General features: G+C 42.5%; 3 protein-coding genes across 14 annotated transcripts; all 3 read right to left on the bottom strand.

Annotated features, from left to right (window-relative positions):
* Window positions 1-450: 450 nt before the first annotated feature.
* Window positions 451-14,224, bottom strand: F10 (coagulation factor X). Its single transcript, XM_009898718.2, has 8 exons — window positions 13,951-14,224; window positions 11,524-11,684; window positions 10,094-10,118; window positions 6,965-7,078; window positions 5,931-6,071; window positions 4,595-4,845; window positions 3,739-3,856; window positions 451-1,766 (listed from the first exon to the last, which is right to left on the bottom strand). Exons 1-8 carry the CDS (start codon window positions 14,018-14,020, stop codon window positions 1,219-1,221), a joined length of 1,428 nt encoding a protein of 475 aa, XP_009897020.1. The 5' UTR covers window positions 14,021-14,224; the 3' UTR covers window positions 451-1,218.
* A 2,337-nt stretch (window positions 14,225-16,561) lies between these two features.
* Window positions 16,562-27,843, bottom strand: F7 (coagulation factor VII). The gene is made up of 8 exons (XM_009898717.2): window positions 27,714-27,843; window positions 24,745-24,905; window positions 24,203-24,227; window positions 23,995-24,108; window positions 21,332-21,472; window positions 18,942-19,048; window positions 18,314-18,434; window positions 16,562-17,100 (listed from the first exon to the last, which is right to left on the bottom strand). Exons 1-8 carry the CDS (start codon window positions 27,781-27,783, stop codon window positions 16,562-16,564), a joined length of 1,278 nt encoding a protein of 425 aa, XP_009897019.1. The 5' UTR covers window positions 27,784-27,843.
* Window positions 27,844-38,387: 10,544 nt separating this feature from the next.
* On the bottom strand, window positions 38,388-235,136 carry MCF2L (MCF.2 cell line derived transforming sequence like). 12 transcript variants are annotated; one of them, XM_054162839.1, is made up of 33 exons: window positions 235,050-235,136; window positions 224,514-224,712; window positions 121,689-121,772; window positions 107,162-107,276; window positions 85,679-85,769; window positions 71,169-71,288; window positions 70,257-70,373; window positions 69,598-69,747; window positions 68,795-68,919; window positions 66,960-67,074; window positions 65,835-65,954; window positions 64,406-64,597; window positions 63,989-64,180; window positions 63,186-63,345; window positions 62,963-63,033; window positions 61,835-61,911; window positions 60,513-60,579; window positions 56,108-56,223; window positions 55,056-55,125; window positions 53,373-53,465; window positions 53,057-53,149; window positions 50,129-50,254; window positions 49,149-49,370; window positions 48,497-48,589; window positions 47,773-47,851; window positions 47,023-47,089; window positions 45,665-45,780; window positions 43,593-43,652; window positions 43,175-43,249; window positions 39,682-39,809; window positions 38,930-39,042; window positions 38,700-38,803; window positions 38,388-38,544 (listed from the first exon to the last, which is right to left on the bottom strand). In XM_054162839.1, the coding sequence occupies exons 2-33, from the start codon at window positions 224,689-224,691 to the stop codon at window positions 38,450-38,452; spliced, it is 3,624 nt and encodes a 1,207-aa protein (XP_054018814.1). In that variant the 5' UTR covers window positions 224,692-224,712; window positions 235,050-235,136; the 3' UTR covers window positions 38,388-38,449. The 12 variants fall into 12 exon arrangements, 10 of the variants coding, with proteins under 10 accessions (XP_054018814.1, XP_054018819.1, XP_054018817.1 ...); XM_054162844.1 differs by lacking the exons at window positions 224,514-224,712; window positions 235,050-235,136 and adding an exon at window positions 207,816-207,832; XM_054162842.1 differs by lacking the exons at window positions 224,514-224,712; window positions 235,050-235,136 and adding an exon at window positions 195,153-195,515.
* Window positions 235,137-247,804: the final 12,668 nt, after the last annotated feature.

Here is a 247,804-nt window from a genome sequence, read left to right on the forward strand (position 1 = left end):
TGTTAGCCCTGCCTTGAACACGGGGGTGGACCAGATTGCTTTCACCTGTCTATTCCATTGTATTTTTTCCCCATGCTCTCTGTAACTAGGAGTGAAACAGAGAAGGTTTAAAAATTTTGTGGAGGAACACTACCCCACCTACAAAAACCCATCAGAGAGCAAAGCTTCTGTTTGAATTTGTCTCTAAGACAGCTAACTCGTCCTTTATGGACTTCTAGCCCAGGGAAAGTTGTTTAATTACCCCTTTCCATTCTCTTCCTCTTCTTCAGCCTTGACAGAAGGCAGGGCAAGTGTGTCACATTTGTTTAGGGACATTAACTACTTTTCCCCCCTCACTCTCAAATGAGATTTTGTCATCATATATTCATAAGCTGATGGGGAGGGGGAGCAAACAATTTTTAAAGAAAAAGAACAAAAAAGAACGAACTTTTTTATTTCAAGTGCTAGCATACCTCAATATAGCATCTTACAGAAACACCTAGAACAAGTACACATGCAAGGAGCTTTCTGGTTCTCAGCCATACACAATTCAGAACATGATACAGGAAACAGTGAACATGTATATTTGTTTGATGAACAGAAGTGTTCAAATTAAACTGAAGAGGAGCACAATCCATATACAGCAAAACCCCATTTCAGTTAGCTGCTGTGACCTAAGTAGGCAATTTTGTGGAACGTGCAGTTAGTTAGCATCACACGTTGAATGCTTCTGTCTCAGCTTTTACCAAGCAAGCTTCCCTGCTCCCTTAATCTTCTAATAACATCTTCAGGTAGAAGCTCAACAGCTCTAGCAACAACAAGCTCTCTACTGAGTCAGATGGCTGTAATATGAGGATTAACTGAAGTCTTGTCCTTCCCACTTCTATCATAATTAGTGGAGGCTCATATTATGTTCCAGAGCCTCTGGTGGAAGCCCTTGGGCAAACACACAGGAACCAAAATGGAAACAGAAAAACAACCAAACAAGAAAACCAAGTACCCTGCTGAGCCCCTCATTGTGCAAATGCCAAATGACACTGTCAGTCTGCATATACACACTTAAACCCAGGAATAAAATGAAAAGAAGCAACACCATAACTTTAAGGAATCAGCTCTCTAAAAAAGATTAGCAGATGTGGCTTTAAAAAAAGTGTGGTGTTGTTTTAAAAAAGAGAGAGTCATGTTTCCATTACAGAAACTGCACTTTGTTAGCTCACAGAAGGATTAAGAGCCATACCACTACAAATTCTTTCTCATGGCCATTTTTACCCAGCGTAAGAACCTGGACAGTTTGGTATAGACACCGTATTTGCCTTTCTTTGCACATCCTTCTCCCCAGCTAACAATTCCAGTAACAAAATAAGTATCCTTATATCTGGTCACATGGGGGCCTCCACTGTCTCCTTGACAAGCATCTTTTTGCTCCGTCTCATAGCCAGCACAGAACATGTTTTCTGTTATTGCAAAGTTAGTGGATTGCTTGCAAGTGTTCCTATCAACATAGGGGACTTCAAGCACTTTCAGCTTCTTGGACAGTCGTCCACCTTCAAATTCACGTCCAAAGCCACTAACCATCCCAGATTTTTGGTTCATCAGAACTTCATTAGCAAAGTCTGCTTCAGGGAGGCATGCTGCGACAATGTACTCAGAAAATGTTATGGGTTCCTTCAGCTTTATTAAGGCTATGTCGTTATCGTAAGTCTCGGCGATGTATTTGGAATGAACAAGTATTTTGTCCACAGTATGCATCGTTTCAGACTGCTCTTTCTTTTCTCTGTCCACTTCACCTGCATGAGATGATTGAAAAGTTTATTAATATGGAGACAGCACAATTAAAAACCTTGACAAAGGAGGAGATTAGCCCACGTTGGCGCCAATAAAAAAAAGAGTGTGGTGGTTTGAAAGGAAAGGCTCTGCTTTCCCTCCCCCACTGAGAAAGAGACCACGGCTAAACCCAGTCGGAGAAATGAGAGTATATTTTACAAGGAAACAGATTATATGTAACACAACAAATACAGGTATTTTACAATATATACAGGAATATACAGCAAATAAACTCAACCAGAAACCAGACCCCCCACAAAGGGGGCTTCCCCCTGTGCCCCCTTCACCCCCCTACCTCCCTTCTCCCCCAAAAGAGGTAGAAGAAGAGACAAAAAGGGAGTTAGTACAGCAAGCGGAGGCCTATGCACAGGGAGTTAGTTCTTATCTTTTGGCAAGAAGCCCAGAAGCAGATCCAGCCGAGAGGGACAGCGAAGGAAGGAAGACTGAGAGAAAGTTCCCAACTCCCCTGGGTCCAATCTCTCCTCCCACAATCCTACCAATGAAATTAGTTTAGAAAACCAAAATATTTTACAAACATTTAGCCAGTGTGCCCCTTCCTTAAAGGCACAGCGTCAAACGGCCACACATACCCATTCCTAACACTCTGTATAAGGCTTTACACCGCACAAGTAAACTACAAAAATGTATTGCAATAGTTATTAGCAGTGCCTGGATCAGTTTCAGTTCCAAGCTTTTGTCCATGGAGATTTTGTGTCAGTTTACATAAAGCATAAAGACATTGAGCTAAACTAACACAACTTTGGGTGGAAGCTCTTACAGGAGCTTGAGCCTGGCTTGTATCAGAGAAGGCGGCGGCCAAAACAGTGCAAACAAAGTTTTGTTGATCCTGTTTCATGCCTCACAAGTGAGGCTGTCATCATTTGAGCCTGCTGCTTCTTCCTGTAGTCAAGGTGTCACACAGTATCACAGTATAACTAAGGTTGGAAGAGACCCCAAGGATCATCAAGTCCAACCTGTCCCAACAGACCTCACGACTAGACCATGGCACCAAGTGCCACGTCCAATCTCCCCTTGAACACCTCCAGGGACGGCGACTCCACCACCTCCCTGGGCAGCACATTCCAATGACGAATGACTCGCTCAGTGAAGAACTTTCTCCTCACTTCGAGTCTAAACCTCTCCTGGCACAGCTTGAGACTGTGTCCCCTTGTTCTGGTGCTGGTTGCCTGGGAGAAGAGACCAACCCCTTCCTGGCTACAACCACCTTTCAGGTAGTTGTAGAGGGCAATGAGGTCACTCCTGATTCTTCTCTTCTCCAGGCTAAACAATCCCAGCTCCCTCAGCCTCTCCTCACAGGGCTTGTGCTCAAGGCCTCTCACCAGCCTTGTTGTCCTTCTCTGGACATGTTCAAGTGTCTCAATGTCCTTCTTAAACTGAGGGGCCCAGAACTGGACACAGTACTCAAGGTGTGGCCTAACCAATGCAGAGTACAGGGGCACAATGACCTCCCTGCTCCTGCTGGCCACACTATTCCTAATACAGGCCAGGATGCCATTGGCCCTCTTGGCCACCTGGGCACACTGCTGACTCATGTTTAGGCGGGTGTCAATCAGTCATAGCTTTCCTGAGTGTTCCTATACAAACAAATCTGCATGCTTCTGATGATTAGCTTTCTGAAGAAGTACTACTGTGATTAATACAATGCTAGCTGCTATTTCAAGAACATTTGTTCTTAATCACTTCTAATTAGCTGGCAAAAAAAGAAAAGGATGTACCATTTTCACCTCCCGTATCCGCTGTCTCTGTTTTTACAAGCAGAATGTCCAGAATGACAAGAAATAATAAAAAGCAACAAAGTAGCAAATCATAACAAACAAAGTAATATAACTACACCTCACAGAAGACTCAGAACACAGAGGAGTAGTCCACAACACATGCTCAAACATCAGAGGAGTAAAATAAATAAACACTTACCAACAACAACTTTAATTTCTTTAGATTGATTCATACAATGAGCTGCAGTAAGTATAAAATTTTCAGTTAAAATAGTTCCACCACAAAACTCTTCCCCTTCCTCATTTAACAAAACAGCCTAAAAAGGGAAAAGAAAAATGTGCAGTAAGTGCAGAATTAAACTCAACAAGCTGTAAACAGGTAATTGATTTCTCTGCACACTATATATATGCTTATTACAATAACATTTACTACTTGGCAGGTATCCCCTAGTATTGCATGCACATGAGCAAGCATGTGCTACAGGATCTTGATTGTCTTTACATGATGTAGACGTTTGGCTTCCACCTCACCTCACTCCCAGTGCTTAATGTCTTTTAGGAACAAGCCACTGATTGAGCAAGGATAGTGCAGCCCCCAAATCACACTTACCACCCTAAAGAACTTCTGTCCAAATTCTGTTCCCGTTTGACCCCTCCCTTAGTGTCCCAAATACAGAAACTCATTTTGGCTGATCCAAACTGAGGAGGAAGACGTTGATATGTGAAGCAAATGTATGCTTTCTTTGACATGCCCTCAGGTACGCTACCTGAATGGGCTGCTGTAAAACAGAAATGGAATATAATCTACAAAAATTACATTGGTAGGCCAGCATGACTCAAAAGCCCTCCTGGTGACAGCATCATCAACATTGTAAGGCTGCAGTCTGCAAAACAGCACATCTAAGTGCTCAGGTTCCTACAACTCAGCTACATCCAGCTACAAATGGCCTGCTACATGGGTAACATTCAGAAAGCATCCAGATTACATGAACTGTTGCATGCTTTCCCTCAGAAACACACTCTGCTTACATGCAGAGCACAAACACCAGCTTTACCTGCCATGGACACTCTCCAAGAAGACACTCATCACCACCTACTATCCTGGTAATGACATGCGGATTCTTGTTACTTGTTTCATTTCCAGGACTGACGGTTGGGCTTTCTGTGGTAGTAACAATGTCCTCCTCCAAAACTGTCTCATTTGTGGAAGGGCCGTCTTGATCACTAGTTATGTTCCTATTTTCAGCAGGTAAAACAACTGACCTTTTTTTCCTTTTTACAAAAACTCTTCCACATGGATACTTTACTGCAAAGACAAGAATGTAAAAGTTAGAGACGGACAGAAGTGTCAGCGCAAGAGAAAATCCCTTGACACCACCATTTCACAACAAAACAGTTAATGCAGATGTCCTGCTCTCAAAACACTAGCAAAACCTTGGCAGATGCAATAAAGGAGAAAGACCAGATGGTTTGAAAATAATAGGCATCTTGTTGTAGTCCTAAAACTCATCCATTGGTTCAGTCTCTGAACAATGTTTTCAAAGCATTTAAAATGCAAAACATCATCTTCAGCTGCTGATATTGCTATATTCATGTACATAGAATACAATACATACATAGAATAAACCAGGTTGGAAGAGACCTTCAAGATCATCGCGTCCAACCCATCAACCAATCCAACACCACCCAAACAACTAACCCACGGCACCAAGCACCCCATCAAGTCTTCTCCTGAAAACCTCCAGTGATGGCGACTCCACCACCTCCCCAGGCAGCCCATTCCAATGGGCAATCACTCTTTCAACCCTGTCCCAGTGAGTTTTTAGAGATGTACTTGCTCTTAGTAAAACCATCTTTATTAAGAAAGTGAGTGAAGTGTTTTATTTTAGGACTAACAGGGCTCAGGACAGAAATGTATTATTAGGGGATATGAAAACTGACATCAGGAGCATATATTGGCTTATCCTCCCTCCCCCCCCTGTTAAAATATAACAAAAATGTATAAATGTAAATAGCATTAATTATAATTATTTAATGCAACCAATTACTATTTGATTATGTTAACTAAAATCTAAAGCGGGAAACTTTGTGAGCAGCTGTTTCTTATGGAATATAAATGGCTACGTAAAGGAGAAAGAACTGCAATCACTTTTCTCCTGTCAACAATGGACTCTTCTCAGGTAATTCTGTGAAAGGCACTTTGCAAAGGGTTCCAAATCATCTAAATTTTGCTAAGTCCATTGCATCACATCACAAATGGAAGGCTTTGGAAATCAGTTTGCCTTGGTGTTAGATCTATGGCACATGGAATACTGATGGTTCGAAAGACATTCCTAAACTGTGAAACAAATCTCACCAGCATTGCTATTAGTTTGTCACATGGCTTCATACCTGCTGAAACACAGTGTTTGCCATCCTCTGCTAGGGTATATCCTTTCGCACAGGAACACACAACAGCCTTCTGTACAGTTTTTTTGAGGCTGCAGAACTGCTCACAGTCACCATTGTTTATTTTGCAGTACTTTGGTATGACTGTAAGAGAGATGTTTGAAGAAAAATTGTAAATAAGCACTGACTTTGCAGAAGACCTCAAAGTTTAGCAAATTAAACTGCACTCTTTAAGCAGGATCTGTATCTCCACCTGTAAAATACCTGAAGCACAGCTTAGTAAGAACACGAGTGGAGCTTAGCAAGAACATACTTGCCAAGTCCAAAGGGGCCCAAGGGCCATGCCAGAGTTAGTTTAAAATGCAGAGATAAAATGACAGTGGTGAAATGAGTAAAACACTGACAGACAAGTCCACATGTTGATAAATCCTCACACAATTCCTCCATCCTGCCCTTAAACACAGCTTCCCATCACTGCCCTCAGTCCTCTGTCTGAACTTCAGTTCCACAGTCTCCATTTTTTACTTCTTGGCTACTGAGAGATACTTCAGGGACATCATTAGGGTAGTAGCTGGATGAGACAGAAATGGGACTCAGAAAGGATTTATATATGTGATTCCTTGCAAAGCTGAAAAAATCTCTGCATTGTTTACTGGTATCTGCTTTCTTTTTCACTGTGATGAACTGAGAAGAGGGGTTGTACTTCTGAGCTTGGAACAATGACTCTTTAATATAACAATCCTATGCTTATTAGTTTTATCATCATATTTTGGGGATTCAAGCTCATGCAAAGACACTCTATCATAACTAGGAGGACTTTCCTTGCAGCAAGTGTAACTTCAGAACATTCATTAACACTATTCAGCTGTAGAGCCACCAGGCCCTTGTGTTTCTGGCACTGTCCTCCAACTCATCCTTGATTGCCATATGATATTACCTGGTTTTTGAAGATGCAAATAATGCTCACTAAGAAAGAGTTAACTATGATTCAGTTCCCTGGAAATGTATTGCCACAGTTCTCCAAAGCAGAAACCTACCAAATTCACAGTTCTTGCCTTGATAACCATCCAGGCATGAGCAAGTGTAGGAAGCAATTCCATCTTTACAATGTCCACCATAGTGACACGGATTTGAGCTGCACTGGTCTCCATCTACAAAAACAACATTTGTTTAAGAGTGTAAGCTTTTTCAGTGAACTCTGAAGGGGGTGCTGGTTTTAATTCACAGCATTTAGTCTTTCCTTTGAAAACGTATGTCCTGTGAGTTGCCACATTCCAGGCACAACAGTCTAAATGCAATCTAGCTTTGGTGGCAATTGCATGATGTCATGTACACAAGCCTTTCTACTTAGTAGGAAGATAAAGTAATGCATCATGGTCAGAGTATACACCATTTACAGTAGAGGCTGTAAATGCAGAGAAGACATTTCTACCTTGCAATTAGTATCTAAAGATATTAACCTTTTTGCCTCTTCCATTTCCATACAATTTGTGCACAGTAAGGACAACTCAACTTTTATTTCTTTAAAGGTCATTTCATCGCTGCTGCGTGTGCACCTGCAGTGCTGTTCATTGAAACAAACACACATCAGAATATTAATCAGAAGAGAAACAAACCACAAAATGCTTTGCAAAGCCCTGCTAAATTCATGTGTGCAGGCCAAATTTCCTATTGTATCTCCTGAGGTATAAGCTTCAGCTGCAAAACAAAAAAATTTAGCTCTTACCATGCACTCTCCACATCTACACTGGGACCTCCTACATTTGAAAGGTGGATCTACAGCTTTTCTTCCATTCCATGACCTAGACACAACAGGCTGATCAGACTCCATGGCCACAGCCACATGTACCTCACACAGCTACATGTAGCAAAGTGAGGCTGCGCTACGCTCGCTGACGTGTCCCACGTATCAGCCCTTTCCCCCACTCCTGCACTGACGCCCACAGACATGGTCTCTCCCATTCAGTGACCTGCTGTAATACAAGTGTCTCCTCGTCAAATGACCCTGCTGGGCTCTTCTGCACTGTTCAATAAGAAAAGCAGGATATCTGGAGAATGACATTTGCTTAATAATTCATTGCTTCAGGTCTTCAGATTTTGGTATGTTGCCAGCTGTTCTGCCTGTTTGGAGCAGCTGGAAGAACAGCAGTGTCCATGGAGGAGACAAGATTCAAGAAGCTGCTCATCCTAAAGATCCAGTTTGACCTGTGACCTCATCTGCTGAAGTTTTATCTGCCACATCTGCTTGGCTTTGTGTACTGCCACAACATCTCAACACCCCTTCTGTACCTGTACATGGCCAAAGCCAACAGTGTTCCACATGCTGTGTCTGCGTGGTCCATCCTCAACAGAAGGAAGGTGAGACCACCATTTACCAAAAGAAAGACAGACTTGAAGCCTGAAGCACAGCTCCTCATTTCTGCCTCCTCTGCAGTATCAGAGCACTCCATTCTGCAGAGATCTTAGCATCCTACTTTAGTTTTTCCCTACACTCTGATTCTCTGCAACAATGATGCAGGCTTTGCTTGAAATTTCAGCCTGTAGGTTGCAGAGCTCATCCCCTGCTTACAGGATTGTGAAAGTCTGCATCTTCTGTGTGGCAATTGTCTTTAGTGTTCTGCAGGCTCCAAAAGACAAAGCCGAGGTGTCTTTAATCAACATTTCTGAGGTACTCCTAATATGGAAGCTGGCCACATACTTTCTGGGGAACATAGTACCAAACACTAACACAAAAAATCTGCCCCTGCATAGTGACTACAAAGACTGGAACTCTAATAAATACAACTCAGACCTTTAAAAACCAAGAATCCAGAAAGACTTGATGGGTAGTATCTGCTGATCTACTGACATATCTTTCTTGAATGTCAAACAGCTTTGCAGAAAAGACATCCCACAAAATGCTCTGTAATAGGGGAATACACAACAGGCTGGCATGGAAGGTGTCGTTCACTGGCAAGTCACTCTGCGACAGAGTTTAATGACTTTGTGTTGGCCACAGCATTTAAGTGCCACCCTCATCCAGGACTATTTACATCAGGAATTACAGTATCACAGTATCACCAAGGTTGGAAGAGACCTCAAAGATCAAGTCCAACCTGTCACCACAGACCTCATGACTAGAACATGGCACCAAGTGCCACATCCAATCCCCTCTTAAACACCTCCAGGGATGGTGCCTCCACCACCTCCCTGGGCAGCACATTATAATGACGAACGACTCGCTCAGTGAAGAACTTTTTCCTCACCTCGAACCTAAACTTCCCCTGGAGCAGCTTGAGACTGTGTCCCCTTGTTCTGGTGCTGGTTGCCTGGGAGAAGAGACCAACCCCTTCCTGTCTACAACCACCTTTCAGGTAGTTATAGAGGGCAATGAGGTCACCCCTGATCCTTCTCTTCTCCAGGCTAAACAATCCCAGCTCCCTCAGCCTCTCCTCATAGGGCTTGTGCTCAAGGCCTCTCACCAGCCTTGTTGCCCTTCTCTGGACACATTCAAGTGTCTCGATGTCCTTCTTAAACTGAGGGGCCCAGAACTGGACACAGTACTCAAGGTGCAGCCTAAGCAGAGCAGCGTACAGGGGCACAATGACTTCCCTACTCCTGCTGGCCACACTATTCCTAATGCAGGCCAGGATGCCATTGGCCCTCTTGGCCACCTGGGCACACTGCTGGCTCATGTTTAGGCGGGTGTCAATCAGCACCCCCAGGTCCCTCTCTGTTTGGCAGCTCTCCAGCCACTCTGACCCCAGCCTGTAGCTCTGCATGGGGTTGCCATGGCCAAAGTGCAGCACCCGGCGCTTGGACTTGTTAAATGCCATCCCAAAATTCCCCTATCCAGAGCTGCCCCTCTGGAGGATAACTGACTGGCAGAATCACATGCCCAGTTTCTGCTCTGGCTGTCCTTTGCGTGCCAAGAGCCACTGTCCTATTTTCAGAGAAGACAAAGATTATCTCAACACTTGCAGGTAGCTGAACTTTGCCTTCAAATGAAACAACTGGGTTCAAGCAACCGCAAGGCAGTAAATCAGATTCCTTCTTCAGAGGAAACACAATGTAAGGGTGTCCACCGCTGAAAAGAACAAGGGAGCAGGAAGTGGTTCAATAAGGTGTGCATCCTTCCTTGCAATGAGAAGGCTTAATTCTCTAAACAACTGCAGCGTGTTTCTTACCTACATAGATGTTCCAGAATTCCTCCTACAGGTCGGTGTGGGAAAAAAGGGAAAAAAGGAGACAGAAAGAGTTAGATGAGAATTACTTAGTTCTTCAGAAAAATAATGGAGCTTTCATACAGTTGTTTAAACAAATATTTGCATCATAGGCACAGCTGCTACTACCATTTAATAAATTAAAGCCCTATGACCCATCTATAGTGCCCAGTTCTACATAAACAAGTCTCATACAATCTTCAGAACCATCTACAACTCCTTAGAGATTTCCCAATGTGCCTCAGTTGGCACAAGGCACTTGATTTCTTGCATAACTGTATCCTAAATTTAGTCAAAACTAATGGAACTTACATTCCTGTAATGTCAAAATCAGTCTCAGCTCCCCCCTCTCCATACTCCCATCAATGAAGGCCTCAGAAATCCTGAGATTTAAACCCATTTCCTCCAATTTGCATTCTTCTTTCCCTCTGCACTGAGGTCTCCAGGTATGCTGTCTGTCCAAGACAGTCCTTTCCAGTGGCATCGGGTCACCAGTCAGAACAGGCTGTGCTGGTTCTGTGATAGATCAGCCAAACTTTATGCTCCCAAGTGCCCTGGCAATGCACCCATCAGTCCCCACCCAGACCATCTCAAGGCCACTCCAAGAACATTCTGGCACCAGGTAATGCCAAAGTGAAATGAATCTGGCCTCAACTCCAACTTCAGGGCTGCTCTTAACAGCCATAGAGGTACACCTGATGTTCCCAATTCCCCTCCACTGCCAGTCACTTCAAGTTTTCAAGTATCTTTTCTGCTGACCCCAGTCTCCATAGCTATCCCATCTCATTAACTCCCCCTTGAGCTTGGGAACAGATCACATTTCTGTCTAAAGTTGAGCAGCCAACAGGGTAGGGCAGGTAATGTAAGACTCACATACAAACTTCATCCTGTGTGGGCAACTTAACATTAAGGCATGTAAGAACTGTCCACAGTATATATTCCATCAGTTTGGATACTGGGAAAGAGAGTCACAAAATGATAAACACAACAAAGCTGCCTGAGGTAAGTCTGACAAAAATCTCCCATTTTTTTCTTCTCAGACTTCCCATGGATTCTCTACCTAAGAAGTCTTGACCATATTCATGACACTCAGCTATGCCATCCAGAGAGTCTGAATGGGTAGCATCAAGGTATTTAAAGGCCAAACACCTCACAGTGGAAATTAAACAGATCAAAACAGGTAAAAGAATGGAGGGGTTAACATGAGCCAGCCTTGCAAGAGCTAAATTAAGAATTATCAGGAGTTTATGCCTTAGCAATTCCAACCACACTATTTACTCCTTAAGGGACCGGGAGTAATTTTTGAGTTTTGATGGTCAGCTCAAAAAAACCTTTATATTATTTTATAAACACAAAATATATAGGCTTATGTCTCATATTTGCTTCATCCTTACAGTTTTTTCCTGGTCTTCAAAGGCTTCTCTTGCTTCTTCTTTTGAGCAGCGCTCCTCAATGCATTCTCTTTCAATATTCCCTTTCTTAAATTCCTCCAAAAAAGAGTTAGCACGCTTTGCTCTTTCCAAGAAATTGTTAGCATTTTCTTTCTTGATGAATACTAGGCAAAAGAGAAAATTATACAGCCGTCAGAAACGTTTGGTGGTACTACAGAGCCATCGGAAATACGTAAAGCAGAATCAAAACCAAAACAGACCCTTTCACCACTCTACCCATACACAACACTGCCTGCAGGGTTAGTCTTCACATAGGCTAATACATCTCAGGATCTCTCAAAGCAGTCTCTCTCTGAGAATCAGCAGCTCCAGAACAAGCTGTAGGTTCCCAAGATTATCTACTATGTTTAGTCTTGAAAACAAGAACATGCAGGCTGTAGCTGAGGGCTTATATTTCTGGTGCTCCTGCTCAAGACTCCAGTCTTGAACAGAATGACTTTCTCTGAAGGCCAGAGAGACTGCATTCCTTGAGTTGGTTTTAAAGCTCACTACCAGGCAACACCACTACCTGCTCCAGGTGCTTGTACCTTAGAAATTAAATGCCACACAAACTCAAGATGCAGTAATGTATCTACTGAACAGATGGGAAAAGCCCTTGTATGAGCTCTACTGCCCCTCACACCCCAAATTCCACTGCACTGGAGTCTTCCTTCCCTTAGAAATGTTAACACACTTCTCTAGCAGAAGTAAACAAACATCAGCTTTATCAGGAAAGTGCAGCCTGAGGTCAGTTTGCTGGGCTGTTTTATTTCTTAAAAGCTTGGTGTCATAGAAGTGTAAGACCTGCTGCTTTCAGGTTCAGGATGCAAGTATCTGTTGATTTAAACTGAAGGATCATAGGCCTTACACTGAGCTCAGCCACTTGGCTGCATGAACAACGTTACTCTCCAGTGGCTGGTGCAGACATTACCAGACAGGAAAACCAGAAACAACAGTGGAGTAAATAAATGGCTAATTCTCCCATAAAACCCATATATTCTGGGAAAGTTTGCTGTGTTTGGAGGCTGTCATTTAATTATGTTCTAAGCACCTGGAATTTACAGAGGAAAAAATACTTTCCAGTCATAGTCTGGAGTGTGGAAGACTGCAGTGCTGCAGATGGGGCTTGAAGGTCAGTGGCTTACGGTCAGCAGGCAGCTTGCATGTGCCTTCTGGGCTATTCTTTATGAAGCTCAATTCAGCAATAAGTTAACTTGCTTATTGCAATCATCATACACCGTAATATCCTCTAAGAACACACAGAGGGGACTTATTCTGCTTTCTCTGAAATTGGTGGGTCAGTCACAGGGAGCCAAGTTCTGCTAGTGCTGTTCATATTAAGCAATCCCATAAAGCCCATGGTTAATTCCAAAAAGGCCACTCTCAAGGAAGGCTTACAGAAAGCACTTGTAACTTGTAGGTCAGCAACTGTTAGTTCATTCACCCACTATCTTATTTGTCCTTAAATCCCTCTCTGCAGAGACAGCAAAGTGACAGGATGCAGCTGGCAGGGTTATCGCCTCTTGGCCTTCACATCACCCAAGTACCCTTGAACTAGCTAGTTTGTCTTCTGAGGCTGGCTGTTCCCTTTACCAAGCTTTCTGTTCTTCTTCCATATTCAGAGACATCAAGGAGCAATAGGCATTGGTCAGCTGAAGCAGCACATTCCAGAAACATAAGGAAGACCTCATTTTAAAGCCTAAGCAGGCTGACTCACTGAAGGAAGAGTTAATGACTTTTGAAAGGCTTTCTGTTGCTGCTCTGGACATTGGTGTTGACCTCAGTGACACAGAGGGACATCCTTCTCCCCTGCTGCCCAGCCTTCTCCACAGCCAAGACCACCCAACTAAGCCTTGGACAGGCTTCTCCTCACAGGCACAAGCACCTCAGGCTTCAAGAAGCGTTGCCCTCCCGGTGCAAACGGTGAGGATGGCCACCAATCCTGTTTTATAGAGGGGAAACAGGAGGCCTCGAGGGGCAGTCGCGGGACGCAGCACCGCTGGGGCTCAAGCATCTCGACGCGCACCTCGGAGCTCCCTGCCTCGGACAGAGTTTGCCCATCTCTCTGTGGGGTGCGAGTCTCGGCACAGGTACAGACAAGCCTTCATCCGCTGTTGGAACCGAGCCCCCAGGGCAAGACATCCTCTGGGATGCTCAATTCTTCCCCAGCAGCTTCCTGACAGCCGCAGTACCCCGCGCAGGCAAGGGCCGGTAGGGTCCCTCGTTGGCGGAGGTGAGATGACTTCTGCCCCTCATGGCCCCCGTGGTGGGAGCCCCGACCTGCAGCAACGTCCCGCCACCTCCTCCCGCGTTCCCCTGACAGTCCCTCAAGAGCGGTGAGGAGGGGCCATGCCCACCTTGCCCTCCCAAGTAAAGAAGGTGCCGCCTTACCCCCTCCTTCAGCACGGAGCTCGCCCGCCAGCGCCGCGCAGAGCAGGAGGAGCAGCTGGCGGCCGGCCATGGTAGTGCGGACCCCGCGGCTGCTGGTCCGGTGGGGTCGCGCCGCGCCAGGACAGGACTGAGAGAATGGGAGCCGAAGCCCGAAACCGTCACAACCGCGGGCGCGGAGAGACTGAAGCGTCGTTGCTTCACCCTGCCCAGAAATAGCGGAAGCGCCGGGGAAGGAGGAGAGCCGCCACAGGATTTCTCAGCCGGGGGGCCAGCCTGATGAGGAGGCTCTTATTTACGTTTCTAGTTTGTGTGGTTTTTTTAACCCAAGGAAGCCGTCTTTTTCAATTGTAACTGTCCCACCTTTTTTTTTCTTTTTTCTTTTTCTTTTTCTTTTTCTTTTTCTTTTTCTTTTTCTTTTTCTTTTTCTTTTTCTTTTTCTTTTTCTTTTTCTTTTTCTTTTTCTTTTTCTTTTTCTTTTTCTTTTTTTTCCTTTTTTTTTTTTTTCCCCTTTTTTTTCCTTCTCACCCTTCCCGTGAGGTAGGCAACCTCAAAACCCGGCTGGCGTGGTCCCGGCCGGGCGTTGGCCGGTGTGCGGCTCTGCACCGGGCCGAGCAGGGGCAAGGCGAGATTCCCACTCTAAACAAGCTGCCAGCTGCGCAGCTCCCACCCGCGTTTCACACATCCCCGCACCCTAACCTGCCGGCTCCGTGCTTTCGACACACAGAGTCTAGTGACCTCGGCCTGGCGTTCGCCGGTCGTCAGTCGCCATCTGCCCTTTTCTGGGGAGTTTCCCCTCGGTTGTGCCCTGATGAGAGGGCTCTGTGCACTGCGGAGACCACGGCTTTGGTGCTTGCAGAGCCTGCCGCCGGGTCTCCTTCTTGTTGGCTTGGTTAAAGCAAGGGGTTATCCTTAAAATATATCTAAACCCCATCTCTGTTTTGAAAAACTCGCTCTGTGTAGACATTAGTACTGGTTCTTTTCTTTCATATTTTGCCCCACTTTCTGCAAGTTGATGGTTTTGTTCATAAATGTCAATATTTATGCTGGAACTTTACAGAGGAAAAATCATGCTATGGAATGTGGAAAACCCAACACTGCTCTAGCTTGAGGGGTTTAAAGGGATGATTTTGCGATGCTGAGTGTCTCGTCTCAGTGGAAACGCAGCTTTATTTGCAGCTTGCTGCTCCTAGTCACCTTTCTCCCTGCGAGTATATGCTGCTGTTTTATGTGCTTTTCGTATATGCTACTCATGCTGAAAGACCTCTTGTTTCTCAAATCTCTAGACTCTCATGTCCTCCCCAGTTCAGTTCACGAATGAATAATATTGTTCTATGCCAGTAAAGCGGGTGAAAGGATACTCAGTATTGCATGGTATACATACCAGGTGTCAGTGTTTTCTCCTAATAGTAGAGTATGGCCAGTTTTAGGTGCCTTATTTAATGCTAAGGTTTTGTGAGTGACCTGCTATTCAGCATGATTTGAATGAATCCAAAGTGTAAGTTTTGCATAAAATACTCTAAACTTTTTTTCTAATCTGGTCAGTTTTATCTCCCTCACCTTTTCACTGTTTTCAGGCTTACATTAGAAGGTGCATTTCTTAACGGTATAGCTGCTGGCAGTTTCTGAACGCTTCAGGTTCTACCGTTTATGCATGAAGGCTTTGGAGAATGGTCTTTAGCCAGTGTTTTGCAGATGGTCAGAAAATTATCCTATTGTGGGCTTAGATCTCAGGACAGACAGTACAGTTTAGATTATACTGGACAACAAATGAATTGAACATTCCTTTTCATTTGCCATCTTCTGTATCAATAAGCATAGTACCAAGGTAAAGATAAGATTAAATCAGTGGTATTCTTTACCACATGTAAGGTTAAATATTACACATAATAGTCTTGCTGCAGTAATCGTTGGCACAAGAAAACGAAAATCAAGTTTTTCATAGCAGATCTGTAAATCTGGAATTAACCTTTTCCCAACTTTCTTGTCCCAGAGACTCTACAGTTCCTCCCTCTCAAATCTGCCTGTTGCCACTGCAAATTGTTGAAGGAAACTACTTTAACATAAGCTAAAAGGAATAGTTTCCATTTCTTCTGCTATTGCATCAGGACCCATCAGCATAGGAAGTTGTGAAAGCCAGAAGGATAAATGTGTTCAGAAGAGATTGCATACTTTTGTGGACAACAGGTTCATTCATGACTGTTCAACCTAATGCAACTTCTGGCTCGGGAAGTCTGTACATCACTGATTGCCAGAAGTTGAGAGGGTAGCTGGAGGAAATGATTATGGTGTGCTTGATGTGTTGCTCACAGTCTTGCAGCATCTAGCTCTGACCCTTAGCAGAAATGGAGAAAGAGAGGGACTCTGAGTCCATTTTGTTATGGCTGTTCTGTGCCCATATGACAAGACACACAAGTTTTCAAACAATACTGATAGGGAAGTTATTTTATGTATTCAAGTAGGCATTAGGTTGGTTTCAAATCCTTAATATGGGTGTGGTTATCACCCATATCACATTGCTAAGATAATGAAAGGAATGCTTCAATAGGAAAATGGCACAAAGGGATCGGAGAACAATGATCAGGAAATGCTCTAGTTCAACATCATTAATCCATTAATCCATGTGCTTCTTCAGCCAGTCAATGTATTTGGATACCCTTGTGTAAACCCCATAGCTGCCTTTAACAGCACAGCCCTTTCCCCAACTGACAATCCCAGTCAGAAACCAAGTGTTCTTGTACTTTGTAGCATGAGGTCCACCACTGTCTCCCTTGCAGGAGTCTTTAACACCGGTCAGATCTCCCGCACAGAACATATTCTCAGTAATATTTAAATCGGTCTCCTTTTCACATTCTTGTGTCTTTACACGTGGCAAGTCAACCCTCATCAGAACTGAGGAGGTGGCACCTCCATCGAGTAGGCGACCCCATCCACTCACTGTGGAGAACTTGATGGAGGATAGTTCGTACACTGCAAACCGTTTTTCAGGCAAACATATTGGCACCACGAAGTCTGTGAGATTCACTGGTGTTTCCAAGTTCAGGAGGGCAATATCATTATTGACTTGTCCATATATGTATCCTTCATGAATGATTATCTTGGCAACTCCACTTTCTTGCTCAGTTTTCTCATCATAATTTATTTTGTGTTCACCTGGAAAAGTAATTAATAATGGGTCATGTCAGGCAGCTCCCTGATTCCTTGGAAGTTAGAGGAGATAGGGAGTTTCTGACGCTTCTTAAGGACAAATCCATTATACTACCAAAGCCTGCACTCTTGCCTTTCACAGTATCACAGTATAACCAAGGTTGGAAGAGACCCCAAGGATCATCAAGTCCAACCTGTTCCAACAGACCTCACAACTAGACCATGGCACCAAGTGCCACGTCCAATCTGCCCTTGAACACCTCCAGGGACGGTGATTCCACCACCTCCCTGGGCAGCACATTCCAATGACGAATGACTCGCTCAGTGAAGAACTTTTTCCTCACCTCGAGTCTAAACCTCCCCTGGCACAGCTTGATACTGTGTCCCCTTGTTCTGGTGCTGGTTGCCTGGGAGAAGAGACCAACCCCTTCCTGTCTACAACCACCTTTCAGGTAGTTGTAGAGGGCAATGAGGTCACCCCTGATCCTTCTCTTCTCCAGGCTAAACAATCCCAGCTCCCTCAGCCTCTCCTCATAGGGCTTGTGCTCAAGGCCTCTCCCCAGCCTTGTTGCCCTTCTCTGGACACATTCAAGTGTCTCAATGTCCTTCTTAAACTGAGGGGCCCAGAACTGGACACAGTACTCAAGGTGTGGCCTAACCAATGCAGAGTACAGGGGCACAATGACCTCCCTGCTCCTGCTGGCCACACTATTCCTAATACAGGCCAGGATGCCATTGGCCCTCTTGGCCACCTGGGCACACTGCTGGCTCATGTTTAGGCGGGTGTCAATCAGCACCCCCAGGTCCCTCTCTGTTTGGCAGCTCTCCAGCCACTCTGACCCCAGCCTGTAGCTCTGCATGGGGTTGCCGTGGCCAAAGTGCAGCACCTGGCACTTGGCCTTGTTAAATGCCATCCCATTGGACTCTGCCCATCTGTCCAGTCAGTCGAGGTCCCTCTGCAGAGCCTTTCCACCCTCTAACTGACTAACATCTGCTCCCAACTTGGTGTCATCTGCAAACTTGCTGATGACTGACTCACCCCCCTCATCCATATCATCAATGAAGATGTTAAAGAGGATGGGACCCAGCACTGATCCCTGGGGGACACCACTGGTGACTGGCCGCCAGCTGGATGTGGCACCATTCACCACCACTCTAGTTTATCAGGATGAGAAGCTGCCACCACAGCTCAATAACATAAGGAGGGGATGATACATACCCAGTCTCACCCGCAGCTGTTTAGGATGAGCATACTCCAAACAGTGAGCTGCAGTGACCACCCATTCTGGGGAAAGAAGGGTACCACCACAATTTTCTTTCTGATTCTGTAGTATAAGGGCCTGCCAACATAAAGCAAATTTTTGTCTTAATATCAAATGTGCTTGACTTGAATCTCAGCAGAGTTTGGTTTCACATTCCTTTTTCCTGTCACTTTAAGCAGCTCTCTTGGACAATACTGTGCTGACTACATGGAGAATTTAGGAGGTGGAGTTTTCCCATTGATATTTTCTCCATCTTACGGTATGGACCCTGCCTATTATGGCCAAGAGTGTATCACTGCAAACTGCAATTAAAATTCTTGCTGTCAGTGAGGTTAATGGACTAAGATGCCAGGAGATAGAGGAGATTGTATTACTACTCCACGCCTATGAAAGCCAGCGCTCCAGAACAAGGCTAAGATGCATGACTAAACCAGGTGGATCTGCTGGCTGTGGATGAAGAGGGGATTTGGGTACCCAATTGTGGATTTTTAACACAGTAGATTTAAAACAATGAATTTAACATAGTGGGTTCATAAGGAAAGAAAGAGCAAACCAAAAAACAATGAAAGATTTCTGAAGACTTACCTGCCATGGACATTCACCTGGAGGACAGATTAAACCACCTACTATTCTCCCTTGTGCAGTTGCGGGTTTTTTGGCCAGCACTGGTATTTGTCCACATGGGTATTTCACTGGGGAGAGGGGAAAAAAAAGAAAAGAAAAAAAGACAAAGTGTGATTTTTATTGCAATGAGATCATAGAAAAATGCAGCTCAGAAGCTAAGCTGTCTGTTTGGAAACAGCCAGAAGTGCTTTCACAAATCAAGTGCAGACCCACACATTATCACTGACAAATACTCACCTACTACAGGAGGTTACAAACCAAACCTGCTTAAGATACATGTTAACACAATGAGGCAGGCTGCAGCAGAAGTGACTTTGTCAAGCTTTGTAGTCTGCATATTTTTCGTGACTCTGCTGATTTTAAGTCAGTTGTACCAAGTGGACACCATCCACAGCATGGTGAGACACAGGGCTTAAGCTTAAGTATGGGACATGAAGCTTGGTATCCTTTGTTTGAGTGGACCCAAAGATCTCCTCAGAGCAGACACTATGCCTTCTGGTATGCCATGTGGCAGACTCTGGCTAGTTTGTTTGGGTCCAGAACATCTTTGATTCTTCCAGACCACACATCTTAGTCAAAGGTCTGTTTTTAGCCTGAACAAGCATGTGAAGTTTGGCAATAAAAGAAATAAATCTTTAGGACTGAACCTGTGACTAAGCTGCAGTTCACAAGAAACCTTGGTGTTTTCAGTAGACCTTTCACCCAACAGAGTTCTTTCAAGAAGAGGGTCTACCTTTGGTATTTTTCATGTGCCATGTGGGTGTTCTGTAACTGTCCTTTCCATCCAGCTGTCACTCTGTAGTAACACTGTGAGGAGTGATTGCTTTCCATCACACTGGAAGCCAGGGCACTGTAGTCTATGCTGAGCTGAATCTGACATCTCTCTGGATGTGTAATAGTCTGGACATGCTGATCACTTCAGCTGACACAAAGACAGCATAAAGCTATCACAGGTACACAGGCAAGATATAGGAAACAGGACTAGCTCTTTGGTGGCAGGTGGTGAGAAAACAGAATAGGCATAGCACAAACACAGCCCCTCTCACTCTGTCTGTGGGGCAATACAGGTTTGGGTGTTTGAAAGAACCTTTGTAAGAGGTGATGAAAGGACAGCAAAGGGACAGGCAGTTACATGGTTTTGTCTCCTTGCAAGATGTGGTCAGCACTACAGCTATTTTTGGTCCCCAAGAAGCAAGCAGGAACAAACACATCTTCCTTGAAGGGGAGGACATGCTGATAAGCCTGTGGGGAATATTGAATTCTTTGTTCTCAGCTTTTAACAAAAGAAGCTTGCCCATCACGTGATGCTGGGGACTCTGTTAATAAGGGATAAAAACATTAGTAGACTTTTTTGTTTTCCTAATGAAACTGCTGTTGTTGAGAGCTTGGTTGTCATTATCAGTTCTCTGCATGAATGCTCCATTGAGGTGTGTGTAGGGGGCCATTACCCCTCAGAATTACTTCACATGCTCCCTGCAGCTCTGTTGTGTTCATATCCCCAGGAGTCTCTTTTTCCCCTCTAATAAAGTAATTCAAGTAGGCATCTGCAACAGGGACAGATGCCAGCTTGTGTATCAGAAAAATAATAAACTTGTGCTACCTGAGTCCTGGTTGAAATGTACCTTGTCAGATGACTGAGAAATAGCTAGCCATAGTGTCTAGAGGAACACCAAAAATGTATTACTCCTACCAAACAGGAAAACAACCAACCAACACCACCCACCCCCCCCCCAGATTTCTTTGGTTTTAATAGGCATCTTTCTCTCTCAACTCTTCAACTGAAATAAATACTGTAATAAAATCTATAGTCACAATTTCAGATTGGAGATCCAACAGTAAACCAACATTGCCCAAAAAGCCATTTTCCCACCATGGGTGTAAGCTAAACCAAAAGATATCTTCTGATGCCCAGAGCCATTCCACTTACCAGAGACCTCTCAGTCAGACCCCGAATCCCTGACCACCTGGCCATGAGCTTGTCTCTGCTGCTCATTCTTCCCTACTAGACCAGTGACAAGAGCACTCTACAAGCAGGAGACAGGGCTTCAGCTCCCTCCTCAATCACAGCAAATAGGATGTTTATACTTAAATTTCCCATGTCTCAGAGTACTAGACCTCTGGGACCAGGAAGGAAAGATCCAATAGGGTCCCAGTTCAGTGTGCACACTTTGCCAGCTGCTTTTCTGGATGTGTTTGGCTTCCACCAGAAACTGAAACATACTGCTTGGAATTCTGCCCTTTAAAGAGAGGTGAGGAACTGATGGTTGAAGTACCTTGCACCTCCTGATGTTTTTATGTTGAATTTTTTTTCTTCCAGAGCTGGCTCAGACATAAGATTGGGCTAGTCTTACCTTGGGGAATGCAGGACACGCCATCACTCGCTAAAGCGTAATCGTCTGCACAGAAGCACACTCGCTTTTCAGACTGCTTGTCAGCACAGTACTGTTCGCAGCCACCATTGTCATAAATGCACTTCAGTGTGTCAGCCACGGCTAAAGTCAGAGAAAGAGCATTTTAGGTTTCCAAGTGTGGGTTTTGATGCTTAATGTGAGTCAACTGCAACTTGAAATGTTGACAGGGAAGCAAGGCAGCAAAGCAGATTTCTGTGCTTTATGTACAGCACTGCAACAAAGTACCTTCCTTTCGGAAAAAAGCTAGGTAGGTCTGGATCTCCAGGGGTTAGGGAAGAAAAGACTGTGCTTAAGAAACATACACCTAAAAGTATTTATGGATGGCTCAGCTATCTAAAGGGCAGAGATGTAATTCTGTGGTAACCATTGTAATATATGACAGGAAAATTATAGCTGTTTTGTATTTAACCATTTGGCAGAAGGATATTCCGGGATGACCTTTGAGGCTGCCTGGTTAGACTCAGTTGCCTTGTTTGGTCTCAGCACATTCTGTGGGTATAAGTGTAACACTCAATGTGCAGTGCCCACTGAAATCAATGGAAGATGTTCATTAGCTTTAGTAACTACTGAATCTGGCTCCTCAGGCTTTGTACAATGCATATGCAGCATGGTTCCCATTCAGACTGCCCTGAGCTTCTAAGTCAAAGTAGCTTCAGCACTTTGAATCACAGAATCATTTTGGTTGGAAAAAAGCTTTAAGATTGTTGAGTCATCTAACTCTACCAAGTCTGGTGCTAAACCATGTCCCTTAGCACCACATTCATTCATCATACACTTCCAAGAAAGGTCATTCAGCCACCTCCCTGGAGAACCTATTCCAGTGTTTGATAACCCATTCGGTGAAGAAGTTCCTTCTAGTCTAAACCTCCCCAAGTGCAACTTAAGGCCATTTCAGAAGAGACCCACACCTACCTCACTACAGCTTCCTCTCAGGTAGTTGTGGAGAGTGGCAGGATCTTCCTTCAGCCTCCTTTTCTCCAGACTAAACAACTCCAATTCCCTCAGCCACTTCTGATGAGACCTTTTCTTCAGCCCCTTCACCATCTTTGTTGTCCTTCTCTGGACCCACTCCAGGACTGCTCTTGTACTAAGCAGCTCCAAACTGAACACTACTCAAGGTGTGATCTCACCAGTGCTGAGTACAAGGGCACAATCACTTCCCTGATTCTGCATGTTATGCTATTCCTGATACAGGCCAGGATACCATTGGCCTCCTTGGCCACCTGAGCATTCTGCTGGCTCATGGTCAGCTGGCTGTTGATCAACACTCCCAGGTCTTTCTCTAATAAGCAGCCTTCCAGCCACTCTTCCCAAGCCTGTGGCATTGCATGGGGTTGTTGTGATTAAAGTGCAGGACCTGGCACTTGGCCTTGTTGAACCTTATACCACTGGCCTCAGCCTATCCATCCAGCTTGTCCAGGTCTCTCTGCAGAGCCTTCCCACCCTCCAGCAGCTCAACACTCCCTCACAGTTTAGTGTTATCTGCAAACATACTGAGAGTGCACTCAATTTCCTCATCCAGATCATTGATAAAGATGTTGAAGAGAACTGGCCTCAATACTGAGCTCTGGGGAACATCACTTGTGACAGGTAGCCAATTGGATTAAACTCCATTCACTACCACTCTTTGGGCCCAGACAGACAGCAGTTTTTAACAAAGCCTCCACCCATCCAAGCCATGAGCAGACAGTTTCTCCAGGAGGATGCTGTGGGAAACTGTCAAAGGCTTCACTAAAGTCCAGGTAAACAACATCCACATCCTTTTCCTCATCCACTAAGATGAGGAATGAGCTTCCTATGTTTGTCAAGCAAGACCTGCCTTTCATGAACTCATGCTGACTGGGCTTGATCATCTAGTTGCCCTGCATGTGCTGCATAATGGCACTCAGGATGATCTACCTGCTCCATGACCTTTCCTGGCACTGAGGTCAGACTGACAGTCTATAGTTCTGCATCCTCCTTTTGACACTTCTTGTAAGTGGGGGTCATATTTGCCAATCTCTGGCTATCCAGGGCTGCTGGGAGTGATGGAAAATGGCTTGGTGAGCGCTTATACCAGCTCCTGCAGTACCCTCAGGTGCATACCATTGGGCCCTACAGACTTGTGTTAAGTCTAAGTGGTGCAGAATGTCACTAACCTTCTCCTTTTGGATTATAGGGGCTTCATTCTGCTCCCATTCCCTATCTTCCAGCTCATAGGGCTGGGTATCTGGTGAACAGCTGGTACTGCTTCTAGAGACAGGCAAAGAAGGTATTGAGTATCTCAGCCTTTTCCTCACCCTTGGTCACTATGGTGCCCCTTGTATCCAATAAATTATAGAGATCTTGGACAGGAAAAGAAAAAAAAATCCACCTTTTCTCTCAGTCAGTGCATAAAAAGCAATTATTTTTTTACAAGGTCACCATAGGGTGATGATTATCTTGCTGCCTTGCAGTGCCTGACTGCCAGCTGGTTAGGTCCATCACACGATATCGCGGGCAGTGCGAGCAGTAGCTGTCAGGGCTGGGATGATACAGAGTGATGATTGCTGCTGTTTATATCAACACCTTGCATTTGAATTAATAATGGCATTTTTATTTTGTTGAGCTAAACCAGAGCTGACCTTTTTCGCAGCTTTTGCCCTCATACTCAGCAGGACAGCGGCAAACGTAATCCTGAAACTGGTCGTCGCAGCTCCCACCATTCTGACAGGGGTTGGAGTCACACTGGTTAGGGTCTGTAAAAACATTCAGTGTCAGCCTGGCTCACATGCAGAGCTGTAGCACTGGGAGTGTTTTTTGCAGCTGTTAGAACATCCCAGATGACCATACCAGAATAGATGTGCCAGAACTCTTTCTGGAAGAAAAAGATGTGAGATTTAATTAAAGAAAAATTAACGCAGGTTAAGGCCTACAGTTCCTGTAGCACAGGAGAGGTTAAAGCCACAGTGATGGCCCTTTTCCTTTGTAATTTATCACAGTCAATACCCATAAACTATTCTAAATTATTTTCATATGCTAATACAGAAGGGCACTGTGTAGCACACAAAAATATGTTACCCATCAATAACCTCCATATTGTTCAAGAAGAATTGACTGAAACAGGCATTGCACAAGACAATAATTTAAGGTATTGTTGGGCCAGGAATTACTGGGAGGGTGGGGAGATTGCTTAGAAAGCATCCAATTTCCCACCATCCCCTCAACCAGTATGCCCTCCCACAAGTCACTGCTGCTGCATGTTCCCCTATAAGAGAGATACAAATAGCAAGAGACAACATGCCTTTTAGCTTTGCTTTCATGTGTCAAAGCACATTCTTGAGTAAGAGGACTCCATCTGACAGTGACCACTCACCCAGCCCCATGTTACTTACTGTCCTTTCATCATCATGGTAAATCTCTCTTGCTTCCTCAAAGGAACACATTTCTTCCATGCATTCTCGCTCTAGTGACCCCTGCTTTATCTCTTCGAAGAAGCTGTTGGCTCGTCTTTGCCTTTGCAAAACGCTGCTTGCCTCTTCCTGCTTTAGAAAGACTGAAAAACAGTGGCATGATCTGTTTGTCATACAGCTGTGCTCTCCAGGCAGACAGGACAGGGAGGATGATTGCCCCTTTTCTGCTTCACAAGGGTTTTCTGAGACACTTTAGCAAAGAAATGGGCAAATGGGAAAGCCTTCTTTCTCTGGCTTGCCTCCCAGGTGAAGTGGCATCACATGAATTTGTGACAGAGCCCAGAGCTGAAGACAAGATGTTGCATTACACCAGAGCTGTATGTCAGTGACTCCTAAGGTACATCAGATAGTAGGTCTCAAGATGCACAGCACAGTTCCTTTTAGTTCTATGAGCTGTAAAGACTGTTTCACTTAAGCAAGCACTTATGTGCTGACACCTGTTTTCTCTGTACTTTCTACAGTAAATCACTTGGTGACAGGTCAGCCCTTCACCCACAGTCACACATTGTCTCACACCCCTTTACTCTTTGGACCTGTTAAAGGGACTTACTTCACCACTAGGAGACCACAACTTTAAAACTATTATTTGCATATCTTTAGTTTTATTCTGTAAAAAGTAAATGTTAAGGTACATAAACTGGAAAATGCTGTTTGCATTTCCTAATAGAGCTTGTGGATGGCTTCCAGCTATGGCCAGCACCATAGATCACAGCCACAGGGATCTTAGCCCTGTGCATCAGTGCCATGCTTTGGAATGACCTTGGGTATCCAGGTTCAATAGCAGATATCAGCAGAGCTCACGTCCTAGAGCTACACTAAGTTGCAGCTGACAGAACTGTGCATTGAAAGAGCCAACACTATTGTCACCACACTGACCTGCTCCACAGCTTCAAGATACAAGCACATCACATAACTATGCCCTCCTGGTATAAGCCAGCTTAAGGAACAGGAAGTCCAAGAACTGTGGTGTACTTCTACTCCATGTACTACACACAACAACTCTTGAAATAGTTCATTTTGCATTTGTTTTCTACTCCATGTCAGGAAGGAATTTGAAGCTTCATGAAAACTTACCTGTAAGCACTTTTAACTATTTAACCTGGGATTGTGACTGGGTTTGGGGATTGAGGCTGATGAATATCACCTGCTTTTCCCTCAGGAAATTCTCCATTCTATGACCCCTGAGAGAGCAGAAGTTACCTCCTACTTGCTGGAAGGGCCCTGATGTGGTTGCTGGAGTTTATGTCCTCACCAACATGCACACAAATACTGAGGAGTTATTTCAATCTGATGAAATGTCTCTAAATCGCTAATCAGAAAGTTTGCTGAATTACAAAGCAAAATAGTGATAATTTCCCCTGTATTTCAACACTCCCTGAAATGCTTCTTTGCCTCAATTTTTAATAGCAAGATAGGTTGTCATCTGGACAAACTGGCCTTCTGAGCTGGCAGATGGAGACAGGGAGCAGTATAGTTCTTCTGTAATCCAGGAGGAAGTAGTTAGAGACCTGCTTAGACACTTGGATCACCACAAATCCATGGGACCCATCCTAGGGTACTGAGAGCACTGGCAGGTGAGCTGGCCAAGCCACTCTCCACCATTTTTCAACAGTCCTGGCTCACTGGAGAGGTAGGTCCCAGATGACTGGAAGCTGGCCAATGTGATGCCTATCCACAAGAAGGGCCGGTTGGATGAGCCAGGGAATTACAGAGCTGTCAGCCTGACCTCAGTGCCAGGCAAGATTATGGAACAGGTCATCTTGAGTGCAATCACACAGCACCTACAGGATGGCCAAGGGATCAGGCCCAGCCAGCATGGATTTAGGAAGGGTAGGACCTGCCTGACCTTCTATGAGCTCCTATAATCTCCTTCTATGCTCAGGTGACCCACCTGGTGGATGTGGGGAAGGCTGTGGATGTAGTCTACCTGGACTTCAGCAAGGCCTTTGGCACCATCCCCCACAGCAAACTCCTGGCCAAGCTGTCAGCCCGTGGCTTGGACAGGAGCACTCTGTGCTGGGTTAGGAACTGGCTGGAGGACAGAGTGTCTATGCTCATAAAATACTGTGTGGTGTACACTGAATTTATCCCAGTGTGTTTTGTAAGTGTTGGCTCACTGTAGGAGTGTCAGCTGGGCCTTCCTGCTGTGATTTGAGTTAGTCTGTATGTGTTTGATATGTTTTTAAAAGGCTTTTAATTAACCTTACACTGCAGGTATGTGACACATGTATTAGTGCACAGTCACAGACTCTGACAGAAGAGCATGTGTGGATGTGTGTCTGGGGACACCCTCACTCTCACTTTCAGTGTTTTCTAATTATTTACATGGGAATGCTTTCATCTTTGCTATCTTTTCCCAGCTTTGTTCACTGGAGTGCAGAAGACCCAGCCAACAGTTAACTGGGAATCTGAAAGCACCATTTTATTAATCTGGGAGCTGATTTTCAGACACATACTGGGGCCAATGAGGAGCTACCATCTCGTTGCCTTCTGCTGCTGCTGACTTCTCATCAGCTGAATGACAGGCTATTGATACTTTGTTTTGAAAAATACCTCAGTTCAAAATGAAACAAGAGTAAATGCAAGTTCCTTTTTTCATGTAGTGGGCAGACAGCTGATGGTTTGCCTGCTGTCTGTGCAGGGAGATAATGGATTCATTTAGCAGTCTAGAGGCGCTTCTCCTTAGTCGGCACAAAAGCATGTGGATGCCATCACTGAAAGCAAACAAGGTCCTTGGAATAACTCACAGGCACAACCAGAGGCAGGACTAACATGCAACAGTGCTCAGAACATGCAGCAGTACTCCAAACTTGCAATGAAAATTACGTCTGAGTAACAGGAAAGCAGCCCATTGCCAGTAAGCACAGGTACAGCCACATCCTACAACATACCTGCATCCAGAGAAAGAGGAATCAGCAGCAGAAAGCGGAGAAGCAAAGCCAGACGCTGCCTGGAAACCATGATGAACCCTGTGAGCCAGTGTCCCGGTAGTGTATTGACATTTCAACAAGGACTGTTTGGCCAAAGAGCTCAGCTTCAAATGCTCAGAGCCAGAGGAGGGGCTGGCAAGTCGTGGAAAGAGAAAAGGATCTATGACAGCCCAGTGAGCTGAGCAGAAGGGCACATGCAGATCCTGCAGTGTGCTCTTTTTACACAAGTGGGGAGCTTGGCTTTGAAGCACGCTCTCCTGACCTGTGCAAAGGCTATGCTGATTAGACAGGCTGCTACCCTGGGCTTTCATTTTCCATCTAATGTGCCTTTTTCCTGAGAAACACAAACACCAGGACCCTGTTTCTGTATGACTGCCACTGACATCTGTTTCCCCATTTCTCTGTCACCAACTGAAACTCCCTACTTGTGGCTGAATTTACGTGGAGACACTGTTTAACCAGCAAGAGATGCCTTACAATGGTTCTCTCCATCTTTACTGCAAGACCCATGTGGCACGCTCAAGTTGTACCAGTTGGAAGAGGAGCTGAGCTGATCCATGCTATATTTATTTCCTTAGTAATGACAGGGGTTTGAAGGGCTAATCTCCAGACAATGTTTTAGCTGGAAGATAAGCAGTCCTCTGATTTAATGGAAATCAATTAATGGCATCAGACTAGACAACATTCTTGATGAAATATTTACTTAAGATAGCAGCAAGGTAAAGAGCATGTTTGCCTATGGGAAGTGAAGCACTGCCTGAAGGCTGGACTATTTTCCAGGCCATTCTCCCCTTCCTGTGTGGAAGGGAAGGAGGGGCCAGCTCTGCATCTGAATGCTACAGCAAAGAAAAGCAACAGCTGAGGTTTTATTTTGCTGCCAATGCTTGGCCTAACTCCCTGCAGAAGCGGTGGTTGCTGAGGAAAGCCAGGCTCCTGGCCTTTCTTTGCACACCGTGCTGTTTCTTAGTGGTGGTGCCCACAGCTGGCGATCCTGCTTTGAAATCGCTTTCCCAAGAGGGGCCATCCAAGCACTTATCTGGATTACAGCTTGGCTAATAATTCCCAGTTCTTGGGACAGTCAGGGATGGTCCTGCCCACAGCAGAGGAGGAAGTCCAGTTACTGGAATACAAAAGGAGCTACAGCAGCCCCACACTGACCACATCTCAGGTTTTTTTGAATGCTCTCCACCCCTCATAGCCTGCTGACATTCCTTGCTTGTTTGCCTATGGCAGAAAAGAGAACAGCAAGGGCACATACAGCTTAGCAAGACCAAAACTAAGCTTATTGGAGGTGCTTGAAAATGTCTCTTTGTCTCACCTTTTTTGGGGGAAAGAACTAACCTTGTGGGCTAGGCAGATCAGAGAATGAGGCTGTGCCTCCCACACCTGAGGCCAGCCCAGGTCTACACCTTTCCTTAGGCAGGGTATGTGTCTCCCAGCCAGGGAGGATGGGGTGGCTGCCACTCGACAGAAGCATCACAACACCTCTGCACCACGGCACCTGTTAGCTTTCTTACCTTCTTGCTTGGTAGTGTGCAGATCCTGTACATCTTGTAGGACCGATACATTATTTTCTGTCTTCCTTCCTCTGCTGGCATCCCATAAACATGAAAGATTTTCCTTTTATTGCTTGGGAATACAGCCAAACAATGTTATTGCTTTTAGAACCCAAGGAGATGTCCAAGTGTTGGGAACAAGTCAGTTCATATGGGGACAGCCTTTCTTCCAAGAAAAATTAATGTGGTTAGGTTTCATCAGGGGTGACAGGGATAGCCATGCACATGAGGAGGGTCACTGGGGATTAAGAAGTCCCAGGGCTTCATTACAACTCTTCACTTGTGACTTTAATATTCACAGATAGAATACATAGAATAGAATACATAGAATAAACCAGGTTGGAAGAGATCTTCAAGGTCATTGCGTCCAACCCATCAACCAATCCACCACCACCTAAACAACTAACCCATGGCACCAAGCACCCCATCAAGTCTTCTCCTGAAAACCTCCAGTGATGGTGACTCCACCACCTCCCCAGGCAGCCCATTCCAATGTGCAATCACTCTCTCTGTATAGCACATCTTCCTAACATCCAACCTGAACCTCCCCTGGTGCAGCCTGAGACTGTATCCTCTTGTTCTGGTACTGGCTGCCTGGGAGAAGAGACCAACATCCGTCTGTCTACAACCTCCCTTCAGGTAGTTGTAGAGAGTAATAAGGTCACCCCTGAGCCTCCTCTTCCCCAGGCTAAGCAACCCCAGCTCCCTCAGCCTCTCCTCGTAGGGCTTGTAGCTCTCATATCAAAGCTGTTTCCTAACTACAGCCAGGTCAGTTTTCTGTTTGAGCTGTGTTTGAAAGAAGAGCTCCCCTTCCTTACTGGTCTAGACCATACCTTACATGGTGGAGGCTAAGCAAATGTCAGTTCACTAGCTTTTCATCCCCACAAAATGCCTAAGTCTTACTTTGCGTTTCTTCTAGTGTGGTCTTTTTGTAGCGCACGAGAATTGCTCTGGTATTCTGCTCTATAAATCTTCTTGCCACTGCAGGCTTCGGCCTTGGTTTATGTTTTCTGAGCAATTCCCAGAAAAATAATCTGTTGTTCCATTAAAAGTGAATGTATATCAATGCACACACCCCCACCGCCCCTCCACGCTGCTGCTCATGGGTGCTACTAGTATCAGTTTGGGAGCAGCTGTTCGGAAAAACTGATTCAGAATATTTTTTTAGTGTATGCTTTGGATGTGCCAAAGTTGCTTGCTTTAATTTCTTTTTTTTTTTTTTTTAAACAACAACAAAAAAAGGAATGCAAAAAAAACCCAAAACCAAACAAAAAAGAAGCATGAAAAATGGTGAAATAAAAAAAAGCCTGAAGCAGAAACATGATCTTGGAAGTCATGACAAACTGATGCCTCTGAACAGGCCAGGACTGATTTTTGTTTCCTACTGGCATATTAACAAAAAACCCAACAACAACCCAAAGCTCTTACAATGTTGCTATTTTTAGTTCCACATTTTGGGTTGAAGAGAGGACAAGAAGCTCTTGGGAAATGTGCAGCTTGATCTCATCCAGCAGGGCCTCGGCCCTTTAAACATGAATTTTCTACTCAGCACTCAGGAACAATTAAAATTAATGATTTCTGTTTCAAACAGGCTGCAAGATGTCGTTTGAGTAAGCTAGCAAGGCTTTGGCTAGGTAAGGAAAGTGTAGGAACAACCTACCTCATGAATTTGTGAAGAATTCAGTTTGAATTTAGTTTAGCCTGGAGAAGAGAAGGCTCAGGGGTGACCTCATTGCCCTCTACAACTACCTGAAAGGTAATTGTAGCCAGGAAGGGGTTGGTCTCTTCTCCCAGGCAACCAGCACCAGAACAAGAGGACACAGTCTCAAGCTGTGCCAGGGGAGGTTTAGACTCGAAGTGAGGAGAAAGTTCTTCACCGAGCAAGTCATTCGTCATTGGAATGTGCTGCCCAGGGAGGTGGTGGAGTCACCGTCCCTGGAGGTGTTCAAGGGGAGATTGGACGTGGCACTTGGTGCCATGGTCTAGTCATGAGGTCTGTTGGGACAGGTTTGACTTGATGATCCTTGGGGTCTCTTCCAACCTTGGTTATACTGTGATACTGTGACTCTCCAATAGCAATAGTAACTTGCAATCCTTCATCTATCAGACTAATTAAAACCCACCCAAGCCTATAATTGAGTTAATAATTTCCTGTTTCTGTTGCATCAATCTATAAATAAACGAACACCATGCTGCTAAGTTTTAAAGGAAGTGCTTTGGGTTTTAGACCTCAAAACAGAACTATTTCATTCCAGGAGAATACGACTTGCCTACTTGGCTGAATTCTGTGAACCCATAAAGCAATTGTTCTCAGTAAGAGGAAGTAAAAGATGGGAAGGTATTTGTGATAAGTTTTATGTCTAGCTCTAAGCACAAGTGCTTAACATTTTATTTTTTTAATCTTGATGTGTTTGGGTTTTGTTTGGTTGGTTTTCTTTCTCTCCTTTTGCTGCTGGAGAAGAATAATCTGAGGTTATCTACATAATCAAGGAAACAAAGACAGTGCAAAATAAATCTACAATTAGGGCAGTGTGCCCCAAAGTTTGTCTGTTTAATGTCACCTATCTCAGCTGGTAATACGAAATATTAACTCTACTAAAGACCTTCTCTTGACTGTGTCCTGAGACCCAGCACAGCTACAACACCAGCACTGGCAAATCCTTAGTCTTCTAAATGCAGCTGGGGACCTCAAAGGCTTTTAAATAAATATAAAGCCCTTGAAAGATCATTAACTGGTTTACTTCAACTGATTTGTTGAAGACAGTATTTCAGTACCAGACTGGCTAATTTGAGTACAAACCTTTCAAAATAAAAATGCAAAACTTGATTCTTGATTTTCTACCACTGTCCTTAGGCTTCTGCTGGTACATGCAGCAGTGGCTGCAGCAGTACTGAGGAGAGGAGCAAAGATGCCCAATGAGCATCCATCAGTACATCATCTTTCCTTGTATGTATAGGGCTCTTATTGGTATAGGCACTTCATGTTATGTGTGATTTTGGCCTGTCTCTGCAGGGTCAGAACTACAGAGCTCCTGGTGGTTTGCTTTTGCCCTGGCTAAAACTTGGCTTCTCCTTGTGAATGGTCAAGGGACTCATCTTGCTACACAGGTTAGGTTAGATGAGGAAATATTTGCACTTAGTCTTAGTCTGCTTTTTGTGTACACTATGTTGCTTTTTTTCTTCTGAGGCTTTGTCTAGACGTTTCAGTGCCTCCAGCTTTCTCAAGAAAACACTTGAGCTTTGGGTGAGGATACTTCACCAATAAAAATCCTTTGGCTTAAGCAAAAGACTTGAAGCCCATTGACATGGGGATGTGTTTGTTTACATATGACAAGGTATTTTGAGCTAACCAGGTTTAACAATATCCAAACAGATGAGAGAGGGAGTATTTGCCAAAACATAGTTGCACTGGCCTTATCCATGCTCTAGCAGAGCCTTCCAGCACCTTGCCGCCCTGGGCACATCTAGCCCCTGCTCTTCTGCCTTTGTCCCCACCGGAGACATTGCAGAGGCTGTCATGACAATGAGCATGGGTGCTACTGCTCAGGGAGAGGGGATGGTGTGCCTATTTTGGGAGCATTCTGAGTTGGCCAAAACAGAGGCAGGAAGATGTAAGGCAGCCCCAGTGATCAGCAAAGCCAAGTGAGATGTAGCACAGCAGGTACCTCATTGGAAGGACAGGAGAGAGATCTGCAGGACCCCCAAGCTAAAGTCAGATTCAGAGAGCCATAGAAGCAGCTTGTGATCACGGATGCCAGATAAGCAAGTGATGGATGAAGCTGAAAAGGTTGCCCAAGAAAGCAGCTGAGAAGGCTCTGCACACACAGTGCTGGAGTCTAACCCAGAACTGTGGATGGTTCACTGAAAATTTAGCTTGAGGTGCAATGGCTTGGAGATACGTGTGTGATGGGTTATGCCCATCCTGAAAACAGCGGGGGAGCGCTTGTGAGTGCTTTGCCCTCCCTGCAGGATGTTTTCCCCCTGGGAAACAGAGTCTGTTCCACTCCCCATCCCTGCCCAGCTAGCGTATAAAAGGAAAGACACTGCAGCCATTAGCTCTCTTTTTGGCTCCTGCCTTTCCTGGATGAGAGCTACTGCAGCTGCCTTCCTGCTCCTCTGCCACGTGGTCGGGCCTGATTCTTCTCCCTGCTGCCTCCATGCCTCTTCAGAGAGACTGGTTTTGTACTGGTTTCCACCCCCCCCCTCCATCCTTGTTCCTTACCCTTGTGAAGCTTACCTGTTATTGTTTTATATATATATATATATATATAGTTTAAAGAAAACTCTTTACCTCTCTACTTCCAAGCCAACTCCAAATTATTTCTTGGTGGATTTGCTCCCTTCCTTTCTTTTTTTTTTTTCCTCTCTGGTAGGAGGGAGAAGGGGAGAGCGGGGAGGGATTCTCAGCCTTGCCCCCATCTGAACTCTTAAGTCCCAGTTAAGGCTCAAACCATTACAATGTGGAAAGGAATAAAGAGGATCTCAAAATAAGCAGTTACTGCTAATGTGGCCATCATAGTTTACATATTATGTATTCATTTCCTTTCAAAGGAAAGCCCAGAGAAGCTACTCAGAATAGAATAGAATAGAATAAACTGGGTTGGAAGAGACCTTCGAGATCATCGTGTCCAACCTATCATCCAACACTACCTAATCAACTAAACCATGGAACCAAGCATCCTGTCAAGCCTCCCCCTGAACACCCCCAGCGACGGCGACCCCACCACCTCCTCAGGCAGCCCATTCCAGTGGGCAATCACTCTCTGTGTAAAACTTCCGCCTGACTTCCAGCCTAAACCTCCCCTGACGCAGCCTGAGACTGTGTCCTCTTGTTCTGGTACTGGGCGCCTGGGAGAAGAGACCAACCTCCGCCTCACTACAACCCCCCTTCAGGTAGTTGTAGAGAGCAATAAGGTCACCCTTGAGTCTCCTCTTCTCCAGGCTAAGCAACCCCAGCTCCCTCAGCCTCTCCTCATAGGGCTTGTGCTCCAAGCCCCTCACCAACCTTGTTGCCCTTCTCTGGACTCGTTCCAGCAAGTCAACCTCCTTCCTAAACTGAGGGGCCCAGAACTGGACACAGTACTCAAGGTGTGGCCTAACCAGTGCAGTGTACAGGGGCAGAATGACCTCCCTGCTCCTGCTGGCCACACTGTTCCTGATGCAGGCCAGGATGCCATTGGCCCTCCTGGCTGCCTGGGCACACTGCAGCCTCATGTTCAGCCTACCATCAAGCAGCACCCCCAGGTCCCTTTCTACCTGGCTGCTCTCCAGCCACTCTGACCCCAGCCCGTAGCTCTGCATGGGGTTGTTGTGGGCAATGTGCAGAACCCGGCACTTGGATGTGTTCAATCTCATGCCGTTGGACTCTGCCCATCTGTCCAGCCGATTGAGGTCCCTCTGCAGAGCCTCTCTACCCTCCAGCAGATCAACTCCTGCCCCCAGCTTGGTGTTGTCTGCAAATTTACTGATGATGGACTCAATGCCCTCATCCAGATCACCAATAAAGATGTTAAAGAGCATAGGGCCCAGCACTGTTCCCTGGGGCACACCACTAGTGACTGGCTGCCAGCTGGATGTGGCACCATTCACCACCACTCTCTGGGCTCGGCCTTCCATCTTCAACATCTAAGCACCTTCTTTTAATAATATGGTAAGTAGACATAGTTTACACCAAATCTTAAGGGACAACAGAATCTGGCACTTCTATTTCTACATCCGGTGTTAAGGAAACTGACTTTGGGAAGCTCCCTCATACCAGGCAGATCTGACACCGCCACGAACCTAGCAAGACTGCTAAGTCTAGGGACTTATGTGGACGCTCTGAACTTAGCATGCAGTTCATAACAACCCTCTGAAGTGTGATACAGAAAGGAAATGGGAATCCCTGTCATTTTGAGTTAAGTGATGTAAATGATTTATGGTCCACGGTCCTTACAGACAACATCTGTGCAGAACGGAGAAAGGGTTTCATATTCCAACTAGCAACCTGCCTCTGCATGTAGGAAAGACTGTGATCCAACTTTGCAACAGTCATCTAGGTTGTAAGTAATCCAAAATGAGTCCATAGCATTTGCAATAGGGAACAAACAGTTACAAGCAAAAATAAGTCAGTAGCTTTTCAGTGTAGAAAATTCTTTACTTTCCACTAAGGTAAACCTGGGCTGGAATTCTTTCATTCCTTTGCTCTAACAAGTATGTAGTGGTTCTGCTTAGCAAGGCTGGACCTCCTTTTGCTCAGAAAAGTAGGACTACCTACTACAGAGGGAGCTGTTATGTTAACAAGAGCAAGAGTAAATAAAAGCACCCAAACCTCAGTAACAGCTTAGTTGGATCTTGCAATTGCACATGGCCACCACCTCAGCCGAAATCACTCCAGTGTGGTGTACACCTCCTACCATGTGTGATAGTCCTTAAAGCCATTAAACAGTGAATGCTCAAGCATGTCTCTCTTTGGATGGTCCAAGAGTGAATGCGGTTGCTTGTTTCTCGCCCAGCTGTGACAGTTGCCAGACAGACCTCCAAACATGGAGTGTGCTCACCCAGCTGGAGGAGGGAAACCATGGGATACACCATTTTATATTTTTTGGGGAAAACTCAGTGGCAATGTGTTGTCTTTCACAATACAGCGTGTGGGGGAAAGGGAATCCGTCTCAATTCCTGAAACCAGCTTTCACTTTTTATCCTCAGCCTGCAGGCACGATAATTCCCCAGTGCCAGGTGAACGAGACAGAATCACAAGGGTAAAATGGCATTTTTCTGAGATGGTTCAGAATGAGTAGGCAAAGGATTTGAACACACCGACTCTGACAGGCAATAGCTAGACAGACCTAGCTTTCTGTTCCAAATCCTTGAGCCTGCTTCTCTTTCAATATAACATCCAGAAGCAGCCCTTAACCTTGTGAAGTAAAATAAACCACAGAGCATGTCGATATAAAGGCATTCAGCAAGAAGTGCTGAAATTTATTCAAATTAATTACAATAGAGACCTCTGGCTTTGAGCTTCTAATTCACAACAGCAGTAAACAAAAAAAACCAACAAAGGTAATAGTGAATGGGTTGTGTATTAAAGTGCAACGACGTGGAGAAAACCATGGAAATAACACAAAGGAGGCTGCAGTGAGGAACAAAAGGACAGTCTCATCCTAGCAACACAGGAGTAAATTATGTTACAGAAAATTTACAAAATAACTTACATAGGTGAGGATAAACTGAGTCTCATGTTGCCATTCCATTGTTAAATATCAGACTAAATATTCCCAGTCAGCACAGTATTATATGGGCGAATTAAAAAAAGATCCAAGGATTTCTGCATTGGAAAAGATGCCTGAAGTAAAACCCTGATCAGCCTTTAGATTGCAGTATTACAAGAAACCTAAGTATTTATGAATTGTAAAGTGACACATTCAGCAGCATGAAGACTATAAATACATCTTTTACATTGATACATTATATCTACATACATATACATATCTACACACACATATATACACACAAGCACATATATGCACATAGATATGTGCATAAATACATGAGCGTGTATATATATATGGTTCAATTTGTATTGACCACGGTCAGCTGCATTTTGATTGCATCTGGGGTAGGGCTGCTTTAAAAACCCAGGAGTAATATCACTCTTTAGAATATTTGTTGTTTAAGTTTCCTAAGCTGCAGCCTCTAAAATACAAAATTCTGGCATAAAGATAAGATTTCAGGGCTCAGCCATCAGAGAGTCTGATGACGAACAGCACTTCCTCGTTGCCATAATCTGCTGTGCTTACTGCTTCTGAAAAAGTATGCACTTAATGTCCACATTGTGTTTATGTAATATGGTACAAGAATTGGTTAAAATCCTATTTTAGACAAGTAAAAACATTTGAGATATGGAAAGCAATGAATACAATATTCCATTCATGCACACAGGTTTGGAACGTTTGTAAGGATGATGTGCAAAGAATGTCTGAGAACGTGGAAATTCACAGCATTGGCTTACATCATACCTTGAAAAATGGAAAGTTTAGCATTATCCTTCCTTAAAAAAAAAAAAGACATTAAAATACTTGCCTGTAGCATAAAACTGACTCTTCCCTGTTTTTTTTCTCTTGTGCTCCCCTTTTATAGAAAATTATGTAATTGTTCTCTTCTCTTTGAATAAATCTGCAACAACCACTACTGACTAAAAATACATCCGATTTTGAGCCCTCACAGTTTTGTCTGAAGGAATGGTCTTGACCCATAGTGCAGCCACAATAGTTTCCCCTGCCTGTAACTGCACGTTAGTTGTGAGAGCTGAAGGTAACAGTGTCATTAAGAAATCATTCGGTGAATAAGAACATTTGTGTTTGTTTCATTGTGCACCTGTGTAAGGAAGAAGATACTACTAAAATGCCAAGGCTATGTAAACACAGTGATCTTGGTAAAGAATTTGGTTGTGAGGTCAAAAATACCTCAGCAAACAGCTATTCCATTGCACACATCATAAACAGGTCAGAAAGGATAGAAGTAAGTTTCTTTTGATGCTGTTGTGGTCAGTGAATTGGTCATGTCTGCATCCCAGTCTCTAGGGAGCAGAAGAATATCCTGAAGACCCAAGAGAAGAGAAAAGGCTGGACCAGACCTCCTTCCTGGTTGTTGTAAGAGTCCTGTTCACTGCATTGACTGAGGTACATCCTTGGAGAAAGGGGTTTTTGGGGAAGAGAAATTGTAAACTCGGATTTATTTTCCTCATACCTGTCCTGTACAGTGATTGCTATGTTATTAGTCTACAGTGAGGATTTAGCACTGAACACATGTTGGTTGCTCACATTCAGATTCTGGCTGTTAGGAAATGATACAGTTCTGCAGAAACCTGACTGTGTATCAATGAGAAAACGTGTTTCACACTAACAGCTCTGCAGCTTCAGACTTCAGAGCAGAAGCCTCCGCAAGAACCTATTTCATACTGTTTAACTTCTATTTACAACTTCACATTCCATGCACTTCTCATTGGGATCTTCTAGGAGAACCTGTAAAAATGGCTGCAGAAAGTACTCAGGGCTGGCGACACAGAGCAAGTGGTTCCTCGCTGGAGTCTGTTGTCCAGAACTCTGCATTAAACGACCAACTCCACATCTGCCTTCCATCGAGGTGGGGTGAAAATTGTTGTTAGCCCTTAATGTCAGAGAAGCTGGTGCTGCTGGCATTGCAGCTATCACTGCAACTTGATGATGTGCTCAAAGTGCTGGAGGCAGTGCCTGATTCTAGGAAAGAGGAGGGCAAAAAAGGTCATGAAAGTATGTTATGGCTGTTGTTCACAACTGGTGTGTTGTGAAAAACATCTCATGGTTTTCACAACTTTACTTGACAATAAGAATCTTGAGAGAGACAATCATCTCATTTAAAGTAAATAGCCTACCAGAGCTGCTTAAAGATTGAGCTGATTTTGAATTGCCTATGAGCATCAGCAGGTTGTTTGCTGGAATCCAACCTTCTCTACCAGTGCTAAGGTTCTTTACGTACCTAAAAAAAACCCACAAAAATTCAAGTCAGATTGTTTTATTTGATGCCTTTGAAAGTTTTGTCCTAAACATCTGCCTTCCAAGCACAGTTCTGCATATAAACATTTCCAAACACGGATCTGCATACCAAAGTCCATTCTCCCCTTCATGAACCAGTTGAACTAGATCGCCACTTTTCACTGTAAATTCTTCAGCAACTCCTTTCTCATAATCAGTCACAACTGTATATTTACCAGGAGTCTAAATGCACACAGAGGGAAAACAAACAAATTATTTCTACTGAGCACTTTCAGGCGTGTTGCAGCTTTTGTTATGAAATGAGAGCACTTTCCCCTTCTCTCTCATGCACAGACATGCTGGAGACAGTGTAAATAAACATACTGAGAGACAGTGAAACTTTGCTGCTGGATCATGTGCAGACTCAGTACATGAATTCTCACGCTGAAAAACTCCCGTTGAAATGTTGCCATTTCAACAACTCATTCAAATCTCTTCAGGGGAAAACATATATAATAAAAAAAATAATCAAAATAGTAAAGAAAAGCAAACCAAGCTAGAAACCAGCAACCTGATGTGTATGTGTGGTCTGTTGACATGGTAGCTGAGCATATAATTTCTTGATTATTGTACCATGGGTTAAGCAGCCCTGGTCTCACTCGTCCGCAGCTGCCAAAAGGCACAGATGGACCTTCCCAAGGCCCAAACGCAAGGCTGGTTCAAGAGAAGGGACATTTGCCATCGCCCAAGGAATTTTTCCCAGCTGAGAATTTCAAGGCAGACGGTCTCCTTCCTGCAAGCTTCAAAAGCATTCCTCTAAACTGCCACACACAATGTATTGGTATCCTTTGCTTAGCTCAACACGAAAGCTTTTCTGCTTACCAGCTTCATCTCGCCTCCACCTCCTCCTCCTTCTTCCTCCGCATCTGATGAATTCAGTGGATCTTCAGCACTAGACCAGCCATCATTTTCTTCAGATGCATCAAGAGAATGTGATGTTTTAGACCAGCCTTGTGGAACAAAAAGACAACGGTAAACTTTATAGCCATCAGTCACTGACTGCGAGAAATCTTCCCACTGAAAAGCTCTTAAGTGATTAATGAAAGCACATGGGAAAAGGTGCACAGGGAACTTACTACAGCCACTGGGTGAAATTCACAGTTGGCAAAGGTTGGCCCCATTACAGTAGGTAGAGTTGTGGCAATGCAAAGCAGTGAATTTGGCCCTTTGGATTTATAGAGAGGGAAACAGATGGAAAGAACACAAATCCTGAACTAAGAAGCCACTATTTGTCTCTCATACAAAGATGACAGAGGCCCATTTTCTTGGGAGAAGGTAGAAGACAGGAACATAAACTTTATGGGCAGAGGATGACCACACAGGCTTGTGACCCAAAGCAACCTAACAAACCTGCTGGAACAAGAGATGGATATGCATTGCCTCCTTCAAACTATTGATCACTTAGAGCTGTCAAATTCAACAGCTAGGGGCACTCTGCACTTCACCTGATGAGGCAGTTTATTATTTAAGGGTACACAAGGATACTTAATCACACTGACTTAGTGTTAAGTTACTGCACCAAACACCATAAGAACAACCATAACACCATAAGAACAACCATAAGAACAATATTCTACCTGTAATTTATTGTGAAGTGTTCCTTTTTCTCTCTCAGGGTGAAGCATTTAATTTATTTACAAAGCTGAATCTTATCCAGAGTACACAAAATCCTTTGCCAAATAAAACTACAATAATTTTACCAGCCTTTCAGTGAGGTCAGCAGTTGCTAATAAATATGTCAAGCTTATAATGAAAAAAAAAAAGTCATAATAAGAGACAAATATTTGTAAGAAAGATTTTGGTTCAAGCCAAATGGTAACAACAATCAAACTCAGTGAAAAGAACAAAAGAAGAGCAAACCTCACAAATTCTATGTAACTACTGTTGAGAAAGCACCAGCATTTTTGCTCTTCACTGTTTCTGAAGCATTTGCCACATGGTTGGTCATGCCAGTGCATGAGGGAAAAAACAGAGAGCATTGCCAGAACCAAAGCAATCTAGGAATCACAGAAACAAATCACACCCAGAGCACATCAAACAGAGTGGGACTTCTACCTCGCCTGCGCTGCTGGATGACCTACACAACATTAGAAGTACTGACCCACTTGGCCCTGTCCAGGGTTAAGAATGAACTTCCATCTGTGAAAAAACTGAGTGATAAATTCCTGCTGTATTCCCTGCAAATTTCCTTGAAGGTCACTTCTTATAGTTGGGTCATGGGACACAGATGAAACCCTTTATTTCCAGGCTAAGAACAATGCAACCAGTGAAAACTTGGTTTCTCCTAATTGTTCCAAGCCTTCATTAGAAACAGAACCAGTGAGTTTCACAAAAGAAAAAGAAAGTGAAATCACTGTAATTGCTCTGCCTGTAGCTTCACATTCACTGGCCTGCACATCTGGAACGTTTTGGGAAACAGCTCTTGCTCCTCAGACTCTTTCATTTCATAAATTGTGCTGATGTTGGTAAGAGCAGACCTGCCTGACCCTGCCATGGCAACAGCACTCTTACTCCTCATACAGGCCATCACACTACTATTAACAAGTCCATAACAAGTACCCTGCACAGGGAAGGGAATTGTGCACTATGGTTATATTCATACCAGCCAACTACAGACACCAAAATAATACATGCACATTCAATGTGCACCTGTATGTTCTGCACAGTGAGACTAAATCAGAGCTCCCTGTTAAGGCAGGAAAAGTAAGAAAATGGCAGACAGACTTGAGAAAAGACATAGTTATGCAGAAATAACTTTAGATTTGATGCTGCCAGAAAATCCAAGAATTCATTAACTGCTTCTCTTCAAAATGGGCTCACAAATTTCCTCAAAAAAATCTGTCTGCAAGTTGTGACTCTGTCACTAATAAATATTCCTTGAGTTTGCTAAGATGCTAAGTCAGAGCAATATAGCAATAAAAGGAAATGACTGGTGCCAACGTGCTCTGCAATTGGGGTGCTGTGATCATCACTTGGTACAATTTCATCCTGAAATGCCTGTGACAACTGCTTGCTTATCCCTCTTTGAGCTGAGGAAGAAGAGATGAAGTGTCAGAAAAGAGTTTGGAATGTGCAAGACTGAAAGGGGAGTCACCAGATGTTTTAAATTAATTTACTTGATTTAATGGTCTCACAAAGTGAGAGGCTGCTGGGCAGGACAACACATCAGACAAGTTTGTTGCAAGGATCCAAGAAATCCTACTGTAAATTAGCAATGATTAAGGAGTTTCTAGCCTTGAGTAACCCAGCATTGTGGAAAAGGCCACAAAACACCCCTTGCTTTCCAAAAGCATTTTCAGCCTTCTAGAGGGGCTGGCACCTGGAGATTTCAGAAGTTTGCTACCTGCAGAAAAATTAACCTTGTGACTCCTAAATCTACATGTGTGGAGTTTGTGCACACATCTGGCCTCAGACCATGTGAATGCTGTTGCATAGTTTTCCCCAGCACAGCAGCTGAACCTTTCCACACAGATAAATGGCTGTCCACAAGACAATGGCTGTGGAAACCTGGAGAGGAGGATGATGCAAAGGTTTGAAATGGCTTCATCATTAGAATATCATTTTCTAAAAGAGATGGTGGAGGAAAGAGAGTCAGAAGGATAAGGACTGCTCTCCTTGTACTCTAGTTAACTAGCCCTAGTGATTTGTTACTCAAGCTTTCGACAATCTTGCTGATTAGAAATGGGTCATTTAAATGAAATAATTTTCTATTCTCTGCTTAGCTGTGGGTTGGGAGGGCAAACTGCTACAAAGGCTTCAATTAAATCATTTAGGGTTCACAAGGTGGTAAAAATCATTCACTACTACCTAAAGAAAGAGACAAGAAGACAGTGATTACAGAAATAAATGTAGATCTAAGAGGGAAATTCCTCATGAGAGTGATGATCCCCACACAGTTTAATGTACATGAATCTCAAATTAATTCCTCCCCTCCCACCCACCCTCCCAAAAAAAAGGTTAAATCCTCTTCACAAAGGGAACAGTGACTGGAGAAGGCTAACTGTAAAACTCAGAGCAACTGGACACCCCAGTAATTCTATCAAATTTCTGTTTATTTCATCAGAAGAAGATCCCTTTTCCATTGCTCTCTCCTAAAAACTAGCTAGCCATATGCTACTTTATTTGATGCCAATGGAAAAGTTCAACCAGCAGTGCTATCAAAAACTATGTAAAGAAGCTGACAGAACCACTTGGAAAACCTCAGATGATATCAAAACTGCTGCACACAAGTGCATCCTTACAGGTATCCTCAGAGCTCTGATATAACATATTATACGTGGCTATTTGTGGAGTACAAGATGTGGTATCACTATACCTCTTAAACCAAAAGGAGTTGGGTCACTCACTACTTCATGGCGCTTAGCTTTTTTGTCAGGACTGGTAGGAGAAGCTGCAGGAGGATGAATAGGCAAAAAACACAGAAGAGAGATATTGAAGAACTGGAAAAAAGAGAATAGGTGGATTGCATGCTAATACCTTTGAGTTTACACTGGAAAACACGTGGATTTCTGTAATCACTCTAATTTCAGCCATCATTGGTCAAATTACATCAGAAAATTATTTATGTGTAGTTATTTGAAGATAAATTGGCAAATTCATTTTACAGTACTAGAGAAAAGCATATGTGAACTTTTCTAGGTGAGGCAGACATCAAGGAGACAATCAACTTTAGACAATCCATTTGAGACAAACGCTACCATCATTTTTACATAAATCTAATGCTAGAGCAATACCTGGTCCTGTAAGAAGGATCATTGGCAATGTCTGGCTTTTAGCAGAAGGAGATGGAGTTTCTGTCAAGGCAAGCATGGGATATTAGTGCTCACCTCATTAGCATTAGATGCACAACCCTAGAGTCTCTCCAGAAAGAACTCAAAGGTAATCGGGGTTTTAAAGAGGCATTCTGAACAGATGCTTGGAAAAAAACATAAAACTCATGCTCTTGAACAAGTGCCATCATCTTAATGAAATGCAGACTGTTCAGAGACAGCTGTTCAAAGAAAGAAGTGAATGTACCAGTGTGATTACTTGGCAGAAGGAAGCAAGAAAGCTCTCAGACTTCTATTGCCCAGTTTATGGGGGGGGGAAACCAACACCAAAACCAAACAAAAAAAACCCCAAACCCTCCCAACCCCCCCCAAAAAACCATCCCCACCAAACCCCTACCAAATCTCCCCCAAACCCAAACCAAAAATCCACCAAAATCCCCACTGAAAACCCAACACCCCCCAACCAACCAACCCACCCACCCTAAAAGAACCAACAAAACAAACACAAAAACCCCAAACCAAAACAAAAATCCACAACAAATAAAAAAACTCCCCCCCCCCCCCCCCCAAAATAAAACCCCAACAACAAACCCAAACAAATCCCTAACAAAATACAACAAACTGGAAAGCAAAATGAAGGAAAACCAAACCGAACCAAATCCAACCCCAAACCCCACCTATCCAAACAAACAGAAACCCCACAACAACAATAGCCTCCCCCCCATTTCTGGGAGCATAGCAAAATTCTCAGTGTGTGTGTGTGTGTATCTATATACATCTCCAGCAAAATATTGTTATACACATTCTGCTGTTGTCATGGCTTTGGGAGTTCCATTAGAAAGGATGCTGATGTAGAAACATTCTGGCAAAATCTTGATTCCTTTCTGCCAAGTACAGGTGCCTTTGGGGCAGATCCACTGAAGCTAGAAGCAGGCTAGGTGTCTGATCTGAAGACAACTTTTTTTGTCTAGTTTCCTTACAGGAATGGGGCACTATCAACTCCTTCCTTGCCCTCGATAGTGAGACTGGGGGCATTGCAAACTGCACCTCTTTCCTTGCATCAACATCAGCTGCACTTCTCCCAGCTGCATCTTTCCCTCACACTCTTGAGTTGTTTTCTCTTGAAGTCTTCCTGTCAGGGTCAGTAACTCAGGAATCTAGGCTTTAACTGTGGAAAATGAACTACCACACAGACTGAAAACTTGTTACACTACAAACACCAACCTCTTCTCTCCCCCCACCCCAAATGATGCCTCAATTACAGCCTTAAAAGGAAAACAGTATAGCTCTTTTTAATTTTTCTCCTGACTTTTGAGGTTAGTAAAGCCCTGCAGTGTAAAATGGTTCTTTGACACTACAGAGCATTCTTAGGTACAGCTAGTGTCATCTACAAAGGAAGAGAGAGAGACAGAAGGAAAGGGAAGAAGGCCATGAAAAGATCCAGGGAAAAAAATAATTTGGAGCTCTGACAGGGAACCTGTGTGTTAGGATAAGAAATGACAATTGAAAGTCCAGGTTCAACAGAGGAACCCAAGCAGCCAGTTGTTCTTCCTGTGCAGGGGCTTGTACTGTCACTGGTTCAGTAAATGATGGGAACCAAAACTAAAGGGAGAAAACTGAACCAACAACAAACCTCTTCAGAGCAGGTAATGCTGAAAATTGTATCCATAGAAAGAGAACCCTGAGAAGCTGAGTAGCTCCAAGACAAGACCTGCTGCAGACCTGGGCCTCATAACATTTCCCACCTCCTTTTGACTACTCCTAATCTGAGGTGGCTTTGGGCCTGTCCACACCACAGAGTGTAGCACAGAAAGTCCAAGCTAAGCACAGATACGACCAGCACTCTGGTGTAGTGTGGACAGCACTTTGTGAGTGGGCTGCCTTAGGGCTGAAAGCAGCAAAGCCCTGCTTGTTCAGGTGTAACGCTGCCTTTACCTGCACTACCATCCCTACTCTGCTGGTGGATCTGCCTACGCATCTGCAGTGCAGGCATGCTCTTTGCAATGACTGGGAATAATACAGATGTAGAAACTCACCTTTGCCTTTCTCGGGGTACTTTGGTGCTACTGTGGTGCCACAACTTTCCTGACTTGTGAGATCAGCTTTTTTCTCCTCCATTTTTTTAGTATTTCTGATGTGGTTCTGTGAAGGACTGTTTAATAGAAGAAAATAAAGACAATAAAACACCTTCAGCAAATCTGGGGGTTGATGACCTTCAATCACGGGCTGCCTTTTACACAGAGGTATGGAAGCTGAAAGCCACTGTGCTTATAGTAGCTACTTCTTGGATCAGAGCTTCTAGTCATCAGTAACTGTGCATTTACAGACCATGAGCACTTACAAAGGACAAAGGCTCTCATAATTGACTGCAACTGATTGCACTATGGCAGTGAGAGCTATTGGAAAGACAGCTCAGGACAGCTTCTGCTACAGACACATGTTGTGTGCTGATAGTTTTGTACTGAAAGTAATAAGGGGGAAAAAAAAGAAAAAGAAAGAAACTCTGCCCCTCATAAGCTCTTAACACAGGAACAGATGAGGGATGAACAAACACCATAGGCTGGATCTTGCAGTTGGGATCACACCTCTAGTGGGAAATGGAACAGAGGAAACATCCCACAAATACTGTGCATCCCAAAAATTATCCCCAAGTGATAAGTAGATGCATAAAACATTCAGGGTGGAGAGCTACTGATACATATTTGAGTAAACACTCATATGTGGGAATGACTGAAGGTAGCAGCTTATGGGTATATACACATAGACATATCATGAAAAAGAGTGAGTAGCAAAGTATTAGAAAGAGATGTCAGGGAACAGCAGAACAGCAGGTGGGAGCAGAAGACTAAACAGGTTGGTAGTATAAAGAATAAAAAATAGGAAAAGAAGAAAACTTGACTCAGAAGTCGAGACACTGAAAGAATCAGGGCACCCCTCTTTTAAAAAGAAAATTGGATGAAAAGAACAAGGAACAAAGAAAAGACAATGTCCCGAGAAATTAAAAACCACAAACAACCAAGGAAGCTAACATGATATCTGACAAAGAAGAAAAAAAAGTAATCCAGGTGAAGGAAAAGAGAGAAGGAAGGAAAACGTTGCTCCACACAACTCTCTTATCTGAGGTGCAAAGTATATAATTAGCTGGGTTTGGATTTTGGCAGGTGCAGAGAATTACTCTTCTGTGGTGTTTTCTATCAACTAGCAAAGCCTATACCACTGCTGCTCAGTTTAACTGCTCTGGAGATGTATAAATTCCAAACGTAACAGCTTTATAGTAAGAAGAGACCTAAAATAAGTCTTAAAACATACAGGCTAGCATCAAGAGGTAGAATAATGAAGAGCTGCAAACTAAATGTATTACAAGACAACCAGGCTGCTTTGACAACACACTTACCTTGTACAAGATGATGCTGGTAGAGGTAAACTCTGTGTTTGTTCTAGTGTCCTGTGCTGGCTAGCTTCTGTGACGGAGGAAAGATACAGAGTATTAAAACTGACTTGTGTTTTGAGTTTTCAATTTTTATAGTCTGTGGCAGTTTTAGGCTGTGCCTGGGATGCCTAGGAAAATTTCCACAACTCTCAAGCAGAAAGTAGTAGAATGTAAATAAATTACCATTGGATGTAAAAGGGAAAGTAATGGTAAGGTCTAAATAATCCCAGTGGTCTGCAAACGAACCTAAAGTTAGTTGTGTAAACTAACTGGTTTTCTTTTTGGTTTCTTCACTCTAGCAGATACTAGCTGGTGCTTTTGCTTGGCTGTTGCTGACCTTGGCTGCATTCTTTGTTGTGTCTAAGTACTAACAAGCTACTCTCTGCTTTTCTCCTCTTTTTTCTTGTCCTGTGTACAGAGGGGAAGCGGAGGAAGAGGAGGAAACTGTAGGTAACCCCCTGGTTTTGTCCAGGGGCATTCTTGTGTTGTTTATAAATTGTAAATATTGCATATTTTGTATATATTCATTGCATTCCATATTTCTAGATTGTAGTTTTGCTTGTAAATATAGCTTCATTTGCTTTCAACTGAGCTAGTCTGGCAAATTTTATTTTTGGGGGTAATTTCAACCCACCACACACAGACCTACACAGTGAAGATATACAGGGCAGGTTTGGAAGTTCAAAGATAAAAAAGGTGAAAAATATATTTTACCTCTGCATGCCTGCAGTTGACTCGTCAGCACTTTTCTTATTTCATTTACCCAAGTAGCTTTAACTTCAGGGGTTGGTGCCTACCCAAAAATAAGTACAATTAGCCATCATGCACTCAAAGAGCTGCATGACAAAGTATAGCCTCAGAGGAATCCTTCAAGAGGGGTAGAGTTCCCTCTCCAGACCTTCAGTGAGCAGAAATTCATTGTGACAACCGGAACATGCTGAAGCAGAGGCTGTGCATGTGCTGTGGTCAAACCCTAGTTTCCAAGCCATCCACTACTCCAGTGAGAGCAACAATAATGGTATGTAAGATATCCTTCATGGTGGCTGTAAAATGGGATTATTTTTTTCCACAGAAGACTGTGCAGTTGCAATATATTCACAGAATGGCTTAGTTTGAAAGGTACCTTAGAGATCATCTACTCCAATCTCCCTGCCATGGGCAGGGATGCCTCTCAATTAGACTTGGCTGCTCGAGGCTGCATCCAGCCTGTCCTCTAACATGCTAGGGTGGAGGCATCCATGACTTCTCTGGGCAGCCTACTCCAGAATCTACCTTATGAATTAATCTGGTTATGGCATTTTCCCTGTCTTCTGTGTTTCCTCATCACTGTCTATTGGTGATATAAGAGAATAAAAAAATCTCCAGAACTTCTTCCCAGCTCTGCTTTTCTCCCCCTCTCATTTCCACCCCCCCCTAGTTGTAGTGGCATGTTATTTACCTGTATAATGTAAACTTCTTCCCTTGCATTATACCATATTTCAAATTTTTTTGCATCACCTTTGACATTTTCTGTTATTCCAACTGCTGCCATCTGGAAGCAAAGAGAAACAGGTGACCCATCATATTGCATTGACAGTAACAATTGAGCAGGTAGTCAGTGATACTCTTTGTGACCCTGTTTCTGAAAATGAAAACCACATTTGGCTTCTTCCTTGAGGAAAATAATAGCTAATAACATATGATCTGCATGTTAAGACATAAGAGATTTTGTGCTTTGTATCAGCTTGGCTACCTTGGAGGGAAGAAAGGTTTGAGCACATTGAATTGATGCTGACTCACAAAATGTCTCTTTTAAAATTCAGACCAACAGATCTTATCTCTATTTTATACTACCCTCCTCTGCATTTTCTATGTGATTAATGAACAGTCATTCAGCTAGACTAGTATGTTTTGGATTTTCTCAAAGGATAATACCCCCCCCCACTATCTCCCTAACAGACGGCAGTACAAAGTAACACGGACCTGCAGCACCTGTTAGATCTGCCTGAAAGGGCAAAACTGTAACACAGCTGCACAGAAAACTAGAACATTGTATTGCTGCAGGCTGAGGCCTCAGTACCTCAACCTGGTTCAACTGCTCGGTGTCTTACGTTTAAGGAGTGTTTGTAGCTGTAGGAAGGTGCTTTCTCATATCCCTCTCCATTTTCTTCTCGCTTTTTACAGAACAGCACTGCTTTCTCGTGGAGGAAGAGGTGTCGCTGCATTGGCTTGAAGCGTGCCAGATCTTTCACCTTTGAGTGACCCTTTTTATGATCAGTCCACACATTGAAGGATCCCTGCATTAAAAGCTTGCCCAGCTCATTCAGGTTTCCCTGGAACAAAACGAAACAAAACAGTTACATTTATAACTATAAAGACATAACATCAGACTGAAATGCAGACTCTGGACGGGTCTTTATGAGTTGTGTCATTCCAAGCAATCTCTCATGTCAGTGTTTGTGTGGGGTTTGGAAACAATAAAAATGAAATCCGTGTTGGATTTTTATACATAATTTCCTCTCCCCAGCACTGTTCAGGCAGGATTCTACAGTCAGGAGTACCAGTATCAGAGACACAGAGAGCTACAAAGAGAGAAAGAGGGAGGCACAACGCATAGATTTGGTTGGTTTGTTTTGTGTGTTTTGTTTCCCCCCCTCCCCCAAAGCTGCTTACATTGTGTGGGTTTTTTAATTTAATTTGTTTTGGTTTGTCTTTTTGCAGGTTTTTGGTTTTGCTTTGCTTCTAACTGGAAGTCTTGGGTGTAGTTTTACACATACATACAAAAACTTAGTAGTGCCTCCCATTTGGCAGTAGCCTAAACCAGACTCTTCGTGATAATTTTCAGTTTCTAACTCAGTGTCAAGTGGATCAAAGGAAAAAGCAAAACTTGAGTAGAAGGAGCAAAATATTATTCATAGCAGGAAAACTTCAGGAGAGCATAGAGACATCCATTTAAAATTATTTTCTTTATACAATTCAGTTTAAAGGCATCTTTTGTCAAACAGTAGTCTTGTTATTGCTACACAGTATAGGTGATGCTGTACATATATCTGAGAAATAAACAAAATGAACTAAAAATACTGTAACTCACATCATAGCCTGTAATGGCTATCTGGTGCATAGAATCATTAACTGCTTTGAGAATGCCCAGTATAGAAGTTAATGCCTCCTGAAGATCTTCAGCACCTTCACAGTTCTTACTGTACTTCAGCATTTCCTGAATAGGCAGGGAAGGACAACACGCTTAATTAGATCTGGAAACAGCAGTAACTAGGAATATTCAAATTTTGCCCTGAATTTGGGCTAAGTTTTTTCACTTATCCTGTAAAGTTTTATATCGTATAATCTAGTGGGTTAAATACAGGCTGGAACCCAGATGACCCTAAAGTCTTACTTCTTATCTCTGACGTTAATTAGGCAAATTTATTTCATTCATCTAGAGATTTTGTAAACTCTACCAAAAAACTTTACAAGACTAATTTTGCAAATACATTTTTAATCACAATTGCTTAAAGAAATCCAACACAGCCACAAAAAAAAAACCAAACACAAAAACAAACCCAACAAACAAACCGAAACCAAATGTGAAAAAACAACAACAATTTTGTATTTCTTATTTTTAAGAAGTGAACAAATGTAAAAACATAGGCAAATTTCATTTACTCTTTGAATTGTGGGAAGATCTGGGATGCTAGTAGTAGATTCAAACTCTACTGCACTAAGCACAGAACTACACAATGTATCAGGTTGGAAGAGACCTCCAACATTAACTAGTCTAACCTTCAACCCAGCACTGAAGGGTCAACACTAAATCACATCCCTAAAAGGCAGGTCCACACACCTCCAGGGATAGTGACTCCACCACTGCCCTGGGCAGACCATGTTTGAGAACTTTTTCAATTAAGAAATATTTCTTAACATCTAGCCTAAACCTCCCTTGGTGTAGCTTGCAACCATTTCCTCTAGTCCTGTTGCATGTCACCAAGGAGAAGAGGCTGACCCCCTCCCTTCAGGTAGCTGTAGAGAGCGATGAGGTCTCCCCTCAGCCTCTTCTGCTCTAGACTGAACAACCCCAGCTCCCTCAGATGCTCCTCATAGGCCATGTGCTCCAGGCTCTTCACAAGTATTGTTGCCCTTCTCTGGACACACTCTGGCACCTCAATATCCTTCCTATAGTGAGGGGCCCAGAACTGCATTTTCTACACATCTGAAAAACACATCCATTCTCCAAAGGGATTATTGGTGAAGCTGCATCTTCCAATTAGATCCAGACAAACATAGCTACAAGTCCATGTGGAACCCCCCAGAGTTCATAGCATGAGAATTAGCCTTTACTCACAGACTGCAGGCAGTTAAGATACTTTAAATTAAAACACTAATACTCCTTTACACAAGCTTTTTAGAATTAATTCTTTAAAAGCTTTTTAACAAAATTGGGTCCAGGCCAATTTGTTTTTTTAGCTACTGTTAAACACAATCATAAAAAACGTGTCTGTCTGGGCCCCTCAGTTTAAGAAGGACATTGAGACACTTGAACGTGTCCAGAGAAGGGCAACGAGGCTGGTGAGAGGCCTTGAGCACAAGCCCTATGAGGAGAGGCTGAGGGAGCTGGGATTGTTTAGCCTGGGGAAGAGAAGGCTCAGGGGTGACCTCATTGCCCTCTACAACTACCTGAAAGGTGGTTGTAGCCAGGAAGGGGTTGGTCTCTTCTCCCAGGCAACCAGCACCAGAACAAGAGGACACAGTCTCAAGCTGCACCAGGGGAGGTTTAGGCTGGATGTTAGGAAAAAGTTCTTCACAGAAAGAGTGATTGTCCATTGGGATGGGCTGCCCAGGGAGGTGGTGGAGTCACCGTCCCTGGAGGTGTTCAAGAGGAGATTGGATGTGACTCTTGGTGCCATGGTCTAGTCATGAGGTCTGTGGAGACAGGTTGGACTCAATGATCCTTGAGGTCTCTTCCAACCTTAGTGATACTGTGATACTACTGTGATAAATATTTGTTACTTTAAACATGGCAAAACTTTGTGCATTAATTTAAAAATGTAAACTATTTGTGCCCTCAGTAAAGCATGTTTAAGTGAATCACAATGACATCCTCTGTAAAATCATCATGAAGTGCTCTCAGTCAAGTACTCTTCCTAGAATGCATTTCTTAGAATCCAATAAGGTAAATTCCTGCAATGTGGATAAAGCAACTATAAATGAAAAGTAACAAGTACTTCAGCTACTCTCTTTTCTTTGTTGCATAGGTTTCTTGGCTTCCACTTCCTCTAAACAACTTTCCACCCTTCTCTTCAGCAAAAGATTAGAAGCAGTTACACAAGGTGTCTCTGTGTTACACAAGGTGCCTCTGAAAAACGACCGAGCTGAAAGCTGATGGACTGGGCCCCTCAGTTTAGGAAGGATGTTGTCTTGCTGGAACGAGTCCAGAGAAGAGCAACAAAGTTGGTGAGGGGTTTGGAACATAAGCCCTATGAGGAAAGGCTGAGGGAGCTGGGGTTGCTTAGCCTGGAGAAGAGGAGACTCAGGGGTGACCTTATTGCTCTCTACAACTACCTGAAGGGAGGTTGTAGACAGACGGATGTTGGTCTCTTCTCCCAGGCGGCCAGTACCTGAACAAGAGGACACAGTCTCAGGCTGCGCCAGGGGAGGTTCAGGCTAGATGTTAGGAAAAAGTTCTATACAGAGAGAGTGATTGCCCATTGGAATGGGCTGCCTGGGGAGGTGGTGGAGTCACCATCATTGGAGGTTTTCAGGAGAAGACTTGATGGGGTGCTTGGTGCCATGGGTTAGTTGTTTGGGTGGTGTTGGATTGGTTGATGGGTTGGACGTGATGATCTTGAAGGTCTCTTCCAACCTGGTTTATTCTATGTATTCTATGTACTGGGATTTGTCTCGGCTCCAATTTACACTTCAGCCTGCTGACTTTCAGGTTTCTCGCTAGCAGGCTGAGAGAAGCAGCATTTAAAAAGTACAAATGAACAAAATGCACTTAGTATTATAGATTTTTAACACATACCTTTAGCAACAACTGGTATTTGGTTATTCTTTGAACGGGTTTCAGCAAGTATGAGTCCAAACTGAGCTTGTGATCCAGTTTCCTTTGGCATTCCTGTAGTCAGTGTTGGATTTAATCAGGACACTAATCAGTATTTTTGCTATTTGTTCTTCAGGTGATTAAAAAACCAAACAAAACCCCCCACCATCACCAACAAAAAATCAAACAAAAAAACCACACACAACCCCCCCCAAACACCAAAAAGCCAAACAAAAAATAATCTCGATGACAACAAAAGCAAACCCACAATTATTTTTAGAGACTAGAGCAGGCATACCTGAAAGAATACAGAATCTGAAAACTGCCTCCACAAACTTTCAGATCGAGGTTTATTTTGACAGTATTTTTCATAAATCTGGAAATCTTCCATCTGAAATTTGGGCCACAAACAAAGTTAATAAATTCCTATAGCTTTAATAGACAAAGTTCATAAGGATTTTTTTAATAATTAATAAGGCAATGAAAAAAAAACACAACCCAACAATAACAAATGCAATTTGCTGTGACATCCAGAGCAAAAATAAGTACCAAAAAATCATTGATTTTGTAATGGCTACTAATTTTGTACTTGAAACATCAGAACTATTAATTTTTGCATCAGTTGAATGTTAAGCACCTTACAAAGAAGGATATATTACATTTACAAGTACATATTTACATAGAATACATAGAATACACCAGGTTGGAAGAGACCGTCAAGATCATCGCGTCCAACCCATCAACCAATCCAACACCACCCAAACAACTAACCCATGGCACCAAGCACCCCATCAAGTCTTCTCCTGAAAACCTCCAGTGATGGCGACTCCACCACCTCCCCAGGCAGCCCATTCCAATGGGCAATCACTCTTTCTGTATAGAACGTTTTCCTAACATCTAGCCTGAACCTCCCCTGGCGCAGCCTGAGGCTGTGTCCTCTTGTTCTGGTACTGGCCGCCTGGGAGAAGAGACCAACATCCGTCTGTCTACAACCTCCCTTCAGGTAGTTGTAGAGAGTAATAAGGTCACCCCTGAGTCTCCTCTTCTCCAGGCTACAATATGAAAAACACTTCTATGAATGCCCAACTCTGAGTCCTGTGCAACCTATTTAAGTGTTTCAGTTCTTTTTTCTTTATGTATTTCATTTTATGAATGTGGTTTTCACTTGGAGTTACACTAAGGTAGACCATTTTTTTTCGTTCCTTATCACTTCAGCAACTAAATAGCATGACTTCAGCACTTGTAGTGAGCAAAAGGAAGTAAGATTGTTGGAAATGTTACAGACTAGGTAGGAAATCAGAAGGCACAGAAGTACCTCTGCCCCTCAGTTTTAGGAACCAGCAACCCCATAGATGTAGTGAGCAAATAGGAGAGGCTATGGATAGAATAGAATAGAATAGAATAGAATAGAATAGAATAGAATAGACCAGGTTGGAATATAGCTCCTCCCAGGAGTGTTAGAGCATCAATAAATAGCAACAACAGGAAACTGAATTCCATAAACAGCTTCCTATTTAGCCTACTACAGGCGAGAGTCACTGTTTAATAAATATCAGATTAAAAAGGATTTCATCTGTCATAGCTTTCTATTTTCAGAATAAAAATATTTTGGACTTAACTCTCTTGAAGTGTACTCTGTTGGAAAAAAACAAAACAAAGCAAAAACCAATAACAATTGCAAAACCCCCAGTAATCTAATCAAGTAAACCAATCATTTATAATGATGTGAAATCATGCAGTGCATGACTCCTCCTTGTGTTTTCCTAACTGACACTTCAATAAAGCAGTTCTTTAGCAACCAAATTAATTACCCCACACAGTGGAAAATAACTTCAACTCTCCATTAACATCTACAGTCTCAAATTATTAGCTGCTCAAGACAAACAAAGGGGACGTGATGGCAATTACAGCATGAAAATCAGTCTGTTTTACAGTCCCAGAGAGGCTTATGAATGAAATGCCAGCAAAAGAAGACACGTACCTGATCCAAAAAGCACCGTCCTACAAGTTCTGGGTATTCTACATAGTTTTCTAATTCTCTCAAGAATATTCTATGAGGAAGAAAATTTTCTTAGTGCACACATTAAAAGAATTGTAGTAACTGTTCACTTTCTTGCAATTTGTTTTCTAAACTTTAGAAACAGGTTTTAATTCCATACCACAAAACTAAACAGAACTGCTCTAAATGATGAGCTTAAAAGGGATACAAAATTAAAACAAACATTCCAACCAATTTCTTTTTTCTTACTGTTGCTACAACTGAGATAAAATACAAGATTAACAGAGAAGGGGGATTGTTTCCCTGCCTTATATATTTAGTCACAGGATTTGCAAAGTTTAAGGTGCTTGTTTTTTTCCTCCAAAATACTACCAAGTACCACAAAGCAAACATACAAACCAGACCCCACCTCCCCAAACCAAAAAAAAATCCCACCCAAAAAATCAGTGGCAAAGCTTCCACACTAGTTTTGCCTGAATAAGAAACAACTGTTTAGTATGCTTAACTTCACTTGAAAATACTTATCTTTTTTACCAATTTAAATATTATTCTGTGAAGAAATACCTCTCTAGTAAAAAGGATCCAAACTTCAGAGGGAGGCCACTCAAGTATAAAATTAACCAGCCTCAAGCAGATACTGAGAGTTGAGAATTTGTGACTTAGAATAATAATTTAGTTTACATAGCACATTTCACACACACACACACACACACACAAATAAAATAAAAGAAACCCAAGCCTAAACAAACCTTGCTTTAATTAGCTTGTAACCTAATATCAATAGTTCTCTTCAGGAAGAGGACTATGACACAAAATTTTACCTGTGTGCTGCAAACATCTGAATAACACTTAGCACAGCTTTGCTCATCTTTTACAGGCATTTTGCTTTTTCTTCTCTATGCCATAACGAATTTTGCCACTTAGTCCCCCAAATGGGGATCACTAATCTGATTTAAATTGCCAAAGGATCCTTAAAGTAAAGAGTAAACAACCACATCCAAATGCTATTTTTATATCTGAATGCAAACCCTCACCTGTTGTGAAAGTGATAAATTTCTTCCATATTCCCAAACAAGATATCCTTCTTATTTTGGAGTTCTGGTGAAATGAGATGAGCCATTAGGGGGTTGTCCATCTCTGCAGCATAACCCTGCAACACAGGAGAGAGGCACACTGCACTGTTTATCTCCCCTCGCTTGCAGTACCTGCCTGTCTCACTGACAAGGCAGTCTGCCTGCAGGTTGACAGACAGCAGAGTTCAATATTAGTCATGAAAAAATTAAGCTAATTCTGTTTTTCCATCAGTCCAGTAAGACACATCTATAGCCTATAGAAAGACAAATTTTAGTTACTATGAAACAAAGCTTGCAATCATTTTCACCAAGCAAAGGCTATGTATTCCCATACTGCTTACAAATTATAATTTACACTTTTTCTGTTAGACTTTGCACACCTATGTTTAAAGTCACAATGCCAGTCCACATGAAAGCCTTCATGCTGGTTTTAGGTGTTAAGTGTGACAGAACAAGCTGACTGTAGTTTATTTCTGCAGCTGACAGAAACCATTAAGCTGCAGACAGAACATTTTCTGTCTTTAAAACATTAGCTCCGGTACCAAAACCTTTAAGTTTAGCTTCTGACATCTTCCATTTGTCATGCAAAGCACAGTCTCTTGTCTATGTATCTGGCATACACAAGAAAGAGAGGGCACACAGGTGGCTTTAGCTCAGGATTATTGTCCTCTGGTCTTGAGGTCACTAATCTGTGATTAAGCAATTTCCTCAAATGCTGAAAACCAAACCCACCACAAGCCTTCCCCAAAAACCAAACAAAACATCCTCAACCAGTCAAACAGGAAAAAAATTGCAACAATGCTCTAGTATTTTAAACAGATTTCTTAGTGTATGGGCACTGATGAAAGATGATGTGACCCACTTTAGAGGTGGATTAGATATTTTGTTGTTGTTGAAAACAGAATTGACATGGACAAGGTGGTCACTGCACTAGTGACCTTGAGTGTAATAAACTGTACCGAATTATAACACACTGACAAATTAAATTAAAAGATGAGCAAAAGTGGCTGGTAAAGCCAACTAGCCTGAAGAATTCAAGCATTTGGATAGGACAGTGATTACATTTATATTTTGTAAAATCCTAAACATTCCTTTAACAATCCAGGCATTTTTTCCTCAAACACCACAAAAAGAAATTACAATGGTATAGGTAAAGATGCTGAAGCTCACTGGTAGCAAACCATTAGTTCCTCTCCCATATATCTCCCCCAAATGGACAAATGCAATGTCTGGAGAAAAAAAACAGTATAGCCTTAAAAAAAATATATATTTACAAATATTAACATAAAATGGAGTTAGAGAAAAATTAACAGGGAAAGAAGAATTGCAAGTACCAGGCAGGTTAGATGCAGTGAAGAGATGCATGAAGGGAATGATTCGTTTCCATTTGACGTAAAGATGATGCTGATGATGCTGAGCATAGCAGCACAGCCAGAACTGGCAGCTGAGGTACAAATCTGACAAGAGCCTAGTACTTTGGAATCCCAAAAGAACAAAAGCATGAAATCTATACATTGCAAAAAGCTTTTGACATTTTTTTCTCCCACTTCAGGCTAATATAGTATGTATTGAAAAAATTTCGTGTTAAACTGTTATGTTTTACTACCTCTGCACAGTACTTGTGTTTTAGGAAAGGAGAGGCAAAGCTACTTGTGACCGTTTTAGGCTGTGCCTTTAAGAAAGGGACAGTTGCTGGAACTACTCCATGCAGCCACAGTGATAATCTTACTTTAAGAATACATAAGGCTTTGCTTAGCTTTCCATTTGAAATCTGTTTCAGAAGCACAGAAAATAAATGGGAAAGAAGAGATTCAAATACAAAACCTAAAAATAGACTAGACCAATATTTTTCCCCAGTAAAAATTACTGGATTTCAGGGACTAAAGTTGAGTGGGTCATGGAACAGAGAGTCTGCTCATCAAGTTTGCTGATAATACCAAACTGGGAAGCTTGGCTGATACACCTGAAGGCTGTGCAGCCATTCAGCGAGACCTGGACAGACTGAGAGCTGGGCAAAGAGGAACCTAATGAAATTCAACAAGGATAAGTGCAGAGTCCTGCATCTGGGAAGGAATAATAAACTGTGCCAGTACATGTTAGGAGGTGATCTGCTCAAGAGCAGCCCTATGCAGAAGGACCTAGGAGTCCTGGTGGATGACAACTTGTCCATGCGTCAGCAATGTGCCCTTGTGGCCAAGAGGGCCAATGGCATCCTGGGGTGCATTAAGGGGAGTGTGTCCAGCAGATCGAGGGAGGTTCTCCTCCCCCTCTACTCTGCACTAGTGAGACCTCACCTGGAATATTGTGTCCAGGTTTGGGCTCCCCAGTTCAAGAGGGACAGGGATCTACTCAAGAGAGTCCAATGGAGGGCTATAAGGATGGTAAGAGGCTGGAGCACGTGCCCTGTGAGGAGAGGCTGAGAGACCTGGAGCTTTTTAGTCTGGAGAAGAGAACACTGAGAGGGGATCTAATAAATGTATATAGATATATGAGGGCTGGATGTCAAGAAGGAAGGGACAGCCTCTTCTCCGTTGCACCCTGTGATAGGACAAGGAGTAATGGATATAAACTACAGCACAGAAGTTCCACCTCAATGTGAGGAAGAACTTTACTGTACAGACCACTGGAACAGGCTCCCCAGAGAGGTTGTGGAGTCTCCTTCTCTGGAGACTTTCAAGTCCTGTCTGGATGCATTCCTGTGTGACCTGCACTAGATTCTATGGTCCTGCTCTGGCAGGGGGGTTGGATTCTGTCTCCAGAGGTCCCTTCCAACCCCTAACATCCTGTCATCCTGTAATGAAATGAAAACTAACAAGCTCAGATAAAAGCTGCTAGAGTGGTTTCCCAGTAATCGATCTTGGGAACTACCTTGTTTCTTTTTTCATTGGAATCCTTGGCAGAGAATAAATATATGGCAACTAAATATGACATAATAGGAGACACTGTCCATACAAAGGAGTATCAAGTTATTTTACAGGAAAAAATGGAAGATTAATAGAATGGGAGAAGCAAAGGGGTTGGGAGAACACCCAGAACTACAGATTAATAATTAGAATGACTCAAAAGCTGCAAGATTGCCATTGACCTGTATCTCAGCATGGATCTGATCCAGAATGACTGTTGGCACTCCCCATCACCCAGGTTAGGCGGTACATCTCAAACAGGAAGGAGACACAGAGAAGTGTGCCTGGCATGGCTGGAGTACTAAAGAGTCTATCACATTGACAGAAAAATCAAGACAGCCTGGCCTAGCAAGACATGAGTTGTGCTATACTCCATGTAAAGCAAGAGTAATACCAGAGAAATAGAAAGGTTCTGCAACAACCCTCCAGTACCAGCAGCTGGAGGACCAAAGAATCCTCCAACTATATAAATCTTGATTTTATGAACAGAACTGTACAGATAATTTTGCCCAAAAAAACCTGAGAATAAAGTGATCCTTAAGGTCCACTCCAGACCTACCTTACCTTATTACCATATACCAGATGCAACTATCCTACTACCACTACACTTGAGCTGGACCCAGGACACAAATGGTAGAGATGATGAGCACGAACTAGGCAAAAGCAAGATGCAAAATCAGAGCTCCATACCCTCATAAAGTACTCTTAATGGTAGGTATTGAGACTCCCACCTAAGAGCTTAAAGTTGGCAGGGACTGAAACTGTACACACTTGGCTCAATTCCAGTTCACCCTGATTAAAATAATTCAACCTCAGTTACGCAAAACTTCATAATCCAGTGTCGAGTTGGACTAAAATGAGATGACACAACTGTATCTGCAGACTTAAACTTGAGGTACAACACAGAATATTGCAGCAACTCAGTTGTACTGCGAGCGTAGAGGAAAAGGAACACCTTTGTTTCCCTTATCATTTTGAGTTGAGATATTACTATTATGATGCACTGTGTTGACATAGTTGTATCCAAGACATTTGAAAGATCACTTAAAGATATGCAAAGTGGGAAGCAAGAAACAAGTTTTCTCCTCCCACACAAGATTATCTCAACGTGCATTCACATTCCAGCGTGACACAGACTTCCTGGAGTTGAACCAAGACTCTGTAACGAACTTTTGCAGGAATTAATGATCATTACAAATCTCACTATGTTCCACATAAAATTAGGCACATCTTTTTTTCTGCCCAATTTGTGTTTTCTAATAGAAAAAAAAAAAATCTTAGATGTGTGACCTTTTCTCAGGAAAAAAATTGCACACTTCTGCTTCTGAATATATGATCAGAAAGGACAGATGTAGTGATCATCCTGCTTGATGGAACAGAGACATCACAGTTATAAGGAAAGCATAAAGAGTATCTATGAAGAGAGAGATTCACTAACAGCTGCAGTGAAATTTCATCTTTACCTCAAGAACACAGAGAAGTTCTTCCACGTATGCTCTTTCAGTCTCAATAAGTTCATTAATCACGTGTCTGTAGACAAAGAATGGCAATTAAGGCAAGCCCATTCACTTATGCAAACCAGTGATGCAACATTAACTTTGTCTTTGCTTCCGCTATACTCCAGACAATAAAAGAACAATATCCAGCTAGTGTAAAGTGTGAATTGTCATAGATATTTCTGGCAACAGTTTACATATCCTTATTAAGAAGTAGGTATTTTAAAAACATGTAAAAATTGTTGAAAATGTGTTTAAACACAGAAAAAAAAGAGTCAAATCGAGCATCTGAAATGCGACAGGAGCAGCACTAGGAACTGTTGAAGCAGTGAAGCATTTTATCATTGTACATAAAAGGTCTGTTTGTTTTTTGTTCACAAGTATTACAGGAGCTGGAGTGAGAGCTGCATAGGATTACTAAATACAGAATTAGTTACAGCAGTTATTTCAAATTGGGGACATTTAGGCCACACTTTAAATATCACAATGCTGCTTTAAATTTAATTTGCCTAATGGTCATGAAAGCATGTTTACCCCCAATCCCTTCCCCTTATGATTTGGTACTATTTAATGCATGGTTGTGACAGCCAAAAGATAGCAGAAGTATCCAGTTTGCAGGCAGAAAGGCAAACTCTGCTATACACACTGCAGGTGGTACTAAGTTATTTTCTGAATATAGGTGATGCTGTTTAGCTTTTATAAAAGAAATTGATTTTTCTGAGCCTTTATCAATACAGGGACAAATATAAAGAGAGATATATAAAATGACAAAGTCTTCTGCAGCATGGGGACCAAAGCCTCTGACAGATCTACAGAAGGCTTATTAGTTGAAACTAATCAATTAATTAGAATCAAGCTAATCAATTAATTAGAATCAAAAGTGGCTCAGTTGGTAGTGCATAAGACCCTTAATGGGAAGGTCATGAGTTCAAGCCTGCTAGTGGGCAGCAGTGTCCTCCCTACTCTAGTCATGAGGTCTGTGGTGACAGGTTGGACTCGATGATCTTTGAGGTCTCTTCCAACTTTAGTGATACTGAATACTGAAACTGTCATCTCTGAAATATGTAGTTATCCTGCCATAGCATCACCTTGCTGTAGGAAAGCTAGAGTCTGGTACCACAAACTAAAAATAATGCTGGACACAGATTGGAATACATTCCCCATGCACAGAAAGTAGCACTGAGGCTTAATTCAGAGAAGCATACTTGTCTTACCAAGTCCTTGGCCAAACTCAAACTTCGCTGGAACCAAATCAGAGAAAAAGCATTTGTAAATCAAAATATACTTACTGCCGTAACACAGCTAGGTTTTCCTCATCATCCATTGTAGATCCTCCTCTGCTTTGATGGAGTTCTGTCATTTCACTCTAAAGAAGGGAACAAACAACAACAAAATCATCATAGCATCATAGATGGAGAGAAAAACCACTTCAAAATACAGAGCTCTGCACTCAGCTCTACTTGCATGCTGTTCATAGGAAACACTCTACTCCATAACAAAATAAGGCAATTGGCAAGAATACTGAAAAAAAAAATATATATAAAAATAATTCCACTTAACCTGGAGGTCTTGAAACACACAAGAACATTTAGACACAGGGAGTATTCCATGAAAGGTCAGCTTAGAAAAGACCGTGGTTTGAGGCCCCTTTCCAGGAAGACGACATCAGAGCATCAGCAAAATCTTGGAGGCCACACTGGCCTTAATCTGTTCTGCAAGCTAAAAATGAGGTACTGTGCTAACTTTCTGGTACCTTTCTAACTTGACACAGAATTTCACTCTTACAACTTCTACTATAACAGCTGACCTAATTATAGCTTGCTGAGAAAAATGAGAGGTTCTGCTTTCAATCCTCCTTGAACCAACCCTTTTCTTCAACTGTTGTCACTACTGGCCATGTGGCCCTGCCTTCCCCCTTGCATTATCTCTTGCTGAACCTTTGCAGAGTTGTTTCAACTCTCTAACCCAGTGGGAAACTACTTGTTTCTGTTGCTGCCCTCAGGTTACTTTCTTTGCTGGAGGCGGGGCAGGAAGACCATTCCCACTCAGGAATGGCAACCCATTAAATCAGGTGAAGCTGTTTTGGAGCCAATTACAACTACCTCTTCACTTTCACCAGTTTTAAGAGAAGCCAATGACTACTGGCAAATAATAAATATTTCCCGTTCGTAGATTGTAAATTTTGTTGTACCTCACATTTTTTCTAGTATAGGCAACTATTTACTTTAACTTCCTTCATATCCAGCCCAGTGACAAAGCAGCCTCTATTTAATCCACACGAATGCGTCACCAAAGTTACTTTGACAGGGGTAACAACGTTACTTTTTCAGTGGAATTGCCTCATTCCTCTTGAGGTTCCTGAACTTATGACTTTCTCAAGCAGCATATGCATGAAAAGCACAAAGAGAAAGAATTACCTTTCCTCTTCTATAGTTTACCCTCCGAAGTGCAGTGCTTTCTGAGCTGGATCCGTATTCACTTTGAAGACCTAAGTATGTAAACCAAAATCAATCAGCAGTTAGAACCTGGGCAGATCTGACACAGATATTTGTTCAACCACAAACTAGAGCTGAAAGTTTCTTTAAGTTTTACATCATAGAGAGAAAAAAAAAATAGTTAAAGGCTTCTACAGTTGATTACCTGGAGAGGTACAGGAAGATTTTACAAAGGCTTCGGGTCTTGGGGCAACTGGCTGAACAGGACGTGTCTGCTTAGCTGCCAGTTTCTTGAGACTGACTTGTCTCTTTTGAAACATTTCTTCCATACTTTCTTGCTTCTGAAAAACCTTTTGCACATGCTCCTACCATTGCCACAGAAATAAAATAAAAAGAAAAATAAAATCCTTGTCAAAGACCTATCAGCAAGCTACGCTGCCATTTACAGCACACTGATTTGAAGCTGCCAGTGCTTTTATACCGTGTATGAAAACATTACCCTACGCTTCACTCCCACCAGGGCATAATTTACACCCATTTAGTACACTGAAAAATTGGAACATCGTTTCATAATAAAATTTGTGTGTTCAGGTTTCGATAAAGCAAAAACAGGGAAAAGATTTTTTTGACAGCATCTAATGATTCTGGAACATGAAGAGATCAACCAAGAGGAAAAGGATGCTCCAAGGCAGAAGTCATACCAATATTAAGGACAGGCACACTTTTGCTACATAAAAAACATGTTTCAAACATCCACTTGAGAGAAATTTTTATAAAAGCATTCCTGCTATCTGAAAATTTGAAGTAGTTTTTTAAAGGCTTTGGAGCCCATGATGCTTAATCAAAGATGTGACAGGACTAGTACCTCAGGCAGGGAAATGTGGTGGCTTTTCAGTTCCCAGGTATAACTCCTAGTACCGATTATTTAGCTTTATCAATGGCCTTGCAGTAGCACAATTCTAGAATTAACAAATGAATGCATAAATACTTATGAACATCTTCTAGTACCTTTAAGTCTTCACTGAGGATGTGTGCATACTCTCTGTATATTTTGCTCAGCTCCTTGATTTTATTGCCTGCACCAGTGTCCAGGAATTTCTCGATCTCCTGTAATGCTGATTCTGCACCATCCTGAGACTGACACTTATCAACGGGCTGTGAAGCCAGCAGATAAATTCCTTCATCACACCATTTCATAGACTAGAAACAGAAAAGAACAGGCTCAGAATGCACCAATGTCAACATCAAACACTGAGGTCTAAAACATTTCATACCCCTACTTCTGATGTTTTTAGCTGTTTAAGGAAAAATCTTACAACACATCCATACCTGCCATTATGAAAACTGATTGACTATTTAAGCAATTAACTGGTTGAGGTTTAAGCAAACAAGATGGAAAACAGAACTGTTTCATAAAAAGTTTACCTTTTCTAGTATGCTGTGCAGCTCTAGAGATTTGTTAAGAAGATTCCTCCTCCGTTCTGTCTCTGTAGTGAAGGCATCACAGAGATGATGAAGTTCACTGCATTTTGGAATAATGGAGTCCACAGCATAATGATTGCTTTGGATAAAAGCATCACCCTCTGAGGCTAGCATTCTGGCCTTTGTTACAGTTTCCTAAGAAAGCAAGCTCTGATTTAGGTACATTTTATCTTGAATCAACATCAGTGAAAAAAATTGTAAAATTACCCCATTTGTTTTTATGCAGTAAAATACACATGCTGATAAAGAATACATCTTTGGTTAACAGCTGTCTAGCTTAACAAATCAAAGTGGTTTCCCATCTTTCCAGATGCCCAAGGAACTAAAGCTTTATTTGGAGCACCTCTACTATGAAGACAGGCTGTAGGAGCTGGGGTTGTTCAGCCTGGAGAAGGAGAGGCTCTGGGGAGACCTAATATCGACCTTCCAGTACCTGAAGGGGGCCTACAAGAAGGATAGAGTGAGACTGTTTACAAAGGCCTGTGGTGACAGGACAAGGGCCAATGGCTTCAAACTAGGAAAGAGCAGATTAAGACTGGATGTTAGGAACAGGTACTTTACTATGAGGGTGGTGGAACACTGGAACAGGTTGCCTAGGGAGGTGGTGGTTGGGGCCCCATCCCTGGGGATATTAAAAGTGAGGCTTGACAGGGCTCTGGGCAGCCTAATCTAGTTGAGGATGCCCCTGATGACTGCAGAGGGCATTGGACTAGATGACATTTGGAGGTCCCTTCCAGCCCAGATCATTCTATGATTTCATCAGAATAATTTAGAAATATTAATTAATTTAATCATATGCCTCCCTGTGAAGCACTACTGTCCTACGCCTTGTGTGGATGTGCATGCAATTTGGAATACAGCAGCATCTGAACTCAAAATAAAATATACCTAGCTTGAGTACCTCAGCCTCAAGAGCAATGACTTCATTTGCAGAGCTGTATATTTTATTATGAAGCACAGATCTTAATAAGGTTCTCCCCCTACATTTTCCAGAGTATATGTTTCTGTTGCTCATCTTTTAACATACTGTACCTTCAATACACAGCTTTCTCATTCCTGAGAGTTAATGAAATAAGTAGCTTTACTTGAAATGGAAGTGGCCTCTTCATCACTTAGTGCAGAACTTGGTTACGTAGACACTTAACGCAATTCTTCCACAAATTGATCACACTGACTTTGTGACTGGTCACTCCTCTCTTTGAGAGATGACTGAGAACAGGGCCACTCTAATGATTAAAGACTTTATTTCAAATGCCTTCTGCATAGTACTGGAGATGCTGATTCTGCTCATCAGATATACTCAGTAACCAAATACTGTTCCCTTCCACACATGCACTGTAACACTAGAAACTGAGACTTGCAGAATTCTTACACGTGATTTTTCTTCAAAGTTGGCAAGATCCTTCAAAATGTGCTCCACATGTGAACAGCTGTTTCCCACATCTGTGAAAGAAGACAGTCTCTCAGACACAATATCCAAAGCTGCTTTGACCTGAAATGAGACACAGATATGTGTTAATGAAGATGATTCTACCTCTTTGGAGACCCATCAGTTAAATAGCTGAGAGACACTATTTTTCAGTCAAGTGACTCACATTATGGGGTTACTAGGATACAGTGACAAATCACTTTTTTTATGTCAGTCTATCTTTACCCCCAATTCAAAATGAAAACAAACACAAAGAAAAGGCTGTGAAGTAATCCTGTTTCCTGGCACCACAGTACCACTTATCAACGGGGGAAAAGGGGGGCTGGGGAGGAAGGAGGAAAACTAATGTTCAGGAAACATTTATGACCTTGCTTTTACCAGATGACAATAATGCAAAGCAACACTAATGCAAACATCAAAATGTGAGAGAGAGGTCCTCACCCTAACAGGTGAGAGAAACAGACACAGAGACACACACGCACTTGTAGTAAAAGCATTTCTGAGCATTGCTCCCATGGAGACACAGGGACCGTGTTCTGACATCAGTTACACCAGTGTGAAGAGACTGTAGGTGCCATCAAGCATGTGAGTTTAACATGAGATCAGAAACTGGCTGCAAAAATTGTAGTTCAGCCTCCACCCAGCATCTAACAGTGTGGTTGCAACTTCCCACCCACAGTGTTGGAGAGTTTTCTAACATTTCAGCCAGAAGGTTTAGGTAACCCTTGTTTCCATAAAAGGGTCTATTGGCAAGATGAAAGTGCTGCAGGCAACATATTATGCTTCTGTGGTGGAGAGCAGGTTTCAAAGGAGTTTTTCAATGCTTATACACTGATGGGCCCATGGAAAAAAAAAATCATACAACCGTGGAAGAGAAGTTATTACATCTCTATAGTGAAGTATTTAAGGTAGTAAAGAAAGCAGTTTGTCAAGTACAGGCATGTACATGAAAAAGGCCGAAGAAAGCTTTCAAGCACACTAAAGAGATGCAAAAACAAGAGGGGGAAGTGTTTTCTTCTGAATCATTTCTGTTTCACCAAATATTGACTGCCACCAAGAAGTTCTCACCTCTCTAAAATTCTGTTCAAAATTCCGAAGGTGCAGACACTGCTCAAGTTTTTGCTGATGCTTAATCCAAAACTCATCAAAGGCAGTCTCTGTTTCATGTAATTGAGCCAGAAGCCTTAAAAAAAGAAAAAAAATAGGAAGGAAATCGGGTAAGAAGGATGGCTGCAACCTTTAAGGGACAACACAATCTTCCACAGTAAACAAAAAAGCCTCCCCAAAGCAGTATTTTCCAGAAAAAAAATACACTGGATACAGGAAACTTTGAGTATTGCACAGAATTGTTTCCTAGAATAACACTGATGTAAAACTGAAGCCCAACACAAACATTAAGTTCTGAAAAACTGGCAAGTGCTGATTTGAAGCTAGCTGCTGCACATACTACTTCTTCGTTCTGGCCTGAAGACATAGGGACTTGGGACTAGCAAACAGAAATAAAACATGTAATGTGTGTGGGCTAGGACCCAAAGGAACCTAAGCCTTGAGCTATAAGTAAAAAAATGAAGGCAAAAATTTGTACTGCTGTGACTAGCCAGCTGCCCTTACATTTTGTTCCTTGAAGCAAGGCTTATTAATAAACCTCAAGGTCACTCCTCTTCTGAGCAGAGTCACTACTTAAATATCACAGTACAGCAGTACTGCAATGAAAAGAGCCTTCTTCAATCATAATTTTGGCAAAAACCTTAAAACTTTTAAACTTAGCTTCCAACAGGGTGTCCCATGGCCTTATCTTTCCAGTGAGCCTTGCTGTATTCAGGCTACATCCAGGGAAAGTCAAGCATCAGAATTCTAATGACCTTTACCTTGCACAGAAACAAATCTTGAATTTACAAGTTAAAACTGATAAGAAAAAAGGCACAGACAGTTTGTTCTAACTTCTGTCAGTTATTGTATCAGTGGGAATGTTTTGAATAAATTAGCAACCCCCGCCCCGACTGTCCTTCAGATAGCTGATAGCAACAACAACTTAAACAAGTGATTTCAGCCAAGCTTTATGGATTGGAATAGACAAATATTTGGAAATAAAAGTCAGCTTGAGTGTAACAGAAACATGGAATGACAGACAGAAAAAGAATGCAGAATACTGCCTGGGGGAAATGAGCTATGCTTTCATAGCTTTGTCCAAATTTACATCTGTGCTGTGGTGATATAATGTCCTCAAACTTGGCAGTAATTTAAAGGGGGTGTGGTGGGGGATGGTGGGGGAGCTGAGAGCAAAGGAATACAACATTTATTACTTATATGCCCAAAGGAAGTATATAGGAAGTTTGTGCAAAGATACTTCAAGAGCACTGTACTCCCTAGTAGCTCTTTAAAGGCTACTAACAATATTCATAAGATATCAGCAATTTCAGAAGCTCCTTTGGGCATGTTAAAGCAAAAGAATCCTCCCCCTTGAATTCAAAAGGACTTAATGAAATTGGACAAAGGTAACTGAGGAGATAGATCACTTCTGTCTTCCCCACTCTTGCCTTTCCTACAGCAGCAAAATTAGCACTTTAGTCTCGGAAAAAAGCGTCAGTATTCTTTAACATATGGAAAAGCTGTTCAGCTGTTCTGTCCAAATCTGAGAAAAAACACAACACTCTCACTTCGTTGGTACCAGAACTCAAATCCCACTCTCTATTTCCTTATAGCCAGGTGACCTGGTAGAAGACATCAGGGATTTTACTTTGCTCAGGACAGATCTGACGACTGAGGAGTTGCTTCTGAAAGTTCGCTTTACATGTTCACGCTGTAACATTTGCTTATTTGCCACACATGCATATGGAACTAAGTAAAAGAGGTAGGGAGAACAACCCAAAAAAGCAGCATGTTCAGTATTTCACTCCTCTCACCTTTCTACCGTTGTTTGATTGTCTAGCTGATCTTGATTCAGTTTGTACTCCGGATTCTCAGTAAGTGGTTGTGTAATACTTCCAAGGATATTATCTCCCTGTTCCACTGCTAACCTGATATCTTCCTACAAAACAAAACCAAACCCCCACATGCTGTAGTTGTGCATTGCTGGTATTTGTTTAAAGCAGACTTCATAAGGCACAAAACTGGAAAAAAGGATTTTGTTTTAACAGCAAAAGAGCATAGTTGGATTAAAAGCAGTGTTTGACAACAACAAATACAGACAGCAAATGCTAAATGTTGTCTTTTTCTTCATTAACCATCTTAACATCCTGGTGTAACTTTCAGCTTGGTTCAAATCCCCTAGTGTTTCCTTAAGCTACAAATATCTCAACATTTTTAAATGTGCAGTCTTGAACCCCACAAATAGTTTCCATTTAAGACAATCTGAAAGAATATTTGTCCATTCTTCAGAAGGACATGTATTTTCATATGCATGCAAATACAACCCAAATTTCTTGTAGAAAAGAATGCAAATTAAACACACCACTGCTTACGAACGGTTTCCACTTCCACACACAAATCATTATGCATTTGCACATGTGTAAACTTAGCATCCAGAAACATCATTTTTCCACGCATAAAAGACTTTTAACATCAAACCAGGCAAAATGAGTTCAATAAGATTTCAATGTTTTGCACTATTACTATTAACACCCTCAAAGTTTTCTATTAACATGGTTAGCTATATATTAAACCACAGTTTAACTAGAAGACAGCATCCTTTACAAAAATTACATACCTTCATTTTGTCCTTCTTTTCTGTGTGTGTTGCAAGAAGGGAGCTGGTTGATTGCACATCATTTGGTAGTTCTGTTTCAGCCAGCTCAGTCCCAAAGGACTGAAGAATCTGAGCTGTTTGCTTAACCTTTTGGGCGAAACCTTCTATAGCCTTTTGGAATAAAAACCATTAAAGATGTTTCATGCTCATCACATGCATATGTACAAACAGACACATAACATACAAAATATAACTCCCAAAGCAAACCCAAGCAGAGGAATTAGAAGACTGAAAAATGGTAAAAGTATAATTTTGCAAGCAACAGATACCGTCACCATTAATTCCTTAATTGTATATTTTTTCCTAGGCTCCTATTACGTCTATCTTCTCATATTTTTATAATCTGGAGCTATTTTACTGCTTGAGCTTTTTCTTTCCTGTAGCAAAACCAATAAACTTCAACACAATAATACACTGTAGCTCCTTTGCTCCAAGTGCTCAGAAAACCACTCCCAAATTATTACTCATATTATTTCTCTAAGATGACTAAGTACCATTGGGAGCATCTTCTCATTCTGAGCAAGTCGACTTGGATCCCTTGGAATCTGTTTTATAAATGACAGGGTATAAAAGAGAAGGATTCATTAAACTGAAAAGTTAAAACAAAAGCTAAGACTTACAGTGCGACGGGACAGCCATCTGTTATGGCAGTAATCCAGGGTGCCACCAAGATCTTCTGTTAATTGTGTTTTATCAATATAACCCTGAAGTTCTGATACTGAGCCCAGCATTATGATCTGCAGCAGCAAAGAAAAAAAGTCAATGGGAACAATGGCAAGAAGTCCCTTGTTAAGGATTCTACGCCCCATCCTTCAGCCTCTGAGAAATTTCAGTTTAATACAGAAGCAAGTGATGGAACTATTTCCTTTGAGTACAGAAAAACAAACTTAACAGTTGGTTCAGCTGGACATGATGTAAATATAAATAACTGCACATGAGTGTGAGGACCAGGCATATTTGAAAAAAGCTAATGGATTATAAAACAAAGTACTCTACTGGGTGTCTTTATCTTGATAAACCATACATGACTACTTTCTAAGAGCAACATTAATTTTTTGTTAATTTTCTCTGGTTGTTCAGGATTTGAGGGAAAGAACAACACTATATGTATGGATTTGGGATCTAAGCACTGCATCCCCAAAATAAACGAGGGGTAGGGTAAAAGTACCTTAATTGACAGAGTATCCTTCACCCTAGACATTTGCATCTGATAAGTAAAGTAGCTTCTGTATCTTTAGTTTATATAGTTCAGAGTTTATTTTAAAATATAAATGCTGTACCTCTATGAACACAGGTTTATTGACGATGCAACAGATATCAGTTGTCTGTTTGTTCACATGAGAAAACTACAGTATTTGTCCATGGGAAATGCATTTGCCTCAAAATTCACACACTCTTTTAAGACTATACCATCATGAATCAGCCAAATTTGATGGAACTGCCTTTTTGTTAGGATTTCTTTGATCCTAAATGGCTACATTAAATAATTTAAGAGATTCTTACTAGTAACCTTAAAACAGAGAATTACTCACAGGTACTTTCATTTTAAGCTCCTCTCTGTTGAATTTGAAAGCAATGTCTGAAAGAGCTCGATGAAAAAATCCTGTTGGTCGCAGAACGAGGACTAGTTGCAGGTTTCCTGGGAAAGATGCCTGCAAAAACACAAGTGTAGTCTGTCATTTTCTGGGTCTTAGCTGCAGAAGAATATTTTTGAACAAGAAGCTGCCCCTGGTAAACCACGAACTAATCGTATCAAAGGCCCCCCATAATGGGGTGACCAATTAGAAACTTTCAAGCCTTGCACAAAGAGTTTCATTCAATGAGACATTTACTCATCTTTGAGAACAGTTATCTGTTCTCTGAGAATCAAATTTTTCAGGGCTGGGTTGTACTGCTCTTCAGCTAAGATTACATCCTAGCCAAGGAGGCTAACAAACGGTGGTGGCTTAGTACTCTTTCCATAGCAGTACCTTCAGAGTTACCTTATCTTCTCTCAAATAAGAGGTCCCAAAAGAAACCCCCATTACTGTCTGAACACCTAGTAACACATTCCTAATTTATGCACATACACAAACTGCTGCCACCAAGACCGAGTTGCTGAGGTAGTATCTTAGAAATTAGCTTTAATTTAGAAGACAAACAATAAAATCAATTATAGTAATTCTCAGCTGTGCAGTTTTTATCATCTTCCAAACAGTAGCAGATGGATCTTTCCCAGTTCTACAAGTGATAGAGGGAAAACAGAAGAGGAGGAAGGCAAAGAAACAGCACTAAATTACCAAAAATCAGCCTGTGCTGTGACAGAGGTTTGCATAGTTGGCATTTTGCCATTCTTGAATTCATACAAGCATTCTCCCATACTCAGTATTTCCACTATAGGGAGGCAGCAAAGCTCACTAAAGAAATTATCATCGTAATTATTAATTTTCTTCATTATTCTGTTGGAAGTTATGTCACATTTTTAGCAAATTGAATGACTACTTAAAAAAAGTTAACCAAAAACCAAACACTGCCTGAAGAAGCTGTTACATTATGCTCCGTTTTCTTGCCTAGAGAAACTGCTAGCATCGGGAAGGTTAGAAGAGGTTTAATGCTTGAGGTTTCCAAGAGTTCCAGGTATTGATCATTTGAAATTTTTTTAAGGAGAAAACCAGCTTAACCTTGAAAGGTTGAGCTTCACAATCTGTCTCCACTTCAGAATTTTCTAGAAAGCAATGATGGTTGACTCCCAGAGGAGTCTGAGGGCTGGGAACAGAACTTAGGTAATTCTAGGTGCCCACACCAGTTCCTCACCCTATTACCAATCTTTGTGTACTAAAACCAGTACAATCTCTGGACTTACTAACCTACAGTTAGCAAAGGAGTAACTTTTTATAGAAAATTCCTGACTGAATTCAGAGGAAAAAGCTTGAAGATATGATTTTGGACCAGCTTTATTGTACAAAGGACATCTGGGAATTTCTTTAAGAATACTATTTCATTCATACTAAGAAACTTTAATTTAAATCTCCGGAATAATCTTGTGAAACTTCCAAAATGTGAAGTTTATTACATGGCAATGCCAACATTTCAGAAGAAAAAGCTCCAAGAATAAATATTTTTTTCAGATAGCACACTTTGGGGGGGGGGGGGGGGGGGGGGGAAGGTATTCATGTGAGATATCCACTACACATAAACATACTGTCTTTGGCAGCTTCTATTTGCAACCCACGCACGTTTGAGTCAGAACACTGGGAAATGCCTATCCCGTTAGCTTCACATTGAGCAGATACATTAGAAACACACTGGCATGAAAATATGAAGCATAAAAGACACCAAACAGTAAATTTAAGTTACATGCACAAGTAATATATTTCTTCATTCTCACTTCACATTCTCTCTTTTACACTCCCTGACTGTGGTCTATATTTTCACTCCAGAATTTCAGACAAAAAAGTGCTGAAAGGGATTTGTGGGTGCTGGTAGACAACGGGCTGAATGCAAGACAAGGCAAGTTGGATCCTGGGCTGCATCTTCAGGGACATTATAGAATAGAATAGAATAGACCAGACCAGACCAGACCAGACCAGACCAGGTTGGAAAAGATCTTCAAGATCTTCAAGACCAACCCATCACCCAACACCATCTAATCGACTAAACCATGGCACCAAGTGCCTCATCCAGTCTCTTCCTAAACACCTCCAGTGATGGTGACTCCACCACCTCCCTGGGCAGCCCATTCCAATGGCCAATCACTCTTTCCATGAAGAACTACTTCCTAACATGCAGCTTAAACCTCCCCTGGTGCAGCTTCAGACTGTGTTTTCTTGTTCTGGTGCTGGTTGCCTGGGAGAAGAGACTAACCCCCACCTGGCTACAACCTCCCTCCAGGTAGTTGTAGACAGCAATAAGGTCTCCCCTAAGCTTCCTCTTCTCCAGGCTAAGCAACCCCACCTCCCTCAGCCTCTCCTCATAGGGCTTGTGCTCCAAACCCCTCCCTGGGTTTGTTGCCCTTCTCTGGACACGTTCCAGCAAGTCAACCTCTTTCCTAAACTGAGGGGCCCAGAACTGGACATAGTACTCAAGGTGTGGCCTCACTTGGATCATCACTGGCTTTTGTTTGATACTTCTGACAGCTGCAGGATTTGTTTTCTATCTGCTTATCTCATTTGCTTCCTCATTCAGTCACTGCTGTTTTCAAAGACAGAGAAAAAGATGAGATGTGCATGTAGTTAACCATGTTGTAATAAATCCAGGAATAAAGCTAGGAATTCATACAGCACAGCTCCAATACACAGAGATCTCTGCTGCTCTAGGAGTACCCCAGATCTGGAATGTGGGAAGAACCTTTGCTGGCTGGACAAAACAGGAGCTACCCTAAATACTCTGGGAAACTGGTTAATAAATTCTCAGGAGCAGAGCGATCTGCCTGCATTCAGGCCTCTGCCTCTCAGGGATGTGGAGGTTTCTACTGCATGCATCAGGTGTCCGGAAAGGAAGAATCTTACAGAGAATGGACTCATCTGTAAAATTAAGTTGGTTGCATATAAACCTAATTATTGCTTTTCTTCACATAATATTGGCTGCCTGTAGCACCAGTGCTGACCCTGAAGTTGAGCAGCTGCTAATAGGAGGAGATGAGGAGAGGCAGGCCATCTCCAAAACAAAGATGGCAGCATGGTGAATGGCTGGTAAGGAACAGCAAAAGCTGAGCAGGAAACAATCCCTGCCTGATTCTTGGTAAGGCGTAGTAGCAGCTTATTGACAGGGAAGGAATGATGGCATTTCCTCAAAGACAGGTAGGAAGATTCTTCCTGTCTTTGGTTTCCATTTAGTAACATGGTCTTGCTTTCTTAGCACTAGCAGGGAGCTACTTAAGTCATTCAACAATTTTACCTGCACCAGCCAGGCAGAGCAACTACTGCACGCACTCAAGCCTGACAGCAATTGCAAGCAGCACATAAACACTATAGACTACTGGGCAGATGGCATTTTTGAAGGAGGAGTAAGTCTCATTAAATTGTATTCTTTACAACAGTCACAATATACACTGAGACAGGATGCAGTGATGTCAGGCTGCTGCTCCCTGAAAGAGGCAGCACAAGAGCAAAGCAATGGCTGGGGTCTACAACCAGGAGTCTGTCACTACAGCTTTCAGCAGTGAGTAACTAAAGGTGAGCTTGTGGAAAAGAAAACCACCAATTTTGAGTTTTTATATCCTGAGTTTCCTTCTTGGGCTTATTTAGTATGCAAAGGAATCACATGGATAGATATGTACAGAGACGCACTAAAAATTACAGTTTGCTGATCCATCCCAAGAGCAATTCATGCAGTTTCCCCAGTGCTCAGAATTCCTTTGTACTCCTACACAGCAAAGGAAAGCTATTCTGATAAACAGTGAACCTACAGTCCTTTTTCTTCAGCTTCTGAAGTAAACAGGCAGCTTTCAGAGAATATCTGAACCATGTAAGCCATCAAAGAGTTAATGCTTGACTCAGTTTTATTAGTTCTGTCTAAAAAAATACTTGGAACTTCTGAAGTGCTTCAATTCACCCACACTACAAAACTCAGTGAGGGTGTTTTCCCTTCTGCACTAGTATTCCATAAACCACAGGGTGCTTCTTTCCTAAATACCTTTGTATATAAAAGAGCTAAAAAGTACTTCCCGCCCTCCCCGCCCCCCTTTGCTCTTTTCTCAAGACTGTTTATTCCTGGCTAGAATCAAGTCTCTCACACAGTCAAGTAAGAATCTTGAATTAAATCAATTCATAAAAATCTAGTTTTAAAAATATTGAGTTGTTTTGCATTAGAACTGGGTTTAATGGCTTGTGATGTTATGATCCTGTTTTCAGGGTTTAAGTGATTCACTTCTCTCTTTTTACACATTAAAAAAACCCCAACCTATATAATAGAAAGGAAAACCAGCTGACTATACAAGGATAATTGCAAAAGTGCCTGCACACCTAATAGTCTCAAAACATCAAAAGCATTAATACAAAACCATAAGGCATCTCAAAATACCCTTTTTTTGTTTATCATTTACTGGAATAATTCATAACAATAGCCTCAAAACAAATACACATACAGTTCTAACTTCATGATAATGTCAAGTTCTTGTTCTGAATACAAGCAAAAATGAGAAACATGACTAGAGGTTGCAGGAAGAGTTGTTTGTTTGTGTTTGGGGTTTGGTTTTCTTTGTTTGTTTGTTTTTCAAATTTAACCCATACAAGTTTTTAAGTGTCTGTTATACATACATAGAATACATACATACATAGAATAAACCAGGTTGGAAGAGACCTTCAAGATCATCACATCCAACCCATCAACCAATCCAACACCACCCAAGCAACTAACCCACGGCACCAAGCACCCCATCAAGTCTTCTCCTGAAAACCTCCAGTGATGGCGACTCCACCACCTCCCCAGGCAGCCCATTCCAATGGGCAATCACTCTTTCTGTATAGAACTTTTTCCTAACATCCAGCCTGAACCTCCCCTGGCACAGCCTGAGACTGTGTCCTCTTGTTCTGGTACTGGCTGCCTGGGAGAAGAGACCAACATCCGTCTGTCTACAACCTCCCTTCAGGTAGCTGTAGAGAGTAATAAGGTCACCCCTGAGTCTCCTCTTCTCCAGGCTAAGCAACCCCAGCTCCCTCAGCCTCTCCTCGTAGGGCTTATGCTCCAAACCCCTCACCAACTTTGTTGCTCTTCTCTGGACTCGTTCCAGCAAGTCAACATCCTTCCTAAACTGAGGGGCCCAGAACTGGACACAGTACTCGAGGTGCGGCCTAACCAGTGCAGTGTACAGAGGCACAATGACCTCCCTGCTCCTGCTGGCCACACTGTTCCTGATGCAGGCCAGGATGCCATTGGCCCTCTTGGCTGCCTGGGCACACTGCAGCCTCATGTTCAGTCTACTGTCAACCAGCACCCCCAGGTCCCTCTCAGCCTGACTGCTCTCCAGCCACTCTGACCCCAGCCTGTAGCTCTGCATGGGGTTGTTGTGGCCAATGTGCAGAACCCGGCACTTGGATGTGTTCAATCTCATGCCGTTGGACTCTGCCCATCTGTCCAGCCTGTCGAGGTCCCTCTGCAGAGCCTCTCTACCCTCCAGCAGATCAACTCCTGCCCCCAGCTTGGTGTCATCAGCAAATTTACTCATGATGGACTCAATGTCCTCGTCCAGATCATCAATAAAGATGTTAAAGAGCATGGGGCCCAGTACTGATCCCTGGGGCACACCACTAGTGACTGGCTGCCAGCTGGATGTGGTTCTTAAAGGCATCCAGCCTTAACCCAGAGTTGAGGAGGTGTACCAGAAAGTGTCATCTTTTGTTATTTCATTCCTGTAATGCCAGCATCTCCCCTTTATAAAGAAACAGCACAGGCTGTTCACCCCTTCTCCTCTCTCTGCTCCCTTCCTGGTGTGGGCTCCCTAATCTCTGTGATGCAGGGGAGTTGGGCCTGGTGCTGCTGGCAAGCTGATTTTTAGCTGTGCCATTTGTGCCTGGGTAGGGAGGTATAGGGAGATATGGGGGTGCAGGGGAGGTGGAGGGGAGTGGGAGGATGGGAAGAGGGAATATGAAGCCTGGGGTTTTGAGGCCTGGTCTGGAGGAATGTTTTTGGGAAAGTGATGGTCTAGTGAGGTTTTTGGAGAATCCCAGACTAGAGTGCTGGGCTGAACATGAATTGTTGGGTATTTCTGCATGTTTTTTTACTGTTGTATTTAGTTATGAATAATACTCCCATTTAAACTTCTATTCTTTCAATCTGGTGTGGAACATTTTTCTTTAACTCCTTTGAGAAGGGTTAAACAGCATCTATACACTCTTAAAATTAAGACAGTGTCATAACAGTTTTCAATACATCACACAGAGTTAGGTAGAGACTGGGCTAGAAGGAAACAACAATCCATAGCATAGAATAGTATCATAGTGTCAGTCAGGGTTGGAAGGGACCACAAGGATCATCTAGTTCCAACCCTCCCGCCATGGGCACGGACACCCCACGCTAGATCAGGCCGGCCAGAGCCTCATCCAGCCTGGTCTTACGCCTTTCACAGAGGATCATTTACTAAATGCATCTTTCTGTATCAACAACTCACTAAGATACTCAACATCACTCTATAAACAAGGCCAAAGAACTCAAAGATGGATTACTGTAAATGACTGTTTCTCACCTTCGATGTAAAACCAATGTTAAGACTCCCAGTGGCACAAAAATAGAATAGAATAGAATAGAATAGAATTAACCAGGTTGGAAGAGACCTTTGAGATCATCATGTCCAATCTATCATCCGACACCACCTAATCAACTAAACCATACAACCAAGCATCCTGTCAAGCCTCGCCCTGAACACCCTCAGCGACGGCGACCCCACCACCTCCTCTGGCAGCCCATTCCAGCGGGCAATCACTCTCTCTGTGTAAAACTTCCTGAGACTGTGTGGCTCCTGCAAGGTTTAGGATGGTATTAGCATGCAAATCTATGTTGGTTTTTGGTTTCCTCCTGACAGCTGAAAGTCTTGGCCCTAATCTTCAAAGCAATTAATGGGCTATGCTTCTGTTACTGTGAAGATTGCATTTTGATTTATGAAGAGCTAAGAAAAACAGTGCTCCAGACAATGCAGTCCTAAACAGAAGGCATGAAACCTGTGTGCAATGCATCCTTAGTCAAAGGTGGCAAATTACAAAGTAAACCTCTCCAGGAGATTGGGTAAAATCCAAACTTGGTCACATTTAGCAAGACCCTCAAAGTTTTGAAACTGGATAAAACTTTCTCACTACTACCTGAGTGAACTCCACACCAACCACTTCCTCAAAAGCAGTTGCCCACAGAAGTTATTCCCTAAGCACCAAGTTTATTTTCTCTAGACTTCAAGAATGAGGTTGATGGATGGCTGGTGTATAAGTTTTAACAATGCTGAGTGCAGTGTTTTGTTTGTCTAAAGGCTAAGTTAATATTTCAACCTTTCCCCCCAAATGGAGGAAGACAATGACAACAGGACAAGAGATGAAGAAAACATAGGCTTAGTTTTTTAAGGAAAACACACTGGAACCATGAACAGAGCAGTGTGAAACCCCAGAGCGCACTGACTAGTCGCTAGGCTTTCTCCTGCAACTGTGGGTTGAATATGGCGTGTCTGGGGATAACAACACTAGGAAAGGAAAAAAAAAAGGGTAAAAGAACTGTCAATATCTGACTGCATGGAAGGTAAAAGGGGATCAATTTATCTTGTGTCTGTCATTCACCTGACTTCAGTTGGGACAATATGAATACATTTTACCAAGCTATGTGACTGCTCCTCCTTGCAGCCTGGTTCAGGAAATGTACCGTATTTCCATGAGCCCACCTACTTGCTCAGCCACAGCAGCTGGAAACTTCAGAAAGGCCATGTGTCTCTGTATGTCATGTTTCATTGAAAAGAGGACACTCTAGTACAAATTTAGAAAAATCTCAGATTGCAGTGCAAAAAAATTATAAACTTTTGTATCTTCTAACAACAATGTAATGAATGAACAATTTGCAATGGCTAACTTTGATATTTTTCTTGTAATAGCTTTCTGTTTTCTACAGCCTCTCTGGGAACATAACAATTTACTGCCAAGTCTTGGCACTTAACATAAAGTGAGGCTTTTGATGCCTCTACTACAACATCACTCTCTCAGTCTGTCTACCCCACTAGACCAGATTCTTCCTAGAGATTTAACAGTAGGGATGGTGTCAAACTTACAGCCACCAAAAAGCTAAGCTTTCTATATAATAGACAGTATCTCTAGGTTATTTGTCCCTCCTATCTCAGATAGGATGAGTCACCCTCCAAACACATGCCTTTCTTGATCCTACTACACTTCACTTTACCTAAACTGGGGGAAAAATAAAATAATAATCTCAAGGAACTAACTCAGAAGGTTCCTTGGGAAACAGCCCTTTAAATACAAAGGGGTCCAGGAGAGCTGGACCTGCTTGAAGGAAGAACTCTTGAAGGCGCAGAAACGTGTTGTGCCAATGAGCCAGAAGATGAGCCACCAAAGCAGATGGCCAGCCTGGATGGGCAGTGAACTTCTAAAAGAACGAAGGGGAAAAAAAGAGGGTGTATCATCTTTGGAAGAAAGGTGAGGCAACTCATAGGATGTTTAAGGATGTTGCTAGGTCATGTAGGAAGAAAATTAGGGAGGCAAAAGCCCATTTAGAGCTTAGACTGGCCTCTGCTGTGAAGGACAACAAAAAATTCTTCTATAAATATATTAATGGCAAAAGAAGGAGCAAGGACAACCTCCACTCCTGAGTGGACATGGAGGGGAATATTGTAACTAAAGATGAGGAAAAGGCAGAGGTACTTAACACCTTCTTTGCCTCCATTTTTAACAGCAGGATAGGTTGTCTTCCAGACAACTGGCCTTCCGAGTTGGCAGATGGAGTCAGGGAGCAGTATAGTTCCCCTGTGTTCCAAGAGGAGGTAGTTAGAGACCTCTCAGCCACTTGGATCCCCACAAGTGCATGGGACCAGATGGGACAAATATGGGGCAGATGAGCTGGCCAAGCCACTCTCCATCATTTTTCAGTAGTCCTGGCTCACTGGAGAGGTCCCAGAAGACTGGAAGCTGGCCAACGTGGTGCTCATCCACAAGAAGGGCCGGTTGGATGAGACAGGGAATTACAGAGTTGTCAGCCTGACCTCAGTGCCAGGCAAGATTATGGAGCAGGTCATCTTGAGTGCAATCACACAGCACTTAGAGGATGGCCAAGGGATCAGGCCCAGCCAGCATGGATTTAGGAAGGGCAGGTCCTGCCTGACCAACCTGATCTCCTTCTATGATCAGGTGACCCACCTTGTGGACGTGGGGAGGCCTGTGGATGTAGTCTACCTGGACTTCAGCAAGGCCTTTGACACTGTCCCCCACAGCAAACTCCTGGGCAAGCTGTCAGCTCGTGGCATGCACAGCAGCACTCTGTGCTGGGTTAGGAACTGGCTGGAGGGCTGAGCCCAGAGAGTGGTAGTGAATGGTGCCACATCCAGCTGGCAGCCAGTCACTAGTGGTGTCCCCCAGGGATCAGTGCTGGGTCCTGTGCTCTTTAACATCTTTATTGATGATCTGGATGAGGAGATTGAGTCCATCATCAGTAAATTTGCAGACAACACCAAGCTGTGGGCAGGAGTTGATCTGCTGGAGGGTAGAGAGGCTCTGCAGAGGGACCTTGACAGGCTGGACAGATGGGCAGAGTCCAATGGCATGAGATTTAACACATCCAAGTGCCGGGTTCTGCACATTGGCCACAGCAACCCCATGCAGAGCTACAGGCTGGGGTCAGAGTGGCTGGAGAGCAGCCAGGCAGAGAGGGACCTAGGAGTACTGGTCAATGATAGGCTGAACATGAGGCTGCAGTGTGCCCAGGCAGCCAAGAGGGCCAATGGCATCCTGGCCTGCATCAGGAACAGTGTGGCCAGCAGGAGCAGGGAGGTCATTCTGCCCCTGTACACTGCACTGGTTAGGCCACACCTCGAGTACTGTGTCCAGTTCTGGGCCCCTCAGTTTAGGAAGGAGGTTGACTTGCTGGAATGTTTCCAGAGATGGGCAACAAAGATGCGGAAGGGTTTGGAGCATAAGCCCTATGAGGAGAGGCTGAGGGAGGTGGGGTTGCTTAGCCTGGAGAAGAGAAGGCTCAGTCCCCTGACCTTATTGCTGTCTACAATTACCTGGAGGGAGGTTGTAGCCAGGTGGGGGTTGGTCTCTTCTCCCAGGCAAGCAGCACCAGAACAAGAGGACACAGTCTCAAGCTGCACCAGGGGAGGTTTAAGCTGCATGTTTAGGAAGAGACTGGATGGGGTGCTTGGTGCCATGGTTTAGTTGATTAGATGGTGTTGGACGATGGGTTGGACGTGATGATCTCAAAGGTCTCTTCCAACCTGGTCTATTCTATTCTATGCTATGCTATGCTATTCCTTCAGGTGTGTAGTGATTGCCCCCAAGATGATCTGCTCCATAATTTTCCCTGGCACCGAGGTCAGGCTGACAGGCCTGTAGTTTAAATGGTCCTTAATCCAACCCCGGTTGTGGATGGCCATCACATTGGCCAGTTTCCAGTCATCTGGGACCTCTCCAGTGAGCCAGGACTAGTGGTAAATGATGGAGAGAGGCTTGGCCAGCTCATCTGCCAGCTCTGTCAGCACGCTAGGGTGGATCCCATCCGGTCCCATGGACTTGTGAGTATCCAAGTAGCTCAGCAAGTCCCAAACTAATTCCTCATGCATTTCAGGGGTACTACACTGCTCCCTGACCCTATCAACCAGCTCAGGAGGACAGTTATCCTGAAGTCCTTCTACATTACTGTTGAAAATGGAGGCAAAGAAGGTATTTAGAACCTCAGCCTTTTCCTCATCTTTAGTTAAAATGTTCCCCTCTAGGTCCAATAAGGAGTGGAGGTTCTTTTAGCATTAATATATTTATAAAAATGCTTTTTATTGTCTCACAGAAGTGGCCAGCTTGAGTTCCAACTGGGCTTTTGCCTCTCTAATTTTTCTCCTACATGATCTAACAACATCCTTGAACATACCTCGAGAAGCCTCCCCCCCTTTCCAAAGGTGACACATCCTCTTTTTCCCCTAAATTCCTCCAGGAGCTGCTTGCCCATCCAGGCCGGTCGCCTTCCCTGGCGGCTCCTCTATCAGCATGTGGGAACTGCCAGTTCCTGTGCCTTCAAGAGCTCCTGTTTGAAGTAGGTCCAACCATCCTGGAGCCCTTGGTTCTTAAGGGCTGCTACCCAGGGTACTTTCCAAGTAAGTTGCTTAAACAAGCTGAAGTTTGCCTGCCGGAATTCCAAAGTGAGGGTTCTGTTAGTGCTCCTCCCTATTTCCCTGCATATTGAAAACTCCACTATCTCATGATCACTGCACCCTAGGCAGCCTCCTACCATCACATCTCCCACCAGCCCTTCTCTATTTGAGAACAGCAGGTCAAGCAGAGCCTGACCCCTGGTAGGCTCACTTAACAGCTGTATCAGGAAGCTGTCCTCCATACACTCTAGGAACCTTCTGGACTGCCACCTCTCTGCTGAATTAAGTTCCTAGCAGATGTCTGGCAGGTTAAAGTCACCCACAAGGACGAGATCTGACGATCTTGAGACAGCCTTCAGTTGCTTATAGAATATTTCATCTGCCTCCTCATCCTGGTTGGGTGGTCTGTAACAGACTCCAATCAGGATGTCAGATTTGTTAGGCCTCCCTCTGATTTTAACCCACAGGCACTCAATCCTTTCATCCACAACCTGAAGTTCTGAGGCATCAAGAGATGCTCAACATTGCTCACTTTCTGTCCCAGGAAAGAAAATGATCCCTTACAACAAAGAAGGAAAAAAAAAAAGTTAAGCCTAGACATTTTTCATAATACGGAAAGATTTTCTACAGTAATTTCAGCTTGAAACAAAAATTCTTTGTTATTTTTGTTTCAAAATATACTTTCAACACTCACTAGTACAACCCAAATATTTTTGTGTGAAGTCTCTTTAAAATAACATCAAATAATCATCATCATAATTAAAAACAAAACAAAATATGCTAGTGTGCCTTTCTGAGCAGCTGCTCAGTGCTTCCAAATATACTTCCTGCTGTTGTCAGGAATAATAGTGACGGGCAGATGCTCTAGCCAGGATATTCTTGCAGCACAGCACACTGTGATGGCATCTCTGGTATAGCAAATCAAGAGAGTTAACCATCCTCAGGATGATTAGAGAAAAAAAATCACAAAAGATGGCAGGGAGGATGTTGCAGGAACAACAAATGAGACAACAGCCAAAACTCTCTTCTCAGATAACATGAGTCTCATAGCTTCACACATAGCAATAAGCTTTAGCAATCATGAAATCCTAGGGATCCCAGGCTTTCAGACAGAAGATTCAATCTGGACAGTCCAAATGACACTCAGATGTTTCATCACCATCAAAAGACACCAGAGTGACTGTTAGGAAAACCAAACTAGTGGAGGTTAAGCTTCCATTTACCCCTGGGCTATTAAAATCAATAAATAAGTCTCTGTCCATCAACAGGACACAGAACACAGAGAAACACTATAAATTTTGGCATGAGATATGTAAAGATACATATTGTGTGTATTTGGCTTTGGTTGTTTTTTGTTTGGTTGGGGTTTTTTTAAGGAACAGACAGCAGAAATATGAAGTGTTCATTTATGGTAAATATAGCAAACAAATGGTGGATAACAGCAAAATTGTTTTGCTGATTAGTTCGTCATTACATCCCTTTTTTTGGAACAGGAAAATAAAGTTCTCAAGTGTTCAGGGATGATGTAACTACTGCTGAAGCCCAAGAAAAGAACTGCTACATACATCCATGGATGCAATACAAAGCCAAAACTGAGCCATTTCAATGAAGTAAACAAATATCTGAAAACCATCATGCCCCTAACAGAGTAGACATCAGCTAGGAAGCATGATTTCTCTTTTAAATAAAGCTCACAGAAGAATGAGAAAAGAAGGGGGGAAAGCGGCAAACAACCCATCATGAACAGCACTGCAGCCCACAGCTGCATTCCCACATCCTTGCCCAGGTGAAACCCTTAGGCAACAGCACTGCAACGAGTGATCCCCTATCGCGTGGAACAGATACTTGGGTTCTTGCATACTGTGCTTCCAAGCGAAATAACGTACACTAGAGAAGCGCTACCATAAACGTTAATTTTATGGCTATAAGCAACATTTGTGTAGTTGCCATCCACCTCCACACACCCCAGTCATATAAATAAAAGACTGTCATCTCTGGAATGCTTACCTGTCTTTGAACAGAAAATACAGAACTGAATTTTGAAAGAGATTCAAAAACTCCAGAGGTACAGCCCTTTATCTTCTACCACCCCAAATTATGCCACTCTGTGTCCACTGCTGGTATACGCTCAATACTGTATCTCAAAATTTCAAAATGAGCTGTGAAAGCAAATTTTGCTAATATTTGGGAATATTGCCAATATTTTAACATTCCTGACATAGTGTTGAAAAAGCTATCTGGTGGGAATGAAAGCTATATGGTGGGAATATCGTTCCTATCTTTAAATAAGCATCTGTTAATTACTAATAAACAAACAGCCCTTTGGTCAGAATGAAGCTATACAGAAATTACATTTACAGTTCTGATTTAACTTGTATCTTATAGGGCAAACAATGTTCAGCCATTAAAAATGTTTCCAGCTCTGTTTTTTTAGCACTCGCGGGAAAGATTGGCAACACTAACAATTCAAGCATGGATAACAAGAGAAAAAAAGCCCTGAACACACACACACAAAAATAAAACCCCCACAAAACCCAAAACCATTCCACCCCCCAAAAAATTTCAACAAACAACCAACCTAAACAGAAAAAAAAAGGGAAAAAAAGTAAGCCTATAGTAGGATAAGCACCATAAACATGAATCTGTCTTGTCCTACTTGTGTAAAAAAACAAACAAAAAAACCCTAACCAAACCCCCCCAAACCCCAACTGCCTCTAATAAGCTAGTTTTTATATTAAACAAAACACAATTAAAAAGGATACTGAAAGTAATTGCCTGTGCTATTGATTGATACAGAAAGTACTGAAGATTTTCTTGTTTACAAGCAACCCTTGTTTTAACTAAAACATGGCAAGATCAAGATCAACTTCTACACCTGAATTCCTTTCACAGGTAGTAAACTACATCAGGACCCTTATCCTCATCTCATTTTAAAAGGGAAGCTCACTTGAACAGTGAAAGGTGGAACCAAAACTCTATAGAATGCAGGAGCTCTGCATGCAAATATTGGTTCCCATCTGGGGAACAGTGCACAGTGCACACATTTCACAGGTACATAAAACACAGGCTCTCCATGTGCCTTCTCAGAAAGATGTCCCGAGCTGCAAATTGCATTAAAAGCATATCTTAGACACCCAGTCAGCTAAGATGAAGAAAAATTGAATCCTTTTAATGTTCACCTACCAGATAACATTTTGTTGAAGAATACTTGCTAGTTTTCTGATCATAAGAGGAATATTCAACATAGAAAATCCTTCTAAGGAGTTAATTTAAAACAGTACTCACTGCTATCCGCAGTATGGATGCTTTCACAGAGGTCCATTTGTCCTGCCTGCGATCTATGACAAGAATAAATCCAATTCCAGCATCTCGTAAACTAAGTTTGGAGGAAGAAAGAAGAAAAAGGGAATGTTTAGTTAAAAAAACAAGTTAAATCCCTTTAGTTCTCTCACTCACAGCTCCCACCCCCCCAGGAAAAGACTATATTATAAAAAAAAAAGAAGAAAAGCTTGATGTTTTTGTGCAGAATCTTCTTCATCTAAACACCTTAAAGACAGAGCATACACCATCAAAAAGATGCAGCAGTCTGAAGCAGCAGTCTGAAGTATGTTCCACAAGAGCTTCAAACCATATTAAAATAATTCTTTTTCATAGAAGATTTTATAGTTTTTTACACTCCTTGACAGAATTTCAGAGGAAAATAAACCCTTTTGCTTCTCCATTGTTTTGTTGCTGATATAATCCCTCCTTCATGATGTTTTCAGTATCATTTTGGGATCAAAACAAAGTTGTTTTCCTTTTGCGTAGGGTTTTAACCTTCTGCTTGAATTTCTTCCTCCTTAGTGATATTTAATACTCCTTAAAATTGCAGATCCTTCTGATCATTCCATGATATTACTCCACATATCTGAAGTTCTCATATGCCTCCAGGTTGCAAACGTGCTCCCAGGTGCATTTTTACATTCACTGCAACAAAAAATGCCTACAGCGTTTAAACGCCATGAGCCGTAGATGAGAAAAATGAGATCAGATGCTCCTCTCCGGAATGGAAACATCTGTGAGAGAGATTCTGCTCAAATCCTTGTGTACTGGTGACCTTTCTTTTTTTTTGCCTGTGCTCAGCTGCATGTGCTACGATGTCCCAATCAAGGGATCGGCTCCTGTTTTGTAATTCTCCATCTAAGCCAATTGTGCAATGCCAGCAGCAGCCATTGCCAGCCAATCACAATCAAAATGGAAACGACAGGCGATACAAGGCAGGCTGGCTCAGATTTGTTATTTTCTCATATGGTTGGGCATTTTTAATACACGTGCTGTAATTTCAGTCTGGATAATCACTTACTGCAAGGCCTGCTGTCTGCAACGTGTGACATTTAGAATTGATGTTTTATCAACGTACCTTAAAAGACAATACAAAAATCAATGCAACAGAACATCGGCATCCCTTATTCAGGATTGCTGAATCATGGAAACAGCAGCTTCACTTTACAAGATTATGTTGGTAGCATAACAATAAGAGGATGTTGAGAAGGAAGAACAGAGGTACCCAAATGTGTAATCTTAAGCTATTCTTCAAGATGATGGAATTTAAATGACTCACAGTCTATCCCCTGTCTTTTACAAACTGTAACATCTTTCAAACTGACAGACTAAGTATTTGGGGAGGAACATTCATCATAAGATATGCAAAGGAGCACTTGCTTTCTTTCAAAGGAAGCTGAGCAGTCATTTTAACATAGAAGACTATCAGAAACAACTCCTTACTGGCCACATTCAGTGCGTGCTTCCTGCCTCTGGGATAGGACAAAACTGAAAAACTAACATCCGAGTAACACTTGCAGAAAAATAGGGCTATATGAGCAATATGCTTCCCACTACACGATTAACTAAAGCTTTCCCTTTTCCTTCTCTATCAGAAGGGCAAGAGGAGAGAGAGCAGGTTTTAGCATCTTCCTGTTCCCCATTTGAAGTTCCCACCATTTTAACCTTTACTGACTGAGCAAAACAAAATTCTAAGAACAACCATGCTCCAAAATAATCAGGTAGCAAACCAAACCTCCTGGGTCACGTAGCCTAAATGTGGATGGAGTCAGAAAGGTACTATAGCTGTTCCCACAGCAGTTTGTGTGGATTTTGAAGAATATTAAGACTTTTAAAAAGCTATTTTCTCTGCTCAGTAAAAGTTCCCAGGAGTACTGAAACTTCTGCATGCTTTCTCAATGGAAGCATAATCTCAGATCCCAGTGCACATAAATAAAACATCTGTATCATAATCCAAGAAACTATTGACATTTCTGCATAAAAGGAATAAAATTAAAGCCCCTGACAGAGCATCAGTCAGATTTCTAACTTGAGGAACATGGAGAAAGACAGGTTCAGCTGGGATCCCAAAGATCTAGATGGCACTTCCTCAGAGCTGATCATCTGCCTCAACACTCAGCAATAAGTAGAGCTTAATATTATTCTGCTAGGAAAAAAAAAAAGACAAAGCTTACTTAAGTGGAAGAGATGACAAGAGGAAAGCACACCTCTGAGACAGCCCAAAGGATGTCTTTAGCCAGCCTTCTTTTTCCACTGTGTCAAATCGAGGGATGAAATATGTCAGGTGGTTGCATGATCCAGAATGCAGCCCTCTCCCAGACTCAGACATAAAAGCCAGGATTCCTCACTGCTGACTAGAACAGATCCAGTGGCAAAGTCTTGAGCACCTGACCTGAGATAATTAACACTTCACTAATATAGATTGCTTGGGGAAAAAAAAAGAAAAAGAAAATGGCTCTGTTCTGAACCAATCACAAGGGAGGAAGTATTTGTTATTTGGACAACAATGCTATGTTGCAAACGGTCGTTCGGGATCCAGCTCCAGCAAGTTGTAGGCAGGAAGCAACAAACTGAGCTAACCATTGTGTACAACTAAGTTGAGGACATAATGAAGGCATTAAAGTCACGTATTCAAGAAAAGTAAATATTGAAAACAGGTCTGCTTGCCAGTGCCCCCTTGCTCTACTGACCTCCCTTTGCTGCCATACACACTTATGCATGTAGGTACAAGACACTCTGGAAGACCCCCCCCTCTCTTGTAGTGCACAGGATGAATGCTGCTTTGGCAACACACGGGTATTCCATTGTCCTTTGGCTCCTGATTTCACTGGTAGTGCCAGCTGTCCCTCTTTCCCTCAGCCGTATTTATTACATTCCCTCCAAATAGTGATTTTTGTCTCCATGTTCCCCCTCTGCCTTCAGTTTGCTTGAGAGTAAAGCATTTGGGCTTCTGCCTCATGAATCTTCTCATGCCTCTGTATCACTCCAACAAACTTGTCACCACCTCCTCCATTTGTCTCCCATTCATACCGCTAACTATTCTCATTTGTTGCTGCTCATTCGAGCTGTACCAAGAACAGCTCAAAAAGTCTTGAGCTTTTATTTTATTTTAAATACTGTCAGGACAAATGATCCAATTGGTTCTCACCCCACCCCTTTATGAAAATCAGTCTCCTCATCCTCCAGGCTGAGTTTCCCCCAGTCTACATCCTGATCAACCTTTCAGTATCTTCCCCCAGGGTTGACACTTCCCTTGGATCTGGTTCTGCCAGTGAGTCAGGCAGCTTCCCTGCACTGCCTGCTTGTCAACAGGTAACACTCACAGCCCACAAGACAGTCATCATGTTCACAGCCCTGTCACCAGACCTGGCTCCAGGGGGGCTTAGAATTAGAACTAACCAGTCTGGAAAAGACCTTCGAGATCAAGTCCAATCTATCATCCAACACTATCTAATCAACTAAACCATGGCACCAAGTGCCTCATCCAGTCTCTTCTTAATCACCTCCAGTGATGGTGACTCCACCACCTCCCTGGGCAGCCCATTCCAACGGCCAGTCACTTCTTCTTAACATCCAGCCTAAACCTCCCCTGGCACAGCTTGAAACTGTGTCCTCTTGTTCTGATGCTGCTTGCCTGGGAGAAGCGACCAAACCCCACCGGGCTCCAACCACCCTCCAGGTAGTTGTAGACAGCAATAAGGTCTCCTCTGAGCCTCCTCCTCTCCAGGCTAAGCAACCCCAGCTGCCTCAGCCTCTCCTCATAGGGCTTGTGCTCTAAACCCCTCACCAGCCTCATTGCCCTTCTCTGGACATGTTCCAGCAACTCAACCTCTTCCCTAAACTGAGGGGCCCAGAACTGGACACAGGACTCAAGGTGTGGCCTAACCAGTGTGGACTACAGGGGCAGAATGAATTCCCTGCTCCTGCTGGAAAGATCATTCTGCATCCACAGAGAAGCCCCTGCTCTGCCCCAGGATGAAGTGGGCCATTTTTCACAATGGACTTGAGTAGCTGCTGAGCATCTATGACATAGGATTTAGCCAGATTTTTCTCAAGGTACCTCCTTGACGCAAAGGCCATCATTCTTCTCAGTCTTAAGTCCTTGACCAAAGGATGGAGACACTTGAACTTCTCCAACTGTTTCAATATTGGAAAAGCATGTGGATACGTTCCCTGACTTTTTGGGAACAACTCAGCTATTTTGGCTGAACTTTAACACAAAACCTTAGGTGAGACCTCATGAATGTACAGAAACTTTGGCAAACTTGTAAGTGACTGGAAATCAATGCTTAGAGTGACAAAGAGCAGACAATCTTAGCAGAATCACCTGTCTATTAATTGGCATTTCCTTTACAACCTGTTTTCTTTAATGCATTATCTTGTATCCGGTGTACTTTCTGAAACTTAATTTATGTAAGCTTGTAATCCAGATTTAGTGTTTCCTTCCTTTGTTTCCCTCCTAACACACACAAACACAAAAAAACCCCAACCCAACACATCATGAGATAAGCTTTGTTCTTCTGTTTGCTCACCAGCACAAAGAACAGAACATATTTAGAATGGCAGAGAAACCATTCCTACTTTGCAGGAAATATGTCTGGCACACTCACAAAGGTGAGGTCAGAAAGGTAGAAAGCAGGGTAAGGGGAACAGGGACCACAGAGGACAGGATAAAATGCAGCAGAGGACAGACTTTCTGCTCAGTCCCCTCCCTCCATCTTGGGGAACCACTGTTTGTAGAAGGTGGGAAAGTGAGATTGAAATACCTGCCCAACAAGCACTGACTTTTCTACATACAGTGTCGAGCAGGAACTGAATTTTCCACTCAGTGACTCCTCAGCTTCAGATTATGGAGACATCTCCCTCTTGTTTGCAATGCTTATGAGCTCATGCACCTGGGGAAAGGGTGGGAAAGCTTACAGTACATAGGACTGTAGAAAGAGAGTTCCCTCTGGGGTGTGTGGAACCAATTACATAGTCATCATCTGAAAGATCCATGCATTTCTCCAAGGTATGGGTGGCGACAACTGCTATACAAATAAGTTCCTATAGCTTCTACACTGCAGTATGAAAACTGCTCATATACATGACACTCTACTACAGACAAAAATAAAGCAAATCTACAGGTTCATCACAAACTCAACAATACTGAAGTGCTGCATGTTTGAAATGCTGCACAGCATTGTAGGTTAAATAAATGCAGTTGAATACATGTGAATTTCAGTCTTAAAGCCTTATTATTAAACAGTTGGTTTATGTTACACTCAGGATTATTCACTACCTTGACTACCTTTGTCTATTCACACAGGCTGACTAGAAATTCTTGGTCTCAGTGGCTGAACAGCTATTCTGATAATATGGCTTTGGTAATATTCATTGAAGAATTGCTGTTTTGAGCAGAGCATTCAGGCAAAGTCTACAGCAATCTGCAGTAGAAATAGCTGAAGCTGTCTTTACATCCCTAGTGCCACCCATTCTTAAAGTTCACTCACCCTCTGTAGCTCATCTCTGACCCCCAGTGCACATCAGTGATAAGCACACTGCTTGAACAGATGTGGGGTCTCAGGCTACTCACAAATCCTGATCTTTTCTGGCATGCAAGATGTAGGCCTGTGTAGGAAGGACTATGGAACTGGCCCACTGACCCATAATTTGCTATACTACCATACCACATGCAAGGGGTGGTGACATCTTAGGGATGGTGTTGCCTCTCCTGTCCATACAGCTGTCAGGTTTATACTTGAGCATGCCACAAGGGTTGTGTGAGTGAATTCTTCAAAAACTAAAATAAATCAAATCTCAAAAATAGAGTTGTATCCAGTGCAGAATAAGACAATCTAGATTACAAACAAGTTCAGCATATAAAAGGAGACAGTCTGGTAGCCTGAGCAGAGTGGTTATGAACACTGTGAACACCAAGCATTCCTATCGTGCCTCCAGTGACAAAAATGCTTCCAGCAGCTATCACTCTTTGAAGTCAGAAGTCATCCTCTATTCAGTCGTCAACAAATAAGCTAAGGTAATAAACAGCTATCATTCTCTATTACTTTGCTTAGGAACAGCCTATTGGTACCAACTAGTTAGGTTAATGTTTCCCAAGAGAAAATGTGGATGCTACATTTTCAGAGGCATTTCAACTGATTGAATCTGAGCCACTATTTTTCCATCTCTCCTGCTACGAATGACTTCTTGGTGGGTTGAGAGAGAGACAAAAACTTTCTCAACCGTCAGTGTTTCACATTAAACCTGTAATGCTCTAGCACAGAATGAAAACAGCGAAAAGTCATCTCCTTAGTGGAATTTATATGCTCTAGAAGACAGACAGATAGTATCATGAAGATCATGACATTATTAGTACTGACAAATCAAGATAAGAATCTCCAGTACAGCAACCCACCGGTTTTACTGTGGTTTCCCAGCATGTAAAACGGCAGGAACAATTCACCTGCCATAGCCTTGTCCCACATCCTCCCTCCTTGTGCCCTTGTGTAGGATAACCATAATGAAAAAATTTTTGTATTTGATTGATTTCTAAGTATTTTGACCTTATGACAACTTCTTTCTTACTATTCAAAGTCAGAGTAAGATTAAGGACTTCTTAACATTTGGAACCAGTCTCTAAGAAGAGAGTAAATGATGGAAATAAGAGGATCTATCATACTCTGAAGCTCCAGGTACCACAGGTTCTTATAGCCCATAATACCCAGCCTCACTCTAAAATCAAGTGTCTGATTAAATCAGCTGAGAGATGGCAGGAGCTGGAAATGAACTACAAGCACATGATTTGAGCTCTGTGTTGGACAACGAACCTTCTAGTTTCAATTACCAAGTGAGCCTGTAGGTTTTAAAAGAGCATATAAGCTGAATACTGCTTTGTAATGTTGCTGCTATGTCACAGTTTAGGTTGTGCCTTTAAGAAAGGATAACTGCAAAATTCTCTAGTTGAATGTTTGGGTATAAAAAGGAAAACAAAAGGTAGATAATTCTAAATGAATTTCATTGGTAGATGAGTGGAATGCAATTTTACAATCTTACATTCTGTTCTCAGTCTCTCCATCTTCTGTCTCTTGGCTGGAATGCTTGCTGACCTTGGACAGAAAGGCCTTTTATCTAGCGAACCCTCAGATAAGAAAAACTAACTTCTTAACAAAGCTTTGAGCTAACTGAAATTTCCCTAACATATTTCTCCTTTTTCTCCTTTTGTTCCAATTAACTAGAGGGAGAGGGGTGGAAGAGAGGTTGGGGGGAACCTGAGGTGGAATTCTCCTCCAAGGGGAATTTCTGTGTTGTTTCCTTTTTGTAAATTCTTGTATAATACTGTAAATACTGTATATTTTGTATATATTCATTGCATTCCATCATTGCTTGTAAAATACAGCTTCATTCGCTTCTCTGGCTGAGCTCAGCTGAGCATTTTTCCTGTTGGTGCAGTGGGCTAAACCATCACACTACAATATGCTAGATCAGACCTTACTTATGTGTTTTCCAGAAATGTGCACTTAAATTAGTACTTAAAAGCAATCAACTGAAGAATAACCTGGGGGGGGAGGAAGTTATAATCCTTTGTGACAGCAATGTTACAAATGATATCCAAAATTTGAAGTGTAAATGTACAAACCATAATGTCTTTAACCACCCAAGACCTTTCCACTAACTGCGCTTGCTTTACAAATATGATCCAAGGGCTGTAACGCCTCTGCTATGAGGACAGGCTGAGAGAGCTGGGGTTGTTCAGCCTAGAGAAGAGAAGACTTTATAGCTGCTTTCCAATACCTGAAAGGACCCTACAGGAAGGTTGGAGGGGGACTTTTTATAGAATAGAATAGAATAGAATTAACCAGGTTGGAAGAGACCTTCGAGATCGTGTCCAACCTATCATCCAACACCACCCAATCAACTAAACCATGCAACCAAGCATCCTGTCAAGCCTCGCCCTGAACACCCCCAGCGACGGCGACCCCACCACCTCCTCAGGCAGCCCATTCCAGTGGGCAATCACTCTCTCTGTGTAAAACTTCCTCCTAACCTCCAGCCTAAACCTCCCCTGACGCAGCCTGAGACTGTGTCCTCTTGTTATGAGGATGTGTCCTCTTGTTATGAGGATGTCTATCCACAGGACAAGAGAGAATGGTTTTAAGTGGAGGGAGAGTAGGTTCAAACCAGATCTTAGGAAGAAGTTCTTTGGTATGAGGGTGGTGGGACTCTGGAATAGGCTGCCCAGGGAGATTGTGGATGCTTCCTTCCTGGGAGGGTTTAAAGCCAGGTTGGATGAGGCCTTGAGCAGCTGAATCTAATTGAGAGGCATCCCTGCCCATGGCAGGGAGGTAGGAGCAGATGATCTCTAAGGTCCCTTCCAACCTAAGCCATCCTATGAACAGCAAATTTTAAAATTGTATTTTCTATCTTTATGACAGAAAATTTGAGGTTTGCATTGGTATTGAGATATCAGTGGCAAAGGAACAATCCACCAAGAAAAGCAAGAGAATGAAAACATTCCCAAAAGATGCTGTGAATACAATTGCATGATGTTGTCATGACACTTAATTGGTTAGACAGAAAATAGCAGTTTGGTGCCAAATTCTGCCACAAGTGTAGATGCATGACTGCCTGAAGTCAGACAATATTGCACACAACTGAGAACAGAAGTGTTCCTAACAAGGGTAACACTTATGAACATAAAATATTTACAAGCACTCAAATGAAGGCCTTTGGCTACCCCAGCAGACCTCCCAAGACCCTAAAGCAAACTGGCATGACATTTTGGCTCCCATTCAAACTGGCATCTCACCTCAGATTACTTTCAGCTGAGGTGTGTAACCAGCCTATGAGCTGTTAGTTCTTATTCCAGCAACACTTGTGAGAAAAATCAGGAATGATGAGCACACTGTCACACTGCATTTGGGACAGAATTTGGGATGCAATGATTAACAACTTCTGCATAAATTCAGATGCAATTAGTAATATATTTTTGTCTTTAATTTTTGTAACCTGTATTTCGCCAGCTGAAAACCCTGAAGAAGTCAGCTAATGCAGGAAGCAGAGCTGGGAGAACATGCCCATTTCTCCTGATCTCCTTGGAGAACCATCCATAGAGCAGAGGTTCAAGGAACAGGCTTACCTCTGGCTTCCAGAAGTGCTGAATTTAAAGCTGGTGCTTGATGGTGTGGAAGTCACTGCACTGCACCTATTGTATCCAAATCTCTGGAACTGGGGATAAAACTTGTTACCTACTCTTTACTGTGTTTAACTAGTGAGTGCCTGTACTGTGCTTCATCAAAAGGCTAATGAGCTAGAAGAATTAGTTATATTTGACTAATTTGAGATGAACTTTAGCCATGGAAAGAAAAAAGCCCAACTCAAATTAAGTTGACCATTGTTCATGAAGAAATATAGGAAAAGGAGAAGGAATTGCAGCAAAAGAAACTGAAAACGAGACAGTCGGAAGTGCTGCTATGCAAGTGCAGCCTCTAGTGGTCTGGCCAAAATCACTGAATACCAAGTGAAAAATACTGTCTCTATATATAAAGCTCCTGGCAGTAACAGGCAGTTCACCCAGCACAGCTGATGCTGTGATGCTCCACAGCAGGAGCACAACCTGTAAGCCAGGAGGCACCATCTCTCATTGATATTCGTGTTTGATTTTGAAACTGCTCTGCCTAGCACCCCCCACCCCCCCACCCCCCCCCCCAAAAAAAAAAGACAGAAGCAACTAAATCACTATGAATGCAATGTGCATACTATTCTACCTTTTTAATTATTTTATTATATTATAATCCTCTGAATAGATGGACTTTTAAAAAATACACCTTCAAAACACAGTATTTGGACCTTCTCTCTTTGGTGTTGATGGTTCCCTTCAGAGAAACAGATAAACTGCACAGAAAATGAAGAAAATCTGAGCTTTTGCATTGGAGCTGAACCAGTTCAAGTCATAATTAGATAAGGTCCAGATAAAAAAAATTATGTTTCCCCTTCCTCCACTACACACTTTCTTTTTCCTTCTTTCTCCATATTGTAGCTATCTCTTCCTAAATATTATCCACTTTCTCTCTTCCCTTTCCCATTACACTTACTTTTGGTCTCAGTTGTTATTAGTTCATGGTCCAGGTATGTCTGAAAACACTCATACTGTATGCCAATTTTCTGGGGATAGATGAATAGTCAGATACAAAAAATCATATTTTAGGATGTCACATCAAATCGGCAAACAAGAATTTTTATCGCGTTGTGAGGTGGCATAAATGAAAACATGATAGGCCAGTGATTATAATGAGATGAGCAGAATTAGAGTTTGGAAGAGCAGCGCCATGAAAATGCCTTGGGAAGCTTTGTGAGCAAAGAGAAGGGAATTCATGATGTTGTGCAAGTGACCGGAGATGTTAAAGGCTAGATAAACAGGAAACAAAATAATGAAAGCAATTTTGAAGAGCTTTGTTTAAGGGGCTGATAATAATTCAGAACTTTGGAAAACTCATCCAAACTTCATGATTGTAGTCCAGAAAGTCATGTGTGGTTACAAGCAGCCTTACCCTGCTCTGAAAATCCTTCAGTCACTAGAAGACTGTGGCAGCACCAGCTCACTGCACCTGCTGCAAAGCAAGAACCTGCAAGGATGATGGGCTAGTATCAGAGACATACTGTTGATGATGTGAGTGACAACTCACTGACAACCAGGAGAGCTGCTCTTAAGCAACCAAAGGCCTTTATCTTTCACAGCAGTAGGTCTCTTGGAACTGAGAGATATTAATCCAAACATGTTTACTTGAGGCATTTCTGACTCAAGCAAAGCTTGTGTTCCCTGGCCAAACAGCAGAACCAGTACACATCTTATCTATTTTAAAGAATTTATGCAAGTAGGTTATATAGCATAGACAGTCACATTTCTCTTTCCCCTTCCTACTGAGCTTCAGAGATAAGGGCATCAGTATCTTCCTTGTGGGTCCCTATAGCTCCTCCTTATCTCCTATGTTACTCTATGTCCTCAAATCAGCCTCTCTGCCACTTTCAAGCTAATTCCTCCTTAAAATAAGCATGACTGATTGTACTATGGTAATGCTGGCTATATTCCATCATATATGCTGACATTCTTTCTGCTCCAAAAACCTTATGCTGTTAGGGGCAAGCTGAGGGAATGTAGCCAGTGTTAAAAATAAGAACTGAAGTGTCCAGGCATCATCATCTGCCTGAGCCTGGACATCTGCTTGTATCACATGCGATGATTTCCTTTCTCTAGTACTCACTAGCCTTGCTTTATGGTAACTTCACAAGATTTATCCCACCAAGGAACTCCATGGACTAAAATAAGAATGGCTTTGATATGTTTCTACAGGTAAAAGAAATAATGATTAAAAGACAAAGTTAATGCTTGCCAGCTCCTTTCAGCGTGTAAAATTAACTGAAATAAAAGCGTTTAAGGAAGGGTTTTAATTTTTTAAATGGAAAAAAACAATAGTGTAATTTTTTTTCAGCCACATATAGATGCTTTTTGAAGGACTGTTTGAAGAAGGACAACTTTGAGGACTCATTTAGACTTAACCACAGATGGCTGAAGTAGGCCATATTATCCTTGAGGGCCAATTAAGGATAAATAGGTCAATAAAGGCAAAAGGGCTCCATGCTGGTTAAGGTTAAATAAATATGAGCAACAGAAAGCCTATGCAATCTTTGCTTTAGAACAATTAATTCTGACCCCACAAAAGCATTTTTACACCCATTCAAAACTATGATATTGGAATTTTATGTATTTCCAGTGCACTGCAACAACCATTAATTCCACTGCACAAAGTATTGACGCAACCTTACCTGGAATGCTTGTATGTTTTGTTTTAGAAAGGCGAGTTTACACTTATGTAGAGTGTTAACATTCTCTGAACTTAAGACTGGACTAATGCAAACTCTTTCATGGGGTTCAGCATTTTAGCAATTAACTTCCACAGTTTTACCTTGCTCAAGTTACTTTGTCCCTTTAAGATTAAATTTACCACTGGGCAGTGTGCGTCACATGTATTATTCAAATGCTCTAAGCACTGAAGGTGTAATTGGGATTTAAAGACAAAAAAGGCTTTGCCTGTACAGGACTGAGCTTTAAAAGAAGTTTAAGATATTCACACGGAGGACATCAAAAGAAGTGTAAATTATTCCAAACCCAATACAAAATCAGACATGCTCAGCTTCGACCTAATCTTGTCAAACTATGTATCTGACACAAAAGCATCAGAATACCACTTAAGATGCAATGCTCTTAGCTCCAGCTTAAGCCTTTACATTTCCATTCTGCTTACAGGAACATATGGCATTCACAACTGTTTGGCAGCTGTGCTCTGAGAAAAGAAGGCACACACAGCATGACAGATTTTGCTGGAAGTCCTGGGATATTCTCACTGACAAATTTGAGGGGCTGCCAGGGTAACAGCAGGGTACAGGTTCCACATCTTCAGCCAGGATTGTAATCTGACAAAGAGGAGGGCATGGAAATGAAGCACAGATGACAGAAAGAAACTCTGAAGCTGCAAAGTTGTTGCTCAGCCTGTCAGTGTGCACTGTCAGAGAGTCTATTTTCTTGCCAGTTCTTACCCATTATGTGGTGATGTTCATCCCTGGCACTCTATAAAACAAAAGTGGTTAACTCAGCTAGAGGTAGGCTGCCTGTTTAATTTGCAGATAAATGAGAAAATGTGCAGTTACTCTCCCATACTGGCTTTTCACAAGGTCACTATGGACACTGAGGGACTTAACAGCTCAAAATGCAGCACTATCCCAAAACCATAGCTCCTGGCTTCCTAAGTGAAGTGGTAGATCTGTGCTGAGGAAACTGGCCAGATTCAAGCTCTGTAAGTCCTATGCTCTCCAATGCTCCATGTGTTGAGAAGGTTTGTTAGGTCCAGCAACGCCCATGCTGTGCTGTGGCATGTTTTTCTGGTCCCTGTCTAAATCCACTCTGTACTGTTTGCTGTGCCCCTACTAGAATAGAATAGAATTAACCAGGTTGGAAGAGACCTTCGAGATCATCGTGTCCAACCTATCATCCGACACCACCTAATCAACTAAATCATACAACCAAGCATCCTGTCAAGCCTCGCCCTGAACACCCCCAGCGTCGGCGACCCCACCACCTCCTCAGGCAGCCCATTCCAATGGGCAATCACTCTCTCTGTGTAAAACTTCCTCCTAACCTCCAGCCTAAACCTCCCCTGACGCAGCCTGAGACTGTGTCCTCTTGTTCTGGTACTGCTTGCCTGGGAGAAGAGACCAACCTCTGCCTGTCTACAACCCCCCCTCAGGTAGTTGTAGAGAGCAATAAGGTCACCCCTGACTCTCCTCTTCTCCAGACTAAGCAACCCCAGCTCCCTCAATCTCTCCTCATAGGGCTTGTGCTCCAAGCCCCTCACCAACTTTGTTGCCCTTTTCTGGACACGCTCCAGCAAGTCAACATCCTTCCTAAACTGAGGGGCCCAGAACTGGATACAGTACTCAAGGTGCGGCCTAACCAGTGCAGTGTGCAGGGGCAGAATGACCTCCCTGCTCCTGCTGGCCACACTGTTCCTGATGCAGGCCAGGATGCCACTGGCTCTCCTGGCTGCCTGGGCGCACTGCAGGCTCATGTTCAGTCTACCATCAACCAGCACCCCCAGGTCTCTCTCAGCCTGACTGCTCTCCAGCCACTCTGACCCCAGCTTGTAACTCTGCATGGGGTTGCTGCGGCCAATGTGCAGAACCCGGCACTTGGATGTGTTCAATCTCATGCCGTTGGACTCTGCCCATCTGTCCAGCCTGTCGAGGTCCCTCTGCAGAGCCTCTCTACCCTCCAGCAGATCAACTCCTGCCCCCAGCTTGGTGTCATCTAGTGAAGTCCTCTCAAATCTGAACCTACTGGAAGGCTTAGCACAGATATTTATTTTTCATTTTTTCAGTGTTAACCCAAGTGGTGGTGTAGTTAACAAGGAAGCTGGTGTAGTTAACAAGGAAGGTCTACCTGAAGCTTGTAAATCCTAATAACTGAACTTTCAAGGTGCCAGACATTGACATTATTGGAGGTCATCTTGTTCTGTTTTGTTACTTGGACAGGATGGCTCCCTAGTTTCCAACACCAGACAGTACCACAAAAAAAGGATTTCTTAGAAGGCCACACAATGTTCAAGCATTTGTAAACCACTGGGATCTCAAAGAAGAGGACGTTCTTCCAAGCAGGAAACCAACAGAGACAGCTTTCAAAACAGGATATTGCTGAACATGCCAAGTTAACCTGCGGTATGCTCAAGATCATGCAGTAAAGCAGAAGGACTTGACAAAGTGAAGCCGTAAAAGGCTCTATCTGAATGTAAAAGGCCAGTGTGTTGTATTGAATCAGTAGCGTGGGTCTCAAGCTGGCCATAAATGCCCGTTCTGAATTTTGTAATTTACACTATTTCTCACTTCTTTTGAAAGGAACTTTGTATTTAAGACTCAGTTTTATACTTTCAAAATATTAATTTTCCAATATTTTGTGACCACAACAATTTCAGTTTGGTTTCTTTGTTCAGAGATGAATTTATATGAGCAAGGAAGAAAAGCATTGAAACTATATCCTTTTGTTCTCGCATACAACATAGTTTTCTGATTGCAGTAGAAACTGCTAATTAACCAAAAGCAAAACCCATATGCTGAAAAATCCTGTTGTTTTGTGTTTTTTTTTTTTTTTTTTAATAACCATTGCAATTATCTATTAATTTATTTTGTACCAAGTTCTCACGCTACATCCCACATTTGGTTAATTCACATTCCAAAAATGTGTACACACTTAGTAAAAATATGTTTGGAGTGACAGCTGTGATGGATAGAATTCAGTATGAATAACACTTGCTTTCATGGCACATTGCAAATATTAGAAGTCTATATGCTAGGCTAAGTACAAAAAGAAAGGGATAGAATAGAATAGAATAGAAAAATTAACCAGGTTGGAAAAGACCTTCGAGACTATCAGGTCCAACCTATCACCCAACACCATCTAATCAACTAAACCATGGCACCAAGTGCCCCATCCAGTCTCCTCTTAAACACTTCCAGTGATGGTGACTCCACCACCTCCCTGGGCAGCCCATTCCAATGGCAAATCACTCCTGTGAAGAACTTCTTCCTAACATCCAGCCTAAACCTCCCCTGGTGTAGCTTGAGACTGTGTCCTCTTGTTCTGGTGCTGCTTGCCTGGGAGAAGAGACCAACCCCCACCTGGCTACAACCTCCCTTCAGGTAGTTGTAGACAGCAAGAAGGTCTCCCCTGAGCCTCCTCCTCTCCAGGCTAAGCAACCCCAGCTCCCTCAGCCTTTCCTCATAGGGCTTGTGCTCTAAACCCCTCACCAGCCTCATTGCCATGGATTCTCCTTCTTTCACCTTGGGTACTTTATGTGTAAAACCTAAAATCACTTGTACCTACGAAAAATCTACAAGAGTCTTCACGTTCAATAAATTTTATCTTGTACAACAATAATAATAATTACTAGTGACTAAAAGGAAAAACCTTCTTCAGAAGAATTACATGTGCAGCTTTACGACACACATCTCATTCCAAAGTGGCAGTTATAAAAAAGATTTTCTGTAATCTTTCACTCTCTACAGTACTTATCCTTAATCCATCCTTCTATCCCGACAGAGCAGCGATCTTTAAGTACATGTGGTACAGGACTGTCATCACACGCTACATCAACAACCTTCACTGAATATTTTGAGATGATTACAAACCACACTTTAGGTACTATCACAGTATCACTAAGGTAGGAACAGACCTCAAAGATCATCAAGTCCAACCTGTCACCACAGACCTCACAACTAGACCATGGCACCAAGTGCCACATCCAACCCCCTCTTGAACACCTCCAGGGATGGTGACTCCACCACCTCCCTGGGCAGCACATTCCAATGACGAATGACTCGCTCAGTGAAGAACTTTCTCCTCACCTCGAGTCTAAACTTCCCCTGGCGCAGCTTGAGACTGTGTCCTCTTCTTCTGGTGCTGGTTGCTAGAGAGAAGAGACCAACCCCTTCCTGGCTACAGCCACCTTTCAGGCAGTTGTAGAGGGCAATGAGGTCACCCTTGAGCCGCCTCTTCTCCAGGCTAAACAATCCCAGCTCCCTCAGCCTCTCCTCACAGGGCTGTGCTCAAGGCCTCTCCCCAGCCTTGTTGCCCTTCTCTGGACACATTCAAGTGTCTCGATGTCCTTCCTAAACTGAGGGGCCCAGAACTAGACACAGGACTCAAGGTGTGGCCTAACCAATGCAGAGTACAGGGGCACAATGACCTCCCTGCTCCTGCTGGCCACACTATTCCTAATACAGGCCAGGATGCCATTGGCCCTCTTGGCCACCTGGGCACACTGCTGGCTCATGTTTAGGCGGGTGTCAATCAGCACCCCCAGGTCCCTCTCTGTTTGGCAGCTCTCCAGCCACTCCGACCCCAGCCTGTAGCTCTGCATGGGGTTGTTGTGGCCAAAGTGCAGCACCCGGCACTTGGACTTGTTAAATGCCATCCTGTTGGACTCCGCCCATCTGTCCAGTCGGTCGAGGTCCCTCTGCAGAGCCCTTCTGTCCTCTAACTGACCAACACCTGCTCCCAACTTGGTGTCATCTGCAAATTTGCTGATGACTGTCTCAATCCCCTCATCCAGATCATCAATGAAGATATCAAAGAGGATGGGGCCCAGCACTGATCCCTGGGGGATGCCACTAGTGACTGGCCACCAGCTGGATGTGGCACCATTCACCACCACTCTCTGGGCTCGGCCCTCCAGCCAGCTCCTAACCCAGCACAGAGTGTTGCTGTCCAAGCCACGAGCCGACAGCTTAGCCAGCAAGCTATTATATTTTGTCTGGCTGGCTATAGAACGCGAATCTACCTTGCAACATTAACAACAGCCACCTGAAGAACATGGTTCAGCTCTCTGCTGAGTGACATACAGTAGCAACAGGTTTAACTGAGGTTCTTAAATTGAGCTGAGGTATTCCCTTTCCACATTCCATATTCCTTTCTTAACATCCTCATGCAGTGGGCATTTACACATCTGAGCACACACTGATAGCTCTACAATTTGCAGTGTTCTACTCTGTGGTCACCTAAGTTTGTTATACACAACCTTTAATAGTTCCGTTCCTAAATGTCTTACGTAGCACCTTACATTTATTCATGATAAAAATTCAATACAAAAAAAAAGACAAGATAAAGTTTACGTCGAAAAAGCTTGCAAATCCAGTGTTCAGATTGTATAGAACAAGAATGGAGTAAGAGAGTACAAGGTCATGTTTACCTATAAAAGTAGGGGGAATAATAAAGTTAGGCTAAGAGGTTTCAACTTCTCCTCTTTCCACCAAATCCTAAGCTAGTCTTTTTACCAAGACTACTTCTTTCACTTGGGAACTTCATACCACTGCTAAGATCTATTATGGCAGTAAATAGCTTAGTAGATGAACTTTACTGCAGAGCACTAGAAGGCCTTTTCTCATGAGGCTGTTAGTAACTCCTCACTGTCATTCCCAAGAAATATAATTTCCCTTAACATGAAACTGCAGGCAGTCAGACAATGAGTTTTGAGTTATTGCTGCCAACCCCACACTGTGACGAGAAATCTTGTACTAAGCCAAGCAGCACAACTAGTTTTCTGAAGAGCTGCTGTGGCTCCAGACATGCCTGTGCTCTACAGGGCTTTTCACAAAAGAGTCCATTTCCTCTCAGATAGTCACAGCCACAACTCAGATTTAAGCATTTTGTAAACTGAATGAACCTAATCCTGGGAGGGGTCCATGCATAAAAGCTCTGGGCTTGTACTGGGTTGACTATGGCTGGACATGAGATGCTCACTCCTTCTCTGCTGGACAGGGGAGAGGAAATACAACAAAAGACTTGTGGGTAGAAACAGGGACAGGGAGATCACTAACCAGTTATCATCTTGGGCAAAACAGATTTAACTTGGGAAAATTAGTTTAGTGTATTACTGATCAAATCAGACTAAGATAATGAGAAATAAATCTGAAAGCAAATAATAAAAACAACATACCCCTACCCCTCCCTTCTTCCTGGACTAAACTTCATTCCTGATTCTCACAGAAGCCACCCTTATAGCCCCTCTGCTACTTAAACCTTGCCATGGAAACCCAAAATAGGGTTCCATTTTTCTCCTTCCTGTGAATCTGCACTCATTATGCCTCTTTAATAAACTTATTAATAAGATATTAACTAACTGCCTCCACCTCCCTCAAAAGTAGTTTCCAAAGTATCTGTTCTGAAGGGACAAAAAGCCTCAAAAATGCTCTGAATCAGACAATGGGGCAGGAGCCAGCAGGTCTGGTTTTTCAGGAAATGGCCCACGTTGCCCAGGCTTTCTCAACATGCCCTGGAGTCCAAGTGGGCCAGGTGTGTGTGTCTTTGGCCATGTTTGAAGAAAACTCATTCTGTAGGTTACAGTGTCAGGTTTTTATCTCTTAATCTTTGTTGTCACTGGCCATCATTGTCCTGGGAAATCTATAAATACCAGCCCAAAGAGCCAGTGCCTTGCCTTGCAATTGTCCAAACTCTGAGAGAAGTCACAAGCCTTTGCTTGGAATCCGAGCTGTGCTTCAGTTTACCCAGACAAGACTGCAAGACCCTTCACTGTATGGCACTGTAAAGCCCAGGAGCAGGCAGACATGTCTTGCCAGGCCGAGAGATGAACCCCAGGAGGAGCTGAGAGTCAGTTTTGTTTTATTGGAAGAAGCAACAAGCACCACTGTGAAGATTGCAGCTGAAGAACTGCTCAAAATAGGCAAAGCTATAAAGCTGACAAGCCCTGCAAGTCTTGGCAGCAACCTCTTTTCTACAAAGCCTTCAGCTACAAAGCCTTCAGAGATAAATCCTGTATGCACACAGAAAGTGAAACTGTGCTCCTGCAGCTTTCACATGGTCGATGCCATTTTGGTTTTGTTTAAATCCCCACGTGTGCCACATGGTACCATGGTCAGTGAGTAATGACAAAATCTGATTTTTATAAGCATCTGTTAAGGGTCTGTTGTCCTGGAGAATTCTAGAGGTCCCCCACCCCGTGGGCAATCTCCGGCATGTTGCCGATGTTCTTCTCTTTTTTTTCTTTACAGTTTAAATTGCTGTTTGTTGTTTCTGGATTTTTGCTCATATTGTTTAAATTGTTACGTGTTCCTGCTGGTGAGGTATCTGTCCCACAACCAAATATTTCGAACCAGTAAATAGGTTTTATTAATATTTTTCCACAGGATTTCTTCTATTAATAAAATTATTAATATGTTTATTGATCGCTCCACCTATTGAATGTTAATAACCTCCATACGCTCATAACAGCACCCAAAACAGTACTTGAAATTTTAGCCCCTAAAAACTAAAATAACAGCAAAACTCCTACTTTATGACACCTTTAACAAAACTAGAAGTATCCCAATTCATGGAAAATCACAACACTGCCCCTCTTTTGAGCATACATGGTCAGTAAGTTGTTTATAAGGGCATGTGTGCTGACATCCAGCCTCACAGGCAATTAGTCCCCAGCCTGCACTTCTGCACGTGGTTAGTCCATCACAACTGCAAGATTTAGCATTTGTCATTGCTGAATTTCATCAGGTTCCTGTCAGCCTATACCTCCTGTCTGTCTAGGTTCCTCTGAGTGGCAGTCCTTCCTTCAAGTGTACCGACTGGTTCACCAGTTTCTCATCCACAATCTTGATGAGGGTGCACCCCACCTCCTCCTCCAGATTCCTGCAAGGATGTCAGGCATCATGGATATGCACACTCTACCTTTGTCTATATGTAAAACATGAGCCAATAACCATCTTTGAGCTGGATAATCTAAGCAAGTTTCTCACTCACCCAAAAATAACAACTCAAAAGTGGACACAAGGGTGCTGGGGGAGACTGTTAAAAGTCTTAAGGTATGGTAAATGGCACACACAACTTCCCCTCATTCATGTATCCAGTAATTTAATCCCAGAAATAGGCTGGTCGAACACAATTACTGTTACTTATTTCATTCTGGCTACTTCCCATCATCTTTTTTCTTGTGCCCAAAAATATATTTTAAGAAGACTCGCTCCATAATTTCATCACAGGACAAAGCAATGTTAACCAGCCTGTAGTGTTCTGGGCATTATTCTTGCCCTTTCAGAACATGAATGCAATGCTTATGTTTCTCCAGTCAGCATGGTCCACCTCTGATCTCAAAAAAATGTTTCAAAGATGATAGAAAACAGCCTTACTATGACACTGGACAGCCTACTTATTATGCTCCATGTAGCTCATCTTATCTAAAAGACTAGATTTGGGTCTATATTTCTCAAGAGACCTTTAATCAGATCATAATGTATTCTCCTTGAACCCTCACTCTAAACACATAAGCCTGAGAGACACTGTTAGAGAAGACTGAAGCAAAAAATTCAAGTGTCTCAGCGTCATCTACGGTGGCTGCTACTAACCTACCCAATCCATTCATCACGTGCCCATCATCAGTTTATTCCTGTACTGTTAAAGGAATAGAAGGTGGGGTTTTTGTGTGATCCTTGATGTCCCTCATTTCATGTTTCACGGCTCCAGGTGTGCTTTGACATTCCTGAAACCATCCCCTATCTGTTTGGGTAGTATTTCTATATTTATCCTTTGTAGACTATGTCTGCTTTCAACTCCTCTACGCTCTCTTTGTACTGCAGAGCATTCACAAGTTCCCCATTCAGCCAGATCAGACTCCTGTGATGTCTGTTCATTTTCCAGGACATACCATTCTTGTGCTTGGAGGATGCCATCCTTAAAAACTTGGCAGTCTTCCTCAGAAGACTTACTCTTCAGAGTTGCTTTCCATTGAATCCTACCTACCAGTTCCCTGAATAAGTCCAAAGTCTCTTGAAATCTAGTTTCTGTACTTTGCTACTTGCCTCCACCTATCTTCATCAGGATCTTGAAACCCCACTATTTAATTTCCTAACAGATCTTCAACAACATCACATTTTTCTATTGAGCAGCCCATTGATAACACTACTGTGAGAGCTTAGAAGCCTCAAAGTTTTGGAAGTGATGCAAAGACTTTCAGCTGAGCCAGGGAAACAGAGCACAAGTGGTTAGGACGAGCCTCTGTATGTGACTATGGAGTATTCTCTCATGCTGAGTAATATTTTGAGTAGCACCCAGAAATCAGCATGCTCTGACAAAATTATACAGGTTTTCAGTTAAAACACAGAACAATGCACTTTTGGATATAGCAAAGGTAAGAAATAAGGGGATAATGTCCATCAGAGAATCTGCATCCATACATACCAGAAAGTAATTTTCTAGTGAAATACAAATAGCACTGTGTAATTAATCTAACAACTATGTTAGGTAGCTGCCACTAATCAACACTTTCTGACCTTTAATTAAGTACCAAGGCTGACCTTTACACCATCACAGAAATGACTGGCTGTGAAAAACTCCTTCACAGATAAAAGGGTGCTCACCTTGGGATGCTCGTCAAGTAGGTCAGGACATTCTGGAACTCCTTCTCGGGGATCTCACTGAAAGCTGGATAGTCTGGAAAAGTGATAACAGGGCATCCATCTCCTCCTCTTCCACCTACAACAGAAACAAACAGCAGGCCTGTTTACAGGCAAGCCTCTCTATCTAGCCTGTAATTTCCCACTAATGAAACAACTGTGATTCTTTGGTGCAGGGCTCATTGATGTGGACACCACTTATTCTGAATAGTCTAGTTTCTTCATCAGAGCTTAGGAAGTTTTATAGGCAGGAACTTATTACAACACATTCTATTTTTTCTGTATGAATGCTCTTGCTCATATCAACAGTTTTAACACCAGGTGGCAGTGCATCTTTGATAATTTCAGTTATATGTAAATATAAATCTGGAGAAAGAAATGAACTAATTGTTGGGGGGAAGCCAATAGAGAATTAAGTAGGCAGATCCCCATCTTGAACTGAACTCAATTTCTCCCCAATTTGAACTCATTCATGCAACACCCACCCACCCCACCCCCCCTCCTCTGCTGAGCTGCTTCCAGGATGGCCTAAAAGAAGTGACAGAAGAGTTTAAAAAAATGGGGTAAGGTATTTCAAATTAATGTTTTTGTTCAACCTCTCACATTGGCTACACAAGGTAGCATAGAGTCAAACCTATAAACTGGGTAGAATTCACAAATGAGAATGCTTTATAATGCACTTCACACACATTTTTAGAAGCAAAATTTTTTTTTTAAGGCAACATTAGTATTTCATGTCTTAAAGTATATCTTCATACAGACAGGATTTGTTGAGCCCCAGAAACCCCATTAAATTAACATCTAGAGGGTGGGAAGGGATATATTGCTGAAAATTCATCTTTGCTTGGTAGTCCAAAAAAAAAGAAGAAAAACAGGCAAAAGCTCCTGTAAACAACAACATTTTTTCTAGCCCTGAAAGATGACAACTGTGCAGAAATCAGTTGTAAACTGATCATGAGAACAACAGTGATTTCTGAAAATTACAGTGTACTACTACACACCCCCCTGTGCTTTTGCATGTAACCTTACCAAAAGAAAAAAGATAAATATTTGAGCTCAGTTGCATTTGATGAAAAAACCCCACCATTTCCCTCCAAAGCCAATGTAATTAGAAAACCTCAGATAATATCCTTATGTTAATTTGTGGTGAAGCTGACTTTAATCTACCAGCTTACAGGCAATATGGTGCTACACTTGTGCAGCTCTTAAAATCAAACTACATCAGAACATAACATACTTCCGATGCATTTAAACAGCAAAAAAATGCAACTACCATGCAAATATCACAAGTTTGCAAGCACAACCTTTATGACACATCCAAATGCATCAATGTTAAGTCAAGGGAGTTAATTTTAGCCATATAAATATGCACAAATACAAGAATACCAATTTTGATTCTATTATTTCCTTTTCTATCCAGGCTCTCAGGACCAAAGCATTGTCGTCTTGTTAAACACATTTTCCACGCACGGTAATGATAATTTCTGTTGCTCATGAGGTCTCCTGCTCTCTCTAGAGTATCTATTTTTAGATAAAATTATACATGATTTGCTGTATTCCCATTGGTTACTTGCTTTGTTCTATTTAATTGCTATAAATAGGACATATGAAACAAAAGAAGAACAACAACAGGCTTGCAGGACACATCCTAAAAACAAAACCCCAGACCTTCAGGAAGTTCCCAGATCACCACTGATTGTCAAGGGCAAACAGAGCCATCCTACCTTGACACTGCCTATTAATTTTCAGTTTCTAGTAGAGTCATCTGTGGTTATCTTGGGTGGAGATGACCCTGTCAGCACGACCACATGCTGTTAGAAGATCCTTGTTCACTGACTGTCTTTTTCTCCAGTATTTTCCTGCTGGGACACTTAAGCACACATATATATCTTCAAATGCCATTGTTCAACTGCTTTTCCTTATCAGGACCTTACTGCTGAAAAGAGTTTAGGGCAGAGTGACCTGAAGCACTGCACACAGTAAATTTTACAAAACTTCAGTTTTAACATCACTGACCTACAGAAGTCGCTTTCTATACTGTAATTTTAATTATGCAGCCACCAATGGAAGACAGGTCACTGTAGCAAAGCTTAGAAGTCACTGTAGCAAATACTTAGAAGTCAGTGCCACAGTTAGCTACAAAAAGGCCATGGGAAATACATCAGAGTAAAAATTCTACATATAAATTTCTGTTTGCACTAAATAACAATAAAAACAGTAAGCAGGTTCACTTTTTAGAGTGTCCCTTATGTCATAAAGAAATCATTCCTTGCTGCATTAGGGTTCACTTCCTTTGTTTTCTTGCTTCATCTCTGCAAAAAGCAGCATAGCACAGTTTATTCCTAAATTAGCTGTAACAAAACGTTATTTCTTTTCCCCCAGAAGTAAATCAAGCCACAGAATTTAAGAGGAGGAGATTAAAGGGAAAGTTTAGGAAGCTAGGTTGCATTTTGTTGTTGTTTTTTAGTGAAATGGAAAGCATTTGAGTAACAAAATGAACAATTTTACTCCTCTCATCCTTGAAACACAGGTTTAAGGCAAAAATTTAAAGCATCTTATTAAAACCAATTCATATAAATAATATTCTAGCATCTCAGAATTATATACACCCAATTAAAAAAAAAAGGCCAATAAAACTTAGATGAACTGTGAGTGCTATAGTTCAGGAAAATAATTCAATTTGTATAGAGAAATTTTTAGAACAAGAAACTAGAATTTTAATCACCATGAAAAATAAAAAGGTAGTGTTACTCGAACACACTGATCTTAACCTCTCTACAACCTTCTTTCAGGTAGTTGTAGAGAGTGATGTCTCCCTTAACCCTCCTTTTCTCTAGGCTAAACAATACCAGTTCCCTCAGGTGCTCCTCATAAGAAGTGCTCTATGCCCTTCACCAGTTTTGTTGCCATTCTTTGGAAAGACTCTAGAATCTCAATGTCCTTCTTGTAATGAGTGGCCCAAAACTGAACACAGAACTCAAGGTGTGGCCTCACCAGTGCTGAAGAGCACAATCACATCCCTGGTCCTGTTGGCCACACTATTCCTGATACAGGCCAGGATGCTGTTGGCCTTCTTGGCCACCTGGGCACAGTGCTAGCTCACATTCAGCTAGCTATCATTCAACACCCACAGGTCCTTCTCTGCTGTGCAGCTTTCCAGACACTCTGCACCAAGCCTGCAGCACTGTCAGGGACTGCTGTGGCTCAAATGCAGAAACCAGTATTTGGCTTATTGAAATTCATACATGGTCTTAGCCCATTAATCTAGTCTGTCCAGATGCCTCTGCAGAGTCTCCCTACCCTCAAGCAGATCAACACTCCCTCCCAACTTAGCATCATCTGCAAACTGACTGAGGGTGCACTCAATTCCCTAGTCCAGATCATTGATAAAGATATTAAACAGACTGGCCCAAATACTGAGCCATGGGAAACACCACTTGTGACAGGCTGCCAAATGGATTTAAGTCCATTCATTACCACTCTTTGGGCCCAGCCAGCTAGCTAGTTTTTCACCCAGTGAAGTGTCCACCCATCCAAGCCATGTGCAGCCAGTTTCTCCAGGAGAATGCCATAGGAGACAGCATAAAAGGCTTTACTATAGTCCAGACAATCTTTCCCTCATCCACTAACTGAGTGGCCATGTTGTAGAAGCAGATTAGGATAATCAAGTAGTTTCATAAATCCATGTTGACTAGGCCTGACCATCTGGTTGTCTTGCATGTAGTGGTACCCAAGATGATCTGCACCATCCATTTCCCTGCCACAAAAGTTGAAATGACAGGCCTTTAAGTTTCCCAGATCCCCCTTCTGGTCCTTGTTGTAGATGGCTGACTTCCCAGTCAGCCACAACTGCTGAAAAATGATGCAAAGTGGTTTGGTGAGTACCTTCACAGCTCTCAGAACTCTTTGATGGATTCCGTCTGGCCCCATAGACTTGTGTATGTGTTTGTGGTGCAGCAGGTCGTTGACCATCTCTTCCGGGATTGCGGAGAGATCATTTTGCTCCTGGTCACTGTTTTCTAGCTCAGAGGGCTGGATTCCTGCAATAAAACTGTCCCTGTTACTAAAGACTGAGGCAAAGAAGGTATTAAGTACCTCTGTCTTTTCCTCATCCGTTGTCACCATGTTTCATCATTCATCTAACAGAATGGAGGCTCTCCCTGGCCCTCCTTTGTTGCTAATGCATTTGTAGAAAGATTTCTTGTCTTTTACAGCAGAAACCAGATTAATTTATGCTGGGCTTTGGACTTTCTAATATTGTAACATCTTGTAATATCTTTGTAGTTATCATGAGTGGCCTGCCCCTTCTTCCAAAGGCCATAAACTCTCCTTTGTTACCAATGAGTTGCAACTAACGCTCCGTTTTCAGCCACACCAGTTTTCTTTGCTGCCAGCTCATCTTACAGCATACAGGAAGGGCCTGCTCCTGCACCTTTAAGACTTCCCTCTTGAAGAGTGTCCAACCTTCCTAGACTCTTTTGCCCTTCGGGACTGCCTCCCAAAGGACTTTGTCAAGTCCAAGGTGGCAGTTATGCTGTTTCTCCTCCTTCTCTGAGAGCAGAGAGCTCAGTCATTTCATGATCACTGCGCCCTAGATGGCTTCCAACTGTCACATTGCCCACCAGTCCTTTTCTGCTCACAAAGAGCAGGTCCAGCAGGCCAACTTCCCTGGTAGGTTCACTTGCCAGCTGTGTAAGGAAGTTATCTTTACAACACTCAAGGAACCTCCAGGACTGTTCCCTCCCTGCTGTATTGCACTTCCAGCAGACATCAGAGAAGTTGAAATCCCCCACAAGAAAAAGGGCAAGTGATCACCAGACTTAGCCCAGCATGTTTCACCTGCCTCTCTGTTATGATTGGGTGGTTTATAACAGACTCTAACATGGTATCAGCCTTGTTGGTCCTCCCTGATTTTGCACCATAGATAATAAACCATATAATTTTATGTGTTCCTAAGATAACCAAGTATTGTTTTGAGAGCATTTAGAGCTTTGAGCAACCTGATCTAGTGAAAGATGTCCTTACCCATAGCAGAGGAGTTGGACTAGATGATCTTTATGGGTTCTCTCCAACCCAAACCATTTTGTGATTCTGTGATTCTATGAAAATGTCGACAAACATTGTGTTATTTCTTTTTGAAATATTAAACAAACATCCCTTGAGTGCCAGGTTTACTTTTTGTTTATTGCAAAGAGCAGAACAGAATGAATCTGTCCTTAAGTGGGTGTAATCAGTCCACACACTTTACCTGAAATAATTCCCAAGAATTACTTAAAACTTGTCTCATAACATGCAGCTGTAAGGAACATTCTCCCAATGAGAGGATTATTACTTTTCAGTCCCAGACCAGAAACTCTGCAGAAGAGCACTGAAGGATGTCATCAATATAAAAATTAAAAGGGGAAAAAAAAAAAGAGAGAGAGAGAGAAAGGGAAAAAAGGCAACACCACTTACAATTGAGGAGACTTGCTTCTACCCTACTTCCATCAGCTTTCATTAAAGGAAAACTTTTGTATTAACTCATTTATAACTGACTTCAGCAACATATTCTAACATTTTCTCCCTAAAATGGAAAAATTTCAGTGGCTAAACTTCTACAATTCTAGTTGGGTGGAGTTCTTCTAAATATAATATGCACCTCTAAGGCCAGTATTTACAGCAGTGATAGCCCTGTGTTTTGGAAAAACATGCAATTGAAAAACCATGTTGAACTACATTAGCTCCAGAGGTTAGGTAGCAAAATGACTTGGCTGTGCTTAGGAGATAGTAATTTGTGTTCCTAACTTTTATATACAATTACTCAAACAATACCAGCAACCATTAAAATTATGGAGATCCAGAGCTTTGTGATCTCATGTATGAAAGAAATGGAAAAAATGATCCTTGGAAAACTAGCTGTGCTACTGTGAGATGGGACTGGTAAAGTTTACTTTAGGTCTAGGCAATTTAGCAATTGTCCTTTATATTCTGCTATAGTTAACTTTTCCTACTACAGTTGCAATATCTTTTTGTTTGTTTGTTTGGTTTTTATTAAGCAGGTAGGGTGATAGAGAAATGCAACATTTTTACACAAATTCTAATCAGGAGGCATATTAGTGACTGGGTATCTAAAAAACAATCTCAAATGAGAAATAATTACTATTCCTTTCCATTTAAAATTGCATTGACAGAGAAAAATTGTACAGCTGCTAAAACACACACACAGGAGGGTGCACACATGCACAGATCAAGGGGTAACTCCCCACAACGCTGTGAAAGACAGGATAGGGTTTCTTTTGGTATGGCCAGGAAAATTTTGGGAGAAGCAAAAAAATTGTTCAGACTTGCAGAAAAGAAAAGCAGGAGATTATTTTATAGTGTTTCCTTAATGATTCTACTCCTGTTTGCTTAAGAGAAGATATTCTCAAAAGCACTCTGCCCAGCTCCACAAAACAAAGAAAGGCAGTTGGCTATAGAATACATAGAATAAACCAGGTTGGAAGAGGCCTTCAAGATCATCGCGTCCAACCCATCAACCAATCCAACACCACCCAAACAACTAACCCATGGCACCAAGCACCCCATCAAGTCTTCTCCTGAAAACCTCCAATGATGGCGACTCCACCACCTCCCCAGGCAGCCCATTCCAATGGGCAATCACTCTTTCTGTATAGAACTTTTTCCTAACATCCAGCCTGAACCTCCCCTGGTGCAGCCTGAGACTGTGGCCTCTTGTTCTGGTACTGGCCGCCTGGGAGAAGAGACCAACATCCGTCTGTCTACAACCTCCCTTCAGGTAGTTGTAGAGAGTAATAAGGTCACCCCTGAGTCTCCTCTTCTCCAGGCTAAGCAACCCCAGCTCCCTCAGCCTCTCCTCGTAGGGCTTATGTTCCAAACCCCTCACCAACTTTGTTGCTCTTCTCTGGACTCGTTCCAGCAAGTCAACATCCTTCCTAAACTGAGGGGCCCAAAACTGGACACAGACAATACTGAATCTATAATGCAAATGAAATTGTATTCAGATTGTACGATCTCTACGCTGATTAATATGCACACACCAGATTCAAGAGCATCATCATTGTTAAATGGCTTGGATCCACAACTTTAATTCAAAAGACCCAGCTTAAGTAAAAGTAATCTTGTCTCCAGTCATGTCAAAAGTGACGTCCTCACATGAATGAAGGAAAGGCTCACTACAGATCTGACTTTGCTGTTGTGGTGGTTCATAACAGGTGTTGTGTGGTCCTGTTATGTCTGTACATTTCTAATAAAGATCTTTTCCTCTCTATTTGTTTATACTTAACTGGAGTATGGACCTCAGCGAGATAGTGGGTGAAAGTTTCATTGCGAATCCTTTGCAAAGAAAAAAACAGAAACAAGACAAATTTGTTCCAATATTCTTTCCTTGAAACAAGAGATGAGTTTTACTTGTGTAACTGGTGGATGAGAAGCTCAACATGAGCCACCAGTGTGCACTTGCAGCCCAGAAAGCTAATCACATCCTGTGCTGCATCAAGAGAAGCATAGTCAACAGGTCAAGGGAGGTGATTCTCCCCCTCTACTGCACTCCAGTGAAACCCCACCTGGAGTACTGCTCCAGTTCTGGAGCCCTTATTACAGGAAGGATCTGGACATGCTGGAACGCATCCAGAGAATGACCATGAGGAAGATCAGAGGGCTGGAGCACCTCTCCTATGAGGCCAGACTGAGAGAGTTGGGGCGATTCAGTCTGGAGAAGAGAAGGCTCTAAGGAGACCTAATTGTGGCCTTTCAGTATCTTAAGGGGGCCTACAAGAAAGCTGGTGAGGGACTTTTTAGGGTATCAGGTAATGATAGGACTAGGGGGAATGGAAAAAAAAAATAGAAATGGGTAGATTCAGCTTGGATGTTAGGAAGAAGTTCTTTACCATAAGGGTGGTGAGACACTGGAACAGGTTGCCCAGGGAGGGGGTAGAAGCCTCATCCCTGGAGATTTTTAAGGCCAGGCTGGATGCGGCACTGAGCAACCTGATGTAGTGTGAGGAGTCCCTGCCCATGGTGGGGTGGGTTGGAATTAGATGATCCTTGAGGCACCTTCCAACCCTAACAATTCTATGATTCTACAACTTCACAAGCTGCACTTTTCCAAGGTCGATGATCGGTAAGCATACAGGCTTAAAAATCAGACTGCAATACCTAAACTTGTGCCTGAATGTATTTGAACTGGAGATCTTTTGGCCCAAGATTCATTTATTTCCTGTCTCTTTTTCTTTACTACTGTTGGGGTTTTGTTTGTTTGTTTGTTTTGTTGTTGTTGTTGTTGTTTTAATATAAAATCTCTACAGACTTAGCACAGTGAATACAAAACAGCAGTTAACCTTTACACCTGTGCGGGACAGAAACTACTAAGTAATCCTTCTTCCACAGTCAATACACAACATAGACATTGACCATGCTATATCAGAAACAAAAATCAAGTTGATATTTTTACTCAACTGATGCAATGCATGTGGTACAGGATCCACTCAGAAGTTCTTAAATGTAACTTTACAAACAGACTCAGCACCTGTGGATACTTCAAAGGGAACAGTTTAACCAGTGAGGTTTTTTCAGGACATTTCCACAGAGCAGCAAGAGCACAGCCAAGTCAATGAAGTTAGAGAGAGAGAGAAGGAGGTTATTATTTAGAATGATAATTTAAAGGTCCAGAGACATAAACATTTTGAAGGCTAGTACCAATGCTAATTTTTTCCAACTACAGGAAAGAATGATGAATTGATAGGCAAAAATGTGAGCAGCAGGAACTTGTATTTCCTTTAATGGAAATACTTGGTTTGAAATTCAATGTATAATGAGGCATTCAAATGCCAGTAAGTTGAAATAATTGGTTCAGTACTTATGGTGGCCAAGAGCCTTATTTGCACATCACATAGCTTATACGAGTTAAGACGTGTATAAACATACACACCTGTCTGTCTGCTCTTCTTCATCTGCATTTATCTTAACACACCTGCATATAGCAATGGCAGATAGATGCACTTGGGTATGAAAGTCATACACAAACTTTCCAATAAAGGAAAAGAGAAAAGAAAATACTTAGGTAAAAACGAAACCCACCCACCCAACCAACAAAAAACACCCAAACCATAAAATGTAAATGAAAGACTGTAAGGGATGTATTTTCCAGAAACTTTTAAGCAGACCTTTTAATGCCCTTTGTGAGAATGGAAAAAAAAAGGAGGGTTGGAAAGGGGCATAAAACCCTCTGCAATGCAGAAGAAAAAGTGGTTGCACAAATACTCACTGAAGGAAGAAAAAAAGTAAGATAGGTGAAAGTGAAACATATAGAGAGGACATAGAATGCAGCCTAGCAACCACAACAAAAAAGAGCACAATTCTCACAAATATAGGGGCTTGGTTCCACAGAAATAAAAACTCCAAGGAAAAAAGTAAGCCTAAGATAAAATATTAACTTTGGGGTTTATAAACTTGTCATGTGAATGGCTGATTAAAAACCTCATCCAAAGCTTGACCCTTCATTAGGTTTAAGATGAACAGATGACTGCATACTGACTACTGAGCAAAAACTAGAGCCTTCAGCATCTGTAGCAGTAGCGAGCACCTTACTCTCATCACACTTTGCCATATTTACTGACAAATGGAAGCATTAATGCTTTTGCATTATTTTGTTTCACTTCCAGTCTAATTTGGATGTCCCCATAGCATTTCCATTATAATCTAGCAGAATGAGGGACACTGATTACTGTGCACCTGCAGAGGGAAAGAGACCAAAAGAAAGAAGTGGCCTTGATTTAGACAAAAATACAGAAAGTAGCTTGGGAAGAGCTAGAGCCTTTAGCCACAGAAGCAGATTAGGTTTAATTCACTATTCAAAGCAAGCATCCCATGAGACCTAGATACATCCTATTACCGAAACTAAAAGTGATTCTCAAGTATCTGCTGCACTGCTGTTAAAAGGTCAAGAATTAAAGACTGAAATGCATCTAAGGCATGAGACACAATTCACCATATCTGCAGGCAGCTAAGAGGGCCAACGGCATCCTGGCCTGCATCAGGAACAGTGTGGCCAGCAGGAGCAGGGAGGTCATTCTCCCCCTGCACACTGCACTGGTTAGGCCACACCTCGAGTACTGTGTCCAGTTCTGGGCCCCTCACTTTAGGAAGGATGTTGACTTGCTGGAACGAGTCCAGAGAAGAGCAACAAAGTTGGTGAGGGGTTTGGAACATAAGCCCTACGAGGAGAGGCTGAGGGAGCTGGGGTTGCTTAGCCTGGAGAAGAGGAGACTCAGGGGTGACCTTATTACTCTCTACAACTACCTGAAGGGAGGTTGTGGACAGATGGATGTTGGTCTCTTCTCCCAGGCAAGCAGTACCAGAACAAGAGGACACAGTCTCAGGCTGCGCCAGGGGAGGTTCAGGCTGGATGTTAGGAAGAAGTTCTATACAGAAAGAGTGATTGCCCATTGGAACGGGCTGCCTGGGGAGGTGGTGGAGTCGCCATCACTGGAGGTTTTCAGGAGAAGACTTGATGGGGTGCTTGGTGCCGTGGGTTAGTTGTTTGGGCGGTGTTGGATTGGTTGATCGGTTGGACGCGATGATCTTGAAGGCCTCTTCCAACCTGGTTTATTCTATGTATTCTATGTATTCTATGTATATTCTATGTATTCAAAGATGCCACCTACCAGAAGTACTTGGAATCTATGGACTTTCATTTTAATGAGTTTTATGCCGTGTCCCAAGGTTCTATTTCCAAGGCAACTTAGTAATAAGCAAAACCTCCCCTTTGCACACACTCTGAATGCCTGGAGTGGCATTACAGCGAAGCCACTTGTAACCACAACTGCAAGAACAAATATATTGTACATAAATAGAGTACCAAAATATTAGCGCTCTTCCTTTGTCCACAGAACCCATAATGCTGCTTTTCGGTACAGCACAGAAAATTAACTGTCAGTGTCCTGCAGTAGAATATTATGGTAGAAGAACTGAAGTACAAAGTGAAATGAAAATACTTAACAGTCAAACTGCCCAAGAATACAATAAAGAATATAGTCACTGTCCAGAGTAATGCAGCTGTCCTACTATTTCAGGCAAATCAGCCAGACTTCTAATAGAGATGAGGATGAATAAATAATAGAAAAGAGAATGAGGAATGGCTTTGTTTACTAAGCTCCACTGCACCGTGGATGTAATGAGTGCTGAAGATGCTTGTGGCTGTGTGAGTTCAACAGTCTTAAAGGCACAAATAATCTCCACTTGCACTCAACTAGATTTGATTTAATCTGCCGTAGTCACCAGTTTTCCCCTTCACTTCAGAGCGGCAAAATGTAAACCCTACTTCCTTGATAGGTTGACTCTTTCATAACACTACTATGAGCCATTTTCTGCCCCTGGATTCAAAAAGGAGGAGCTTGGACAGTCAAAAAAATAAACTGCCAGAAAAGAGTTTTAGCTTAAATACCATCATCTCAAATGGAGCATGAACAGCCAGATTCATAAACAAAATAATCTTTTTTCCAAGTGTTACCATCACCCTTACAGAAAATAGTCATTACTGCAGACCCACACTTAGTGTAGCTTTTGTGGCAGAAATAAATCATAATTAATGATTAGTTATGAGTACAATAAGATTCATTGAGCTCTTGCCAAGCAAAATGGTACATTGTTTCATTCCCCAGAGTCTCTCGCTCTGATGTGGTGAGGGATTTGAAGGAAGAGGGAACAGTCATCAAGCCCCATTTCATCCCAGAGAAGTAAATCTCCCTTATGCCAAAGGAAGCAGGGCAGCTCTGCTAAGCCACTGATGATCTCCCTCTTTATGTATTGGAGAGAGGGCAGGGCAGTAATTCCAGCAAGTTTGCTGCTGCACACCTGCAAGAGCTGTGCAGCCAGGAAAACAAACTCAGACACTTGTAAGACATTTGCCACACAGCCTGATCAGTGACCAAAGGCATTATCTCACTTTACTCATTATTTAGCAGTTTAGAATAGAATAGAATAGAATAAACCAGGTTGGAAGAGACCTTCGAGATCATCATGTCCAACCTATCATCCAACACTACCCAATCAACTAAACCATACAACCAAGCATCCTGTCAAGCCTCGCCCTGAACACCCCCAGCGACGGCGACCCCACCACCTCCTCAGGCAGCCCATTCCAGTGGGCAATCACTCTCTCTGTGTAAAACTTCCTCCTAACCTCCAGCCTAAACCTCCCCTGACGCAGCCTGAGACTGTGTCCTCTTGTTCTGGTACTGCTTGCCTGGGAGAAGAGACCAACCTCCGCCTCACTACAACCCCCCTTCAGGTAGTTGTAGAGAGCAATAAGGTCACCCCTGAGTCTCCTCTTCTCCAGACTAAGCAACCCCAGCTCCCTCAGTCTCTCCTCATAGGGCTTGTGCTCCAAGCCCCTCACCAACCTTGTTGCCCTTTTCTGGACACGCTCCAGCAAGTCAACCTCCTTCCTAAACTGAGGGGCCCAGAACTGGACACAGGACTCGAGGTGCGGCCTAACCAGTGCAGTGTACAGGGGCAGAATGACCTCCCTGCTCCTGCTGGCCACACTGTTCCTGATGCAGGCCAGGATGCCATTGGCCCTCTTAGCTGCCTGGGCACACTGCAGGCTCATGTTCAGTCTACCGTCAACCAGCACCCCCAGGTCCCTCTCAGCCTGACTGCTCTCCAGCCACTCTGACCCCAGCCTGTAGCTCTGCATGGGGTTGTTGTGGCCAATGTGCAGAACCCGGCACTTGGATGTGTTAAATCTCATGCCGTTGGACTCTGCCCATCTGCCCAGCCTGTCGAGGTCCCTCTGCAGAGCCTCTCTACCCTCCAGCAGATCAACTCCTGCCCCCAGCTTGGTGTCATCAGCAAATTTACTGATGATGGACTCGATGCCCTCATCCAGATCATCAATAAAGATGTTAAAGAGCATGGGGCCCAGCACTGATCCTTGGGGCACACCACTGGTGACTGGCTGCCAGCTGGATGTGGCACCATTCACCACCACTCTCTGGGCTCGGCCCTCCAGGCAGTTCCTAACCCATCGCAGTGTGCTCCCATCCAAGCCATGGGCTGACAGCTTGGCCAGGAGTTTGCTGTGGGGGACGGTGTCAAAGGCCTTGCTGAGGTCCAGGTAGACTACATCCACAGCCTGCCCCCCATCCACCAGGCGGGTCACCTGATCATAGAAGGAGATCAGGTTGGTCAGGCAGGACCTGCCCTTCCTAAACCCATGCTGGCTGGACCTGATCCCTTGGCCATCCTCTAAGTGCTGTGTGACTGCACTCAAGATGACCTGTTCCATAATCTTGCCTGGCACTGAGGTCAGGCTGACAGGTCTATAATTCCCTGGCTCATCCAACCGGCCCTTCTTGTGGATGGGCACCACGTTGGCCAGCTTCCAGTCGTCTGGGATGTCTCCAGTGAGCCAGGACTGCTGAAAAATGATGGAGAGCGGCTTGGCCAGCTCATCTGCCAGCTCTCTCAGCACCCTGGGATGGATCCCATCTGGTCCCATGGACTTGTGGGGATCCAAGTGGCTAAGCAGATCACCAACTACCCCATTCTGGAACAGAGGAAGACTATGCTGCTCCCTACAAGACCTAGCAACATCCTTAAACTTAAATTATCAGCCAGCCGTGGTCCCAGCATTCTGATGGACCAAGCTTGGAAACCAACACTTGCATGCACAAATACAGGTCCCCATCATCCACCTGATGCAGGTTATGCTGGGGCAACGACATTCTGTGCTGTGTGAATATGGCTAAGCTGTGTTTAGAGAGTGGCTTCACACTTAAAAGTAAAGTCCTTTGCAGAAGACAAGCAGTGATACCAAGCCAAAACCCCTGTCTAGAACTCAGTGTTACACATGATGGCTGATACCAGCACTGAGGCTGCAAGAGAAATGTGGTGCTGTGGTGCCTGCTTCACCACTCTGGTCAACACCAAGGTGTCAGCTGGAGCTTCAGTATCAAACCTGACAGCAGAACCAGTGGCAGCTAAGGCTATGGACCAAGGACTGCAAAACCACAGCAACCACTAGCACATCCATGCTGGACTCTCTAATTCTCAGTTAAGGCTGAGTTAACTCAGAGAGCTCTAGATCAGCTCTCAGGTTTGAGCCTTATCTGAGCTCTAGGAAGCACAGGCTAAGTACCCACAGCTCCCTTAGCTCTGAAGACAGGAGATTGCATGTTCCTCTACCAGACTTATCAGCACTTCCGTATTTATTTTGACCCATTAATTCTCTTATCTTACCCTCAGTTCCATTCCATTAACCTGAATACTGGAAAATTATCTGCAATTTATATACTTTAAATGAAAATAAATCTTGGTTTAAATAACAAGTCTTTAATAACAAGACTTAAATAACAAGTCTAGATAGTCTGTATTTGGAGCGGCTCATACAAATGAGTTTCTCATATATGAAACCTCAGAAACTGTAAATGCAAAACAGGCTGAAACACACATAGAAGCAATGTGCATAGGCAAGACCACCACACAGCTTTACCTGACAGATAAGCAAATTGCTTCTTTAGCTGGTCCTGAATATCTGCAGCATAGAGGGGAATGATATCTTGATGCATGATTTCATCTGTTGAGGAAAAAAGAATAATAATTTGCATTTCAAAGTTATTTTATGCAAACTTTCACAGCAGACACTGGAAAAAAAAACAAAACAACCATCCCTAGAACACAAACACACAGAAAACCATCCAAGTTTTGAAAAATACCTGAAAATGTGTGGAGTCTTTTCAAGTGTCTGCCAAGAGCAAACTTCTCTTTGAACAAAATACTGATGGAAGAGTAAATGACATGGATTTGCTGACAATGAGAAGCAGTACAGCAGATCACTGAACCAAACACTGTAGAGCTACTATTCCTGAGGAATGATATTAAACAGTGAGGCTTTTACATATCAGATTTAGTTTATTAAATGTTTCTCAATTCATACTAGCCTGATGCCTAGCGTTCAAATATCCCAGGCAACAGCATTCATTGAGGTAGCTAGAATAGGCTTGAATGTACACCTTCATGCTGAACATATGCACGCACACACACACACACTCAACTGTGAAAAGCATTGCTTAATCTTTTATCTCAGCCCTTCAAGTTCAGCTCAATGACAAACATACTGCTTTCCTAAGACAGTTTTCTGCCACAGTATGTGAGCAATAGTGTTTTCCACAGCATATTTCTGGAGATCATGCAGAAATCTCTTCTAATGAGCATGATAAAGACCTCATGACGGAGTTGCATGACAGTCCTACCCCGCAGGACTAGGGAAGTGATTCTCGCCCTCTACTTTTGTGAGACCCCACCGGCAATACTGCATCCAGTTCTGGTGCCCCCAGAATAAGACGGACATAGAATTGCTGGAGCAGGTCCAGAGAAGGCCACAAGATGATCAGAAGGCTGAAGCCCCCCTCCCCCCATGGCAACAGGCTGTGAGAGCTGGGGCTATTCAACCTGGAGAAGAGAAGGCTCTGGAGAAACCATATAGCAGCCTTCCAGTACCTGAAGGGGCCTACAAGAAAGCTAGGAAGGGGCTTTTTATAAGAGCTTGTTGTGATTGGAGGAGAGAGAATGGATTGAAACTTGAAGAGGGCAAATTTGGACTGGATAGTAGAAAGAAATTCTTTACAACAAGCATGGTGAGGCTATGAAACAGGTTGCCCAGGGAGGTCAAGGATGTCCCCTCCCTGGAGGTGTTCAAGGCCAGGTTGTCTGAGGCCTTGAGCAACCTGGTCTAGTGGAAGGTGTCCTTGCCCATGGCAGGGAGATTGGAACTAGATGATCTTCAAGGCCCATTCCAACCCAAATTATTCTATGAATCTGATTTTTTTTTAAGTGATTTTTTTTTTTACAAGGAAATAAATTTCTAGAAATTAATTATTCTGCAATTTTAGCCTCATTGAAGAGCAATGAAGGGATAACCTAGCATTTTCATTATTTGGTTGTAAGCCTTTCATCTGGCACATTGTATAAAGCAGCTTTGTTTTTTAATGTATGTTAAACTGCCATGAAGGTAGCCTCAAAGCTGACAGACAGCACTGTGGATATACACGGGAAAAGTAAGTTAAAACCTGAAAGTGATGCAGGGATGTCATCTGCCCTGAAGCACTATCTGATCAAATAGAAGTAGAGCTCTGGCTTTCAGGGAAGGGACTTGCAATTACTGAAATCTTTCAAATGCTAGATCTTGAAAGGGGAGCCACTCACTTTTATAAAGCGATTCTCATGTAAAATTCTGAGAACTGCAGTTATTTGAGAACAGCCAAAAAAAGCTCCACTTTCAGTTACTCCTTCCAGATAGGCAACAGCTTATACTGGGAAACAGAACTTCTCTGTTCTCCTTTGGCCAGACAGGGAGACGAAGACCCATGACCACTTTCAAGGTCACACACTGATCAGCTATTTTTCTGCATCCGGTGAACTGCTACTTGATCAGAAGACCTCTGCATACCATAATGTCAAGTCCATAAGTGGATTCGTTTAACTGTTAAGTCATATTTCTCTCAGACTTTCAATTATGTCACCATCTTAGAGTTCTTAAGACAAAACTGAACACAGATCTTTCAGAAGCCCTGTCTCAGATTGCCAAGACATTTCCAGAATAGGGGACACTCCCCAAGGGAAAAAAGGATTTTAGATTTTATTTCTGCTGTCAGTGCTTTTTAATATAAGGAGTGCTTCTACATCAGTGGTTAAGAAACTAACCACCCCTGAATCTGAAAACCTGTGCCTGCAGGTGGACCCATCTGTCTTAACAGAACTTATTACAGGATCAATGCCTAATTTTTTGGTGGGACTTGGGAAAAGGGAAGAGAATGTAATCACTTTGTAATAAGCTATCCTGCCTACAGTCACAAATAGAAATAATTCCCATTATTGCAGCATAAGAATGTAATAAAATAGGTGTGTTCTGCAAACATAAGTAAATATGTGTAAGTTCAAGCAAGCAAGACATTCATAAAGCAGGGAAATGCTTTACATTTCCCAGATACATAACGATCACCACTTCCTCATATAGCCATATGATCAATCCCATTGTGGTCCTGACTTCGGTCGTATGAAGACCCACACAATAAGAGCAACAGCTTATGAAAGCAGCAAAGGACAGCCCCCCTACCTTGGGATCAAATGCTGTTCCACTGAAAACACACTATTTTCCACTCCCAGGTTTTAAAGTCAGTTTTAACTCAAATTTAAAAGCCAGTCGGGAGGAGCAGCGCATCATGTCTGTTTACAGACAGAAAACCTCCAGAAGCTCTTGCTGCTAATCTCTCCCGCACTAAGGCACATCTCACCTTACTCTTGGTGATCTGGTTTCACAGCACACTTCCGGAAGCAGAACGTGCATTAAAATCACAACTAGTTCTCAATAATTTGAAACAACTCAGCAAATACCAGCACCAAACAAAGCAAGAACTTGCAACTCTTTGAACTGCTGAGCAGTTCACATCCAGCACCGCAACTGAATATGCTTTAACCCAGTATCAGTGCTCACAGATTTAGACAGAAAACTTCCAATACCCTGTCTCCTTTCAGAAAAGATGCAGTTGTAAAAAGTCACCGTTCTACACCATTTCCTTCATATTTAGCATCTGTTTAGAAAAAGAGAGTTCATCACAGTTTGTTTGAATTGTAATCTGATTTCACTTTAAGTTTGTCCTTCATCCCTTGAATATGCTGTTTCCTTCACAGGATAAGGTAACAAAAGCCACACACACCAAATAGACTTCAAGGGCTAATGACTCCTGACACTCAGGGACTTTGGGGAAAATAATTTCTTGGAAATATTCTTTAAAGAGAGAACCTGCCACCTGCTATGGTCTTCAGGGACAATTTCCATTTTAGTAAAGCTAATGAAGAGCACATTAAAATACAGAATTGCTGAAAATCCGTTCAACTGCTTTTTAACTAATTCTTATAGGCTCAAGCTCTACGTTCCACTTGCATGCATTAAGATTTCCACAGCCCATGATTTTCCCTGCTGTACTTGGACTGCTTTCTATGGCATTTTCAAAACAGAGACCCTAGTTGAAAAAAGGTGCATATATAAAGCCACCAAAGCATGCTAGAATATCCAGTCTTTCTTGAAGAACTCATTAGCAGAGTTTGTTGGAGTAGCTTGCTTAAAAGAAAGCCTCTGAGATTTATAACACAGCTCATATTGCAGGTACTAATTAACAGCAAAATAGGATTCTGAAAAATTTTTAATGCCTTTTCATTATTAAAAAAAAAAAAAAATCCAACACCAAACCCTGAACACATGTCATAGCTTGGAATGCAAAAGATCTGTCTCTAAGCCAACAGCTGGAGTTTCTTTTAAAAAAGCCCATGTTAACATTTAATTTGAGCATAAAAGAGGACAGGAGCATCATATTACTAACAAAGGAATAAGTTAAATATGTGGTTCTTATTAAAAGGAAAACCTTTCTCTCTAAAAATGGCAGCCACACTCTTACAGAGATATTTTTTTAATTCATTTTTTAATCCTGCTATGATAGTCCTGTCTTTATAATGCAGGAGGATGGCTTAGAGAGGCCTGACCCCATCCCATCAAAGGCACCTGACTGCATTTCAAATGAAGCAGGATGAACAGATGTAAGCATGAGGGCACCAAGATAACTTGTGCTTGAATCTCCTGGTGCCAGCAAGCCCTGAGGAAGCCTGGATCTGAGAAAATGATCCATGTCACTTAAGTCAAGATCCATGATTTATTGGTAAAAGACTTCTCATTCTTTTCCAATCAAACCAAAACTCATCATCATTCAGAGTCTGCCTCATATGCTGATACAAAACCGTTTTCACAGTAGACAATACTGGAGAGGAGTCTGAACAGACCATACATACATTAGCTGGAGGGAAGTCTCTGGACATGACTCCTGAGACTCTCATGTTATTCTCAATCCAATTATCACCGAGCCAGCTGGAATTACACCACCCTTTGAGTAGTTCTACATGGAATTCTATGGCCATTGCTTTATACCATCTTGGAAGCCAACCTGCCTTGTACACATGGACACAATTATACCTTTCAGCACAGACTCCATTAGTACACCATAAAGCAAACTACAAATAACTTTCCCTCCTCTTCTTTCTTGCCGAGTCAGCAAGATTTTCCTTTAAGTGCTTCTACAGCTTCTCTATGAAATTCATGTCTTAAACTGAAGTAGCAATGTCTTTTTCTCAACCAGTTTTGTTTTGCTTCTCATCTGCAACAGCCTGGCCACTCCATTTGCTGCATGCCTTTTATGAAAAGGGTCTTCATTTGAAAAATCTCTTCACTGAAGCACCCTCCCATCTGGTAATTATAAATGCAAGATAATGACTTTCAGAACAGTCCCTTCATCTCTCTCAGCCCCAAGGCAAACCTTTTATTTCCTCATTCTTCCTTCTTCATCTTCACCCCCCGACCACCATCATTAACAGTTAGTTCCTTTGTGTACCCCCCAAGGGAGGACGGGCCACAGCAATAGAGCTGGTGAAGATAAGCCCTCTTCTGCACTAAGCTGCATGAAACTAATGAGCTTGTCAAAATGCCAAGAGAGCTTTCCAGCTTTAAATCTGAATTTTAAAAAATTCCACTAAAGAGCAAAGAAGCCTGCAAGCTCTGTGCTAGGTGTGCTCAGGCACAACTGCTCAGACCAAGCTCCTTCAGTCCCTGTGCTATTTGTGGCTGGAGTTCATGAGGGAGTTCATACAAGTGCTTGTAAACTGAGTACTAAAACCTCACCAGACTGAAAGATATTACGTGAGGGTTAATTTATACATTATGTGACTATACTGGCCAGCAATAGGTTCTTGTGGCCAAGAAGGCTAATGCCATTCTGGGGTGTACTAGAAGGGGTGTGATTAGCAGGTTGAGAGAGGTTCTCCTCCCCATCTACTCTGCCCTGGTGGGGCTGCTTTTGGAATATTGTGCCCAGCTCTGGGGTCCTCAGTTCAAGAAGGACAGGGGACTGCTTAAGAGTCCAGCACAGAGCCACAAAAATTATTACAAGGAGAGACCGAGTGAGCTGGGTCTCTAGGTTGGAGAAGAGGAGACTTAGGGGTGACCTCATTAATGTTAATAAATATGTAAAGGATAAGTGCCAAGAGGATGGAGCCAGGCTCTTCTGAGTGATGCCCAATGACAGGACAAGGGGCAACAGGTGGAAGTTGAGGTGTAGGAAATTCCATGGAAACAAGAGGAAACGTTTTTTCACTGTGAGGGTGATGGAACACTGGAACAGGCTGCCCGGGGGGACTGAGGAGTCTCCTCTGGAGATATTCAAAACCTGCCTGGATGTGTTCCTGTGTGATATGGTATAGCTGATCCTACTGTGTCAGGGGGGATCTGACTAGATGATCTTCTGAGGTCCGTTCCAGCCTCTAACATTCTATGATACTGCAAACAAAACATGGGACTAGAAAAAGTGAATGAATAAACTTCTTCAGTTTTCACACAAAAGGCAGCTCTCCAGTAAAGTGTTAGTTAGGATGGAAATAATCCCCCTCATGTAAAACAGCGATCTCACAACCTTTCTATTTGTGGCAAGATGAAACATCCCAACCAAGCAGGAAATAATAGTTCTTCACTGCCACCACCATCCCAGTTCCTAGCACAAATAGAAATAAGCAACCTAGCACTCTGAACAGCTTTGTATGACACTGGGTGTTCAAAGAACCTTTAAAATTATACAGGTACATAAGAATTACTTGCAAAAGCTTAACAGCCTACAGTAAATCTACATCCCCCATTTCATCTCCTAGTCAGAAAGTCTCCTCTCAAAAGCCATGATGCATAAAGAGATGGTCCAGTTGAGATGCTTTTTCCTTGTAGCGAATCATGCTTTATGCAAGTTCCTTTTCTGCAGCATTATTAACACCAGCTCATCATTAGGACTGCACAGTATGTGCAGACACACTATTGCATGCTTCTGTAGCCCACTACTGCCACATATGTTTTCGATGTTAAATAAAGATCTAGCTGAGACAAGACTTGAAAGTGGCACTCCCAAAGAAAATCTAAAACCTTAGTAGCGATGTTCCCTCTATTAGAATAGAATAGAATAGAATAAACCAGGTTGGAAGAGACCTTCAAGATCATCGTGTCCAACCTATCATCCAACACCACCTAATCAACTAAACCATGCAACCAAGCATCCTGTCAAGCCTCACCCTGAACACCCCCAGCGACGGCGACCCCACCACCTCCTCTGGCAGCCCATTCCAATGGGTAATCACTCTCTCTTCCTCCTAGCCTCCAGCCTAAAACCTCCAGCCTCCATTACAGCCCCATGTGCAGTGGACAGAGGCACTTATTGAGTATAGTTTTTAATGACTCATGCATCAGAAGCCTGATCATTCAGATCTTTCACAGAGTCCATTACATTTCTGCAACATTTTAAAAAAAATCCATAAGTTTTGGTAACATTTAAATGATTCCCTTTAAATGAAACTTCATAACTCTGCTCATTTAATCATATCTAAAGAACTTGACTACTTAGAAGAGACATAACTTAACCTGGAAATGCTGGGATTCCAGTATTTAAATAAAGCGCATGGCAACTTGTGTGAAATAAACCAAAATAACTTTGTAGCGCACAGGTGCCTCCTGAACCACCTGCCTTCCCCCAGTAACTCCTGATTCCTATAAAAACAACTAAAGAAATTAGAAAAAAAAAAAGTTCATCTCATCTTTCTTCAAGATCACAGGCTTGGAAATTTGGCCCAGGCCTATCTACAAAACTACAAGGATGATGGTTTGGTTCCATGCAGGGAGATTAATCACTGATCCTTCTTTTATAAGGTGTACAGCAAATGTAGCGCTGCTAGGCTGGCACAAGATAACAAGATGTGTAACAGTCCCCATGTTTTTGACTCAGATCATAAAATAGTTGCTCAGAAGCATACTTTGGCAGCCAAACAAGATTTTGTTTCTTTCAAAATCTTCTCTATTTTAAATTTTTTCTCTACATGTCAAGGGTTAGGGCATGTCAAAAGATGTGCTTGTCTTTGTTAGCTTCCTTCTTCCACCTCTACTTTTGCAAAAGTCAGTACAGTTCTCAATCTTAGTTTGCCTAAACAATATCACCACAAAGGACAAATGTCAGAGGAAATATAATCCTCTTGCTTCCCTCTATAGCGTATGTACTCACAGGATACTAGGAGTGCTAAAAACTACATCATCTTCCTCTTCTGCTTCTTCAGTTTTACCTTCTTGACACACATACTCTAGCCCCATGGCTCCCAGGGATCAGTGTTGAGTTCGGATATGGCTTACAAGAGTAATCAAATATTAACTGACCTGTAACTAGAAGGAAGCTACATAATAATTAGGAAAGCAATCTGAAGGTGGGGAGGGAGGAAGGGCAGGTAGGGGAATGGGAGATACTGCAATAATTTCAAGGAATCTGAAAGTGTTAACCAGTCAGAGCCTTGAATATGTTTTGTCGTGCTTTTGCCCAAGTGTTTAAACACATCTAATCTGCTTGGGTAAGAAAGAAATGTCCTCTGTGCTATTTCAAAACATAATTACGCCCTCCACAAAACTGAGAAGGAAGGGGGACTTTGAATTGTGTCACACAGCCACAATTCCTTGAAGCTGTCCCTTGACCAGGGGGGTTTCTTCTTGTTTACTAATTGTAAATATCTGTATCATATTGCAAATCCTGTATATTTTGTATGTATTCATTGCATTCCATCACAGAATGTAGCTTTTTGCTTGTAAATACAGCTTCATTTGCTTCTAACTGAGTTGGTCTGGCAAAAGTTAACCTTTTGTCAGCCACAAAGAGGGTTTGGAGATAAAGGGCAGCAATACCATCTAAAAGCAAAAAGTTATGTAGTGCATATGGAATTCTCTTCCTACTGCAACAATTCATTTCATACTCTTTCCAGGGTGTCCCAAAGAAAGCCAAAGAAATTTTATTTGCCTGCTGGTAAATCCTTTTCTGTTCCTGCTTGACAGTTTCAGACTGCCAGGAACCATGCCCCCAAAAGAGGATTAAACAACTATTGCCAAAACCGCAGCATCTTTAACTCCTTAATACTGCAAATCATGCTGAGTGTATAGTATAAAAATATATCTACTTAGCCAAAAAGATGCAGATTTTGCAAAAAGCAAAGATTTAATTTTTACCAGTGAAATCCTAGATATAGCCTAAACAGCACAGAATGTTCCCATAGCATGCACTCAAGTGATAAGATGATGATTGACCCATATGTGTTTCACTTAATATTTTAGGAGGCAAAACTCCATGGCGTAATAAAAAGGTTTGATTTTTCTAACTGTGTGCAGCAAGATTTATTGCTCTGAGAAAGTGTAGGAATTTTGCTTTCTAAGTACTAAAACCTTGCAAAGAGGGGAAAGTCTTAACAAATACAGCAGATAGAAAGATCAACTCTGAGTAGAACTACATGGAAATCATAGGATTCATCTCTAGTGTGGCTTAAAACTAATGATGCAATCACACAGCTTAAACACATATGCTGAAGCAGACATCTTTGCAGACAACCAAATCAAAGATTCTTCTCTACTAAAACCACCTATTTTTGACCCTCCCTCTGCAGAAAATTTCACATCAAGGTATGCTCCAAAGCCTCAATTGAAGTCAACACACATGTGGTGGTTTTAGGCTATGCCTTTAAAATTTAGTTACAGATTTTGAGCAGAAAAGTAGAAAAATATAAATAAATCACTGTTGGGTGTAAAAAGGAGGAAAAAAAAAATTTCAAACAAATTCATTGGATAAATGTCTGGAAAAAGACAAGCTGTACCATAACAACTCTTCCCTTTTTCTCTTCTCTTCTAGTCTCTGGCTGTTTTCTTCATTCAGGAGAAATAACTTGCTTATCGGCTGGCTTTGGCTAAGTCTAACTTCTCTGGTCCTCTCTGTTGTCCCTTTTGTACAGAGGGGTAGGGGAGGCAGGGAGGGAGAAGCAGGGAGCTTTCGCTGGTCCCTTGACCAGGGGGGTTTCATGTTGTTTACTAATTGTAAATATCTGTATCATATTGCAAATCCTGTATATTTTGTATGTATTCATTGCATTCCATCACAGAATGTAGCTTTTTGCTTGTAAATACAGCTTCATTTGCTTCTAACTGAGTTGGTCTGGCAAAAGTTAATGCTGGGGGTGGAAACTTCAACCCACCACATGACAGAAAAATAATTGGCGCCTATTCAACATAGGGCAATTGCTTGATTGATGAATTCCTGCTCAGATTAAGGAAGCAAAATGAAGCTGTTTTGGGTTTTGTGGCATTTGATATATTCTGCTCTAACAGTTATTTTATATCTGTGGCTCTGATGTTAGATAAGCTAGGAAGATATTTGGCATATAAACGGTTCTTTTGGTTTAAATACAAGCTGAAAATGCTGTATGTCTGCTGCTTAGTATTTCTTTGGCTTAAAAAATATGATAATGTGACTCTAAATGTTTCCACAAAAATATATGAATTCAGCATTCCTGCAGCTGAGAGCTATGTGAGCAGCTGGGATTCCAAAGTGATTTATTTACTATGCGTCAATCTGCTATTGGTGATAATCGTGTTCTTAACGGCTCTGTACTGAGAGAGATGTGCAGCAAATAGGTGTTCTCTTTTTAGATGCAGCAGATGCAGATGTAAGAGAGGAAGTTCTAACTCAAATGCAGAAATTTCTACCAGTGATAAGGAAGATTGTGGTGGGTTGAAAGGAAAGGCTCTGCTTTCCCTCCCCCACTGAGTAAGAAGCCATGGCTAGGCCCAGTTGGAGAAAGCAGACTATATATTTACAAGCATATATAGGAAGCAGATTATATGTAACACCACAAATACAGGTATTTTACAATATATACAGGAATATACAGCAAATGAACTCAACCAGAAACCAGACCCCCAACAGAGGGAGCTTCCCCCTGTGCCACCTTCACCCCCCTACCTCCCTTATCCCCCCAAAGAGGTAGAAAAAGAGACAAGGGTGGTTAGCAGGGCAGGAAAAAAAGGAAGGCCTGGTACAGGAGTTAGTTCTTATCTCTTGGCCAGAAGCCCAGAAGCAGTCCAGCTGAAAGGAACAGCAAAGGAAGAGAAAACTGAAGGAAAGTCCCAGCTGCGCTGGGTCCAACAATCTCCCCTCCCCCTTAATTAGCCAATGAAATTCATTTAGAATAAAAAAATATTTTATAAACGTTTAGCCAGTGTTCCCCTTCCTTAAAGGCACAGCCTCAAACGGTCACAAAGATACAGAGACAAGATAAACAGTGAGAAACAGGCAGGCAGGAGTTAACAGTAAAGCAGCTCTGAGACCGGCAGCAGTTCTGGTGTTCAGCCAGCAGGGGCGCAGATGCAGCCCACAACAGCAGCACCAGTACCTAAGATGGCAGCCACATTGGCAGTGCCAGCAGCTAATATGGCGGCTGTGGCTTCACTAGCAGCCATTAACGAGGCAAAATCACTTCTGCCTACAGTAGCAGGAGCAAGTTCTGTGGCACTCGCCGATGCTGTTTCCTTGCAACCCCCTTCTGTTTCTGCAAAGTCTGTCGTAAATCTGACCACAGCTCCAGTTAAACAAAACGCAGCTTCGGATAGAAGGGGCAGACCCAAGGCAGAGGAACAGCAAGAACAGCTAGATCCCTCTGCTGCTCAGGGACCTTCTGTTAAGAAGGATCCTTCTGAAGATGGAGAGAAAGTTTGCCTTAAAGATCACAGTATAACTAAGGTTGGAAGAGACCTCAAAGACAGTCACCACAACCTGTCACCACAGACCTCATGACTAGACCATGGCACCAAGTAGCACATCCAATCTCCTCTTGAACACCTCCAGGGACGGCGACTCCACCACCTCCCTGGGCAGCCCATTCCAATGACGAACGACTCGCTCAGTGAAAAACTTTTTCCTCCCTTCGAGTCTAAACCTCCCCTGGCGCAGCTTGAGACTGTGTCCCCTTGTTCTGGCGCTGCTTGCCTGGGAGAAGAGACCAACCCCTTCCTGGCTACAACCACCTTTCAGGTAGTTGTAGAGGGCAATGAGGTCACCCCTGAGCCTTCTCTTCTCCAGGCTAAACAATCCCAGCTCCCTCAGCCTCTCCTCACAGGGCTTGTGCTCAAGGCCTCTCCCCAGCCTTGTTGCCCTTCTCTGGACACATTCAAGTGTCTCAATGTCCTTCTTAAACTGAGGGGCCCAGAACTGGACACAGTACTCAAGGTGTGGCCTAAGCAATGCAGAGTACAGGGGCACAATGACCTCCCTGCTCCTGCTGGCCACACTATTCCTAATACAGGCCAGGATGCCATTGGCCCTCTCGGCCAATGATATAGCTGAATTACTGAGACCATCAGTGGACAGTGGAGATGCAGGACAGGATACAGGTTCTGGTAAGTCAGGAGCTAATGGAGGTGCTTCTGAACTAAAAGAGGTCCTACAGAGAGTAGCAGCAGGATTATGGGGACAGCATCTTCAAGAGGATGTGACTGATGAGGAGGAAGATGACATCCAGACAGCTAACACCCCCAGGCATATTTCATGGTAGTCTGACAATCACAATCTTCATTAGAATTGTACATCTATAAATTAATGTTTTGAAAGCGGATATGAAGCATTTCATGACTGTGAGACAGAAAGCAGAGCCAAGTGCTCACTAAGTGGATTATATGGGACAGAGTACTAGTTTTCAACTAAAACATGATTAACTGCAGCTCTTTGTAAACTTCCCAGTTCTTGGGAATCTGACTAAAGATATCTTAAAGAAGAGGTTGCTGATTTCATAACCAAACCGCTTTACCAGACAGATGACAGAGCTGTTACAGTATCACAGTATAACTAAGGTTGGAAGAGACCCCAAGGATCATCAAGTCCAACCTGTCCCAACAGACCTCACGACTAGACCATGGCACCAAGTGCCACGTCCAATCCCCCCTTGAACACCTCCAGGGATGGCGACTCCACCACCTCCCTGGGCAGCACATTCCAATGACGAATGACTCGCTCAGTGAAGAACTTTCTCCTCACTTCGAGTCTAAACCTCCCCTGGCACAGCATGAGACTGTGTCCCCTTGTTCTGGTGCTGGTTGCCTGGGAGAAGAGACCAACCCCTTCCTGTCTACAACCACCTTTCAGGTAGTAGTAGAGGGCAATGAGGTCACCCCTGATCCTTCTCTTCTCCAGGCTAAACAATCCCAGCTCCCTCAGCCTCTCCTCATAGGGTTTGTGCTCAAGGCCGCTCACCAGCCTCGTTGCCCTTGTTGCTGTTAACAAAGCAACTCAAAGTACTGTGGCTTACTGCCCAATACCACTAAAAATATGAAGCCTAACACATACCTCTCTAAAGCACTGCTAATATTAACTGCTTTCAGTAAAGGCAGGATATAGTTCAGTATCTCTCACAGGCAGCTACAGTCCTTTGAAACAACGCAGTCAGGTCTGCTGCTCACAGCCAGCATTTTGCAGGTAGCATGACAGAGCTTCCCCTCCCCTACTTTATTACTCTCCCATTTTTACCTCTTTTAGGTCTCAAATGAAGCATCCATTTATTATCCAATCTACAAATTTGGCACACGGCTGTAATGACTAATCAAGCTTTACTAAATAAAGCTGCAGACCTGAAAGCAAGGAGTTATGTTTGATGTGCAAAACAAACACATGAAGATATAATTTAGAGGAATTATTTCAGTGTCACATCTGCAAAAAAACTCCATTAGATTATTTTTCCATAATTGCAACAGCCTAACTGGATGTTACCTATATTTTGAGAGTTTATTTTGCTAGACTTCCAAGTCCAAGGAATGACAGCTTTTTCTTAAAAACCTGCCCTTTTGGGACTTACTTAAGCTTCCTGAGGCCAAACTAAAAAACCCCACACACACCAACCCCCCCTCCAATCCTCCCCCCAAATCCACCCACAAAATCCCCCCCACAAACAGGCCCCCCCAACAAACCTACACAAAAAAAACCCCACCCAAAAAACCCACCCCCATGCCAAAAAAAAATTCCCCGCTGCAAAACCCAAAAAACCTGAAAAAACCCTACCCTGTGCAAATAACCACACATAAAACCACTCCCCAACCCCCCACAATCTCCCCCACAATTCCCCTCCAAAAAAACTCCCCCCCCACAAAAACCCCACCCCCCACAAACCCTCCCCCAACCCCACCTCAAAACCACCACCCCTACCCCAAAAAAACCTCCACACCCCCCAACCCCCCACAAAAATCAACACCCCCCACAAAACCCCAAACAAAAACCAACAACAGCAAAACAAACCCAAACCCCTCAATTATGTGCACCAAGTACAAAGCAGATGCATATTAAGTTACAACTTGCTGCTTGTTAAGAGAAGCCATGATCCATAAATCACCTCAAGTGAAATAAAATCTTTGCTTAGAACTTAAACCAAACAAAACCCTGTCATATTCAAACTCAGAAGTGAATAGATCCATCACTTACTCTGAATTAGACAACCTTCACAATTTCTGTTACCTAACAGAGGATGAAACCAGAAAACAACACTAAGTACAGCAGAGACAAACTTGGTTTCCTACAATTCCACAGGTTCTGTGGAATAAAGATTCCAAAAATCTGGGGTCTTCAAAAAGCACAGTGAGAAACTCCTATTTTCAAAGGCTTCACGCCTTCTGCACAAACAGAAATGCAATAGAATTACATTCTGAAAAGCCATGCAAATGAAAAATGCTTTGACTACCTGATGCTTAGAAAAATGCCTAAGATACAGCATCTATAAAAAAAAACATTTGAGGAAACAAACATTCATGCTCCCTACATTTCAAATTAACATGGTGCTGAGGAGAGGCAGTATCTCTCATACATAACGTGCAGTGAAGAGGCTAAAAAGCAAATTTGGACCTTGAACTTCACTGGTGGTAGGTATTCTCATCTGAAGTCTCATTTCACTTCAGTGGATAGACTATTCCTTTGAGACTGAAGGAAGGTTAAAAACAAACCAACCAAAAGCTAAATGAACAAAATACAGCACAGGTGTGGTTTTAAGATGGGGTTTTACTTTTAAAAGGCTCACCCTAGCTCCCAGTCAGTACCAGCTTTCAGTGCTGCTGAGACGCTCTGTAGAAGCTGGGAGTGTTTATTTTAAAGGATATGAACACTTTTTAGAAAGGATGAATGTCTTTACTTGAAACAAAGGATGAGAGGCAAGAGTCAGATGCTGCAGGCATGGGAAATTCAGTTAAATGCAAAGGAAAAAAGTCACCATGAGAAGAGCCAGTCACTGGAACAGGCCGCACAGTGAGGCTGAATGATCTCCACCCTCAAAGATGTACAAAACTCAGATGGACAAGCCTCTGAGAAACCTGCTTAAACTTTAAATTCACTCTTGCTTGGAGCAAGAAGCAAGACTAGGGGGCATCCAGGGCTCAATCTAACCTAAGTTTTTCTGTCATTCTGATGGTGAGAAGTCCCCAAGCCCACCTCACAATCCTAGAAAAGAGACATTTTCAACATATGTATCATGGCCTTAGAACAAATGAAACCACACACAAAGACAACTTTTACCGATTCAGTGCATTGACTTTCAAAATGAATACAGAATAGGCTGAAATCTAGTTATGTTGATGCACTTGTGGAATCTCAGGTTAATAACATGTCTAGAGCCATGTGTTACAGGGTATCTCAAATTCCAGAAAACAAAATAAACTCCAAACAAATAAATAAACAATCAAAGTCAGGCAACAGCTTTTCCAAAGGAAAGAGGAAATATCCCAGTTTCATGATGAAGTAAATAGCTCTGCTTTCTAAAAAAAAAAATCCTCCTAGTCACATGTTTCATGAGAATTGATCAAAACACTTCAGAAGAGTCCCATGTCAACAACTACAGCTTCTCAAGACACAAAACTATTACCTGGCAGCAGATCCCTCCCCACCGCAGTACTATAGCTCTGGGATCACACCATGCTTGTATCATAAGCAATCAAGCATGGTACTGACTTGGCTGGCTTTCCTTCTTTTGGATAAGGATTTGGCATGGTCTCAATGGTGAGATGTAGCAAATGATGGTGAGTCATCCATTTGTTCCTTGACATGTGACTCCTCAAGTGCTGCGCCTGACTCTAGCAGCTGAATGGAGTCCACCTTGATGACAAATGAGGCTTTTAAGATTTTAAGATCTTAAGATTTTAAGAACACACCCCTCAATTACAAGCACAGACCTCTTGGGACTTCAGTCATCCTCTTTCCACATTTCCCCTACCTACAAAGAAAACTAGAAGGACTTCCACAAGGGAATCTTCCATGAGATCCGGTCCCTTGGAGAGGGCTTCCTAACTTCTAGGAATCCACAGCCACACATGGGCAGCACTGGCTTCAAACTCCTTTACTGCAACACTCAAACTGTGTCTGAAACTTATTAGTCCTGCAATGCACCTGCAAGACAGGAGGCAATTCATCCCCATTTGGATGATGAAAGCCAGAACCAGCACTGCTCACAACTACCTGTATGGTCTTAAAGCAGATCAAAGACTCACATCTTGTGCCCATACCCCAAATACATGCTGTCTTTTCAGTTGGCTCACACTTTTTGCTCATCCCCCTACCTTTAGTCCTGGATATGGACTGACAAAGGAATTCCCTATAGAAGATGCTTGTTTTCCTTTGAAACTTTCGCAGGGTTGAGAATAGAAAGTTGAGTATCTGAGACCTCTCTCTTTCCTTTCCTTTTCTTCCCTTCTGTTGACAGCAGGCACAAAAAATACCCCATTCAGCACTCAGGAGGAAGAGGAAAGCACAGTGCTGGGGAAAGGGCCAACCCTCCTACCCATTTTGAACCCAAAATCTTTCAACACTCTTCTGGGGAGAAGTGATCTCTGACACACTGAACTTGGCCACAAGAAGCAATGGCAGTCAACAGGTGAAAATCAAACCTTGGTAGCTGCTAACAACAGCAGCCCTCTTCACTTATTTCTCAATAATGAAACACAATTTAACACACCCCCCCACCTCTCCCTCCCATCCCTCTCACACCAACCCTCCCCCACCTCCCTCCCGTGATTTTAGACTTGTCAACTTACACAAATAGTTCTGGTACAGCTACATATACAGTGCCATGATTAGACACAAAACACTCCCTGGCTCTGCAGTTTAAAACAGACACTCTCTCATACAATAATCACCATTTCCTAAATCTACCCCTCCCCTTTCAGCACAGATGAGGGTGAGCATAAAGACCAAAAGTCACTTAGACTGATTAATCCCTCCATCCTTTCCCCATCTGGCTAGCCTCACCTTTCTTAAATCTTTCATTCATTCCTCCCAAGCAGCATGCCTTTTGGTATTACCCTCAGTAATATGGAGCACTACTGGGAAGCAGAGCACTCAGACTCGCATGTTGACAGTTTAATTAGTAATACTGATTAAAGATTAGTAATAAGATCCACCCTTTAGTTAGAATATGCACCCTTTACATACCTGCTTCATTTAAATTTGACATTTCAAAAGTCACAATGTTGGAGCATTAGATATGAGTCCATGAACTCAGTGCTCTTTCTCTGGTCCTCCTCTGCAATAGTCACACCAAAATCAGAAAACAGAACTGGAAATGTGAATTCAAGCACCAGAATAAGGAAGCAATTTTTGCTTGTCCCTGTTCCACAAAACATGCTTTCAGTTTTGCAATGGACTGTAGCTGCACTATTAACAGCAAATAATGTCTCCACTATTTCATTATATCTTAACAGAGACAACATTCCTATAGAAAGCTCTGACTGAAGGAATTTAGAATTAATGTGTTTTAGATTAACCCTCCTATACTAATGACTAATTGTATCTGTGTGACAGAAACTACACTACCTCAGATAGGGGTCAGGAGAAATTATGTATCTGACATTTACACAAAAAGCCATAAACCTAAAGTTAAGCCCCACTGTAATTCAGGAACAGCATGAGAGCTCTCTGCCACAGCAAATTCTCCTTGTAAGCTTTAGCAGCAGTTCTGATCACCATAATCACTCCATAAGTGAATCCTGAACAAAGTACCTTCCGTGTAAAATACAGGAATACATTTAGCAGACACATCTGGTGTACCAAGAAATACATCTGTAAATAAAAGGATACACTGCAAGTTTACACAAGGACAGAACACACACATAATAAGAAGTTAAATTTGTACGTGAATGTACACAACAAGAGTACAACTTCTGCCTTTGTACTAAAACACATCCCATTTCCTCAGGAGGATGTTAGCTGACAGAGTTCCTGCCTGCCCTGCAATCAGCTAAGAAAATCTGAAAAAACAGACACACCTGTGCTTTTCTTCAGAAGGAGCCACAATTCAGCAATGTCTTTGTAGAGCAAGGAGATCAGGCTTACAGTCATGTTGCTTCTAATCGATTTAGTGCAAAATAGTTCCACAGTGACCTATTTATCTGTGAGCCTGTCTTCTGTGCAAAATGAGAGTGCAAAACACCATCTTTCAGTCAAAGCCAAGCCACCAGGGACACAATACCCTTCTTCAAATTACATGCAGTGCAACTGTGCCTGTCAGGAAGCTCAGAGGACTTCCAAAGGGCTCACTGGTTGCTAGTTACTTACCACTTCACTTCCTGCATAAAGCACTGGCATGTGTTAGATCCACACCACTGGCTTTAAGTGTGAACACATATATTGTTCATAGAGTGTCAGAACAAAAATGCATTAAAAAATTAATCCCAAGTGTGTCTTGTCACAAACTTCCCATTAAGAATCCTAGTTTTAACAGATGATTATCTACTAAATCCATCACCACCACCATTTTTTTTTCTACTACCTGCCCTTACTCCATACAGGAAAACTAACTGCCCAAGAGGTAGATGACACTTTCCAATGAGCCTGTGGGTAGAAAGTTCCCTAGAAATGCATCCACTGTTTCCTGTCTGTGAAGGAATTCTCATCCATGTGTCTCTGACAGAACCAAATTGGTATGTTTTTCTGGGTGGTAAACCCATCAAGCACCTGTTACCCAAGAAGGGGCCTGCCCAAAGCAGCAGGAACTGCCAAGAGAATCAATTTACAAAGTCACATTAGTAGAATGTGCAAAAATCTTATTCTGAAGAAAATGGGAAATAAGGCAACAGATAATAATATCAACCAATATCAACCAAACCTGAAGTATTTCATATGATCTTTCAGACATGCAAGCTCAGCCATCTTGCTTTACCTGATCCTTTAATGTAACTGATGATGGAGTACCTGTTAATTAATACTCTTGAGATTAGTTACCAGGAATCCAGACTCAATATTACAAAGAGCAAACCAATGAATAGGAGTGACAGCAACAACCGTATGAAAACAAATGGATTGTTTTTCCTCACTTCATGGTGTTACAAGAGCCCTTTCCCAACAAGAGGGGTCAAGGAATGAGGACAATAAGGATAAAAAGCTTGGATTGATGGCTACATCTGTTCACAACCCCCCATTTGCAGATGCAGAAAAATTCCATTTCTGTTTCAGAACTCCCAACCATCAACCAATCCCATAAACACAAACTCAAACAAACCCAGGTCACTCACAGACCACGCCAGAGGCTGTTTTCTAAAGTGCCCCATATTTGTTGTTCTCACCAGTCATCTGCCCTAGGGCAGGAACTGTTGATAATGCCAAACCAGTCAGCTGTATTATAATAAATCCACCACTGATACAAGCAGCTCTACTCAGGGCATGTCATTAAAATGTGACCTGAGGAATATTAAGTGAGGTAATTTATTTAAACTTGTGCTACTTCATTTTTGATCCGTTGCCTTTTGCACTATGCCAAAATACAAGGGTTCCCTAAGCAATATCAGATATTTTTAATGAAAGGTAGGTTTAAAAGGAATAAATCTCCTCATAAATGTTTTACTTAACTGTTCTGTATTTTGTAAGATCCTTACTAGCATATTGAATTTTGAAGAGAGTTCCAAATTAGTGAATGAGTCTTCATACCACACCTACAAGTCACGCAAGTACTTGCACATGTGAAAGTTGAGATGGAGCAAGTGACCTCTCTTGGATCAGGTAACAGCATCTGTCGCAGTCAGAAACAGGATCTACGTCTCGGCTCTAAGTCTGTACTCCTTCCTTTCCAAGACTGTCACCTAACAGCCTTAGTGGAAGTGTGTGCTTCTAGATCAGTATCTTGACTTGTTTTGATCTCAGACAAAGATGACAATTCACAGAATTTTATTTCCAGTCTTTGTACCATAACATGGCTCAAGGAAGAACAGTCTCAGAACAACTACAAAACCTGCATATGGTAGGTTATATGTTGCAAGTATACACACTGATATTAATTTCTTGCTTAACAGCACCAAGCCAGCCTCAGACACTTGCTAGTGAAAGTCCTCACCAAAGTGCTTGGCTGATTAGATGTTACTGCCAGTAGCAATGGGGGTTTGCTGTCACCTGGAATACAACATGCTGAACACCTAATGCTTGTTATCTGAAGTTTTACACAACGATAAAGCAGCGACAGCAGTGTTTTCCAAACATGCAAAAACGGAGAGAAAATTTTATGGCCTTCCTTCAGAAGTCAAAAATCAAGAGAAAGAGGAGCTACACCCTTCTCAGAAAGGTACCACACTCCCTCTGCTCATTCACTTAGATACAGGAACCTGATAATGTGGCAAGCTGGCTACGGCAAACCATGAATGTAAAAGATGAAAAAGCACCTACAGCACATAGTCTGTGCTTGTTCTCATTGTCAAGACAGGACAGGACTATAAACTCTCATTAACTGACACTGCATGTTCCAGAACCCCTTCATGTTCTATGTAATGTGGATAACCACCTCTCCACTGCCTTCTGGCCCCAGATTTCAGCACAGAGGAAACACTGGAACAAGTCATTCAAGTGAAAATCAAGTACTAGTTTTTAAATAATTTAATTTCTTGGATTAGCACAACAGATACCCATAACATCCATCCTCCAGGCTCCCACTTAGCTGCCTCCTTCCTAGATGTCAAATCACTAGAACCCACAGTTTCCTAGACCACTCATGGTATACTAATAATGATCCATGGCTAAGAGCAGCAAAATAGAGCATTGTTTATTTCAACCCTGCTGTCCTTCAATATTAACCAACTAGACACACATTCAACTCCCTTTTCCAGGAATGTCCTGAAGGGACAAACATCAAAACATGCCCTAACCCAGACAATGGGTTAAGCACCTGTGAATGTGCAAACCTGGACATTTCCTGGGGTCCAGATGGCCCAGGCAAAAGTGTAGCACATGGAATTAACCTTGTAACACACCTGTGAACTGTGCGCACCCCTGGCCATATTTGGATATGCCCCATCCTAATGGTTCAGGATCAGGTTTCTCCGTTACCAACAGGCATGAGGTTGTCTTTGGACAGTATTTAAACCGGCCGAGAAGGTAGGCAATTGGCCTTGGTCTCACCCAGAAAGCAACAGGAGCCAAACGCTGACAGAGTTGCAACTGAAGAGACTGTCCTAGCAGGCAAACTATCCCTGGGCCTTGCACCTGGACCAAGGAAACCAACACTCCAAGAGCCCTGTGTCAGAGGCAAAAAAGGGAAAGCCCCAAGAAAACTGAATCCCAGAAGATTCAGGCAACCAGCACCAGAACAAGAGGACACAGTCTCAAGCTGTGCCAGGGGACGTTTAGGCTGGAGGCTAGGCAGAAGTTCTACACAGAGAGAGTGATTGCCCATTGGAATGGGCTGCCCAGGGAGGTGGTGGAGTCACCATCACTGGAGGTGTTTAGGAGGAGACTTGATAGGGTGCTTGGTTGCATGGTTTAGTTGATTAGGTGGTGTTGGATGATAGGTTGGATGCGATGATCTTGAAGGACTCTTCCAACCTGGTTTATTCTGTTCTAAGAGCTGCACTGCTACAGCCTGGGCATGCGAACTGGGCATGAGTGGAGAGAGACCCCCTAGCCACCTCCGAGCCAAGAGCCACTTGAATTATAATTCCAGCATCTGGGAAGATACCTGACAAAGGAGCAAGCCATGAGTACCTGGCTAATATGCTACAGAATGCCCCTTGTGGGAAACCACAGGTCGTGACACTTTTCTTTCCAATGTAAGTAATGGAAATTCCCAGATTTGTGCTTGAACTGTTTAACTGTCTTCCTATGTGGAACATGTATGCCCACAACCAAATAACAGAACCTGTAAATATACTTTGTAAATAAGTTAGGGCGGTGTCTGAAGGTACTGCTGCTAGAAATATTAAATATTTTAAGAATATGAATATATATTTTATTACAAGGAACTAATATGTTCTTAGACTGAACAGCACATGAAGAAATGTTAGAGAGCATTCAGCCTGTACTGTACAAGAGACTTAGAGCCTGCCCTCACTGTGCTGGAGGGAGAGAAGCCCACACAGGCTCTTTGAAACTGGCCCCAGCTGCCTGCCTATGTGGTATTTCAGACACAAGACCTCTTCTCCCATCAGTTCCATTCTGCAAAGAAAGCTGAAAACTTCACTAGAGACCCTACAAGCTCCTGTAAAACAATCTCCTGGGAAAAGACAGCCAGTAACCTTTTTGCTTTAGCACTGTATTTTGGAATGTGTGTATGGGGGAAACATTTGCTCCACAATTATAATACCTGGTGTCCTTGCTGTGTGCTTCAGAGAACAGCAGCAAGACAGAACAAATGAGTGGAAGCACAAAATCTTTCCCTGGCTTTTGGGATCCAGCTTGAAATAGAGCTGGAAAGGAAAACTGTGGTATGTGGGCATGCATGACAGCAACAAAACTTCAGGGCAAATTTAAGCTCTGTGAAAACATACAGGAGTGACAGCCCTCCTGAGAATATCTGTGTGGGCACATGTTTATATTTATAAACACAAGGAAATTAATTTCAACTCCACTCATGTTCCATGCTCAGATTTAGCTTTCCCTGCCACCTCAGCATGGACATACTCCAGCCCACACAGTGGAGGAAAGAGCTGTGGAAGAAGCTGTTGAAGAATGCATGCCGAGTCAATCGTGGGTAAGAGACTCTGTCATCTTAGTTTTATGAAAACCAGAGAAGGAAGCTATGACTGTGGCTTGAATATAGATGATACTGTACCTGCTTAATAAAGCACATGGAAGTATGCAGCATGAGGATGGCAACATTAATGGTAAAGGATATTATAGTTTAGCAAGTCCAACATTAAAGCACAATTATTAAATTGATTTTTGCTTCAGGGATGGGGTAGGTAGCAAAAAGCACATCAGTAAAACACTGTGGCACTTTGTGGGATTCAGAATGATCCTTACAGGATCATCTCTAGCATAATGTAAATGTATACTCTCCTTAAAAATAACTTAGCAAAATAAACCAAACTCACACCTGTAACCACAGAATATATAATTGAATGGAGTTTTGAAGACATTAAGCAATTTGATGCATCATCTGTTGGCACCCAGTTCAGCATACTAGGTTATATTAAAACTTTGTTCATTTTCTCCTAAATCTTCTCAATGTGTTGTGTTTGGGTTTTTTCCAAAGAAAGAATGCAAAAAAAAGGTTTCATTCTTTTTAAAGTCATCACACATTCAAAACTGCCAGTTACATTTGATTTACATCCAAAGAGTGCAAAACACTAATCTATAGACACATATGCAACCATGTTTTTATACATCCATTACACAAAGCAGCTTGTTAAATCTCTGTACAGAGCCCAAACTAACCTAGTTTGAAATAAATTTGGCAGTTTTCAACTTGGATGCTGTAATGCTTTGAATCAGGACAAAAAAGGTCAAACCAAACCAGCAGATTAACCTGGCTATTTTCCCAACATAGAAGTGAGGGAAAAGTAACACACAAAAACTTGAGATTGAGACAAAAAAAGTGAGATAAGAATAGAGTTTACTGAGCAAAATCAGATAAATGTAGTACAGAATGCAGACAAAGCATGGCACAAAGCAGCAGCAAGCCGAAGCAAGTCAGCCAAAAGTCACAAAACTACTTCCCCATCCTTCCTTCTCCCACTGTCATCCCAGCAGGAAAGACCAATACCCAAAACCCCAGAAACAGCAACAGAAACAGGAAGCCTCCCATGCTGCAATGTGAACTTCAAGCCCTATAATACTTTGCCCAAGTTAGCACTTTCATTTTTTTGAAGCTGGCATGACTGTAGCATAGTATGAGTAACAGCAGCAGGTTCAACTCAGTCCATGACAGATGTCAAGTCACCAATAGTGGTACCTGTGTCACATCCAAACCTAAATTTAAACAAGCAAAAGGAATGAAAACTCAGGATTAAAAAAAAAAAAAGGGCAATAAAACCTGCCATCCAGGAGGAAAGAAGCAAAGACTCTCTCTTGATAAAAATGAGCATGCTAGTAACATCAAGAGTTGCTGTAGCACTAAAGTGAAGGATGCTGTTCAATATCTTTTGCAAATATATTGTGAAGAAGAAACACAAGGAAAGCTGCTGAGAAATTACATGTTGAAAATACACTTTATGCTGTAAGACAATAATACACTCTAAAGCTTTGAAGATTACACATCCCTTATGGCAGGCATCCAGAAAGTAAAACAAAACCATCAAAAGACGACTTGAGTAACTTTTAGGGAAGTGTAACACCCTATCAAGGATGACATTTCTGTCACTACACATAGAGGTTCTCCCAAAAACAAGACAGAAGCCCAGCCACTGGATACAGTTATCACATATGTTTCAATTTCTAATTTAAAAATTGTATCTTTCTGGTGTTCTGTGCCCTTAATTTTAACCAGTTTATATTTTTATGTGTGTGTGTCCTTTCTAAACTAGCTCCTTCACAAATATTTAATCATAGGCCTCTCCTTCACCATGCTGCAGGATTTACTGAGGTTTCTCATTTCAAAGAGACAGCAAAACTGGACTTTCCTGGAAGTTGAATTTAATCACACAGGAGTTAGTAGTAAAACACTTTATCCTGTAGTATTTGGTGACAGATTCATCTGTCCACAGCTGCAAAACCAAACAAAGAAATGGGTCTGACCTTTTTAACCTCACAAATGGCAGCAGTGCATACAACAGTGCCTCCAGTGAGATGTAGCTACTCAGACTGCACTGAGGTGAGGAAAAGATGACTCCTGGATCTTCCCTGAAGTTGTCTGCAGTAATATTCAAAATTCAGGAGACAGTAGTCTCGTAAGAATTGAAAACCGTAATTAAAGGTGGAAACCAAATCAGCATTGACATTAGATAGAAGGTAGGACTAAAATTCAGGAAAATCAAGAGGAGGAGATTTCTTTTTTATAGAAGCAGTGGGATAAAAGCAGCACAAATGGAGAAGGTAAAAAGAAATGGATGTGGAATTTAGTTGCAGCAGAATGAAGAACTCAACAGCAAGCAATAAGAACAAATGTGATGAAAGTAGCACAGGAATTAAACTCAGAAATGGAGCAATGGTGTATTTCATATATTACATACAAGAACATTACTCTAGAAAGCAAGAAAAATTCAGAGACCATTACAACAAATGAACTGTTGTGTCACAATCATAATAGTCAAAATATAAAACACAACTTTGCCAGCAATAGGAAACCCTTTTTATGATGCTTAAAGTACACAGAGTAATTTTACTCCAGATTAACAAGACACTCAGGAAGCACAAAAACTGTCAGGTCAAAAGCTATGGGACAACTGGTTCTAATAAAATTATCGGATGCTCCCATAATACTGATGAACGCAAACAAAGGCTGCAATACTGTTTACCTCAAAGGAAGGAAAAGAAAGAAAGAAAGAAAGAAAGAAAGATAACTAAAAAAAAGGAAGGAGAAAAAAAAGCCAAACAAACCCCCCCCAAACTTTTTCAGAAATCATAATTCCCATAAATCTTGAACGAACAAACAAAACAGGAAGGAAAGACATCTGATTTTGATCTGACATAAAATGAGAGACAAACCATCAATTCCATCAGTTAGGGTGGGTTTGGACAAGTTAGTTACAATATTTTGATATTGGAGTAGCATTCATAGATACAAATAAAAACCAACTTGCTAAGAGATCATCTGATTTACCTGTTATTTTAGATTAGCTAGCATAGGCACAATTTTTCAGAGTTGGCCATAAACTTTTAAATCTGACTTACACTGCAAAAATCTGGCCCATATTCTCATGATGTTACACTTGAAATTGCTTAAATCCACATAACAGATAGGATAAAAAGTTTCTTACTTTTCAAGCCAGCTTTAATTTTGACTCATGATTTGGAATTTTTGTGGCCAAGACACGCGCACTGCAGCAAGCTGCTTGTGGCTGTGCAACCTACCACAGCCACACATACAGGAAAAGTGAGGGGAAAAAATGCAAGCAAGTGTGTCGGAGCAATCCTCAAACGCCCTTCACTTACAGGTTCACATAAGAGTATCTCAGTTTCTCCCATTGCCAATGCTTTCACACTGCTGGGCTTGAACAAGCTCCACACTTTCCTCAAGAAAAGAGGATGCTTAACATCAGGAAAGAGTAACCAAAACTCATTTTCTACCAATCAAAAAGAAAAAGAGCAGAAGACACACTTAGTTGAGCTTCTTCTGGAGAGGCAGCCTGGAGAACTGCTTCAGGTTTCTGACAAAAATTTACTTCCTTCCAAGAAAGAAAATCTCACTGCAATGAGATAACAAAATATCTTAGCCCTTGTCCTTAGCACTGTGTCAATGCAGAAAAGACAAAGCTCATGTTGATTGCTCTCTGTGGAAAGACCCTTGTAGATGCAAGGGGTTTAAGAACATATTATTGTATCATTTTAAAAAGGCAGTGACCCCTCTAATGAAACACTTCTTTAAAAAAGATAAAAATTAAAAAAGTCTATCCCTGCAAAAAGTTTTTGTAACATCCATAAACAACTGCAGTACAGCAGCTGTAACTATGTCCTGTTTCCAGTCCCCAGAAGCAAACAGGAAACCTATAGCCTTACCTGATTGAAAACACAGCCAGTCCCTGAGATTTTAATCAACCTACAGCAACACACATTTTCTTTCTTTTCCAGTTTCCTAGGTTGCTTTCTGGCCAGTTCAGGACAGCAGTATGGAGCCCAGGGTTTTTAACAACCACATTACCTTAATTTTCCACATTAAATATGGGTACTTGCCCTATTACTGTATTTACTTTTGGCCTAGGTGTGACAACACAGGCAGAGCTCTGGCAGAGCTCTGGATTCAAACAACAAAACCACTCCTCTGCCAGGGGCGGTTTATTAGCATTAGCCTCTAACTTCAGAAGGTAGGGCTGTTTAACAAGCCTCAAAAATCTTAGCACTGTTTTGAGATGTGCCAGCCAGGCCCAGAGATGCAATCACGCAAACTTCTAGCTAACAAAGAGGAAAGACCTATAAAAACTTCTAAACCCATCACATCCATGTCCTAACCTCCACTGATTAGGATTTTCAATAGAAAGCAAAACTTCCTCACCACCAAAAACCTTTTGAAACAGTTTTGCTTCTTCTCCTTTCTGTAAGATTAATGAAGATATAAAGAAAGATGAAACAAAGGCCAAAGAGCAAATTCCACTTGTTCTGACACATGCAGCAGCTGAACTAATGCCCATGAATCTCACTAGAAGAGACAACCCATGCGCAACCTCTAGCCATTCTTTCTAACTCTTCCTCTCATTGCCTCTGAAAAAAATGCATTTAGTTCCTACCAGCTCCTGCCTCACCAAGCATGTACCTCATTAGTTCAATATAATTTTAACCAAGCCCCTACCCTTGTATTTATAAAAGCAGAGAGCAAGTGGATCAAAGGTGTGCACACCCTTTGTAGTTCCCTGCACTATGGTGCAGCAAATAGGCTTCTTCAATTAGGTCTCATCCTGAACCCAATCTTTTAAGTATTTAACAGTGTCTTTTTAACAGGACAGAGTTTATGTCCTTTGCTAGAAGCCTCCCTCTCCCCTTACTCAAACACAGAACACCCTGTGACTGCTGTTGGTTTGAAGCCCATGCTACAGCACTTCAGTCAATGCTGAACACACTCCCTCCTCCCTTTTTTAGGACAGATAGCACAACATAGGGGACAAAAATATAGATGCCTAGTCAGTTCAAAGGATAAGCAAAGAACCATACTGCTCACAGAGAACAAGCGCTAACAATGCTAAAATTATCCCAGTTCCCCAAAGAGTACTGCTGTATTACGTTTTGGAAGGAAACTCCAGGGGAAGAAATGAAGTTTTTGTGTAAAAAAGTATCTTACACAGACTTCTTCAGGTCACCTGGTAAAGTAAGGTTTAAGGGGTCCCCATGTTTTTAATTTTTCATTTTCTATTCCAAGATTCTGGAATTCTCAGCTTTTCAATAGCAGTCAGGTGGGGTTTTTTGCTTGCCTAGAATTTCTTTTCACACACTACGAACAAATTTGATACAGCTTCCGTATCAGATGTATTTGAGTCACTACTGTTAGCTGCATATAATTCCTCAGAGCAGAAAAAAAACCCCAAACAGCCCACAACTTTTTAGTCTCCCTAGTTTAATAGCTAATGAAAGAAGCAGCAGTCTAGCTACAAATAAGTAAGAGCATACAAATATATTAAATCTCCACAAACCAACAACAAAATCCCATGACTTCATTTAGCTTGTTTCATGTTTTCCTCTTTAAGCAAGAAGGAAGAATCTCTCACTGTACCTGAATGAAAGGAAAAGACTCACAGCTCTATCATCAGCTTGCCTGAAAAAACAGCATGTATCCGTCTGGCACTTCCTGGCAGCTGACCAGTACTCAGCTTCAGCCAGCCCACCTGGGTGGATTCACAGGTGCAGCCACCAGCAGTTAGCTGACAAAGAACTCAAGGAAATACTCCTTTTGCAAACAGGCCTTCAGATCTATACACTAACAGCCAAGGTTTCTCCTGAAGCCAAAACACTGAGAAATGGACTCAGACCTAATGTAAGCCTGCTCCCATCTGAAGCAGTTTCACTGAAGCTTCCTATGCAACAGCATCAGGAGCTAATCATTGTATTTCTGGTGTGCTCCCCAGTTTGGCAAACTGTAACCCAAAGCCTACTCTGTCACATTTTCTCTGTTCTGATAGTATTGTTTCAGATTATTTAGCCTTCCTTCCCTGTTGGTGCTGTGTTCTAAAACACACCTTCTGTCTCTGAAGCACTGATGCTCTTTGCAGGTACCAAGAGTAACCTCTGTTTTTCCCTTTCTAAAATAAACATAGTCACACAGAGGAAATGTCTTTAAAAAATTAGAGTATTCAAGAGCCAGCAAGCCCATTGTTTGTAGAGGAGACTTCAGGGAAGCAGTGCACAACTGTATTGCAGAGCATCCACAAAAATCCCATGGACTGTGGGGGTTTGAGGTTGGCATGTGCTGCAACAGGGAGAGAGAGGACAGAGCATTCTCATTGTTTAAATGTAAACAATAATATTAACGGGTTTTCATAACTAAAAGAGGAAGCAATCTAATGTGGAAAACAGTTGTTATTGCTCTGTTTATGACTCCTTGTTCCCAACAAATATGCTGGGTTACATTGTAATACTGAAGGTGGCTAAACTGAGGTGACCTCTAATCAGTGGAATGGCTGAAAACCCATCTGATAACATGGGCTTGGGAATACCTTTTTCTCTTTTCCATAATGGAAGCATGCCAGAGTGGAAAATATTGGGTGGAGGATCCACAAATCTTGTGACTACACAAGCTTTATCCTCAAATATACAGACAAATGCCACTTGTTCAGGCAGTAAACTGGATATGCCACCAAACACTGGCTTAGGCATCTGCAGGGAGAAAGACCCGAATCCATGGGCATGATCCTCAAAACAATCTCCTAACATCTCAAAATGTTAAGATTCATTAGAAAGTTTTCCAACACAACTGAAGTTCTCTGCATACAGTCTGATCTGTATTTAGACACTTTAATATAGAAAGAAATTCCATGACTTGGGCCAAACCCCAAAGTCCTTCCTTTGGCAAGAAAACAGGCTTTGTTCAAGACCACTAGGACAGCTCTTAACATTTTTAAGTTCTAATATTAAAAGTCAGTACTGCAGGTGCATACTACTCATGCTTGGAGCATGCTAACCAGACCATGATTGCTTATGGAATGTAAGCAGACGATCTCCTCACTTAAGGATGACACTGCAGTTGAGGGTGGCAAATCAGAGGGGTATTTTTGAGGACTGCAAAAATTGTACTAGCAAAGCAGTGATACTTAGGGACCAAGCAAGGACACAGGAAATCACTCAAAACCTCAGTAGCCTTCTTTTTTTTTCCTTTCTTTGCCCTTAAAGGAATCCATCCTGAAAATAACTCTATAAAGTTACATGAGAACATCTGCAAAAAATATTATTACAACTTACCTTGAAGACAAAGAACATAATTTTCAATAGCTGGAAGTCAGAACAAAATCAGATGAGGAACCAAGGTCAAATGCTATCAACCGAAAAGGGAAAAGTTTACACTGAGGAAGGTAGTAGACACTACCTGTACTTACACCTGAAGTCCTTAAGCAATCTTTGACAGCCATCATGGTAGACGATACAGAGAAAGACAGCAAAACATTATCTATGGCCCACATGCACAGTCCAGTTATAATGTCTGAACGCACTATTGGCATCCTGGATGTTTGGATGGTAGAAGTTAGAGAGTTTGAAAGTAAGCTGGAGGAAAGCTGTGTGGCTTGTGGGCTCTCAAGGACACATTTTGAGTTTCTGTTTCGAAAACCTAGCAGTGATGTGGAATATTAGAAAGACAAAGCTTCTAATGTAAAAGGATAGAGGCAGTATCTTGAATTCTTCATTTCACATGTTAACTCCCCTTAAGAACACCTGACCTACTGAACCCTATCCATTTTTTTCATATACAGCTTTGTAACCAACCAAAGATGCAAAGAATTATAGAAGTGTTTGGCTAAACGAGGGAAAATGCTTATTTTTTTAATCATGACAGCTTAGCAATGAAAGAGTCATTCTGCTCTGCAGGCACTGCATGAAACATGTTGCTTATATTTCATGAAAGCTTATGACTTTCACCTAGAAAAAAAGGAGGCAAATACAGATTGCATCCTTCCTTCAAATAAGATCCCAAAAAGCAAGTAACTCCTTCCCCAAAAGCCAAAGGACACATACAAGCAATTTCTGCAACTAGCCCTCTGATACATATTCACGCAAACTATACGTCACATACTGTGGAGACTTCTAAAGTGATTTCTCAGAGGTAAATCAAAAGATGCAATCATTCACAGAATTACTCATGAATAATGCAAGTAAGGATCTATGTTAAGACTGTCCATCTGAAATTCCTAATGATTTTCAGAATACAACCCCATTCAGATTAAAATTACTGTAGGCAATTCACAAATCACAGCTATAAGATAAATCGCAACCACAACTGTACTAATCACAGTTTTTCAAGGGGATTGGTCCCTTCCAACCCAGACCATTCTATGATTCTTGGGTTAACCACTCACATCTGGAATTACATTCTCTACCAACTGCCCAACCAACGTGTTTGCTAAGTGGACAGAACTCCCTGCTAAAAGACAACTGCTAGCAACTACCACTGAACCCTTCAAGGTCCTCTACTAAGTTGCTTCCTGGACTCACTTTTTTAGGCCCCTATCTACCAAATTCCAAAATGTACTAGAAATTTTGCAATGAAAAATAAGTATAAAACTGAATAAAATAACTTGATGTGACTGAGATGCACTGCATGCTGATGGCACTACAGGTGGAAAAATCTCAGATTTTTTTCCATCTGAGAATAAGAAGGGATGAGAAGAAGCCCTTACAGAAGTTTCCCATAGGGTCCTCCAGTTCTCATTCATTTCTGCAAAAGGAAAGACTCAACCTGTTCAACAACCTGCTTCCCTCACACTGAATTGTGTGCAAGTTGGCAAACACCATCAATGACACCAAAGACTGCTGCCAGAAATTAAAATGTGAAAACAAGACCCTCAGCAGCCCATGTCCATTTCCAGAAAACTTCATGCCATTTTTTGATTCAAAATGCCAGGAACAGAAGTTGTGTGTGAGATTGGATTAACCACTGACTAAAACAGAATCTCTCTTGGGGCTTTTTAGGATCACTAAGCAAGAAATGAAACACATAGCAGTTGCCTTGGTCTTTGCTTCCTGGTTTGAAAGAAGATTTAGTAGCTCTGAAATAAGATAAAATAAATAAATACAAGAGCTAGCTTCAACCAGGAAGTGCTGGAAATCATACAATAAACTTTGATCCTTTTAACTTAGAGTGCTTTAGCACGAGGCCATGTACGTTCAGCCTTTTCAGGTTAGCTTAACCTTTGAGGCTAATTTGAAGATCATGTGTGATTTTATTAAACTCGACAAGCATACACAGTAAAAGGAAGTAGTGCAGGCCATCTAATTAAGCATGACTTCAGTACAACTAAACAGATTGCAACAGCACATGACATTGGAGACTTCTTGAAAGAACAATTAAGAAGATAAAGGGAGTAAATAAAGTTACATCCTGGCTCCAGGACTGGTTCGGCCCAGAGAGTAAACACCTTCTTGTTGGCAATTCTCCATATGGAAAAGCAAAAGAATGCTGTAAGAACAGCAAGTAATTTTTCCTCTATTGAAGCAAAGTATCTCTGCTTATTCATCAGAGAAACTCCAAGTTGCTGGTTTGCTTTTTTCACTAGTGCACCCTTTTTTCAGATATTCTTCAGCTACCAGGAAAGCAGGAAACATTCTTAATTCCCTGCATACTACGATATTAATGCCATATATGCTAATACCTTAATTAAATGAACTTTTAAAAGAGCACTAACTGTCAGGAAGACATTTTTCCCCATTTCAAGAGTTGCAGGCACAGTCAGGTTTTGTTTCCTGAAGATTAATTTTAAATGCGTTAAAGTAACACAACAATTTTTGACCTATTTTCTCCATTCGCATGCAACCCTTAATGTTACACAACAACCCTTACAAAACATCTCTTCCTTTTAAAAAACCTCACAGCTTAAATTTTAGAAAACTTGGACAAAAAGAAAATCACAGGCAGAGGTTGGGGAGGTTCAAGGTATAAGGCAGCAGAATCAGTGATTTCAGAGTCAGTGTATGTGTTGACACAGGAGCACAGAAACAAGGTCTTGTATTGCCCCTAATTCTGTGTGAATGCCTCTATAATTGGAATGATTCTTAGAAGCCCTTGTTTTCTTGGAGGAATCATCATCCAGGGCAATAAAGTGGCTTGTGTATCACTATCCCAGAAGCTAAACATTTCTTTATTATTGTGCACACAGGTCACAGGTAGACAAATAACATTTCCCTCTCAAATTAAGGGACGTAGAACCAGTCTCAGAAGTCTGCTGGCAATGTCACTCATTTTAGATATTCCTACCTTCTACACAGCACGCATCTTAATGTGATTGTAAAGTATCACAGTATAACTAAGGCTGGAAGAGACCCCAAGGATCATCAAGTCCAACCTGTTCCAACAGACCTCACAACTAGACCATGGCACCAAGTGCCACGTCCAATCTCCCCTTGAACACCTCGAGGGACGGTGACTCCACCACCTCCCTGGGCAGCACATTCCAATGACGAATGACTCGTTCAGTGAAGAACTTTTTCCTCACCTCGAGTCTAAACCTCCCCTGGCACAGCTTGAGACTGTGTCCCCTTGTTCTGGTGCTGGTTGCCTGGGAGAAGAGACCAACCCCTTCCTGTCTACAATCACCTTTCAGGTAGTTGTAGAGGGCAATGAGGTCACCCCTGAGCCTTCTCTTCTCCAGGCTAAACAATCCCAGCTCCCTCAGCCTCTCCCCATAGGGCTTGTGCTCAAGGCCTCTCCCCAGCCTTGTTGCCCTTCTCTGGACACATTCAAGTGTCTCGATGTCCTTCTTAAACTGAGGGGCCCAGAACTGGACACAGTACTCAAGGTGTGGCCTAACCAATGCAAAGTACAGGGACACAATGACCTCCCTGCTCCTGCTGGCCACACTAAAGTACACTCCTCCAATCATGCATTTCCTTCACTCTAACAGTGTAACACAAAGAAACAAACTACTAAAGTAGAATTTTCAGGGGGAAAAGCAGTTAAAGAAAAGGAAGCTGGGATCCCTTTGTTTTATAGGACAAGTCAATACAGACACCTAAGTGAAAGGAAAAAACCCCATGTGCCAGTGCCCTTGAACTGGTATTTTTGAACAGTAACAAACTGTTTATCAGAAAACATACTGAACACATTCCAGCAGCAAAAACTGACATATAAAATCATGCAATGATGCTCTGAAACTGATTTCCAAGGGAGGAAGCAACTCACTCTTGATGGGCATACTGCTTAGGAACTATTCAGTCTTAGAAGGATGTCAGCTGTGAATAGTTTTGTTAATGTGCTCACTTTTCACTTAGTAATTTGGCTGATCTCAAGAAATCAATTAACTTATGCATATCACAGATATTAAACAGTAACAAGTTTGAGGAGTGCCATTTGAAAAGAAAGGAGGTTCTATAAAAACCTTATATGAAAATTTAGATCCTAAAATATCTAATATTTTAATTCCTTTGGAAAAGGAGATTTAAAATAAAACCCCACTACTCAGACTCTTCCAGTGATGTGCATCCTGTGATCAGTGTATTTTCAAGAACCAATAAGATAGCAAAATTTGCATTAAGACTTGAAATTTGTGGGGTTTTAGCATATACAGAGCTCAAAATAGTTATAAGAACACAGTTCCAAGTGACACATGTTGCACATTCTTGACTTAGAAGTCTATTCAAGTCTGTATATATTTACAAGATCTAGGAGTCATTATAAAGTTAAGCCAACTTACTCTGTGCCACGAAATCCATCCACGAACACAATTCTGAGAAGAAGTAATAGCTCTTCATTTCTGCTATGGAAATTCCTCTCTGATTCATTGTCAGAGAATAAAAATGACCAATTTCCCTCTCCTTCTGCTCAGAATAAACTACCCTGAGAAGGTAAGAGCTTTCATATTAATTGGACTTTGTTCCATATATGTAACAGGTGGCACAAGATGACTTTACAAATATATTTTCCTCTAGTAATGCCACTGTTCTTGCAATTACCTCTTTAATTACAGGGTTCTCCCCTCACATCCCCACCCTGAATATTTACAGACTGCCGATATACCAGTGTTTGATAACAAGGCTATAGGCTGAAACTCTAAGCCTCTTTTCAGTCATGATAGGCTTTAAGAAGGCAAAGCAAAACTGTTTTTCATTCAGATACTCACAACATTATCTGGAATGAGTTGCACTGAATTGCTTACTCACAGGTTTAATATCTTGGTGTGGTTTGTCACATCTATTATGGATTCACACCCAACTCTTCTCAACTTTCTGCTCTAAAATGTGTGAGGGCAATTCCAGCAGGACAGGTAATAGAAATCTCAAATGCAGAACCCCCAAATCTCAGATAAATCCCTTTTGAACACATTATCCAGCCAGCAAACAAAGGTATGAATGCAGTAATCAGTACACACAGCTTTACATACCAGGATCTATCTAGTGTGGGGACTCACAGTAATAAAATCGTGGTCACAGACCTTCAACACTGGACAGAAATCTCAGTGTTTATATTGGCTCCAAGCAAGCTTTGTTTGTGTCAAAGCTTTCAAATACATAAACATGTCTGCTAGATTCATGTATTCAGTTTGATATACTCTCAGCCTGACGTTTCTTGCACCCATGCATTTTGCTATGCAGCCTGTAAGCTAACACCCTCTCCCCATATAAGAATGCCCAACACTCATACAAGTCCAGGAATAGCTGCATCACATCTCCATCCCCTCAGCTAACATAGAAAAAGCAGGAGTGCTCTTTCTCTAGACTCCTCTTCATTATTTGTGGTGGATTACCCAGATTGTGAATTAGTATTATTAGACTTTTACATTGTAGTACTGCCTCATTATATCTCATTGCAGAACTTCTTTGGATTGGATTGGAAGGACCCTGGGACAGGGATAGTCTCCTCATCCATCCATTTATTACTTATACATTACTTATACATACAACACAAAAGCTACCACAGAACTTCAGTCATCTTCATGAGAAAACCAACCTGAATATAGTGTGAAGAGATGCAGACTACAGGATGCCTCCAAAGACACTCCTCATCCATACTAAGCACAGCACAGACTGGAGACAAATGTCTCTGGAGTTTCCGCTTGCCAGACTTGTTCTACAGCTCTCAGTTTAAGGCAACCTACTGTTCCCATTTGCTCAGAGAAAGCAACAAGGGAGAATCTCAAAGGATAGCCTGCGAGCACTATGCCAGGAAGCCCATCACAAAGGGCCACAGCAGGTCAGCACCCTGGAAAATGTCCCCTGCTGATGGCAGACATGTCCCCACAGAAGACTACTTGAACCATAGCTTTCCAGGGCTGAAATCCTCCCCAAACTCTGTGACTGCCATCCTATCTGCCTGCAGTTGGAGATGCACAGGCACTCAGAAGATGTACAGTCAGGGATGGACCACAATGCTGTCTCACACAAGCCTGGCTGTGCTAGCCTTCCAAGACAGGAGGCTCAGATCACACAGTACTGCTCTGCAATACAAGGAGCTTAACAGGGTGAGGGGATAAAGGCAATATAGCCTTCTCTGGGTAAAAGAAGCCTGCCAAGAGCAGTGCAATGAGGACTAGGCCAAGGAGGACAGATCCAGCTGTCCATAAGCTGTAAATAAATAAAAATCTGCTTTGTTAAAATAAAACAGAGACAGACTTGATGAATCATGAAGACTCTGGAAGCCAGCCCAGCTTTATTTACCTGTTAAGCTAAATTTACCTATTAAATAAAGTAATGCAAAATCAATATATGATCTAGGATTGTTCATGTACTGTTCATGTAAAAAATTATATACTGCATATTAAAGATTTTAATAGAGAGGGAAAAGGTGAAGCAACAGTGAGCAAACCTGCTTTTGAGTTTCCAGAGATGCTAATGAAGAGAGAACAAAGCTCTGTGAGACCTGGGACAACAGGACAGAGTTGCTTAACTTTGTCACATGGGGAAGAGAGGCATGCACCATAGAATCCATAGAATTACAAGCACATTTACTTTGGAAATATGTGTTTGCCAAGACTGGAATACCCAGCATAACTACAGGACAGTCATGTTCTCAGGCTGCAGTATCTCACTTCTTCCACAGTCTAAACCCTTGATCAACCTTCTGTGTAATATTTGGTGTCAAAGGGCCACTGAATCCTAACTGAGGTTTGCCACCAGGAAGGCAGAGAAACTCTTATCAGTCCAGAAGGCCATAAAATGGCTTTCAGCAAAACAATGAAATAATTCTTACTGGATATATAAGGTTAACATTAGAAGCATATAATTGCTTTCCTTCTGTCAACATAAAATGGGTAACAGGAAGGAAAGGAAACAGAATTTTTTTCATACTTCAAGTCTTCAAACAGAAAAGGCTGCAACACAATCAAAAGAAGTTTTGGAATAATAATAAAGATGGGTGGGAGAGAAGACAGACAATTTCCTACTGAAACACACAATTCTCTGTCTATACACACCTATAAATAGTGAAAGGAACCAGTAGGTAAGAGATGATTTTAGATCATTATACGATTTATATTAAGGATCTGAGTCTGCAGGAAATTAGGCTAAAATGAAGAAAAGTACCTATGTTAGGATGTGTTCAGTGTATTAAATGTGAGGGTTTACTCTATGCAGGCTACTTTGAATTAGCTCCAAACCATTCATGAACAGCTGGCAGGTGCCTGAAACTCCTAAGTACATAAATGTTATAATGAATTGGTGCAAGCGTGATTAGTACCAAGTGATGGTTAAATCCTACATGAAGGTAAGACTGAAATTTGAGGAGGCCTTGTTTTGCATTGCTTTGTAAGACTGCTTCCCATGTGCTAAAAATAACAGTTACAGTTTTTCTGACTTCACTGTCATTAACAACAAGTAACATAAAACCTTTTTCTAGACTGAGTTGAACAGAATTAATTGTTAGATCTTGTTAATTTATTAGCTGGCACTCCTAAAGCTCCCAAACTGTGGCCTCATGAAAGCTCAGAACTGACAAGTCAGGAAAAGTGAAATCTTTACATTTCAGAAGTTACCAAAAAAAGAGGTTATAAAAAAAAACCCACAACACCCTTACAATATTAATACCAAGCGAAACTGATGGCAAAAGACTCAGTGAGCATAATAGAAAAAAAGGCATGAGCAAAAGGAACCACCAGAGAGGTATTTTTTTAGTAAGTGTCAAGATTAAAGAAAGGACTAATGAATGGCTTCGAAAATTTTGTATTTTCCTATAAATGTAGCTTAATTCATGTTGGTTTCGATTTCAGATGCTCCAAATAAATTTAAAGAGAAACAAGAGAAAATTTTTGTTGTTGTTGTTTTTTGTTTTTTTTTTTCACTATAATAGGTCACTATGCATATAAAACCAAGAAAGGGTTCATTAGTTGTTAAAAAATCTGCTTCAGCTTATCTCAGCCAGTCAGGGTTAACCTATTTCAAAGGAAAAGAAACAACAAAATGTAGTTTCGCTAATCTCAGATTATATACTTATCAGTCACACTAACATATTATTATACCACATACTGTATGAAACAGACTTTGAGATTGAGTTAGTGGTAGTAAGTCCTAAATTTACTACATTAGGCTTAAAGCTCAGAGGCTTCCTGATAAAATTTTTGAGTACAGTTAAAAATATTTTTTTGGTGCAATTGGTTAAGAGCACAGCACTCAGAGAAGTTCTTCTAAAGTATCAAAGGAGGGCTGGTTTTTGTTAGATACTGGTGACCAAGAGTAATCACAATCCACAAGTAATATCTAGAATGGATAAATGCATATATTTTTTAACTGTGTTGCTGAATCTCTACGTGACTGGACGCTCATTTCCCATCAGTTGAGAAAATGAGTAACACCAAATCTAGGCTATTTCTCATATTTACCCCACATGCTGCTCAAATCTAAGTGCAACACTCTTCTCTAGGTAACAGATCACACTACAGGATCACCTATACATTCGCCTCACCAGAGCATATTTGGCGTGGGTTATTTCGTGAGTGACGTCTGCCGTGAAGAATCTGAAAGAATCTTGGTAGGATCCTAAAATGACTTTCATGTCCTTCCCTTAAAAAGCGGCGTTGAGACATGGATGTGTATCCCCAAATCTTCACCAAGTTATTCAGTAAAGCAAATAAAAAATCAGCTCTTCAGAACTACAGTCTTCTAACACACTTCAAGGTACTCCGATTTTGTTTTTAAATGTCAATGGAAGATAAAAGTGTTTTGTGAAATCCAAATGCTGCCAAAAAGGTTTTAAAAGGATGCAGATTCCAAGAGCTGGCAATAAGTGCAGTGCAGTTATTTGTATTGCATGTACTTTTCCTCAGAAACCAATTTACTAGAATGAACAAAAAAGAAAAGATAAAGAAAAAGAAATAAAAATCAGTTGTATTTAATGGACTGAAAATGACAAGATAGTTTCTGTATGAAGTTGTGAGACCCTCTCAGTTCCTAGTGCGCTACACTCAGCAGACTGGACATCTTGCCACAGTTTTCAGTGTGTCTACTATGAATAAAGGAGGCAGAGCTTCTCACACAGGCAGGTCAGACTAGCAGATGAAATTTCCCCCCCAAAACATGACACTGTCTGTTTTACAGTGTTTCACCCAAAATAACAGTAGGCAAACTAATAGCTCTGTGCTGTTTCTGATGATGAAAAGCCCTCACAAAGTATCCAGTTCGTTAGTGTACTCCAGCCATGCACAGAGATCCAAAGCAGTTGCTCATCCCAAGTAGTTGGTACTATTGCCTCTGTCTTTGTATCCTTATCCTTAACATGACAGATGTTCAGTTGTTGCAAAGAGACATCTGATGTTTCGCCTGAAGAAGGGCAAGTTGAAGGTCTTTCTTATAACTTCATAGTCTTGCTCGTAAGTTTACAACTCAGCACTCCAAGGGCAGAATTCTCATGCTGACACTTGGTGTATTTCCTACTTCTGTGTCTGCAGCACCATGGATTCCTCACGGGACACTGCTATGCTCATGCCAGCAAATAAAATACTTCTGTGAATACAATGTTGTCAGTTAGAAACTTCTCATCGGCTATGTCAGACTCTCATCATCAATTCATCTACTCTTCTTCCCCCTGCACTAGCACAGAAGCAAAAGCCAAGCCTCTTGAAGGCAAAGCCCATTTCCAGAACAGAGGAGAGAGGTCTCAAAAGAAAAATCTGAATCTTCCTGGGAGTTAACAAACAACTAATAGGAAGGAAGGGAGGGGAAATGAATCCCAGGCTTTCTTAAAACATATCAGGAAACCCCACACTGTCTGTTCCCCTTGTTTCTTTCAATGCAGGACAGAGGAAATTGATAATGCTGCTTTACTTGGCAGTCAACATTTCCCTCTCAATTCTGTTTAACTATGTCCTGTGTGGCCACGAATCTGCCACAACCTCAAAATACAACATCATGCACATCAACCTGAAGGCGTGTTTTGAAATATGGTGCTGTTGAAAGCAAATTCAGACAGACAACCCTTAGTTAATTCACATTGAAGTAAATATTGAATAAGTTATTGCTAAATTATAATCTGGATATACCTTGTTAACGGAGGAGAATCACTACAGTTTTAGCTAGAAGATGTTCAACTTCCAACATGAAATCACAGGGAAATGTGACAGTCCTGAAATGTGATGATTAAGAAATGTATAAATAAGAACTTATGCATTTTATGCAAATATCACTTGCTTTCTTGAGTCATTATACTAAGCAGATGCACTACTGCATACTGCAGCTGTGTTACTCATCAAAACCTACCCAGATGATTTAAGTAATACAGGAATGAAAAGCATGGAAGGGACCTGCTTAGTGGTGGAAAACCACCATGATACATATCCCCACTGTACTATATACTCAAGATTCAAAAGAAAGCAGAATTAAGTAAGGCACAGCACCCATCCATGTATTAGACAAAATTACCTATTTTCTTGTGCTGCGTGTCACCATGAGGCACAAAGCAATGGTTATGGTCAGATACAGGGGAATATTAGCATCCACAGAGGCAACACTGCAACCTGCTTCTTGTGGCTGAGTCTCCCAGTGGAGGCATCAAATGTGACCAGGAGATGTCTGTGACAGATTACCAATCATCAGGGCTTTCCTTTTGTCTGGCAGGCTACTGCTTGTTTGGGGCTTTTGGGGCACACCAATCTCATGACCAAAGGACCTGGTCTGACAACTGAATGAGATGCTGATGAAATTACGCATCTTCCAGCAGCCAAGCCAACGGCTAGATAAAAAGTAGTCAGGATGAGAAGAAATGGTGTCAAGTTGCACCAGGGGAGGTTGCATTGTATCTTAGGAAAAATTTCTTCACCAAAGTAGTTGTTGAGCATTGGAATAGGCTGCCCAGAGAAGTGGTAGAGTCTTGTAGATGTAGATGTGGTGCTTAGTGACATGGTTTAGTTGTGTACTTCTCAGTACTAGGTTTATGGTTGGGCTTGATGATCTTAAAGGTATTTTCCAACATAGATGATTCTATGAAAAGTGACTTTTTGTTCCAGAAGTGTTTTGAGTGTGTGGTGACACTTAATGGCACACGGTGGAAACTTCACCAGCAATTTGTGCAGAGAATTATTTCACTGAAGCAAAAGGACGTTCTCCTTGCTCTCTTCATACATCAAATTCACACAGAAGATTGATGAATTGTAAAGTTAAGTACACACAATCCTACTGAAAGCCAGCCATTAGCTACATCCTTGTCCACAAAACAAGTTTCTAATCTTCTTTTAAGCACTCAAATTTGCGCCTAGAAGCAATGAAATTAATCACAACAATGGCTATGGCAGTGTGCAATCAAAAGGAAACAGATGGTGTAATGCAGTATTTTCTGAACAGCAGCAGCAGCCTCTATCTCCAGGAAAATAATCTGAGTATTTTCTCTTGCCATTGGCATTACTGTAACGAAAGCTCCTATTAGAAGGATTTTTCTTCCTGTGCTCTGTATGGCATCAGTAAATTATGCAGCAGTATAAAGGCAGTAATATTCTGTAAGCACTGGTTGGCAGAACCTACTAGACTGTATCTGTTTCTTCTTTCAGTGTCACATAAACAGTAACATTCAATGGGTAACACCTTCACAACTATCTTTACGTTACTGCAGACAGCCTGATGGAATCAACAAAATCGTGGCAAGGAAACAGGGCTTATCCTTCTCATGCCTCATTTCCAGTTCTGTTTCTGACTGCCAGCACAATGCTGCACATTGACAACAGAAGCCACCACACTGACTGACATCTCTGTACTCTCTCTCGTTCTTCTTTTCATTACTGGGGACTCTTATAATGTTTTAGTACAATACCTTCACATTTTCTTGGGAATTATTAAAGATGCCATAATTTTCATCATTGCTGGGTGTTCTCACTGTTCCTTTCATCATTTGTTTGTGCAGGAGCCTTATCTTTATGGAACATCTCAAATATCCTACTGTGAATTTTCCTCCAAATCCTAACAATTATTTACAGGCCCTTCCTTACATCACCATATTCAACATGACACTGAAAAGTTCACATTACAGGGCCATGTATCCCTCCTCCCTGGATAGTGTAGGAGGCTCTGGTAGCAGAATCAACACTGTTCTAGCATTTCTTCCGTATGCTCTCAGGCCTGGCACTTCAGATTCCACCATGCACAGCAGTCCAACCGTCAACAGATCTTCTGCTCATCCAGTCTTTTTCCCTGGATTCCCAGCAGAGAGGAGCTTCTGCAGAGAATTTTCAGTATAAGAAGTGCCATCACATCCTTTGCAAAACTCCAGAGGCAGTATCTTGCATGAACAATATAAAAGACTGTGAAAACTATATGGAGAATTGCATCTAACATATACATATGCAGAGCTCAGAAAATAGTAGGTTTTGGAATGGGTTCTAAAAAACAACTATACACTAAGTATAATAATACAAGCTAGCAAATATCATAATAATAAAAGCTAATAAATACAAGCTAAATGTAATTATTTTTTTTAGGTGCAGCTGCCATGTGCATCTTTCAGAATCAGCACATGTGCAATAAACAGTGGAAATTAAATGAGGACGAAGAAAAGTAGAATTGTTGAGATCTTTCTGTTGAAAGCATGCTTCATCCATTACCTCGTATCCATTTATTATGTTGAGAACAGTAGTATCAACAAAGTCAAACTGGATTCATGCAACCATATGGAACAAAATTACAATTTTACAAACTTCAAAATTATGAAAGCTACTTCTAATCTGAAATATAACACTTTAGAGTTGAACACCCATATACTCTAACAATGGTTAGCACTAATGGTTGCTATGCTTAGTCCTGAACTTTCTTACAACCCTACATAAACATTGCATTATGGCAAGTTGCTTGTGTTGATTTTTAAAATTAGGAACAAGCTGATAAAGACTAACCTGCTCTAGAGGCTAGTCATTAGGATAAATCAGCAAAAAGTCAGCTGATTTTAAATGAAAAAAAAAAACCAAAACAACAAACTAAAAAAAAACCCAAAGCATGGCTGAAACATTAAAGACATAGAACTTGATGGTTTTATAGCCACAAATTCCAGAAAGCTCTTGTACAAGGAAAATGTTGAGAGAAAACTTCTGTCTTAAAAACCTAGAAATAAACCATTATTCCTTGAGTATGCCAGTGTTCTTGAAATGCAAGAAAAGAGTGAAGCTTCCTTTTTCAATTTAGGTTAAAGTTCAGATACAATCTTCTGCCTGTATTATTTTTGTGCTTGTTAGAATTGGGTAGATGTTCCTTATATTTCATTCTCAAGCTACTCTACCAGAATGTTCTCTCTAACAACATGTTTAGAAAGGGATCCCATTGTGTAGTCTAGAGGATCTGTGAACTAAAATTACATTTAATAAAATACTATGACATATAAGGAGAAGCTGCAGTGTGGAGAAATCTCAGCAACAGGTAAGAATGGAGATATAGCCAGAGGTTTCTCTGAGCTATTACAAACAAACTCAGTATCTCTCAAGAACATAGATATTGCTAAATATTCCCAATATTTTGATGCTGATTTATTAAAGGTTAGGAGTTAAATGAATTATTTAGTTTCATGAGAAATCTACACTGAATTCAGTTACAAGAGTGAATTAGGTTAGTTGTCCGAGCTTAATCCTAACTGGATGTATCTGCTTAGAGACAAACTGTGATTGTAATAAGCATGAGATGAATATAAGTAGATCAGGACTGAGATAAACGGACAGCTTGCGTTCTATATATACTTGCACATTATGCTGCTGATCCACAGCTGCCAGTTTATCAAGCAATTTCTCAAAAAAAAAAAGTTAAACTAAAATAAATCCTAAAATCAGTGTTTCATAATTTAACTGCACAATAAGAAACAAACAAACAAACCCCAGCAAGATATAAAATTAGAGTTTACATATTCTGGAAGTGTCAATATTTAATTGTCAAGATAACAAAAAGCTTTTAAAGTCTAACATCTGTCCCTCTAATTTAAGTACTCTTATATTTCACGTCTGAATTTCCTGTAAGTTTAGCAATAAATTTGACCTATATGCAAAAGAACAAGTTCCTCCACCATAAGCAACAGAAAACACTCAGGAAATCACAATGGATCAGAGAAATAACTAGAGGAGAATGGCTCTTTATGAGCAGTCAAGCAAAATGAGATTTAACATCTAACACGACAGCATGTCTAGTTTGTCCTTATCATTTAAGTCCTTTAACTTTTGAAGGCAACTAGCAATCCATTTCAAAACTTTAGACTTGTTCTGTGAGAGGTTAAGCAAACTGCACTTATGCTGGTGAAGAGCAGGAGGTCAGAACATGGGAAAAATTTGATTAGCACGTGGTGCCAATCCAAAGATATAAGTAAAAGATACCATGATCTTGGAGTTCATCAAGCAGCTGCCACACTTGCTTATTTAAATTCCATTAGGTAAAATGACCTGGTAAATGACAATTACAGGTTGGGACTGAGGAGTCCTCTCCAAGGAGACCTTATTGTGGTCTTCCAGTACCTTAAGGGGGGCTACAAGAACACTGGTGAGGGACTTTTTAGGGTGTCAGGGAGTGATAGGACTAGGGGGAATGGAACAAAACTAGAAGTGGGTTGATTCAGATTGGATGTCAGGAAGAAGTTCTTCACTGTGAGGGTGGTGAGATACTGGAACAGGTTGCCCAGGGAGGTGTTAGAAGCCCCATCCCTGGATGGTTTTAAGGCCAGGCTGGATGGGGCTCTGAGCAACCTGATCTAGAGTGAAGTGTCCCTGCCCATGACAGGGGGGTTGAAATTGCATGACCTTTGAGGTCTCTTCCAACCCTGACAGTTCTGTGACTCTGTGAAATTCGTCAGAAGTATGAGGCATATCTTTTTGGTCAGATGTGAAAGCATGCGAAGAAGAGGAATATGTTCAGATTAAGAAGCTCTTGAGAATTACTTTGGTTATATGTTTAACACAGGCCCATGCTTTCACCCAAGCACAGTCTCAACTCTGTGTTCAGTACCTGACTGCTACGCGAGAATAATGCAGGGAGATGACTGGGACTGTAGAAAGGGAATTTCTGCAGCAAGAGGAAGAAAGCAATGGGAGACCTTTGATGTCACTACACTGCTATGCCTGCACACAATCGAGGAGAAGCTGCTGATATAAACCAGATAAAACAATTGGCAGCAAAAAGAAGTGGCTTTAAATGGCATATCAAATGTTTTACTGACAATGTCCTGTAAAGATCATAGAATCATCGAATAGTTTGGGTTGGAAGGGATCTCCAAAGGTTCATCTTGTCCAACCACCCTGCAGTGAGTGGGGACATCCTCCACTGCCTTGTTGAGCCTGACCTTGAATATCTCCAGGGATGGGGCCTAGTTTCAGGTGCACTGGCCTGTATGTACACACTGAGACACAGTGGTCATTCCCATCACATGCCAGCTACATCTATATAAATAGAAATCTAACAACAAGACAATAAGTAGTTGCTAAAAATCATCTGCACCTAATAGGCATATGTATGTGTATACATGTGTAGAAGAACATATATGAAACGTAACATTGAAAAATGCATGCAGTCAGCAACATTGATTCCCCAGCAAACAGCTCTCTGCAGAATCAAATAGGGATGAGAAAGCCAAAATCCACCACTGAAAGAACTTTTGCTGGAGTTTAGGAATACTTTAATTATGCTCAAAAGAGAGTTTAGTTTAAATGTTGTATCTCTTAACAACTACAGCACATTTAATGCCCATTGGGTTTGATGTCTGCAAGAAGCCGCCAGAGAAGGAAAAAGAGGCACACATGCATTTACACTCAGGTCAGATGCTGCTGCTTTCTCCAGCCAGGTCTGCCACATCTGGTATTAGGTGATCAACTCAGTAACGAATCCTGCACTTCCTTAATTTCGATTATTCAGAAAAGTTGATTTTGCTGAGGTTCACGACACTCTGAGCCCCATGATTAGATGAGTGATGTTCAGAAGGTGTTGACCTGAAGATGATACCTTTGACAATTACAAAATGCAGAACCTCTGCTGGATCTATGCATCTAGAGAGCCCCTAGTAGGGGTGGGCCCTGGCTATAGTGTATGGTGTTCTCAGTAATCTGATGTGTACAGTGAGAGATGACTGATGCACACGTATGTAAACGTGACATCTTGCCTTGCTACTGCAAGCTAGAAGGACCCTTTGAACCTTTGGTCTCTGCTACTGTAATTTCCTTCCTCTGAAAAATATTCTCTGTTGCCATGTGCTTTGGACCCAGGGGAACCCACACTCAGCTCTCAACTCTTCTCTGTACAGACTTCAGTTCTTTTCCATTTTTCACAATCCTCCATGAAGGGGGTGTTAATAAAGCAAAGGAGTTTTCAGTCGAGTAGTTGCTTTGAAATTCTTCTGCACGCACTGTTACACCAATTACAAATTTATGTGGCAGTAATCCACTTGACACAAGAGAAACGGTGCTATTAATACTTCACAAAGCTGGTGTGCAGCTGTAAGTAATACCTTTTAGGGACCTTTCAGAAATGCTGTAGAAATCCCTAGGCAGTAAGAATCTAATACATTTTCTCTCACACTAGCATTGGGATTCAGCACAGTAGGTTTTCTACTGTAACTTTCTGAAACGGTCACAGGAGCACAAGAGTGATAAATCACTTAAGTGTCTGAAGAAGGAATGAGATTTTCATAATATTAATGAACATGAAGAATTCATGAACTGCCAATCTTCATGACTGCTCATGCAGGATTTTCCCCATGTACTCATAAGCACCCTTAATTGAACTGGGATAAAGGGAGTTACTTGCCAGTTTACTAGACAGTCAAAGTTTTAGTCTGTTCAGAGTTAGTTTGCCTCATTCTGCTTATCAGCTAAGTCAGTTACAACAGATATATTTTGGTTACACAGTCATAATCAAAGACATTCAAACAAATAGATCTAAACACAGTGAGAGAACAACTGAGGGTCTTTATGCCATCTGGAACTGCAAAGGACTAGGACAAGTGAGAGGTTCACAGATTACATTGGGTTGGAAGGGACCCTCAAAGGTTATCTTGTCCAAGCCCCCTGCAGTGAGCACAGACACCTCCAACTAAATCAGGCTGCCCAGGGCCACATCAAGTCTGATCTCAACCACATCCCAGGGCAGTCTATTCAAGTATTTTACTACTCTCATTGTAAAGAACTTCTTCCTTATGTCCAACCAAAATCTACCCTACTCCAGCTTCAAACCATTGCCCCTGATCCAATCACTACAAGCCCTTCTAAAAAGTCCTTCCCCAGCCTTCCTGTAGTCCCTTTAAGATATTGAAATGTAGCCATAAGGTCTCCCCAGAGCCTTCTTTTCTCCAGTATCAACAGCCCAAATTCTTCCAGCCTGTCTTCATGGGACAGCCCTCCTCTGGACCCATATAATACCTCTGGAGGTATTTTCTCCAAGTTAGCTGGGGGGTAATTTTCAACCCACCACACCCCCAGAAAAAATGATTTGATCTCCAAACAACCCCTGGTGTTTCACCTGGGTGACAACCAACAGTTAGCAGAGTAGGGTGTTCAACAATCAGCACTGAAACTCAGATTTGTGATATGTAAAGGCCACCAGCACCAGGCATCTGTATTAGTAATGTACAGATCTGTATGGCAAAAAACCACAACAAAACAACCCAGTAAATAGATATATTAAACAAGTGGCTACTATGAAAATTAACAAACCCAGATTAGTTTAGGTAATGTGACCTAAGCCTTCATAAAGTCACTGTTTTGATCTGTTACAGATCTATTCAGAGTGAGCAATAAAAATCTATCACTGACACCACAGCACTGGAGCACTTGTATGCTTTGGTGCAGCCAGTGGGAAAACTTCCTAACACTGCAGATTGCCACCGAATTCCACCAGTCAGCTAGGCAACAGGTCCTATGTGCTCAAGGACACAGAAGATCTCTGGAATGTCTCCATCCTGGGACATCTCTGCTCTTGGAGACATTCAAGACTCAACAGAGCATGTTCATAATAAGAAGACTAGCTTTTGGGTGGTTGAAGCAGATGACACTACAGAAATCCTTTCCAGTCTAAATTATTCTATGATTATCTTGCCCATTTAGCTCCCTCACTGTTATCCAGTTGCATTCACCACTTTGATTCCCACAGAGAAAAAAACCCAAACAACATTTTCAGTGCTTAATTTATATTGTTTGTTTCAATTTCCCAGTGAATTAATAATTTAGTAGAATTTTATCTTCCTTATTTTAGAGTTATGTGAAGAGGCCAAGTGGTAAAGTAAAACATTAAATTATTAACAAGTTGCATACACATGCAGGCAAATAAATGGTGTAGCATTATATATTTAACAGTTGTTAGAAAGTACAGAAACTATAAGCATGACAGCCAAAGCCCTTTGTCAAAGGAGAGGAAAGTAGTCTCCAAATCTGTGATGGTTGATTTTAGGTATTAAAAAGAGCTAAAGTAAATGTATTTAAGGTAGATCTAAAGTCTGCACAGACATCAGAGCTACTGGAGTAAGCAGTTTCTGGCTGCACATGAAGAAAAGAGGCTCCATTTCCCTGTTGGCAGAATTCTTCACAAAAGGCAATTTAAGCCCTGCTCCACATTTTAGCAGGATGGAATTGAATAAGTCACAAGTGTGCTTGTGCTTTCAAATGCTGGCAGATGATTAGATTTATCACAGGCCAGGAGAAGCTATAAATTTATTTACAATGAGTGGACAGTGCAAGAAAATGATGCTCAGATCCTAAATTCTCATGTCTCCAACCAACTCTACTCAGTTTGCTTATATAAAGCATTGTCTTCTTATTTTGGTGCTCAAGAAAGAAACTAAGAAATAATAAGATGAAATTACTGAATTTTTATACAGCTTCAAATAGCTTCTACATACAATGAAGACTAACACAGCAGACAGAATTTCTCATAATTTAGCCTAAATTAATTTACTGTCTTATACATGCAGCTGAACAACCTCTTTCAAATAAAATTTAATCAGAAGTTGGCTTGGCAAATAGAAATAGGTTTGAAGTACCATCCTCTGAATACTTACTACAAAGTAACCAAGATACAGAATAAAATAATGCCACATGGGGTTTTTTACACTGCAACTTCACATTTTTCCTGAAAACTGATTTAAAAGACATTTCTTAATGCCCATATATTTTACACAAAGACCTTCTGTTAACATTCATCTGGCTATCTGACCCTCCCTTTACCCGAAATGCACACAGACAGACATAGTCATTAAAGGATTGGCTGAACAAGATCTCCTTTCTTTTCTAAAGGGGGCCTCTCTGACAAAGGACTTCAGAAAGTAGTCTTTATTATTAGGCACCAGGTGATGCAATCTTTTATGACACTGAAGATGTAAGATCTACTTCCTCTATTTTCTGCTCTTATCCACAGTGTATTAGCATCCTTCTACCCTGTTTTTTAAAAACTGATATAGCCTGTTGCTGATTTTATCAGGAACCCCTTTGGGCACCTATACAAGCTCCACCGTACTGAGAAAGTAGTTTTTACTTTAACGTGTTAAGTTTGTAAGATTAGGTGCAATGACAGCAAGAGGAAAGGGTGAAAACAATTCCAGACTTGGTGCTTGCTGCAGGTCCCCAGAAACACTCAGTCTGGTCAGGAGCCCACTCCTTTCCAAGATGCAGGCCCCTACCTCCTTGTCGGAATGCATGTACGGACTCCCTTGGTGGTGAAGCAGGAATCCTTTATTGGTACAGAACAAGCAGTTTATATAGGAAAAATTGAGCAGGCTAAGCAATTCCCTGACACTTTTGCACCCCTGTTGCTGAGTTTTCTTCTCTGATATGTACCTGTCCAGTGTTATCTTTATCCCATATCAGGTTGAGCTGTTCTTGCATGGAGGCAAGCATCCTTCTGTCTCACACTTCAGGCTGTTTACTGCAGTCAGTTCCTCTTTATCATCAGGCCATTCTACCATTATCAGTGGCCTTGTTCTTTCTGCTCTCCTACAACTCCCTGTTTTTATATTGTTTAAAACAGCAGACATTACTTGTGTCCTAACCATTCTCAGGTTCCTAAAAGCTATTATTACAAATACCATTAATACCACAATTAGAATACCAATCACTACAAGGATTCCACCTATAACCCACACTCGTAGATTCAGACCTGAGAACCAATTCTTTGGATTTAACCAGCTAAGATCATTGTTCAATGCTTGCCATGTGGAATCAATCTGCACCTGTTGTAAATTTGCTAATTGCAGTTCCAGCTGATGCTTCAATGTCTGGACATTATATTTCAAGGAGCTATCAAAGGCCCCTTGTAAATGTGACCTGACCGAGTTCCAATCGTGATGAGAGTCATTCCAAGACAAGGATGTTATACACATATCCTTCTTATGATATTCCCAATCGCACCGCAGCATTATATGGGTCTGCAAGGCAGCTTGTTGATCTCCTAGCCAAACAACACTGGCCTCAAGCATGTATAATCTTCCCATTATTTCCTCATCTATAGCTTCCTGCATCTGCAAATCATTTGTTCCTGTGGTTAATAATGTTTTCACTGTTTCTGCAGTTTGCATGCCCTTTGTCAAAGCTGTAACTGAAGCAGCTGCAGACGATAGTATTATCACAGCTGATATTATAGCAAAAATCAACCATCCCTAAAATCTTAGAATCACAGAATCAATAAGGCTGGAAAAGACCTCAGAGATCATCAAGTCCAACCTGTCACCCAACACCTCATGACTACTAAACCATGGCTTCAAGTGCCACGTCCAATCCCTTTTTGAACACCTTCAGGGATAGTGACTCCACCATCTCCCCAGGCAGCACATTCCAATGGCCAATAACTCTTTCTGTGAAGAACTTTCTCCTCACCTCAAGCCTAAACTTCCCCTGGCACAGCTTGAGACTGTGTCCTCTTGTTCTGGTGCTGATTGCCTGGCAGAAGAGACCAACCCCCACCTGCCTACAACCTCCCTTCAGGTAGCAATAAGGTCTCCCCTTTTCTGCATTTCGCCCTTTTCCTAGAATCCTTTAGTCCCTGGTTTAATAGCCTAATAACATGATCCAATCCATTTTCACTCTCCCATCCTCTTGTCATATTCACTGGAATCCATACCTCTGCCCTTCTTCGAATGGGAATAATCATGCTATGCTGATCAATGTCTTTATCAATAATACAGATCTTAAAAGTAATATTGCTACAACTAAGATGATAAATGCTTGATTTGTTATGGATTATACAATCAACACCTATCCCTAACACATATGGGTGGGTAGTAGACACAGCAGCAAAGGAACTACATAGTACACATTCTACTAAAATGCTTTACACCTACGAATTGTTTTAATAGTTCTATTTACAAATGGTAGAGCTAACCTCCACAACTGTTTCCTTATCACACTTTCAGTACCATTCCATAAGAATTATTTGGACTTGATGATCTTCGATGATCTTTGAGGTCTCCTCCAACCTTGGTGATTCTGTGATCTGTGGACATGGCACTTGGTGCCATGGTTTAGTCATGAGGTCTGTGGTGACAGGTTGGACTTAATGATCTTTGAGGTCTCTTCCAACCTTGGTGATTCTGTGATTCTGAGTTGCAATATAGGGCCTGAATAGCCCTCATTGTACCACCTGGTGCTGTCAACCCTATCAGTATAACCCCATGGTCCCAAATCAATAATTTCTGCCTTTGTATGATTCAGTTTCTGAGGCAACTGCCCTAAGCACGCATGCCACCTAACATGAATGACATCCTCCAGTTGCTTTGTTACTACACAAGGAGGAAGCGCTGGTCTTCCTGTTATATTTATGGGTTCTCCAATTACCCCAGGCAAATCAATACCAGTGTAGTTGGGTACTGATTTGTACTGATTATAACTGCGACCACGTGCTGTTGTGAGCCAAAATACACACGATCTCCATTGGACTGGTTTGGAGTGACACATAAGGGCCACATGTTCACACTAAATGTGAATTTGACATAGCAATGTTTTCCCACACCTGGTGTTCCATGGGTTCTAACCAGCGACCAACTGCCCACTGTGTATCATTGTTAATTAGTGGTAATTCCACATCCCACCATGTTAAGGGGTGAAACATGGGAAGATTTAAAATGTGGGCCCAGTAAGTCCCACTTTTACTCTGATTCAGCATCACCATCCATAAGAGAGATGGTACCCACAGCATCCTGCTCCACTGATGTTGCTGTCTGGGGCTCATTTTTATGATGGTATGCCTTTATTCATTGAGCTGGTAGCCAATAAGGACCTGTGGAGAGAGAAACACATCCATAACCTATTCCCCATGTTAAGAGAGGAACAGGCCCTTCCCATTGTCCAGTGTGTATGTCTCTATATAATACTTGAGGCTTGGGATAATCTTTTATGGGTAACATCAATCTCTCAAAAGGTGTTGCATTTTTTGAGGAAGACAGATTAAAAAGAAAATCAAAACATATGTAGCTTTTGCTAATTTGTCATGAGGTGTAAGACCTTCTGTGGTCTCAGCTTGTTTCCTTATCATGCGTTTCAAGGTTTGGTGCATGTGTTCAACTATGGTTTGACCTGTAGGAGAATGTGGTATGCCTGTGACATGCTGAATGCCCCACTCTGCAAAAAAATTGTTTGAGAGAGGTTGAAACATCACCAGGGCCATTTTAATTGTTTTAGGAATGCCCAGGACTGCAATGGCATGTAAAAAATGAGATTGCATGTCCCGTGCTTTTCCTCCTGTATGAGCTGTTGCTACCACAAAACTGGAAAATGTATCAATGGACACATGTACATATTCTAACCTGCCGAGTTCAGGTACATGAGTCACATCAGATTGCCAAATTTCACGGGGACAAAGTCCTCTAGGCACAGTTGTTATTATCTGTGGTAATGGTGTGACTTTCTGACAGCTGGGGCGCATTTGCACAACGTCTGTAGCTCGACAAAAAGTAATGTCAAACAATTTCATTAGGCTCTTTGCATTGCTATGAAAAAAATCATGTATAATCTTTGCTTGTTGGAGAGCACTGGGCAAATGTGCTGCTGCAGTCAGTCTGTCTGCAATCTCATTCCCTTCTGTAATAGGTCCTGGAAGATTGGAATGAGATCTCACATTTAGCCAGATTTGGCGACGACGGAGGTTCTTGGAATCAATACGGCTGACCAATATGATCGGGTATTGATCCTTTATTGTTCCAGTATTGCAGGCCTATGGTTCAGGCCTATGGTGAAAGCATGGTGCAGTAAAGCATGGAAGGAGAGGAGAGAGGACAGGCAGGAAAAGAAGTGTGTAGCAAGGAAACTGCTACAATTTATATAACCTTGGTATGCCTTGTTGGAATGGACTCATTGGTTCCCTATGAGTGACCACACATCACACTATTGTAGATTATTGGTGCAACTACTTATGACACGTGAGGTTTGTTGATGCAGGTGCATGTCCTGTTGTCCCGAGATAACTCACTATGTTTCTAGCTACCAACGTCTTGTTTTAGTTACAGTGCTGCAGGCACAGCACTGTTTTGGCATACTGATAGCTGGCTCTGCCCTTGTGCTGGGCATGGCCTGCCACCATGTCAGGCTCTTAAGCCTGAACTGCCAGATTGCTCACACCGCTCATAACTGGTGTTCCCACACTCACATGCAGCACAAAATATTTCTCAGTCCTTGCATTACACAACTGTGCCAATTCTACAAAAAGGTTGAACAATTCCTTGTTATTCAATCGTTTTATAAATGCAAATTCTAACTGTAACAACACCCCATAAACATATTTGGAATCTACAACAACATTCAGCGGTTCCCTGGCAAACAGCATAAACGCCTTGACTGCAGCCTGTAACTCTGCAATCTGAGCTGAGCCTTCCTGATGAGTGATGTGATGTTCCCATTCCTGTTTGGCATTGTCAAACCAAACTACCACAGCCTTCTGTGAAGACAGCTAGCCATCTAAAGACAGTTAATGCTTCCGCCAACGGTACATTAGAGACTGTAGGTGTGGCAGCTAAAGGGATATCAGAAACAGATTGCAGCAGTTTATGACTGGGATGGTCAAAGGCAACAGTGCCGATAAAATCTGCCAAGGCAATTTGCAGTGCTATAGAATTGGCTAAAGCATAAGAAAAATCCTGTTTGTTTAATGCGCTGTGTAAGACATCAACATCCTCTGCAAAAATAGAGATGCTGCGAGCACGTACTTTCTGAATAACATTTGCAATCATTTCAAATCTTGTCCAAATAGATTTAGATGGTTGGTGGGATAAAACTTGCCCCTCCAGGAGGTACAAATCCTTACCATCCCATTGACTGACAATCCCAAAAAGCCAGTGACTAGAATTGATAACAAAGCCTCTTAAATGGCAACTGTGGCTGACAGCAGCTAGCAAAACCTGATTGTACTTTTCCAATTATACCATCCAGAGATTGTAAGGCATCTGGTGTCAGCTCTCATGGTGAGGCTAAGTCAGTGTCTCCCTGTAACAGCTGAAACAGAGGATCCAGTTCTAAGGTAGTAATGCCCAGCATGGGCCTGACCTGATTTATAGTGCCCAACAATTTCTGTAAGTCATTTAACGTACGCACCAAATTCAAAAGTTCAATTTTCGATGGCATGACTTCAGACTCTGTTAATTTACATCCCAGGTATTTCCAAGGTGGTTCACATTGAACCTTTTCAGGGGCCACCTGTAACCCATAATGTTCTGAGTTTGACAGTAATACAGGTAAAACTGTTGACAATCGATCCTCCTGTTCTGCAGTGTGGTGGTTTAGGCTGGGTGCTGGCCCAGATGCCACTGCGCAGGCCACACCTGGGAGGTCCCAAGGGGTGTGCCCAGCCCAGGGGGTGGTCACAGGAACCAGGTATTCCATTCCCATAATGCCCTGCTCCCCTATAAAAAGGCCATGCGGGGTCTTCACTTCCTCTTTCGTCCCCTGCTGCTGCCTAGGTACAATGGTGTGAGCTGCCTCCCTTGGGCCTGCCCAGGCCCAATGCTGGGTTGGGGGGGGAGGAAAGAGCCCTGGGGGGGGTTTGGGTGTACCCCCAGGTGGGGATGGGATGTTCTTGGGTTTGTTCTGGGATCTCTCTCTCTGTCATGGTGCTTGTGGGTCTCTCTGTAAAACTTTCATTGTTGTTTATTGTTGTTTTCCTATTTAAACTTTCCATCACTTTTGCAATCCGTTTGCCTGAGTTGTTATTTCTGCCTGCGGTGGGGAGGGGATCTGCCCCAACCCATTACATGCAGCAATGAGAATATCATCCATATAGTGAAATATTAAAACATCCTGAAAAGCATTTCTCACAGGTTTCCAATGCTGACCCCACAGCAAACTGACAAATCACTGGACTGTTTTTTCATCCCTTGTGGCAAGACAACTCATTCATATCTTTCCATAGGACCCTGACAATTAACAGTGGGAACTGAAAAGACAAAGTGTTTACAATTGTCTGGATAAATAGTAAAAAAAGCAGTCTTTTAAAATGTATTAGATAGCATGGCCAATGATCTGGAATTGCCACAGGATTAGGTACCCCTGGCTGTAATGATGCCATATTTTCCATTACAGCGTTGACTGCTCTAAGATCTTGAAGCAACCACCACCTCCCAGATTTTTTTGGTATTACAAATATTGGTGTATTCCAGGGGCTTGTAGATGGTCTAATATGACCTGCCTCTAACTGTTCCTTTAGCAAGATGTTTGTCTGTTTCAGCCCCTCACCTGTCAAGGGCCATTGATCAACCTAGACAGGCTGTGTCGTTAGCCATGTCAATTTAAGGCAAGGCTGATTCTTTTCAATGGCCTTTATCAGAAATTTGTCAATAGTTTGAAGCCCCATTGTTTCAAAAGATCCCTTCCCCAGAGCCTGTAGCACTGCATGGGGTTGTTGTGGCCAATGTGTAGAACCTGGCACTTAGATGTGTTAAATCTCATGCCATTGGACTCTGCCCATCTGTCCAGCCTGGCAAGGCTCCACAGAGCTCTCCTACCCTCTAACAGACCAACACCTCCCCCCCGCTTGGTGTCACCTGCAAATTTACTGATGACTGACTCAATCCCCTCATCCAGATCATTGATAAAGATGTTAAAGAGCATGGGGACCAGCACTGATCCCTGGGGCACACCACTAGTGACTGGCTGCCAGCTGGATGTGGCATCATTCACCACCACTCTCTAGGCTCGGCCCTCCAGCCAGTTCCTAACCCAGCACAGAGTGCTGCTGTCCAAGCCATGGACTGACAGCTTGTCCAGGAGTTTGCTGTGGGGGATGGTGTCAAAGGCCTTGCTGAAGTCCAGATAGACTACATCCACAGCCTTCCCCACATCCACCAGGTGGGTCACCTGATCATAGAAGGAGATGAGGTTGGTCAGGCAAGACCTGCCCTTCCTAAATCCATGCTAGCTGGACCTGATCCCTTGGCCATCCTGTAAGTGCTGTGTGATTGCACTCAAGATGACCTGTTCCATAATCTTGCCTGGTACTGAGGTCAGGCTGACAGCTCTGTAATTCCCTGGCTCATACAACCAGTCCTTCTTGTGGATGGGCTTCACATTGGCCAGTTTCCAGTCATCTGGGACCTCTCCAGTCAACCAGGACTGTTGAAAAATTATGGAGAGGCTTCGCCAGCTCATCTGTCAGCTCACTCAGCACCCTAGGATGGATCCCATCTGCCATAGACTTGTGGGGGTCCAAGTGGCTCAGCAAGTCCCTAACTACTTCCTCATGGATTTCAGGGGTACTACACTGTTCCCTGATGCCATCACCCAGCTCAGGAAGAGAGTTATCCTGAAGTCCTCCTGCTTTACTGTTGAAAATGGAGGCAAAGAAGGTACCTCAGCCTTTTCCTCATCTTTAGTTACAATGTTCCCCTCCTGGTCCAATAAGCTGTGAAGGTTCTTCTTGCCCCCCTGAGGTTCTTCTTGCCCCCCTTTTTAGCATTAATATATTTATAAAAATGCTTTTTATTATCTTTCACAGAAGTGGCCAGCTTGAGTTCTAATTGGGCACCCAATCCTTTCATCTGCAACCTCAAGCTCTGTGGTATCAAGAGATTCCCTAATATACAGGGCCACCCCTCCTCCTCTTCTCCCTCGCCTGTATCTCCTAAAGAGCTTGTAACCACCCAGTGCAGTACTGCAATCATGTGAATCGTCCCACCATGTTTCTGTAGTGCCACACCTTGGAGAATCAAACATTTGGCAGTTGGACTAACCTAGATGTAACCTGTTCACTTTTCAGAGTGTATCTTATGCCTTCAAATCCATTAAGGCACTTTTCCAACTGAAAGAAGAATCTCGAGGGCTTGAATATATTCTCACCGAACTGCAACACAAGAACTGATAGCATACACAAAGTAGGAGGTGTTTCTCACATTAACTTTGCAAGTATTATAAATAAATTATATGTTAATAACCAGTGAATTATGAAAATGTTCTCAATTAACATTTATAATAAATAAGATAAATACTTTACCATGCAAGATAAGTTTGCTATGAGTATAGACTACTAAATGGGAAAAAGGAACATCTAACAAGTAGGCTCCTTAGCAAAGCTAGCAAAACAGCACATAGCTGCCATGTAATTGGGATTTCCTTGGTTAGAAAAGGATAAATGGTAAACTTTAACAATATTATCGCTCTCAATAGGTAGCTTGGGAAAAAATATAGAATAGAATAGAACAGAATAAACCAGGTTGGAAGAGACCTTTGAGATCATCGTGTCCACCCTATCATCCAACACTACCCAATCAACTAAACCATACAACCAAGCATCCTGTCAAGCCTCCCCCTGAACACCCCCAGCGACGGCGACCCCACCACCTCCTCAGGCAGCCCATTCCAGTGGGCAATCACTCTCTCTGTGTAAAACTTCCTCCTAACCTCCAGCCTAAACCTCCCCTGACGCAGCCTGAGACTGTGTCCTCTTGTTCTGGTACTGGTTGCCTGGGAGAAGAGACCAACCTCCGCCTCACTACAACCCCCCCTCAGGTAGTTGTAGAGAGCAATAAGGTCACCCCTGAGTCTCCTCCTCTCCAGACTAAGCAACCCCAGCTCCCTCAATCTCTCCTCATAGGGCTTGTGCTCCAAGCCCCTCACCAACCTTGTTGCCCTTCTCTGGACACGCTCCAGCAAGTCAACCTCCTTCCTAAACTGAGGGGCCCAGAACTGGACACAGGACTCGAGGTGCGGCCTAACCAGTGCAGTGTACAGGGGCAGAATGACCTCCCTGCTCCTGCTGGCCACACTGTTCCTGATGCAGGCCAGGATGCCATTGGCCCTCCTGGCTGCCTGGGCACACTGCAGGCTCATGTTCAGCATACCATCAACCAGCACCTCCCGGTCCCTTTCCACCTGACTGCTCTCCAGCCACTCTGACCCCAGCCTGTAGCTCTGCATGGGGTTGTTGTGGCCAATGTGCAGAACCCGGCACTTGGATGTGTTCAATCTCATGCCGCTGGACTCTGCTCATCTGCCCAGCCTGTCGAGGTCCCTCTGCAGAGCCTCTCTACCCTCCAGCAGATCAACTCCTGCCCCCAGCTTGGTGTCGTCAGCAAATTTACTGATGATGGACTCAATGCCCTCATCCAGATCATCAATAAAGATGTTAAAGAGCATGGGGCCCAGCACTGATCCTTGGGGCACACCACTGGTGACTGGCTGCCAGCTGGATGTGGCACCATTCACCACCACTCTCTGGGCTCAGCCCTCCAGCCAGTTCCTAACCCATCGCAGTGTGCTCCCATCCAAAATCATAAAAGGAGTCTCAGAAAAAGAAAAATAGAAATAAAAATTCCAACTAGTTCTTCTAAGCATTGCAGTTGATCACTTACAGATACTTAAAAGTTGTTACTGTGTCCCTAGTTTATTTTAAACAATAATTCTTTTCTCCCATTTAATTTTATCAGCTACACTAAAACTAGAAATTGCAATTGATAATATTGACTGAACCAGAAACAAAGGGAAACTTACTGATTCACTACAGTAACAACATCAAACTAAAGTAACACTTTCAGACACAATCTGTACACGCAGCTTTCAGCCTTATGCCCTCTGAAATCACTATCTGATCACGCATTTGTTTCTTTAGACATAGTACAAGATCAAGACGCAAAGGGAAACGCAGAGACTCAGTCATTGATTGCACCTGCATCCTACTTGTGAATTAAAAATGTGTTACTTGAAGAAATACTTGTACTGTTTCATATTTACTAGAAATCCTTGTGATGTCTAACTATACACTTTCCATCTCTAAAGTCTGCTGAAAAACATTTCCTGAGGCACTGCGCATTTGTTTAAGAGGTGTGAACAATTTTGCAAAAGAGTTTGGGAAAGTGGTGACAAAGATGACCAGAGGGTTGTGCAGGATGTGCAGCCCTTTCCTAAGAGCACAAGATGAGGGTTTGGGGGTTGTGCAGTACCACGGTATCACAGTATAATCAAGGTTGGAAGAGACCCCAAGGATCATCAAGTCCAACCTGTCCCAACAGACCTCACGACTAGACCATGGCACCAAGTGCCACGTCCAATCTCCCCTTGAACACCTCCAGGGACGGTGACTCCACCACCTCCCTGGGCAGCACATTCCAATGACGAACGACTCGCTCAGTGAAGAACTTTTTCCTCACCTCGAGTCTAAACCTCCCCTGGTGCAGCTTGAGACTGTGTCCCCTTGTTCTGGTGCTGGTTGCCTGGGAGAAGAGACCAACCCCTTCCTGTCTACAACCACCTTTCAGGTAGTTGTAGCGGGCAATGAGGTCACCCCTGAGCCTTCTCTTCTCCAGGCTAAACAATCCCAGCTCCCTCAGCCTCTCCTCATAGGGCTTGTGCTCAAGGCCTCTCACCAGCCTTGTTGCCCTTCTCTGGACACGTTCAAGTGTCTCGATGTCCTTCTTAAACTGAGGGGCCCAGAACTGGACACAGTACTCAAGGTGTGGCCTAACCAATGCAGAGTACAGGGGCACAATGACCTCCCTGCTCCTGCTGGCCACACTATTCCTAATACAGGCCAGGATGCCATTGGCCCTCTTGGCCACCTGGGCACGCTGCTGGCTCATGTTTAGGCGGCTGTCAATCAGCACCACCAGGTCCCTTTCTGTTTGGCAGCTCTCCAGCCACTCTGACCCCAGCCTGTAGCTCTGCATGGGGTTGCCGTGGCCAAAGTGCAGCACCCGGCACTTGGACTTGTTAAATGCCATGCCATTAGACTCTGCCCATCTGTCAAGTCGGTTGAAGTCCCTCTGCAGAGCCTTTCAACTCTCTAACTGACCAACATCTGTTCCCAACTTGGTGTCATCTGCAAACTTGCTGATGACTGACTCAATCCCCTCATCCAGATCATCAGTGAAGATGTTAAAGAGGATGGGGCCCAGCACTGATCCCTGGGGGACGCCACTGGTGACTGGCCACCAGCTGAATGTGGCAGAAGAGAAGGCTGCGGGGAGACGTTATTGCAGTCATTCAATCCTTAATGGGGGCTTATAAGAAAAGCAAACCTATTGTGATAAGTCAAGAGGTAATGGTTTCAAACTGAAAGATGGGAGATTGGAATTAGATATTAGGAAGAAATTAATTATTGAGGGTGGCAAGGCACTGGAACAGGTTGCCCAGAGAAAGTGTTCAAGGTCAGGCTAGATGGGGCTTTGAGCAATCTGACCAAGTAGAGGTGTCCCTGCCCATGGCAAGGGGGGTTGGAGCTCAACAATTTAAGGTCTCTTTCAAATGAAACCATTCCATGATTCTATGAACACTGGAGAAAAAAACGCCACTTCATATCTTATTGTTCATAATACAACTTCAGCTTCTTACTGACAGAAGCAACTGAGGTGAAGCATGAGACCATGTAACAGCCCCATATATCCAGGTTTACCTGAAGCCCTTATCAAACAGATGCCATGCCTCCAGATGAGACATGAGGATGACTGCTGTTTTTCCAGGCTCCCACCCTAGCCATGCTCTGCCTTTATCAGGGAAGGAGAAGTGCAAATGTCGGGCCCTCCCATGCCCTTATCCCTCCCATCCCATCCCATCCCTAGAAAAGGAAACACAGGTGACTGAGCTGGGCAGGAACCACAATAAGACTCTAACCTCCACAAGCAGAGGACCAGACCTGCCAAGATATACTGTGGAACACAACCTCCTTATTCTCCCAAAGAAGAGGGACAGCTAGAACTGCTTGAAGCCCAGCAATGCGCCTGAACTTATTTCTTGCTGGGAATGTTCCTCCCTCGTCAATTCCACCACACTTGTCAGATGTTCCCTCTTTTTACTGTGTTGAATACAGATAACAAGTTACTTGAGGCAGGGAGCTGTCGAGTTCAATATAGCTCATCTGCAAAAGGCTTGGCAGGTTGTACAGTGCCATACCCAGGAACAAAAATAGAGCAAAGGAAATGACTAGCCTTTAAAACAAACACAATTTTATTTATTCATAGCTTACTAATTCATTGCCTAATGTGTTATTAGCAATACACTTCAAAATCAGGCTTTGACCCTCAAGAAATTCCTTTCTAAAGGTGTAAATAATTCAAACTAAGCTTTTTTTTTTTCCTCTTAAGTATTCTGTGATTGCAATGGTAATCTTTAAAGCCTGTGATCTCCAGCATTAATGATGCTATATAATTAAATCTGATACTTTCAATAATTTCTGCCTGAGTACTTCATGACTCCAGTAGATTGCAGCCAGTGCAGTTGCTTGTGGAGCACTCTGAGCTCAACAGGATGAAAGGCTCCTGACAGCCAGTGAAGCCCATGCAGGCCTGGACAGGCAGTAGGGCAGGATTTGCAGCAGGAAAACTCTGCAACTCCGTGGCACAGCTCTCAGTGTGGCCCAGGCTTCCCTGCCCACAACAGCAGCACGCACACAGCAAAGCTTGTGAGGCCTCACAGAAGCTCATGAACAAAAATAGCCCCTGTATGACTACCTCACAGTTGATCTCCTGCCAGGAGCAGGAAGCAGTGAGAAGAGTTAGGAAAGAGGGGAGAGTGGGTGTACAAATTGTCTTGGTTCCTTTTCCTCCATATGTATCTTTAAACCTGAATACAATTATACTGCATTTGCTCCTACTTAGTGTCATAGGGCTAGCTCGCTCTAGCTAGGCGTCACATCTCGCATGTCATGCAAAGTTGTAGACAGGTTGTCAAACTGGCACATCCTCGGTGGTGGTGATATTGAGTGAGTGGGAAGGCTCCTCTCTCTAGGACCTCTGCCTGCTCCTGCTTTCCTTCTCAGGCAGAAAGCACACTAGAAAGCCACCAGCAATGCTGCAGAGCAGGCAATGCACACGTGCGAAAGATCAGGAGTTACTTGATGGGAAAGGATGGGAGAGGAGCTCCTGAGGGAATGTGGGGGAACAGGAGGGGCTTCTTCACAATGTAAGTGCCAAATGGTAACACCCAGATCCCTTCCTGCCTTGGCAGTTGCACACTGGGACGGTCTCAAATACCTGTATTTCCTTTCAAACCACTCTTGGATATCTCTAAATCCACACCCTCCTTAGTGGATAAAAGTTTAAATTCTGCCTGTTCTTTCCAGCTCTGGTAAGGGTTCCCTGCAGCATCATATAGCTGTCAGGCAGAGTCTTTACCAAATTCAGTCCTAGACCATTACCCCAAAAGCAGCATTGTTGTGCGTGTGCATGTGAGAGGGTGTAATTGTTCTGCTTCCATGTGTTAAAAGGCAGGTAGTGAGATGCAGAAAGTTAGTTCTTGATTTTCTGATGGCTGGATGGGAATTCCTAGTATTACTTTAACTTAGATAACTGTTAAGCACACTGTGCAAAATTAACAGCAGAGTATTTAATGCATACCTTCATTCACCTGACACAAAATGTATGGCAGCCTTTCATGCCATTCAGCTTTTATCAAACCTTTTCAAATCCCTGTTAGATCTTCCAAAATTTAAACAATTGCTTTGAAAAACACCTCCACCTGCCACACACATAATTCATCTTCTGTCTTCCTATAACAACAGAGAGATGCTGTTTCTATTAATATCCCTCTCTCGCTCCAGGCTGTGTGCTCTCAAAGCAATTCAACTACACCCTTTTCAAAGGAACTGACTGAAACAGTGATGGCACTGAAGTCAGAAAGAGATTGCTTTGTCCTTGAAAGACAACTAAAGCATGAGCTGGGAATAAGAAATACTGAAGAGACTCAGCAGAAGGAAATTAGAAGTATACTTTTAGAAAGTTGAGAATGTTATGTGTTAGTTTACTTTTTATTTCCTCACCTTTACTTCATAGATTAATTCAGAAGTGATTTACCTGATGTAAAAATGACCATTTTTTCTGTAAGCTGATGATACAGTTCAACACCATCAACAACTTCAGTGACTTCCTCTTGCTCTCTTCAGCATACTCAGATGCTCTTTGCCTCTCTTTACTTTCAAACCTCTAGTATCAGAAGTCTGAAGCATGTCTCTTGTGTCACTTGCAGCCTCAGCAGCCTTTGCACAGAGGGAATTTTTTACTTTGGCTGTGCTTGACAAAACCAGCTGTGCCAGGATCACAGCAAATGTCTGGGTCCTGAGTAGACTAGAATTGCCTCATAATTAGAGCCTGGCATCTACCTATTCAAGCATGAATTAAGTAATGATGATAAATTTTCATCACTCTTGTGATTATGTGCATGTAGGTCATAGTCCATCATAAGTCTTAAACATAAAGCTATTGTTTCAGACACTGTATTATGGGCCCCCAGCTTCATATCCTACTAAATGACTCTCTGTAAGAAAAATGTCCAGAAAATCTTTTCATGCCACCTCATGCCAGCTTTTCATACCAGCTTTCTATTCTCATCCAAGCTGTACAACTAAAGATACCTGTTTTACTTCCTTAACACATCTTTCTCCTTCTCTTCTTCCACCATCAATAGTCCTCAAAGTAAGCTGGGAAAATCCCTCCCTCAAATACAAACACACTTCTTTCTCTATTTTGTTTCACTGAATGTTTGTGTGGGAGCTTTTATTTTGTTCTGAAGTATTTTTACAAGCGTAGACCACTTTATATAAATGTACTTTGCCATTACGAATATGCTGAACATCTGACTACAGTGTGTCAAAAAAAGAGAAATGTTAGTAAAGAAACTGTTCAGCTGCCTTTGTTAAATCCTTTGGGTAATAACAACTAAGTTACAGACTCAGCTGAAAGCTGAAAACCAAAGCACAGCAGAATTACCTGGTGTTTGAAGAGAGTACGTGGCAGTGAGAGGGGGTAAGACAGGTAAGTATTTTCCTGCCACACACCAGGCAATTGCCTGAGAGTTCAGGCACTTCTCAGTGCCAGGCAAGGAATCAGACAAACCCACTCTTTATTTTTCATCTCACCACATGAATTCACCAAATGAGCTTCATTCTTCACTGCAGTAAATCCTAAAACGGAAAATGCTGAGACAATGGAAATAGGGAATGATCAATTCAATTACAGATACTCTGTGACAGCAGGGCCATAGAGAACATTAAAGTCTGGCAGGGCATTTCCATTGCAGTTGCTTTGGGAGGTGTCATGCTCGTAGTAACACATGTAAGGTAAACACGGAAAGAGGAAGCAAATGAGTCATGCACCACACTGGTTCACTTACTGTATTCCGTGGGCAAGACAGGGTTTGTAAAGCTGCTGTTAAAACACAGGTGCGTGACATGAACCTGAAATGTCTGGCTAAGTAACACAGGGTACCATGAAGCAATAACCAGCAACCCAGGACAAAATACTGACCAAAGTAAAGCACTTTGTCCAGCTCAGAAGCCAGACACAGGACTGTTTACAAAAGGCTAATAATGTATCATTTGGTATTTTTATTAACAAAGGTTGTAGCCTGAAGAGCCATTTTTAAAATCAGCTATGTGCATTCTCATTCTTTTTTGTTTATACAAATTATCCTGCTGTTTCCTATGCAAAGCTACACTCCCTTTAAAATCATCAGGCTGGAGGTGAGAGTTGAAATTCAAAAGGAAGATACATTTCGGGCTTAGCAAGAATTGAGACTGAAATAACTAGGACAGCCTTTTGGTGCAAATTTCATGTCTGCTACACAAAATGCTGAAGACAGAAAGACTTTTTGTAAGACCAACACTTAAATGCTTCAAGCACATGAAGAGGGACAGCACTCACACCTCTGAACTAACAGCACAGATGGAAAAGAGTGCCTGTTGCACAGCAGTGTGTCCTTCTGCTTACCAAATATCTATTTGCTGAGGTTATCAATTTTAAGAAGGCAGACAGCTGCCAAGCAGTATTACAAACCTATGCCCCTCAAAACCAGGCAGTACCACTCTGCACTGTGCTTTATCAGCTTGCCACAATTTGAGGACCACATTCTGCTAGGAAGCTGCCTAGGCCACATTGCACAGGCTCCTTCCAAGCTCAAACACCGTGAGCCTTTACATGAAGTCAGAAACCTTTTGGGGATGGGTATCACAAGGCTTCTTTATTTCAGCTTATTCTTATGCTGAAACTCACAGCCTGTTCTACTTCTTTATGTGACCAAATTTAACAACTCTGGATCATAGCATGGGATTCACCATGCCTTGACTCCTCGCTGCTCCAGGAAACCACACAGGAAGCCCAACAACCATCTCCATGACCCAGTACACTACAACTCAAATGGAACTCTCCATCAGTCATCAAGAAATTCAAAACATCAGTACCCAAATTTAAAACATTAGTACCAAAACTCAAAACCCACAGAAAGACCGGTAGAGACAAATCAAGGATATAACCAATACCCAAGAATGTCTGAAGCTGACAAGACTGCACAGTAAGTCAGCCTCCAAGGTGAGGATTATATCTCCACCTACACCCAGGACTGTTCACAGAATCAACCAGGTTGGAAAAGACCTCAGAGATCAAGTTCAACCCTATTACCTAATACCTAACACCTCATGACAACAAAACCATGGATCCAAGTACCACATCCAATCCTTTTTTGAACAGCTCCAGGGACAGTGACTCCACTACCTCCCCGGGCAGCCCATTCCAATGGCCAATTACTCTTTCTGTGAAGAACTTTCTCCTTACCTCAAGCCTAAACTTCCCCTGGTGCAGCTTGAGACTGTGTCCTCTTGTTCTGCCGCTGGTTGCCTGGGAGAAGAGACCAACCCCCACCTGTCCACAACCTCCTATCAGATAGTTGCAGAGAGCAATAAGGTCTCCCCTGAGCCTACTCTTCTCTAGGCTAAGCAACCGCAAGTACCTCAGCCTCTCTTCGTAGGGCTTGTGCTTGAGACCTCTCACCAGCCTTGTTGCCCTCCTCTGGACATGTTCAAGTATCTCAATGTCCTTCTTGAACTGAGAAGCCCATAAATGGACACAGTACTCAAGGTGTGGCCTAACCATGCGGAATACAGGGGCAGAATGACTTCCCTGCTCCTGCTGGCCACACTATTCTTGATGCAGGCCAGGATGCCATTGGCCTTCTTGGCCACCTGGGCACACTGCTGGCTCATGTTCAGCCAGCTGTCAACCAGTACCCCCAGGTCCCTTTCTGCCTGACTGCTCCCCAGAAGACTTGAGCTGGTTGCTCTTAAAGTCCTGAAAAAGGCAATGTTAGACCAGACTACCAGACAGTTTGCCTCAACCACAATGCCTGCATTCCTATGCATGGTGAGCCAGGTGGCTTGTGCTCAAGCTATGGAGCTATAAGGATAATTGGAGAATTCAAAATGAAGTCAGAGCACGTAACTAGTATTGCAGACTTACTCCAAGACACTTACACCTTATTAATGCATATATCAACAATCAAGATCATGTTATTTATGTCTGAAATAAAAGTATATCTGGTTCATATCTAATAGGGCAAGACAAAAGAAACAAAGAAACTGGCTTTCCCAGATACTGTAAAACAGCAGTCTCAAACTTCCAGCTGAAATGCAATGTTTCAGATACCTCAAACATTAAGAAAACTGTTGGGCTGACTCAAGCAACAGAATTGCAAGTAGCTCACTTGATCTGCTTCATTAAAGGAAAAGCTGAGTGACCCAAGCACCTCCTGCTGCCTGGCTTTGCTCAACACATCATCTTAGAGCAAACACTTTTAAGACAATGTGGCCTGTGTTACATATCACAATCCTGTCCCTTCACTGTGCTGCAGAAGTTCCTTTTCTGCAGAAGTTCCCTGTTACTTGATATGCACGAGGTAATCTTGCAGCTTGGCTCTCTGTGGTTGTAAGCGTGGCAGGCAGCTGTGCCAGGCACTCTTGCCAAGACAGTATTCTGAGTCACTAAGACAATAAAAATGCATCAGAGTAACAAGGTTTTTCTTTTTTTCATACCACTAAGTACACAAGTCCAAGAAGGGCTTTCCCGGCTCTGTGAGCTTTATATATATTCAAGGTCCATAGACAGAATGAGAGACTAAGGGTTATGCATTCTGCAGTCCTCTGAAAAGCCACCCTAAATGTGCCCTTATTTACTGTCTCAGGCCTGATTTTCCCTATCTCCTGCTTTCTGTTGAAAGATGTTTGCAAAGACAACAATTTTCCTCCTGTAGTTCAGCAACTGCCATGAAAACTTGGTGAAAGCCCCGGGGGTGCATGGTATGACAAGAAAGGCCATTGGCAGTCCCCAAAAGTGCACATGGATATAAAGTCAAGTGGGAAGTGGGCTTTATTTTTCCCTTTTTTAAAAACATTTTCCTCATTGTGTGTAAAAAAAGGAAACTGTACTGAGCCAAAATGTTTTGGGATGCATTTTTAAAGTGACAATAAAATTGTTAAAAATAAAACTTGAATCCCCCTTAATGTTGATCGAGATATTTTTCCTCAGGCAGTCCATTTTAATAAGGAAAAGACTGCTGCCAACTCTTAACCCTACTACCACCAGCTTCACTAGATCCAGCTGTGTTAGTAATAAGATTTTGACTTAAATCAGTAGTAGCTGCATGCAGAAGCTGCAACACCACAAACTCATACAACACATGAGCAACCCACTCCTAATTGCTTGATAGTGTCTGTTCAACTAAAGCTCCCACCCTTATACTTGAAATTTTAAACCTCAGGACAGAATAAGCCTTCCTGCTCTGTACTCTCTACCCTGGGAAATCAGAGGCACTTTTCACAATTGTGCACAACTTGAGGGCAGGAAAACTGAAATGAAGGGCCAGAAAGCTAACAGGCAGAGGCATCCCCCATTATCATTACATGTCACATGGGTGCTCCCGATGAGCTAACCTGCAGATCTGAGAGCTCTCAAATGGATCATTTCAACAACACCAGGTACTTCAGAGAGCTGACAAAGCAGCGAAGTAGTAATTTAATGCCCTTCAAGCTCAGATCTGCCTGCCTGCCAAGTTAATACCTGCACACAGAGTACTCTGCCACCTGTAGAAAGATTTTTTGGGAGGGTTCCCAATTGGAAAATCAAGTGAACTGAGAACAGGTGCAACGAGGGTAAGAAAGAGCAGTCAAGCTTTCAAGAGATCAGGAATGGGGAGGACAAACAGAACAGGTCCTCCATCTACCCACAATTCTATGATGTCCCTTCAGTGTGCCTGAGGGTGTTCCCAAGGCTGTTCCCATTGCTCCTTGCAGTAAGCCAAAGCTTTCCAGTGATGCTGACACCTGGGGGTGGTTTGCAAATCCGTTCCTCCTACATCTCTTCCTAATTTGCCAAGACAGGTGAGAGCGCGCCTGACAAGAAGACAAAGCCAGGGAAATTAAGTGTAAAGTTTTGGTCCAAACTGTGCATATGACAGAAAATCTGGAGGTCCTAAAACCTGTGTGAAGCTGAAATGGCTACAGGATGCTACTTGTACTTAAAATACTAGCACTGCATATATACTTACTAGGGAACTACATGCAAGTTTATTTTCCTTCCATTTCTTCTTTTTGCAGAGTGCTGAAATTTTGCTGGAGGAGAGAAAATAGATGGAAACTGTAATAGTGCACCTTTTCAAGGTGGAAAGAAACCAAGAGTGGAGCTACCACAGTCTTAAGGCTGGGATTGTCAGATTTGTATTGCCTGCTCACATCAATTATACAACGTTGCCACTGCAAGGCTTCCAAGCTCAGTGCTGATGCAAACCTGAGCAGTGACTGACGGAAAGAGCTGGTGACTTAACACTGTTTCTGTATCAGTGTGATGGGTTGAGGCAGCCCCCCTCCCCACCATGGGCAAAATAACAACTCAGACAAACAGATTGCAGAAGTGATGGAAAGTTTAAATGGAAAATAGTGAATGTTTACAGAAAGCCAGAAGCACAGTGACAAGGAAAGATCCCAAAACAGACCCAGAAACATCCCATCCCCACCTGAGGGTACACCCAAGACCCCCAGGGCTCCTTCTTCCCCCCACTCCACTGCTAGGCTAGTCTCAGCTGGCCAGATCTGAGACTGCCCATTCTGCCCGCCCCACCCCCGGCCTTGGGCCTAGCCAGGCCCAAGGCCGGGAGGCATCTTCCCCAGTTACCAGGTGATAGAGGAGGAAGAAAAGAGCCAAGTGCTAGACCCTGCACTGGATTTTATAGTGGTGCAGAGAATTATGGTAGGAAATACCTGATTTCCTGTGTCCGCCCACTGGGCTGGACCTCTGGACACAGGAAGCACCTCCCGTAGCAGAGGGCACCCAGCCCAAACTGCAACAATCAGTCAGAGCAAATGGAGTCCTAAGAAGAAAACCTACAGCAGACCATAATATGGGCAATGTATGAAGTCCCAAACTAGATTTATAACCTGTGGCTTCAACTTCTGAGCTACTGTTCAATGGGAAAGGAATGTTCTACCCATAAACAGCAATTCATGGAAGAGGGTCTAATTTCACAGAGCAATGGAACTGAAAAAGAGTAAGTAAGAGTGAAAACTGGCAAACTGAACAGAAATTGTGTCACTATCCATAAACAAACAAACACCCAAAACAAAACACAGACACAAACAGGATTATTGTTTTTATTTTTAGCATCAATAACCATTTCACAGTTTTTCTGCAACACCCCCAACACCCCACTCCCCCACCTCCCAATCCTAATAGGAAAAAAAACAACAAACAACCTTAGTCAGAAATAGAGAATGTCTTTAAATCATGTCTGCCTTGTTTTAAGGAGTTATATGAAAACAGGGAAAGCAATAGTCTGGTCATGCAAGTCCAGGAGACCATTTGATAGAATAGAAGTGGATGTGAAGGCTGAGGAGCATATGAGTGTGGGGGTGGAAAGATGACGCCATGGGGGCACCCTTTTTAGTTGTCGGAAGAGGGCAATGTACAAGGCTATTTTGAACTGTGGAGCAGGACTCAGAGAAAGAATATGAAAAGGATTGATAATGTTAAACTGAAGAGCATGATCTTTATGATCTTAAAAGCCAAATATGTTCAGATGTGGAAGGTAAAGTATCTGCCAGGAGTGAGAGGATAAAGTGAAGGTAAGCCAGATGAGAGAAATAATCAGTGTTGCCAGAGAAAGCTGTCTGGATTGGTAAGAAGTATTGGAGAAAGGCACTTGAGGGATGTGGTCGTTTTAGGCTATGCCTTTAAAAAAACTTCACAGATCTTGAACAGAAAGTGGTAAAATGTAAATAAATCAGTATTGGGTGTAAAAAGGAAAATAGTGCTAAATTCTAAACAATCCATTGGAGAGTTAACAGACTTAAACTAGTTGGACAAAACCAGTATCTCTCTTTTCACTTCTTCGGTTCTGGCTGATGCTTCTCCTGGCTTTACTGACCTTGACTGCATGGCTTTTGTCATGACTGGTATTAAGAAATACTTCTCTCTGCTCTTTCCCTTGTCCCTTTTTGTATGCAGGGGGATAGGGAGAGGGGCAGGGAGTGGAGAAGCTATTAACATCTCCCCTGGTTTTGCCCAGGGGAAATCTTGTGCTGTTTATTAATTGTAAATACCTGTAAATATTGTAGATACTGTGTATTTTTGTACATATACATTGCATTCCATTGTAGATTGTATTTTTGCTTGTAAATACAGCTTCATTTACTTCTAACTGAGCTGGTCTGGGCAAATTTAATGTTGGGGGCGTATTTTCAAACTTCCACAGGGATCCTGAGAGAGGATCACATGTTCATGAAAGGCTAAGGTCAGAAACTCACCATGGGGGCTGGGAGCATGAGCAGATCAGAATTGAGCTAAAGGAGCAGAAGAACTGATGAGGAAAGTGCTGGCTGGTGTGTCAGTGAGGAAGTAGCCCAAGAAAGGCTGTGTCAGTGCCAGACTGACACAGGGGACTTGCTAGTAGGATAGCTGCCAAGGGCTGAAAGGCTGCTGTGGTAAAACAGCAAAAGATTACAGACAAACGCAGCCTTACCAAACCTAACTTGAGGCACTGGGGAGATGGCTAGGTCAGGAGATGAGCTACTCCAGGCTTCCTCCTGCCCCAGTCTAGGGAAGGACAAGGCTTCTTTTCTGAGCATGCCCCCTTCTTGTAGAGTACATGGATTTGATAGGAATTCCTGTTCTGACATGGAGGCTTAAAACTACCTGGGATGAACCTGAGACTGCCTGCGGTATCCTTTAAGAGAGGAAGGGAGGAGGAAAAGAAAAAAAGAGAGAGAGAGAAGGAAGAGAGATAGCCCTTTCCCTGGGGTCTTACAAAAGAGAAAATCCCTTGATGCCTGAAGGTGGATAGCTGCACTCTAGGGCAGCCAAGGGAAACCTTTGCATTTCAATTACTCCTGAGCAGAGAGCTATTGAAAAAAGGGCTTAAAAAAATCCTGCACATGATCTTGGGCTGTTAAGGAAATCTCTGCTTACAAAAGGTTTCTGAGTCAATAGAAAGACAGCTCTGAAGCCAGACAGTAGATTATTTGACTCAAGGACAGAGTATAGCCCAAGAATGGATGACAGCAACAGAGAAGCAGTCTAAGCAACCCGAAAGGAGCCAGTAGGGGGGAAAAAGTAAGAATTAAAAAATAATAGGCAAAACTGGAACAGCCACCTTTAAATACAACCACTGGCTGTAGAGAAGGGGTGCTTTTGGTTTGGAAATCCCAAAGCACTTGGATTACAGAGAGAAGCAAAAGAAGTTGGGGGAGAGGGACCAGCTAAACCACATGAACACAAAACTGGCAGTAAAATAACAGCTGCTTTTTTGGGATAAATATTTAGGCTTAACAAGCTAAATATCAGCACACAGTCAGAGCCTGCCGGCAAGTGTGAAAACAGCACTCAGAGCTGCCGGTGGCTTACATGAAGGTCACAGTGTACCTACATCTGCACAGCTGAGAGAGGCAGTGTCACAGGCAAAGCAGTGAGCTTGCTCCCAGGCCAGAGGCTCACATCAATTCAGGAAAAAAAGGCTCCCATATTCCAAATCAATTCAACCATGTGTTTTTAAAATTTCCCTTGCCTCAGAAAATCCACAGCAACAATTTAAGAGTGTGGAAAAAGTAACGTATGAAATATTAAATTAAGCTGCAAACCCCACTATGCCCTAGCCAGGAGCAGGTTGGCTTTCTTCTTAAACATTCAGAAAAATGAAAACAGGCAGCGAAACAAATATCCTAACATTTAATAATGACATGTTTTGAAAATATGACAATAGCTGGGGGAAAGCACATAGGAAAAACAAGGAGAAAATAGTATATGTGGTGACCTTTACTTGTGATTGAATGCTTGTTCTCCCTAGATTAGGTCCTGCTTCCCTCCTCCACCCCCCAAAAATGTTACTAAAAAGGTAAATTTCCTACTTGCCCTATCCAGGAGAATTGATGCAGCTAAACTGTCCATGTTTGTTATTTAATCTATCTGTTCATCGGACTACAGCATCAGCCATCTTGCTAATTATCTCCTTCAACACACGGAAATTGAAAAAGCTGAAGGAGCCACCCTTAGGAAAGGGAGGACCAGGGAAATGGGAAGAAAAATTCCAAGTTTTGATACTGCAATGAGTAACGCCTTAAATATTCTGAATCAGCAAACCATTAGTTTGCCTCAGATGACAAGAAGAGGCAAGACTTCTGACATCTCTCACCAGACTAAGAATAAAGGATAAAAAACATAGTTTCAAAGGATGCAAAACCCACACCTCTTATCTTTCCAGGTAACTTCTTATTCTGAAGTATGTTTACATCTCTGCACGAGCAATAGCCAGGAAAACACTCCTAGATCTAATCACAGATCACCTTATCACTGCTGTCTAGTTCTAGTTTTGAACACATAAGCTTTTTATATTTTCAAGAAAATCTCTCAAGAGATCATAAGAATCTTTTCTAAAGTGCTAAAACCTTTTTAGCACATCTACTGCTATTTTTAATCCATACAGCCACATTTACCACGATTAATGCATTCAACTCTTCATTTTCACGAAAGTGCAATTTAGACCCACCCAAAATACTGGCTAGCAGTGCCTTACAGTTAGCTGAGCTTTTCAGTGCTTCATATTGGACCGGTTCCACCAGACAAATCTGCAATTCCCCCCACTTCTAAGATACAGCTGAGGCAGAGATAAAAAAAGGAATCAAGCTCCATTTCGAGTATTTGACTGGACTAGCAGCTACCCAAAACTATTCAAGAGGACCTTCAAAGATTGCCTCATGAATATCTAAGCTCTACAAGTATTAATTAGTATTAATACAAACAAAAGTTTAACCTGGTGACAAAAGCTCTTAACATTTTCATTCGTATCAATATGAACATGCATTAAGAACGCTAGTCAGATTACCAGGATTTTCTGTAAATCCTACCAAATCACTAACAGCATCCACAAAACACATTATTTAAGACCAGCAGCTCCTCCTACCAGCGCACTGGGAAACCGCATTTAATCTTTGCATCAATTCTTCTAGGGCCATTTCTTCAATTTTCAGCCAGCATCTCATTCTCTGATAAAACAAAAAGAATCCACAGCAAGCATGCTCCCCCCTGCTCCACAAAAGAAGGGAGGGAGGGGGAAAGCCCCAAAACAGACGACTACAGCAGTGTTTCGCAGCCCTGCATTTCAATTACTCCACACAGACCCCCGCTTGGCACAAAGGAAGGCAGGGGCGCACGTTCCCTCCTGGCAGAGCCTGGGTGATGCGAGCGCTGCTTGAAGCCAGAGCCGTGAATGTCAGTGACGGCAGGCCCGCTTCAAACTTCTCTCCCCTCCTCTGCGCATGGCTTCGCCCGCAGTGGATTCCTCAAACGGCAGAATTGTGCGAAGCGTTGATTAGCCGACGCACCGCCCGTCTCTCCCAGCCTGCAGCGAGCGCTGGGGAGGGCTGCCCTGAAGAGACAGCTCGGGGTGGGAAAGGCGAGCTGGCAGAAAGCACCATCCTCATCGCGTTTACGTGAACGCCAGGCTCCTGTTCACCTTCTCGCCGGTGTGCAGCAGGGTGAGTAACTGTGGAGGAAAATGCCTTTTCCACCGAAAACGCTACAGCTCTTGTGCTGTCACCAGCCCGCACCGTGCCTTCTCGTTCGGTTTGAAAAGCATGTTTCTGAGGACCGAAGACTTCCAAAACTCCCTTTAAACACCAAAATAACCACAGCCAACTTCGGGACTGTTCAGAGAGCTTGACTGCTTAAATGTTGCACCACAGCAGTCCCCATAACTCCATGAAATGAGTTTTCCATTAAATCTGTATCACCACCTTAGGCAAAATGTATTTAGAGCTGGGATCTGTGAACCCCTCAAGGCATATGGAGTATGTACAACAGAACTGCTGTAGAAGGTAATTAGGAAAAGCAAGCTTTATAGCCAGCTAACTCCCATTTGCTATAGAGGATACACCACTGCAAAACTTGGGAGACAGTCCTATATGACTGTAAGCTGTATGATGGCTCCCTGTACAACTGCTCCTCATAACTGATTTTCAGTGCTTTCATAAAGATTGTTTTACAAGCCTCAAACAATGAGGCTTTCAACACTTTCTTTTTCCAAGATTGTCTTGATGCCTACCAAATCTCATCACTGGCTGTTGCTAGTGGTCAACTGAATTCTCCCAGGCTTCCAATCATCCTACTGGTTTTAGCCATTAAAATGAATAAAAGAAAATGGATTTTTCCTGTACACTTAAAGGGACTGTGCTGCATTATTTAGGACAAAGCTAATTTTCTACATATTACACACAGGAGGCAAAATATGAAGCAGCCCTTCCTGGGAAAACATGTATACCTATGGTGACTTGCTCAGAACTCTCAACAATTATCACTAGGGAAGACATGAGCTAATTTTTTTAAGAGGACCAATCAATCTATATAAGTTTCCTCTGTCAAAATTAATTGATAGAATATTTAAATACTAATTTATTACAGTATGATAGGCCTACAGCAGCTCCATGTATTATATATGATTAGAGTCATATATCTTTTCATTTTTATATCAACAGAAATGAAAAAATTAAGTCTTCAGTCCATCACTTTCACGTAACAAAGTATTACCACAGAAACACATCATCTGTGGAAACTTCATAGGCAAAAAGTATTTTATCTAACTGCTGTTTATGAGTGTGGCTTTTTGCAAGTTCACTTGTAAAATTGCACCACTTCCTGGTGCATCAAGAAGTGCAGGAGACTTATTCCTTCACATGCATCTACTGCAAAAGAAGATGCTAATTCAGTTTCAGCTTTCCTTGAGTGTCCTGCTCAATCCAACAGCAATTTCATATTTGCCTTGGAAAATCAGCAAACTGCCTACGCCTCCCATCTTTACATAGTGTATTCTCAGTGAAATAATAAAAGAGCAACAAAATGTAATTATACTGATTAATTTTATCACATCAGACAGACATCTTGCAGGATCACATGCACATAATATCTATTACTTGTGCAAAACAGAGAACTCTAACATGCTAGTTAAACCTCAGCTACAGTAACATCGCCACTACATATATACTTTCTACACCTTCAAATTCAAAGCATGCAAGGCACAAGCAGAGCATCAAAATGACAGGTTTCAGTTAGCTGGACTGAAAGTTAGTTTACCTCAAGTGGGAGTTTACCTCCAAGTGGCTTTTCTTTTTGTAATCATGTACTTGTTTAATCCTGTTCATTCATGGGAATCAAGCAGCCTTGTCTGGAGTGATACAGTAACAAGCTTTGGGGTAGTTGCTCTACTGAAGGAAATAATGATCCAGTATTTTCAATATACTTAACCCGAATGTGAGATTAGGATCCTTTTTGATTTGAATCTGGATCATACATGGTTTCAGGAACAATTTTTGACTCAGAGTAAAAAACCACAGACTTTAATTAAAATTGACTCTAAACAAGGGGAGCCAATTGAGCTTTCTTGCAACAAAAAGCAAACCAGGATCTTACCATGAGCTACCAGGGAACCAAAACAGTCCTGGAAATAACAGCATCAGTATAGCTCAGGGATGCACTATTGCAGTTTTCACGCTCTTGAAGTTTGTGCCTGACTCCCCACACCTCTGCAGGTCATCATCATGATGACATCAGGGAGTAAAATGTGGCCATTTCAGCCCCATACACCTCATGCTAAATTAAAATTTGAGAGTAAAAGTTCTGATGGTCTAAAAAGATCTAGCACTGATGGTCTGTAAACACGATAAATGTTTTCAGCTTTCAGGTAAAATGTGGTTATTTTTATGATATATATGTATCCATTTTAATTGAAAATTCAAGCTGCTTCTGAAATTCTGAATTTTCATTTCTGCTAATGTATCACCTTCTAGCAAAAAATCTCCAGTGGTCCCAGGCAAGCCCCTGGTGCAACAGAGGAATTCATACTGAAGTGTAGCACTGTGTAAAAATACTTTCACAAAGAAGTTTGTGGAACAAAGCATTTCACTTCTGTCTTAGAGATTTTAAATGAAGCAAAATGTTTTTCTCAAATAATCTGTAATCCTATTTCTTTCTGTCAATCTGCAAAGATAATAAGCAAGGAACAAATGTATAGCAGAATTTAATCAACTCTCAGAGCTACATAGATGCAATACTTGACCTGATTTCTGCAGGGCTTTATTGAATTTTCTCTAAAGTTCTGTTGAGTTTGAAAGCCACAACATTGCTATTTTCTTCCTTCAGTACTCTGCCCTGCCCTGGCTTTGGCTGTTGTCTTCATCAAAGCCTGATCAAACACAGCAACATCACATCTCTCTTATATTCAAACCACTCCAGCCAAAAAATTATTACCTTTTTTTTTTCAATACATTGTAGCTATTTTGAAAGTGTTTCAGACATAATACACAACAGTTCTCTCAGATGACAAACCAAAGCAGTAAGCATAAGTCATTAACTGCATGTAACGAGGTTTGGATAAGAGATATTTGCGACAACATACCTAAAGATTTCTGGTAGCTTTACTTTGATCTCCATAGTATCAGTTGTCAGTGAGTTCCAGTATTTAATGATGTGTTGTGTTTGAAGCTGCTTTTGCTTAACTACCTTCCTACAATTTTTCTTGGGTGCCCCAGTTTGCCTTTTGTGAAGCAGTGGGAAAAACAAACAAACTAAACTAAAAAAAAAATCCAGGAAATAAACACTCTCTACTCACTTCCTCAAACCATTCATGACTATACAGAACTCCACTGGAGGTGATATTATGTCCCCTCCAATTGCTTTTCTCTTTCCAGACAGAAAATTTCCTACACTAATTAGTTCCTATTAGCACAAAAGCAACCCCATACCTCTGACTGCCTTCACCATGACTCTACATACCCTAATTCTACCCTAACAAAGCAAACAAAACTGGACATGGTACTCAAGAAGTAGGCACAGCAGAGATTACACAGTGACATAAAGATTTTGTTGTTCTCAGTTTCCTTCTCAGCAGTTTGTAATGCTCTGTTTGCCTTTCAGACCAACACTGAGTGCCGACTGAGCTGCTGCTGTTCTCAGGGAACTACCCACAATCAGTCAAGGTCTCTTACTGAGGGGTAACAGTGATCCCAGTGAATAGTGTTTATTGTCTTTTCTCATATATATTGCTCTGTGCAAACTATTAATTTCAACTTCTTTACCGACCTGTTACTTAGCATCCTCAATTTATCCTCCAACTGTTTGCATTCAGCATTGGAGTACTTTGAATAATTTCACACACTTGCAAATTTTGTCTTTCCACATTTCCTTTCCATTTCAGGCTCATTTAGGATTATGTTGAATAGCTGCAGCTCCTGCAGAAATCCCTGCACTACTCCCCTCCACCCATAGAAAACTGACCACCTAAAGCAACTCCCTGTTTCTTGTTTTCCAATCAACTATTAATCCACAAAAGGATTTCCCTTTTAACCCATAGGAGGTTAGTTTCTTTAAGAGCCTGAGACCAGCTGCAGTAGAAGAAAGACCACTTATGCAGAATATAAAGTAGGACTACAAGAAACTAAAACACATACGGGTTTCTCTGCTGCTTTGCATGTGCCCTGCCACATTGCTTGCTGCAAATGGAATAGGCAGAGCATATGGATGGTTATGCTTATAAAGCTAAATCCTCTGCCAACATCCCATACTGCTTTCTGGTGATACCACGTGGGCAAATTCAGGCAGGCAAGACAGCCACTCCTCTGTACAGCCCCAACATCACATGCCACGAAACTCTATGTAAGCAATGAAGCTACAGACATCCATCACTGCAGATGTAGCCAGAAAGACTTACCTAAGGTTGGCTCTTACAGACAGGGAAGGGACCCATTGAGTGTGGTCTTCATAATCTCACAGGTCCTACAAAACACTTCCATATGCACCCACTGCACAAAAGCAATACTGATCCCCAGCTTTAAAAGGGGAAAGAAAGGGGAGACAGGACAGTTGATATGAAAGATCCAAACAGAAAATGCATTTTTAACATTTCAACCTCCTCTTGGCATCAGTTCTTCCTTCATGAAGCAAAGGGATTTTTTCCCTTTTATTTTTCTGAATGACTGAGTTCTTTTGGTAATCAGCCCAGTTAGGCTTTATTATGTAAAGTATCTGGGATTTGAAACTGGGATTCATAAGCAGAGATGGCAGTATTCTGGTTTTGGCAACACCTCACTCTTTCACAAGGAGAAAATTGTTCCTAGATTCACAATCTCAAGGAATACAGAGAACTTTGCATTGTACAAGTCATTGCCCTGAAAATACATGCAGGAAGGGAAAAAGAAATACAAAAATAAAAGTCTCTTCTTAAAAAATTGAGACTCAAACGCTTACACAAAGCGAGAGTAAGTGCAAGATTCATAGAGGAACACAGACTAAAGAAGCCTTCGGATATGCAGGAACATTTAATAAAGGAAGTCCACCAAAATTATGCCTTATTTTAGTGATCTATTAATTTACCTAATCTCTAATCAAGTCCTCAGTGACAGTTCAATCTCAAAATTATTTTCTTTTGAAAAAGTAAGTGCCATACAGATCAGAAAGTCCTAGCAGCTGTTCACCAGGTTCCTTTGTATGGGATATGTTAGCCACAGTGCCAGGAAAGATTATGGAACAGGTCATCTTCACAGTATCACAGTATAACTAAGGTTGGAAGAGACCCCAAGGATCATCAAGTCCAACCTGTCCCAACAGACCTCACAACTAGACCATGGCACCAAGTGCCACGTCCAATCTCCCCTTGAACACCTCCAGGGACAGTGACTCCACCACCTCCCTGGGCAGCACATTCCAATGACGAATGACTTGCTCAGTGAAGAACTTTTTCCTCACTTCGAGTCTAAACCTCCCCTGGCACAGAAGGGCAACAAGGCTGGTGAGAGGCCTTGAGCACAAGCCCTATGAGGAGAGGCTGAGGGAGCTGGGATTGCTTAGCCTGGAGAAGAGGAGGCTCAGAGGAGACCTTATTGCTGTCTACAACTGCCTGAAGGGAGGTTGTAGCCAGGTGGGGGTTGGTCTCTTCTCCCAGGCAACCAGCACCAGAAAAAGAGGACACAGTCTCAAGCTGTGCCAGGGGAGGTTTAGGCTGGATGTTAGGAAGAAATTCTTCATAGAAAGAGTGATCTACCATTGGAATGGGCTGCCCAGGGAGGTGGTGGAGTCACCATCACTGGAGGTGCTTAGGAAGAGACTGGATGGGGCACTTAGTGCCATGGTTCAGTTGATTAGATAGTGTTGGAAGATAGGTTGGACTCAGTGATCTCAAAGGTCTTTTCCAACCTGGTTAATTCTATTCTATCCTATCCTATCCTATCCTATCCTATCCTATCCTATCCTATCCTATCCTATCCTTATTCTATTCACACACAGCAACCAGGCTGAGGGCTGAGGTGGTATCCAGATCAAGTACTCACCAGCTGGGGAAAAGCTTCATCCTTGTGTTCTTTCTGCAGAGGTGCCCCCCTTCCTTTCCATTACTGCTCAGGCCCACGGCTTAGAAGCAGTAGAAGATGGAGGAGACGCAACATGCTTATTTCTGTTTGGTGGCATCTTACCCACTTCAGCCTACACTCGCCACATCTCCGAGCTCTTTTCAGTCTTCTTCCCTAAACATCTCTCCCCCATACCAACTGCAGTTTAGCCTCCCCTTAAAAACAAACAAACCAACTCCCACAAGATTAGATCTTAAAATTTATCTTAGCCACTCACTCTTCCATAAATTCCTTTCATATCCTGTATCTCAGTTTTACAGTAAAGCAGCATCCCTCACACTTCTGTGAAGTTAGGTTATTCATCCTGAATGAACTTAAAATAATTGACCAGATTAAGTGTTTAATACTTTTGAGCATTAACAGATAAGGTCTTCTTTTTCCCCAGCCTCTCTTGCTTGCATGAAGCAAATGAATAAAATGTCTTTTGAATCTCTTCCCTGATCTTCTGTGTTTCTGAAGAGTGCCAGGTTTCCCAGTAACTGCTATTTTCAGTTATTTTCTTCATCCTCTTTATCCCTCTATGTCCAGAGGAGCTAAACCACCCAGATGTGCAGGCATTTGCACTCCTCTAAAAGCAGAATGGCAATGAAAGAATGCTGCCTTTCTACCAGTGCGGCGTCAAGTAAGACCCTACCCTTTCCAACTTCACTGAGATGCCCCTAGAGATGAAGGAAGAACTTTCTGTAGGAAGTTTGGAAGAATAAAGACAGGAAGCATACAGATGAGCAGGGAAATAGCTTGCTGCAAATAGAAGCAATGTAGAAAGAAAGGAAGAGTCAGTCTCACTTTCTTCTTCAGGAAATGTTCACAGGTGTATGTATAATTACAGGCCACACAAGGGCAACTACTGCGAGCCCTATAAAAAACAACCAACCGAAAAAAGCACCTCATGGTATTTTAAACATACCAAAAAATGGAAATCAGGGAGCTCCTGTTGTAGAAGAGCAGATATTGAAAGGTACATGCTAATTAAATAGGTAGTAAAGTCTGGATTACTTCAAAAGAACTGGTCATACACACGAAAGTTCAGCAGATCTACCATTCCAGAGCAAGGGCTGACTTAAAACATCCTCAGGAAATTACTCTGTAACAAAATGTGATATTTAACTGTCACTTATAATTGTCAAGTTTACTTAAAAACAGCCATCTAAAAGAGTATTCAGAGTAAAAGAAGTAGGGTATTTCCAGGACCATTCAATTTGATTGTACAGAGTGAAACTGAAGTGCATACCTCTGAGGAACACGCTGACAAGTTTTATCACAGATAATGGACAGAGTAGATAGACATCAACTGTAATTTGGATCTTTTTTTAACGGGATGTATCTTAAAATTTGACTGCCCTTTTCCACTTGTGCATCTTTTAAAATGTAGCATTCACTGAAGCTTTAGGGTGACAGCTTTTCCCTTTTCAGAAAGGGAAATAGTCCAATGTTCAAGGAATGTTCCAATGTTCAAGGAATGCAGAGAGGACATGGGAAAATGCAGTTTATGACTGGCCTGGCTGACCTGCCCACCTCTGGCAGGTGTAGCCCAACAAGGCTACTTGACATTCTGTCCCCAGTGCTGGCCTCTCTCCTGGACTGTACCTTAAGCAGTGTTAAAGGTCTTGGCTTTGTCTTTATTCAGAACAGAAAAATCTAAGAAGCCTCATAAAACATCCAGAAATAGGAAAATAATTTCCAACAGCCACAAGGGTATGCAGCCTGCAGCCAAAGAGGCAAAAACCCAAACAAGATCTCAGTCTTGCTGCAGAACATTCACCCTCATCACAGGTCCCACGATGTTGCCTTCGTGTCATTCACAGTTGAGCTTGAAAATTTCTGTGTATGTGTTGCCTTAACAGGTCAGTTCTCCCATCTATTTTATTGCACACAATCCTCAGTAAATAAACCAGCATTACTTTCATTGTCTGGTTATTTGTGTCTATGGATGCTTAATACAGGAGAGAAAGAGCAGGCCATAGCTGTCAAAAGTGGCAGGAGATGGCAGGCAGGGTAAAAAAAAGACTTCTGAGAAATGGCATTTGCAGACTATTAGGACTTTTAATATCTCAACAAGCAAAAATCACTATGTCCAGTTCACAATTATTTGGGATTTTTAATGAGAATATGAAATACTGAACATTTCCAGATCTCTTTTTTTTTTCTGTTTAATATCCTTCAGAGAAGATCCTGCTTTCCAAACCAGTCAAATTAAGCAGATCTTGCCTGCAAGCTACTCTGTACGATACCTCAGCAGATGAGAGAAAATTACTACTCTTCAGTTTATATTTTCTCTGCCTTCATTATAGCAAAGCCAACAGCGAAGAAAATCTCATGTAAGCTTCTTTACATTGTAAGCCACATCCAAACCACCATTTCATGCTTTCTTGAAATGGAAAGGTTGAATTTTTGCCTCAATAGGCTTCTGAAACAGGCTTCTACTGTTAGTCAACCACACTGCTTTTGAAAGACAAATGTAAGCATATGTGTACACTTTCCTTTGTTATTTTATTTTTGCACTGCTGTTGCTTTTTCTTATTTTGCCTCCTTCACTCTTAACAGCTACTTCCCATCCAGAACAAGAATTCTTCTGTAAGTGACAAGCTTAACGTTAAATCTCCAACGGCATGAGATTGAACACATCCAAGTGCCGGGTTCTGCACATTGGCCACAGCAACCCCATGCAGAGCTACAGGCTGGGGTCAGAGTGGCTGGAGAACATCCAGGTAGAGAGGGACCTGGGGGTGCTGGTCGACGGTAGACTGAACATGAGCCTGCAGTGTGCCCAGGCAGCCAAGAGGGCCAATGGCATCCTGGCCTGCATCAGGAACAGTGTGGCCAGCAGGAGCAGGGAGGTCATTCTGCCCCTGTACACTGCACTGGTTAGGCCGCACCTCGAGTACTGTGTCCAGTTCTGGGCCCCTCAGTTTAGGAAAGATGTTGACTTGCTGGAACGAGTCCAGAGAAGAGCAATAAAGTTGGTGAGGGGTTTGGAGCACAAGCCCTATGAGGAGAGGCTGAGGGAGCTGGGGTTGCTTAGCCTGGAGAGGAGGAGACTCAGGGGTGACCTTATTACTCTCTACAACTACCTGAAGGGAGGTTGTAGACAGACAGATGTTGGTCTCTTCTCCCAGGCAGCCAGTACCAGAACAAGAGGACATAGTCTCAGGCTGCACCAGGGGAGGTTTAGGTTGGATGTTAGGAAAAAGTTCTATACAGAGAGAGTGATTGCCCATTGGAGGTTTTCAGGAGGAGACTTGATGGGGTGCTTGGTGCCATGGGTTAGTTGTTTAGGTGGTGTTGGATTGGTTGATGGGTTGGACGCGATGATCTTGAAGGTCTCTTCCAACCTGGTTTATTCTATGTATTCTAATGCAATGCTATTTATTTTCACTTTCTTTGTCTTTAAAATGCAGTAAAAAGAAGTACTTTTTTGACAAACCATCTATTCCACATAAGAGGTGACATGGGCGTCAATTACATGGGCATTTCTTATTCCAGCTCATGACATGTTTGTTTCTAATCCTGTTCAATGCTGTCATGTTAGCCGCACAATTATTGGTTAAATAATATCCTCCAGGATGCACCAACTGGTGCACCAAACTATCTTCAACAGTTACTTGTACTATATTCTGTTGCCCATTGAGTAATGTCAGGTTTTATGAGACATCGAATACATAGAATAGAATACATAGAATAAACCAGGTTGGAAGAGACCTTCAAGATCATCGCGTCCAACCCATCAACCAATCCAACACCACCTAAACAATTAACCCACGGCACCAAGCATCCCACCAAGTCTTCTCCTGAAAACCTTCAATGATGGTGACTCCACCACCTCCCCAGGCAGCCCATTCCAATGGGCAATCACTCTTTCTGTATAGAACTTTTTCCTAACATCTAGCCTGAACCTCCCCTGGTGCAGCCTGAGACTGTGTCCTCTTGTCCTGGTACTGGCCGCCTGGGAGAAGAGACCAAAATTCGAAGTGAGAGTTCCATAACATTGCAGGTTCTGTACTCTTGCCATTTCTCAAGTTTATCTCATCAAAGATTTGCTCTCAGAGTTCTTCTCTTTAGCAGACTGGTTTCAACAGGCTAAAAATTGTTCAATCCTTCAGCTGCCAGCTCTCCTGCAGAACCTCAGCAGAATGTGAGTGCTGTCCTGTCCCACACTTCTGCCACTTACCCATCTGTGTTTGCTCATCAGATCCAAGTAACACATCAAGATTGAACTGTAGCACACAGCTCCCTCAAAAGCTCAGTATCTGAATGCCTACTGAAATCCAATTGTACAACTTGCACGCACTGGTTGAAAAGACTTGTCTACAATGCCAGTTTTGCTTCCACTCCAGTCAAAGATCATGACAATATTGAAATTAATTAAAAAAAAAAAATCAAAAAATATGTAACATTTTCCAAGGAAGTAAAGGAAAATAACAACAAAAACCAACCACAACAACTAAAAAACCCACAAACAAACAAACAAACAAAACAACCCACATGAAGTTGACAGACAAAACCCACAGCATCTCACACTATTTGATTGTACATAGTTAAATATTTGTCATAGCATACAATGCTTCTGCATGATTATTTTCAGGATGTTAGGCCTGGACAGGACTTGGAGGAAAGAAAGGATTATGGTACCATATGTCCCTTTCCAAGACAAGAGATGTATGAACGGACCGCTTTCCAATTATTTCCTATATGCTTCATGGTAATGCCTGGATCTCTCATTTTGATCCTTTTCACTATCCCCACCTGTGTACCCAAGAGGAGGAGCATTTTCAAAAACAAATACTGTCAATGCATCAGCAGAGCACAGACCAGCAGCATGGAGAACAAGGAGGCTAGAGTAATGAAATATAATTTAAAAGCTGTGATTTCAAAGGGCAGCATACAGAGCAGCCTTGAAGATGCCAGATGCTATGCACTGGAAGGACTGACTTGAAATTTTAGCTAAACCACACCAACAACATGAAAAGAGAAGTCTCTTTGCTCCCCAGACACTAATCTGCATTCACATTCCCCTACAAGCCACTTACTTTCTTCGAGATCTTGACCAACCCTTTAAAGAAACAAACAGGTTTTAAGGAAAGTCACCTTTGCATCTGTGGTTATTAGTACAGTACCTGCTATAAAAGTAAAAATCACTAAGTAACTTTGGCTGGAAGGCTCTACTGTGTAAAACCAAAGAAATGCATAGAAATAAACAGCTTAGCACCTGGAACTATGATTATCCATGGAGGGAACACTGTTAAGGTCTCAGATTCAAAGGTTATTTAATACTCATGAATAAAATCCCAAAAGCAAAGGGCACAGTGACTAAACTTGTATACAATTTCATGTGAACAGCTGCCCCACTGTTTAGAGAAAAAGGGAGTTTATGAAACATTTCAAAGTCTATTTTAGCAAGTAATCCCAGCATGGAATCACTGCCAGATGTCTTTATAGTATATGACAAGCTACAGGCAACATTTTGTCAACACGTGTTAAATGTTTTTCTGTACAGTCTTCTCAGTGCTGTATGTTACTCTTCCAAAATATATATGGGAAACTGCTTTCCTAATAGAAAGGTGGTCACAAATGTGACTTCTACCTCATGCACTTAAGACCCAGGTACACACATCAGGCTATCTTAAACATGCCTGCCAAAACCAATCTAAGAATTATACAATTCTTGCTTAACAGAGCTTCTCTTAAAAGTACAATAAGGCAAGCAAGTTTTAAATTAATTCTTCCTCATATAATTAATTACACAACCACACTGCTGCACAGAATTGGCTTTAGCTTGAACAGTTGAAGCTATTCACAAGCATCACTAAAGTCTTTTAACACAGCATTATGAAATCAGACTCCTCTCAAAGCCAGAGCAAAACCACTCATCTGTGAGAACACATACATGTATCCCACATTGAAATACTTAAATAAACTACAAATAGAACCAGTGTCCTGCCAAAATTCTATTATGAGGCAAATATACCAGCAGTTCCTTTCTGCACCTCTCTGATCTCCAAAATACAGCTAAGACTGCAACAATATGGAAACAATAGCACTGAGCTTCAAAAAGCAAGACTTTAAAAATGAGTGTTCAGAAAACTGGATGCTCTATGTGAAAATATATATATATATATATATATATATATATATAAACACACATGCAGTCCACATTTAGCCTTGTGAATACCAACCTTTGCTGTTGCTCTGTCTGAAATCCAAAGCACAGTGCACAGCTCCTTTGCTCCGGGGTTTTATGTGAGAATAGCGTAGTGGACACAGCACTTAAGGAACAAACACAGTAAAAACATCCAAGTGTGCATGTTAAACTCTTCCCAAATGCAGTAAAACTGACACGCTCAGGGCAGTGCACTTAGCTTTTGCAGTGAATTTGTTTCCAAGGAAACCAATAGCTGCAGATGTTTTCTCATAAAACAGGGAAAGAAAACTCAGCAGTGAGATTACTTGTTTACTTAGTATTTTATTCACACATTTTTTCTAATCTATAACAGACTATTCCTTAAACTTTGTTAGAAGGCCAAACTGCATTTAAAAATAATTTTAAAATGCTTCCTCTCCATACAGCCTTACTGAACAGGTGCTGCTAAAGAAATCACACCACCTTTACATGTTTTCCTCTTTATCCTCTTTCAGTCTCCTCTCCCAGAGGAAACTGTCTCCTGCGCTAAGTGTGCAAAACCCACCCTATATGACCTTTTCACCCTAAAAGGTTCTCTGACACCTTGGCATGGCACCAGTTTCCAACAACACTGACCTTGAGAGGCAACATATGGCATAGCTTTGCAGTTAAAATTGTATCATGCTATAGAGATATAACCATGACTGACAGGATGTATTCTTCTTAGGATGAGAGTACAGAATATAAGCATTTAGTAAAACCATAAAGCATATGCAAGGTAGAAAATCCACTTGGCCTGCAGTTCTTCCACAGGACATTATACCTGTAACTGACAGCTGCACACACAATGCTTACTTCTTGTTTGTGCTACAGATTCTCAAGCCAAGATAGACACAAAGTAAAAATGTTATGAACATTGCATTTAAAAATAATAACAATAAAACCATAGACCACTTTACTCTGAATAAGATCCCAGAGTATTTACCATACCTTCCAAGATCTGACAGCTTTTACCCCACTCAAATCCTCTTTTGTTGTTACTGATTCAACAGCAACATCTACTGGGCATGGAAGGGCAAGACTCAATTTCTTGAAAGAGATTAAAGGGCACCAGGCACAGGTGCAGAAAACACTTAGAGCATTCATCTTTGGATGCTTTTCCATCCTAGCCACTGTAGAACCAGAACTGAAAGGAACAAAACTTTTAAATATGTATTTGCTCTCTACTCATCCTTCCAAAATGTAAACAAACCTAGCAATAAGAACAGCAGTGCCTTCTGGATGCCATTTAGAGACAACATATTTATATTACATCTTCTAGGAATATTAGATACATTAGAATAACAGAATCAGTTGACAGGAATTCTGTCAGTAAAAGTAATCAGTCTTCATGCACTGAAGAGGTTTATTATACACCTTTTTGCTCTTTAAATCTATTTTCCCTCTTCGTTGAACAATTACACTAAACCACCAAACAGCAGTGACTAACAACCAATCAGAACAAACCAAGCAGAAGTACTTCAAAACTTTCTGGAGCACAAGATGATCACTTGTGGACCTACTGAATGCCAAGAACAAGGATCCCAAAAGACTTTGGCTTAATGACACCCCAAATTTGCCTTCCATATAGAATCTACTAGGATCTAAATTCCCTAAGTGGTGCACAAAAAGCACTGAGGTCTTGCAAGAAGGACACAGGACAATCCACATTTCTGGCAGGCTCCATCTAAGCAAGTCAAAGAAAGCAGAGGGGCAGTTCAGCTTCATCCCTCTTTCTGTCCTTCTGCAGACAGTGGTGCTTCATCTGCCTGCTGAAAGGCACACATAATTATGGTTCACAACCACAGCCCTTGCCTGGCTTTTGACATCTATGCAACTCCCTCTTTTGAAACACAATCAGATGAGACCAGACCCCTACCCTACACATGCCATTGTGATACCTTTTACAGTCTCAATGTGTTTTACAGCAATGAAAAGCGCAGGCACTGACAACTTCTGTGGAATGAAATACGCCAGGGTACATGATCACACCATTCCTCAGAGCTGAAATTACACAAAAGCACGCTACAGCACATGGATGGAATAGCAAATTTCAATATAAAGTATGGGTCTAGAACATATGTTCTAAAATGAGAGGTCTTTCTCAAAATAAGCAACAATATGGAGGGGGGGAAAGTAAACCAACATTCTTAATACATGTAATGGGACATTTGTGCATGTTCCCCCCCCCCCCTGCAGTCTTCTCACTGCAAACCCTGTCTATGTGGAAAAAGAAACTTCTAGGACTCGTCCTGGAAAAAAACCTCTATACACAGAGTGCTAGAGTAGAGGATTCAGGCAGCATTAAGACAGCTGACTGCTTCTAGGCCCATCAGCCTTACTCCAACTGGATTTTTTGGCAAGCTTTGACAGCATTAGACATCCCTAATATCTTCTCTGCATATATGCAACCTCATGCATGTATCCACACACTTTACTGGAAACAGAGCTGCTAACAAGACTGGCTTAGTTTTTCAAAGACTTTCTTCCCTCTTCACAAACCTCAGCAGAAGTGACACTTGTGTAGTCTCCCTGAAACCTTCGTCTTTTGGATAGGTCTCCTCAGCAGCACTTAATCCCAGGCAGCCGTTCAATCCATCATTTTCAGTGTGGCTGTTTTTCCCCACAATGATTCTTGGATGGAAGTCACACATGCTGCAAGGATACCATAGAGCCTTCCCTCCCTCCATCTATACATTTAGTAATTAGCAAAAGTATATTTCTACAGGTAAGCCACACAAATTTGACACCAGAAAGCTTAAACTCATAGAATCCAGAAGTAGTAACAATTTTATTTCCTTCCTCTCTCTACAAAATGTTGTTTAGTAATCTTCAATAGAAAATATATTCATCTACTCCATAATTGGTTTAGATGACATTTTAAGACTACAAGCCATAATCTAATCTTGTGCAACAGATAATTTGAAAGAACCACAATTTTTCTAATGTACTTTATGACCAGCAAATAGGCTTAAGCAGCTCTGATAAGATGAGCTCAGAAAATAAAACTGCTCACTAAGTAACTGCAATTGCACATCCAAATTAAATAAACTCTCTCTAGCCGCCAACAATTAAAACAAACACATTATATTTAGCTGGAGGTCAAGGTTTTCAGCTGACAGCTGGCCATTTAAACAGTTCCAGTCAACTCTAAACCAGCACAATTTTAAACAGAAAAAAACCCGCAGCCATGTCAGTATGAACCTCGTCTCCAGTTCCTACATAGCCATTTTCGGTGGCAGGAAGATTTCTGTGCACCTTGCCTGTGGACATAAACACCTGCCAGAGCTGTAGCAAAATGCAAAAATAGACTTGAAAACAAACCAACCTTAAAAATCTATTTCACTATTTTCCAATAGCTCTGTTCTGAAAGCTCCCTTCTCCTATGTAATGATGGCTTTACTTTCCAAACACTCAGAGAGAGTGCATTGATTAACCCCAGCAGATCTCTGCATTTGCATGAAACAGCCCTGAGTAATTCCTCAGTGACAGAGGCAGCAACTGAACTCAGCATCTCATCTTCCTATTGGCTGGAACAGAGGCAGGGCAACTAATTTCCATGACAAACGGTCCAGCTGGAAGTCAGTGAGTCAGTCTAACCCACCACTTTTTACCCTAGAGATGTGTAGGTGACACTGAAATGATACTAAGGCAGCACACAAGGGAAAACTCTGAACTTGCAGTGCAACTGTTTTTCATTACACACGCATGAGATGTCTAAGTCATGCACTACACTGTCAGAGGAATAAGCTAGTTTCTAGAATAGAGTCTGGTTTGTCCTGTTTAGATATGATAATTAAGCAGATTCACAAAGACATCCACTGCCTACAGATGCAGCAAAATGGGATTTACAGAATGCCTAAACAGGTTAGACATGCAACCCCTTCTGAATTTCAACTATGCTGCTTCTTAGGCACTTTTCCAATCTCTCTGGAGCCACCTGAGGCACCAGAATCACAAAGGTATTCATGTCAAGGACTAAACAGAATTGATAAAGCTTTCCTCTTTCTTTCATCAAGTATCTAGTGTTTCATCCTGCATAGAGAATATCTGAAAAGTGAAGCCTGATTTAAATCAAAAGAAAAAGAGTGATTACATTCAGAGGTATCACAAAAGCTATTGATTTTCATCATAAACTAAGCCTTACTGCTTTCTCTTCTGATTAAATGGCTATATATTTCAAGTAGATTGTAAACAAAGAGGACTACATAATATTAAACTATATAGACTCAAGAAAGTTGTGCTCACTTTTACTAGTTTAATTGCAGAATGTTAGAGATTGGAAGGGACCTCCAGAGATCAAGTCCAACCCCCCTGGCAAAGCAGGATCACCTAAGGCAGGTTGCACAGGAATGCATCCAGGCTGGTTTAGGAGATCTCCAGAGAAGGAGACTCCACAACCTCTCTGGGCAGCCTGTTCCAGTGCTCCCTCGGCCTCGTTGCAAGGAAATGTCTCCTTGTGTTGAGGCAGAACCTCCTGTGTTCCAGCTTGTGGCTTGTTCCTTGTCCTACCATTGGGCAGCACAGAAAAGAGGCTGGACCTTCACCTCAATACCCACCCTTCAGATATTTATAGGCATTGATAAGATCCCCTCTCAGCCTTCTCAAGACTAAACAGTCCCAGATCTCTCAGTCTTTCTTCACAGGAGAGATGTTTCAGTCCTGCAATCATCTCCATATCTCTCCTTTGGACTCTCTCCCCTGTCTCACTTGAACTGAGGAGCCCCAAACTGGACACAGTACTGTGGGTGTGGTTCCACGAGGGCAGAGGGGGAGGAGAACCTCCCTAGACCTGCTGGACACACTTTTCTTAATGTCCCCCAGGATGCCGTTGGCCCTGTTGTGCACAAGGGCACATTGCTGTTCCATGGCTAACTTGCTGTCTACTAGGACTCCAAGGTCTTTCTCCAAGGAGCTGCTTTCCAGCATGACAACCTCTAGTCTGTACTGATGCCTGTGATTATTTCTCCCCAGATGCAGGAGTCTGGACTTATCCTTATTGAACTTCATGAAGTTCACATCTGCCCAGCTCTCCAGCCTGTCCAGATCTCACTGGATGGCAGCACAGCCTTCCAGTGTCAGCCACCCAACACCAGTTTTGCATCATCAGTGAACTTGCTGAGGGTACAGTCAATCCCCTCATCCAGGTCATTGACAAATATACTGAACAAAAGTAGACCCAATACTGATCCCTAGACAATGGACCCACTTTTTCCCTATTCTTCCTTTTACTGTTGCATTTAGGGGAGGTCCTCTTGTTATTTTTCACTTCCCAGCCAGATTTAGCTCCAAGAGAACCTTGGCCTTTCTGGTTGCATCTCAGTATGCTTTGACAGCATTTCTATAATCCTCCCAAATGCCTAGACCCTTCTTCCACTTATTGTTGACTTCACTCTTCCATTTGAATTTTTCTATCAGCTTCTTGCTTATCCATGCAAGTCTCCTGCCTCCTCTACTAGATTTTTTTTCCAGGGGTATACATTTTTCTTGAGCTTGGAGGAAGTGATGTTTAAATAAAAAACATCTCTCTTGGACCCCCTTCCCATCTAGAGCCCTAGCCCATGGGACACATTTAAGTAGTCCTTTGCATAGGACAAAGTCAGCCCTCTTAAAGTCCAGGGCAGAAGTTTTACTATTAGCCCTGCTTCATTCCCCAACAATACTGAACTCTATCACTTCATGATCCAAGCAGCCAAGGCTGCCTCCTACCTTAACACCCTTGACTAGACCTTCTTTGTTTGTTAATACAAGGTCCAGCATCACACCTCTCCTCACTGGTTATTCAACCACCTGCATCAGGCAGTCGTCATCCATGCACTGCAGGAACTTTCTAGACTGTGTGATCTTTCCAATTAATATCATGGTGACTGAAGTCACCCATGAACACCAGGATATGTGGTCTTGAGGATACATCTAGCTGCCTGTAAAAGGCTTCACTGACAACTTTCTCTTGGTTTGGTGGTCTATTGTAGACACCCACAACAGTGTCACCCGTGTTTGCATGTCTTTTAACTCTTACCCATTAGGTTTCAACACTTCACACAAACACACACACACAATGTTAAGCCAAATGCATTCTAGCTGCTTACTCATATAGAGGGCAACTCCACCACCTTGTCTTGTTGGTACTAAAAATTACATAGTCATCCATGACAACATTCCAGTCACGGGTGCTATCCCACCATGTCGCTGTAATTACAATGAGATTGTAGCCCTTTGTCCACACCCACATTTCTAGTTCATCCTGTTTATTCCCCATGCTTCCTCTGTTGGTATACAGACACTTCAGAGACTTAATGAAGTAAGAAGATGACCTTGGAGACCTGCTACCGTTGCAACTGGTCTTGTCTATTTTCCCACTGGCTGCAATGGCACACACATTGCCATTTTGGACCTCGCCCCCTAAGAATCTCAGTTTAAAGCCCTCTTGATTAAGTTGCCTGCCCTACTCCCAAAGATTCTATTGAGACAAAGACCTTTGAGACAAGTGTACACCATCCCTCCCTAGCAGGTTGCAGTTGTCATAGACTGTCCCATTGTCATAGAAGCCAAAATCTTCATGATAGCACCAACCACACAGTCAGAAATTAATGTTGTAATCAATATAGTTCATCTGTACCTTGCTGCCCCTTTTCCTCTAACTGGCAAGACAGAAGAACAGATAACATGGGCCCAAATATTTTTAACTTGTGGCCCCAGAACTTTGGAGTCTGTCTTTATTTTGCTCAGGTTCCTACTCTCAGAGTCACTCCTGCCCACATGGAAGAGTAACAACAGGTAGTAGTCAGTGATCTTCACAAGTTGAGGCACCCTTTCAGCAATGTCACAGATTTTAGCTCCTGGGAGGCACCAAACTTCTTGTCATCCTTTATCAGGTCAGCAGATGAGCACCTTGGTGCCTTTTAAGAGAGAGTCTCCCACTATAAGCATACTTCATTTCTTTGTATGATAACCACTCTGTTTTTCGGTTGGAGTTTCACTATGTTGTACTTGCCCATGAATGTCAAGAAACATTAAAACATCTTTCTATTCTTGACACTGATGTTGGGAGGTGGGGAATGATGCTTGGTCCTGCTTTCATGGGTAACCAGGGATCAAGGTGGATCGGTGTTAATGGTTTTTGGCCAGTGATTGTGATTTTGGAACCAAGAATCTATCTCATTTTCAGCACTACATCCGTGTCAGCTTTGGTCTTAGATCTCAGGCATGTGCCTACCATTTTGGCAGAGCGCTAGAGCACTCTCCTGTGCCATGGAGCTACAAGCAGGGTTCAGGAGGCTGCTGCACACCCCACAGGCTGCTTTTGCAGTTGTGTGCATTCCCACAGCACAACAAGAATGCAGCTGCCTTGGTCTGCACCGTCTGAGTGAGCTGCTGGGTTGCCTGCATTTAAAAAACTCCCACACTTCCCTGGCTGCAGGCTGGAGCTCCCTCCTGTCATACTGCCCTATCCTGGTGCAGACTTGTCTGCACTACAGCTGGTCTCCTCCAGAAGAGAGACTTTGCCCCGTCCCCTCAAGGGCACATCAGTCTCACATGGTCACAAGACCTAGTGGTCCTGCCAGAGGAGCACACAGGGACCTGCTTGCCTTTTCAACTGCAAAGCCACCATCTGACCCCAACCCCTGATGCAACCTTTTAATGGCATTAGAGAATCATTTCTTACCTCCCTACTCAACATAAGAATTCCAGTATTTTGAGGAAACTCAACATTTTAGTTTACATGAATCACATCATGTCATGAAATTATTCCTAACACCATGCACAATGAAGCAGGTAAAGCTTCCCCCTTTCTTCATCTTAAGTCCTTGCTTCTTTGTACTGAATATTGGTATACACCTCTCCCTTGCAAGGAGCTCTCTAAGCACAGAACAGGCATGAAGGCAGACAGGCTGGCAGAGGTCCAACTGTACCTCTCAGGTTCATGTGATGTCCCAGCTAACAAGGAACCTCAGCCAAACTCCCTCTGAAAAGCAAAAGACTCTCTAGGAAATGGGAGAATAGAAAGGCAAAAGCAACAAATGCTGTGGCTGGGCTGCTTATTACAACAGAAAACAGGGGGGGAAAGTAGAAGGAAGTGCAACACAATACACCTAATAAACCATTACAAGTTGCAATGGATCTGTATAAGCCATTGCAGCACACAGTACTTAGAACATGTCCCTACAGTCTTTCCCAGCTGAGTTCATTCATTTACTATAGCTGCAGATGGTACCATAGGTTCTTCGGCTTTACCTTAGTGACACGGCAAGCGACAGGACTAGAGGAAATGGTTTCAAGCTGCACCAGGAGAGGTTCAGGCTGGATGCTAGGAAATATTTCTTCACAGAGAGGGTTATCAAACATTGGAATTGTCTGTCCAGAGCAGTGGTGGAGTCGCCATCCCTGGAGGTGTTTAAGCAGCATGTGGACCTGGCATTTAGGGACATGATTTAGGATTGACCCTAAACTGGGTTGAGAGTTGGACTGGATGATCAGATGTTTTCTGTGATTCTATGACTAGCAATTAATAAAGGCTAAGAATAATTTCAGGCAGCACTGTTTTTCCTGAAAATGTCTTTTCTTTATCATGCTACATTCTCTGTTACTGTATGAAGTACCCTCAAAAACAGGAAAGAGCAATTGATCTGAAAATTCATCAATTACGGACATCTCCAGGCATATATATCCATGCATACACACACACACACACACTCTGAATTTTATTGCTGACATTACTGAAATACCTCCCCATAACTAATTTTTAGCTGGCAATGCCTTTTTACACTAATAGAGCTTTTCTGCTCTAACTTCTTGAACTGAATGGTACAAGCTGAACAAGAAGCTATTTTTATATATGCCATATTTTCTGTAATTCCTTGGAAAGAAGGAATTAGAGTTAAATATTAATTTCATTTAAGAGGCTGGTTAACCTGCATATCTTAAAAAAATTTCACATGAAAGTCCTGACAAGATTCCTACTGATTTTAATCAGGCTGGGATTTCACTGCTCTGTTACTTGAAGCAGCAACACAATACAGATTAAGTTTACCATGCAAAGGTTCTCCTTTCCATGTTGTGAGATAGATTATTCCAACTACCTTTAAACATGTCTTATTCTGAGAAGTTAAACTCATAAGAATTTGCCAAATTCCTTCATTAGCAATTCAGTTTTAATAAGAAGGATCTCTTAACTAACCCCAAAAATCCCCACTGGATTGTAAACATGTACTGAGATCAATACAGGTCCTGCTGCAGCCAATAAAGGACAAGGATGTAGAGTCGTTCGCCATTGGAATGGGCTGCCCAGGGAGGTGGTGGAGTCACTGTCCCTGGAGGGGTTCAAGAGGGGATTGCATGGGGCAGTTGGTGCCATGGTCTAGTCATGAGGCCTGTGGTGACAGGTTGGACTTGATGATCTTTGAGGTCTCTTCCAACCTTGGTGATTCTGTGAAAATACTGTGAAATTATAAAATTGAGTTCCGCTGTAAGCAAACAGCCTCACTGTGAAATGCTAACTGTGCACACACAGTATCTGCTATCTCTTTACTTCACATCAATCAAACTGTTAGTACCAAAGAGAAAGTTCACCACAGACATACTGAAAAGCTCCCACAGTAAAATCTGGCTACTGGGGACAACTCACTGACACTAAGCAGATAAAGTGTACAGCAAAACAAATAGTCTCCTCCACCGACAGTAATGCTGATCACAGTTATATGTTCATAAAAAAAAGGGGGGAAAAAGGTAAAAAAAAAACCCAAGTCCCCCCTCCTTCAGCATCATGACAGATACCACCAGGGAGAGCAATAGCTCCCAGCTCTGTGCCAGACTGTGTAGCAGTGAGTGGTTTGCATAGTCTAGCTTAAGGACTCTTGCCCAAACTGGCTTGTTTTTAAAGGTCATCAGCTATTTAGCATCTGCACAGACAGGGTGAGGAAGAAGTCTATAATGCCAGCTTCACTCCATGGAAGGTGTACCAGTGTTAATCAGATAACAGATGTTGATAGCCCCATGAAAAAAGGGGTCATGTTGAATATGGAATTCCAACACAGAAGAAATCTCTGGCTGTTTCACAAATTTTACACTTGACATCTTGATTGTTTGGTTTGTTGGGGTATTTTGAGTATGCAACCAACCTCATAAAAAATACTTCAGATGGTATTCATATGCTTATATATACACCTGCCAGCAGCAATGATCTTGTTCAGCCAGGAGGGCCAATGGCATCCTGGCCTGCATCAGGAACAGTGTGGCCAGCAGGAGCAGGGAGGTCATTCTGCCCCTGTACACTGCACTGGTTAGGCCGCACCTTGAGTCCTGTGTCCAGTTCTGGGCCCCTCAGTTTAGGAAGGAGGTTGACTTGCTGGAGCATGTCCAGAAAAGGGCAACAAGGTTGGTGAGGGGCTTGGAGCACAAGCCCTATGAGGAGAGACTGAGGGAGCTGGGGTTGCTTAGTCTGGAGAGGAGGAGACTCAGGGGTGACCTTATTGCTCTCTACAACTACCTGAAGGGAGATTGTAGTGAGGTGGAGGTTGGTCTCTTCTCCCAGGCAACCAATACCAGAACAAGAGGACACAGTCTCAGGCTGCGTCAGGGGAGGTTTAGGCTGGAGGTCAGGAGGAAGTTTTACACAGAGAGAGTGATTGCCCACTGGAATGGGCTGCCTGAGGAGGTGGTGGGGTCGCCGTCGCTGGGGGTGTTCAGGGCGAGGCTTGACAGGATGCTTGGTTGCATGGTTTAGTTGATTGGGTGGTGTTGGATGATAGGTTGGACATGATGATCTCGAAGGTCTCTTCCAACCTGGTTTATTCTATAAATTCTATAAGCAAACCCTTGAAAAAAGCTCTTCAGCAAGTTTTAATTTGAGGTAAGGTGTAATATGCACAGCTTTGCAAATTAAAATTCTAGAGAGATACTGAGTATGATAAAGCTTCTCAGACAATACAAGCTACAAGGATCAAGGAGCTTTCAGAACATATTGTGTAAATCGAGGACTACTCCCCCAAAATGCACTGGCATTTTTTTAGATACCAACAAAAGCATCTTCTAAGAGATTAAATTAAGTTTCCTATTTTTTAGTCAAGATTTTTAAGAGGTTGTATTTGTAGACATTAAGGAACAGAATGGACTTGGTCAAAACAGCATTAACTGTTGTTTATCTGAACAGTCACTTGAAACAACCCCCTGGAATGGGTTGTCCAGGGAGGTGGTTGGGGGTGCCGTCCCTGGAGGTGTTTAAGACCAGGCTGGATGAGGCTCTGGCCAGCCTGATCTAGTGTGGGGTGTCCCTGCCCATGGCAGGGGGGTTGGAACTAGATGATCCTTGTGGTCTCTTCCAACCCTGACTGATACTATGATAACTGTACAATAATTATAACAAAGAGCGCCTACAATGTTTCACTTACACATTTCTACTGAAGTCTTACATTTACACAGTGGTGACTAGTGGAAGCAAGTGGAGGCTCGTGAGTGTGGGTGAAGACATACTCTGGGTTCAGGGTATAAACGGAGTTACCAGGGTGTACAGGAGTTTAAGGGAAAGCATGTTGTTGCTTTCCCCTCACCTTGAGAACCTTATCTGACCACACTGTTCCAGACAGTGATGTTGTACCAGATATATAATTCAAAGCTGTCAGCTTCAGTAATGCCACTGATTAGTGCCTAGAAAGTGTTTATGTATGGAAAACAATGCAATTTAACATTTTGATATGATACCAAGCACATTCCTTTCCAAGAGCATGTGACTGTAACGGATGACCACTTCAAGTGGTCTGTTTTGCGGCGCCATTGCAAGTGTTAAAACTGGCTCATCACAGTCACTCAAATGTCTTTTCATCTGTCTCGAATTTCTCATGCAAAAATCCTGACAACAACAACATTAAATGGTTAAAAAAAAAAGACATCCATTACATAATTTAAAATGGTTTTTAAAACATTTTCTACTTATGAAATATGGCTTCTCAGTCAAGTTCGGACAAAGGGGATTTCTGACTTCAGGCAGCAGAAACCTGTATCCTGGTAGATTCATGGCAGTCTCCCTAGTTCTGTAAAGGCTTTGACCAAAATCCTCAGGGCTATTTGTAACAATATCAGCAATTACAGCTCCCAAGACGTCACACTAGCAAATCTTGATACCACAAAAGGTTTCATCTTCTTCCCTATTACTTCAGCATCAGGGCAGAAGGCTGAAAAATAGCCCTGTGTGAAAACATATATTCCAAACAGGTCTCCACTGAACACAGGGGGGGAAGTAAAAACAAAAGTAAAAATAAAAATCCTCTTTAGAGGGGACCATCTCCAGAAAGTCCCACTACAAAAAAAATATTCTAAAACTCACTATGTAAATGGGCCTCCAAGCACAGCACTCCTGAAGTTCAAGCTCATAAGCAGGTAGAACTTAACAGGCCATTCACAGGAAGGGCCAGATGGAGGAACCTGGAAGCTACAGGCCTGTCAACCTGACCTCAGTGACAGGGAAAATGATGGAGTGGATCATCTTGGGGGCAATCACTGTGCACCTGAAGGATGGCCAAGGGATCAGGTCCAGCCAACATGGATTTAGGAAGGGCAGATCCTGCCTGACCAACCTGATCTCCCTCTATGACCAGGTGACCCAACTGGTGGATGTGAGGAAGGCTGAGGATGTATTCTATCTGGACTTCAGCAAGGCCCTTGACACCATTCCCCACAGCAAACTCCTGGCTAAGCTGTCAGCTCATGGCTTGGACAGCAGCACTCTGTGCTGGGTTAGGAACTGGCTGGAGCCTGAGCCCAGAGAGTGGTGGTGAATGGTGCCACATCCAGCTGGCAGCCAGTCACTAGTGGTGTCCCCCAGGGATCAGTGCTGGGCCCCATCCTGTTCAATATCTTCACTGATGATCTGGATGAGGGGATTGAGTCAGTCATCAGTAAATTTGCAGATGACACCAAGTTGGGAGCAGGTGTTGATCTGTTAGACGTCAGAAGGGCTCTTCAGAGGGACCTTGACAGGGTGGACAGATGGGCAGAGTCCAACATGATGACATTCAACAAGTCCAAGTGCTGGGTGCTGCACTTTGGTCACAACAACCCCATGCAGAGCTACAGGCTGGGGTCAGAGTGGCTGGAGAGCTGCCAAACAGAAAGGGACCTGGGAGTACTGACTGACAGCTGGCTAAACATGAGCTAGCAGAGTGCCCAGGTGGCCAAGAAGGCCAATGGCATCCTGGCATGCATCAGGAACAGTGTGGCCAGCAGGAGCAGGGAAGTAATTGTGCCCCTGTACTCAGCACTGGTTAGGCCACACCTTGAGTACTGTGTCCAGTTCTGGGCCCTTCAGTTTAAGAAGGACATTGAGACACTTGAACGTGTCCAGAGAAGGGCAACAAGGCTGGGGAGAGGCCTTGAGCACAAGCCCTATGAGGAGAGGCTGAGGAAGCTGGGATTGTTTAGCCTGGAGAAGAGAAGGCTCAGGGGTGACCTCATTGCCCTCTACAACTACCTGAAAGGCGGTTGTAGCCAGGAAAGGGTTGGTCTCTTCTCCCAGGCAACCAGCACCAGAACAGGGGGACACAGTCTCAAGCTGTGCCAGGGGAGGTTTAGACTCGAAGTGAGGAGAAAGTTCTTCACTGAGCGAGTCGTTCGTCATTGGAATGTGCTGCCCAGGGAGGTGGTGGAGTCACCGTCCCTGGAGGTGTTCAAGGGGAGATTGGACGTGGCACTTGGTGCCATGGTCTAGTCGTGAGGTCTGTTGGGACAGGTTGGACTTGATGATCCTTGGGGTCTCTTCCAACCTTAGTTACACTGTGATACTGTGATACTGTGATCTCGGCTGTGTTCTGCCTCAGGCTGAATTTTTTATACTTGTTTATCTATTGCTTTCATGCTAGGCTCTTAAGCCTTCCAAGATGCAACATGAGCTCTCTGTGTGTAAACGCACAGAAACAATGAAGACCTGATCTTAATTATAACTCCTAGAAAAACACTGCAGGAAAAAATATTGCTAGTAATATGGTACCAATAGCATAGCAGATGAGTTTCTGGGGAGGGAACAGAGACATTAAAAACTTCAGCAACGGTAACATATGGTTTAACTAAGAAGAGCAGCAAGATGCCCTCCATCCTACAGCATTACCAATCTCCATGGGAGGCCGAGACCCCTCATGTTTTCTTGCAGAAGCTGAAAATACGGGAGGGAAAAGACTACAACATTGTCTGAGTTTAATTTTCCACAGCAGCATTTCTCTTTCTGCCTTTTCTCACTGAAAGACTCCAAACCTTAGCTTCACAGACAAGACACTACGGCTTTCTTTACCAATCACAAAATTACTCGCTTCTTTTCCCAAAATAATGTTTTTCAACAAGTATTAGAACTCGAACAAAGCAGCCGCTCACCCCAACACATATCAAACATATAAATTGCCCATTTAAAATATTCACCATGTTACACCACTGTAGCTCTTTCCAGAGCAGATTCTTTGCAGCAGACCCTTGATAAAGTCAGCAAACATTAACAGGCAGATTGTATCAGTTAAGAGTAATCATTTGTTAAAAATCAAAACCCGATAAAATGGCTGAAACAACAATTCATTCGATCCCCAACACTAGCAGCAGTGCTAGTTATGACAAAGAAAGAGCTTTTGTTCAAATTAATGTTTAATAACTTCACCAGAAAATTATCTGCAAATAAGTTTCTCATGCTTAGCTCTGGGAAAGCTCCTTTACGAGTCTACATACAATTAGGTCTAAATCTTCTGTGCAGAAATCACATTTCTTGTTCTATTAGACATGGACACCAAGAAAATTAAAAGAAGCAGATGCCCACCTTTTTCCATAACTTAACAAAGATCTCCACTAGGAAGTCAGAATGTGTATGCTCTGCCTTGTAGGTTCTCTTGTAATCCGGATACAGCCTCCTTATTTCCACAGAAGTCTTATTTTGTAACTCTTGACTAATCCCGATATCCTTCTCTTGAGTTTCTGCATGGTTTTTTGCATCTTTCCTTGTTGCCCTCAGAATTAATCTTGTTTCTGACTGAGGCCTCACTAATAGACAAACAAAATAATTACTCTAACAACTACTTCCTGTTAAGGCAGAGCAGCATATGAATCATTCTGTAGTAGCACTGACATCATCAGCTCATCCAGGCTGAAAGAATGTGCCTTTTTGCTTTCGTGACAAAGGAGTCATATCCTGCCTTGTAATGGTGTGTATTAAATGGAAACCTTCATTTTAATTCATTTCATCTTTCCGGTTTTGGATTGTCTTTCCAGCACAGAAAGGTTTGCATGGCTATGTGTAGATATTTTTCTAATTACCTGGGAGCCTTTTAAAAAAAGTATTTAGCAAAAAATGAAATGAAGATGTGTTAATAGAAGACCAACTACTCATCAAATTATCGAATTGTAGTCCACAGAATACACATAGAATATACATAGAATAAACCAGGTTGGAAGAGACCTTCAAGATCATCGCGTCCAACCCCTCAACCAATCCAACACCACCCAAACAACTAACCCATGGCACCAAGCACCCCATCAAGTCTTCTCCTGAACACCTCCAATGATGGCGACTCCACCACCTCCCCAGGCAGCCCATTCCAATGGGCAATCACTCTCTCTGTATAGAACTTTTTCCTAACATCTAGCCTGAACCTCCCCTGGTGCAGCCTGCAGTAGCACCAAGGCGGAGGTCACACAGTTCATAAATGAGCGCAACAACCTCCAGCATGGGTAAATGTAAGATCGGATGGTACAGGAAAAGAAATGTATTCTGAAGTCCTTGTAACTATAAACTAGCACTCACTAGTTTTCTGCTTATGGGCCACAGCAACATAAGCAACGTGGCTAAGTGCAGAGGTACCTCGAGTACTGTGTCCAGTTCTGGGCCCCTCAGTTTAGGAAGGAGGTTGACTTGCTGGAGCGTGTCCAGAGAAGAGCAACAAAGTCGGTGAGGGGTTTGGAACATAAGCCCTACGAGGAGAGGCTGAGAGAACTGGGGTTGCTTAGCCTGGAGAAGAGGAGACTCAGGGGTGACCTTATTACTCTCTACAGCTACCTGAAGGGAGGTTGTAGACAGACGGATGTTGGTCTCTTCTCCCAGGCGGCCAATACCAGAACAAGAGGACACAGTCTCAGACTGCGCCAGGGGAGGTTCAGGCTGGATGTTAGGAAAAAGTTCTATACAGAAAGAGTGATTGCACATTGGAATGGGCTGCCTGGGGAGGTGGTGGAGTCGCCATCACTGGAGGTTTTCAGGAGAAGACTTGATGGGGTGCTTGGTGCTGTGGGTTAGTTGTTTGGGTGGTGTTGGATTGGTTGATGGGTTGGACGCGATGATCTTGAAGGTCTCTTCCAACCTGGTTTATTCTGTGTATTCTATTTTGTGCTTGCTTCCTGGCAGTCTCTCCAGAGAATTATTTTTAAACTGCAAGAAGATAGGTCAGGTTTCTCTAGGATGACTATTTCTTGCTAATCAATTAATTTACAAGACTATCTTAATTTCTTAAAACAAGCATTAGTCCTCCTGAGTAAAGGTCCTATTCTTTACTGGCTGCTACTAAACATTTGTATTTGTGGTGACATCACCCTCCTCTAAGAAAATACTCAGCTGTTCCTTTATTTGGGCTCCCCACCTTACCGTCATTGCTGGTAATGAGAACCACTGCTAACATTCCTGAAGTCACCAGTCCTGTTCTTAACACAGTTCAGCAGCCAGCTGGACAATTTTCAAAACACACTCTATTTTTCTCACCTGCTGTGCTTTCTGGCACCTCCTGTTCATCTCGCACAAGCTGCATGATATCTGACACCACAACCCGATGGTTTCTATCTTCTTCTGTCTCTTCATTACACTGGTTGGTCGTTGCAAAACAGTTGCAGCTTCCAGTTTCTTTGCACAGGATCAACCTCCAATACCAGTAGTCAGACATGAAAATGCTCCAAGTCGATTACTGAAATTTAAAAACGAACAGAAAATCATTTGCTGCAAGAAGTAAGAGAAAAGAAAATCAGCTACTTGCAAAGGTCTTTGGGGATTCTGCACAGTGCTAGCAAGGTCTCATTTCTTCAGGAAATCACATGTCCAGAGATGCGTTTGCTCCTGCTCTCCTCCAGAGGGCAACAAAAAAATTGGCCCAAACTTTCAAGCATAAGAGAGCCAAACAAGCTTTTCCAATTCTATTTGTAAAATATGAAGCCCAAGAAGTGGAGATGTGCATCTCTCGGGTAAAGTGAATGCTTTTTGGATAAGAAACAGATGCACAATCCCCATTTGCTCCACAAGCACCTAAGTGTTTTTAGGGTATCTCGGTTTATAGCTGCTGCTGAGCTTGAGTAAAAGCATAGAGATTCTCTATGTTATATTTCACACAGGATCACAGGATGTCAGGGGTCAAAAGGGACCTCCGAAGATCATCAAGTCCAACCCCCCCTGCCAGAGCAGGACCATAGAATCTAGCACAGCTCTCACATGAATGCATCTAGTTGGGCCTTGAAAACCTCCAGAAAAGGAGACTCCACAACCCCTACAGGCAGCCTGTTCCAGTGCTCTGTGACCCTTACAGTAAAGAAGCTCCTCCTCATGTTGAGATGGAACCTCCTGTGCTGTAGTTTATATCCACTGACCCTTGTCATATCACAGTGTACAACTGAGAAGAGGCTGTCCCCTCCCTCTTGACACTCAGCTCTCAGATATTTATAAACATTTTAAAATCCCCTCTCAGTCTTTTTTTCTCCAGACTAAAAAGCCCCAGGGCTCTCAGCTTCTCCTCACAGGCCACATGCTCCAGTCCCTTAATCATCCTTGTAGTCCTCCATTGGATCCCTGTCCCTCCTGAATTGGATGCAATACTCCAGGTGAGGCCTCAGTAGGGCAGAGTAGAGAGGGTGAAGAACTTCCCTGACCTGCTGGACACACTCCTCTTAATGCACCCCACGATGCCATTGGCACTCTTGGCCACAAGGGCACATTGCTGACCCACAGATAACTTGTTATCCACCAGGACTCACAGGTCCTCCACAGGGCTGCTCTCCAGCAGATCACCTCCTAACCTGTACTGGTGCAGTTTACTGTTCCTTCCCAGATGCAGGACTCTGCACTTATCCTTGTTGAGCCTCATTAGGTTCCTCTTTGCCCAGCTCTCAGTCTGTCCAGGTCTCGCTGAACGGCTACACAGCCTTCAGGTGTATCAGCCAAGCCTCCCAGTTTCGTATCATCAGCAAACTTGATAAGCAGACTCTCTGTCCCCTCATCAATGTCATTGATGAAGATGTTAAACAGGTCGGGACCCAGCACTGATCCCTGAGGGACTCCACTAGTTACAGCTCTCCAGCTGGGCTTGGCACCATTGACCAACACTCTCTGGACTATTTTGTAACCAGTTCCTAATCCATCTCACTGTCTGTTCTTCTATCCCACACTTCCTGAGCTTGCTCACAAGGATGTTATATGAAACCACTCTCTCCATCACTTGCTACATTATTTCAACATTCTTCAAATGCAAGATGAATATTCTTCCCACTTTAAAGACAGTAGTTTTTCCTTTATTTTAGCCAGTATTCTGTTAATTTCCTCAGTTCTGCCTTCCCTTGCAACATTTATCAGAGAACGGGTAACACAGTTTAAAGCAAATCGCTCAACTCTTTCTACAACTGCTGAACCCCAAGGATTCAGTGCACACACCCTTCTTGTCACACAGGCAGCAGGAAACAGTTACAGCTGTACTAAATAATGGTTGTAATACAGGTGCTTTAAAGCTGCATCTTCCTCTGCAACTGTCTGACAGGCCACACACAATGACATGCACAAGTGTGCTCATGCAGGTAGCACAAGGGTGCTCATGCAGGTACTTAATGGAGTGGGTCCAGAGGAGGGCCACAAACATGATCAGGGGGTTGGAGCACCTCTGCTACAAAGACAGGCTGAAGGAGCTAGGGTTGTTCAGCCTGGGGAAGAGAAGGCTCAGGGAAGACTTAGTAATGACCTTCCAGTATGTGAAGTGGGGCTACAAGAAAGATGGAGAGAGAGAGTTTACAAAGGCCTGTGGTGATGAGGAGCAACGACTTCAAACCAGAGAAGATTAGATTTAGACTGGATGTTGGGAACAAGTTCTTTAGCATGAGGGTAGTGGTACACTGTAACAGGTTGCCCAAAGAGGTGGTTGAGGCCCCATCCCTGGAGATATTGAAGATGAGGCTTGGCAGGGCTCTGGACAACCTGAGGATGGCCCTGCTGACTGCAGATGGGGTTGGACTATATGACTTTTGGAGGTCCCTTCCAACCCATACCATTCTATCATTCTAAGCAGCACATGCACAGGGCTTTAAAGCAAAGCAGCATTCTGTAGTGCTTAAATGTGGGGTTTTGTGGGAGTTTGGGGGGGAGGGGGTGTTTGGGCTGGTGGGTGTTTTGGTTTTTTTTTTAGTTCTGTGGGAACAGGACAGGGTTCTTTCAATTACCCTTACATATCAGACAGTAAAAACTAGATTTTCATTCTTAAAGCCACTTAGCAAAGCTTAAAGTTTTCCTGTACAGAACTTCTCCTTGTTTTCATCCCAAGAATTGGGGCAGAGATGGGGAAGTCTCCTCTGAAGGAGACAGAAATCCCAGAAAACTCCATGAGTTATTCCCCAGCTCCTGTGCAAGGTGAACTGCAACAGCAGCTGGATCCATACTTCTGTAGTCAGCAAATTTCTCTAGGAGTATATTTTTTTCGTTCTTTCCTTAAAGAATGGAAACTCCCAAAGATAAGTAATCATACCCAAATACGAAGTTAGAGACACATATTTATGACCTGAATCCTACTGTAATTAATTAGCTTTCTGACCAACTCCTCATCTTTATTTTGATTTTAAAAGCAGTAATGTGTTTTCAAGCCAACAGTTCAAGGACTCAGAGGGCAAAGAACTTGAGAACAAAAAAATGGGAGGGTTGAGACATAATCAATATCTGTGTTTTTCATGAAGAACTCACAGAGACATTGACAAAATTGACTTGACCAAAACTGCCTATAAAAAGGAAAAGATAAAAGAGGAGAGGAAGCACACACAACACCACCCCCCAGCCCCCAGACCTGACTTCTTCTTTGATCTTAAGAGGAAATGTAAAAATGTTCCAAGAAGTCACTGCATCCCTGACAGATGTATTCACAGATTTCATTGGGTTGGAAGGGACCCTCAAAGGTTATCTTGTCCTGCAGTATGCACAGACACCTCCAGCTTGACCAGACTGCCCAGGGCCACATGGAGTTTGATCTTGAATGTCTCTAGGGATGGGGCCTCAACCACATCCTGGGGCATCCTGTTCCAGTATTTTACCACTCTCATTGTAAAGAACTTTCTTCCTTATGTCCAACCTAAATCTGCCCCGCTCCAGTTTGAAACCATTGTCCTGTCACTACAAGCCCTTCTAAACAGTCCCTCCCAGCCTTCCCTTGGATCACTGCAATGATACTGCAAACATGTGATTTGGTTTATTATTTCAAAACATTCAAATATAAACTAATGCCCTCAATCAGCACAAAACCTACACTGATCTACCAGGAAAACAAGCAAACAAACAAATATCAAAACAAGAATGAAGCCTCCATTTGATGTTTACAGGTCTAAACAACTGCTCATGAATCTCAGTTGTGCATGGTCAAGCCATTACTGTTTGTGGTTTTGGTTTTTTCTGGTTTGTTTTAAACCAGACTGCACACATCAAAGGTGGTGAAATATCCAGGGAAAAGCATGGGCTGTGCTTGAATCCATTTGTCAGGGCCCGAAGTCACTGGCAGACTTCACAGGTTCTCACCAGCCTTAGACAGGGCCCAAGAGCACAAGTTCAGCCCGAGGCATTCAGTCCCTACTTAAGCCATGCCACTGGCATGCCTGTCTACAGCCCTGTCCCCTAGGCAGGCCTACATCACAGCCATGGTCTGAATTCTAGCTCTGGACTCCCTGAAGGAGCCAAGTTCGTTGCTCACTGGTAATGCCCTATTGCCCAGTGCCTGGTTCTGGTGTTCAAACCCCTTGAGCAGTGCCCTGGCTGGCAAGTCTGTGCTGGGGCCACCCTCATCTCCTGCCTTGGCCCCTCTCATGCAGCTGCCCTGCTCTTGCTGCTCTCTGACACCAGTTAAGGTACAATTTATACAAACCCAGATAAAGACCTGCTTGTCAGCTCAGTGAAGTTTTATCAAAGTACGATTCTAATGGCAGAGTGCCTCTGAGGAACGTGCCAGTTCCTTACTGCTGTGTGACAGCAGGCACAGGTATGTTACAGCTTCGGCATGTGCTGCAGGTTGGGAAGGAGGGAGTCTCCAACTGTGAATCCACAGACCCCATGCAAAAGCTCTGTTCTCCCCCTGTGACATCAGTCATTGCCAAACACTGGGTAGGGGTTATCATCCCCACCACTTATTACAAATACTTGCCAGCTATTCTGATATCAATTAGGTACCTGCATGCTTAGTCAGCAAGGCCTGGCAGTGTGCTAAATGGGTAAGATCTTATCTTTGAAACGGTAACTACATATGGGTCCAATAATGCATTAATATGCAAGAAGTAATATGTAATATTTTTACATAGCAATCCATACTATTTAAGGTGCAAACCCCTTCTGCAACATTGCTTATGAAATTCAGACAAAAGAGCAGGTTTTGAAAGCAAGAGTCCTCTTATTTTACTCTACACACACTTCACAGAATTTACTTCAGTTTCCCATCCAAAATTCTCCTTTTAATTCAAGTATTGCACTACAAAGGGACTGGTTAATTATTATCTTCAAAAGTAACCAGATTACACAAGGCATTCAGTTATCTCAGAAACTTAGATTGCTACTCTAACAACTACTTCACCACAACAGTTAAACCTGAGGCCTAGGGTCCCTGTTGCTCTGATTCAATACACTGTTATTTGATCTCTGCGGCTGCCACATGGTACAATTTCCTCAGGTATTTCCCTGGTTATTTAGGTAGGCCATTGTTTCTAGTCAGGTGTAACACAAACATTTAAATATATCTCACTTCTAAGGCCATTTATCCAATATTTTCATATTGTTCTGTGAATTACCTCACTTGGCATTTAATCACAGCAGTGTTTTACTATGCTTTCATCATTGTTCCATTTGAGTTGCTGGGGAAACCCCCCATGTGTTTATGTGGGGAAAACTGGTCATTTAGCACATACTAAGATTTTACTTAACAACACTTCTTCCAATATTCTTAGAGAAGTTTAATATTACCCAGCCTGCCTGAACATGGCAGGTTTAAGCCTCGTAATTCAGCAAGCCCAATATACCCATATCAACAGACAGAGTGGAATCCAGATGAGGAAGTAAGAGCTCATCTGTGTACATCACACCTCAATGTCTGTGCAGTACTAATCAATGTTCCTTTATTTTAGGATGGGTTAAAATACACTGAATAGTATTTAAACCCATCAATGTGGTTCTGATGAGAATCTTATTTCAAGTGCATGTATCTGCATGCATAAAACACAAATATGTAACTGCTCCAGCACTGTTTACAATTTTGTCCGTTGCAATACTGGTCATTCTCAGTGTATTGTGCAGTGGGGAGAAAGTGCAAAATACATAAGACATACATACATTGTAGCCCAGGTTCCTTCCACCTAATTTAAGACGTTAAACTGAGAGGACTATATTAAGGACCTACTTGATTCATGTGCCTTCCGCATTCACTGCAGTAAAAGAGATGTGCTTCTCCTGAGGCTCGTTGGCCCTTCACACTGACATGAGAGAGCCCAAGGCAATTGTGAATGAACTTGAGTTTGTATGATGTAAAGTCCTACTTTTGTATGCATTACCAATAGAGTGCCACAAAGAATGAGTCATGTAATGAAAACAATAAAGCATTTTAGGATTCTAGTAAAGCCTATTAAACTACTCAAGTTCTGCCTACAGAGATATTGTGTTTCTGATCTTGCCCCTTCTTCCCAGGTCCTTTCACATTTTGGTCAGAAGGATAGAGGGGGAAAAAAATAGCAGCAACAAAACCCCAGACAGTCTCATGTCTCTCTCTAGGGCATGTAGATACCCTTACATGTTTTCAATCAAAATCGATTTCAAGACTAGATCATCTGGAACTTTACTTTGATCAACATTTAACTTGAGTATAAGTAGTCTTTTCAGATACATTTCTTATTTTTTATTTAAAAGCCCTTTACAAAGCATTAGAAATCACCAACAAATCTATGTAGGAAATACTAATTTCAATGAAATTGCAGGAGTATTAGGCAAGAGCTAAACTGAGGTCTCTTCAAAAGAAGGGGAAAAAAAATCAAAGTCAAACACATTTCATAGAGCAAATATTTCCTTATTTATTCAACTTCTCATCTTATAGGTAGCCACTACTTTGAGGAACACTTGAAAGTTTCAGTGAAGTTCCTCAGCTGTCTTCCTTCTTCCTTCCACCACACAAGAGAAGTTTATCTTTGGTTATTTAACTTAGAACCGTGCATCATATTTTAAGACATCTAACAAAAAGAATTAAAAGGTAAACATACACACATCACAGAGGATAGCTAAGTGCTCCCAAGCCTCAAGCAACCTTGCTACTGACTGCATACACCACTCTGCATGCAAGCACAGGAATAGCTTCAAGTACACAGTCAAATTCTCTCTCCTTTTCCAAAGCTATGGTCTGTTCTGGGCCTAATCTGCCCACAGGCTGCCAGAGCAGGGTACAAGGGAAAGGGGACACTTTCTTGCAGGTATGAAATGAGGCATGGACAAAGCCAGAAGTTCCTTGTTCTCCCACCACCAGCTGCAATTATCCTAACCTGTGTTGCATCTGAAGTCCCTCTGAAATTTCAGTCTTACCACACACACATTAGGTCTGCTTCGGATCCATCACAGGAAAAAACAGAGATCCTCAACTTTGAGATGGTACTGGATTTGTAAAGTAGCTTGTTGTCCATTTCATACAAACTTCATGTTTAATGAAGTGACAACCAAAGAAAATCAGAGCTTGAGGAATGTTATGTAAATGTGAGAAAAGCACCATATAACAGAATTCTAGTTGCTAAGTGATCATTATTAGCAAAGGCATCATTTCCTTAGTCTTTGAAACTCCCACCAAACTGCCTACATTCATGAAAACTGAGCTCCTCCTGCCCCCTCATACTGCACCCACACACCAGTTTTCTTTCCCACTCATTTCTGCTTGTCCATGAGAAAACAAATCATTATACTTGCTTGAATGTGGTGTCCTCTAAAATAGCAGGGACAACAGCTTACATTTCGTTAAAACTGTTCACAGTCTGTATCTGTTTCCGCTGGGATCACGTTTCAGGCAATTTTCTGAAGACCCCAGAGAATGACAAGCTTGATTTAATTTTTAAATTAAGCCTGAAACACAACAGAAAATGATAGCCCTACACCACATTCTGTGGAGATTGAGGTGGTTATGTGCTTGACCCTTTAAGGGGCTGATAAATCTCATATACAAGTTGTTCTCATGATGAATCCCTACTCTCATGTCACCAATGTGTTATTACTGCACATACAAAGCCAAGCCATGGCAAACAAAAGACAATGCCACCAGCATGAAGACACTATGCAAATAGCATTTGCTTAACTCAGAGGTACCCATGGCCAAGCATTCAAATCCTAGACTAGCTCAGTTGCAAGAAGCAAAACGCATGCTACTTTGAGGGTCAGTGAATACGTGACATGTTCTGCTTTCTTTATTAATTTCCTTATTATCCAATCTGGTTAATTCTGTGATTCTGTAGTATTAGCAGTTTCTCTTGAAGTCAGAACTTGGAATGTCAAAGACCTTTCTCTGGAGAAAGCTCCCAGGAAAGCGACTCTGTTCAGTGACCATCTAACAGGAGTACATGCTTTACTCTGCTTAGAGGACACAGGTCTCCGAGAGATCACTTGGGTCACTTCATCTCACCAGCTTACTGACAAACGTACAATAGGTGTCCAGTTTCAAAGGGCTCACAGAACATCTACTCTACAAGTTCCTTCTCCTCCTCCTCCCTCCCAGCCCCAGTTTGCTGCAGATCAGAAGCATTTTGCAATAACCCAAAAAACCCCTCAAGACTTGTAGCTTCAGTGTTTAGCCCTTTGCCATAACACTCACGGGGTGAGAAAGCCATGGCTGAGGTTTCCTAAGGCTCAAGCCCCCTTTCCCTACTGTCTGTCTACAGAGACAGAGGGCACTGTCAGCACCCTGTGCCTGCAAAATTTGTTGAACAGAAGTGCAAGAGAAGAGAGAACCTTTAAGAAAGAAGGGGTAAATGCTCTTCTGACCTATCTGGATTGTGTTCCTGTGTGACCTGTGATAGATTCTATGGTCCTGCTCTGGCAGGAGGGTTGGATTTGATGATCTTCGAAGGTCCCTTCCAACCCCTAACATCCTATGATGATCCTATGCTCTATTTGGGATTCAATTTTGTTAAGTATGCTAAATGTTAACCATGCTGAATACTTTCTAATAAAGCTGTTATAGATTTACCCAGCAGGGTAATTTTGTTAGAAATAGCACTTAACTACAACCTGCATCTTGAAAGGAGCACTGTATTAATAGCTTGAAGTAGATGTACATTTTAAGATGATTAAACCTGGTATCTATTCTGAAGCTCCTGCAAAGCCTCAATAGTGCACACAGGTGGTTGTCTTCAATACCCATTTTACAGACATCCTTGTCATGTACAAAAAGCCTTTCTATGCAGCTTCCATAGTAATTGTTGTATAGTCCAGTCCTGAATCAGTGAAGCATATTGCCTCTGGAAGCCATCTGAAACACAAGAATTTAAAAGTTCAACAGCTAAAAACACCACACGGGTGTAGCCTAGAGGTCCCTACAGGAGGTATAAAGACAGACAAGAGGGCTGTGTGGCACTAGCTGGGCCCAAAACACATGAAATGCCATCAACATTGCTCAATTCTCTACCCTACAACTGTGCCTTTATTAGGCATGTGCCCTAGCATATTCCCTGATTTTTTTCCCTCTCCTCTCCTCCTTAAATGACGTGTAGTTTTGTTCAGAATGGTACTCTATTTTTCAGGAAGGTAACCAAACTCGTACAGGGTAAGTCCATTTAATAAACACAGACACTCTATTGAGCTTATTTTGATTGTTACGCTCCCCAAACTATAAAAGCTTCATATGGACCAATAAACTCTGAGAAGCATTTGAAGATTTTAATAAAGAAGCAAGCTATAGAAGATCTTTTAGAAAACACATTTATGTTTTGTTTATTTGCTTTCCTAGCCTTTATTATTCACATTCTTAGTTACTCTGAACTAAGTCAGACTGGCTTTAAAAATGAAATTGAGGGTTTGCAACAGCAAATCTATTGCCAAGTCTATCAAAATAAAGTTTTATGTTCTTTTTTTTTCAAGGTTTTCGCCTAAAAATATCTTTAAACAAACCCTTCTGGCCAGTAGATTACATACGCTTAAGTCTCCTTTCTTTTGCTGATACAAAAAGAACGAGAAGTTAAAAAATAAATAAATAAATAAGAAGGCGGAAAAAACCAACAAAACAACAACCAAACAAAAACAACCCACATAGCTATACAGACAACGCAGCTGGCGAATTTGAGAGTCCGGCCCGAGTGAAATACAAAAAGTAAATAAACACCGCCAGCGGGAGAAACATCCTATTTTACAGTCCGTGTGATTAACCATTGCAGGCAACACCAGCCAACAAGACCCCGTATCTACAGCAGCATCTTCACACGAGAGGACCGCTTTGTTTCTGTAGTTCCGGGATGCTTAATTAACCTACCAGAAACCCAACAGCACAATCCCCGCTCGCATCACCACCGCGCAGAGCAGGCTGCGGCGGGGCAGCCCCAGCCGCCCCCCACCAGTCAGGAGAGGGCATCCCGTGGCGCCCACTACATCGGTTTATTCATCCATTCGTTTCCAAGCAGGTTGCCTTTGTTTCCCTTCCTCCCCTAGCCCGGACCTACCGCCACCCAAACTGAGGAGGGGGAAAAACGGAAGAAAGAAATTAAGAAAGAGAACCTTCACACACACAAGAACCCCACCGATGAATCGAGATACCCAGCGGTGAAGCCCCGCTACGGGCTGCCGGTCAGGCGAGCCCCCGGCTGCGGCGGCACGGGGCGCGCCCGCACACCCATGCCCCTTACCCGGCTGGCGCGAACACGGCCCGGCTGGCTGGCTGTCCTCCTGCCCAGGGGCTCCTCACACTCTGCCCGCGGGGAAGCGCTCCCCTTGGCAAGATGGAGGCGCTCTCCCCGGGGCGAGCAGAGGCCGGGCGGGGCGGTGCTGCCCGCGGGCCACGAGGCGCCCGCCTGCACTCACCTCGGAGCCCTGCCCGGAGAACCAGGTGGCCGCTGCCGCCGGCGCTCAGCACCTCACCCGGGCTAGTGGGGCAACACCTCCGCCGGGCGCCAGCAGGATGGCAGGCAGCGCGGGGGTGGCGCCGCGGGGCCCCGCCCGCAGCCGGGGGGTGTGGAGAGAGGGGCTGCCTTTTGTCAGGGCCCCTCTTCTCTCTCCTGCACCGGCACCCCCACGCCCCATGCGTGCTCCCCGAGAGAGACGGCCACAAGGTCCTTTGTGTGGCGGGGCGGGGAAGGGGAGCGAAGCGGAGCGCTCCTCCCTGCCCCGGGCCCGCCGGCCGCGCTTCCTTCAAGCACCTGTAACGCCTCGCCCGCCCCGCCGCCAGCTGCCGGCCTTTGCGCGGGCGAACCCCCGGGCTGCCAAGAGGGGACGGGGTGACCTGCAAGAACTCCCGCTTCAGCGGGGTCCCAACGGGCGCACGGACAAGGCTGAGGTGAGGCCGGCGGCAACGCTTCACTTCGCGCCACGCCCAGCTGGCCCGTTAGCGGCGTGCTTGAAGCGGAGCAGTTAACTTGAGGGTTGAGTTGCGCTCGCCCTTCGCGACCACCACACTGTGGCCGAGTAGTCGGTTTGGGGGCGTGTGGGGAGGCGGCTGAGTAGGCTTTGCTGTGAGGACCTGTGGAGCAGCTGCTTCAAAAGCTGGTGAGACGCCGCCACCGCCTCCCAGCAAGGAGCCCGGCCTCCCAAGGGCGGGTGTTTACCAGGTAGGAAGAAGAAATGGGGGAGTTAGGGTCTTTCAAGTGCCTTTTTCTCGGAAAAAAAGAATTCATTGCAGGAAAACTGTTACTGCCTGCAGGAGTATTGCCTTGTCTTGGGTCAGCTATGGTAATGGCACAGAGGTGTACCTTTCTTGTGCCATGCAAAAGTTTTTGAGTCTGACCTTTCCTGGTATTTCAGCGTTCGGCTTACAGATTTTAATGTTGCTTTTATAGGAATGAGTGTATGAAGATAACAGCACTTTGTGTTTACATTTTGATCAGACAATTGAGCAGCTGGAGGTGGATTTGTTTTTCTATTACAAAGAAAAAGAAAAGCCAACAAACCAACCAACTACATGTATTTGCTTTCTTTTCCAGGTATATCCCTAAACAGCAAAAATCTTGCCTATAAGCAAAAGAATTTGCAGTGTGTGCTTCCACGTGCTGAGTGTATAAACACATGGCAAACAGGTGCTGCAGACTGCGTGTGTGCACCAAGGGAAGCAACCAAGATGTGTGTGTGTGTGACTCCAACTAATCCCAGACTTTTTGAATCCCTTATTCACAGCAGCCTTCCATGCTACTCTCTACATCCCTGCTGCAACAGTGGTGGGTGTTTACATTTGTGATAACCAAATTGCTTGTTTCAGGAACTAAAATTTTCAGGAATTTTGACAAAGGAGGGTTACTGTGTTATTTCTTGGCACTTTCTCTTTCTTAGAATCATAGAAATATCTAGGTTGGAAAAGACCTTTTAAGATCATCAAGTTCGAATGCTAACCTAAGAGTTAACCTAACCATCAAATTCAGCTGTTAACCTAACGCTTCCAAATCCACCATTAAACCATGTCCCTAAGTGCTACATCTATGTGTCCTAAATGCCTCAAGGGATAGTGACTCAACTTCCCTGGAAGCCTGTTCCTGTGCCTTATGACCTTTTTGATGAAAATGTTTTTCCTAACGAAAAGATGTGAAGGGCTATGTAAAATGTTAAGCATGAATTGAAATTGCTAATGCAATTCAGGTAACAAAATCCCTTTCAGTTCATCGATATGTCTACTTCAAAGGCATCTGATTTTTGGAAATGCATCAGGTGACAGAGATATGCCATGCACACTTGTCTCCTTAATAACCTGAAATCTCTTTCTTAAAGCCTGGTGACCCAAAGGTAGAGGCAGGAGATGGCTTACAGTAACAAGGTTTCAGTGTCAACTTCTTTTATCAGCTTAAACCAAAATGTGGGTCAAGCAGAACCTGAGGTGTGGGTAGGTAAGCAAGTTGCCTTAGCAGCAGCCATGCTGTTCTCTCTGAGTATGTCATGGAAAAGAGTGACCCTGTGACACTTCGATGCAAACCTGGGTGCTCTGCAGAAAGTGCAGATTCAGAAAAATCACTGGGTGTTTGTTTGTGTGTTTGCTGAGTACCTCACAAGAATATTTTCAGTGCTGGCTGCAAAGATCTGGTTGGTTGTCCAGGGAAAAGGACCAATTAATGATGACATGAAAGGGCAGAAAGGCTGCCTTAATTTGAAGACACTGTCAAAAAATAGCTTTGAAAAGAATCTCTGAAGCACAAGGGAGGCATTGATAAAGTAATTCAGATTTTAATTCTGTTTTGTGTTGCAGGCACTTTTTAATCTCTACCCCTATAGTCTGCCCTATGACAGTGAACTGAACTAGGCTTCAAGTTTAAGCTGTGTCACATGGGCAACCTCTGTAATGTTTCCTTGGGTTTAGTGGTGTTCCTAGCTGTGCTGGGTTGAGGCAGCCCCCTCTCTCCCCACCACGGGCAGGAATAAAACACTCAGACAAACGGATTGCAAAAGTGATGAAAGTTTAAATAGAAAGCAGTGAATGTTACAGAGAACCCAAAGCGCAGTGACCAAGAAAGATCCCAAAGCAAACCCAGAGGCATCCCATCCCCACCTGAGGGTACACCCGAGACCCTCAGGGCTCCTTCTTCCCCCTCCCTCTGCTGGGCTAGTCTCAGCTGGCCAGGCCTGAGACTGCCCATCCCCCTGTGGCCTTGGGCTGGACTTCTGGACACAGGAAGTGAACACACCAGGGGGGCACCCAGCTCAAACTGCAACGCTAGCATGGCTCTGTTCTAGCAAGCTATCAGTCTCTGAAACAACTTGAAGCACAGCTCATGGTTCAGTGTGGGCCAGGGGCCATTTCCAGCAGATACTCTGCATGTAGCTGACCCAATTCAGGAGATAGGAGAATTTAGTTGTGCATATGCAAGCCACAGTGTGCCAGCTGGTTCCCGTGCCAAAGGACAGTTCCTGAGCTGCTTTATTTGCTAGCAGAAACAAGAGGGGTTTGACTTTTGTGATCCCCACTGTGTTCTGATTCAAACAAGAGCCTTCGGCACTGATTGGTTTCAAACAATGAGAAGTCAGACAAGAATATCTGAACTTTTTTGGACCACTGAGAATTTCTGCAGAAATCTTTGCTCAGAAGAAGATATGATTGCATTGGCTAGTAGTGTCAGCATTTACAGAAGAAATGTATCTCATCACAAATAGCTTTTGTGAGGAAACAAAAGAAAGGCTATTTCTTTTGCATTCACTAAAGTATACTCACAAACATTAGCTTTCATAAGAATGTAATATTCCATGGAAAATACTTAATGTCTAGCTTAGCAAAAAAGCTGGAGTGAATTTCAGCAAGGAAGCAGTTACATTTGGAGCAAATGTCAAGATCAGATGGCATTTAGGAGTGCTGAAGAAATCTATAAAGAAAGCAAGTAAACCACTAGTCCAAATGTATGCTTTCACAGTACGACAGCTAAAGGTAGAAGTGAATTGGAATGAGGTTGAGATATCTTAAGATATCTGTCTTACATAGGGGGAGTAGGATGGGATTCACAGGAATTGTAAAACAACAAATTATTAGGGCTTTGGCAAAAACTCTACCATGGATCACCTCCTTCAAATGCATGTATGTTGTATTCCGGTGCCCTGTCAGTGTGAAGGTGCTATAAATAAATATGGGCAGAGTTTTGCTGATGTTTTTGGTTTTTTAAGTATCTTTTCAGCTCAAACAAAAGCTGGGATGAGAAGGTCCAGAAGGATCTAAACATTCCTGAGGTGCTGGACATGCTCATCTGTTGCACAGACATTGCAGACTATGGACAGACTCTGCAAGGTGTCTGAGACTTGCTGGCATAGCTGCGCTTTGGGAAGAGAGGTGACAGTATTTTCAGTGAAGGGCTTTTAGTTCAAGGTGTTAACTTCTCTTGATCTAATGCCCTGTGCCTGCCACCAAAGTTACCCAAAAACAATCCTCTAGAATACACATTTGCTTTAAATTGTAGGGAGTAATAATTGTTGTACGAAGGCATGTGCCCTGCGCAGTCTGGTGTGATTCTACATGCATGCATTTCCAACAAGAGCAGAAGTAACTACGGTGCTACAGGAAGGAGTTACCCTAGTGTGAGTTGTAAATGTTTCTGTCCATTATAAAGTCTGGAGGAGGCTACAAAATGGCAACATGTTGGCTTTCAGGGAGAGATTACATGAATTGTGCCTATCAAATAGCTGAGGCCTTTCTTTACTGAGCAACTAGGCTAAGCCATGTCTTTTGCTGAATCAGAAACTGTCTGCAAAATCACAGTAATCTACTGAGAGCAAACCTACAGAAAACTAAACCTCCAAGCTGTTATTTGGAAAAGGTCTCCAGAATACATTAGGAAGATTTTTGAAGCATGATGAGAATAAAATTTCCACAGGGAAAAGGGAATTCAACTCTTTTTTTCTTTTTCTTTTTTGTTTTAATTAGACAACAATTATATTTTTTGTCATTGTGGCAGTAATCAGTGAACGTTATAAACCCACTTTGATTAAAACAAGGGCAGTCCGAAACAGAAATAATAATGAGAGCGACTGAAATGTGGGTAATAAAACACTGGGATGAAAGATTTATTAGTGGCAAATAAAATGGAAATGTGATAAACTGGGAAGAGTCTAGATTTGAAAGAACCCTTTTGGCAGGCTCCACCGTTCCACGTTTCTGCAAGATGTGAGCAAAATACGTTACCAGAAAACGTAGCCTGTCTTCTTGTTACGCTGTGAACATTAACAAACATGACTCACAGGCTCAGGGGACACTATGCAATCAAACTCTGCTTTCTGATGGTGTGTAAGTATCTCCAGAAATTCCTCCTCCTCCTCTGGTATGAAATATTTACCTTAAGACAAATCCTCAGAACTCACTAAAAATAACAGCAGCCTCCTCATAAATCATAGAAAGACTCTTGATTTCAGGGTCATTCTGTGGCTGAAAATTCAAGCAGAATGTGCTAGAAATGCCAGCATAGCCCAGTGTAGCCCTTTTAGCCTATAGTAAGTTAGATTTGATTGAAAGGGCACTGCTGAAGATTGAGGTTGTTATGGCTGGATGATCTTTTTGTGCCCAGAGTTCTTGATGAAACGCAGGATGACTGCCCTAACAAATGGGAATGTATTGAAAGGAACTGGCTTAAGGAAGAATCAAATGGACAAGATGCTCAAATGTGTCTGTCAAATAGAAAGAAAAATAATGAGCTACAAGGAAAAAGAAATGTGCACACCAACTGCTCTTTGATGCCCTTCTTGGGCTCGTTTTGGTCAAAAAAACGGTATACAGCCTTGGGCTTTAAAACCCAGATGGTAGGATGGGAGACCACCTAAAGAGTCACAACGTATGTGAAGACACATGGAGTTACAGTCAGTCATTATAAAACTATTTCCATTTGTTGCCACGATTCCCTGAGCTAGTCACCGGAACAAAAGTGAAGATACGTTCTAATCTTGTAAGATGTATGAGGAGTGAATAAACCAGGAAGAACAACACCTCCAAGGAATCAGCTGCTAAAGGGGAATCCTTTGGTGGGACTTTCCTTTTGGAAGCTACTAAGAAATCTGTGGCAGCAAGTCCAGGGACTGAGAGAACCAGTAGCTTATGTATGTGGAGGAAAACTCTTCATTTATATTACTCTACAAAGGCAGGTTAATAACTCTGAACTCTTCTGAAATCCAGACATGGTTTTTCTGTGCTTTTTCATCCTGATTAAATCATCACTGTGTGAAAAGTGCCAGCAGTGCATGGGAGGCAGTGCTCCTGCAGCTGGGGCTTGCTATACCTTCCCTGCGTAGCAAAGCTTCCAGAAGGGGCCTGAGAGGGGTGGGTATGGCTCTGAACAACACAATCTCAAATTCCTGTCACAAGACAGAAGATGGTTTCCTACAGACATTGGGAAATCTACAAGGCAAGCATCTCCCTGTATGCTGATTTAGCAAATATTTGAGATTTCTAGCAAATTCATGCTGGAAGCGGCCATGGAAAATCTGTCCTGTTGTTTATCTCAGTGGCTGGCACAGAATCAGATTCTTCCAACTTCTGGTGCCTCTAAACCAAATGTGATGTGTGGAGCATGTGATTCTCTTTCCTCTCCTCCCTTCCTTCCTTCCAGGGTTATAAGACTTAGGCCAGGTGCCCCATTAGCAGTTCCACAGTCATTAAAAGTGTTGAGAGGACAGGGAAGTCTGCCTGTACCCTCGAGTGTGGAAAACATCTAAATGGAAGAAGGAAGATTCCCTGGCTAGAGACCTGGAACTCTAAAGATGCTTAGGTCCTACAAACTCCCACAGCTTCAGGCTGCAAGGTCCAGACCTTGTCAGCCAAATAAGATTAGTCCTAATCTGTGTATTTGGGACATGGCCACAAGCAACAAAAATCATGTGGGAGGACAAAGCTGCAAGCCCATCCTGTTAATGACTTGTGCAAGAGTCCCAAATTCTGCCTTCAGTATTCATGTTTCAAATCATGCACATCTCTCTGTCTACACTGTCATAGGGACAGAAAGCACCAGGAGTATTTTATCTCTTCTTTCTTGTGCATGGTGCAAAACATCCTTTGCCATATGTTTCTCTTTCCATCCTAGTTCATTTTTATCTTGGCTTTCCCAAGAGTTTGAAAAAGATCTGGAATTGTTAACAGAGTTGACTGTGCCTGTTACATCTGGTACCATTAGAGAGTAAATACGTTAATGTCTGGCAAATACAATACTTGCTAAAGGACACAGGATGAATGTCATGATTCAAAACTTGTTGTAGGTACTATTTCTTCTTGTTGTCAGTGTACTTCCAACAGAGAATCTTCTGCTGCCTGTAATGGGAGCTTACACACCAGCACTGTACACACAGCTGTAGGGGCCTGTGCCTGAACCTCTTGCTTGGATTCTTGGATCATATGTTGATGCTGAGTTTTTCAAATACAGAGCTCCCAATTAATTCCTGCCTTGGCTTATGCAGCAACTCAGAGGCAGAGAGGGAAAAGAGAGTGGAAAGGTTCCTTAGACTAGAAACATAGTGTGCTTTGGTTTGCAGCATGTAAGGGATTTCAAAGTCATACATGCTGCTTTTTCTGTGGGAAGCACTATCTGCAGAGCAGGGTTGGGGGCTGTGTACCATGAAACCGCTGCTGGAACGAGTCCAGAGAAGAGCAACAAAGTTGGTGAGGGGTTTGGAACATAAGCCCTACGAGGAGAGGCTGAGGGAGCTGGGGTTGCTTAGCCTGGAGAAGAGGAGACTCAGGGGTGACCTTATTACTCTCTACAACTACCTGAAGGGAGGTTGTAGACAGACGGATGTTGGTCTCTTCTCCCAGGCAAGCAGTACCAGAACAAGAGGACACAGTCTCAGGCTGCGCCAGGGGAGATACAGGCTGGATGTTAGAAAAAAGTTCTATACAGAAAGAGTGATTGCACATTGGAATGGGCTGCCTGGGGAGGTGGTGGAGTCGCCATCACTGGAGGTTTTTAGGAGAAGACTTGACAGGGTGCTTGGTGCTGTGGGTTAGTTGACTGGGCGGTGTTGGATTGGTTGATGGGTTGGACGCGATGATCTTGAAGGTCTCTTCCAACCTGGTTTATTCTATGTATTCTATTCTATTAAGGAAAGAAATAGTTTCAGATGAAACTTAAAATAAATAAATAGATAGATATATTAGTAAAGAAGAGCATGTTAGTTTTGACTACATCCAGTGTGGTGGTAGAGAATAAATGGACTTGCAATCCATCAATCCTATTAGAAAAGCGGTGCAAGGTGCAGTAAGGTGAAAGAGCTGTAAAACAGTAATGAGCAAGATGAGGCAAATATTCAGAATAGACATTCATCAGAGGGAAAAGTCATTCCCTCTGAGAGGATACCTGAACTCTGTTGGGGATCTGTGACTAATACTCACTTAACTCCCAAGCCAATGTATTTTAATATAACATCTGTATTGTCCACAAATGGATGAGAAAGCAGATCAGTGACAAGAGTACCATGGGATTTATAGTGCATAGCAGCAGCAGTCTGGGGTTTTTTGCACAGCATGCACTTTCCTCCCTCAATCAGCAGAATTCCAAGTGTAGTGTCTTGGCTCAACACCTGGTTATAAAATTAATTACAATAAATCAGAACTGGTAAATGTGCATCTCTGCAAAATGTAAGGGGAAAGTAAATCTTCATAAACTGCTGTGGTTAAGTTAAAAGGGTGGTTGTAGGTTAACCTCATGAAAAACGGGAGTACCTTCTAGAACCTGATTATTTACTGTTCTAAACCAGCAACAGCTTTTAAACAATGAGTAAGAGTGGAGACTTCTCACATAAGCAGATTAATTACCAGCAAAATTAAGATAATCTCTGAGCTTTATATATTTTAATGTTCACACACATTCGGAAATAAGGAATTGGCAGATGATTCTTATGAGCTACATCTGAAAACACGAGATGCCAAAGCATGACTATTATTCAGATAGGGTACAATGGAAAGATTCATGGGCTCAGGATAGTGGCATATTGCCCACAGTCACTTGAAGGCTGTAATGATGATTGATGCAGATCCAGATCAAGTATGAGGGAAATGTGCCTTTCAGATACAGGCAAGGATTTCCTTGGGCAGTGGGTGTGTATGTGTTAAAATTTAAATGGCTATTTGCTGTTACCTTCACGTTTTGGGTATGTAAAAAAATGGATCTTTTGTCTTACAAATACTATTGCTTTACAAACTTTTCTCCCTGGAGACCCTCAAGTAGGTGAATGATCAGAGATAGTCTGCAATAAACTCAAGATGGTTAAAAATACATTTTCCCAGTACGCCCAAATCACAGCCTTTTATAAGAACACAACAAACCACCACAGAATCACAGAATGTTAGGGGCTGGAAGGGACCTCAAAAGATCATCTAGTCGAATGCACCTGCCCGAGCAGGATCACCTATACCAGATCACACAGAAACACATCCAGGCAGGTCTTGACTATCTCCAGAGAAAGAGACTCCACAACCCCTCTGGACAGCTTGTTCCAGTGTTCTGTCACCCTCACAGTGAAAATTTTTTTCCTCCTGTTTAGATGGAACATCCTGTGCCTCAGCTTCCACCGTTTGCCCCTTGTCCTGTCATTTGGCATCACTGAGAAGAGCCTGACTCCATCTTCTTAGCACTCACCAGGTACCCTTTTGGAGCAACTAACATAAATGGTCCCTATAGAGAGAGGGTTAATTTCCAAAACAAGTACAGTTTTACTGGAGAACAAAAAACCAGATGAGGGAACTGGGAAAAGCAACAGAGCTGTATACATAAGGACAGCATGAGAGATTATCCACTGTTTGAAACTCAGAGCAGGGTTGTGGTCTTTTCTGTGCACATTCAAGTATTTCTTAGCTGGAAGTAACCAAGGAAGTTACCATTGAGGTGGTGACCATATTGCTTCAGATCTGCTCATATGCCTGCTGAATGTTCCTCTTGGACAGCATGAGGAATCTCATTACACTGTATACTTTGCTCAAAGGTGGAAGGAATTACTGCTTCCCTTCAGAATGAAGCATGGGGTGTGTAGATAAGAGTTCTGCAGGAAAGGGAGCTACCCCAGTATGACAGGTAGTAGATGAGAGGCATGAAAAGCGGAGGAGATACAAACATATGTATCTCATTTCCTGCCTGGAGTTGAGGAGATGGACAATTTTCAATTCACACACCTTTTTTTGCATGTACACCTTTTTTACTTACCCAAATGCACGTGCCCAACTAGCCAGCTCTTAACTGTGTATGTTCACTTATGTTTTCTTTAAGTTCTTCCTGTTGGCTGGTCAGAGTAGTTGCTGTTCTCCAAATACCCTCATACTCATTATCCCTGAGGCAGCACATCGGACTGCCTACAGTGCGGCATTGGTGTGGCCACCTTTAAGTATTGTATACAGTTTTGAGCCTCATAGTATAAGGATAGGAAAATATTAGAATGTGCCTAGAGGAGGGCAAAAACAGTGGTGAGAGGATTAGAGGGCATGACTTCTGAAGAACATCTGAAGAGGCTGTTACATATTTTTTTTAAAAGCTTAGAGGGCCTCTTCTCTGAAGGATAACCTCACTGCTGGCTACCAACTAGCACACAAGGAGGAGAAGGCAGTGCTGATCTCACTGGTGCCTGGTGGTAGGACACAGGGGAATGCCTTCAAGTTGTAGCAGTAGAAGTTCCATGGGTACGTGACAGTCACATTTGTTAAGTTTCATGACAACAAAACAAGATCAGAGATGTTAAAAACCCCCACAAAACAGAAACCCAAACCCTACCCCCTTAATACTCTTGAAAAGGCTGTAGTGGGACTTACTATTTATGTCAGCTGCATCAGCCAGCATTGGTACTATGAGTTACGGAACCATCTTTTTAATTGCTGCATATTAAAAGCTATTTGCTGCAACACCATGAATTCAACTTCACTGTGCAGATGGTAGCAAAAGACTGTAAATTTGGTACAAAGATTTCAACTAAACAGCTTGAGACTTAAAATCTCATTTTAGTAAAGATGCTCTCCCAAGTTTTACCTTATGGTTGTAGAGAGCATTTGAGCTGCTAGTAAAAGGTCCTAGTATAACATGTAGCTAGAAGATGAAAATAATTGTAAAGCAGTGAGTAATGTGGCAGGGCAGGGGGTGAAGTTGGTCAGATTTATTTTAGTGTAAAGTGGTAATGCTGTGGCTTTTTTGTTCCTTGTTTTGCTGTTTTCAGAATGGAAAACATAAGTAACTGAATAGAATACTTGTTTAGATAAAGAAAATCTCCTATGTGTAGGATGGGAACAAACTGTAAACTTACACACCTGAAAAAGATTTTAAACAAAGTCCCAGACCTCCAACAACTCAGTGTTGCAGCAAGCACTTACTATGTTATATGCTGACCAGTAGATCAGTAGTCTCAGGCTGCGTCAGGGGAGGTTTAGGCTGGAGGTTAGGAGGAAGTTTTACACAGAGAGAGTGATTGCCCACTGGAATGGGCTGCCTGAGGAGGTGGTGGGGTCGCCGTCGCTGAGGGTGTTCAGGGTGAGGCTTGACAGGATGCTTGGTTGTATGGTTTAGTTGATTAGGTGGTGTCGGATGATAGGTTGGACATGATGATCTCGAAGGTCTCTTCCAACCTGGTTAATTCTATTCTATTCTATTCTACTCATCTTATGGTAAGACAATCTTGGATTCAAACCTGTTAATGGCAGGAATGTTTTCCTGGACATGCACTACAACAGATAGAAGCATACATTCTGTGCAGTTGATGTAATAAACAGCTGGTGAGGCTATAGAGTGTGAGGTAGCTCAACATTTTCCATCAGCATGCAGAAGTCAAGGGCCTCCAAGGAAGGTGGATTCCAAATCATCTGCTGTGGGCCTTACCCAATACAACTGCAAGAAGCCCGACTCATGTTGCAGTACAATCTACAAAGTAAGGATCCTCAGTAGTTTTTTGTTTTCTCACACCCTACCCCACCCCCGCCTCCTGTAGCACAAACACTGCTTTTGGGTTACACTAATACACAATTTGGTTTTTAAGTGGACTCTCAGAAAAAAACAAGTGTTACTGAGCTGTATCACTGCCATCAGTGTTAAGCTTAGCAGTCTTCTTTCTGGGCTAGTTTCATCAGAATAAAAGCAAACACAGTACCTCTTCTTAGCTGGAAATAAACCATTAGACTTCAACCTAATTATTATTGACAATTTTCTCTAGCTCTGCAGTTTATAATCATCTTAGAAGCAAGCTGATCAGCACTTCCTAGAATACTCCTCTTCTAGGCTAGCTACTTGAAGTATTCTCTGAAATAAGTCAGTGCAACACCACCCGCTGGTCTTCAACATTCAGCCAGGATTTGTTGTCCATCTTTTCTAAAATGCCATGCTTATTGGATTGCAAGATGTGGCTTTCAAAACTGGTTAACATTTCCATGTGACAGTATTTTCACAACGTAAGTATTGATCTGCTTTTGGAACAGCATTGCTTTCCTTGGTAGGAACAAGAAGTTTTTCCCACATTAAACAAGGGCAGTGGATGTTAACAGTTCTTCCTGATATAACCTAAATAGGCAGCCTCTGAAGCTAGCAGGACACTGTATCATATGTATTTTTAAAAGCATAGTGCACCATGAGATTTCTCAATTTAAATGAATCACTGAAGACAAGAAGTCTTTTGGTAATGCAAAATTGAATACTGCTCCTATTTGACTCCTTTCAGTGGAAAATAAGCACGTAGTAAGAATCACTGCCATTACTGTACTGCAGACTCATCAGTTAAAAGAACTGATCACACACTGCAATTTTCTGATAAACACATCTAATCGTAGATGGGCAACATTAGGCATCTGCTAAACTGTTCTGTATGATGAAATGAGTTGTTGATGGCTGTATTTTTTTATGCCCGTCGTATCACTTCAGAGTGCAAATGAAGCCTTTGAATGGCTATAAATTTTGCTTTAGCTTTGAATGAAAATCAGATGGGAAGACCTGTAAGCGTGTACAATGGAAAAACACAACAATAAAGCTTTAATAGAATGACCAAGTACTATTTTTAAATTTCTCTAGAGTATTATTTGAGGAAACAGGAATATGTAGAAAACCCACCCAAGAAACTTCAGTCTGTCTCCAGCCTCTCTCACTTCATATCAAATCTCCAGGGAAGATTTTATACAGCAGTATCATATATTGCTAAAGAAACCCCAAACAACGTAGCCTTAT

Source organism: Dryobates pubescens, chromosome 7, assembly GCF_014839835.1.
Source record: "Dryobates pubescens isolate bDryPub1 chromosome 7, bDryPub1.pri, whole genome shotgun sequence".
Classification (NCBI taxonomy): Eukaryota; Metazoa; Chordata; class Aves; order Piciformes; family Picidae; genus Dryobates; species Dryobates pubescens.

Bases quoted from the DNA above. Each gene is read 5' to 3' on its own strand.
- F10 (XM_009898718.2), bottom strand. From the start codon at position 14,020: ATGGCCGGCCGCCAGCTGCTCCTCCTGCTCTGCGCGGCGCTGGCGGGC. The intron at 7,079-10,093 runs GTAAGAAACACG...TTGTTTTTGTAG, and splicing joins ATTCTGGAACATCTATGTAG to ATGGAGACCAGTGCAGCTCA. The intron at 1,767-3,738 runs GTAAGTGTTTAT...CATCTCATGCAG, and splicing joins AGAAATTAAAGTTGTTGTTG to GTGAAGTGGACAGAGAAAAG.
- F7 (XM_009898717.2), bottom strand. From the start codon at position 27,783: ATGGTTTCCAGGCAGCGTCTGGCTTTGCTTCTCCGCTTTCTGCTGCTG. The intron at 24,109-24,202 runs GTATGGTCATCT...ATGTTTTTACAG, and splicing joins GTTCTGGCACATCTATTCTG to ACCCTAACCAGTGTGACTCC. The intron at 19,049-21,331 runs GTAAGACTAGCC...CCCTCTCCCCAG, and splicing joins CGTGTCCTGCATTCCCCAAG to TGAAATACCCATGTGGACAA.
- MCF2L (XM_054162839.1), bottom strand. From the start codon at position 224,691: ATGTCTGACTACTGGTATTGGAGGTTGATCCTGTGCAAAGAAACTGGA. The intron at 70,374-71,168 runs GTGAGTAATTCT...TTGCTGCTGCAG, and splicing joins AGCTTAAAATGAAAGTACCT to ATCATAATGCTGGGCTCAGT. The intron at 43,250-43,592 runs GTATTGCTCTAG...ATCCTCCTGCAG, and splicing joins GATCCTTCTTACAGGACCAG to CTTCTCCTACCAGTCCTGAC.